General features: G+C 35.5%; 5 protein-coding genes across 7 annotated transcripts; 3 read left to right on the top strand and 2 right to left on the bottom strand.

Moving 5' to 3' along the window:
* The first annotated feature begins 40,180 nt into the window (after positions 1–40,180).
* On the top strand, positions 40,181–58,266 carry LOC117343295. Its single transcript, XM_033905639.1, has 4 exons — positions 40,181–40,292; positions 42,478–43,292; positions 57,809–57,973; positions 58,186–58,266. The coding sequence occupies exons 1-4, from the start codon at positions 40,181–40,183 to the stop codon at positions 58,264–58,266; spliced, it is 1,173 nt and encodes a 390-aa protein (XP_033761530.1).
* A 131-nt stretch (positions 58,267–58,397) lies between these two features.
* Positions 58,398–65,763, top strand: LOC117343076. The gene is made up of 3 exons (XM_033905361.1): positions 58,398–58,594; positions 61,354–61,481; positions 64,222–65,763. The coding sequence occupies exons 1-3, from the start codon at positions 58,469–58,471 to the stop codon at positions 64,739–64,741; spliced, it is 774 nt and encodes a 257-aa protein (XP_033761252.1). The 5' UTR covers positions 58,398–58,468; the 3' UTR covers positions 64,742–65,763.
* Positions 65,764–73,440: 7,677 nt separating this feature from the next.
* On the bottom strand, positions 73,441–193,448 carry LOC117343296 (uncharacterized protein DDB_G0284459-like). Its single transcript, XM_033905640.1, has 8 exons — positions 191,895–193,448; positions 82,213–82,312; positions 80,678–80,830; positions 79,726–79,889; positions 79,373–79,465; positions 77,520–77,592; positions 76,953–77,101; positions 73,441–75,758 (listed from the first exon to the last, which is right to left on the bottom strand). The coding sequence occupies exons 1-8, from the start codon at positions 193,446–193,448 to the stop codon at positions 75,648–75,650; spliced, it is 2,397 nt and encodes a 798-aa protein (XP_033761531.1). The 3' UTR covers positions 73,441–75,647.
* Positions 193,449–236,105: 42,657 nt separating this feature from the next.
* On the bottom strand, positions 236,106–250,869 carry LOC117344406 (angiopoietin-related protein 2-like). Its single transcript, XM_033907149.1, has 6 exons — positions 250,553–250,869; positions 241,824–241,897; positions 240,513–240,609; positions 239,286–239,450; positions 238,449–238,724; positions 236,106–237,859 (listed from the first exon to the last, which is right to left on the bottom strand). The coding sequence occupies exons 1-5, from the start codon at positions 250,866–250,868 to the stop codon at positions 238,468–238,470; spliced, it is 909 nt and encodes a 302-aa protein (XP_033763040.1). The 5' UTR covers position 250,869; the 3' UTR covers positions 236,106–237,859; positions 238,449–238,467.
* A 13,875-nt stretch (positions 250,870–264,744) lies between these two features.
* LOC117343954 (tripartite motif-containing protein 59-like) lies at positions 264,745–274,376 on the top strand. Of its 3 annotated transcripts, none has more exons than XM_033906523.1 (2): positions 264,745–264,866; positions 271,626–274,376. In XM_033906523.1, the coding sequence occupies exon 2, from the start codon at positions 271,656–271,658 to the stop codon at positions 272,637–272,639; it is 984 nt and encodes a 327-aa protein (XP_033762414.1). In that variant the 5' UTR covers positions 264,745–264,866; positions 271,626–271,655; the 3' UTR covers positions 272,640–274,376. The 3 variants fall into 3 exon arrangements, with proteins under 3 accessions (XP_033762414.1, XP_033762413.1, XP_033762415.1); XM_033906522.1 differs by lacking the exon at positions 264,745–264,866 and adding an exon at positions 267,073–267,119; XM_033906524.1 differs by lacking the exon at positions 264,745–264,866 and adding an exon at positions 267,574–267,672.
* Positions 274,377–288,358: the final 13,982 nt, after the last annotated feature.

Here is a 288,358-nt window from a genome sequence, read left to right on the forward strand (position 1 = left end):
TGGATTTAGTCAGAAACATCCTAAGTGACTCTGACCCCACACATACATACATACATACATACATGCCGTCCTTAAATGACTTTAGATGTTAATAGGACGTTAAACAAAATAAACCAAACCTATTTTTTTTCCAGAATTAAGAATCTTCATGAATCCAACAGTTCACGGAACCGGAGTTTCCTTGAGGTGTCTTCGGCAGTATGCTTCAGTGAGGTAGCACTCTAAATCGGCAAAAGTTCCGGCCTATCACAAGGAGACTTAACACAAACATACCACAGCCTCCCAAAACACACATACGCATTCATTACACTCATACATTTCGCACGCACGGGAGGCCGTCCTTAAATGACCTAAGCTGTTAATAGGACGTTAAACAAAATAAACCAAACCAAACCAAACCTTTCCAACACCCAGATTTCATAATGTCAGTGAAAATGTATTTTTATAAAGTTGTCATTTTTAACATCAAAGGCATAAGGTCGTAAATAAAAGGTTATCTCGAAATTGTAATTCGCAACATAGTATACATTTCTTTTGATAAATATTTCCAAAACATCGTGTTTATTCATAAAACATAAAACAAAAATTTTCTCGGATGAAAATGCACTTGCAGAGACACAATTATGAAAAAAATGACATAAAATTGCAATTTTCTCCCGTTATATAGTTTTGGATGCAAATTTCCATCACAAAATCGGATAGAGCTTTACTTGTTTCATATGTGTACCAAAAATAAGCTAATTCCATGTGGTGGAACGTTTTCATATCGCCGCCTGAATGTGGTTGTAAATTGAAAGAAGAGGGGAAATGAGTAACAACCTTGTCTGAAACCCTATTATATAGTTTATTTTATACAAAATTTTACATTGAATATCAGAGCGGATATTTTCATGACAGTTTTATGATATCTAACGACTAAATAAACAGTATCGATATAAAGATTTACACTGAGGACACCCTGATACATGAAAACTGTTCTATCTTAAGTTGTCCTCTTTTGAATTTTCTGATCGTGTGGCCTTGTACATTTATCCGTATCTTCTTGTCTTTGTCTATACGTTTACGGAATCATTGACTCGACGCTAGCTATTCTTGTCTCACTTTCCTTGTTTTATTGTCCCATCTCCAAAGCGTTGTGGCTCTGTCAGGGTTGGGACCCTGACTTTTCTCACTTTCTTTGTGCCTGCCGACCACGCCACATCGAATAGATAGAGTATCCATATGAAATACTTTATTTTGTTTTAAGTTGTTTTGTTCTAAGTAAGTAAGGGTTGGATTTAACATCGCCGAACATTTAAGTGATGACGGAGACTATGAGGTGTGGCTTTACCAGCACTCCCCAGACCTTCTCCGATGTCAAATACATTCTCGACACAAAAGCCAAACGAAATATAACGTTTGGATACGGTTCACCGTTTCACCCGATGATGAGGCCCCAATAAAGGACTACTACTGCCAGTGCCCAGTTGGAGAGAGAACGATGGGAATGTGTGCGCACATCTCCAGTATATTGTACTACCTTGGGTATTACAGGGCGCTGGAAAACCCTCGACCATTACAGCCACAGGTGAAGAATATGTCGAAAGTATGTTTCGGGCTCGATATGAAAGATCCCCGTTACCATGTTCTAACCAAACATATAAATATAGGTATTATACAATCGCCCGTAGTATGAACACTCCCGTAAATGCGAAAACCAACCAAAATCATAAGGAACACGTTTTGTTTGTTGTTCTGTCTATTTTTCAGCCAATGTCTTCAACCACGGGGACTTGTGAAGTAGCCATCTTGGATTTTTTTATGAAAAAGTGTTTCTCTCACTTTTTTTAATATCCGTGTACATATTCTCAACAAACCGAGCAAATACTCGTGTTTTTTGTTTATTATCTAAAGAAAGTCAAAAATCGGCAATTCAAACATAGGCAAATTTAACCCAAGATTTGAAAATGTTCCACCACTTACATGTTGATGATTTTTCCTCTCATCAATAGCATATTACGTACTGTAAATAAGATAAAAATTGGTTTGCATCCAACGCCCATAAAAGGGTGTATTCTCTAAAAAAAACAATTTTTGTGTCTAAAATGTTATCATCGAAAATGGCATTTTTGAGATTGTTTCTTCAATAAAACAGCCAAATGGCGCGATGGAAACATGATTTTTTGTCACAACCATGCCATGAATGTATTCTTTACGGTGACCATCATTTGATTAGATTTTCATTAATATTTTACATAACATGCACATTTTATCAACACTTAGACAGCTTCTGAAAGGTACAACTTTGAAGAGCCATAAAAAAAATCCAAGTGACCTAAATCTTTATACTTTATAGATTTGTGACCACAACGGCATGGGCAATTCACCACCAACAGGAAATTTGAATCAGAGAAGGGGCCATTTTGGAAACAGGCTCTTTCCTAAGGTACCATATATATATATATATATTATTAAGAATGAACTGCAGGTTTATGCCTTTTACATGCTCTACATTCTTTAAGGGGTCATGCTGGCCAAGTATATAATGTGTCCTTACCTTATTCCACTAGTCCTCCGCCTCTGTGTTGAAACCTATGTCGGGCAGTTGCCACATACTGACCAAAGGCCGATGGGTTTCCCCCCAGTACTCAGGCTTTCCCCTATACCAAAAACTTAAATGACCCTGGTTGTGTAGAAAGTTAAACAAAAATAAACCAAAAAAGCTCTACATTTTGAATTTTTGATTCTTATCAATCTTGTATCATCATTTACAAGTATTGCTGATAAATCAGACTAGACATGATTTCGACCATCTTGAGTTCAGCCACCATTTGATAGGGATTCGTTCCTAGCAGAGATGGAGGAAGTCTTGCCAAAAGCAGGGTACATGAAGCTGTTTCCAAAACAGAAAGTTCCCGAACATGTTTTACAAGAGTGTTGTTCATTAGAACCAATATTTAATTATCATGTTCTCAACTGCTTGTCAAATTGAATTTGATAACTATGTACAGGATTGGATAGACAATAGTGCTTGTTCAGACACTATTGAGAGACTAACTAAAGGACAGAGTACAAATGATGTTTGGCTGAAAGCGAGAATAGGGCGGATCACAGCAGTGCGTTTCGAAGTAGTGTGTCGCAGTCAATCCAGTCTGGTAAAATCTAAATGGGTTATTACTCTGATAAAACCAACGATGGAATGGAATGGGTTATTAACCATGAAATAACAGCCAATATGTAATATATTCAGAAGATGAGAAGCAATGACCATAGCTCAATAACTGTGCAAGAGAGTGGACTGTGCGTTACGGGAGATCATCCATATGTAGGTGCTAGTCCTGATGTTTCATGTGGTAACTGTGAAAACAGTGAAGGTTTGGTTCATATTATTTAACGTCCTATTAACAGCTAAGGTCATTTAAGGACGGCCTCCCGTGCATTCGAAATGCAAGCGTGTGGCGAGTTTGTATGTGTTTTGGCAGGCTGCGGTAAATTCGTGCAAGTCTCCTTGTGATAGTCCGGACCTTTTGCCGATTTATAGTGCTACCTCACTGAAGCATACTGCCGAAGACACCCAACAGCACACCCCACCCGGTCACATTATACTGATAACGGGCGAACCAGTCGTTCCACTCCTAATATGCTGAGCGCTAAGCAGGAGCAGCAACTACCATTTTTAAAGACTCTGGTATGTCTCTGCTAGGGGACAGAACCTAAAGCCTTCCTCACAGGGGCGAACGCTCAACTAAAGGCCAAAAGTGAGGCATTGTCAAGATTGGTTTGGTTTGGTTTATTTTGTTTAACGTCCTATTAACATCTAAGGTCATTTAAGGACGGCCTCCCGTGTGTGCGAAATGTATGCCTGTGATGAGTGCGTATGTGTGTTTTGGGAGGCTGTGGTATGTTTGTGTTAAGTCTCCTTCTGATAGGCCGGATCTTGATCGGAACCACTTGTTGCCTGTGGGTTCACTACCGATGGAGAGGGATATTGCAGTGATTCGACCACACCCAGCACCCCGGTTGAAGGCAAAGTACGATCAGAGGAGTAATTCAGTGAAGGAAGCTGTTGATACAGACCATGTGTTCTTTTATGACAGTGATAGTGACAGCAGTTCCAAAGACATGGGAGAGGATGTGCCTATGCATGTCCCAAGGCCACCCATACCGCCCAGAGACTCCGCTGTTGCTAGATAATCCACTTCAGAGATTGAAGATCAGGCTGATTCTGATGATGAAGCTATAGGAGAGGATTCGACTAGTGAGGAGTCTGATGCTGATGTACTACCTGATGTCGTAACTACCCCTCGACCGGACGCTACACCCGTGACACAGCCTCAGAACGAGTTGCCCGTTGCCGCACCTCGGAGATCAACCAGGAACAGAACACCTCAGTGGATGACTTCGGGGGATTTTGTTTGCTCTCCGCAGGCATTGGTTCATCCTTCGGAGTGGGAGAGGAAAGCTTGTTTCCTGATGTGGGTCGCGTCCAGTGCAGCTTTCCGGGGAATGTCCAGAAGCACTCGTGATGCGTTTTTTTTTTTTTTTTTTCAGATTTGACATTCTTGAATTTGATATATATATATATATATGATTCCTGTTATTGTATATATTGAGGTCACACATATAGACTGAAGTTGGAGTTAAATTTGTTTTTATTTACTTCTGTATTTTATTATTTGGATACCTTTTGTTGAAGATGTGGTCATCTTCTTAGAAAGAAGGGGGGAGAAGTATGGGAAGTGAGCGAGATGATTTTTTTTGTTTTTCTTTAATCCTGATGTTTTTTTTTTTTTTTTTTTTGCAATGTATTTATTTTATTTATTTATTTGTTTTTTGACAATTTATTTTGTGGCCTAATTGTATTTTTTGATATATCTCTATAAAAGTAATTTGAATTTTCTATTGTGATATATTGTGATAAAGATGAGGACATCTTCCATGTAAGGAGGGGAGGATGTAGTAGTGTCCAATTTTTATCTAATTGGTTTTTATATATATTTTTACTTATTGAGGTTTAGGCCACTGTGATCATGTTACTGCATGTAATTTTTATAAAAGCCGGTTGTTTGGATCAAAGGGCAGATCTATTATTTATTTCACTGCCCAGTGGTCATTGCGCGAGCCCGCGCATTCTTTGTCACGCACCTGTATAGTTTTTGATGATGGCGGACGTATTTTCTGCAGCGGATATATAATTTGAAATTCGGACTAATTGTAAGTACAGATCATGTTTCATCTTGACTGTAGTATTTATAATTTGATTTGCATTGCTTTTAAATTTGTTTTGTAATAGGATCGGTTATGTTACATGTATTATTGGATTCTCAGTTAGTTCACTGGTTCCACTGTTTGATTGCTGATTTGAATTTCTGTCTTATGGAAGCTTTTGTAAATCTTTTATATTATATACATTATTACTTCTTTTGTAATTGCCTTGATAATTCTTTTTCGGTTTGTGAAAAGTTTGTAGATTGTCTGCAACTTCCCCGAATAGCAAGCCTACCAGTTTCAATAAACTTTATAAGCACAAGGAGAATAGCTGCGATATGCTTGCATGTCCCACAGGGACCTTTGCCAGCTGGACATTCACAATCAGTATTTATTATTTCACCATTTGCTCCAAGTCTTATCTTGTTGTAAGAAATCTGTAAAAACCATACCACATTGAACGAAATTACAGTGTTGCAAATCTTAAGTCATGAAGCATGGTTTTAGGAGCTAAAATAATGTGATTTTTTTCTGGTGTATTGCAATTGTGTAAGCTTACCTTTTTTCTTTATTGCCGCTGCAACTGTTCCGGTCAGAAACACTTCATGTCCATCTGCTTTGAAGTTGCATGCCTCCACCCTCCCTGATTCCATTAGCAAGCTCCCTTTGGAAATAGCCTGAATGTCCGACTGACATTGGCTGTCTGCTGTCATTCTATACAAAAAAATAACCTACATTGTTTTTTTATATAATTCATAGATTAGGATTCTTTACAAACAAAATTATATTAAAATGTAAATGATGATTAAAACTCAAGAGATGATGATAAATAAAATGTTAGTTTCATCTAATTTAATTCAATTGTTTCAACAGTTTTACATATGTTTCCATATCATGTCCTGTATAGATAAAGTCATGTGTTAGTTACTGAATCACTGTTACTCACTACTGTATCAATGTAATGTAATAATCATACTTTTGGTTTGGTTTATTTTGTTTAACGTCCTATTAGCATCTAAGGTCATTTAAGGACGGCTTCCCGTGCGTGCGACATGTATGTGTGTGGTGAGTGCGTATGTGTGCTTTTGGAGGCTGCGGTATGTTCGTGTTAAGTCTCCTTGTGATAGGCCGGAACTTTTGCCGATTTAAAGTGCTACCTCACTGAAGCATAATAATCATACAGAATGTATCCAAAGGATAAATATTTTTATTTACACTGAATATGCAGGCTTCTGAATGTAAATTACACACCAATGCATGTAAAAATATGACAAACACTATTTAATATAATTAAATAAAATGTACAATAATATACCTTCTACCTGTGCCATTCCAAGAGTTGGCAATTGATTTTTGTGGTCAAGTGGCAACTGCCGAAACCTGAATATCCCTACTGGCCAATTAGGCAACGCACGAGGTCTTGGTAAAAACACAACATTGTCCCTGAAGTTGTTCCTGTCGTATGCCGCGCTCTAACCTGAAAATAATATGCAACAATACACTTGAGACTTACAATTATTACACCGTGTTATTTGACAGCATAGTTTTCCATATGACATATTCTAAGTATAATTTGCAATAGACCACTCGATGAATTGTAATATGTTAACAAGTAGCTATGTATAGGCCCAATTGGTGCCTACTCGCGATCGGTGCCCCGATAGGATCTCACAGGCCTACGCATTATCCTTATCGCCGCACAAAATTATTTGCCCATTATTAATTAATTAGGTATACATACAATCATTACGAGGTCAATTAACCTAAAAGTGCATAGACTGTATTTATTCATGTTATGAGAATCATCTAACGATTTTATAGTGATCAGGTCCGACATCACATGTCAAGTTATTTCACTGTCATGTTGACAGCTCGTTCACCGCATTTGACTTCCTATTTCACTTTTATGAGTAAACCTACCATAATGAAAGATATTCATATACACAAAATATTAAAGTTTACCTTTCAATCAAATCTGCTTTACTCCCCCGCAATACTGCACCACGCTTCGCTAATTCCAACTTCAGCCGCTCAACTTTCCAGCCGTCATACGCCATATTGTTTATGTTTACGTGAATACCAACTAAAACACGGGCGCCCTCTAGTGACGTCAAGAGGGATAAATCCCCGATGAACCCCATTCAATATCGATAACAAGATTTCAGGTGTAGGTGGTATTTTTGATGTTTTGAAAACTAGAACAAAAGATACCAATAAGAATGACCCTCAGGAATCGACCCTGATGACAGACAGTCAAACCAAAACAGCGACAGTTTCGAAATTGATCAAATTATTTTGTTTTCTGTTCTTTTAAGATTTCTACAAAAGTTTGAATATGTTAATTAATTAAAACTTGAAAATGAAATTGGTGTTCGTGTCCAGTTCAGATGACTGACGCTTTACAACGCAATGATTTGTATATTCTATCATATATGTGCTGATTATATTTGCATCTGAATGTATATCATATATCTAATAAAATGTATGTGTGTGAGAGGGTGTTTATATTTGCAAAATTTGTCTTGTCTAGCATGTACACTTAGTATATCAAGGAAATATTTTGAATAGGAAGAAATGTCAGTGGATAGAAGGCAATTTATTTGTAATTGGGAAATACATCAATTTTTTTTTATAAATTATATTTGGTAATTTCAACAGTCAAATAATCTTAATACTGAAGTTTGAAGAAAGTGAACTCTCGTTGTCAGTGTCATTCCTCTTTTTTATCAATTGCATATAAATATTTAAGCATTAAAATATAAAAAAGTGTTAGATTGAATTTGTAGTTTAAATATGCATAGGATGGAAATGAGGCGCTTGACGTGTCTGATGGTGAGAAAGTGATTATACTAAAATTTCTTTGAAACATGATGATGATGGATAACGATGATTATATGCAATGATGATATGTATTATGAAAATGTTATGATGATAATTATTATGCATAATGATAATAATATTATGATGATGAAGATAAGGATGTTAGGATGAAGATTATGATAACGATTGGTTATGTATAATGTTGATTTTATGATAGTGATTATAATGAGTATCATGCATAATGATATGATGATGATTTTGTATAATATGTTGATGATGATAATTGTTATGATGATGAATAATATGCATGATGATGATCCATAATGACGATGATATGATAGTGGTAGTGATGATGATTGAGAATGTGCATACACATGTATGTATGGATAAGGATGAGCGAGTATGATCATGCGTGATGCTTCATTTTGTATTTTTCTCGTATGAAAATGATTCCCAAAAATATACAAAACAAATCTTAGAAAAAAAAAGTGTTTATCAACAAAAATGGTTGTGTTATATGTCTCACAATCTGCATTAAACTAAACATCAATACAAATACATATTCAACCTGTGTAATGTTATATAAGCACCTACCATTCTGCGATCATGTGAACTGCATCTATCACAACACTACATATCTTGTCCTGGTATAAAGGCGAATTGCCCCTCCCGTCATAAACGTGTGTTGCTTGTTGCACTCGACATATAGCATGAAGAAAATCCCTTTTCTCGTAACCCCATCACTTGGTCCTGCATAATACTGTTCAATGGGCAGATTATCGGGACACTATCAGGTGCTGCTGAATTATGCTTTCGCTGGAACAGCCATGGAAGTAATTGAAACATGATTTTGCCATAGCCAGTCGGCAGAACACTCGCAAAATCGCGTCCTTCGTATAAATAGCGAAGCGTATCCAGCTGCTTTTCCTTCAGACGATGTTGCAAATGGATACGTGCTTTTGCGTACTCCACACACGTTTCGAAGTCCGTCATGTTTTAGAGAAGATACCGGCGACTTACTTGTTGATCCTTACAATGGAAAGCCTTTTTGGACAAACTTCGTCTGTATTACTGCGCCTATTACTCCCGAGGTATATTCTCGTTTACGGAAGGTGCCGACGGTTTCCGATTGCGCGATGACGGTGTCGTCTTCGAATATATTTGGGCGGAGTCATTTAAACAATTTACCTATTAATAAATCACACAGACACAAGGGATTGTGAAAGAAATATTTCGTTTTGTAAAATTATATCATTTACAAATATAGTACAAAAGATACGAGTCGTGCATCTAAAATAGATAAGATTTCATTTATATATTGTTTTATATTGTGTCGCGTAAGGATTTAGTTCACAGAATTTAGTTGCTACGTTGGGGGAACTTGAACTTGACAAGCATTTTTATCCAACTCGAGTTGGTTAATTTTCTAATTTTGAAAAGACTCGATGGGGAACCTCAATTTATCAGATAGGGTATGGCCAAGCCTCATTGAAACCACAAATTATCAAATATGGTGTTGCATATAGCCCATCGCACCGGGTTTTATTATTAATTAGATTATTTAAATAGTAAGGTCACAAATCACCTTATAACATGTCCAAGTAGGTCAAAATATTAGCTCTGTCAACCTGTTTTATTATGTTCTTCGAGCGTAAACCTTTGACTTTAGTTAGGGTGTTCCAACTGATGTCTGCCCTGCAAGTAGGGCGTAAGAATTGTACCTGCTGCCCCATTGCATGATCGTAAGAGGCGACTTAACTTGGGATCTTATCTTTTCTCTTCTTTTTTGATAACTTTCTTCTTCCTAATGTCGCCCTTGACAATGCCTCACTTTTGGCCTTAAGTTGAGCGTTCGTCGCTGGAAGGTTTTGGGTTCTGTCCCCTGGCCGAGACATACCAGAGTCTTTAAAAATGGTAGTTGCTACTCGTGTTTAGCGCTCAGCATATTTGGAGTGGGACGACTAGTTGGCCCGTTGTCAGTATAATGTGACCGGGTGGGGTGTGCTGCTGGGTGTCTTCGGCAGTATGCTTCACTTTAAATCGGCAAAAGTTCCGGCCTATCACAAGGAGACTTAACACGAACATACCGCAGACTTCCATACATGTCGCACGCACGGGAGGCCGTCCTTAAATGACCTAAGCTGTTAACAGGACGTTAAACGAAATAAACCAAACCAAACCAAACCATGATCACAATCTATACTTGGCTTCAACACTTAGTTTTAATCTCCATACACTATATAATATTCATTTTTAAACTTCCTAACCACTTCAAATTGCCCCCCCCCCCCCCCCCCCCCCCCCCCCATAAAAATGAAGTCTATCTATATTTAGTGGACCAGTCACTGTTCTAATCTCCTATCAATCAGTCTAAGGTCAAACAATGTCCTTCTGTATTATTAATCTCTAAATTATTATTCATTAAAACTGCTGCACCCTTTGCATCAGATCTAAAAGAACTAAAGTTGCGTGTTAATTCCTTATTCAGATCTTTTGATTTTTTCCATTTCAACAGTAAAGGGCGTATCTTAAATACAGTACATATTGTAATTCTTGTTTCTTATGTATGAGAAAAGATCTCGACGTTTATTGCACAGACCGTTGCTATTTCCTGATATTATAGTAATTTCCCCCTCCATATCTTAGGGACTTTAAATCATCAACTGATGAGATATTAAAATGAAATCTAGACAAACGTAGCAAATGATGAGATGGCAAATAAATCTTGACAAACGTATCAAATGATGTGATACCAAAAATAAATCTGGACAAACGTATTAAATGATGTGATACCAAACTAAAATCTGGACAAACGTATTAAAAGATGCGATACCAAACTAAAATCTGGACAAACGTATTAAATGATGTGATACCAAAAATAAATCTGGACAAACGTATTAAATGATGCGATACCAAACTAAAATCTGGACAAACGTATTAAATGATGTGATACCAAACTAAAATCTGGAAAAAGCGTATTAAATGATGTGATACCAAACTCAAATCTGGACAAACGTATTAAATGATGCGATACCAAACTAAAATCTGGACAAACGTATTAAATGATGTGATACCAAACTAAAATCTGGAAAAAGCGTATTAAATGATGTGATACCAAACTAAACTCTGGAAAAAGCGTATTAAATGATGCGATACCAAACTAAAATCTGGACAAACGTATTAAATGATATGATACAAAACTAAAATCTGGACAAACGTATTAAATGCTGTGATACCAAAAAGAAATCTGGACAAACGTATAAAATGATGTGATACCAAACTAAAATCTGGAAAAAGCGCATTAAATGATGTGATACCAAACTAAACTCTGGAAAAAGCGTATTAAATGATGCGATACCAAACTAAAATCTGGACAAACGTATTAAATGATATTATACAAAACTAAAATCTGGACAAACGTATTAAATGCTGTGATACCAAAAAGAATTCTGGACAAACGTATAAAATGATGTGATACCAAAATAAATCTGGACAAACGTATTAAGATGTGATACCAAAAAGAAATCTGGACAAACGTATTAAGATGTGATACCAAAAAGAAATCTGGACAAACGTATCAAATGATGAGATACGAAAATAAATCAGATGAACAGAAATATAAATCAAGTGCTGGAATAACTGACTTATAGTTGTTTTCCAGTACAGGAATTATGATTCCTTTTCACCGGACTCGATGGTAGTTATACTATTATTTCTGACACTTCTTATCCTAATGTTTGTAATTGTAGCCCTGTAGTTATGGTATTGATCTTGGTCTTTCCATAGTCTGTCTAGCCTATTCTTAAAGTGTACCCTGAATGACAAATTATATTTAAATATGTCATTGGTATTGGTTAATAAACAAGAATGCAGAAAACCGCATCAAAATCGGCCGACTCATTACCGAGTAATTGCGATTTTTCTCGAAAACACACCTGAAGCCCAAAGCCGAATACCTCGTTTTGGTGACCTCTGACCTGTGACGTCACAGGTTGAACACGATTGGAGCCGGCATATAGAAAATATATAGAAACAAACGTGAGCACGTGCCTGTATTCGATCAAAACTCGACTATGGGTCCATCGTTTATGGATCGGCACGGAATTCTTACCTGCAAATGTTGGATCCTATCCATAATCAAGGATTACGTCTAGCACTTGGTGCTTTCCGAACAACACCAGTGCAGAGCCTTTATGTAGAGGCAAATGAACCATCTTTAAATGACCGAAGGAAAAAACTTACGCTTCAATATGCCGCCCAATTGAAGTCCAACCCGAAAAACCCGGCTTTTGATCTTGTTGTCAATCCGCAATACCGAAACATATTCACTCAAAACTAAAAACTCTTACCAACATTTGGCATTAGAATTTCGAATTTTCTTCATGAACTTAACATAAGCTTAGACAACATAGGCGAATACACCGTATCAGATGTACCGCCATGGCTTGTCGAATCACCTGATATTAACCTTACACTACACGTGAGGACAAAATCGAGTGCATTACCCGCAGGACACAAATCCTCCTTTCGGGAATGCATTAAAGGTTTTCCCGATAACGTTCAGATCTACACTGATGGCTCAAAAGATGGAGTAAAGGTCTCCGCAGCATGCTATTCCGATCACCATTGCTCTTCAATCCGCTTACCAGATGGTGCCTCTATCTTCTCTGCGGAAGCATGTGCCATCGATTTGGCCCTCGACCATATCGAAGAACAACGCATTAGAAAGGCAATAATTTGTTCCGACTCTCTATCTGTCCTTCAGAATTTACAATCACGAGATCTAAAGAATATACTCATACAAAACCTTGTTTTACGAATATCCCGTATCTTAAAAAAATGCAAAATAACTACTTTGGATTCCGAGCCATGTCGGAATTAAAGGCAACGAACTTGTTGACCGCCAAGCAAAACTTGCTCTAAATCTGCAACAAACAAATATTAAAATACCATATACAGATTTCAAACCTGTAATTAGTTCTGCCATATAGAGTAAATGGCAGCAACGCTGGTCTCTCGAGACAAGCAACAAACTTTTTAAAGTACAACCATAACTTAAAACATCAAAACCAAGTCGGAAGGATCGTAGAGAGGAAATAGTCCTCTCTCGGCTCCGTACCGGGCACACATATCCTACTCATTCGTTCCTTTTGAAACGAGAGGATCCACCGGTATGTTATGCATGTGATGTGCAATTCACAGTGCAGCATTTTTTAATAGAATGTCCCGATTTCAAGCACATTCGTGATAAATACTTTCGAGTCCCGGATATGAAAGCCCTTTTCAGTTCCGTGGATTCGAAAACAATATTTAGCTACTTGAAAGAAATCGATCTATTTTATAGACTTTGATGTCTTTTACGTTACTGTCTTTGACGTTCTATTTATAACAACGTTCACATAATCTATTCGTACATATTATTTCGCATAATCTATTCGTACATGTATATATTTTACCATTTTTAATCAACTTTTTTATCATATTGATCTAAATATACAATACGGATCCTTTAAAAATGACAAATTTTATCTGATTTTAATTTTAAAAATAAAACTTGTTAGTATATTGTTTGGCTCTAAATGACCCTAGTTGTCGATGGGCCGTAAAACATAAACAAACAAACAAACAAACGTGCCTGTAATTAATGCGAATACGACAACAGAAAGGAAAGTGCTGAATAAACTCTCTTAGTTATATTTGTGAATTAGTTAATAACAAGTGCTACCGAAACCATGGACATATAATTTTCTTTTTTAACGGTGCCATATATAACATGTAGCATCTCACTAATTTTCTCTGATAACGAGCCATATACAACATGTAAGACTCAAAGTAATAAATGAACTTGAACTTGTAACATCTTACTAGATTTCTATTAAAATGGGCTAAATACAACGTGTATCATCTTATTTATTTTCTATTATAACAGGTCATATATAGCATGTATATTTTACTTTTTTTTTTTTTTTAAACGGGTCGTTGTAATATGTTTGACATTTGAATAAAGGGCCGTTTATAACGACTTACATCATATAGCCTTTATTATGAGGGCATGACCGGTTTGTTACATACAAATTACCATTATTGATTTCGGTTATAATACTTCTAGTAATACAAGTTTAAAATGCAATTCATACAAGATGTGAAATAAATGCTAATCAATTTTTTATTAGCCAAAACAGCAATGATACCGTTATTTGTGATTTTTGGGTAATTTTTCGCAATTGATAAAACGTGTCCATGAAAGATCAGTAACTCCCACACAAGATTCATAGAGTAAATTTTCAACATCATGGGTATATATATGAATGAGGTAACTTAGGTTGATTATTCTATAGACAAACCTTTGAGATACGATTTTTTTTTCGTTTGTAAGGAAAACGAAACTCACTGTCAACAACTTGAAAATGTATTCCCTAGGTAGTATAAACGCAATTCTAACTCAAATTCAAGCCCAATTGATGTAAAACCTGTAAAAGCATGTCTTCGGAACTTTTTTGAAGTGCACAGAAACCAAACGCGTAAACTCACAAGCAATTATCGGCGTGTGCCGATTAGAACACAAGAAATAAGACACCTGTGGTGCAGTGACAGGTGTGACGAGCTTCTGGACAGTAATTTCAAACCTGCTAATTGTTTAGCGGTATACTCACCCATTCAAACTTGAGAATTCGTAATTCTCCGAACATGCTTATACATCCCTTTTAAGTGAAGATATGTCTTTGCGACACGAAAGGAAAGCAAAACCACAAGGATCTCGATCACTTCATAATAATGATACAATTACACAAAAAAAAAAAAAAAAAAACATAAAATTTGAAGAAAAAAAATCATACACGATAATCATTTCGATGTTTATAAGTTTTAGTATTAATTATGATTAGTCACGATGAAATAATTGTATGAGTTTTATCATAAAAAACGGAGCTAAAATGATGGTTTTATTAAGTACCTATGCTTTAGCCTATACAGACAGTATCAATTATTTTATAATTGTTCCAAATCACTTTTATATAATTTCACTGACAACGATCGCATATAAATTATATCTTTCTGAAGCATTTAATCGTCCTTATTCCCTGAAACCATGGCATGTAAAATAAGGGATAAAATCTGTATATGTAGAAGTTTGTTGTAGGCTTCAATTCATACGGGAAAGAGAATTAGTCTATTGTAGATCATGATGATTATAATGTATTACTTTCTAAAATAAGTGTCCTTCATGACTAGAAGCGGGTTTTGTATAGAATATAACTCATGAATTTACTGTACGTGTGGTCGTCTTTTATCCAGAACTGTTGTATTGTTGGTATGTTTATTTGAATATTATTTTGCGAATGAAATTACACATTGTTTTAGTTAAAAATGTTGATGCTGTGATCATTACTTTGGTAATTAGTAAGAAATGGTAAACACATAACTAATAGACATTTATTGGTGATTGACCGATTATTACACCAGTCTGTTAACCAAGCGGTCATTTTCAGAGTGAATTTCATTATTTGTTTTTTTTTTTTTTTTCTTTCAAACTCAAACTTATATGGTTGGATTTCGACTTCGTGTCGGCATTATTCGCCAAATTCAACAAACTCAAATCTCATGTCCAGATCGTATTAAGACATGTCTGTGCTGATACTGTTCACAGTCCTCTATGCTACTGGCCAACATAACAGTCACTCCGTTCAACCTGTGACGTCATAGTCTGAAGATTTCCAAATCAGCGTGACTGACCGATACCCTGATTAGCAGTCGACCGACAGGTGCAAATCGCGTACTTCGATGTGCGATATCTCGGCACTCGGCCAACCGATTTTGATGCGTAAGGATATTGTTGGTGTCTTGATCATATATGCCATTCAGTATCTTGTAAGTTTCAATCATATCGTCTCTAATCCTGCGGAATGAGAGGGTTGGCAAGTGGAGTTCCTTTAATCGCTCCTCATATGTTAGGTTCTTCAACCCTGGTACTTGTTTAATTGCCCCTCCTCTGCACTCCCTCAATTCTCTTGATCGCCTTTGTTTTTACTGGGACCACACTGAACTGGCAAAGTCTAGATAAGCTCTAACTAATGATTTATATATAGGTATAAATGTGTAAAAGGATCGGCTTTTCACCTCAAACCGACACCTTTAAAATATTTATACCCAGGTTCGGTGATCTTGGGTCCGTCAGGGTCTTACATTCTGAGCCATAATTTGTACGTGAAGTCTGGCAAATAAACACAAACTCAAGATATATCAAGTTCAGGTAGTTTTATTAGACAACACTAGTAATGTGTAAAACACACCGACATATAGACAAATTATACCACTCTGTCATACACTCCAACACACATACTCCGACGTGACAGTAGTGTCTAGTGAACTCTCGGCCACATGGTCCTAGTTCTAGAAAATACTAACGGCTACACGGCCATACTCCTATATGATAGACGACGGTATAAAAACCTACAAACAATTCAGAGTCGAAATATACTGACGACTACATGACTGACATGAAACCTACCCCTAATGACTGTGACTGGTAAGCTATTCTATTCCCTATACCCTAACATAATTATATCTAGCAATACCCTACATGATACCTACAGCTATTCCTATCAGGGAAAGAGAGCCAAACCAGTCTTGTGAAGACTTTTCATTCTGCCTGACGAACAATAGCGATGTACCGGCTTAAATAGGCAACCGCGGCGATCCGCACGTGCAATATTCGCGCCAAATTGTTCGGAACACTTCCGCTGCTACAGTAAATACAGAGTTCCGAATGGTATAAACTTCCGGTATAGGAACACATGGATAAACCAGATTACGGTAAGCAGACGACAGCCAAAATCTACCTAACGATTTTCCTCAACTTCTACACTCCTCCCCCCTTAAGACTAAAGTTATAACTTTATGTCAATCATTTACAAAATTGGAGAATTTCGACACGGATGAGTAGATAACTCGACCATCCCGAACTGTACCGATTCAGTCAACAAACATCAGATACAAGGTTCAGCTAAACTTGGTAAGCAAAGTACTCTTCATTCTTAAAAAAATACATATCATATCACATCAAAGGAAATATAAAACAACCAGAAACTATTCGCATCCTTTCCGAATTCATACGCACACATTTACACAATAATATTTACACAAACCAGCATTTCTGTCACCCATACAAAGTTCATGCAGACAATTCACTTACAGGTAGGCTATATAGCCTTATAGGCCTACAATCTATCGCACCACTCTCAGAAAGTATAAATTTGAGATAACAATTACCCAGAGGAAGGAAATGTCCCTACTAGTTTTAACTATCTTCCTTCAACGTCAATAATCTACATGGGTATAACAATATTCATATGAACCCATTCATATTTATAATGTTAACATATATCAATCCGTATAAATTTAAAGTGGCTAAAAAAACATGACCACATAATTAAGGAAAGAATTCATTACTACATAATAAATCATGAATTCTGTCTGTAAATTACAAAATGACAGTAGATGTAGGATGAAATTCATTACTAAAAAAAAATACTTCATGAATTCATACAACTCTTTTAATTATAAGTTATCAATTTACATTTATAATTTCATCTTTTAAATTAAAATTAAATCAATCCACATATATCAACATAATGCATCACTAATAATTAGAACAGATTTGATGCAACAAAAATTTACGTATATTTGGTGAATGTGGAATCGCATCCCTTGACAGGGCACGACATACCAGGCCTCCAATACATGTCATCATCAAGATCAGCCTGCTCCTCCATAGTAACTCCCACATCCAAGATGTCCATGGTTTAGGTAACCTTTTAATGAAATAAATAAACATGTCTCAGTTCAATCTATTTTTGAGGTGGGCTCATAGAAACAATATTGTACCTCAATTACACAGTGAAGTGAGTACATTGACAGCAGGACTTTACAGCTTGTATTTTTGTTTGAATTTCACAAACCATAACCTTATATTATTAAATGATTTTTTTATTATTATTATTATTTCATAATCTTTGGTCGTCATAATCATAATCATAACAGACTTCCATGGAAATCATTGCAGACTACTATGGAGAATATCTACTGGGAGGCTTAACATTCCTGCCAACTCTAGTTTGACGTGGAGTTGTCTCCCCTTGACTACCAGGAGCTATACTAATCTCGGTGTCTACATCATCATCCCACTCTAATTCATCACACACACTTTCGGTTTCAGACCTTGTATCCCATGTCTGAGGTATTTCCTTACCCATGTATGGTTTTAAATGATCAATGTGTACAGTTAATATCCTAGAATTGGGTGCTTTCTGAATCTTATAGTTTATGTCAGTCAGTTTTTGCAAGACTTTTTAAGGACCTGTCCATCCCTGCCCTAACTTATTACCCACTGCAGGGGGATACCATCTCCATACAAAATCACCTTCACTGAATTGTCTCCCCTTTGATTTCTGATCATAGTACGATTTCTGCCGGGTGGCGGCTTCACCTAACTTTCCATGAACAAACTCAAATGCCAACCTCATTGCAATTTGAACCCATGACACATATTCTATGGGACATCTCTGCTCATACTCTGTAGGTAAGCCCACCATAACATCTAGGGGACAAAACAATTCCCGACCAAACATAACTAAATTCGGACTACATTCTGTACTGCTATGTCTTGTTGCTCTGTAAGCCATCATTACATAGGGTAAGTGATCATCCCAGTCATTACTGTTTTCATTCACAAAGGCCGATAACATCTGAACTAAGGTACGATTCAGCCTTTCTACTAATCCGTCAGACTGAGGTCTGTAAGGAGCTGTTCTTGTTTTATCTAGCCAATAGAACCGTTTCCGAATGAGGTCAATTGTTCTGTCCCGACCAAGATGACCTGAAGTTCTGGAATTATGTAAGTGACGTAGGATTTCCTCTCGAATACATGCAGGGGCCAAAACTTGCTTAATTTCTCTGCCTGACAAGCCTGTCAATCCTGTTCTACACAATATTCCCTGTTCATCCAGAGCAAGTGATTCCCACATATGATATAATTTCTTTAATTCTGAGGGGGAAACTGGAACGGCTGTTTTGGGGGTTTTTTCTTCATACTCATCCTTAAGCAGTAGAAACTTCCCTAATACGTCATACTCCCTTTGCCAAGCCTTGACTTGCTCAGTACCCCATGTTTGTAACCAGTTTGTTAACAATCTTTCCTTTTCCGTTTCAGGTACCCCCTGGGAGCTATCTACAGTTTGGAGACTAGCTGGAAGTACTCCCACAGACTGACTGGAGTCATTTGTGAAACTGCCTGTAGGGGAACACCCTGAATCAAGGGAGATAACTCTTGTGCTGAAAACAACTGGACAGAAGGGTCTACAGCTTGGACAGTTAACCCTAGTTTCTGGACACCGTGGATAACGAGACAGGCTGTCAGCATTACCATGTTTACTGCCTGGCCTATGCTTGACCTCCATATCATACATATCTAGGACTGCTAACCACCTGGCGAGGACACCTTCAGGGTTTTTAAAATTTCTCAGCCATGTTAGAGACGCATGGTCTGTTCTGAGCAGAAATGGTCTACCCAACAGGAAATGCTTGAAAAACTTGACAAATGTTACAACAGCGAGAAGTTCCCTATGAGTGGTACAGTAGTTGGTTTGGGATTTATTCAGTGTTTTACTGGCAAAAGCGATAACTCGCTCCTCCCCTTCCGGTATCTGGGAGAGCACAGCCCCTACACCTGTGGCGCTTGCATCTGTATCCAAGACAAACCTTCCTGTATCTGTAGGATACCCAAGGATAGGAGCACTAGTCAGGAGAATTTTAAGTGTTTCAAAAGAACTTTCATACTCTGGGTCCCATGAGAATTTCTTATTCTTTCTAGTCAAATTAGTAAGGGATGAAGCAACAGCAGAAAAGTTTGGTATAAATCTCCTATAGTATCCCGCTAATCCTAGAAAGCTTCTGACCTCACTAACATTTGTAGGTACAGGCCAATCACGTACAGCCTTGACCTTGTCAGGGTCGCAGCTTATTCCCGCAGCCGAAACCACATGCCCTAGATAAGATACTTTGGTTTGAAATAAATCACATTTCTTGGGTTTCGAGTTTAAGGTTGGCTTCCCTAATACACTGAAAAACTTCCCTAAGGTTGTTAAGGGCTGCCCCAAATGTATGACCAAACACTATGACATCATCTAAATAGCACAAGCACCTAGTCCATTTCAACCCTCCTAGTACTAGCTGCATTAGTCTAGAGAATGTAGCAGGGGCGTTACACAGCCCAAAGGGATCACATGGAACTCATACAGCCCCTTATGGGTGCTAAATGCTGTCTTCTCTTTGTCTGATGGTTTTCATTCTACATAGACAATAACCACTAGCGAGGTCAAGAGTACTAAACCACTTAGCCCCAGCTAATGTATCCAAAGCATCATCTATCCTTGGCAAAGGGAACGCATCCTTCTTTGTGACCGAATTTAACTTACGATAGTCTATACAGAAGCGGACAGAACCGTCCTTTTTTTGACACTAATACCACAGGAGCTGCCCATGGGCTATTACTTGGCTGGACAACACCATCACCGACCATTTTGTCTAACTCCTTTTCTACTACAAGTTTTTGAGCTGGTGAGATACGTCTAGCGGGTATTTTAATGGGAGGTACATCCCCAGTGTCTATACAATGTTCAACCAATCTAGTTTGACCTATTTCCCCTTTTGGAGTTTGGAAAATATCCTCGTACTCAACTACCAAATCTATAGCTCTGTTTTTCTCGGATGAAGACAATTCTGGTGAGAACCTATCTACTACTGGTTTTAAATGCTCAGGTAGGGACCTAGGGTCTTTCCTCTCCATGTCTATTGTGTGAACCATGCCCACAGGCAATAACTCTCCCACGATGGTGTTATGTTGCAACCTAATGCCTTGGGAGCTGAGGTTCAATACAGAGAGGTTAATCTCTTTCGGCGTGGTATCTACTGAGACCTTTGCCATCATTAACCCCTGATTAGCTATGTGTGCTACTACACCCTCTGTTCCATCAATAGACCCGTCTACATAACCCTTAATGTGACATTCTGAGTTAGCTGGCACAGAAACTGTATTACACACCCTAACACGACCACACCCATTGTACCCTTCAGTAGCTAGATTGACACATTGACCCTCTAACCTAAGAGTCTTATCCCTAAAATGAATTTCACCTCCGTGTTTGCTCAGGAAATCTACACCTAGTATTCCTGACAACTGGTCTAACCTAGCCACTATAGCCTCCTGCTCATCAACCAACTTGCCTACCTTAATCCTAAAGTTGGCTTTACCAGCCACAGTAAATACAGAGTTCCGAATGGTATAAACTTCCGGTATAGGAACACATGGGTAAACCAGATTACGGTAAGCAGACGACAGCCAAAATCTACCTAACGATTTTCCTCAACTTCTACAAATGATTTTCTGTCCATATACTTGAAAGTTCTTCTAATTATGGCGAACATAGAATTGGCTTTGATCACTCTCTCACTTATATGGTCCTCGAATGTGAGATCAGAGTCCACTGTTATACCAATATCCTTTTCGCTAGCTGTTTTTGATATTTGTGTTTAAAGGAAATTAAACATTTCTGTGGGTTCTGCCCTGAAAGCTCTGTCTGATAAATTAACTTGGCCACAAACGGTTTTGGACCCTTATTTGACGATTTACCCAACCCATGAACATTAGGGAGTTCAAGGTGCTCATCAATGTCTAGATGGTTGTCAAAAAATTATCTGACGGCTGCCTTAAATGTCACTATCGTGTTTGGGTATTTTTCAGCTTTGTACCTGGTGAACTCTTGCTGTAACTCGGCTGCATTGTGCAACATTTGCAATTATTAATTCCCACTCAGCCCTGCCCTGTAGGTGTTGCGTAAGAATTGTACCTGCTGCCCCCATTGCATGATCGGAAGAGGCGACTAAATTTGGGATCTTATCTTTTCTCTTAACAACATTCTTCTTCCTAACGTCTCCCTTGACACACCCTCACTTTTGGCATTTAGTTTAGCGTTCGCCCCTGTGAGGAAGGCTTTGGGTTCTGTTCCCTGGTCGAAACATACCAGAGTCTTTAAAAATGGTAGTTGCTGCTCCTGCTTAGCGCTCAGCATACAAGGAGTGGGGCTACTGGTTGGCCCGTTGTCAGTAATAATGTGACCGGGTGGGGTGTGTTGCTTAGTGTCTTCGGCAGTATGCTTCAGTGAGGTAGCACTATAAATCGGCAAAAGTTCCGGCCTATCAGAAGGAGACTTCACACGAACATACTTCCAAAAGCACATACGCACACACCACGCACGCACGGAAGGCCGTCCTTAAATGACCTTAGCTGTTAATAGGACGTTAAACAAAATAAACCAAATCATCCCACTTGTAGAATTAACATTACTCAAGTTCACCTGGACAGAATTAAAATATAGCCTATTTTGAAATATCTAAAGTATATATCAAACTAAAGCTTCTGTACATTTTTATGTACAAATGCTATACTAGATTTATATATTGTTGACTGTCTTAAACATAAGCATATGCACTAGTTATTCTGTATATGACATAATAAAACAAAATACAATCAATTTTGAGCATCGAATGTCCATACATGTACTGCAATTTAACTATTCCAGGTTTGGTCAGAATAGCACTAGTACAATTTGCGAAGCTGAGATATATTTTCTTTAACTTACCAAGTCATCAGTCTGTTTATTATCATAAACACTGTGCGGAATAATAGATGTGCGTATAGGGTTCGTGTTGGTTGTAGTGACCCATGTATATATATATTGTATGTTATGTACGTGTGCAGTCTTGTCGCAGTGTCCAGTCTCAGGTGTGACGTTTGTCCATATAAGTGTGATGATTGGGTATGGTTGTATATTTGTCCATATTGGGAATGAGTTTTGATTGGTTGTTCTTGTAAATGTGCGTGCATGCAGGTTACCTGTCTTTCCCTGTCACTTGGAAGCCCGAGACTGACCTGTAAGATTTACTACCGTCAACTCACCACATCAATATGCTCAAGCAGTATGAGGTAATCAAGCTGTGCTTGGGTAATTGATAGCTAATATTATGAATATATTTGTAAAGACCAAGCACATTGAGAATTATATCCAGATTCAATTGGTGTAAATATAAGGTTAATAAGTTTCGTTGTTGTGCTGTAAGTTGTTAATACTTTGTCCGCGTGAACTTGTACATGTACCGGAATATACCTGTTCTAGTGTTAGTCGTCGTTTGTAGTTCTGTATGTAGAGTTTGTCATTGTCTTTTATTATTTGTATTATTGTTAAATATTGTCGGGAGTATGGAACGAATAAATGTTTGTACTAATTTAAATTATAGACTTCGTCGTGAATGATGAATCGCTGGAGTCATGTTACACAAGTATGAGCTAGAACTTCAAGTAAATATAAGATACACTTGTTTCACAGCTAAATAATCACCTAATAATCGGCGATATTCCCAAGATAGAATATACCCTTACCTATAAATACCTATTGTTCTCACCCTATAACAATAAAATGACAAGACACCAACTATTTGAAGTTAAGTCACGCTGGTGGTTGATATAATGTAACTATTGTTGGCGAAGTTGGCAAATTTTGTATCTATAAACTTGATCAGTTTACGATAAATAAAGGAATTGTATTGAATAGGATTGAACAGAATGAAACGTTAGATTGTCGCCAATGACTAAAGGATATAAATCAGTAAATCTTTTGTGTCGTTCACGATATGTAAGTTTTGAAATAGCACGGTTAAGTCTGACATCATCGTGTTATATATCAAATTACTGTACATTTACACTCATAGCATACACAACCTATCGGGTGTTTAAATGGCAGATTAAGAAGAGGGATATATAGAGATCATGTAAGTTTTATAATTAAGTTGTTTTTTGATGTAGGAATTAATTATTGATTCAAACTAAGAAACAAACATTGCAGGAGTGTTTATGGAGCTCGGGGAGAGGGGTTGAAAGTGACTGGTGATCAGTCACTGCGTCAATGGTAAGATGTCGGGGCCATAATCAATTACACTATGATTGTACATTTGTAAATTCTGGTTAGTGTACAAAAGCTATCTACATACGAGAGCTTTCAATCTAGTTCAGATAGAATAATGAGCCAGATATATTTTGAAAGCCAGTTTTCTATATTAATACATTCAATGAAGTTTGAGGGTTCTAACTTGCATACATGCATACAGATAAAGATTTTTTTTTAAATCAACAACTTCTCATTATAAAGTATTTAATTTGAGCAAATTCAAATTTTAATGTACATTAGATATACAGTTGAGTGTAAGCCAACCTTTACACCCTAGTGCACTCCTAATGTTTTAACTAGTAGTGCACTACGTCCAGTCAGTTGTGATCACAAATCCCCCTATACAGGTAATGGACAATGTCACTGAACACCTGTGTTAGATACCTGTAGTTACATATACAGACCTGTATAAATTGACTGACTTATATCTGTCATCATGACTTTACCTGGTATATTTTTAGCCCACCATCATCATATGGTGGGCTATTCAAATCGCCCTGCGTCCGTGGTCCGTCCGTCCGTAAACAATTCTTGTTATCGCTAATCCTCAGAAAGTACTGAAGGGATCTTCTAATATGTGTATATGTGTGAGGAGGGTGTGTATGTATTTTTTGTATTTAAAAAAAAAAAAAATTTGAATTTTAAAATTCTATCAAACTAGCATCGGATGTGTTTCTTAATGACGTAAATCAACGTTGCCACGAAGAAGTTTTTGCTATTCCAACTTTGACGAGGTATTCGGCGAACTCCGCAATAGAGACTTTAATGATGATGTTAGTGTGATGATACAAAAAATATCTGTATAATATCAGTCCTGAAACTACGCGATTCAAAGGATTCATCCTCTCTTTTACATTTTTTGAAAACTTTCCTTTTTGCCGATGATGGCAAATTTTGTAAAGCAGCACGTTATATTCAAGACTGTTGTGAACTCCTATCCGATATTGACAGAGTCTACGACTGGTGTAAAACTTAAAAATGTACGTTTAATATAAAGAAATATTGTTATATAACGTTTAGCAACAAAAGATATACAAACTGAGTATCCCGACAGCTTGAGTCAGGAATTTCTAAAGAAAGAAACACATGCTAAATACTTGGGTATTTGGCTCACTCCGAATCTTAACTTTTTATTACATGTTAGATAAGTGGTTGGTAAGGTCATGCTAATCTACATATTTTGGATTTTCAAAATGTTCTTCGCTCTCTGCACGTTAGTGCAGTCAGTTAGATTTCTGCTCTTAAATATGGTCACCATTTCAAGCAATACTCGTACACCAGATTGAAGTTGTACACTTTTTTTTTAAATCTCTGTGTTTAAATAAAATTTAAACGATAATAGTCTATATTACATGTAAATTTGTACACAATTCAACTCACCTAGTCTGGTACATTTTGTATGTAGGTATAAATACATATATTTTTATTTAAATCTGTACATAGCCTGCTTGATCGAACTTTTACATGATAATTTAACTTTTTAGTTCCACATCTTTTTTTGACTAGGTCGAGTAGCTCAACCCTGCTTTATCCCTGTAAATGCTGGATTATTGTAAGAAGTTGCAATGTTCTTAAAAGAGTCCTAATTAATTTTAACTACCTGCGTCATGTTCCTGACAGTTTTTTAACATCTCACTTGAGAGATTTATGACGGACGAAGATTTGTTTTCAGAATTAGGTCTCTTTTTTCACTGTTCATACATGTAACAAGACTAATTGATTGTCTGGAAGATTTCTGTTTAGGACATCAGTTCTATTTCACATGTGTATGCATTTTATATACCGTATTTGCTCTTACTACATTTTTTTATCAGATACATATATATATATATATATATATCACATATGTGATATATACGTCTCTGATTTTATCAATTTGTTATCAATTCTCCTTAGATCACGATGATATTCTCATTAAAGTTGGAAGCCAAGTTTTATGAAGCAGTCTATAGCCTTACCTGTAGGCCATATAATTATCTCTTATTGTTCTACCTTTCACACCCAGTATCACTTAGTCCACAAAATACCTTACCTTTAGTTAACCCGTGCACAACATGCTGTGTTGTTTGTATCATCGCTGAAAATTAAGTCTAACTACCCTAGTTTACCTGTGTGATACTGTCTGGACCATTTGTACCCTATACATGTAGCCTGACCAGTGCATATTACATGGAACTGTTTTAAAGGTTTCACTATAGCACAGTAAAGGAAAGATTGTTTATTTGACACGATCTTCATCTTCGTTTCCACCGTAATGCGTCGACTACTATTCTAGGATCCGCCATTTTTTTATCACACTAAGATCGATGGACCATGTGACTTTACTTGATTTTTGTGAGAGTGTTATTTTTTCTAAACAAAGATACAGAAAGATGTATAACCATATATATTTAATTCGCACCTCCTTATCAAATTATTTGCTGTCGCTACATTTCTTTTTTGACGTTCGGTAATTATATTTAACTAAATTTCGTTTCGATAAAAAATACACTCTCACAAAATTTTCTACCGAACGTTTATGAGACGGTCTGCGAGTGAAAATAGATAACCCGAAAATGCTACGGTAATGCTACGGTGAGTGGACGCAAACGGTACGGAAATGCTACGGAAATGGTACGAAAATGCTACGGTAATGCTACGGAAATGGTACGGACGTGCTACGGAAACGCTGCGCTTAAATCGGAACTGCGAACGTACACGGGTCTGTATATATTATACAAACAGAAATATTTTTATCTAAATTAATTACATTTCTTGACAAATCAAACCATCAAACAAAAGTGCTTTTATTTTTACCTTTACACACTTTATTGTGGAGCTAGAGTCAAGACTAGTGTTCCCGTCGCGCTCTTTGCATGTGATTCCCTATGGGCCACAGTGTTGCCGATCTCCCTTCATTGTAAGATTTTTTGTTCACGTATAAAACGTCACGAACCATAACGTGGTAGCCTCTCTGATGGATTTACTTTAATTTCGGATAGAGACTTCGTCGTGCCTGTCCCTGTTCTGTTTCCTGTGGAAATTTCCTATTTTTATTCAAATCGCCCTGCGTCCGTGGTCCGTCGTCCCTCCGTCCGTAAACAATTCTTGTTATCGCTATTTCTGAGAACGCACTGAAGGGATCTTTCTCAAATTTCATATGTAGGTTCCTCTTGGTGCCTAGTTATGCATATTGCATTTTGAGACCAATCGGAAAACAACATGGCCGACAGGCATCCATCTTGGATTTTGACAATTGAAGTTTGCTTTCGCTATTTCTCAGAAATTATGAAGGGATCTTTCTCAAATTTCATATGTAGGTTTCCCTTGGTGCCTTGTTATGCATATTGTATTTTGAAACTAATCGGAAATCAACATGGCCGATAGGCATCCATCTTGGATTTTGACAATTGAAGTTTGCTTTCGCTATTTCTCAGAAATTATGAAGGGATCTTTCTCAAATTTCATATGTAGGTTTCCCTTGGTGCCTTGTTATGCATATTGTATTTTGAAACTAATCGGAAATCAACATGGCCGATAGGCATCCATCTTGGATTTTGACAATTGAAGATTGTTATCGCCATTTCTGAGAAAGCACTGAAGGGATCCTTCTCAAATTTCATATAAAGTTTGCCCTTGGTCCCTTGTTATGCACGTGGCCGTCCTTAAATGACCTTATCTGTTAATAGGACGTTAAACAAAATAAACCAAACCAAACCATCCCACTTGTAGAATTAACATTACTCTCGAGTTCAGCTGGACAGAATTTAAGTATAGGCTATTTTGAAATATCTAAAGTATATATCAAACTAAGGCTTCTGTACATTTTTATGTACAAATGCTTTATTGGATTTATATATTGTTGACTGTCTTAAACATAAGCATCTGCACTAGTTATTCCGTATATGACATAACCAAACAAAATACAATCAATTTGGAGCATCAAATGTCCATACATGTATTACAATTAAACTATTCCAGGTTTGGTCGAAATAGCACTCGTACAATTTGTGAAGTTAAGATATATTTTCCTTAACTTACCAAGTGTCACCAGTCTGTTTATTATCATAAACACTGTGCGGAATAATACATGTGCGTATAGGGTTCGTGTTGTGTGTAGTGACCCGTGTCTATATATATTGTATGTTATGTACGTGTACAGTGCCCTGTCACAGTCTTGTCGCAGTGTCCAGTCTTATGTGTGACGTTTGTCCATGTAAGTGTGATGATTGGGTATGGTTGTATATTTGTCGATATTGGGAATGAGTTTTGATTGGTTGTTGGTGTAAATGTGCGTGCATGCAGGTTACCTGTCCTTTCCCTGTCACTTGGAAGCCTGAGACTGACCCAGCCCTGCAGGTAGGGCGTAAGACTTATACCTGCCGCCCCCATTGCATGATCGTAAGAGGCGACTAAACTTGGGATCTTATCTTTTCTCTTCTTTCTTAACAACTTTCTTCTTCCTAATGTCTCCCTTGACAATGCCTCACTTTTGGCCTTTAGTTGAGCGTTCGCCCCTGTGAGGAAGGCTTTGGGTTCTGTCCCCTGGCCGAGACATACCAGAGTCTTTAAAAATGGTAGTTGCTGCTCCTGCTTGGCGCTAAGCAAATTAGGAGTGGGACGACTGGTTGGCCCGTTGTCAGTATAATGTGACCGGGTGGGGTGTGCTGCTGGGTGTCTTCGGCAGTATGCTTCAGTGAGGTAGCACTCTAAATCGGCAAAAGATCCGGCCTATCACAAGGAGACATAACACAAACATACCGCAGCCTCCCAAAACACACATACGCACTCATCACACGCATACATGTCGCACGCACGGGAGGCCGTCCTTAGGTGACCTTAGCTGTTAATAGGACGTTAAACAAAAAAAAAACCCAAACCAAACCAAACCTGAGACTGACCTGTAAGGTTGTAATTTACTACGGTCAACTCATCATATAATATGCTCACGCAGCATGAGGTAATCCAGCTGTGCTTGGGTAAGTGATAGCTAATATTATGAATATATTTGTAAAGACCAAGTAAAGGGCCTGACTACCTGTGATTAGTCAAGGTGTGATTGACTATTACAGATTCAATTGGTGTAAATATAAGGTTAATACGTTTCGTTGTCGTGCTGTAAGTTGTTAATACTTTGTCCGCGTGAACTTGTACATGTACCGCGATATACCTGTTCTAGTGTTAGTCGTCGTTTGTAGTTATGTATGTAGAGTTTGTCATTGTCTTTTATTATTTGTATTATTGTTAAAGGTTGTCGGGAGAATGGAACGAATAATTGTTTGTACTAATTTAAATTCAAGGCTTCGTCGTGAATGATGAATCGCTTGAGTCCCATGTCAAAAGTATGAGCTAGAACCTCAAGTAAATATAAGATACACTTTCACAGGTAAATAATCACCTAATAATCGGCGACATTCCCAAGATAGAATATACCCTTACCTGTAAATACCTATTGTTCTAACCCTGTAACAACAGGATATGTTGCCTGAATGGTTTGTTCTTTCTCCCACTTTTTGGGGACCAACAGAATTATATAAACACCCGAAAACAATGGCACGCCATTAATAGTCTGTTCTGGGAATGTGCATATGTACAGGTAGATAATGATATTTGTCAGATTCCACTAACTAAGTTCAATTATTGTATAATACACAATACAAAAATTCTGATCGAAGCATGAGAAAGAAAGTTAAGTATTTAGCAGTTAATAGTAATTGTTTACATGTATACGAGGAATACTTGGTATATACACTCAGCACTGGACAATGGATGATAGATTATTCATGAACTTTTAATAATAAGCATACACAACTAGTAATACTAGGCACTTGATGATGGGTAATTCATTAATAAAATAATTCAAACATGCATACACACCTAATAAAATAGACGTAGTTATTTCGTCCTGGGGTCCTGTATTTATCCATTGTTGGCGATGTTCTTGTACCGAAGAAATTTCATCCGAATCTGCATTTGCCTTGTTATTGGTTGACAGGGAATAGTGATAGACATAGCCATCCTGATGCTTTGGTTTGGTTTATTTTGTTTAACATCCTATTAACAGCTAAGGTCATTCAAGGGCGGCCTCCCGTGCGTGCGACATGCATGCGTGTGGTGAGTGCGTATGTGTGTTTTGGGAGGCTGCGATATGTTCGTATTTCGGATTTCACAAAATTTTATTCAATAAAGAAAAGGATTTAACAACAGGCATATGCCTATATAAGTTATCTCCTTGTAACAAAGTGTATATACATATATAATTATATAAAATTGCTAATTTAATAGAATTAAGTAATTCCAATGCAATAAAGATATTACTTAGTACATATATAATATAATATGGTATGAATATGTAATTTGAGTAGTAAGGACAATTCTATGATTATTATTAATAAAAGTTGGCTTGTCTTAAATGTATTTTCAATTTGTATAAATTTTGGAGGATTTAGAATACATTATCCAAGACATAATCCATCCACCCATGGGATACAGACCTAAAAAGTCCATACTGGCTTACTAGCCATTGGTCATCCACCCATGAGTTTTTGGATTAAGTCATGGATACTATATTCAGTCATGGACAAATATATTGTAGAATATGGAAGAAAAGAAATTTAGTAGAATGGTATTAGTGGACTGATATTGTCCTTACTTATTTCATAATCAATTGATTTGATTCAGAGCTATGTAATATTTCATATGTAATACTTGGAATATATTATTATAATATGTTAGGTATTACAAATTTCATGCCAATCAGAAAAAAGGGGGGAGGGGTAGGTGACCATATATAGGGCTTAATAAGGAAAGAAAGAAATTGCAGATCGCAGAACAATAATGGGGTTTAATCTATAGTAAAAATCTATTGGTGGCTCTAATGAACTCAATGACATTATCAAATATATTTAAGTTAGTTAGTTTATTACAAGTTTCACAGCCAGACAAAAATATATTTAAATTATAATGATTATGATTTAAATTGAATAATTTTTCTCTTAGTATTCTTCGGGGTTCCTCATATTTACTACAAGTTAAGAAAAAATGTTCTACTGTTTCATGGGCGTTTCCACATGTACATACTGGAGATTCAGAAAGATGATCTCTGTGTAAGTCAGAGTTAAGATTACTCACATTATTTCTTAATTGACAAAGAAGTATATTGTTTTTCCTGGTACCAGCATTAAAATAGGCATAATTAATATTTTCGAATCTGATGTCACTTAAATGCATATTTAAAAGTTTTTTAAACTGATAAATTGATGTAATACTGGTAAGGTCACACCTTGCTGCAAGTTCATTATAATCTTTCAATGTGGCTGGAATAAAACTTTTTGCGTAGATATTGGTTCTGCATAATGGAATAGTAAACATTCTATCATTACGTAATAAATATGGATTTGCATTAGTAAAGTACGGCTCAATTAATTCATTCAGATAAGTTGGTGTAGTTCCACAGAGAATTTTGTAAAGGAGTATTAATCTATGTTTTTTTCCGTCTTGCAGCAAGGGTGTCCCAACCAAGTTCACAGTAAAGTTTATAATGAGAGGTTCCCTTACGCAGTCCTGTAATAATACGGGCAGCTTCTATTTGTATTGATTCAAGAAGTTTTGCTTCTTCTTGCGTACAGTTATCAAAAATAATATCACCATACTCTAAAATGGGTCTAATATAAGAAGTATACAAAGTAACTAAGGTTTTTCGACTCATTTTATATTTTACTGACTTTAGTAAATTAAGACGTTTATATGCTTTATTATAGATATAGTCAATGTGATGATGCCATTTACCATCTGCAGAGAAAAATACACCAAGGTGTTTATGTGATGTAACATTAGATACGATTTCATTTTGAAATAAAATATCAGGACTAATTATATTCCTTTTACGACTAAAAGTTAATGATTCAGTTTTATTTGGATTAAACTTAATGTCCCATTTTTTGGACCATACATCAACATTTACTAAGTCAGTAGATAGACTGTTGGCAGCATCTAATGGAGTGGTATGTATTACTCTAAAGAGAGATGTGTCATCTGCAAATAATCTTTTTTCATTAGTTATACATTCAGTGATATCATTGATGTAAATAAGAAATAGAAAAGGGCCGAGGACTGATCCCTGGGGGACACCAGCACTTACCTGACAGTGGTGATGAACAGAAACCTTCTGTCATGACCCTATGTTTACGGTTTAAAAGATAATCCTTAAACCAATTAAGGAGCTTACCTTTGATGCCATACATTTCAAGTTTAAATAGTAAACCAGGATGCCAGACTCGATCAAATGCTTTGCTAACATCACAGAATATTGATCTAATTTCAAGTCCTTCATCTAATTTTTGAATAATTGTATTATACAATGATAGTAGTTGGTTGACAGTAGAATCACCTGGGATAAATCCAGACTGATATTTTGTAATAATTTCATATTGTATTAAGTGATTATATAAATGTTTAAAAACAATTTTTTTCTAATATCTTACTAAAGCAACATGTGATAGAAATAGGACGATAGTTGGATACATCGCATTTATTACCTTTACCTTTATATATAGCATTAATATTAGCTAATTTCCAAGACAGAGGAATAGAGCCTGTAGACATAGTTTTATTGAATAATAAAGTAAGGGGAGTTACTAGTGATGGTGAGAGGAGTTTAATAATTTTAGGTACAATTTCATCAGATCCTGCAGGCTTTCTATCATTCAATACAGTCAGCTGATCCACTATCTCCTGTTCTTGAAATGAAATATTATTGAGAGTATTTGGGGATTCTGGAACAGGAGGCAGTGGATCAATGTAATCAGAAGAAGTTGAAATAGATGTAAAATAATCAACAAGACATTCAGCTTTATCAAGTGGATGAAATAAAATGGAGTTATTACAATTTAATGGAGGAATGATAGGTGATTTGTCATCAATTTTCAAGATTGCTTTTGCTGTTTTCCACCATTTTGATGCAGAAGTAGACTGGTTGTTAAGAGAATTTTCTAGATTTTCTATGTATACAGATTTAACCCTACGTATTAAGGTAATAAGTTCATTTCTAACATTTCTAAAATGTGCCCAATGATCAGGATTATTACTCTGTACAGCTTTTTTATGAGCTCTATTTCTCTGTCTAATTTTTAGCCTGACCTCGTTTGACATCCATGGCTTATCATTTGGTCTAACTGTAATATTCCTCTTAGGTATACAAACATCTACAGCTTTATTTATAGTGTCAATAAGTATTTTGTTAAAATCATTTACGTCATGCTGCTCATTTATACTTACCCAGTTGATACTATCAATCATACGGTTCATTCTGGTAACATCAGCATTCTTATAGAGTAGAATATCTTTCGAGTATGCATGTTGTTTAAATACGGAGTAACATATACTGAAGTTTATTACTGAATGGTCACTACAAATTGGAGGAGATACAAGTACATCTTTAACAATAGTATTATTATTAGTGAAGACAACATCAATTGAAGTAGAAGAGTCTGGAGTAATTCTTGTAGGATCATTTACAAAATTAATCAAATCATATTTTGAGAGAAGTCTGCTAAGGTGAGAATTTGTCTGGATATTATTCATATTTACATTGATATCACCAGTTATAATTATATTAGTGTTAGCATGTCTTGAGTCATCAGAAACATGATCAAGTAAATCATCAAGCTTATTCCAATAGCTGACATTGCTGTCAGGAGGTCTATATATACAACCTAGAAGAATATTTTTGTTGCCGAAGACACCTCTGTCCACAATATTTCTAAATCATTACACTCCAGATCTGCTCTTCTTTTCATAATGATATTGTCCTTATGGTATATAATAATGCCTCCCCCAGGACGCAGACCTCGATCTCTTCTAAAAGTTGTTTTGAGAATTTGCTTAGTAATAAGTCATTATCATTTATAGTTCCATTAAGATGACTCTCGGTTAGACATATAATATCTTTATCGCTAAGTTCAGCTTCAAGGATATCCAGTTTATTACGTATTGAGCGAACGTTCAGACAGGTAATATCAAGACTGCAAAAGGGACCCGGATTACTTTCAATATCCATACATAAAATCATTAATAACAAAAGAATAAGTGAGAATTGGTCATTAGTGGAGAAATGAAGTAAATGTTTATGGTACATGTAAATGCGACTGCAAACGTTGGAATTATCAAAAAGAGGCCAAACATGAGTGGATAGATGCTGATATCTACTGAAGAACACTCCATGTAGTATGATAGTTACTTTAACAGACTTAACCATTATCTAATAGATCAAATTTTGTTACTTGATGCATGGAGTGGATTACAGTAGACGAGACATCTATGTTACAAAAATGGTCACAACAGGGGAAAAGATCTGATTGGCACGAATTTTGAAGAAAAGAACATGAGAAGCATGAGACTAACAGTATGTACAATAATGCTATATACATCAATGTTACCTTAAATGTTTCTAGCAACACTTCGGATGGGTCAGGGATTTTTCCATGTTCAAAGTAAATATGGAGTTTGAAATACTGCCTATACGGACTCGTGCAAGTAAAACACCTGAGCGATCTTGATTTTGTATAGTAAAGCAGAAATCGTACGGATACTAAAGATCCGGATACTTTTTCAAAATTATAGTTACTAGTATAACTTCAACGTTCATCATAGCAAAGAAAATATCAGGTAATTAAATCGTTTCGGACACTGAAAAGGAAAGTGTTATTTATTATATGTTGATCTAAATTAAATAAAGATGGTATTAAGATTTGACAGTAATGTACAAGCTACTGCATAGTATACTGCAGTATGCGGTATGATTTCGATGCCGCTATGACTAGAAGAGTGATCTCCCTTTGATAAATCAAAAATGTGATTTGCTTGAGTTGGATATGAAATTTACATTGTCGCTATTACAGAAAGAAAAATATATTACAAGGTAGAAGGGTTTTGGGAAAATAATAATACATCATAATGCAATTATTATTATGATTATATATGTGTATATCAATTTATAGATTCATTATAAAATATATAGGAGATACATGAAGCTACATGTACATGTACATGGATACTGTATAGTATTTATCAAGTTATTCATGCGTCATATTCAGCTCGGCTGAATCATTGATAGCATGTATGAATGAAACTGTGTTACTAACACATACATAGAATACACTATTGTCAGGATAGTATGATGTAAGCAAATAAAAAAAAATTAAAAAAAAAGAAATAACAAAAAAAAATTTGACATTACATAAGGAAACCACATGTATACATGTAGGATGTAATCTGAATATAAACACATTGTCTTCTATATCACAATACAAAACATACGGATAAATGACATACGAAGATTGTAGTTTACAAGGATATAGAGAATGGTTTAAGAAAGCATTAATTACAAATTATATATGTAATTCATCATAATAGGTCACAGGGTACATGTATATACACTGGCATCGTCAGAGGTACACTGGTTGCTAGTGGGAATGGGAACAGCCGCGAAAGCATCGTCATCCGATGTTGAAGGTATAAGAGTGTCACGTGCATGATTGTTGACCCTCTAGGAGGTACCATTACTATTATTCTGGCGGTCTTGAAGTGTACGAGGTCTGTTTTGGGTTTTGGGAGGGGGGTCAGGATATGCCCGTAGATCATCCATTGTAGTGACTGACGTCTTCTGGTTGTCATTGCCACGGATTATAATTCTGCCATCCTGCGTCCAGGTTCCAGAGATCATGTTTTGTTTTTTAAGATATCTCGCCTTTGTGAAGACGTCAAGTCTAACTTTAGTAAGCGCCTCATTTAAGAAAAATGGGATCTTTCCTTGTTGATCACGCAGGTCTCGATTATTGAAAAGATCAAATCGTTTCTCATAGACCAGGGCGCGGACTCTGTAAGAGATGAATCTAACGATGATATCTCGGGGGTAGTTTTGATTGGGCTTTCCCACCCTGTGGGAACGACTAATGTCTGTACTAGTAATCATAAGGCCCAGAGTCTCATTACATGCCTTTATTACTAATTGGTCAGTATCCTCATCTTTACTCTCCACGATACCCCTGAACTTCAAACAATTGCGTCTTGAATATTGTTCAAGGTCGTCCATACGATCTTCAAGTTTTTTAACTTGTAGCTTCAAGTCAGTGATACCAAGGGCAGTCTGTAGGGACGTCTTATATAGGTCATTGTTCAATAGACGTTTTACAATTTCATCAACTTGTTTAGGATCACGAATGGCACTCAAGGTATCAATACTCTTTACCACTTTATTCGATAATTCAATAGTGGCCATAATTAGTTCTTAATTCGATAGAAGTCTGTAGGACGTATACACGTATACTTGTATGGTGCAATGGCCACGTAATGCTCGTGCAAATCACGATACGGACAATCAAATTACAGGTGTCAATTATTCACATATAAGCCAATGTATCGACAAAATGAGTGAGTCCTTGTATTTACCGACAGTTGTGTCACTATTCCATCAGATCCGGTTCATATCTGCGATGTTATAATGAAGTTATTTGGAAAATCCCGTCACCGTTTGAAAACACAGCTAACAGTCATCCATTACCGGAAACGTACCTAACGTAATATGTTCGTATTAAGTCTCCTTGTGATAGGCCAGAACTTTTGCCGATTTATAGTGCTACCTCACTGAAGCATACTGCCGAAGACACCTAGCAGCAAACCCCACCCGGTCACATTATACTGACAACGGGCGAACCAGTCGTTCCACTCCAAATATGCTGAGCGCTAAGCAGGAGCAGCAACTAGCTGTCATATTTGTAAGTGTACATGCATCAAGCCCTGCAGGTAGAGCGTAAGAATTGTACCTGCTGCCCCCATTGCATGACCGTAAGAGGCGACTAAAATTTGGATCTTATCGTTTCTCTTTCTTAACAGCTTCCTCCTTCCTAGTGTCTCCCTTCACAATGCCTCACTTTTGGCCTTTAGTTAAGCGTTCGCCCCTATGAGGAAGGCTTTGGGTTCTGTTCCCTAGCCGAGACATACCCGAGTCTTTAAAAATGGTAGTTGCTACTCCTGCTTAGCGCTCAGCATATTTGGAGTGGGACGACTAGTTGGCCCGTTGTCAGTATAATGTGACCGGGTGGGGTGTGCTGCTAGGTGTCTTTGGCAGTATGCTTCAGTGAGGTAGCACAATAAATCGGCAAAAGTTCCGGCCTATCACCAGGAGACTAAACACGAACATACCGCAGCCTCCCAAAACACACATAAGCACTCACCACACGCATGCATGTCGCACGCACGGGAGGCCTTCCTTAAATGACCTTAGCTGTTAATAGGACGTTAAACAAAATAAACCAAACCAAGTATTCTATACAAAACCTGCTTTTAGCCATGAAGGACACGTAATTCCTTCAAAAAGTAATATATAGTTAGATATATATAGATTCATCATGATCTACAATAGACTAAATTTCTCCCATATGAAAAGCAGTATTGGAACCTACAACGTACTTTTTGGTAGGTACGGTTTTTTCCCTCGTATTTTAACATGTTGTAGTCTCAGGACTACCGACGATTAAATGCTTGAGAAAGATATATATACGATCATTGTCAGTGAAATTATGTAAAGGTCCTTCGCAAAAATTATAACATTATTGATCGTTTACGTACAGGTACATAAAGGTAATTATTAAATTATAATTTTAACTCCGTTTTTTATGATGAAAAAAATACAATTTAGTTCACCGCGACTAATTATAACTAATGATTAAGCTCGCAATGATTAACGTGCATGTTTTTTGTAATTATCGTGAAGTGATTGATATCCTTGTGATTTTTCTTTCCATTCGTGTGTCGCAGATCATGTCTTCTCTAAAACAGGACTTTAAATAATATACAAACAAGTTCGGATAATTACGTATACTCAATTTTGAGTGTGTAAGTATACCGCTTAACAATTACCAGGTGTGAAATTACGGTCCACAAGCTCGTCATACCTGTCACTGCACCACAGGTGTCTGTGATTTCTGGCGTTCTAATCGGCACGCGCCGATAATTGCTTGTGAGTAGACGCTTTTGGTTTCCATGCACATCGAAAATGTTCCGAAAATATGCTTTTACAGCTTGACTTTTGTTAAGAATTGCGTTTATATTAATGGGAATACATATTTTGTTAAAATCAAACAGATTTTTTTTTTAATTATGTGAGTTTCGTTTTCCCAACAAGTAATCTGAATTCGTATCGAAAAGGTTTGCCTATAGACTAATTAAGCTAAGTAAGCTCATTCATATACCCACGATGTTGAACATTTACTCTATTTAAATTTTGTTTGGGTTACTAATCTTTTATGGGCAAGTTTTATCAATTTCGGACAATTATCCGAAAATCATTTCTGCAAGTGAATTTGCAACGTATCCATTGCTTTTTTGGCTAGTAATAATTCAAATTCTACAACATTTATTAAACTTCTACTACTAGAAGTATTATAACCGAAATCAATTTTGGTATGCAATAAACCATGCCCTTATGATAAGTGATATGTTTTAAGTCGACCATTACATGTTACAAACGCCTTATTATTATAGAACATTATTCAAATGTTAAATGTGTTATATCCGACCAGTTAGAATAGAAAAATATTCAAATTATACATATTATATGCGACCCGTTAAATAGAAAATTAGCAAGATGATACTGATTATATTTGGCTCATTATAATAGAAAATTAGAAAGATAGTACATATTGTTTACGGCCCGTTATAACAGAAAATTATATACCCTGGGTTTCGATAGCACTTGTTATTAACTTATTCACAAATATAACTCGAAAAGTTCATTCAGCACTTACATGATTGTTGTCTAATTCGCATTTATTGCAGACACATGTTCACGTTTATTTCTTCTATATATTTCCTATATGGCGGCTCTGATCCCGTTAAACCTGTGACGTCAGATGTCACCGAAACGAGGTCAACGGCTTTGGGCTTCAGATGTGTTTTAGAGGAAAATTACAATTACTCTAAAACTAAAGTCGCTATGAAAGTCGCACTTTCAGCATTTTTAGTGTCATCCCAAGATTACATTTTTTAAGCATAACATAGCAAATCGTTCCGGGTACACTTTAAGTATATACCACAGCTTTATTCTGTTACACAATTTCTTTTTGATTAATGACACGCATGCATCCATAACCAATTATTAACCAATAGCTTGGGCACACTTTTCCACTTTATTCGATAGTGTAAGTGACATGGTTACAAATTATGTCCAATAGTTCTATTACAGTCACAAAGAAAGGGAAAAAATACTGTCCGGTAAACAAAGAAAAAATGGCAGGAAGAAAGATGGACAAACATTAAGATACGACAAAGTCATTCAGACAAACAAAAGTGCAACAATCTGGAATTTATACTCCCAAAGAATGCTTCACATGCTACTAATCTTGGTCTTCATATTCATATTAACATCACAGTCGGTGTCGAATCAATAGTATCTCTGAAAATAAACCAATGGTCAATTTACATGTTTAATAATGACCGAAACCGGATAACGTGAAAATTAAATTCCTTCTTTGTAAATGAAATTGTTTTTATGTACGAAAATAACCTGTTATGTATTTTACATTGAATTAGATGCAATGTTTTAAAACCTAAATGTATCAGCGAATAGAAGCTACAAAGTAATCATTAGTGGGGTTGATTCCTATTAAGCGGAAAAAAGGCTGGCGTCCCTCCTTCAAAGTTTGGATCAGAGTATAAGGAACAAAATACGTTTCCCTCGTAATACTCAAACACTTATATACGTATAAGATATAAAAAATAGATTGTATTGTTAAATCAATCTAGTTTGTTTAATTGCGTTATATCTGTACCAACGATAGGCTTTTCAAATTATTGATGTGGCTTGAATTGTTCAAACAATAGTGACGCTAGGGATGCGGCAATGCCAGCTATTTGATACACCAGTCTTTCATATATTGACCAACTCCACGTGATAGGTAGGGTAGAGCGTCATACAAATAATCCTGGTGTAGGGGAATATGTCCTTTGAAGCATGAACGTTTTAATCAGTAGGATGAATCGTTAAAAAAACGTTGTTTTAAAACAAAAATACTTCTTTATCTAATTGCAGTAAACTCAGGAATTCCAAGTCATTTTAAAGTAACATCTTGCATTCATTCAACATGAATTCTACGGATGTGTCATTCATTTCTTTATTGGGATCCAGTGTCGACGCTTTTGGAAATTCAACGACGACAACACCGATACCAGCATGTTTGAAGGAAAGGTCAATTGGTAAGTTGATGTTTTTACAGGAAATCATGTTTAAAATCAGATATACTTCCAACACATTTCTACGTGAATTTGTGGTAGTTTATTCCTTGTATAGTCACAACGGATCATGGACGTTATTATATCGGACTTGTTATATTTTGTCAAAATTAATTATAATGCATAGCTATTGGACTTTAGGATATCTGTTATAAGCGATTGGATGTATGTTTATAATCATATAAGGAACCGACTCTCCTGAGATATTACTTAAGAAACAATTAAGTGATGAATTAATAAAAAGTTATTAATAAAAAACAACGATAATACAATTTCGGGATAAAAAGTAAATAATTGAATAAAATAAAAATAAAACCCTCCTAAAAACGCTTATATCATTTCTGGATGGAATGGCACTGGCTGGTAGCTTTTGTTGAGCAATAGGTATATATGTCATGTTGTAGAGCGATACTTATAAATGTCATCGTGATAAAAGATACTCCGTAATGTTTTATTAATAAATGGTATTCATTTCGTATATCACATATAGGCGTTATTTTTTTACCATTTTTAACCTTGCAGAAGTTACATTTCCAATCAAACAGGCCCATTTTTACTAGATTATGGTTGGCAGATATTTTATTATAAAGACAATTCCACTGGAACTGTTTACTTTTTTTTGGCCTGCAATATATGGGTTTTTTATTTTCCATATTTTAACAATTAAAAACAAAATAAAAACCATGTTTTCTTGCAGTTATTCCCTTTTGTTGTGCTGTAAGTTGTTGGTACTTTTCTAATAAAATATCTGCCAATTTCTTTTTTTTTTTGTTCCTTCCTTTTTTCTGGGTCTGTTTGTTTGATTTTAGATTGTATCTATCAATTTTTTCGTTATGTCTTCTGTAATAGTATATCGGGATTATAAAATATTTATTGTTAAGTTCATCAGATATGTACTTTATCTACAATTGTATGTTAAGTCTGATTTAGTCCAGTTCTTTTGAAGAATAAAAACAACCTTAGCATCAAACCCTTGTTTTTATGCCATCCTTCTAAAATGTCCTGGTTAGGCATTTAGAGACAATATTGCCGCTCTGGTAAGGGTATTTTATTCACATTCAGAGATTTGAACTTCTACATTTGCACGGGGAAAAAAATCAGAATAAAATTTGTTATCATATTTCTGCCAAAGGAATTTGAGCTCAGAACTTATGTTTTATACTCTGTTGTCTACAGATCATTTCGATATCGGTCATACCTAGCTCTCTCTGTAACACGTTTGTCAATGTTACACCCATGAGTAATTCTTAGTCAATGTTACACCCATAACTTATTCTTGGTCAATGTTACACTCGTTAGTTATTCGTGGTCAATGTTACGCCCGTGCGTAATTCTTGGTCATTGTTACACCCGTGAGTAATTATTGGTCAATGTTACTCGTGAGTAATTATTGGTCAATGTTACACTGGTGAGGAATTATTGGTCAATGTTCCACCAGAGAGAAAATCCTGGTCAATGTTACACCCATGAGTTATTCTTGGTCAATGTTCCACCCGTGAGTTATTCGTGGTCAATGTTACACCCGTGAGTAATTCTTGCCATTGGTATGGATTGAATTTAAAACTTTCCTTCAAAAAATGAATCGCATAACATCATATTGCACTGAAGTGCACTGGAATAAACACCAGTTCACATTATAACACACTCCAGTGCACTACAATGTTTTGTCTAGTATACTACCTTGTTCACTACGTGTGCACAATGAAATACACTAGTTGTTAGTTTGCTACCAATTGTATATTCTATATGAAGTTGGTAAACTGATTTACATTAGTGAATATGTTTTGGTGGGAGGGAATTTGTCTGTGATTTTCTAACATGTTTAATTAAGTTACGGAAAAGCTTAGATTCCGTTATATAATCTTGCTTTATTAAATAAAGCATCTGTCTCATCGCATTGTTTTATCACTTTATACTGAGTTGAGGTTCCATTTACTTTCAGGTTTAGATACATGGATTACTATTGGGATCCTTATTTCGGTCATCGTAATCTGTACACTTTTACTTTGCTATATCACGATACGTACGTTACGTAAAGCAGGCCGCAGGGAAAGCAGAGAATGTTGGCGAAAGGGAAATTACGGCATAAGTAGTAATAAAATCAGTCTACATGAACGACTATCAACACCTGAAACCTTTCTAATTGAAGCTGAAGTGGAATCGTTTGAAACAGAAAAGGATGACATAAAACAGTATACACCCAGCAAGATGATATCCAATGAACGGTGGACGAGAGCAATAACAGAAGAATCAGGTACGAAATTGGTAGAAAGACAAATACATGCATTAAAGGAACTTGAGACAAGCTTCACTGAAAAAGTCAGTTGTGAAATTCCGAAAATTCACTCAACAAATTTTCTAAACGGAAAATGGCAAATTCGTGAAGAAATAAGCTTAAAAAACTTGAAAGTTCCTATTGTGAGATCAGCAGTGAAACTTTCTTTCTGTGAAGGGAATTTTAAAGAAAGCCCTGGAACTTCTTTCGCGTTACGTGGTTCCGTTCACACCGACTTAGGAAGTCTCTGTAAGTGTTTAGATATAGAAGATAACAGGATGTTGGTATCGCCTGTACCCGAGTTTCATGTGGGGAAAAACGTGATTCTTAACGATTATGCGATTACAGAAATTCCGCTATGTGTTCCAGCCATGTCGAGTTCTTTGAAAGTACATTGGATGGAAACTAATAAAAATCAACCAAAGACAATGGCAGATGTACCTTTCGTACAGTGTCACCGTAAGACGGGTATGGATACATTCTATATAATCCCAGAGGGTAGAAACACTTGTGTACATGTATATACCCGACATTTCTCTGTGTTCTACTGTACCGCTTGTAAGGAAGAAATACAATTTAAAATGGCTGCCGAGGTATATGCGAGAGAAGGTAGCATTGACGGCTTTCCAACCTTACACGTGACGATGCCGCTTCTTGGACCATACGAAATGTTAGAAGATTGTCGGGAGGTATGTAGTTTACATTTATATTGCAATTTATAATCACTTACAACCAACATTCGGTTCAATACTATCAATAATGTTTTGCGATGTTTTTCTTTTCCTTTTTTTAAGGTTATAGTTGCACGAAACTTACACGACTGAAAACTGCATTGTTCGATATTCGGACCTGTATACAACATGCTGTCAGGAAATACAGCAATTAACCGCTACTCCATAACGGCCCCTCTTAATTTCAGGCTTTGAAGATGTAGCGTTGACTTCCCTCTTAGGTCTCCTTGACCTAGTCATCGTGCTCCATCAGTCGTCGTCCGTCGTAGGCCGTTTGTCTTTTTCTTTGAAAACACTACTTCTTAACCCCAAAGCGGATTATTACCAAATTTGGTGTGAATTATCATTGGGGAAGGGCAATCATATTTTCAATAAATGAGGCTGGTGTGACCCTTCGAGACAGAGGGGCGGGGCCCAAAAAGGAGGACTTTGATGTATTTCGTTTTAAAACCCTACTCCCCTTTAACCCTTGGGTTGATTACATGTAAATTTGGCGTGAAAAGTCAATGGGGAGACCAAACATATTTCATATAAATGAGGTTGGTGTGTCCCCTAGGGACAGAGAGGCGGCGTTCAAAAACGGGAACTTAGGTATGATTCTGCTTTAAAACCCTACTTTTCCTCACCCTTGGGCGGATTTTATGCCAATTTCTTGTGAAACATCATTTTGAGAGGACAATCATATTTTATATAAATGAGGCTGATATGATCCAAGGGGCCCGTGTGGCCGGGCCCCAAAAGCAGAAATTTGGTGAAATATTGCTTTAACTCTTTCAGGACCGCTGTCGACTATAGTTGACATAAACATGTGCTCCCTCTTCCATGTTGTCGACTATAGCCGACATAGTTCCAAGCTCCCTCCTCCCAACTCTCTTCTATAGTCGACTTGATTGTTGATTTGTTGAAAACTTCACCCGACATATACAAATATCCAATGCAATGACATACAAAATGCGTTCAAATCTTTTGAATCAAACATTTTGGTTAATAAATTCGTTTTTATTTTGTTTGGGCCATGTGTTTTTCCGTTAGCATAATAGATGATATTTTCTCAATATGTTGTTAATGTAAACAATATGGCGGCTTTCTACATTTGCGTTTTAGATAGCAGAGTCTAAGACATTTCAGAGTGTTCAATCTTACATCTAGATATTATCTTGTTAAATATTTCTTATGTACAAATATAGCACTAACCTTTCTGTTTCTATATGGCAAAACAACACACCAAAAATGCACATGTAGTCTGCCATTTTGTTTAAACTTCTGGGGGCGAGCCTAATAACTACTTCCGGTATGGAATCCGGAAAGAACACAATGCTACTCCTGCTTAACCCTTAGGGGGATTGCAACTAAATTTGGTGAGAAATAAGAGGAAGGCAATCATACTTTATATAAAAAGGCTTGTGGGACCCCTCGGGACATAGAGGCGAGGCTCTAAATGGGGAACTAAGCCAAACTTTTGTTCTAGAATGCCAATTCTCCATTATGCCTTAATTGATTACAATCAGATTTGGCTTGAAACATCATAAGAGGATGGTTATCATAATATCTATAAATAAGACAGGTCTGACCCCTGGGGAAAGAAGGCTAGACCTCCAAAACGAGCACTTATTTTAAATATTGCTTTAAAACGCCACTCCTGCTTATAACTGCCACAATTGATTACAACCATACTTAGTATGAAACATCATAGGGGAAGGGCATTCCTAATTGATATAAGTGAGGCTGGTTCAACCCATGGGGACAGAGGAGCATGGCCCAAAAATTGGAACTTGGCTTAAATTTTGCTTTAAAATCCTGCTCCTCCTTCAAACCAAAACGAATAAAAACCAACTTTGAGCTCCCAACATAACTGGCTGTTTATAGACACTTTATGGTAATGATGCTGGATTGAGGGGTGTGTCCCTGCTGTAAATGTTTGTCAGATGACCGTTAAGGCCCATGGACCTCTTGTTTTGGGTTGCCGTTGTGGTGTTATGGCGAAAACAAAACTACCTTTTTCTGATCTTCGAGATCCGCTGTCAGAGTAGGATAGCCCAGCTATGGGTGATTCTGTTAAGCAGATAACTCTGCTAGGCAGAAAAATGAGAAAAAAAGGTATACTTAATTGGTATATTCAGTATGGTGTAGCATATTTAGGTTTTACATATAAAGCCGGAGACATTTTGACCCCTGGAGGAGGCTGGGCCTAACTGTTATCATTGCTATTTATAAGTCACTGCTGCTGTGATGTAAACAAACTTTGTAATAAGTAATTTGGTCTTAAACCCAGAGTTCGATTATGACAGTAGCTACAAATCTATCAATAACCGGAAAGCCAGAGAGAAAGTTTTGGAAATTATTGAAAACTACTCATTAGTTGATATTTATAGGGAGTTACATTCTGATAGTAGAAGGTATATACGTGGAGGAAGAAAACCCCAATTAAACAGGCTAGATTCGATTTTTTCTTTTATCAGACAATCTGTTATCTAGTGTCAATAGCTCAGGTATGGAATCTGGATATAGGTCAGACCATTCATTCCCATATATTTACAACTAGTTAAAAAAACTATTTTGGATATAAAAACTCAATACTGTCTTCCAGTTTACAACCTTAACAGTATTGCCAACATTCCTGATACAGATTTACAGTATGTAATTAATGATAAACTCTTTCTTGAAATTTTGTTAATGGAAATTAGGGGGAAAACAATATCTTATTCATCTTATAGAAAGAAACAACAAACTCAGACTGAAAATAACCTAAGACAAGCCATTCAAGATATTGAAGAGCAGGAACAGGTAGATATGGAAGAACTTGAAAGAAAGAAAAAGGAATTAGAAAATATCAGGCTTAATAGGATTAAGGGCAGTTTTGTAAGGTCTAGGGCAAAATGGCAAGAAGGAGAAAAACCGACAAGTTATTGTTTTAATCTAGAAAATAGGAATTTCACATCCAAAATTATACCAAAAATTGAGAAAGAGAATAATGTAGTTATTTCGAAGCAGGATGATATTCTTGAAGAGATTCGTTCATTTTATGAAAAATTATATGCAGACAATGAAACAATTGAAGATGTAAATTTGATGGATTTTTTAGATACTTTTAGTGTAAGAAAATTAGATCATGGTGATTCTGAAAGCTTAGAAGGCATTATTTCTATTGATGAGGCAGCAAAAACTTTGAAGAACATGAAAAATAATAAGAGGCCTGGTTCAGATGGCTTCACTGTGGAATTTTTTTAAGTGCTTTTGGAAATATCTAGGTTTTTTTTATTATAAGCTCTATAAATTTTGGATATAAGAAAGGTATGTTATCAGTTACACAAAGACCAGGTATAATTACTTGTATTCCTAAGGGGGATAAACCTAGACAGTTTTTGAAAAATTGGCGACCCATAACATTATTAAATATAGTCTATAAAATTGTCTCTGGATCTATAGCAAATAGAATTAGAAATGTTTTAGATAAACTCATAAGTGATGATCAAACAGGTTTTCTTTCTGGCCGATTTATTGGGGAAAACACTAGATTAGTTTATGATGTTATGCAATATGCTGAGGAAAACAATATTCCAGGAATGTTATTAATGATAGATTTTGAAAAAGCTTTTGATTCTGTTTCTTGGAGATTTATTGATGAGGTTTTCAAATTTTTCAATTTTGGTCCTGACATACAAAACTGGATAAAAGTACTGCATAATAATGTAAATGCTACTGTAAATCAAGGGGGCAATTTGTCATCTTTCCTTAATATTAAAAGAGGCTGTCGGCAAGGGGATCCAATCGCTCCATATATCTTTATCCTTTGTGTAGAAATTTTGAGTATTAGACTAAAAAATAACAGTAGAATTAAAGGAATAAATGTTAGTAACACTCCAATCCTAATCTCACAGTATGCTGATGATACCTCTCTGATATTAGATGGTTCAGAAAATTCTTTAAGGGAGTCCATTTTTGAATTGAATACCTTTGCAAAAATATCTGGTTTGAAATTAAATATAGACAAAACACAGGTGATTTGGATAGGGAGTAAAATATAAAGTGAAGATACTTTTCTGCCGGAGTTAAAATTAAAATGGGGAATGGCAAAATTTACCCTTCTTAGTTTAATTTAGTGTTAATCTTCATGAAATTCCCAAATTAAACTTTGACAAAAAATTGATTAAACTTAAAACTATTATTAAGATATGGAGTAGGAGATTACTTACTCCAATAGGTAGAATTCATCTCATCAAAACTCTGTTGTTATCTCAATTGAATCATTTATTTATGTCATTGCCAAATCCAGACAATCACTTTATGAATAATCTTAACCAGATACTTTTGATTTTTTTGTGGAATAGTAAAACAGACAAAATAAAAAGGGATGTATTAATACAGGATTACTGTGATGGAGGACTCAAAATGGTAGATATTATACTTTTTATTGATTCTTTGAAGCTAGGATGGGTAAGAAGGCTATTTCAGAAGTCAGGTAAATGGCAAGTCATTTTAAAAACTGTTATTGATCTACGTATGCTATCCACCTGTGGTAATGAATATATTTGGGAGTGTCTAAAGAAATGTAAAAATAGTTTTTGGAAGGATGTCTTTCGAGCTTGGATAAGATTTGATGAATGTGATAGGGTAAAACAAATTAAGAAGAAAAATATCTGGAAAACCCCGTTATGGTATAACAAAGACTTAACCATTGGAAAAAGAAGTATTTTTTTCAAGACCTGGTATAATAAAGGGGTAACAATAGTAGATGATCTTGTTAAAGATAATAATACCTATACTTTCTACACACTCCAAGAATTTATTCAGATTTATCGAATAAATACACACTTTCTCCAATATCATGGTGTATTATCTGCTATTAAAACATACTTAGCAAGGGTTGATTTTGAAAATTATAAATTGCTTTATCCGATAATTCCAAGTAATATTGATTGTTTCATAAAGAAGACAAAAGGAACAAAAGATATATATAATCTTATGGTGAAAAATAATATTGCTTCGACTGGTAGGAACAAATGGGAAGCCATAATGGAATTAAATGATTTAAACTGGGGAGTGATTTGTAAAAATATTTTCAGGGCGACAAAGAATACAAAACTGCAATGATTTCAGTACAGATTAGTCCACCATATTTTAACTACAAATTCCTTAATGTTTAAAGTAGGGCTAGTGAACAACCCATTTTGTACACTCTGCAATCAAGAACGAGAAACAATACTACATATCATGTGGGAATGTCGAGAGGTGCAGAGTTTTTTTTACAAAGTATCGAAACTCTGTTAGATGCATTTTTTATTCCGTTCTCATTTAATAAAAAAAGTTTCATTTTTGGCTTATTTATAAATAATGAGTCTGCCATAGGTAACGCACTTGATAATGAAGAATTAATTATCATTAAATTTTATATATATAGGACAAGATGTTTACATAAAACTTTAAGTCCAGAAGCTCTGATTAATTGTTTGAAAGAATATTACATATTACAGAAATACATATATAGCTAATAGTAAAGGAGAGCAGGCAAAAGCAATATTGGACAATGAATGGAGAAAATGGAAACCACTTTTAGAAATTGCAGCCAGTTAATCATTTCATATACACTAAATCTAATTATTCCATTTAATTACTAATAAAAGTTTCTCTTTCTTGTATCTCCATCATGTGTTATTATTTTCGTTTCTTTCTTTTTCTGTCTAGATACTTTGCTCACTCTATTCCTAACATTGTATTGACTAGCCCAGCTCTCTCTCTCTCTCTCTCTCTCTCTCTCTCTCTCTCTCTCTCTCTCTCTCTCTCTCTCTCTCTCTCTCTCTCTCGTGAATGAGATTGTTTTGAATGTGATGTACGGTATGTTGTTTTTATTTTTATTTACTTTTTTTTTTTTTTTGTGAGAGGATATGATAGATATAATTGGCTATGAAATGATGATAATTAGTAGGATGATGATATTATGAAGATAGGATGATGATGATGATGATGATGCTATGAAGATTAGTTTGATGATAAGATGATGGTTATGATTAGTTTGATAATGTAATGATGATATGATAATATTATGAAGAGATGATGATAATGATGATGAGAGTATGATGATGATGATTAATATTATGATGATGATGATGATGATGATAATGATGAAAGACATAGTTTGTGATGATGGTGAAAATGATAGTGTGAAAAACATACCGATTGGAATCGATGTATGTATGTGTGTGTGATTATTAATGTATTTATGTATTAAAAATGCCTTAAAAATTAAAAATTAAAAACAAATTAAAAACTAGGAGAACTTAATAAAAAAAAACAAAAAAAAAACACCTGTTCATTAGCTGCATCCTCCTTCTCACAATACACAAATTGTGAGTTTATCACGTGATGGTCGTATTTTATTGGTGTGAATAGAGGTAAAAATCAAAATCTCATCCAGAAGTTCTCTTTTATTTACATGAGATAGTTGCCCCTTCATTAAAAGCTTTATAAAATCCATCTTGTTGAACAACACATTTTTTGTCATCACTGTATAAGCACTGAACCGTATTGCCCCAGTCATAGCTTGTACTTATCTTTACTGATTTCTTTGTTTCATTGCGTCACCAGTCAGATGACCTTGGAGTTCTCATATTGTCTTTAATGTTGTCATCTCATTAATTCTTAATATACCTTGTGCCTCCATAATGATACAGTGTTTGTGTTTTGTTCTAGCTAAAGTTGTGAAAAAATTGAAAGTCACAAACATTTCTGAACCCAACTCTATATTATGGCTGGGTTATTTCAATATTTCTTAAAAGGCAAGGATTGTAGGTTGAATAATTTCCTATTTAACATATGAATACAAATTGTTTTGTTTTATCATGGATATCTTTTTCAAACCTCCATATTATAGAGTTGCATTTAACTTTATTATTTTGAAAATATTTACAACAGATATTATTATACCTCACTTTTGTTAGAATTCTTTTCATTAGACGAAAACATATCACCTGACATTTTATAAATCGAATATCCCCCGACAAATGCCGTCGCCGGGGTATAACCCGTCCGCCCGATGAATAACCCTTCGTCATCGAACGCGCCTGCATCGGAAGTCGGGCAGTGGAACTCTTTTGCGTTTGTTGTCGTCTGGTTCCAAAAACACAAACAACAACACAGGCTTTTGAAATGGCAGTGTCATCACGATTTGGCCGATCTACAGAAGTAGAAATAACAGCGATATTGGACAGCAAGGATGCTTTAAACACCAAAAAGGCCACACAATATGCTCTTCAAGTTTTACAAGCATATTGTATCGAAACAGATCGTGAGATCGATCTTTTCAACAGCAGCCCAGAATCTTTGGCAGTATTACTGTCGAACTTTTATGTCGATGCCAGAAAGAAAGACGCGTCACCGTATAAACTTTCGGCCTTAAAAAGCATCAGATTTGGTCTTTCACGCCACTTCAAGAGTGAGATCGATATCGATATAATTAAGGATGGCATTTTTAGGAAAGCGAATGAGGTATTTTCTGCAGTCTGTGTAGACTTGAAAAGGAAGGGACTTGGTAAAACCGACCATACACCCCAAATAGAAGCCGACGAGCCTAGAAATGTTTATACCAGTATGGCTTTGAATCCATCTACACCAACTGGTCTGCAACAGAAAGTGTGGTTCGACATAATGTTTTTTCTGTGTAGACGAGGAAGGGAAAACTTGCGTAATATGACGAAAGATACTTTCAAAGTAATGACAGACAGCAAGCAGCGAGAATATGTGTCAAGAAGTGGACGAACTTGATAAGAATCATCGGGAAAAAGACAGTACAATCACTGAAGGACGAATGTACGCCAATGCAGGTATGTGACATTTTATTTGGATGATTTGTAATACACTGTATTTCGACGATATTAGTTTTGTATTAGATCTAGAATCTACTTCATAAACTCCAGTGTCGCGTTGATTTTTTTTACAATGTTATAGGCCCAAATTAAGGACCATTAAATTTTGTCATTGCAGATCACCCTTTATGTCCTGTGGCTGCATACAAGAAATACATTTCGAAGCTTCATCCCATGAATAATGATTTATGGCAACGTCCTAAAGATGCATTTGATGATACTGATGACCTGTGGTATTGCAACATGTCTGTTGGCAAAAACACGCTGTCTCAAATGATGCCTAACATATCCAAGCAAGCGAAACTTTCGCAAGTGTATACCAACCATTCTATTAGAGCTACATCAATTTCTATTCCGGATTTTAATAAATTTGAATCACGCGACATCATGACTGTTTATGGCCACAAATCAGAAACATCCATCCGCTCGTATTCTAGTGTAACCTCTTCTGAACGTAAAATGGAGATGAGTGCGGCTTTGACAAATGCTGTTTGTGATCCGTGTTCTGTCGCGAATGAAACGGGAAACGATGACCATTTTGATGACGGCTTTGAGGAAATCACCTTAACAGATGAACAATTGAAAACGTTACTTTCTGGTGAACCTGTAGATATTATGGACAAAGTCAATGGTCGGTCAAAAGTTGTTGGTCAAGATGACATTGAAAATAAACAATCTCCATCTACTCTTGGACCGAATGGTGATAATACCCTAACTAACTGTACAAACATTGCTCATGTTACCAATGCCACTTCCAACTTCAACCTTCAAAACACAAACCAATGTGATACCTTCCCGCTAGATATCACAAGGCAAGGATTCATGCCTTACATTACTGGATGTGTTGTCAATTTCACCGTTAATGTACAAAAGTAACTCTGTAAACGTTATACTTTAGTTGGTGTTTTTATTATGTCTGTTGTTAATTATACACTGTTACTACATGTATATATTTTGCTGTTATAAATCAATAAAATACAATTTATCAAATTCAATTTATTGTTTTTTTCCGGTATAATAAAACTATTATGACCCTCTGTGTCGGGATATATCCAGAATTATGTCCCTGGGAAGAGTTATTTTCCCTCGGGCTACGCCCTCGGGGAAAAAAAACCCTTCCCAGGGACATAATTCTGGATATATCCCTCCACAGAGGGCCATAATTGTATATTATACATGTATATGCACGTAATGCAATATCATTCTTCTGCACCCTTCTTTGACCTTTTATATCATACACTTTATTGATTTTGTATAGTGGAATATGGCATGTTATGTAACTGAAAGGGTTAAAATAAAGATATAGCTCACTAAAGGCATATTTTTACGTTTAAAATGTTACACTATATGTGTTTAATTTGTTAACAATTCTTGTTACTCCAATCATTCCAAAATGTTCACATTTGAAGTGATGTCCAAGTTAACAGTATCCCCTGACACATACATTTTCGGTTTCATGGTACCTTCTGATCTGATCTGGGATACGTTTCCCCCGCTATGTGATGACCACATGCAGTGTCAGCAGCACAGGTCCTAGCCTCGTCTGTTAATAAATCCAATATATAATCAAGGTCAATAACTCGATCGGCATAGATAAACCACCTAATTTCAGGAAAATTGTAATTATAGACAAACCGTCGAAGATATGCCGCTGGTAATGGTCTCAATGGACCTTTAATTTGGTATATAATTCACTATATATAAAGCCATAGAACTATCACTAGACTTCACAAAACATCGGGAAATAGTCAGATTTCATCTAGTCGGACACTCATCTGTCCAGCGAATAACACGAAATGTCTCTAGAGAGTAGCTTCAAAAGTACCGCATGTCAACACTCCAGTCTCTGAACGATGAAACTTAGGCAGGAAACAAACTTACTTGCACATGTGTTCCTATCTAAAAATTACCCTGCTGCTCGCCCCTGGCCTTTGTTGATAACGCATCACTGATTTTATGTCTGAAGCCGCCGTGTTTTCCGCTGTGCGAGAAGCTGTTATCTCAACGCTGATTGGTTCGTTATTTTCAGATAAACCGACCTTCACATTCGCTATTTCTCTCGAAACTCTCGGGGGGTTTTCATATTACAATCGCTTAACGGAAATCGTATCCGAATAATAACAACAAACAAACAAAAGCAGAGTGAACATGTGCGATTCGTATTTCTCATCAGTCACAGGTTTATCAACTTCAAATGCAAAATAATTTTATCCCTTTCCAGTGTTAGGATGTTAACATTTTGACTTTGTATATGTAAGGTTCAAAATGTTAACATCCTTAAACTGGAAAGGGATAAAATGCATCGCATAAACACCTTTTATTAGCACTGTACACCTACTGTCCGTGATCTAAATATAGGTATATTGTACTGTAACACTTGTTTGTAATGAATTTAAAACAGAAGGAAACCTATGACATTGCAATTGCGGGGCACCATCTTTTTTTTCAGAATATTTTACTGCTAACGCATCAAGTATAATAACAAGGTATTTTTTTTACATAGAATGTCAAGATTTGGTGTTGGCTTTCCTATAGATTTCCAGTTTAATGAACATATATTACAAAATTAGTATGTAGTAGGAAAATATCAGAAGTTAATAAATATTTATAAGCAAAGAAAACACATTCTCACTAACTCTCATACTACTTTGTATACTTGATGTATTTTCAATTGATCGAAGTTTTATGTAAACAAATGAGTATATAGACATAATTATTACTAATAATTTTGAAAACATTTACTTTTTTTTTAGATAAGAACTAGTGTTGGAGAGTATGATTCTATTTAAATCAGTTGGCAAGTCAATGGCACCATATATATATATTAGAAAATAACAAAAAAAAACAGACTTTGCCGCAAGGCCTTTCTGCCCTCTCAAGCTTCTACAAAAGTTCAGTTCGCCTGAAGAAGCCTGAGACGGCAGAAAGGCCTTGCGGCAAAGTCGTTTTTTTTTGTTATTTTTTATATACATAGATATATATATATATTTCTCTCGGTACAACAACGACAGGAAATTCAAATCTATATCTTCGGTTCACCAACACATAGTGTATAGGATACATTATGCTAATAGATAGATATATAACTTAGCAACACAAATGACGAAGGAAGACAACTTTTTAACTCGTGCCCTGACCGGGCCTTGAACTCACGATCTTCGGCACCCAATCGCCTAGCCAGAAATACCCACAGCTCAGTAATTCATGGTGGAGGAGAGAAAAAAAAACTGCTGTTATAATAATTAGTTCTAGCTTTAGGTACATTGAGTATCTTTTATTTCTAAAATTATAATTATTATTTGTATTTATGAATGGTTGGATGAAATTATAGAGACATGCAAGTGTATACTTATTAATGATTTTATACAAGAGTGTAAGTTTGTGATTATGTCTTCTGGTTTGTAATGTATCTAATTGAATGGAATCAATCTTAAACATTTTGACAACTTTATGGATTTAATTTATTATTTGTTCTGTATTGCTGCTGGTATTTACAGTTTCATAGTGTACCTCCCGATGTCCATTGAGACCATTACCAGCGGCACATCTTCGACGGTTTGTCTACAATTACAATTTTCCTGAAATTAGGTGGTTTATCTATGCCGATCGAGTTATTGACTTTGATTATATATTGGATGTATTGACAGACGAGGCTAGGACCTGTGGTCAGCAGCAGTCTGTCCAGTTCGATTACCAGGGAATGGCCAAACAAACATTTTACTGATAACTGTTACAAAGGAACAAGTGCAAACAATAGAAACTATATAAGTACATAACAACTGTAAGTTTGATGATACAGTAGTGACGAAACAGTGAGTCATTGATGATAAATCAGAAAGTGTTCTGACCACCCTGTGTATAGGTCAGGTTACACCAGCTCTAGGCAGTAACCCTGACACTACTATTTCCAGAGGATTGACAGGAGGTGTTATGTAATCCTTTTGATAGAGCATGTATGCATTGTTTTTGTACACCCTGTATTATCATTTCCACGCACACATAGGTAGGTCCCAGAAAGAAAAGGGAAAAAATATGTCTTGTGACATGTTGGAGAACTACGTGTACCCAAATCTTGACAGTAAACCATAAATTGGTCATTAAAGGAATATCATATATAAAATCAAGTAGTGTGTTTGGCCTGTAGTACATTTTAAATTGGAATATACATTTTCGGATATACTCTTTGGTTAATTGCTGCCCACGTCAAAGGTAAGTGAGACCTCCTGTATGTGAACCACTGGCCACGTGATACAGCACGTGCCGATGTTGTTTTGTTTTTATATTCGAGGAGAAGTAGGTTAATCTTAGGTCAGATTTTCCGTATAGGAAATGGGGGCAATTTCAAATTCTACAAAAAAAATTCTCACTTCAGCTTTTTATTCCAAATATTCTTGTATTATATATCTGTTCATAATTATGAAGTAATCATAGTTGTTCATTGAAACTTTTAACTACATTTATGAAAAATATCAAAACTACAAATAAAGTGTTAGTTCATGATAAAGGGTTCAAAGGAAATAGAGGTAATTCCTTTAAATCGCTACTAGTCATAAAGTTATGATTGGCTTTTATTCAAATTTGGTCAGAAACATCCTTGGGGGAAAAAAGGGAACAGGTTTTGCATAAACGGTGGCTCTTACCATTGGGGCCTGAGGGGCAGAGCCAAATATGGGAAATAGAGGTATGCTCTTTAAATCGATTCTTGAAAAAAGTCCTGCATGGAATTGAACCAAATTTGATAAGAAGATCCTGAGGGAGGGGGAACAGATTTTGCATAAATAGTGGCTGTGACCACCTTTCCCTGGACTTGATTGGCGGGCCCCGGTAGAGGAAATATGAGTTATTCCTTTAAATGGTTACTAGTCATAAAGTTATGATTGCCTTTCGGCCAAATTTAGTCAGAAACATCCTTCGGGAAAAGGGAACAGATCTTGCATAAACAGTGACTCTGACCCCCCAGGGGTCAGAAAGTCGGGGCCCAGTGTTGGAAATAGAGGTAATGTCTTTCAATCACGACGTGTCATAAAGTTACAAATGGATTAGAACCCAATTTGGTCATAAACATCCTTGGGGTAAGGGGAATAATTTTTTGCATAAAAGGGCCAAAGGGAAGGGGTCCAATAGAGGAAATAGGCGTAATTTCTTAAAATCCCAAGTAAATCAGAATAGCAAAAGGCTCAGGGGTCCTGTATCTGCATAATTCAGTGATTATTGCAAGACACTCCCATTAAAGTTATATTACAAATACTTTTCTAATCTGTGATCTCCTTCTTAGTATCGTTAATTATATAAAGTCAATACTTTCCTTTAACTCAAATTCAACTTTCTGGTTGAAAACATGGGACAACTAGACTTCAAAAGCAAAAGCGGGGAAGCAAAACATACATTATACATGTCAATATAGGTAAATTCCAGCAAAAAATTCCCCACACTAACACAGAGTCATTGTCAAATATCCAAAATGACATTGACCTCTGATCCTGTAACCATGACCTTTGAGTATGTTGACTCACTGCTTGATTCCAACCGACTTTGCTTCATAAAGTCATGTGAAATATTCATGAAAAGAAACAAAATTTGACCTTTAACCTTTCGCTAAATTATCTTGACTTGTGTATTGACCTCAGTATATATTGCTGTAAACTGAACTTTTTGACAAATTCATATAAATAGGTCAGTAAATGCGAAGGTATAATAAGACAAAAGATGAGAACTAAAGTGATGGGTGGAGGACAAATGAATAGACGAACAGTTAGATAAAAAGTGATTAATATAGTGTAACCGTATCTCCAATATGTAGTCCTTATTAAAACAAAATCGTGTAACTTTGACAAAAGATAGGATCTAAGAACTAGCCAAATAACCATATTGATTCCCTAGGGGTCCCAGAGTCAGTTTGTATGAATTAAAATTTCCTTTACCCCAAGGATAATTCAGACTCAAAATGGGACATAATCCTGTACTTTAATCAGTAAAAGAATCTAAAATATACCTCCTATTGGGCCCATCCCTTAGCCCCCTAGTGGTTAGCCCTTACATTTGTACATTTGTACATTATTAAATTCCAACCACCTAGGGAGGCTTCCAAATATGAATGATGACCCCCTAATTCAGTGTCCTTTTGAGCACAGTTCTAGACGTTGTTTACAGGTATATAACCAAACTATCCTATTTAGGCCTGGTAATCCGCCCCTTGTGGAACAGTCTCATCATTTGTACAATTTTGAATCCCCATTACCTTGGGATTCTTCCGGCCAAATATGATTGATATCCATGGCATAGTCTGTGAGAAAAAGTCGTTTATAGCAATATAACCAAGATGCCTCTTTTGGCCCCATCTCTCAGTCCCCTGAGGGTCAGCCAGACCATTTGTACAATTTTGAATCCCCAACAACCAAGAGTACTTCTTGTCATATTACATTAAACTAAAATTAGTTGTTAAGAATAGTTTGAAGAACGTTTTGACGGGCGGACGACAGATGACAGACGCCACGGTATGGCATAATCTCCTGCTCGGACCAGGTGAGCTAAAATACGATAGCGAATGAAAAATAGTTTGTCGTTATGAACAATTTTGTCATAGAAAACGCTTACCCTTAAATCCTTTTGTTTCAGGAACGGAATAGAAGAATGGAGGAAGTCAATTTTAGAAGAATCGACAGAGGTAAAATCAGCACATTGAAATCTAAACACAGCACGGCACTGAGATTCCAGCTGAAACATCCACTAAACTGGGTTCACGATAAAGAACAAGGGGAGGTCATTTACGAAGAGGTACAGGTATGTATATTGAACTCAAACAGTCAAGCCTATGTCAAATATTCAATAAATGATCGCTGGAGCGAAATGCTCTTAACAGCGCTTTTGATTACACAAAGAATTGTTATCAAACAGCATTTGTTTTATTTATTGCTTTTGTTTTATCTTATTAAAAAAGGGAAATTTTGAATATCTCAAAGACTTTATGCATATTTTTCGATAAAATTATACAGTTGAATGATGTCATCTCCAAAACAACGGGACCACGAAAAATCTTACATACTATTCGAGGGAAGCGAGTGTATTTTAAATAAAACTTTCAACTCTGAATGCTTACTTTTTAAGGTAATGATGCTAATAACTTGCCCATTTATATAATGTTATTCATATGAACTCACTTATTATTTTTTGCCATATATAAAAAAAAAATTTCTTCAGGATATAGACGAGACTCCATCGATTGATTGTGTGAATAAACTTCACAGTCTTCAAGATGTCGGGGAAATTCAATGGAAAATGAAATGCACGAAACGTTTCTGTGGAAAAGTGGCCTTTATCATTGATGTTACCAACTTTCTTCAAAGTGATCACAGAAAAAGTAAAAAAAGCAGATTTAATCCTGAATTCGACGTAAAAGGTTCCGTAAGTAGAACTGGTGTGTCCATTATTAGTTCAGTTGTCCACGGGGTAAGCTGAATTAAACTCTTTAACGACTTCTAATAACCAAAAGGGCCAGTGTCATCAATACCAGTAGCATGTTTGCATAAGACACTACCAAGTTTGATTAAAGGAATTGTCTTGACCTATTTGCAATTCCACTAAGGCCTGATGAGATAAAATCCTGCAGTGACTTCTGAATGATCAAAAAGGTCTCTATGTTTGGTTGTTAACATATGCTCGAATGAAAGAGTATCAAATGTGTCAAAATGCATATGCAATTTCCATGAACTTAGTAATCAGGTTCATATAGTTACTTTAGATGCCGATGAGCGATACAGGTCCCATGGGCCTTTTGTTGAATACATTTCTCAGTTTATATGTAGGGAAAAAACTCCTTCGTTTACACCCTTCATTTAATTCCGTCACTACCTCCATACGCTTTAAAGTGAACCCGGAACGAAAAAAGATATTCAAATATGTTATTGCATGTTACCATTAAAGCAGAATGTCGCTAACCCGAACCAAAATCGGTTTGCCTAGAGCCGAGAAATCGCACATCGAAGTACACGATTTGTTGGTCGACTGCTAATCAGCATATGTCGGTCAGTTATGCTGATTTGGAACTCTTCAGTTTGTGACGTCATAGGTTTAACGGAGTAACTGAAATGGCTGCCAGCAGCATATAGACGACAGTGTGAAAAGTAGCAACACAGACATGTCTGAAATCGATCTGGACATGAGTATTAAGGTTGATGACTGTGCTAAATAATGCCGACAAGATGGAATCCGAAAATTTCAGTTTGAACCTTTAAGAAAATCAATCTTAGTGAAATCGACTCTGAAAATGCCCGCTTGGGTAACACAGAGTGATGTGTGTGATGTACCAGGACATAATGTTATAAACAATCCGAAAAATCGGTCAATCACCAATAAATGTATATAAGTGATATGTTAACAATTATTTACTCATTTATATGAAAAAGGAACACGGCATATTTTTTAAAAATAAAATAATGTGCGATTTTATTCGCAAATTATCATTCAAATAAACATACCAACAATACAACAGTTCTGGATACTCTGGTTTGTGAGACAATACGATACACTTTGGTTTGGTTTATTTTGTTTGACGTCCTATTAACAGCTAAGGTCCACGTACAATAAACTTATGTAGTGTATTCTATACGAAACTCGCTTTTAGTTATGAAAGACATTGCATTAACAATAATACATAGATTTATCGTGATCTACATTATACTAAAGCTCTCCCATATGAAAACCAATGTTGGAACCAACAACATAGTTTTAAAGATACAGATGTTTTGTTTTTTTATAAAATGTCATGGTCTCGATCAAATGCTTAAGAAAGATGAATATACGATCATTGTCCTTGGCGTTATATAAAAGTGCTTCGCAGTAACTGATAGTTTAGATAGAGGTACATATCATAGGTAATTATCAAAACCATAACCAGAGACCTATATATCACCGCTGTATACGTCTCTGCAATAGCTTTGGCTCCTTTTTTGACAGTATATAAACAAAATAGAAAAGACATACAGTTTAGTCCAATGTTAATGATTATAATAAATACTAAAAACTAACAAACTCGCAATGATTAAAGTGTATCTGTTTTGTCAAATATAGTGAAGTGATTGAGATCCTTGTGATTTTACTTTACATTCATGTGTCGCAAGTAAAATCTTAAAAGAGGACTTTAAAAATATACTATATTCAACTTTGAGTTGGTTAGTATACCGCTAAACAATTACAAGGTGTGAACGGTCCACAAGCTCGTCACACCTGTCACTGCACCACAGGTGATTTTTGGCGTTCTAATCATCACGCGCCGATAATTGTTTGTACGTTAACACCTTTGGGTTCCATGCACATCAAAAATAATTAAGAATTGGATGTCATAATAAAGATTTGGAAGTTATGGACTCGTAACCTTCAAGTCAGCTTGGTAAAGTTATATAGTTGGGCTGCAGTGTAAATGTAAATATCCTTATATAAATATTCGTGAGGGATTTGAATTTGCGTTTGACTCTCCTCGCGAATTAACGCGAAATATAAGTGATTTACAGTATATACTGCCCTGCGTTTCCATATGTAGGCTACTTACATATGAAAATACCTACATCTGTGTGGAAATCAATATCATGAACTAAGTCTCTTGCAGCAATTGTCGTACCATTAACTCCTAGAAAACTACATTTACCTAATTGTTTATTATGTTTCAAACATCAGACCTGTTACAATTCGCTATGAACATATTATGATTCACAGCTGAAATGCACCGTCAACATTGATGCCCCGTGATATATATGTAAACTTTATTTTACAATAATTCTGAAATAAGTTATAACGACTAACATTAATCACTACTGCCGGATGGAAGCGCGCGGGGGGGGGGGGGGGGGGGGGGGGGTGTTATTTGGAGGAAACTGGAGTACCTGGTAATCTCCCGTGGTAGATCAGATGATCAGATACCTTTTCACGTCATTTCCGCCTGGGTGAAAGGCAAATACATTATCTGATGCCATAGAAGCATATGCATTATGCTATTAAAGACAATGGGACTCGGACAAGGCATGGTTAATTATGTAATGTTATGCTCGTGTATATAGTATCGGCGATTATAATACCGCTTGTTCCTGAATGTCCTATCAACTTTAATGTTTTCTTTGCTTGCTTGCTATATTGACAATATCTAATTCCGTGTGATATCTATTAACCAGGCTGAATCTCGAAGATCACAGGATGAACCCTTTCTACCAGCTGACAAAGAATCATTGCGACGTCTTGTGAGTGGGCTTGGTAGACGAAAGAACAGAGAGAAACTGATGCAATTGTTAGGTCAATCAACGTGAGTTACATACAAATAAAAATTGCATGTTGATGCTTTACATTTGTGACTTACTTTTGAAGACTATATGGTTTTATGCTTTGGTTTGGTTTGGTTTATTTTGTTTAACGTCCTATTAACAGCTAAGATCATTTTATGCGTGCGACATGCATGCGTGTATCGAGTGCGTATGTTTTGGGGGTTTTTTTTTTGGGGGGGGGGGGGGGGGGGGGGCGCTGCCGTATATTCGTGTTAAGTCTCCTTGTGAAAGGCCGGAACTTGTGCTACTTTACTAAAGCATACTGCCGAAGACACCCAGCAGCACACCCCACCCGGTCACATTATACTGACAACGGGCGAACCAATCGTCCCACTCCCAATATGCTGAGCGCTAAGGAGGTACAGCAACTACCATTTTTAGGTCATCTGACCCGGTGACCCGAAGTCATCATGCTTCGTCCGTCGTCGTGTCAGTCCGAAATCCAAGATGGCCGCCATAGCCGCCATCTTGAAAAACACATTTTAAACTTCTTCTCAAGTTCCACCAGTGCTGTTGGGCTGAAACTTGCCTGAAATGATCATGAGATGATCCCGACCAAGTGTTGTTATTTTTCGGGTCGGTCCGAAATCCAAGATGGCCGCCATAGCCGCCATCTTGAAAAACACATTTTAAACTTCTTCTAAAGTTCCACCAGTGCTATTGAGCTGAAACTTGCCTGAAATGATCCTGATATGATCCCGACCAAGTGTTGTTATTTTTCGGGTCGGTCCGAAATCCAAGATGGCCGCCATAGCCGCCATCTTGAAAAACACATTTAAAACTTCTCAAGTTTCACCAGTGCTATTGAGCTGAAACTTGCCTGAAATGATCCTGATATGATCCCGACCAAGTGTTGTTACTTTTCGGGTCGGTCCGAAATCCAAGATGGCCGCCATCTTGAAAAACACATTTAAGACTTCTCAAGTTCCACCAGTGCTATTGAGCTGAAACTTGCCTGAAATGATCCTGATTTTATCCCAAACAAGTGTTGTTATTTTTGGGGTCGGTCCGAAATCCAAGATGGCCACCATAACCACCATCTTCAAAAACACATCTTAAACTTCTTCTCAAGTTCCACCAGTGCTGTTGGGCTGAAACTTGCCAGAGATGATCCCTACCAAGTGTTGTTATTTTTTAGATAGGTCTGAAATCCAAGATGGCCGCCATATCGCCATCTTAAAAAACACATTTTAAACTTCTTCTCCAGTTCCACTGGTGCCATTGAGCTGGAAATTGGTGAGGATGTTAAGAAAGGAGGGCCAACAAAGTGTTGTTATTTTTTCAGCCTCGTAAAAACTTTGACATAGCAGCAATGGCGGCCATTTTGTAACATGATTGCGCAATCATGGTTTTCCTGAACAACACCTATTTCAAACTTCTTCTCAAATTCCACCGGTGGGATTCAGCTCTAACTTACCAGAAATTATCCTTAGATGGTCCAGACCAAGTGTTGTTATTTATTGGGTCGGTCAGAAATCCAAGATGGCCACCGTGGCTAACAGTGCCACTATATACTTGCTACAGAGAATGCATACTACAATAATATAAGGGTTTTAATTTAGAGTCAGATGACCGTTTAGGCCCCTGGGCCTCTTGTTAAAGACTCTGGTATGTCTCGGCTAGGGGACATAACCCAAAGCCTTCCTCACAGCGGCGAACGCTCAATTGAAGACCAAAGGCGAGGCATTGTCAAGGGAGACATTAGGAAGAAAGTTGTTCAGAAAGATGAGAAAAGAAAACATCCCAAATTTAGTCGCCTCTTACGATCATGCAATGGGGGCAGCAGGTATAATTCTTACGCCCTACCTGTAAGACATTGGTTTTATGCATGTTTTAAGTAAAATTGTTAGGGTCAGTATAATATCAGTTAAATAAATATTAAAGAGTCAACAGTAAGTTTTCTTTGCAACCAAATAGTAACACCAAACCATATTTGTCATCCCCTAATACCTGAACATCAGAGAGGATGTAGGTATGTTACCGTACCTTCTTAACTGCATTTGTATGTATTTAACAACAATCACTCAAATGTGTTTCATTAATACTTTTCGAAAATCTTCATCGGCGCTCAAGTGCCTTCATTCGTCAGGGGGGCTTTTGGCAAACTTCAACCATCGAGCCATATTTCCTTTACATCAGTCAAAATTGAATCTCGTGAAGGTATTAACATTGCTTCAGACGCCTTATTTAGAGTATGGTAAATTCTTTATCTTCAAAAGACCCTGGGATTTTCCAATGTTCTTTTAATTTGTCCAGATTAAAAGGCTATCGTGATATTAATATTCACATGATAGTAGTCACACTAACTACTATGTTGATAATGATACCTAAAGCCACTCTATATATTTATATAAATGATATTATTATATTTAAAGCAGTGAACTAACAGGATATTAATATTGGACAGTATATGATATATTGCAATATTCACGAAATATGACAGGTGAATACCTTTACAATATCATTCTCTGCCGACACCTTATTTAGTGCACAAGGAGTCAGATGGCAATATTTTAATTCTGGTCAGCGTTTAAATAGGAATTCCACCATAAGATGTACTGTAAATAACTAGCTGGTTGAGATTTGTATTCAGTGCGTTATGCATTATTCTTGTTTTTTAATTTTTATTTTTCATTTTATTTCTAATTTTTATTTTATATTTTTATTGATTTATTCTATTTAGTTGCTTGTTTTTTTGTTTTTTTGTTACTTTTCTTATAGAATCACTTTTGATTCTGGAAACCAGGAGCTACTTGTTGACGCTTTATCGGACATCCAACAGAGGGATCGTACGTCATTTTTGACAAACATCAGCATGTCTTTAGCTGAAATGCAGATGCCATGTAACGAGGACATAAGTTATTTCTTCTTGAATATTGGCAACCCGGTGACACCCTCTTCGATAATTGAATCGGACAAAAGAAAATGCTTAGCATTCCCTTATGAAGACCAAGACGAGACCCAACCAAAAGAAATCCTTTATCATAGGTCAGATTCAGATGTACACGCGAAAAGACGTCATCCAGTTGAAAATGCTGATTTTGGATTTCAAGAGGAGCACAATTCAACAGCCGCCAAGACACGCAATGGGACATATCTACCACCGAACACATCTGGGGATATTTCGGATCAAACAATGACACTATCAGGGCTCGGTGTAGGGGCTACAGTAGAAGGGGTGCAATTGGGGCAGCCGTCAAGCGCTGCTGGTGATGCAATTGAAATCGATAAATATTTGTAAAAGTTGATATGACTAACCGTATGCACACCATTTCAACAAATCAGTATTTATCAAAGTCAAGTTGGAACACTTGAACATTCGTGCATGAGTATGTAAGCTCAAAGACAAAAACAATGGAGGTAGTAATTTTGATAACAACAATCGTAACGATGTTGAGTTAGAGTTCTTTGCTTGTGTCTGACATTGGAATTGACCACTGTGACTGTAACGTTTTAATGCGTGATACTGAAACGTAGGGCCATCTTCTACTTTATGAAATACTAGATGGCTGCGAGAGGTATCTTACCACTGAAATTAAAATTGCATTATCTATTTTGTAATAACAAACACAATTCCATCATGTTTATCTTTCTTAAAAAAAGTGTTTTCTAGCTGATTGTGTAATCAAAATATTAGATAAATTGTTAATACTAATCTACACTCTTTTTTATTGATTGATCTTGTTTAGATTTCAAATATATTCAAATATTGCGGATCTGTTTAACCTGATGTTTGCTTAATTACATATATTTACTTTTATTTCAACATGAGATCATGTAGGGATTTTTTTTAACTTAAAATGTTTTGAAGCAGTTTGAAATTGAAGTACAATTAAAGTACGGGTTTATTTTTTAATCAAACTTTGATTTCAAATTACTTAACCTCAAATTACGTAAAGTAATTTAAAGGATTCATGATCTATTTTTATGCGTTAATGAAATCTTGGATTACTTGGCCCTGTATTTGTTGAGACGAGGACGTATCTAATACTGAGAACGTAGTTGCTTCCCTTTTATAAGAACACCTCGAACATTTGCTATGTACATGAATTGGTCCATATTCCCGTCAAAATATACATCTGTCTTTTAGAGGTTTTGAATCGACATGGCAGCCATCTTGAAAAACACATTTTAAACCTCTTCTTCAGTTCAACTGTTGCCATTAAGCTGAAGATTAGTGAGGATGTTATTGTAAAAACTTTGACAGGGCAGCCACGGCGGCCATTTTGTAACATGATTGCAAAATCATAGTTTTCCTGAACAACACCTATTTAAAACTTCTCAAATTCCAGCAATGGGATTCAGCTCTTACTGACCAGAAATGATCCTGAGATGGTTCCTGACCAAGTGTTGTTTTTTTATCGGATCGGTCAGAAATCCAAGATGGCCGCCATGGCAGCCATTTTGAAAAACACATTTTTAACTTCTTCTCCAGTTCCACTGGTGCCATTAAGCTGAAGATTAGCGAGGATGTTAAGGAAAGAGAGTCAACAATGTGTTGTTATTTTTCAGCCTCGTATAAACTTTGACATGGCAGCCACGGCAACCATTTTGTAACATGATTGCGCATTCATTTTCAAACTTCTTTTCAAATTCCACCAGTGGGATTCAGCTCTTACTTACAAGAAATGATCTTTAGATGGTCCTGACCAAGTTATTTAATTGGTTGGTCTGATATTCAAGATGGCCGCCATCTTGAAAAACACATTTTAAACTTCTCCAGTTCCACTGGTGCCATTAAGCTGAAGATTAGTGAGGATGTTAAGGAAGGAGAGCAAACAAACTTGTTATTTATCGGCCTCTTAAAAACTTTGATATGGCAGCCATGGCGCCCATTTTGTAACATGATTGTACAATCATGGTTTTGCTGAACATCACCTATTTCAGAGTTCTCAAATTCCACCAGTGGGATTCAGCTCTAACTTACCAAGAAATGATCCTGTTATTTTCCGGGTTGATCCAAATTCCAAGATGGCCACTAAGGCCCTTTGGCCTCTTGTTTCTTTCGACTTTCAGGAGAGTTGTAAACATTTGAATGATCGAAAAAAACTATACAATACATGAAGAAGGCATCTTAGGATAAAATGAAAACATTTTTTTAATAAGACTGCTATATGTTCCCTTTTAAATATAGTGAATCCGATTTATTATTCGCGTCATTTATGTGTTTTATGGGACCTTTTGGATTAATATACGTTTTAATGCTTACGGCATTGTATTAAACACTAACTATATTTACCTTGTATATATTAACAAGACACATGAATAACTATGATACATTTTTGGGATACTGAGATTCAACCAAAACATTCTCAGTCCTATGACACGCAATTGTTTCAAGCATTGTAATTGATGAAAACGAACCAAGTTTACTACATTGTATTTGATTTTTGAGTTTTAGAAAACCACAGAAGCGAATCCATGGTGTTACTATTCGAAGGCAACGACAACTCACTTTGAACTTAAAGATTCGCGTTTATAGCCATTGCTCAAAACTTACCATGGTACAATTATTGTATATAATTAAAACTCAGATTGGGCATCTCCATACACTTTTTAGGTCATCTGACCCGTGCGCCGTCCATAAACTTTTCACATTTCAATCTTCTTCTCAAGTTCCACCAGTGGCATTAAGATGAAACTTGCCAGAAATGATCCTGAGATGGTCCTGACCAAGTGTTTTTATTTTTCGGGTCGGTCCGAAATCCAAGATGGCCGACATAGCCGCCATCTTGAAAAACACATTTAAAACTTCTTCTCAAGTTTCACCAGTGCTATTGAGCTGAAACTTGTCTGAAATGATCCTGATATAATCCCGACCAAGTGTTGTTATTTTTCGGGTCGGTCCGAAATCCAAGATGGCCGCCATAGCCGCCATCTTGAAAAACACATTTTAAACTTCTTCTCAAGTTCCACCAGTGCTATTGAGCTGAAACTTGTCTGAAATGATCCTGATATGATCCCGACAAAGGGTTGTCATTTTTCGGGTCGGTCCGAAATCCAAGATGGCCGCCATAGCCGCCATCTTGAAAAACACATTTTAAACTTCTTCTCAAGTTCCACCAGTGCTATTGAGCTGAAACTTGCCTGAAATGATCCTGATATGATCCCGACCAAGTGTTTTTATTTTTCGGGTCGGTCCGAAATCCAAGATGGCCGACATAGCCGCCATCTTGAAAAACACATTTAAAACTTCTTCTCAAGTTTCACCAGTGCTATTGAGCTGAAACTTGCCTGAAATGATCCTGATATAATCCCGACCAAGTGTTGTTATTTTTCGGGTCGGTCCGAAATCCAAGATGGCCGCCATAGCCGCCATCTTGAAAAACACATTTTAAACTTCTTCTCAAGTTCCACCAGTGCTATTGAGCTGAAACTTGTCTGAAATGATCCTGATATGATCCCGACAAAGGGTTGTCATTTTTCGGGTCGGTCCGAAATCCAAGATGGCCGCCATAGCCGCCATCTTGAAAAACACATTTTAAACTTCTTCTCAAGTTCCACCAGTGCTATTGAGCTGAAACTTGCCTGAAATGATCCTGATATGATCCCGACAAAGTGTTGTTATTTTTCGGGTCGGTCCGAAATCTAAGATGACCGCCATAGCCGCCATCTTGAAAAACACATTTTAAACTTCTTCTCAAGTTCCACCAGTGCTATTGAGCTGAAACTTGCCTGAAATGTTCCCGATATGATCCCGATCAAGTATTATTTTTTGTTATTTTTCGGGTCGGTCAAAAATCCAAGATGGCCGTCATAACCACCATATTGAAAAACAAATTTTAAACTTCTTCTCAAGTTCCACCAGTGCTGTTGGGCTGAAACTTGCCTGAAATGATCCTGAGATGATCCCGACCAAGTGTTGTTATTTATTAGATTGGTCTGAAATCCAAGATGGCCGCCATAACCACCATCTTGAAAAACACGTTTTAAACTTCTTCTCCAGTTCCATTGGTGCCATTGAGCTGGAAATGGGTGAGGTTGTCAAGGAAGGAGGGCCAACAAAGTGTTGTTCTTTTTTTCGGCCTCGTAAAAACTTTGACATGGCAGCAATGGCGGCCATTTTGTAACATGATTGCGCAATCATGGTTTTCCTGAACAACACCTATTTCAAACTTCTTCTCAAATTCCACCGGTGGGATTCAGCTCTAACTTACCAGAAATTATCCTTAGATGGTCCAGACCAAGTGTTGTTATTTATTGGGTCGGTCAGAAATCCAAGATGGCCACCATGGCCAACAGTGTCACTATATACTTGCTACAGAGAATGCATACTACAATAATATAAGGGTTTTAATTTAGAGTCAGATGACCGTTAAGGCCCCTGGGCCTCTTGTTATGGAATATCATCCAGAATTCATCGTCCAGTGACTCTGAATATAAGGGGTGCTGGGTATTTTGATTATAAAAATTTCAGTTTATATTTGAACGTTGTATTATGGACATTTCAGAATAAATGATATATAGGAATTTTAATCTTTTTATTGTTTTATGATGTTAAATGTTTGTTTGCTGAACATAAGTTTGCATTATGTTCATTGAATCATGTGCATTAATTTATACTGGAAACATTGTCATTGGTAGTCGTTGGAACATGGACGCGCATATGATTAATTGGTTTGACTCTCAGCAAGATCCCTACCTAAGAATTTGTAAACCAGTCATTTGTATTGTAGTCATATCATTTTTATGTTGGATTTTGATGGTGATTTTGACATCTTTCGATGACCTTCGCATGATTATGTTTTCATGATATTTTGATTATTGCCTTATTCTTATGATGAATATGTATTAATTTTCACCTGTTTATAATAAATTGTCATCTTTTATAAGATCGCATTTTAATTTTTATTTCACTTGTTTGAGACCTCTGTACATCTTTCTCTTGCTCATGATGTTGATCTTAACGCCATCAGGATTATATGACAATACAAACAAGCGGTTAAAGTGATGAGGGAGATGTAATGATATTTCATATGACGAAAATGGTCATCATCTCGCAATCGAAAATGTAACACTTATCATTTCCCGGTTGATAAAATCCAAGCCTTTCCTGTTTTTATAACAGTAACAGGACTTCCACAACAATCCAAATACACCGCTTCGTCAATATACAGATCGAGCTCTCGCCGGTATGGGCGTGGCCAAATTGACCGACGTTGAAAGCTTCTTTCGGATTGGTCAATCCGCTACAGTATGACGTGTCACTAGCAGAGGTCACAGAGTACTTAACGGCGTACGTGTAGCGATGTAAAACAATGTTTCTAAATATATGCGATAGCTAACGTGTTAAAATGATATCGGTCTCGAGTTCAAACCAAATGTCATGTTCTAATCGCCAGTATAGCCACTCAAAACAACGTACTATCCCCTAAATATATTGTATATTGGTACACCCTCGTATAGTTTAAAGTGAAAAAAGGATATATCTTGTGGTACAGCAAACAACTCTAGGATAGATAGCATGTTGGACATGTATATACAAAAAGTATATAGATGTATAAAGTTGTATAGATAGTCAAATATTGTATATACAGAACACTTGATAAAAATCTGCACCACACAGATGTGTCATTCTTCTAGAGTCAGTGATAGTAAGGACCAAAACAAGGTAAAACCAAGCAGGGAGGCAATCGAAATTGGTCATAGAGCAAGACTAGATAGGAAAGTACATTGGCTAAGTTATTAAAGTTAGAATCAGCAACAGAGAGATCAACTACATATCTACCTTATTTGGTCAAAAACGTTAAAAAATCTTCAGTAGCATCAAAGTAATACATCAATAAAACCATATGATATTTGGTGTTGGAATGTCACAGGTTGAAAACCCTACTGGACCCGAGGCTTTTAGTTTTTGTCATGTCTTTGAACCCTTGTTTGTTTATTCTTCTTCCCGTCAATGTATTATAATCAGCTTTATCCTGATTCTAAATTCTGATACAATTTCAAGTATTTTGGCTGTGAACTTGATGATTCTGAAAAAATTTCCCCCATTTTGGCTGTTAACGTGATGATTCTAATAAATTTCCTCTATTTTGGCTGTTAACTTGATGATTCTGATAAAAGTTCCCCTATTTTGGCTAAATCGGCAAAAGATCCGGCCTATCACAAGGAGACTTAACACGAACATACCGCAGCCTCCCAAAACACATATACGCACTCACCACACGCATACATGTCGCACGCACGGGAGGCCATCCTTAAATGACCCTAGATGTTAATAGGACGTTAAACAAAATAAACCAAACCAAACTATTAAACAAGCCACCATACAGACTACTTCAGAGGAATGCTCCCTAAATGGAATGTCAGACATTGGACGTCGCACCAGGCTCACTAATTATGATAAAAGTATGGTTAACAACATCAATCAGTCTATAAGGATGGAGGGTATCCAATCTTCCGCGTCATTACGTGTCAAAGATCAACCTTTATCATATTGAAGTGAAAGTTACCAGAAAAGAAATGAATAATTGTAACAAGAACATGTGTCATTTGCTAGTTTCTCCACTCAACTGATTCCACTTTCTGAACAAAATGACTCATGAGCAGGAAACAAAAATAAAAAAACATAAATAATTTTGTTTTGTTTTCGATATTTTCTTAATTTTGATTTTGATTTTTTTTTCTTGGTCTCAATTTGCGATTTCAATCTACTACACTGTGATCTTTCGCCGCATGGAACTGTAGATCGTGACAGAATTTATTGTGGCGATTAACTTATTGGCCCTGAAAGAATTCCCCCTATTTTCCTGTTGACTTGTTGGTTCTGATAAAAATTTCCACTATATCGGCTGTTAACGTGATGATTCTGATAAAATTTCCCCTGTTTTGGCCGTTAACGTGATGATTCTGATAAAATGTCCACTATATCGGCTGTTGACTTGATGATTCCGATAAAATTTCCACTATATCGGCTGTTAACGTGATGATTCTCATAAAAAAATGTCCCTATTTCGGCTGTTAACGTGATGATTCTGATATACAGATACATTTGGGTCGGAGTCATTAATATAAGTTGGGTCACTTTTCTTCAGACCCAATAGCTTATGGACGTATTAATTTGTAATGTGGTAATAACGACAATACAGACAACTAAATTGTCGAATTTTCGAGGCAATCTGCCCCTTTATCAAGACACAAGTAAATTACAAACGATCACATATAGAAATAGAACAGTTACACAAATATAGTAGGTATAAACAACAATAGATATCGTTATGTTGTGAAAACGACCCCCTCGGTAGATAATTAATTCAATAGGGCCTATTATAATTAATTAGAAAATATCTAAGGTGGTCAACGGATGGTAAAAGTAAATAGATAAATAATATAACTAAAACGTTTAACAAAATAATACCGCGAGCTGAATCGATGTGATGGCAGCGCGTGCTATGTAGTGAATGGGTTTTTTTTCTACGCGGTATAGCTTCATTTCGTCCCGCAAATCTCGGCCAAAGGGTAGCAGTGACAATTTCTGGTGGCAAATCTTATATTACTGACTAAAATTATTTTGTTTTAACGAAATTAAAATAAATAATTGAATACAAATGTGTTTATGTATAAATGTATAAGTTAAACATTAAAATCAAACAGAATGGTCGTCGAAAAATCCCATTTGGGTAACGATCACCGGGTGGCTGTATCAGGACGACTCGTCACAACTTATTCAGCCAATCAGCTGCTGTTTCCTGTGAACCAAATCCCAGGAAATATGAGGAAAATGTGTATAAGAGGTCTGTAAGGATTGGTCTGATCACGACAGGTAATTCAAATCTTCGGATCACCGACACATATGATGCATTGTGCTAATAATTGACGAAGGAAGACAACTTTATGACTTGTGCCCTGACCGGGCCTCGAACTCACGATCTACGGAACAAAATCGAAACACATATATATATTTATGGAACAAACAGTAGGGTGTCCTCGTGGAGGAAAATATATTGAAAAAAGTAAAAATCGACAAAGACAAAATCGTGGTTTCGCTCCATCTTGGGAGCTCTTGAGACTCCCATGAAAATTGTAATATGCTTCAGTGTCAATGAAGAGGTCCCATGATGGAGCAACAGCGCCAATTTGTATCTGTTGGGTTTTACAATTTAACGACAGTATGGTCCAATATAGACACTGGATCCTGCCAAACATATGTTCGCTGGATGCGTATTACTAGTAATAGTAACAGACAATTATATAGTAGGTCAAATGTATATTTACATTAATAAGTCTGATTGAACAGGCTCGCGTTTCCGGGATGACGTTAAAAGTCATATGACATAAATATGCACATGAACAATAAACAATATATGATCATTTTTCAATAAACGACTCCAAAGCGAATACATCAATGTAAACAAATATCTTGCATTGTTTTGTTTTGATATTGACAATTGTTTCTGGCTAACTCAAAACGTAAAAGAAATTTCAGATTACATATAATTACATTAAATATAACAGATGATATTCTAGTGTAGAAATATCGCAAATTCTTCACGTTTAAATAGGGACGGTGAACCTATATCGTCAAAATGGCTGCCCCGGATGTATAAGATTGGTAATGAATAACTTATTTAAGATGAAATCAAATAAGTATCTACATTAGACAGCAAAATGTGAAGGTGTGTATATAAACATTGGACTATCTTACTGTGTTATGTTTGTATGTGCTTTATACAGAAAATGTATGCCAATGGTAGGCAATTTTAACGAGATGCGCGCTTCTTTGTCCTTCTGTATTTCTCCGGAGGCTAAGAAACATGCTGGTCTTTTTAGTTATGGTTGTGTCCATGGGCAAGACACTTTACCCACTTGATCTGGATTGCATTTGACGGGCATCCCATAAGTTGTTCAGTTAGGTAGTCACAAACTACAACACGAAGACCCCGCCCTCAAAATAACTCTAGCTGTTCACAGGGCGATAAAATCAACAATCAAACAAACTAACTAACAGACAGACATTCTTTATTTCCTCTTCAACAGAGATTGTGTATGTCAAACAGTTTACATTTTGTATAATGCCATCTGACTTAATATTGAACATGGTAATATACATATCGATTCATACATATATATTTAGAAAAAAAGATAGATAACTTACGATATATTCCTGCATTTTAATTGTACAATACAATAGACTACTTGTAAAAACAAAAACAAACATGTTGTTATCTTATACAATAATGGACACCGTATGATAAGAACTGTTACATCAATATTTAATATTTTAAGCTAATTATAATAAAGCTCCATCTCGTACAACATTCCATTGATATATCTAGACATATTTAATAACAGTGCTTCCCATTCTATATTTGATAAATACAAATTTGAGCGATCACCAAGTAAACAAGAGGCCAAGGGCCACGTAGTTCTCTGGGCATGGTATTATTTTTCCTATTTATTGTTGTAAATTTTCTTACATTTGGCAATTATAATTTGTTTTTTCAGAACCAACATCTCAACTGTAAACGATCTTTTACAGTGCAGCTCTTACGACTTTCTCAGCTAAAATTACAAACTTTCCGCTCAGTCGGCAAACCGTAAATCAACAATCAACCTACCATCAATCAATCTATAACCGAATAACCGATTACATTTTATCATCAATCAAAAATCGATAACTGAATGAAATCAATAATTGATCACCAACGAATGATCTGTTTTGAACAATTGCTAAAAAGGTTATTATGATGTACAATCTATCATAGTATTATCTTATGAATTATGTGCACGCTATATTCTTAGGTTAAACTTTCCGATGACAATCAAACGTCCTATAACCTCGTACCATTTATGATTATTTTTATTTCTGTAGCTGTAGTCGTCGTCCAAATGATGTTAATGTTGTCAATATTTGTACGTTATAAACTATAGTTATATTGGACATTTTGAGTACCTGCATGTTCACATTTGAGGGAATTAGAATTATTCAAATTGCGTTCATATTTACTACTTTTAAAGAAAAAGAAATTTTAGTCACAGACCTAATCAGATAGCGAGGAACAACAGTCAAAACGACCCCTATTTGAGCTGGCGCATCTGTACACAGCGCATGCTCCTAATTGTGGATGATAAGGGAGAAATAGTAAGGCCACGTATACATACATGTACCTACACTTGTACATGTATCATATACATGTGCTTCACCGTTGTTACTAAAAATAGACATTTAAACTTAAAGTTTCTTCAATCAAAAGAAGTTCCAGTAGATATCGAATGTTCTTATTGTTATCAACGCAACAACTTCACAATACCTATTATCTGGCAGCAGAATATACAGCAATGAATGCACAGTTAAGATAAAAAAAAATCTGTTTACAAGGTGCAAAGAAGCAAATTGTTCGACCGCTGGCTATAGTTCTCGGGTCTATAAATAGCCACAGAGAACTAAAAATCTGTTTACAAGGTGCAAAGCAGCAAATTTTTCGACCGCTGGCTATAGTTCTCAGGGCTATAAATAGCCACAGAGAACTAAAAACTACATTGATCTTCATTGCTTAATTCTGAAATTTTTACATACGATAGTACTTCTATAGCATCTATAACAACACCATTCATCATTTTATCACGACTTAAATATAATCATGGACATTCTAGTAAGAAATGCAGAATAATATCTTAACTTAATGTCTTTACTTTACAAGTAGTTTGATAATATGTATGTTTCGAATTTCTTAGATTTTCTTCCTTTTTTTTCTTCATTTCATCAGTCGTCCGGAAATAGCTAGATAATACTATATAACAGTATTTCAATAAGGCTGAATTTCTTTTTTATTTATCTCATGTTTCCCTTCCTACATGGAAAGTCATCTCGATAAAAAATAACATGTATACACGTATAACAGGTGTTACAAACAAGGTACTGGGAAATCAAGGAAATCTGAAACATCAATGTATTTTCTTTGGCCTTATTCATATGAATGACATTAGAATAATGAATAATATACTAACTTTATACAAAGTGATTTTGGCATCGCATGTGTCTATATTATGTATAGACTAATCTTTATACATCGTCTTCAACTGGGACAACGTTGAGACGTAAAGATAAACCGGGTATTGGGAATGAATTCTACACAGGCCTGATTATTTCTAACACGATAGTTTGGCATCGAATATGTCTATTGTTCACTGTATACTTCAACTGATTATGTTGATTCCACAATACGACAGCCTAGTTTCTGTATCGGTCGGCAGTTTCCGTACCGAGCGATCCGTTCACCATGATTGTCACGTAAACTTCGGAGCAGGTTATACGCCTGCAAAATAAACAAAAACACAATTAAGTATAATTCTATTTCACCACTCCAGTTTGTTCTGAAATAGAATTTTCTATAAGGTTGACAAATACCTGCATAGCAGGGATTCCAGATCGAAAAAATGAAACTACATTTTAAATTCGGTATTATAAGTGCCAACTAAAAAACTTGATGATACGCGAATTCACGTGTCCGCCATAATAAGTACGCTTATAATATACAAAATAAGTACGTTTATAATATACAAAATAAGTATGTTTATAGTATACAAAATAAGTACGTTATAGTATATAAAATAAGTAAGCTTATAGTATACAAAATAAGTACGTTTATAGTATATACATAATAAAGTACGTTTATAGTATACAGAATAAGTATGCTTATGGTATACAAAATAAGTACGTTTATAGTATACAGAATGAGTACGTTTGTAGTATACAAAATAAGTACGTTTATAGTATATAAAATAAGCACACTTACAGTATTCAAAATAAGTATGCTTATGGTATACAAAATAAGTATGCTTATGGTATACAAACTAAGTACGTTTATAGGATTTAAAATAAATACGCTTATAATATACATAATAAGTAAGCTTAATGTATACAGAATAAGTACGCTCATAGTATATAAAATAAGTAATCTTATAGTATACAAAATAAGAACTCTTATATTATACATTATATACGCTTACAATATACAAAATAAGTACTCTAAGTAAACAAAATAAATACGCTTTTAGTATGCAAAATAAGTACGCTTATAGTTAACAAAATAAGTATGCTTATAGAAACAAAGTAGTTACTCTGAGAGTATCTCTGTTTGTATACAAAATTAGTACGCTTATAATAACAAGATAAGTACGCTTATTGTATACAAAATACGTACGACTATAGTTTACAAAATAAGTACGCTTATTGTATACAAAATAAGTTCGCTGATAGTATACAATTATACATTAAACAATTCCATTGGTACCTGTTCAGCACTTGGCGGCTGTGCTTGTTTCGAAGGATTACTTGTTATGTTATTCGCGACGTTTACAAAAATGTTCTTTGTTTAGCCCTATTTATGTTTACATAACCTTTGTTGATTAATCAATGAGAGTTGTAGATTTTGTTATCCCAAAATGAAATGCTTTTAAGATAATAACAGGATAATTAATCGCAAATATTGCTGTCCTTGAATGCTTACCCTGAGAGAGATTGATTTGTGCGTCCTCATGACGATCCAGCGGACACGCTCACTACATGGGGGCGTGGTCAATGATCCCACGTAGGTATAAAATGACCGGTTATATGGCATCATTATACTTGGGTTTAGAGATGCCCGAATTCCCTTCACTATAAATAGAACAAACATCTTTTTAGATATCATGATATTATCATACTGGACGATATTTCCACTCCATCCACTCTTTACTAAGAAATAATAACCGATAAATAGCATCATTACGTTTCTTTGAGGTAATGGAACGCCCTTAGATGTAAAAAGGGAAAGTATCTTTCAAATGGTGTTATTACTTTGGTTGACGGACGCCCGCACTTCTTTTAGTTTAAAAATAAAGATATGTATTAACACGCCCGGTTATGGACATAGTGATATTGGGTTTGAGGGACCTTCGTACTTCCTTCACTGTACAAGGAACGATATCAAATGACCCTCTTATAAAGCGCTAAGGGAAAATACAGTATCTTGAAATGTGATATATTGGATCACTTCCGAATTAAAGAGTGATTGTTTAGGTTTGTGTGAACTTACTGTCGGGAACCCGTACATCGGCCATGTGATCTTGAATGAATCTGTCCAGCTCACCTGCTGGTCCCATACCAACCTACAAACACATGTCCTCTAGATAAATTTACAAATTCAGAAATTGTCCGATTGCAATGAATTTTGGTATGTAGGTACATCATGGGTCACCGGTTACTCTTATAACCGCACTTTAACTTTTGTAACAAAATGGTTGTCATTTCCTGGTCTTTAATTGGTCCAAATTAAGATATATTGTCCGTCTGATTTTAATGACATTTGATATGTATATATATAGATACATCATGGGGCACCAGTCTTTCTCTTAAACTCATTTTCACATTTCAACAAAATGGTTGCCATTTCCTAGACTCTGATTGGTTTCAAATTTAGTTATTGTCTGACTTTGATGAAATTTGCTGTGTAAGTACATCTATGGACACCGGTCACACTTGTAACCTCATATTCACATTTAAAGAAATGGCCGCCATTTAACTGGCCTCTGATTGGTCCAAATTAAGATATTGTGGGATTTTGATGAAATTTGATGATACAGGTAGATAATGGGACACTGTTTACTCTCATCACCTCACTTAAACGTTTTAACAAAATGGCCGCCATTTATACTTACCACTGATTGGTCAACATTTAGATATTGTCTGATTTCAATGAGATTTAGTATGTAAGTACATAATTGGCCACCGGTCACTCTTGTAGCCTCACTTTCGCATTTAACAAAATGGCCGCCTTTTCTAGGCCTCTTATTGGTCCAATTTAAGATAATGTCCGATTTTGATGACATTTGATATGCAGGTACATCACGAGACAGCGGTTACTCTTGTAACCTCACTTTCACATTTACACAATATGGCCGCCAATTGCTGGCGTCTAATTAATCAAAATTAAGATATTGTTCGATTTTCGATTAAATTTGTTTCGTTGCCATGTGAACAACACGATCTTTTATTGGTCGAAATGTATATATTAAGCGGTTTTGATGAAAACCTTGCTGAAAAGGAGTTATCGCCCCTCACTACACTTCATTCTTTCTGTGACACTCCTTTAGGTGTCACCCCACTAGTAAATTTATTTTATTTGTGCGTCTTTTTATTAGAAACTGAAGCTCGTGACTATTTATTCCAACCGCAAGAGGGAGAATAATCCGTATTTAAACCTCAATATAATGCCTTTGATTTTTTCGATCTCGTTTATAGCCAGCAACTCTCAATCACACGCTTTGTTTCGTCCAAAAGCTATTTATAATGAAAAAACAAATGTTCGAATGTCAAATACAGTAGTTATAACGAGTTTAGTTTTAACAGTACAACAAGAATTACAATACTAAGGTTAATGTAACTGTACTATTAAACACACTGACTGGAGAAGCATACCTGTACACACAAATTAAATGTGACACTTTCTGTGTATTCTATCTACTGCTTGGTATGAAGAAATACTTGCTTCAACAGTTCTGAAGATTGTTTCTATGTGGTATATCACAACATGAAGCTACAACATGTACATTTAACAATCTCCAGGGTACAGCTAAAACCAATGAGATAACACTTCATAGTTTGCTATATTTGAGACAATATTTTCAACATCAATAGCTTATACCTGATTACCAAACCGTCTTATTAGTCTACAGTTCTTTAACTGTAAACATTGTCATATTTAGAGAATAGTCGCATTATTCAGGTACAGCAGAAAATGGAAGAATGATTGTTGCAGAAAGTGAATGACATTCAATATCGCTCTAAACAAATAAGTCAAAGAACCCTACTAAATGATGTGTGTATTATGTCTTCATCATATCGTATTCACTTTAGATGAAAATAGATAGTTTATAATCCGACTCATACCTGCATGAAAACACCGACGACTACCACTCCATCTGGCTTGCTGGTTGCATTGTTTAAACTGCCATACTTCCTGTTGTAGTGTGCGAAGTGAATCTGCAAATAGATGAAACCAAGATGTCACGAGTATACATAATAGATATCGATATTAATCTTGATCTTTACTGATTCATCCAGGAGCTTCCAACTAAGTAGATTATAATTTATAGATGTACCATGCCTTAAAAACAGCAAGCCAAACAATACGGACAGCACACAATCATGCTGTTTTTTGACATGCACACATCAAACAATCTGGCATAAATAAGACAATGATGCATGAAATACATGGTACCCAAATTATATATCAGGCTTACCTCTACAGGAAACTTGATACCATCGATAGCATGTTCAGATCCTGTATCAAATCTGTCACCATAGTGGAAATGTAGCTGGTCCAATACGAAAACCTCACCAGGAAGTCCAGGTGCTCCAAACAAGAGACGGCTTTTGTGATCAAAGTAGAAAGTTGGGGCGTGACCTATAGCCAAATGAAGAAACGCTGACTGTATATTATCTATGGTATTACCGTATAGAATGTTTCAATGTTCTCATTTATTTCCTGATAATACCAATGTTATTTCCGTATATAAAGTTTCACTGTACTCATATATTTTTTATAAATTGTGTAGATATTTGTGGATAGAATTATTATACTCTGCTGATATTGGTAACTTGTAAATTATGTGAATTGGTTAACTTTATTAATTTTATTTTTTGTTCGTCACATAAAGCGTGATGCCAAGAACTTTAAACTATGAAATACATATGTATCAAAGTTTTATTATATTTGGTTATCATCGTTAGTAAATAAATTTGAATACTTTAGCAAAAGAGGGATGGTGTCTAGGGCTATCACCATAAAACATGTTTGCTTCACAGGCGCATTCATAGCAAATTTGATTTGATTTTTTTTTATATGGCAGTGGTATAAGTACTATGAGATTTTCCCGCTAGGTATGTGCAAACAATTAACATTATCTCTTGTCTGATTACTAAAGAAAAACAACTTGATCAAATGTATCTTTAGATACTTTTAAATCAATTTAAAAAAGGTAAGCATTACATTACATTGTAATGTTGCTTTAAAAACATGAACGGATACAAACAAATACGAAAACAAACAACGAAGTTAAGAAATTGCACGGTTAATTTTCCTTGTAAAATAATTACATCTTAACACATGTAAATGATTACGTTGTTATAAATGTTTATTGGTGACGTTTTGTTATATGTCTGTATTACAATTGTATCAATACCAATACGTACCGTTGTTGACAAGGTCTCCCGTCATCTTTCTGAACTCATCACTAAACTGGATCTGGTATCGTTTGTCACCCTGTACCATGCTGTTGTTTATATTTATCGGGGACTGCGTCTCCCTGCCACAGGCGGGCCAGAAAGTTGGCCATTTACTTGGTCCTATGGACATAACGAAATAAACACTGAAAAAATAGTTCACCCTGTTAATATGGTACAGCTTGTATCATCAAGTACGCTTGTGTCACCAATGTTTATTGGTTTGATCCAAAAACAATCACATGACCAATATATCCTTTTATCCCCAAGATAATAACAAAATGCATTAGTAAAGTCAATGTAATATTATATAATCAAAGTAATTTAAGATCACCAAAGCACATACTTACAATCAAATTAGATCATAACCAAAGAACATTCGTGGGGTCTTTTTCTGGTTAAGGAGTATATGTGATTGGTATCATGCACTTATAGCTTTTAGTTGAGGTCGATGCCTTGATTTATCGACCCAAGAAAATATCATGTTAACCGAGGACGTAGTTAGAGGCATAGTTCGATCTCAATACTTTCTTTTCGTGGGTGGATACTTCCAGGTACAGACAAAAGCGAAAGACTACAATGTTTTATTATTTTAACACATTACAAAATAAAAGAAACGAATAAAATATTAACCAATTTATATCAATTACCATTTTAATGTACGATCTTGTGAAAAAAAACAATGTTTAGAATTTTACTAAATACTGTTTCTAATCACCCAGCTGTAGGCCTACTGATCATGATTGCAACATTTTGACAATTGCAAATATAGCGCATATCCTCTGTATAACTGCATTCTCTCTGGTGTTTCATCTCTACTGACATAATATTAAAGCATTGTGCCGATGATTCATTATCCTCGCCGTCACAAATATTAACCAAGCGATCCTCGTTTTCCAAAAGTCTTGGAAAGTCACGCCTGTATATATGTGATGATATATTTCCATCCGAAGCACCGTAAGATTACTTAGAATCTTGACAAGCCGTTCATTCGAAAAATTAAAGTATCGAAGTCAGCAGGATATGTATCTCAGATATCGCCGGATAACATGCCAAGCTATCTTCGTTGTGTTGTCAGCAACAGAATCGTTAATAAAAAAACTTGAAACCACCATCTGGTAATGTCTCGAAATAACAACTAAATCTGTTTTTCGGCATTTCGGAAACGAAATTCGCAATATTTCTTATTGTTCGATCGAATGGGACGTATACATGCTATATTCCATGAGACTTGCACGCATCCTAGGTCAATATGTATATATTTTCTTCATAATTATAGAAATCTATGTACGTGATGAATATTATATTTACTAATAAAGGATGACCAGATTTCACGAACATTTATCTTCATTATTGTACTCTAAATATCGTCGACGGCACCACAATGAAGAATATACCTACATGAAGCTATTGATGAATGGTGATGAACCTTAATTTTCAGAAACTACTGTAAAGTCAAATCAAGAAATTGTGGTGTTCTTTTTTATCTACATATGAACACATACCTGTTCTAGCGGAGCCATCATACGAGAACATTTCCTCCGCGTGGATTTCCATGGTCTCCGGGTCAACTCTTGTGACGGTACTGCTATTGGTGAATTGCAACTGCAGCAAGAAAATAAACACAAGATTGATGAGTGCCTTCATGATCACTATCCTATTCGTGGCTTGGCGCTGCTTGGTGGCTTTAGGGAATTTAAGAAAGTAAAATGATTAAAAAAACAAGAATTATTCCGTGTTCCTTGGTGATCAAAATATATTTCCGTTCAGCTTTATAGCAATTGGAAGCTGTAGGATAATTTTGACTTGTATGGTAAGTTCTGTATTTCTTCTGTATCGGGTATGCCGACAGCTGTACGATAATGGAAAACTTGGGTGCACACGTCCGTGTTTATGATGCCTTGGGGAAACACTACTTTTACAACAGCGAAATGTTATCGAAGAGCTAACAACAGATTGTATTCTTAGAAGTTCAATGTGTCAATTTCTCGGTAAGTCACGTCAGTTCAGCTAACGTTCCGCCTTTGCAATCCGCTAAATGGTGGTCATTCAAAAACTCGTATTTTCCTATATAAAGTATTATACAAAATTAAGAAACTATCGTGCTGCACCGCTGGTGAACACTAGGAGTATATTTTGGATAGACATTTCATTTCGTGTGTTAATCTTTATATACAGAGCGAACACTCTCTTGTCATCGGTTCGCTGTCATGTCAGTCTGTCTGAAGGTTGACACGGGACACGAGAACTGTGGACCGGGTCACTGATAAAATCATCACTTCACGTCATGTCCTACTAATTTTCGCCCGGATGGAAGGTACAGCTGATTACTCATACACCATTTTAATTAAGGCAAAACAGATATACATATTAGTTTCTTGTGTATTTCAATTCGGAAAAGTTAAAAACAAAGCATATACAATGTACTATATGTTCTTGAAAGAAAATAGAAACTTAATACGAAAGCAACATCAACAAATTGTTCAATGGCTTTTCACTAGCTAGTCAGTAATTTGAAGAATGAAAAAAAGCAAATAAAACTACTATCAAGTTTTAAAGAATTTTTTGACAGTGTGAATTTTCCTAGCAATGCAATGTGTTTCGATTTCTGCTATACGTCAGATTATGATCTAATAACTACATTTATAGATTTTTTGACGCTAGCTAATCTGCGTTATTTTGACGCCTCTCATCCAGTCTCACGTAACACGAGACTCTCGTAACATTATAACATTTGGATGACGTTGATATTTCTAAAAACTTTTTAATTACTTTATATGTGGCAATTGATATGATTTCTGATCTTCTATAGGAATAAAACATATAACTAAAAACTTATTTGTGCTTTAATGATACCAACTATATATTGTCCATAGAAACATAGAATATTACTCAAACATATATTTAACTGATACTATCGATATATTTTTTATAGAAGGAACTTTTAAAATGACTACTTCGCTACTTCAATTTTTGCGTCACAATGCTCTCAGCCATCTCTTATGTGTCGTCGAGTTCAAAGATGCAATTGTCTTACGTCCATATTTTATATTTAAATTGAGGAATTGTATTGAAATGACTATTTGGTTGTATAACACTTAGAACGATATTATTCTTACCGTGATGTTGATAAGTATGTCTTTCTCGTGTTTACAATATTATATAATTACCTCAACAAAAGTCCATAATCTATTAATGTCATATTCATAATAGGAAGCCATCTTATTTAATTATTTAACATAAACTCTGTTTGTATCAAAATGTATGTGTTTAGGTTACCATGGTACCTTTTATGTTTAACGTAAATGCTAAAATGGATCTTTAGATATTTACATACTGCAGGAGTCGCAAATTAATGGTCAGATTACACAGATCATTTTCGAAATCAAATGTCGGTGTTATGACGGATATGACAAGAACATCACGAGTTATATAACAAACAGGTTGCGTGGTACAAACTAGAAAATATAGGTATCCATAACTTTATATTTATAACTTTCCTAATCCTTCAACCGAGCTAATCTGACTAGACAGATGCGTTACGGCGTTCACTTTATACATCCCTGCTAAAAAATGCACAAAAGTCTCTAACTTCCTTACGCTGTTAAACGAAACATACCATTAATTTCTCGCGTCTATCGTCAGTGTTAACACTAGAGGAGGAAATGGTACTCAAGAAAAAATATTAAAACATCATAATAGATTTTGACAAGCGTCGAATCGATGTCAACGGAACATCACAGAGACTCTTGTAAATGTAAGATGTCATTTAACGTGACGCTGATGACCGGTACGTCGTAGAATATAACATTTACACCACTTCAGATTAAATTCAATTTGGCAGATTTATATACCAACGACTGAAAAAATAATGCAAACGAGAGTGGGCGTACATTTAAAAAAAATAAAACATAAGTAAAACTATGATGACTAAGACTGGATGTAAGATTCGGGCAACTAATTCTTAGATTCAAGCAACTTTAAAAAAAAAACTCTAAAGAAAAATCTAACGAAGATTATTCAAATTCATCAACTTTTTTGTAATTCCGATATTACAATATTTGATGAAGTACATGACACACATGTTGGCATTGTACTACGTAGTAATTTCCATCTGAAGTAATCTGAAATTATGATACGTTTATTATGTAATGAATTATCGAAATTCTAATGGTATCGAGTGGAACTTGTTCATGTTATTGAAATGATTGCAATGTTTTGTGGAAACAATCGAATAAAGATAATCCCATAAAAGTGTATAATTCAAATTCATCAACTTTTTTGTAATTTCGATTTAAAATTAATTGTATTTTCTTAGATTCAAGCAACTTTAAAAGAAAACAAATTTTGATATTATATATTGAATGCAAGAATGTATAACGGAAATATACATTGATAGAATAAAAACACGGTAGATTGGCTGGTACAACTTTTTTTTTAAACATAAGATATTAATTTTAACCTGTTCGATCGTATTCAGTGCGTCCTTTTCCCAATTTTGTCCTCCGTGTTGAATCAAACTCCTCAGCTGCATCAGCAACAGCATGGCTATTTTATTCTTCAGCATCTTGTTACTTGTTACTGTATGTTTTCTGATATACTGCCGAACAATATCCTTTCCCGAAATTCCAAAACTAACATAATGAAAACAAGCACGAGAAATCAGTTTATATAGTTTCTTAAAGTAAACTGATTAATTCAGATTTGATTGACAAGCTTCTCTGTTCATCTGCGATTATGCTGTTTTAATTGCTAATTTATCATCGTTCTGATTGATATTGATATTGAGTCATTAATTAAGTTTTAATGAGGAACTATCAATTAGAAACATTACTTGACAACTTGTCTTCGGCTTGTTAACACTGCCATCATTCTTGAATCTAACACCTCGATTATAACTGCATATTTCCTGATGTTTAAAAATCCACAAACAATCAGACAGATTCATGGCCATAAAGCTAACCCATAAACAGAATTTGTGCACTGGAAAATCCGTAGGAAGACCTGTTTTTTTCCCCTGTCGGTGGTCCGGGAAAACGATTCTTCAGTGAAATTATCTTTGTCGGTGGTACATAAAAATGATTCCTCAGTGAAAAAGTCTAGGTCGGGGGTCCAAGAAAAAGAAAGATTCTTCAGTGAGATAATCTAGGTCGGTGGTCCGTTGAAACGATTCTTCAGTGAAATTATCTTGGTCAGGTGTCCGTGAAAACGATTCTATACTGAAACAATCTATGTCGGTGGTCCATGAAAACTATTCTTTGATTCTATAGTGAAACAATTTAGGTAGTTTGTCCGTGAAAGCGATTCTACAAAAGCGGTATGAAGATATAGGTTATATTGTTGAGTCGTCTGGTGACAGTGGCCTTGACCTTTTACATTCACAAAGGGAATATAGGTTTAGCAAGTGAATGTACGAGGTCTGATTTATGTTGATTGACATATGGACTCGACTGCAATTATATAGACTCAACTGCAATTGAGCACAAGAAAATGTTAGTAGAATGATACAACTTGCCACTGACTAATAATCAGAATCGTGGCCTACTTAGGTTATCTTTTACACCACAAACATAGCCATACAGTTATGATAGATATCCGTAAGATCATACAATACCAAGCTCTATGACAATACTTGATACATGACCAGTTAACAATACGTGTATCCAATATATGATAGGATGAGGTTGACTGCGTGTAAGCCTCAAAATGCTTTGCTTCAAATTGTATTTACTTCGCTTTATTTTAGACATTTCATTTTTCTGATACATTTAATTTATTTTGTTTGTACTAAAAAAAACACTAAATAAGAACGAGAAATACGCCAATATTTCTTAAAACAGGAGAAGAAGCCATGTAGTGTATACACATACACACATTTGGGTTTAAATTAATGGAACAATAGCCGCTGATTACTTCAGTATGTATAACGAGTCCAACTTCAATGGCGTCATCGGTATGGACGATGCCTACACGCCAATCTCGGCTGATTCTCAAGGGTACCGGAAACAGAGGAGGTTTTGCCGAAAAGGTCATTCCGAACACTGATATTTGAAGCTGATGATTTGGCAAACATTATTTTTTGTTTTGTTTTTGTTTTTGTCTATTTCTATTACTTTGAATGGACGGTATGCATTGTTTTTATATAGTTTGAGATCATCCACAGAAAATTTCCCGGAATTTAATAGGTAAGAATGCAGCAATATCAATCGAGTACTGTTGTGAAGCCTTATTTATTCAGCATAACAGATTAATTTACAGTAAATTGTAATTTATTATGCACATTTTAGAAAGGGCTGCTCTGTCAACAGTAAATATCTATCTAATTGTTTAATACACTAATATATATGATGCTGACTGATCGTTCTGACCTTTAATGATATTCCAGTTTTAATTTATAACACACGTTTTAATAATTGAACAGATGTTAATTGTAATATCCAGAAACACTTATTTTGATTCAGAAACAATAAATTAAAGAAACCAATCAATACACAGAAAAAAAACATCAACGATCGATCACCGTGACACAACACACTACAGGGACATTTAATTACGGCGATATACGTGTATTTACAGATGTATGGTGTTTAACTGTGAGAATGAAAGAGCTCTAAAATACCTTACCCGTAAAAAAAACTTCTTTAATTTGAGAGGAACAAAAACTAATTCAAAAAGACATTCATAACAACGACGTTTAAATGGAGGAATGAGAGGAGGTATCCGAGTAAAACACTGGCAGTAGCAGATACATATGTTCATATAGTTATGTTTTGGAGCTAAAGCAAAAATTGAGTTTATAGGCACTAGGTCAAAATGGGCACTATGTTTCGCCCTCTGTCCTAGAATCAATTTATTTGGGATGTTAAGTAGAGACACTACTGCAGATATCCGCCTGTCGGTTGATCCGTCGAGGGGACCTATGGGAGTTCAATGAGGCATTGTTATGTACTGCCGTGTTAGAAAACAACCGTGTTTTCAGTATTTTGAATGTTCCTCTTTTAAAACGCGGGGAGCAGTTTTGATGTATGTGACGTCATGATCTTCCCAATGCTGTTAACAGTTAAGGATTCTGAGTTTGTCGCAAAGTATGAATTAGAACAAAAGTATATAGCAATTAATGCTGCAGAAACCAGATATGTAATACTAGATAGGGCACAGTGTCCGAAGGGGCACCGATTCTGTTGGTGATGGGTAGTAGCCACTTGGGAACCGTTACGATTCTCAGTTCTATGTCCATCATACATGTGTATCTTATTCAAAAATAGTATAAACCACCGTTAGGGTTGTTTAATATAAAGAAGTCTTGTTCAGCAGTTTCTGATTGAGTTATACTTCTTCCAAACATTTTAAGTGAAACTCAGTTCAGTCATATTAATGCATTTTGGGAATGGGAACAATTTAATGGAACGATTACAGAAAAATTGTGGGAAATATTTCATAAACAACTCCCCAAAATAAATCCCTTATTACCTCAACGATTAATGGACCTCGACAATATCCCCACGAATCTCTCATACTCACAGCCACTCCTACAATCTCTCATACTCACAGCCACTCCTACAAACTCTCATACTCACAACCACTCCTACAAACTCTCATACTCACAGCCACTCCTACAATCTCTCATACTCACAGCCACTCCCACAATCTCTCATACTCACAACCACTCCTACAATCTCTCATACTCACAACCACTCCTAAAAACTCTCATACTCACCACTCCTACAATCTCTCATACTCACAACCACTCCTACAATCTCTCATACTCACAACCATTCCTACAATCTCTCAGCCTCACAACCACTCCTACAATCTCTCATACTCACAACCACTCCTACAATCTCTCATACTCACAACCATTCCTACAATCTCTCATCCTCACAACCACTCCTACAATCTCTCATACTCACAACCACTCCTACAATCTCTCATACTCACAACCACTCCTACAATCTCTCATACTCACAACCACTCCTACAATCTCTCATACTCACCACTCCTACAATCTCTCATACTCACAGCCACTCCTACAATCTCTTATACTCACAGCCACTCCTACAAACTCTCATACTCACAACCACTCCTACAATCTCTCATACTCACAACCACTCCTACAATCTCTCATACTCACAGCCACTCCTACAATCTCTCATACTCACAGCCACTCCTACAATCTCTCATACTCACAACCACTCCTACAATCTCTCATACTCACAACCACTCCTACAATCTCTCATCCTCACAACCACTCCTACAATCTCTCATACTCACAACCACTCCTACAATCTCTCATACTCACAACCACTCCTACAATCTCTCATACTCACAACCACTCCTACAATCTCTCATACTCACAGCCACTCCTACAAACTCTCATACTCACCACTCCTACAATCTCTCATACTCACAACCACTTCTACAATCTCTCATACTCACAACCACTCCTACAATATCTCATACTCACAACCACTCCTAAAATCTCTCATACTCACAACCACTCCTACAAACTCTCATACTCACAACCACTCATACAATCTCTCATACTCACAACCACTCGTACAATCTCTCATCCTCACAGCCACTCCTACAATCTCTCATACTCACAACCACTCCTACAATCTCTCATACTCACAGCCACTCCTACAATCTCTCATACTCACAACCACTCCTACAATCTCTCATACTCACAACCACTCCTACAATCTCTCATACTCATCACTCCTACAATCTCTCATACTCACAGCCACTCCTACAATCTCTCATACTCACAACCACTCCTACAATCTCTCATACTCACAGCCACTCCTACAATCTCTCATACTCACAACCACTCCTACAATCTCTCATACTCACAACCACTCCTACAATCTCTCCATACTCACACCACTCCCTCCAATATCTCAGAATCACCAGCTACAATCTCTCATCCTCACAAACCCATCCTACAATCTCTCATACTACACAACCAATCCTACAATCTCTCATACCACCACTCCTACAATCTCTCATACGCAAACCACTCCTAAAAGATCTCAGACTCAGAACCACTCGTACACAATCTTCATCCTACAACCACTCCACAATCTCTCATCCCACAAACCACTCCACACCTCATAGTTCAACGCCACCCTAAAGCTCTCATACTCCAACGCACTCCCCTACATCTCTCATCCTCACAACCACTCCTACAATCGCTAGTCTCCAACCACTCCTACAATCTCTCAGACTCTCAAACCACTCCCACAATCTCTCATACTCACAACCACTCCTACAATCTCTCATACTCACAACCACTCCCACAATCTCTCATCCTCACAACCACTCCTACAATCTCTCATACTCACAACCACTCCTACAACGTTGAATTCTTAGACCGGTAGATTCGTATCATCCTCAAGGTAGCCTTTGTTTTTTTTCACGGCGTTTTCATATGTATTTGTTAATCTATAAAAAAAATCAGCCAACGATTACCAGCACTTGTTTTACCAAATCTTTACATCAGAAATAAATAAAAACCAAGTCATTATATAATTGTAAGTAGTAATTTGACATTATTGGTATTTTCAAATAAAATACTGAATCAACACCAGTTAGATTTAATTGTACACTTCTTCCAAGTGCCAAGTTTAACCTTGTTTTTAAATTAGCAGATCTGATAAAGAAGTGTTTTCTATGACAACGAGAGCATGATAGAGTTGTCATCTGTGCTAAACGCTAATGTTATTCATTGAAATAAAACTGTATTGAATGCTGTGAGGTAAAACATGTCCCGAGTGTTCATTTTTTTATATTTTGGCGATGAGAAAGGTTTGTGGAAAAGGAAAACTTACTATCTAGATTGTTTGAAAACAAAAGAAAATGTATAAGTACAGTACAGTACTTTCAATTTTCCATTTTACATAAAGGGGGGGGGGGGGGGGGGGGGGGGGGGGGGATAAATTATGACTTATTCATAACAATGGATGTGTCTTCTTGTAAGGAAGAGCTTCTACTGAGCTGGACATTTTGATTAATTTTAGATTGACAGGTTTACCGTACATTATATATGCAGTCGCTATTGAAAACTAATGCAGAAAGGATGCAGTTAATCTAATTTTTATTTATCTATTTATTATTTTTTTGACAGGACGAATTGAAATTTGAACGCACGTAATATATATTCATTTTGATTTTCATTTCATCATAGTCACGCACAACTAAGCTACACAGGCAAAATGTCTTCATGTCAATTCAGGTCAAATTCAGGACAATATTCTTTTTTGTTATGCGTGGATACAACCAAGCCGCCGCTGCTATAAAAAGAAGGTGCTTCGTCACACTCGCATTCACTCTTACCTCAGGTGTTCACGGTGACACACCTGTATCACCTACTCTACTACGTATACACTATATCCGTACACCACGTGACCTACAACTGCGTTCGCGAACGACACCAAAAAGAAGAATCACTTAACTGTAACCTGAGCAGAAAGATGGTCAGTGTCTCTCAATTATTTTTCAAATCTTGTTCAAAATAAAGACTCCAAATAAATGCTGATAAATGCATAACGAATTAATCCCAAATACTCTATCCATTTTCTCACGTAAACAGTCCAAGGAGTTCCGGTTTTTACTCGCGTCTACATTAGCACTCGGAACTCCTCGGATGTATTCATATTGTCTACACTACACTAGGGCTGTTGTAGTGCAGTAGTGCGGTGTTATCACGCTTTAATTGCGCTGTGACACGTGCACAAATGATACGAAGACACGGAAAATATGTCGATGGAAACGATAGATATAATACTGTAACAGTTGTAAAGTTAGTCTTGCTGCATATCCCACTGGAAAGACTCAGGTAGGAATTTACTCATATTTACTCTGTTTATAATTTTATTAGGTGCATGTTTTGTTGAGGCCCATATATTTTGTATTGTCAATATTTTCTTTTCTTTCGTTTGTATTGAGAACGTATACTATATATAATAGAGAGATGTGTCGCTTTGCGCTTGTATCGATAGACTGATACTTGTCTCAATGAACGCACGCGTTTTTATAGCGGTTCGTATCCACGCATAACAAAAAAGAAAAATGTCTGCCTGTCCTTAGATACGACAATACCATAACTGGGGGAAGTCTCGGAAACGATTTTTGGAAATCTGTACGTGTATTTTTTTTAAATCTCAATTGGATGCTTTTTAACTTGCACTGTCAGGTTTAACACTTCAAGCTTAATTGAAATGAAATTTGTCTGTATTCAGTTGGACCAATCACGTGCCAGGAAATTGTGGCCATTTTGTTGACCGAAGCTACTTTACTAAAGCTACATACATTATATGCCACATTTGCAGAAAATCGGACCGTATTTAGATTTCGACCAATCAGAGGCCAGGAAATTGCAGCCATTGAGTAAAAATGTGAAAATGAGATAATGAAAGTGACCAAGATCCCATTATGTACATAAATACCAAATTTCATAAAAATCGGACAATATTTAAATCTTGATCAATCGGTAGCCAGGGAATAGCGGCTATTTCAGTAAAATGTGAAACTACGATTACGAGTGACCGGGGTCCAGTGATGTACATATACATATCAAATTTCATCAAAATCGGACTCTAATTTAATTTCGACCAATCGAAGGAAAAGGCGGCCATTTTGTTATCTGCCATTTGTTTTTAATTTCGACTTGTTTTTTTACTATTTCAAAGTATATATTGTAGCTATCACTCGCATAATCGTTCTTTTTTAAAAGCACATTAAATGTTTGGAATGTTTACCCAATCAGAGGCCATGGCAGTCATCTTGGATATTTGACCAACAAGGAAAAGAAAAAGCACAATATAGTAAGCATGTAGGCGAAGTTTCATGAGTATCCCCTTGGTAGTTTTTAAGTAGGAATAATGATCAGAAGAATTGAAATAAGTCAGCATGGAAAAAAATCACAATAAGACCTCTGACTTCGTTCGGGGCGACTTTTCATAAACAGAGTAAATACATAATCCCGCCCGCCGGCTCCGTTTACAAGACTGAAAAACTTTTTTTCCATATGATTGTCAGTGGATAATCTGCCATGCATAGTTCAACATGATCACTTCGGGCGTTTTTGACAAGACACGCTGGAATTAAATTGCAAATATATATATATATATGAATAATTATAATAAAAAAATAAAACATCAATACATTTATTAAAACTGTCAGATCTTATTTAAAAAATATGAAATAATTAACAACCTACAGATACCTTTTAATTGAATAAGAAATTAATGTTTGAACACCTTCAATTGAATAGATGATTGATGTTTGAACAGCTTCATTGACAATGGTCAATCATAAACCCCATCTAATATCCTCTGATTCATTGTGATTATTAAATATCCGGTGATGACGTCATTGTTCTATGATTGATGCTAGAAATATTGTAAGGAATTGACAGACAATTTTATCACGATTTTATGAATCTTCTCGGCAAAAGTTCCGGCCTATCACAAGGAGACTTAACACGAACATACCGCAGCCTCCCAAAACACACATACGCACTCACCACACGCATGCATGTCGCACGCACGGGAGGCCGTCCTTAAGGGTCATCTATATAGCAGAATAATGTTGAATTTCAAACACGAATAAATACCTTAAGATTTGCACAAAAAATGTCATGTAATATACCAAAATGTTTGTTTGGACATATAGCTTCTTACAATCACCAGTAATATGCTATAGATGCTACCAGTTTCTTCTGTAGAGTAACTTTGTGGTAAGATTTGGCATGGAATAATTCTAAGTCACCCAAATGATCAAACCTGAAAAATAGCCATGCTGTTATGTTCACAAGTGTCTATAGCACAGGGTAGGAGCATTTGTTTGACCGGATTTTGCTGTATGTACGTTTTGACCTAGAAATGCAAATGGCAGCTGAGAACAATATTACACAAATATGGCTTAAAGGAGGCATTTCAGTTAATAACAAAACTCCTATATCGTACTTTTAAGACATCTCATCATAGTAACATGAACATTTGAATGTCAATTTGTAAAAAGGGTGAGTTTGCAGCCTTTTTCAGAAATAGGCATATTTTACCCCAAACTCAACGGTTGAACATTTTTTCATAAAAGCAGTCTTCTTGCCACTTCAAGAATTCTTTATATTGTCTAATAAGAGCATTTTTGATGTTTTAAATACCTCCTTATATGCCATATTTGTGTGATATCATTCACGACCGCCATTTGCAATTCAAGGTCAAAATGAAAACTGCGTTTATACATATAATAACGTCAAAGCTGGTCAAACCAAAATGCTCCTATTTTGTGCTTTAGACACTTGTGAGCAAAACGACATGGCAAGTTTGTGTAATATATGGGATACAAATGAGTTAATTATGTCCCCCTGAAACATGCATTTTTCTTACGTTTTGTTGAAATTTACAAACAGCTTAACAAATTACATGTCAACAGCAAGACCCAGGGTTTGCCATGATACATACTAAAAGTTCATCATGTTACTTCTGTGACATTGCACCATAATAGGGATTTATAGGCCTGTAAAATATCAATGTTTTGACTGGATTTGCTGTTTAGATGCCCCTTAAATGACCTTAGATGTTAATAGGACGTTAAACAAAATAAACCAAACCAAACCAATTATCAATCTTCAAATAATCTTCTTTGTATGATATCTATTTATGTTACATTTGTAAGAAGGAATATCTTCTTATTTGTGTTTAGTTTGTTATTTCACTCTTCTTTCCTTTCTTCTTAAATGTTACAGGACACTTTTAGGTACGGTATTGAGTAGGTATATGATTCGTTATGGTATCACTGAAAATCTTATGTTGGATAAAGTACATATATGTACCCGTGGAATGTTGACAGCTTGTCTATTTTGACATATCCAATATCAAGAATCTTGAAAAAATGGCCCTATCTATTGTTTTGCAGCAAACCTCACCAAACATCATGCAATGCACTTGGCATACATGTGTAGATGGAATAGTAGGTATACATGTATAGATGGAATTATATATATGAATACGTAGATGGAATTATAGAGGTACACGTTTGGTTGGAATTAAAGTTAAACATGTGTAGATAGAATTATAAATATGCATGTTTAGATGAAATTATAGAAATACACGTGAAGGCAACTTAATTAAGACGCTTCCCCTTCGAGTTGAGATCCCCCTGTCTACTCCCCAAAGGGGGAAAGATTCAGTATTCCGGGAAAAATTATATGAGTAATCACATTGTCGACAGTTAATTAATTTTAAAGGGTTTGTTCTGTGACATGACAGACATTCCTATGCGACAATATCAAGTCAACGTGACTGACAGCGACCCACATTTTACCTCTGATTAATTGTATATGATACCATTTCTCTGGTCATTCTATGGTCACATCTACTTTAAACACGTGCTTGTCAGAGGTCAGAGGTCATCGTCTTGGTTTGATGGTTAATGGCTGTTTAGGTATATGAGTTACCTCCCTTCAATTGTTTGAGCTTCAGGAGACAAAGTTACAAAATAGGGATGAGAATGAAATTATTCTCTTAATATCAAACATTAAATCTACAAACAAGATGTTTACATAGATCACTGAATGTAATGCCTTTTAGAGCAGTAACGTTAATTATACAGTTCAGAAATATATTGCATATGGAAAACGGGAACATTCTCTTAAATTTACAAACAATTGACAGAAGTGGATAAAATTAGCTGAACTTGCCCAACCCTGACAGTTAGGTATCTCAGCTAAATTTATCTTATATTATGTTATGCTTGTAGATATTGGCTTCTAAACCCATCGATCTTCACCAATTTGATTTAAATATGACATCTATCTAACTTATTCTCTAGTTGAAGTTTCGTGTGCATGGGAGGAACAATACAGTCTTCACTGTCAATTTTAGTCATTATGTATTTTCCCTCTCTTATCTTCTTCCAGCTTAACTCTGCATTTATTTTTCTCTCTTTTCCTTGTTTCTTTTTAAAAATCATAAAAAAAAACTTTGAGTGACAGTAAATTTGGTGACATATGAATGAATATACTGTTTTGCATTGTTTTGAGTCTTCTTTTGGAAAAAAAATATTGGACAACCAACCTTACATGAAAAGCCCAGCTAAGGGTGAAAGCTGCTAGCAAGTTGGTCGTCGAACTTGGTTAGTTTTTCATATATATGCTATTACTTATGCTTTATTTATTTTTAAACAATTGCGGAATAAGTTATTTCAACTTATATTAATAACGATTGTTGGAAGTTGGAACGCCCGAATGGAAGCGCGCGAGGGGCCTTAGTGTTGGAGGGAACCGGGTTGCCCGGGGAGAAGTCACGTGGTCGGGTATACGTAGGCGACCCCAATCCTCGGCCACCTAGCTAGGTGAAAGGCAAGTGTTACCATCATTACACCTAACCACTAAAAAAACTGCATTGCTTTTAGTAAACCATTTTGATTATCACGTTTATGTTTGTATCTCAAATAATTCATTTCTGTTTGCGAATAGTTCACCTGAGTCTCACATCGCTCGTGTGTACATTGGTTTTTAATCCATTATTATTAAATAACAAAGAACACGGCCTTTTAACATTGGCGTTTTATCGCGAACCTGTGTGAATGTGCAATGCAAAAATATCCCACAGTCTGGAGAATTACAGGCGGGACGAATTCTCTAAATTGCTTTGGCAGATTTTTCTGAAACGTATTATCGGAAATAAATCATTTTAGATGTATTCTATAACTCTTTTTAAAGAGTTGTACATTTCTTTCAGCCTGAAACATACATTTCCCATTAAATACTTCCTGTCGATTGGTTTGCCATAATGCTTGCATTTGTAAGCTCGCGCGCTCGTGAGACTATTTTGCATTTAAAGTGCTTCAGGTGCAGCGCCAGGAATGTATATATTTGCATAAGATCGATAAGTCTTTGAGATATCATTGTTAATACAGTTGGGTTTTTTTCTGTGATTGGCAAAACTTTTTTTCTGACAGTTATCCGAAGTGTCCATTTCAATAATCATTGTATTGGCACATCGAGAGATTTGGTGCAAAAATATTCCACGAGTGCTAAATAAATCGAAGTTATTTCTGCATGTTATATGCTATATAAACCTACATCGTTTTTAACGTGTACGTGTGCCGAAATTTCTTCTTCTTTTTTTTTTACGTTATCTTTTTTATTTCTGTTCAAAGCAATTATTTATGTAAAATGTCAGTATATTCATGTCTCTCTTAATTACGATTTAAGATATTTCAGCCCGTCTATGCATAAGTTTTCTTGAAAGGTCGACTTGTATGCATTACGGACATGGATTTTTAATGAGTATCAGAATAATGAGATATGTACGGTACTTATTCCATTATTTTGATAATCACTAAAAAATCATGTTGATATTTATTCCAAAATCTGCCAACTGATGATTGTAAATTCGGATGTGGTGTACTCAGGGAAAATATCAAAAATAGCACGGCAACAAGTAAGATAACACCAAGTGACAAGCGCGTGATTTTTCGCTGGATTAGCTGCGCGCTAGCACAGGGACTCGAGAAATTTAGAGTCTATGTGAATTTTGACATAATTATCCTGATGTGTGAACAGATTTACAGGGATTGGGCCAAGATTTACTTAAATGATATACTTTCTTGATATGTTAATGTCTGACGACGCATTTGCAAAAGGGGGTATGTGGCAGACACCACTACAATATAGAAACATTAGCCTAATTTAGTAGGCTAGATAATGTCTTGTCCCCGTGTGCGCTAGACCTGTCCCACTCGCAGTATATTTCTAATTTCACTTAGGGAACTTGTGTCTTTCTACAGAAAACATTTTATAACCAAGTTTTGATTTTGTTTTAACATATTCTATTGCAAAAGGTTTGACAAAACGAGAGAGAGTACAAGCGTCATCTTGTTTATCTTTTTTAATTTATTGCTAGTTTGAACATTTCAGTGGCGTAAGAAGTTGAAAAAAAGTGAAATTAAAATCTTACCCATGTGTATTTCATGTATGTGTGCTACAATGGCTTTATTTCTTTATCCATTGGATGTATGTTTGATGGACAAAACAAAACTTGCCTTCTTCATTTCAATCTTATTAAATTAAATTCTAGATGGTCATTCCCACTGCGTTACATGTTCGTGTCACTAAGTAAGAATAACCATCTAGACTTTAATTAGATTGTCTTTATTTCGGAAGTGAAATTAAAATATAATTTTGTAGAATAATTTTGATGCGTGTGAAGGAACGCGACGTTGTATGAATTTGTTTTTTATTGTTTTATTATTAAACCTGTTTTAACCCACATACTGAACGCCAGCTAATATGAAAATTACAATAAACACCTAATAATTGGATTCACGTAAAATCTTATGTTTATTTTTACCTGATTATTAACAATTAGGCTAATCTCAATAGCAACACCGGCTCCAACGACGTTGGAAGTAAAAGTGATAAACATTTTCACAGATATGTCCATAAGGGCAGCTAGGGTTTTCCGTAAGGTTTACCCGGAATAACTCATAGTTGAGAGAACTACATTGAATACTGGAATCTTAGCTTCGTTTATGTAACATTTAATTTGCGGTCCCCAGTGTTAAATAAGAAGTTGTATCATCAGGCTTCCGGGATCTTTTGTAAATAATCAACGAGAATGATGGTTTAAGAGAACTGTCGAGGTAATTCCAACAACGAAGTGTAGAAGGTATATAGGTATTAAGGAAGAATTGTTGTTGATAGTCTAGAAAAAAAGTATTCTAGAGTTAGATCTATGAACAGCAAACATGATCTTGTACAGTGGAAGGAAGTAAGGAAGAAAGATAGTCAGGTGTTTGATGAGTATGCATTCTATAAAAGAGTTGTTGCTTTTTTTTTCTTTTCCTTCTGGCAGATAATGTTGCAAATAAGATAAGATTTGATTTACATTTGATACATGATATTTCTTGAACGTTCTTAATGTAAGTTTTGTTGCGACACAAGTTTGTCTACAAGAAAACACTCGTGGAGGTGGAAAAAGCGCTTCTTTAATAATACCTTTATATATGGAGATTCATTTTTAGAGTAACCCTGGCCAACAAGTGTGATTAATATAAATTGATATGGCTTGCATCGCACATTGTTGTGAAAATTTCATATACTGTCTTATCAAAACAGGTACATGGGATTTGTATTAGAGTCAATCCGCCCTCGCCCTCGCCCTCGCCCTCGTCCTCGCCCCCGCCCCCACCCCACCCCACCCCCTTAATGAACTGTTAGTAAAAGTATTGTATGTTCAGAATTTCTCAGTATTTCACTGCACATCAGCCTTGTCTAAGTTTCAAACGTGCCATCGTACAGGAGGTGCACATCTCACGTGATCGTTTTATATATTAAACTTCTTAATACATAATGTAAAATAGAGAGCAGAAATTAACTCGGTCTGGTAGTCCGTAAATCCGGATTATAGCCCTAGTAAATGTATTAGTATATCCTAGGTGTCAAACTATTAGTGCACCGATTGACACGTGTCAGTATGGTTAAGGCTGTGGAATGTATACATTGTGCTATCAGCTTCATCGCCATATTTAAATAACATTATAAACTTGTTCTTTTCTTCAAAATTAAATGGCAACAACTTTTTATTATAGATTTTAATATTTGCCAATTTTGTATTTTAAATGAATCTTGATATATCTATGAAGCTATCAAATATTTATTTTATAAAAATGTCCCCTCAAAAGAAGATTTAAGAGTTATTTAAATCAAGTAAACGACGGATGTTTAAGATCTTAGCTGGCATGATGTCATTGTTTGATATAGATATACACAAGGAATTCTAAAATGTGTGGGTGGAGTTTTTTAGGAAATATCAAAGATAAAATTCATACTGTGTTGAACCTTTATTAAGTTAATCATGCTTTTTATCAAGTGAAGCCCAGGCTTGCCGTGGTCTTAAAAGAAATACAAATTAAGTCCAGATTAGAATAATATTTAATCTTTGTGTCCAATGATTTATATGGTCACGTGTGTATAGTAAATATGGCCTATTTAACCAGATTTGAAATGACCTCAATTACAGACCTCATCACGTTTTTTATTGGTATTTTTCTTGTTACATCCATTCTATGGCAGTGTCCTTTTCAATTGTCATAGTTCGTGTCGATTGAAATTGTAACGTGTATGATGGAACACGTTAAAACGGGTGTTTGTTATTTTGTTGTATATATATAGATGTATATATAGTAGAAATAATGAAATCAACACGGCATTTTCGCTAACGTTTTCAGGCCTTGCTGGGTGTTTTTTCAGGCCTTGCTGGGTGTTTTTTCAGGCCTTGCTGAAAACGTTAGCGAAAATGCCGTGTTGATTTCATTATTTCTACTATTTACACAATGCACAACGTCCTTTAAAGTTTTCATATATATATATATTTTGTTATCCGATTTGTAAAACTTACGGAAATTAAATTGAACTGAATTATTGAATTTGATTTCGACTTCCCTGCCTAAATTTACTGATATATCGATATATAGCGAGGTGTAGCTAGAATATGCCACGCATTAGTTTTTAATTAGTTTTACGTCAGTGTATGTAAAGATATATATTGTGTACATCGTTTATGAACCCTTATTTGCTGTAAATATCCTAATGTAGCAACATTAATTTTACTCTTAGATCTCTAGATCTGTCTTTCTTCATGTCTTCTTTGCTTTTCTTTCTTTATAGTCATTATAAGTATACAGTGTCGCTATCACAATCTTTGTAATATATATTTGTTGAGAGGCCTTTATAAGTTGTTAAAAACTTGCCAAATCCAATTGTGTCTAAACAATAAAATATGTTCAAATCAATATCGCAGTGTTCGCACTGTCAATTAAATTAATTTGAAAATATTTACACGTCCGGTGCATACACAAACTCATTATACATTATTAAATTTTTTTTTAATATTTTTTTTTTTTTTTTGTATATACACTAATACTTTCGGAAGGGACCAGATCTTCACAGTTCAACCATTTAATGCGTTTTTGTGATAAGGTAAAAGAAAATCAAAACATTCATGACCAGTGTTATTTTGATATAATTCTAATGACGTCAATAGATTACAAACAACTGGATGATATACCTGTATTAAGACTATGTTTACCATGTAAGTCATTGTTTCGATCACTGTGACATTTGTAAGTCTACAAAAACTATTAAACTTAACGAGAGGTAGGTGTAAGCCATAGGGGATTACATTAAATACACGTGCACGTAGAAATATCCTTATACAGTAACTATTATATTGAAATTCACGTCAACTTAATCACTCATTAAAATAATAGGTTCCGAGAAAATAAACAGATATTTTATTTTGTTTTATTGATGGATAGATTTCGAGATTGAAGTAAAAAAAAAAATGTGAAAGGTTGTCGTAAAATAGTGCCTGACGACTCATTTGCAAAAAGGAGTATGTGGCAGACACCACTACAATATAGAAACATTAGCCTAATTGAGTAGGCTAGATAATGTCTTGTTTATTCACTTTAAGCCTTATGGCTCATAAGGATACATATACATAATAACATAATATATAATCAATCATATGAAATACTGAATGATCTTGTACATTGCATGGACAATATAGATGTTCGAAAACAATTATAGGTACAAGATAAAGAAATTTATAAAGATGGGCGGCTTTAAAGTGACAAATGCAATTTTAAACATAAATACTAATTCATATTTGATGGTGAATAATTGAAGAATCGACAGCAATTCTGAAAAGGGGGCTAAGTAAAATATATTAGCACAACAATAGTAGGGTCTATATGTCAAGTGGTGCTGTCAGGGGATGGACTATACAGAAAATGCAGGAGACGGAAAATGTACTAATGTAATATAACATAAATAAGTAAATGAGATCAAATTAAACTAAGAATGAATTCTGGACCGTGATAACATGCTCGATTGTAAATACTTTCCGAGATTACATAAATCTTTTCTGTTACGTACAGATAAAAGCTGGACAAGTTTGAATGAAGAAGGGCTATTCCAATAATACTTTTTGATAAACTTTTTACGAATATCTACATAGAGTGGACAGACCAAAATAAAATGGAAGTCGTCCTCAACTTGGTTTTGATTACAATAACGACATAATCTATTTGCCCTTTGTATATTACGATACCGGCCTTCTTCTATACAAAGTTGATGCGAGGAGAGTCGAAATTTCGAAATTAATTTGAAATATGCATCTGGAATAGACTTTGTTAAGTAAAATTGTAACGTAAAGCTATCGATCAGGAATTTATACATCGTTTATGAACCCTTATTTGCTGTAAATATCCTAATGTAGCAACATTAATTTTACTCTTAGATCTCTAGATCTGTCTTTCTTCATGCCTTCTTTGCTTTTCTTTCTTTATAGTCATTATAAGTATACAGTGTCGCTATCACAATCTTTGTAATATATATTTATTGAGAGGCCTTTTATAAGTGGTTAAAAACTTGTGCCAAATCCAATTGTGTCTAAACAATAAAATATGTTCAAATCAATATCGCAGTGTTCGCACCACTGTCAATTAAATTAATTTGAAAATATTTACACGTCCGGTGCATACACAAACTCATTATACATTATTATATTTTTTTTAAATTTTTTTTTGTTTGTATATATACACTAATACTTTCGGAAGGGACCAGATCTTCACAGTTCAACCATTTAATGCGTTTTTGTGATAAGGTAAAAGAAAATCAAAACATTCATGACCAGTGTTATTTTGATATAATTCTAATGACGTCAATAGATTACAAACAACTGGATGATATATCTGTATTAAGACTATGTTTACCATGTAAGTCATTGTTTCGATCACTGTGACATTTGTAAGTCTACAAAAACTATTTAACTTAACGAGAGGTAGGTGTAAGCCGTAGAGGATTACATTAATCCACACGTGCACGTAGAAATATCCATATACAGTAACTATTATATTGAAATATTGAAATACTCGTCAGCTTAATCACTCATTCAGATAAACAGATGTTTTATTTTGTTTTCTTGATGGATAGATTAAGAGGGGGGGGGGGGGGGGGGGGGGGGGGGGCATTAGGGGGAATGACGAAAAATAGGGGTATGAGAAAGAATCAGGAGAGATGATGGAAAAACTAGGTGGCATGAAGAAAAAATTAGGGGGATGAATGAAGAACAAATAAGGGGGAATGAATGAAGAATAAGGGGAATGAAGAAAGAATTAGGGGGGTGAAGAAATAATTAGGCGGATTGCGAAAGAATAAGGGGAAATGAATGAAGAATGAGGGGAGATGAAGAAATAATTATGGGAGATAAAGAAAGAATTAGTGGAGATGAAGAAAGAATTAGGGTGGAATGAAGAAAGAATCATGGGGGCGGGGGGCCAGTGCATGTGAACGACATATCTCGGGAGGGGGACTAACCTCCACCCCAGGGACAACTTCGTGTACCTTATTGGAATTAGAAATCTATCAAATTTTCAAATTTTCGAAATAAGGAAGAAAATTGTTATTAAAATGCAGTATCCAAAATGTAGTCGCCACTGATCAATTGAGGGGCAAACCTTAGGAGAACAAGCGATTTGCATCGCCTTCGAACACAATACATGCAATGATATACACATACATATACAATGATAATGTTTATTGGCTATACATGTAACCAACCTGTCGACCCTATCAGGGCATTTGTTAACATTGAATTATAGATACAACTATATCTATCTTAGCGCCAATGTATGAGCTAAGGTGTCTTTCGTTTAGCTGTATGCATATACACATGTAGTGTATCAGGAAATTTACACTTTCTATTCTGTATTGCTAGTCCTAGTGTATTCTGTATTGCTAGTCCTAGTGTATTCTGTATTGCTAGTCCTAGTGTATTCTGTATTGCTAGTCCTAGTGTATTCTGTATTGCTAGTCCTAGTGTATTCTGTATTGCTAGTCCTAGTGTATTCTGTATTGCTAGTCCTAGTGTATTCTGTGTTCCTAGTCCTAGTGTATTCTGTATTGCTAGTCCTAGTGTATTCTGTATTGCTAGTCCTAGTGTATTATGTATTGCTAGTCCTAGTGTATTCTGTATTGCTAGTCCTAGTGTATTCTGTATTGCTAGTCCTAGTGTATTCTGTGTTCCTAGTCCTAGTGTATTCTGTACTGCTAGTCCTAGTGTATTATGTACTGCTAGTCCTAGTGTATTCTGTATTGCTAGTCCTAGTGTATTCTGTATACTAGTCCTAGTGTATTCTGTATTCCTAGTCCTAGTGTATTCTGTTCTGCTAGTCCTAGCGTATTCTGTTCTGCTAGTCCTAGTGTATTCTGTATTCCTAGTCCTAGTGTATTCTGTTCTGCTAGTCCTAGCGTATTCTGTTCTGCTAGTCCTAGCGTATTCTGTTCTGCTAGTCCTAGCGTATTCTGTATTCCTAGTCCTAGTGTATTCTGTTCTGCTAGTCCTAGCGTATTCTGTTCTGCTAGTCCTAGCGTATCCTGTTCTGCTAGTCCTAGCGTATTCTGTATTGCTAGTCCTAGTGTATTCTGTATACTAGTCCTAGTGTATTCTGTATTCCTAGTCCTAGTGTATTCTGTTCTGCTAGTCCTAGCGTATTCTGTTCTGCTAGTCCTAGTGTATTCTGTATTCCTAGTCCTAGTGTTTTCTGTTCTGCTAGTCCTAGCGTATTCTGTTCTGCTAGTCCTAGCGTATTCTGTTCTGCTAGTCCTAGCGTATTCTGTATTGCTAGTCCTAGTGTATTCTGTACTGCTAGTCCTAGTGTATTCTGTATTGCTAGTCCTAGTGTATTCTGTATTGCCAGTCCTAGTGTATTCTGTATTGCTAGTCCTAGTGTATTCTGTACTGCTAGTCCTAGTGTATTCTGTACTGCTAGTCCTAGTGTATTCTGTATTGCTAGTCCTAGTGTATTCTGTATACTAGTCCTAGTGTATTCTGTATTGCTAGTTCTAGTGTATTCTGTATTGCTAGTCCTAGTGTATTCTGTAACGTTCTGTATTGCTAGTCCTAGTGTATTCTGTATTGCTAGTCCTAGTGTATTATGTTCTGCTAGTCCTAGTGTATTCTGTATTGCTAGTTCTAGTGTATTCTGTATTGCTAGTCCTAGTGTATTCTGTAACGTTCTGTGTTCCTTGTCCTAATGTATTCTGTATTGCTAGTCCTAGCGTATTCTGTATTGCTAGTCCTAGTGTATTCTGTATTGCTAGTCCTAGTGTATTCTGTATTGCTAGCCTTAGTGTATTCTGTATACTAGTCCTAGTGTATTCTGTATTGCTAGTCCTAGTGTATTCTGTATTGCTAGTCCTAGTGTATTATGTATTCCTAGTCCTAGTGTATTATGTTCTGCTAGTCCTAGCGTATTCTGTATTGCTAGTCCTAGTGTATTCTGTATTGCTAGTCCTAGTGTATTCTGTATTGCTAGTCCTAGTATATTCTGTATTGCTAGTCCTAGTGTATTCTGTATTGCTAGTCCTAGCGTATTCTGTATTGCTAGTCCTAGTGTATTCTGTATTGCTAGTCCTAGTGTATTCTGTACTGCTAGTCCTAGTGTATTCTGTATTCATACTCTTAGTGTATTCTGTGATGTTCTGTATTCCTAGTCATTTTCCAAATTGAGCAAAGTTATATATAAACAGTCGGAAATACAAAATGAATTGTTTGTTTTATATTTTGTTAGAGGATAGATATAATTTTACTTTCGTTTTTCGTAAAAATAAATTCTTTATATATTGAATGATTGTTACACGGTATATTATATTAACAACGAATGCCTTTGTGATCACACCTTTCAAGTCAAATGTCAAACCCGCTGGGGCGAAACATTTGCTCAGATAAGTTTTAGGGATTTTTTTTAAAGTTGCAAGAGTAACTTAATGCAAGCGTTTTCTCTATTGTTCCATAGTCAAGTTTGAATTAACACCATTCGTTGGGATGGACTTCTCAAAGGATGGCTCTATAACTAAAATAGAAGTAATGGCGACTGTTAAATTGCATTATTAATGAAGTAAAACTAATTGAGTTCTCTGGGGAAATCAGGAGGAGTCTACTGACCACAACTGACGTGGCACCTTAGTGTGGTTAGTAAAATTAGCATACGTGGTTTAATTACAGTTCCTTAAAGGTTCACGCTACACGAAACTCGCTACGGCATTCTCTCCTTTATAGGAGAGTTCTAAAACCATTAAGGTTGAAAAGTTTCGTTTAAAATGTAGTTTTGATAGTTGTTGAACAATTTTAAATGGCTCAAGATAAGAAGTTAGTAATTATTTTTCTAAACACTGCACCTACAAAGTCCAAGGGTATCGTTTACGATATACACAAAGATATACAACTTATTATAACTGTAACTATATATATAGAATCATATCGAGTAAAGCAACTTTAGATTTCTTAAATGGTATGTCTTTAAATTGAAACGATATTTAATTTCAATATTTAAAGAAAAAGTTATAGAAAAAAGTATATGGTTACATGAGTCTAAACGGGAACTGGATAAAATTTAATGTATGTATTATTCATTTGACCCTTTACCCAAGTCTCCATACACAACGTGACCTAAAACTTAAAACTCCTGACAATTCAAATCATGATTGTATATGTAGGCATCCGGAATTCCTCCGGTTTTTTTTAACTCGAGGATGATCTGAATGTGTATATGCAATTATGGCCCTGGATGCAGGGTAGTACGAACGTTTGTTTTACCCCAAGGTATCAGCTGGGAGTAAACAAACCTTCATTATACCCTGCACCCAGGGCCATACATTGTTTATTATACCGAACAATAATCATTAATGATGAAACTCAAAAATAAACTGAAGATATGAAATATATACCATTTCTATCACAAACCCCTGTGATCCCGGTCGCTAATTTGATACGATTCCAAGTCAAGGTGTTATTGACAGTTTCTTTAAGAAAGTCTGTATTCTTAAGAAAGTTGGCAGGTACATTTGTTAATATTTTCGTGTTCTGAGAAATCTTGTTTTGAAGAATTTTATCTTTTTCTGCTTTTTTAGACTGCACGAAAACCTTTGCGTTTCTGTTCATCCGCCATTTGTTAACAACTGGAAGGGAGACAACTCCTCGCAACAGAATGTGGGGGTCGCCGTGGGGGCAAGCGGTCAAGGAGATATGATGTTCATGTCCCTGGCTCTCGCCCCTCAGGGGGATATGACATTTCCCCCACTTCAACGTGATGTGATTCAGCTAATCACAGGCACTGTTATAAACATGAGGTATAATAATATGAATTTTGATATACTGAAAGGAAGATTAGAGATAGCACGAGTACGTCCCCACGACAACCCTGTAACAATGTATATGTTATAAGTAACAGAAATTCACGAGCGGACGGTTCATAGTTAAGATATACGCTTAATTATATGAAAAGTGGAAATTATTATTATCATTTTTGAAAAAAAAAATGTTTTAATTCTAAAATGAGTGATACGTATAATGGTAAAGCTTAAGTCTATCGGATATTACAAACTAATTTCTTCACGAACGTTTGAGACGGTGAATTCAACGATATTTGTCCGAAAGACATTTAGAATTTATCTCAAGAGTGTATATAATTTCCGCCGGGAAAGAAGAAAATCCAAGCAATAATGAAAAAAAAAAAAAAGAGAAAAATAAGAGAAAGAAAGAAAGTGTCTTGGAAACGCTACGTCAACACTAGTTCATATTACATTGTACGTACGGATTAGAGCTGAATAGATAATGTACGCAGAGTTACAACTGTAAAGGGAGATAATGATGTGAGGTTATTTCCTCCACGAAGTACACAAGTCCGTCCACGAAATACACAAGTCCGGACTATCCGGTTTGTGTGATGACCATTCGACACATGACCAATATGATATTAGCGTTCTGACCAGTAAGAGACAGGGTGTCTTGTCCTGACCTGACTTGACCGAGATATGATATACATACATTAACATACATCAGTAAAGTCACCGTACGGATAGAAACTGTCGTCACGTTGGACATATTTCTAGCAGATTGTTTACATCAAGATAGAGTCCGACTATCGACAAAGTTTACTTAGATATGATGACGTATCCAGGAAGTCCTTGGACAAATCGATATGATCTCGGTACAGCAATAAACACGCCCTTCTATAATGTGTAGACTATAACATGAAAACACAAGGAAATAGAGAATTGCGTTTGTCTGACTCATGGAAACCTCATTACACGGAAGTAAAGTACTTACCGTTGTCTTCCAACCTCTACCTGAAGTTATCGTAGTTTAAGGAACGACTACACTGGTTAAACATCCGAAACTTTGAGCCCATTGGCCATACTTCTGATTTTTTCTTCTTAAGAAGAGAGGGGAATAAGATGGAACAAGAATATAGTGAAGTTATCACAGAGTCAATAGCCGGTTACCAGTAATTATAAGATTGGTCGACTTCGGGGGTCCGATGATTGTGTCACAATCTGGCTCTGTTGTTTTTTCACTAGCGAGATATATTTATGGAACTTGGAGACTGTTTTGTGTGCGATGTTTGGAAAAAGTTTTTAAAAAATCTTTTAAAAGCGCCTTCCTGGCATCCAATGGAGATACAACTTCAGTTGTATACCGGAATTAATGACTATCATCAATTGATTCTTTAAAAGGGTTTTAGATGCGATGCACCCTATACTTAAGTGCCGTAATTATTAGTCGATATCTAGTGGTAGAGTGTTAGACTAACCAAGTATGGCTGACATCTGTGACAGGATATTTTACATTTGAACGGAGACTTTTAAGGAATTCGGAGAGGATTCTACTAGTCGCAATAGAATCTTAGATTGGATAAACCTAGATGTTCTTCCTAATGTCAGCTTGCAGTTGTCAGAAACTTTAAAATTGGAATTCTTCACAGCTTTAACCACAGTGGTCCAATATTTTGATAGTTTTAAATACTTGGACCCATTTTATCGTATAAAAGGCATTTTAGACTTTTTAGGGGGTGCGAATGGCATTCGGTGAAATAAAATCTCTGTTTATTACAGTACTAAAGCAAAACAAATTCTATGAAAAATGTACCGGAAACGGAGGAAAATTCAAAATCAGTCCAGTTTCTGTATTCAATTTATTTTTCACAAGGACCATTAAGTATATTGAAACATACTTTTCAAGTCTGCTAATATAGTGTCGACAAAAATGCAGATTGCACAAGGCAGCCCACTCTCCACGTGATAAGTGTTCTAGTATAACATTAACTCTACATAGATATGGACAAGAAAGAAAGATACATGTAAGATTCACTTTCATTATAACTTTCTGGAGTTTTATCTCACCATTAACTAGCTATTTCGATGCCTCCCTTGATTATCCAGAAATACACTTGCCTGAGGAAAGCTGTCACAATTTTAAATCGTGACTGTGAAATGGTAGAGGCATCCAAATTATAAAATCACCTTTTAAAATTCCTAAATAAATTTAGGGAATAGTAATAGTACTAGTGATGGTATCAATATTGACCTTTGTACTCATTCACGACAGAAATGATTGATACAGTTTCTGCAGGTTTGGGACACATCCAATAAATTGCATGTATAACTTGTGCTTTTTGTTCGTATAAGATAAACCTCCTGTATTTATTATATATATATAATTTGTACCTTTTGTTCGTGTTGGTTTTGAAGATATTTGGCGCTATGCATAGAGAGGGATTGGTCATAAATATATTTGTCGTTTTCTAATGAACAGCATTGGTTATGAAGAGATGTGTCGCTCTGTAAAAAACATGGATTAGCCACGAAGATATTTATCGCTCTGTATAGAGAGGGATATGCCATGAAAATATTTGTCGTTATGTAACGAAAAGGATTGGTTATGAAAATGTTAACGTTCTGTATAGAGACGGTTTGGCCTTGAAGATACGCGTTGTTCTGTATAGAGAGGGATAAGTGATGATGGGATATTTGTCGTTACGTAATAAAAGATTGGTTATGAAGATATTGTCGTTCGATATAGAGCAATGAGGATATTTGTCGCTATGCATAGAGAGGGACTGGTTATAAAGATATTTGTCAATCTGTATAGAGATGGAATAGCCATGTAAATATTGTCGTTCTGGATAGGGAGGGATTGGTCATGAAGATATTTGTCGTTCTGTATAGAGAGGGATATGTCATGAAGGGATATTTATCTTTCTTTATAGAGAGGGATTGGTGATGAAGATATTTTTCGTTCTGTATAGAAAGGGATTGGTCATAAAGATATTTGTCGTTCTCTATAGAGAAGGATTGGCGATGAAGATGTTATGTTATGTTATTTGTACAGAGAAGGATTGGTCATAAAGATATTTGTCGCTATGCATAGAGAGGGATTGGCGATGAAGGTATTTGTCGTTCTGTATGGAAAGGGATTGGCGATGAAGGTATTTGTCGTTCTGTATGGAGAGGGATTGGCGATGAAGGTATTTGTCGTTCTGTAAATGCCCCTTACCTTTCACAAATCTAATTAAGCAAAGCAGTCGAGCAAACGCAGTTACAACTATTCCTTATAAGGTCCATTAAAGTCACTGATGAGACTGATAAATACGAGGATTAATGATTGCCAATCATGGTACTTCATCTATTAAAGATGTCTTATTAGCACTGTCCTGTGTAAAGACAGAAGACATGTTTGCTATAATACCGCGTCAACAGGTATCGTTCTTCATTCTCTAATGGTAGTCTACATATTCGGGCTGTGTCTATTACTTCTTATAATAATTCATTCAGAGATATTTTTGAGTAAATGTTTGAATTTTAGGACAATCAGATCTTACTGTAAAAGTGGATATTTTCGCGCGTTGAAATTTTCGCTTAGCCAGTCTCTAAACTGTTCGCGGTGTGGATATTTTCGCGCTGTCAATCATGATGAAAATATAGTTTCGCGATGCGATGTCATTGGCCATGTACACGTACACAGAGTAAGATTTTTTCGGCAAACTCCATAGAAAGCTTGCGACGATCGGTCATTATTCATTAAGTTGGTAGAGTGATGACGTCGAACATTTATCTATAGTAGCAAAGTAGCACCTAGCTGTAACCTCAATTTTAACTCCAGAAGATTCAAACACTAATTTGCCCAAATTGACGGTTGATATTAAGAGTTCCAGGACTATCAGAAAAATACCGCAGTTGGTATATGTAGAACAAGGACATCGAAAATCTATTTATAGTAACAGTTTCCATAATTTTAACTCCAAGTAGATGAAACCTGAACTCGTACAAGAAATGATGGCTGTAAGTGTATAGAGTTTCTGATCGGGATAACCAGGTCATTAAAAAGTATGTTGAGCATAGATGGTCAAAAATCTATTTTAGCAGCAGTGATCCCAATTTGACCCCAAGTGGCTAAATGCAATTCCGTACAACAGATGAAAGTTATAAATGCATGATGCTTCGGTTAAATTGGATCACTAATAAAGTCGATAGAGCGAGGACTTCAAAAATGTATTTATAGTAACAGTGACCTCAATTTTGATCCCCGGTGGTTGAAACACGTGCTCAAACAAGAGTTGATGGATGTGAGTAATTATATATATATAAGTACTTGAAGTTTCAGGCCGATTGGATCATTAATGACGTCGATCGATCGCGGACGACGTTAAGTACGTCCGTGAATAACTATCCCTATACCGCCTTACCGACGCATCCCAAGGGGAAACACGGCAGTATAACGAAGGTTAAATGTTTATAACTATTTCATTTCTGTATATAACTCTATTTCATTTCTGTAAGGGGAAATATGGCAGTATAAAGGGTGCTAAATTATATAACACTGTTTCATTTCTGTATAACTTTTTTCATTTCTGTAAGGGGAAACACGACAGTATGGCGGGGGTTTAATATATATAACTCTTTTTCATTTCTGTAAGGGGAATCACGGCAGTATAACGAGGGTTAAATGTAACTGGACGAGTAGGTATTACACTATGATGTCGTCGAACCCTAAAACTTAGTAATTGATACCATTGACAAGCTTAATTCGTTCTGATTTAAAACGTCAAGTCCTCAAGTAAATGTGTGTGTTATACGATTAGACATTCCAACGGTGTTAAGACTGTTTATCTAACACTCGATAACCAAACAAATATAGGTTACGCTATATCTTATTCAACCAATGGCCGAATTGAAATATTTGACTTGCGTTCGATTTATAATTTACAAGTCACTGCAGTATTCTGAATTTTTATGTTGTTTGTTTTACATTAAAGAATTTCGTGTCCACGTCTTAGGGTAATGGGTGGTATTTTGTGAAAGTTTCGATATGATACAAATATATAGCAATACAATTTTGCAAAGCATTCTCCTGAAGTTGATTGACTAACTTTTAGGGAGAGATATCTTAAATCATCTTGCTTATAGTCCAAATAAATCTGAAGATGTTCCTCTTCAAAGAAATGTAGAAACAGCATACGCTACCTACAATGTATTATTACGGAAAGGTAGTCAGATTCAAAGTAATTCGCCTATACATGTACGTAGACAAGGCCATCTCATATCATCCCTTTTTTCCATTCGCCGCTCCAGGCAAACAATTTAAACGCTGAAATGTTCTCCTGGACGTCTATGTATAATTCGCTGAGTTACTCTCCAAGGCTCTCGGCTTTGTTTGTTTTCTATCCATGTACCAAACACCTATACACGTGTTTTCATTTTCGAAACTGATTAAACCTGCTTAGTAACAGTATAATAATCTTGGTCAATAATTAAATAATTCACATGTATGGAAGAGACATTTCAAGTGTTACGTTTCGAAAGAATTTCACATGAGTTCATTATGTAAATTATATTTGCCTCCAGACATATTTTACTGGATTTATTGCGTTATGTTAACAGCCCGGAGTCATTAGTGATTTCTTTTCGGATCAACTTTAAATTCCAGTTTTGTCTTTGTCTGTTGACTTTGTGGTATATTTTGTTTTTATTTTCTTACATATTATATTCCTTTTAGTCTTGAGTACGTTTAAGGTGAGTGGATTCGATTACATTCCAGAATGACTAGTTTCTTTTTGATTGTTTCCAGTCGTTTATTGCCAATTCAAGGGTTTCTCCCGTGTAATGTTCTGTTACAACAAAGGCGGCGGTCAATGTATTGTTACCATAGATCGAGGGCAAAAGGGCCAACATTCCAGCGAAAATGTCTTATGACCTTTTATATATGAAGTTTAAATCATAAGGATATAAACATTATCAATGAACCATAGAGTTATTTATATCAACCTTAATTTGACAATACCTGACAAAGACCACTGTGAAATTAAAAATCGGTATTACACTGTATATATTTCTTCGACCTGAGAATTACGATGATGGACAATTTCATACGAAATACATGAGTTCAAGAAATATACCTTATTCTCGTCAAGGAGATTTTGTCCTATTTTAACCACCATCAGCTGGCTAGTAGCATAGCCTGTTCAATTCGCCAATCATTTTATACATCCATAAACAATCATTGCTAACACTTTTTCGAAATGCTTTTAGAAACTTTCTCAAAATTTAATATGTAGGATTCCCTTAATTTCTGGTCTTGCATGATTTTTATTGCTCGTGTTTGTTTCCTTTTCATAGTGCGGACACTGAAGTTGACTCATAAGTGCTACATTTAAGCGTTATCGAAGGCGTCCAGCAGGGCACATCATAAGGACAACGGGCGAACCAGTCGTCCCACCCCTGAAAAGCTAACGTTAAGTAGTAGAAGCAATTACCAAATCTATAGAATATAGTGTGTCTCGACCAAGGGAAGAGGTTGTTGGGGTGGGATGGGGTGGGGTGGGGTGGGGAACCCAAGCCTTTCTCACAACTAAGGGACGTACGTTCAAATAAAGACAAAAAGGGGAAGCATTGCCGAGAGAGACGTTAACAAGAAAACATATACAATCCTGACGCCCTTCATGCAGGGTAATCCAAAACAGGAGATCTCTCTCATGCAATCAGAACACACTATAGACAGAGCTATCTACGGTAAACCAATGACAAACAAACTAATTGATGAAACTCTTGCCCGAACCTCTATACATATATTGTATGTTTCAGTACGACGTTCACACTATTGATCCGGATTATGCAATAATAGGGGTATACGTCAAGGTGACGCAATTGGACGTCCACTATAATCGTCCAAAGTGCCTAATAACGGCCGAAAGGTTCCAATTGTACTCAGACCTGATGCTTAGGTTGATTTTAACGATATAGAATGGTATAGAATGTCTACATGCACTCTTTATACTCTTAGCAAGACATCTAGAAAAACACGATCGAAACACTATCCTGCTACTATTCGAATGTGCAATTTTAAAACAAAGAATGCACGACAACAAATTGAGAGAGAAAATTATCTTATGTGTTCTATGTAAACTGAAAACTCTGCATTTGTGGAAGTTTGTGTGGACATAAACACCTTTAAAAAATAACCAAAACATATATTATCGATTTATTAGCTCCATTTTAAAACCAATTGGGCAAGATAATGATAATACACCATTTAATCAAGAACTTCTGGGGCGGCCCCCAGATCCCTGCCCTGTTTCCTTTTAGTAAACACATTCACTAGTTAATCCTGAAAACAGCATTCAGAAAAAATAAGCATGGCCCCAGACCCCCGCCTTTTTTCTTGGCCTTACAACAGTTAATCATGGAAAACGATATCCTGAAAATAAAAATTAAAAAAAAAAAAAATAAAACTTGAAAAATATGGTCCAGCAACTCACAGGGATACTCACTATCAATGGACTTGGGTACACTTTCTTGATTGAGAGATAAACAGATCACTTAAGCAAATTACATTACTGGGCGAGTGAACGAGCTTGACGCAAATAGTTTTGTAATTATTTTGCAATAAAATATGTTTAAACTAAAACTGGCACGAATGAAAAGTCTACTATAGTGACATGTCCGTGTGTTTCGACCCCGTTAGCACCGTTTAGGCCTATTTCGATATATCTGATAAATCAAAACCACGTTCCTGGTAGATTGTCTACAGTCGACAGGTTGTAGTAACTATCAACTGTCGTCATATCTCTATGCGGTAGTTGGATAAGTTGATGTCATGTTTCTTTGCAATATTTTCAATTCATAAATCGACGCTGTTGTATGCGAATGGCGGCTCTAAGTTGTATAGTGAGCTCAACTTCAAGTTCTTTATTGACTTTGAGTCTTCCGACTCATCAGTATCATATACATACACAATATACAAATTTTACATAACATTGAAAACATCAGACAAAACACGAGAAAAAAAAAACCCAAAGCACCTAAATTGTATTCATTCACTTTGTTTCGGGTGATAATTCTAAAAAAGGGTATTATAATAGCGCACAATATGACGTTTGTTTGCAAGGCTCTTGTATTAATACTAGCATAAAACATTTATAGACATAGCAAAAACTATTAATGCAAAGACGTTTTGAATACGTTGTACTACCTAGCAAATCAATGCAAACTTAGATATCATTCGGTTAATAAAAATATCCCTCCCTGTGAAATACTAAGAATTTAAACAGTATTATGGGGATCACACAAACAGGTATTCATCTTATAGTTATTTCTGTCATGACACCCTAAGTAGAAAAAAACGTGTTTTGATGTTTGTTTATTTGTTAAACTACATTGATTTTATCCCGGGCGTGGCTCTGACAACCTATCTGATTCTGCTGTAGTATTTTCCTGTGACCTTGATTGTTGTGAGGACCCCTTTATATATAGACTTATTGATTACAGACATTTGTCATCTATAGCCATAATGATGTCAGCTTTGAAATCTGACAGACACGTGACAGGGACATTTTAAATGTTCACCAAAACGTTTAGTCATAAAGATTCACAAGAACAACGACGCTAAAATAAATAATCATTTATACTATAGAATTGAATTCATAAAGAATTTCAATACATTATTTATCGACAGGGTGATAAATTATACTACAATAGATAAGTCTATTGATTATTAATGTTCCCGCTAAACAATAGACTTGGCGTGTGTACAGTAATATCAATAAACCTCAACTGACATTGGAAGAGAAAAAACTCTGAAGTATTGCTGACAAATCATAATAGGTGCCCTGCGCTCACTGTCGGTAACACAGCAACATTTCACGCTTGCTAGGTTTGTTCTTTGTAATAAAATAATTAAGTGTAAAATGTTATTTAACAACATTCCTACCTGCATTGACTGAACTCTCAACACTAGAACATCGTTACCATCACGCAAGCCTATTGATAATGCTAAACCGACAAACTACATATACGGTTTGGTTCTAAAGAATTGTTTCTCATAAACTAAATTACAAGTGAGAGTAATTTTAGAACAACAAGTAGGGCATATAAAAAGATGTATATAGAACATTTCATTGAAGGGAGATATTAGAATGAGTTTATGGTAAGCACTGAAGGTAAGCAATGATGGGGAGAGTGTTGCATCCTAGATATAGGGTTTGGATTATAGTTTAATTGATAAAACAGATGCAAGATGTAACTATATATATTTTTGTATGATGAGATACCTGTAAAGTTGGAGGAGAAGATATATTTGTGAGGGTTTGTTGGAGAAGTTTTTTTGGGAAATAATTAACGGAAGATCAGATTAAGGGTTTATGGCTTTTAGTAGGAATGTTATATGAGATTTGTAATTGAATGGATTTAAAGGGACATGTTTCGCGATTACTCAACTGTATTGCAATCAGGGATGAGTTTAACATAGTTCATGGTCAAAGGTATACAAATTAAGTTACACAGACATTTTATTATTGAAAGGGTAGAAGCAGAGTTAGAACCAGTTGGTTTCATAGGGAGGGGTTTGTCGTGGAGAAGATAGATCGGAGGAAAGTTTTTAAAATGTAGACGTGTTCAAGATACAATCTGGAGGAAATGTAGAATGAAACCTGGAAATAGGGGAACGGTAGAAAGGGAAGCATCTCGCTGTTTAGGAATGGTAAGGGGGTTATTAGTAAAGATAAAGGGTTTGGTAAGATGGCTATATACTGCCATGTGATATACACCATCACAAATTATTACCGTACACATATTTTCGTTGATGTATTTTCGTGTGATATTAAGTGGCAGGAAATATATCAAAAATAACTCCTCCACGAATATAAACAAATATACAGCATGTTGAGGGAGTTCATACACATCGTATACGACTGCGGTTTACGCCATCCAGCCATTATGAGTTATCAAAGAAGGATTAGCATATGTTTTTTCTAAAAATACATTACAGTCATAATGCACCTGTTGGATCTGAATGATATATAATACCTTTGTGTTAATTTAATTTAATTGTTCAATTGACCACGATGTATTTTTTTTAATGTTATGGTAATTTGATACGTGTAAACTGCGGTAAAGAACATCAGACTCGTAACATATTTTAAATTGTCATAAACAAGGACCATTAGGATTGGGCACAAGTTTTGCCAACTTATTTACGACCTCTCATCAACTTAGTAACGCCCTCTGCTCAACTTAGTAACGCCCTCTCAACTTAGTAACGCCATCTCGTCAACTTAGTAACGCCCTCTCGTCAACTTAGTAACGCCCTCTCAACTTAGTAACGCCATCTCGTCAACTTAGTAACGCCCTCTCGTCAACTTAGTAACGCCCTCTGCTCAACTTAGTAACGCCCTCTCAACTTAGTAACGCCATCTCGTCAACTTAGTAACGCCCTCTCGTCAACTTATTAATGCCCTCTCGTCAGCTTATCAACGCCCTGTCCTCAACTTACTCTTAGGAGATGTATATTCAAAATCAACATTTAATATCTGTAATCTTCGTTCTGTTAATAAAACCTCGTTAAGCAGTTGCTGAGTTTAACAGATGGAATTAGTAATCCATTTATGCCTTTTTGAATCTTTATGAATAATGGAACTTTGATATCCACAAAAACCATTTAAAAAAAAAATCTCCGAAAAAGAAATTATACTTATCCAAGAATAGACGAAATGGACTGAGGAAGAGATAACAATTTATATTGAAATAGATAATTCATTTTTCACCGTTTGAAATGACTTATCGTTTATGGATCGATTCTAGGTCAATTATTTATATTAAATGTCATTAAGTATTGTCTAGATAAAACCGTGAGATATCTGCGTCTTTAATAGTTAACTATACCAATCTACCAAATATACCAACATGGCGGATTGAGAAGAGTTTCTCGAACTGGGTGTACCTCCTGCCTGCAACTGTCAATGTATTTCGTTAAAATGATGAGCACTATGGTTTATGACAATGGATTCATGTGGATGTCGTTACGTCACCCGTAGTTATAGTTGATCTGTCATTGGGTTATATTTGTAATGGTTTTAATTCTGCAGCGTACTTAGGGCATATCTAGGATTACTTGGATTGAATAATATATACACATGTACAGATGAGAAAACTGATAGAAAAATCTAAGTTATACAGATCTATATAAACAGTTTACTTCAGTGACTCATTCAGCCTATGATAGATGTACACTTCTCAATTAAACGGATCTTGTCATATATACATGCATGCTAATACTTTTCTGACGTACATCCCAATACAAAATATAGCAATTTGTAAATGTATATACATGTACATGTACTTTAATTGTTTTTCAATGTGAGTATATTGAATTTCAAGATAAGAAATTTAAATAAATGCACGTATGCTTCATAAAGGAATTAAATGTATTTATTATCTTGATTGGAGCCGTTTATACTGTATTTATTAGAAATGTATGATTTATGCGAATGTCGGAAATCCCGCTATTCCGATTGGTAATTTAGGTAAATGTATTTTAGAGACGACATTTTTGTGAACTAAAATAAAAATTACAATAACGAAGAGTTAATCCGTATTTTCCAGGCCACCAAAGACAAATTGATTATAAATATTCTTACATTTCAGAGAAAAGCATTAAACATTCAATTAGAAAAAAGTCAAGTTTTACGATGCATTGAGTATGACTGCGTTTGATTAGCTCTGAGAGCAAATACATGTAAGCATTTTCGTCATAAGTTGTCTCATCAATATTTGGTTTAAATGAAACAAATGCAGATATTTATGTGGAACTAGTTCTTAAGGCAATGTAATGCTACCTTACTTGTGATGAACTTAAGACGGACTTCTTGTGTATTACTAGTGTAAACAAGAAATGTCTTTAAAAAAGATAAACGGCATAGTTTTAATGCTAGTGGTTTTAATGTGAAACTGCTGGTGAAATAAATTAACGAAGTAATAATACGTTTAAGCACGGATAAAAAAATTATATCAGTTTGAATAATTTTTGGTGATGTATTTGAATCAGGAATATGATTTTATTAATGTGTCATTTGGAAAGATACATCCACTTATTCAGCTTGCATTCAATCTTAACTTTGTTTCGTTTTTAACTGCATATCTGCATATTGCATTTACCACTACATTGACAAATCACATACTTCATCTTGACCAGTAACGCCACCTGTCGCGTCATATCCAGGGCCAAAAGAATATTAACAATTACCACAGGAAATTCAAATATTTACCTTCGGATCACCAACACATAGTGCATAAGATACATTGTGCTAAATATTTGATGTCACATAGAAACACAATTGACGAAGGAAGAGAACTTACGACTGGTGCCCTGACCTGGACTCGAACTCACGATCTACGGTACCAATCGCCCAGCCAGTAATACCCGCACCTTTTTTTTTTTAATTCTGACCATGACAAGAACAGCTAGAAGGCCATTAGAGGAAACTGGTCGTATATTGAATTGTGTAAACGGATAAAATGTATGATATACAATCCCTAGCAGTGAAATAAATATCAACATAGCTTGAATGTCTATACATGTTCCAAGCGAAGAACTCTATGTATGTTAGATACTCATGTCAACAAACATAACACTAAGGATTGCAAAAACGCAACGAAGAAAGACCTATACATGTCTACATTCATTGATCAATTGGAGGTATATACTATATAATTAACGTTCATGTCAAGAACTTATTTAATATAATCTCCCTTTGATCGGGTTAAAAAGGGACACTTAAATACATTATATATCTGTAAAGATATTGTCATTCTTCGCGAACTTTAGCTCAGTTTTCTTTCAAATATTTAAAAGAGAACTATCTCTATTTAAGTCATGCATTTCAATCCAATTCTGGAATCCGTGCAATGGCATGAGATTAAAAACATATTCTGTTTAAAGATATCCTGAACTGATATATTTGAATGTTGGTGAATTAATGATCAATTTAGATCAATATAATTTTATTGTTTTCTTCCAATCTAATAAAATAAAAATCCTCTAAAAGCTAAAAGCTCCTCTATGATACAATGCAATGCAAGTATTTTGTGATTTTTAGCGTTTTTACATCCTCATCAAGACTTATGTTATAGACAATGTCCATGAATGATGAGTGAGCCCACTGATTGACGCTATAGTGAATGATGAGTGAGCTCACTAATGGACGCTATAGTAATTGATGAGGGAGTCCACTAATGGACGCTATAGTGAATGATGAGTGAGCCCATTGATGGACGCTATAATGGGTAATGACTGAGGCCATTGACCGACGCTATAGTGAATGATGAGTGAGCTCACTGATGGACACTATAGTAAATGATAAGTGAGCACACTGATGGACGCTATAGTGAATGATGAGTGAGCCCATTGACGGACGCTATAGTGAATAATTGAGCTCACTGGTGGACGCTATAGTAAATGATAAGTGATCACACTGATGGACGCTAAAGTGAATGATGAGTGAGCCCACTGATGGACGCTATAGTGAATGGCGAGTGAGCACACTGATGGACGCTATAGTGAATGATGAATGGGCCAACTGATCGACGCTATAGTGAATGATGAGTGAACCCACTGATGGACGCTATAGTAAATGAAGAGTGAGCCCACTGATGGACGCTATAGTGAATGGCGAGTGAGCACACTGATGGACGCTTTAGTGAATGATGAGTGGGCCAACTGATGGACGCTATAGTGAATGATGAGTGAGCCCACTGATGGGCGATATAGTGAATGATGAGTGAGCCCACTGATGAACGCTATAGTAAATGATGAGTGAGCCCACTGATGAACGCTATAGTAAATGATGAGTGAGCCCACTGATGGACGCTATAGTGAATGATGAGTGAGACCACTGATGGACGCTATAGTGAATGATGAGTGAGGCCACAGATGGGCGCTATAGTGAATGATGAGTGAGACCACTGATGGACGCTAAAGTGAATGATGAGTGAGCCCACTGATGAACGCTATAGTGAATGATAAGTGAGCTCACTGATGGACGCTATAGTAAATGAAGAGTGAGCCCACTGATGAACGCTATAGTGAATGATAAGTGAGCACACTGATAGACGATATAGTGAATGATAAGTGAGCTCACTAATGGACGCTATAGTAAATGATGAGTGAGCCCACTGATGGACGCTATAGTGAATGATGAGTGAGCCCACTGATGGACGCTAAAGTGAATGATGAGTGAGCCCACTGATGGACGCTATAGTGAATGGTGAGTGAGCCCACTGATGGACGCTATAGTGAATGGTGAGTGAGCCCACTGATGGACACTATAGTGAATAATGAGTGGGCCCACTGATGGACGCTATAGTGACTGATGAGTGAGCCCACTGATGGACGCTATAGTGAATGAGTGAGCCCACTGATGGACGCTATAGTGACTGATGAGTGAGCCCACTGATGGGCGCTATAGTGAATGATGAGTGAGCTCACTGATGGACGCTATAGTGAATGATGAGTGGGCCCACTGATGGACGCTATAGTGAATGATGAGTGAACACACTGATGGACGCTATAGTGAATGATGAGTGAGCCCACTGATGGACGCTATAGTGAATGATGAGTGGGCCCACTGATGGACGCTATAGTGAATAATGAGTGAGCCCACTGATGGGCGCTATAGTGAATGATGAGTGAGCCCACTGATGGGCGCTATAGTGAATGATGAGTGAGCCCACTGATGGGCGCTATAGTGAATGATGAGTGGGCCCACTGATGGACGCTATAGTGACTGATGAGTGAGCCCACTGATGGACGCTATAGTGAATAATGAGTGAGCCCACTGATGGACGCTATAGTGAATGATGAGTGAGCCCACTGATGGACACTATAGTAAATGATGAGTGAGCCCACTGATGGACGCTAAAATGAATGATGAGTGAGCACACTGATCGGCGCTATAGTGAATGATGAGTGAGACCACTGATGGACGCTATAGTCAATGATGAGTGAGCCCACTGATGGACGCTAAAGTGAATGATGATGAGCCCACTCATGAACGCTATAGTGAATGATGAGTGAACCCACTGATTGACGCTATAGTAAATGAAGAGTGAGCCCACTGATGGACGCTATAGTGAATGATGAGTGAGCCCACTGATGGACGCTATAGTGAATGATGAGTGAGCCCACTGATGGACGCTAAAGTGAATGATGAGTGAGCTCACTGATGAACGCTATAGTGAATGATGAGTGAGCCGACTGATGGGCGCTATAGTGAATGACGAGTGAGTCATTGATGGACGCTATAGTAAATGATGAGTGAACCCACTTATGGACGCTATAGTGAATGATGAGTGAGCCCATTGATGGACGTTATAGTGAATGATGAGTGAGCTCACTGATGGACGCTAAAGTGAATGATGAGTGAGCCTACTGATGAACGCTATAGTGAATGATGAGTGAGCCCACTGATGGACGCTATAGTGAATGATGAGTGAGCCCACTGATGGACGCTAAAGTGAATGATGAGTGAGCCCACTGATGGACGCTATAGTGAATGGTGAGTGAGCCCACTGATGGACGCTATAGTGAATGATGAGTGAGCCCACTGATGGACACTATAGTGAATAATGAGTGGGCCCACTGATGGACGCTATAGTGACTGATGAGTGAGCCCACTGATGGACGCTATAGTGAATGACGAGTGAGTCATTGATGGACGCTATAGTGAATGATGAGTGAGCCCACTGATGGACGCTAAAGTGAATGATGAGTGAGCTCACTGATGAACGCTATAGTGACTGATGAGTGAGCCGACTGATGGGCGCTATAGTGAATGACGAGTGAGTCATTGATGGACGCTATAGTAAATGATGAGTGAGCCCACTTATGGACGCTATAGTAAATGATGAGTGAGCCCACCGATGGACGCTATAGTGAATGATGAGTGAGTCCACTGATGGACGTTATAGTGAATGATGAGTGAGCTCACTGATGGACGCTAAAGTGAATGATGAGTGAGCCCACTGATGAACGCTATAGTGAATGATAAGTGAGCTCACTGATGGACGCTATAGTAAATGAAGAGTGAGCCCACTGATGAACGCTATAGTGAATGATAAGTGAGCACACTGATGGACGATATAGTGAATGATAAGTGAGCTCACTAATGGACGCTATAGTAAATGATGAGTGAGCCCACTGATGGACGCTATAGTGAATGATGAGTGAGCCCACTGGTGGACACTATAGTGAATAATGAGTGCCCCCACTGATGGACGCTATAGTGAATGATGAGTGAGCCCACCGATGGACGCTATAGTGAATGATGAGTGAGCCCTCTGATGGACGCTATAGTGAATGATGAGTGAGCCCACTGATGGACGCTATAGTGAAATAAGAGAGAGCCCAATTTTTCAGTAATGGAGGATTCATGTCCATATTGGACGGTTATGAATAAATTAGTTGATTTCAGTGGGCTTAACCTATGAAATGGGCTCACAAAAAGAGTCTTTCATTCTACAAGGAGTTATCCTATAAGTCTTTTTTCAATCATGTAGTTGGTTAAACCATGGAGTTTTATTCAGATTGTATAACTGAACAGAATAAACATACACAGATACTTAAGTGTTTTATTTGTTTTACCAAAACATGATATATTCTAACCTGTTGATATGTTTTAAAATGTCGTAGTTTAAATAATTATAAAAAGTTTTACCAGATTATTTTACACAATATTCATTAAACTAAGTCATATTTTCAATTACCACAGTAATTGAATTTATTTCGTATCTTCAAGAGTATTGAACTAGTTTAGGCTTTGATTTGAAATAAAGTTCACAGTATTTTTAGATATTTCATTACCTTCTCTATGAAGCGTGCATATGGAAACACATCAGAATTTAAAAAAAAAATAAAAAAAAACATATAAACTTTAAAATTCCCATTGTTCACCGATAAATCCATTTAAATGTTTTTCTCGGCAAGTAAGCCTTACAATAAACTCCTTTTAACATTGTTTGAATACTTTAAAATGTGTTTAATCTACTTCCGAATGTACACTTCATACCTTAAGTCTTCATGAAGATAACATTTAAGTATTTACTACTGGCGTTAAGGTTGAAAATAATATTTTTCAAATTGTAAAGATAAAATTTAAATGTTTTCACTTGTTAGCAATATCAAAATATTAATATTTTACCTGTGGTATTGAGTTACCTTTATTGTATGGGATGTATGTATGGTCACCTGTCGGCTAAACATATACAGTTACCTGTACACAGCGCCAGGTAAGGTGATCAATACACATTATGTGGCCTCTGAAAAATGCTTGTACATTGAAAAGGGATATGCGAAATGTTTGACTAGCTCGTTCGGTAAAAGGGCGGTATTTGCTTTGGCACCTTCCAGTAACGTTTACACACCATGTTTGAAGTAGTCAGGTGTATGGGTAAACTGACTAACAATCGAAATGTTTTCTTTCTTTGTCTGCACAGTCTAGAGATTGCCTACCTGAAATGTACATTTATGATTTTCAATCATCTTGGATATACATGTATAAGCAAGTATACCTGGTATCTATATTTGTACCTTCTGAGGATTCTCCCCATCTCAATATACAAAATGTATACCTATATGTGTATGTACATGCATAAGAACTGAATATCAATACAGTATACGTCGGTGTATAACGCGTTGCACCTTTTTAGGTACATATTCAGGTAATTGATTGAACCCGTGTGTGTGTATATATATATATATATATAAAGTATATATATGCATTTTCCTACCTGGGCTACAACTGATAGCGTGATTGACACACGTAAAATAATACAGACACCTGGGCATTCTTCACGGAATTATTTCTTATCGTATCCGTTTGAAGATCATTTATGATAGTTCTATTCATACAACAACAGCGACCATTACGGTTTAAACGAGTGGAAATATTATCAATTCTGTACTCATTTGCTCCCCTTCGGACCATGTGGAGATTTCAGGGAGAGAATTCCATTTTTTTTTTTTACTTTCAGTGGACGGTAGTAAAGTGTGTCTATCTATTTATATACAGAAAACAAATTGACTTTAAACTAAATTGACATTCATACCAAATCTGATAAACTTGTGGTTGGAATTTAAATGTTTATATGCAAGTTTATGTGGTCTATACAAATCGGGCAAGCACTTTAAATCCCAGGATTATCTCGAGAATTCACGGATTACAGCTAGACGTATCCATACGGGGACTTTTTAAATCCGCTCCCTTTGTCATATATTAAAACGGATCTAAAGACTACGGTACTCTGCGCACCCGACAGTCGTACACTGGCCGATGAAAGCGACGGACGAATTTAGCTCTACACTTCAGAGTTTGTTATGGAAAGGCACGAATGTCAGTGGGATTTACAATATGACAGGTCTCTTCATACGTACAATCATTGAAGTGAAATTATCTTTATCTGTCGACCATATGCGGACTATTCTGGATATTTAAACCCTACAACAGGCAAGAAAGCGGCCATAAAACTATACCAGAATTGGAAATTGATTTGCTTATGTCAATTTCACCGCTGGACAGAGATATAGTGTACATTTCGCCTCCTGGATTGTGTTCAGACGTTTCACTGGTTGTTTAAACAGCAAAGTCGACGAATGAATTGTGGTGGACTTCGATATGTCGATTTAATGATCGCCGAAACATATTGTTGACTAGGTGGGTGTTTAAATTACTAAACAGTGAAATCAACAGACTGTCTCCTAAACCGGAATGGTATGTAAAGACCGTGACCAATTCACTTCAAACATCGACATGAAAACACTTCCCGGATTATGTTGACTTTCACCCGATGTTTAAATTTCCGGATCTTTATAGATATACAATGTACCTGCTTGATTAAACAAGGTAAGGGACCATGTCATTCATACCTGCAAATTGGACAGGTGTGATATTTGTGTGTCCACAGTCGTTAAAGCACGAAGACGATTGTTCCCGTTGAGCTAATTTTTCTATTCATATTTAAAACTCCCAGGAACAAAGGCACATGTACTGGTACCGAATCGATCAACAATGGTATTTAATATGTTTGACTGATTGTTTGTAGCAGACTATACAGGGATATACAATTCAATGTAGTTGTGAATAATACTATTTTATTGGGCGAATGACAACTGCTACCATTATGAGATCCAAACAGACCTCCAGTACCTCCATAGGGAGACCTATTCACACAGCCAGAAGCCAGTATAACGGTGGAGTTATACATCCACAATGGATGCGCTCACTGGAAGAGAAATACCAACGAATTCACATGAAAATTGCCCGCAGTACGACTGCTATGTCAAATATCTACAATTCTTCTTTAGGACGTAGTAATAATATCCAAGAGAAAACATTGCTGAAGGCTTCACTTGCTAGACCGACAGACAACTCCCCGGGGAAAGTCTGTGCAATATCGAAGGGTTGCTTCGTCTCTCGAACGTGGTGTAGATAGAAGTAGGATTTTGGAGACTGATACAGTAACAGGGGAATCTCCAGATAATTCCAGACAAATAGAAAATGTTGTGCTTACTCCCACAAAAGGAGAGAACCTAGAACTCACTGAGGCTAATGTTGATAAACCTTGTGTTGAATTGGACGATACGGTGATTGAATTGTGCGATGAGATAGACAAAACGGAGGATTGTGATTCAGAAAATTCACTTGCAGACGATGAGGACAATATCGGGTATGTGATAGAAGGCGTAGATGATGTAGAAAGTGCGCCCCCTTCTGATGAAGACGACGATGAAAATGAAAAAGATACGCACGATGTAAAGAAATTAGAGGAAGAAGGTTTAGACTTTAAAGAAAGTGACTTATTGATTGGACAGAGTTCTTCAGCACTGGGAGATAAAAACGTAAATTACAACTCAAGGCCGGTCATACAGGACACTAATAAATTATCTCCGGTGAAAGGTGAACACAGAAACCATTTTATCACTCAGCTGGGCAAACGCTATCAGAACAAGCCAGAAAGGTTTATCAGACGGGAACAAATCCCTCGAACATCCACAAGTCGCAGAAGTATTCAGACCCACAAGACAAGTAAGTCATGCCCCGCCACCATAGAACATATACATCCTCAAACCGATAAAGAAACGCACGTCAGAAGTAAAAGTTCCAAGAGATCGGCTAAAGGACAAAGGAATTCCAATATGTTTTCCCGGATGTCAGTGGAAGCGCAGCATGCAAGGACAGAAATTCTCAAAGAAAACAAGCCGTTTTCCTCGAAAAAGCAAACACGCCACCAGCAAAAACAACGAAACCATACCAGCAAAAAACCATCAGAATCTGATGGAAGGTCTTCCAGTAGTAAGGAGGAGGATAATGAACAAAAGCCGGATGTTGTGCAAAAGAACGAAAGCAAATCTTCACATGACAAGTTGGTTGATAGATTGTACAACGATGAGGATTATAACAAAATGTTTACAGACGGTAATGAAAAAACAAAATGTGAGCATGAAAATGCGTACAGCGATTCCGAGATTTCAAATGCTAATAGAAAGCACGCGTTTACAGTGTTAGCCAATAGAACCAAACTACCAAATATTGACGATGGGAGATATGTGACGCTTCAGCATCTCAAAACTCTGCAGTATACTCTTCCTGGTATAGGGAGGTATAATGTTGCTCCAAAACGTGAGACTACATTCGAAATTACTCCGCCTGGATTTGATATCCGGTACAAAGATATGATGGTGCTAGAGGAACGTGAATCGGAAACGCCTCCGCCAGATATTCGAAATAGGGCGGTGCAAAAGTGTCAGGAATGGTTAGCAAGGTACACGCCAAGGTAGTTTGTGGTTATCTCGAAGTCGAAGTCATTGTCAGTCATTATCTCGAGACAATGCAAAACATTGGGATTCGTATTTCAAATGTATGTATGCTAATAAATACGTATTAACTAGGAAAAACAATTTAGCCAAACGACTAGTGTTTGAATCCAGTACGATTTGTGTTCACCAGAGGTGTCCGCTTTGATCTCGGAGACAATGCCAGTCAACTTATTGTTATAAAACTACATTTGTTACTTATTCATTAATAATGTGATAGATCATTTTATACTGAATTTCCCGCTACAAACATTATTATAGCAACAGGAAAATATGTCTAGCGATCACCCTATCGAATTACATGTCTTCTGTAGCTCACTGAAGTTTCGCGAATATTCGAATATGTTATGTAATTGTTAACTAATTAGGCTCCACGACGCCTTTAAGGCGAATGACGTTCCAGAGAAAAGACACAATACACAACCTCTTTTAGTATTTAATTTTGTTAGCTTTATGATATCTTGCATTTGTACATACGACAAATTATCGAGGAAATATTACTTTCGCGAAACTTTGGTGAGTTACTTCAAAAGATGAAATGTGATATGTTGTAACTGACTTAATAGCAAAATCTATTATATCCTAGAAATGAATATTAGTTTGTAATATTCGTTATTAGCAATATTATTTATATTAGATACTGCATAGTTGTTAATATTCGCGGGGAATAGAATTGCACTATATTCGCTGTTATTAAAGTTAGCGCGAAAATAAATACCAAACAATAAATATACAAATGTATACAAGGGTTTACACGAGAATATTTACAAAGTATGGTAGAGCAAAATAATTTATAATATGTTCCACTTGGATAAGTGCGAAGTATTAACCCTGTGAAATTTAACTACTATACATTATGCATACTTCATAGTATGGTTAGCTGAACACAGATACCGTGAAATATATTTCAATATTTTGTGAGAAAAAAAACATTTGAATTATAAACTGATATCCACCGATAGGTGTTTAAAATAAACATCAACATAAGTCAAATCCAACTACACAATAACGCATTTTAAAATGGTCAGAAAAACAAATAAGAACAATTTCCATGATATTTCGTTTACGTTTCACAAACCAGACTTAACCATAATAGCTAGACAATATATTCATTGAGAGTAAAGTAGTGAAGTTTTAATCAGATCAATTTTAAAAATCAGATAACAAGACTTAAAAAAGGAACCACTGAAAAAAACGTACAACACGTAAAATGTTGGACTACCTAATGTTATATACAATAGAAATAGTAGATAAAGTTATGTGCTTATCTGATGATAAATAACTTCATGATATCTCATTTAAATTATGCTTTGTGTAATCATATTATTGTTCTAATTATAGTATCGTTGTTTGTTAGGATTGATATGTACATGTATATCATTTCAGTTCGCACAAAGTTTGAATTCAGCATTGAAAGCATTCCGTCTGAAATACTGAATTGTATACTTTCTATATAGTATAACAAGTATAGCATTTCCTTAACGCAAACATATATATACGACCAGTTTATGATATACAGTACATGATCATTGTTAGAGCATATCGAACCTATCAGTATTAATTCCATTGTTAGACTTGTTGTTATATTTAGTTATTATGGCTCAAATATAATATGTAAAACAACAAACCTCTTTGTCATTATTTTATTTTCAGTAGGCAATGTTTGACGATGAACATTTGCTTTGCTTATTTCAAGTTATCTGCCAATATTTTTTTTTCGAGCTTAGTATTAATTAATTAAAAACATTTTAATTAACTAATGAATTTACTAATCGGGACAATGCACAAAAAAATATTGCAACTTTGTTTAAATGTGCATTCGCCGAAAGAATTATGCAGCTTAACTTTATACTTATAAAATTTCAAAATTCAACAAATATATGATATAAAATAACAAATAAAAATGAAATATGCTCGTAAATATCTTGTATTTGGCAGTATACTTTGAAAGCTATTTTTCCAAGTGATCCAGGAACTAACACTCCATTACGGCAACAGTTATTAGCAAAATGATAGTTGTATCATTGCAAGCGTGATTACGTTAGGGAAAATCCTCATATGTAGCATCTGTGTGTGTGTATTTAATTCAGAATATAATCCTAAGTAAACATGTGTTGATCAGAAGGAAAAAATGTAAATGTTTAAACCAATAATACCTTTTAAATCGTAACTATGGATGAGATCATTGTACGAAATATTAAGCTGACTAAACTTGATGTTATCATGTCTATCTAGATCTGTTAATGTATTGGTAACCATACGCCAGAACTAACATTTTCAAATGCATTGTTGGCTGAGGCAGTTCTCGTGTCTCTTAACATTACTATACTTCTTTGGATTTAAGAAGGATATTTCATAGATGATCAAATGCGAAGATCGTTTTGTTGCCAAATAACGCTGCCGAGAGTGAATGCATCGGACTGGAAGAATAAAAAGACGGTTAATGAGAGAAAAACGAATTCCACCCTCCTCCTTTCAACTCTTTTACATGGCGGATATTCGGGATAAGCCACAAAATTCATAGCTTTCCTTTCTGGACTATCTAGTCTTATATCTCTACTTGATTCAAAAGTGTTTAAACTGTAAAATTGGTATTTGTTTTATCTATCTTTTATCCTGTTCGTTCAAATTACATTCATGTTCACACTTCTTCCGCCGGATATTATTGAACATTAGTCTGGATACATCGTTAGGGTAATGAAGCTGAACACAGTTGGGAACCCATTTCCGTGGTCAATAGTAATTATTTATTAATGGTTCTGTGAACATTTCCCCTACATTTCAACTAACATCAAGAATAATTTGCCTCAAATCACAAATTCCATCAAGTACCGCCCAAGCGTTACTCCGGGATAATTATAATTCATTATTCAGCTATTTATATACACTTACATTGGCTGACAGATTTGCAGGTTCTAATTACATTCAGAATACTGTTAAACTTTGTGATCACATAAATTTGAGCGTTATTAAGGGATTAGACGACACCCGTCGATGGAGATTCATCAGGAAACACGATTGGTAAGAGGACTGGTAAATATTTTGGCAGTTAATCAAAAGTGACTAACAGAACACAAAATGCCATATATCGAGTTGTATTGAAATAAAAATTGTTATATATAACGTTTACAATCACAAATTTCATTAGAATATTTTGGCTGTTAAGAAACACACACCGTAGTTGAGGGTATCTGTTTTCTGCTCGCTTAATATGGTGAATAAAGGATGAACATAACTCGAGACCAATATTGTACAGTACTAAATATTATTCAATTATCGTCTTTTTTGTTCGGTGAACACGAGACTATACGGACCTGGTCAAGACTTTGTTCACCGAGGCCTGTAACTGTTTTGTAATATGGCCAACTAAACAAATGAACAAGCTCAAGTTTTCAAAGTCGTCATGTAGACTGACCATTCGCACTTAAATATTGCCGGAATAGTTTTGTTGCACTTGAAGTATTTTCCGGGGTGTTCAAGAAGTCTTTTTTTCAAAATATCTTGTAATTCCTCTTTGTTTATTGTAGCAAAACGTTTTTGGGGTATCTCGTCTGCCATATTGTAAGCAAAGTGGTGCCGAACAATCGTTTATTTCCTGCATTCTGATTGGCTGTTATCTAAAGTAACACGTTGCGTGATTCGAGGCAAAGATTACCGACCTGTTTGTTCTAAAAATAGCGCAAATAGGCCTGCAATGCCGGGGAATTTCCTAGCTGAGTTATTTTCAGCACGAACAGGTCTACTCGCTGATAGGTCCTTGTGAGGAAAACAGGAAATTGACCAATGAAAATTAAGTAAACGCTCAAGCCATATTACAAAATAAAGGGTGGATCTTACTCGAGACCAATATTGTACAGTATGAAATATAATACAGGGTGGACATAACTCGAGCCCAATATTGTACAGTATGACATACAATACAGGGTGGACATATCTCGAGCCCAATATTGTACAGTATGACATACAATACAGGGTGGACATATCTCGAGCCCAATATTGTACAGTATGACATACAATACAGGGTGGACATATCTCGAGCCCAATATTGTACAGTATGAAATATAATACAGGGTGGACATTACTCGAGCCCAATATTGTACAGTATGAAATATAATACAGGGTGGACATTACTCGAGCCCAATATTGTACAGTATGAAATATGGATTTTACGATGAATGTCTGAAGAAGTTTGTTATCTGCGACCTGTGAAACAGTAGAGGAAAATATATTTTACTACGAGTATTTCAATTCTAGCTTGATTACTTTTTTTAGTATCTAAAGTGCTATATATCCAACTTCCATTTCCTACATAATGCACAAGGATTTTCTGATAAGGGAACATATCCATTTGCATGGCTTTATCGTGAAATTTAACTATTGACTGAAGTTAAGAAATCAATTACTGTGATTAAGTTTAATCTATAGCATGTACCTTGGTCCGACTTTGATAAGATACCACTAAAAGTGATAAGCCCCATCCGGATATCAACGTATCCGCTTGGTTTTTGCTGTATTTGGCATTTTCTTGTTTGTCTATCAACCTGTATAATAAAGGCCGATCACGTGACATTGATATATGCAGATTAAATTTTCAGGATTATAATCAGATTGATAAATGATCGTGATCATGATCGCATAAAAGATTTACTTACCAGACTACGTTACATTAATGAGGACATTTAATGAATTATACGTATGCATTAGTTCGAGTACAATTGAGGTTTTGGCGTAATAGACTCTTTAATACGCCTTGGGAGAAGACAAGGCAACAGTTTACCACGTCATAGACAGGTTAGAAACATTTAATGACAATTAGATTCAGGAAACATCACTCAAATTAATATCTCTACATGGCATCAGCATAAAGTCGTCAGTGTAGAATGAAGTGTGGGATACAAGCAGCGTGAGATCGGTGTGAGTCATCATTATCACTATAAAAATGTTATCACTATAATAATTATATCACTATAATAATATTATCACTATAATAAACTACTGTAATGTTATCGATATAATAATATCACCACTATTATAATGTTACTATAAAAATATTACTATTATGATAATATTATCCATATAATAGTGTTATCACTATAAATCTATTTTCACTATAATAGCATTATCATTATGATTATTTTATCACAATGATAATGTTATCATTACAATAATATTATCACTATAATAACGTGATCACAATAATAAAATTACCACTATAATTCTATTATCACTATAATAACGTTATGACTATAATACTATTATCATAATAGTTCTATTATTACTGTAATAATGTTATCGCTATAATTCTATTATCAATATAATAATGTTATCGCTATAATTATACCATGACCATTATAATGTTATCAATATAATAATATTATCACTATAATACTGTCATCATTATATTTGTATTATGACTATGATTATGTTATCACTTAAATTGAATTATCACTCTCATGATGTTCTCGCTATAATAATATTATTGCTATTATAATATGGTAATAACGATAATAAACACAATAATAATATTATATCATCACTATAATAACATTATCACTGAAATAGTATTATCACTTTGATAACATAGTAATAACGACAAAAGCACACATAATAGTATCACTTTGAAAATATTATACTATCACTTTAATAAAATTATCACTATAATAATATGGTAATAATGACAACAAACATATCAGTTGGGTCTCGAACAATATATTAAGTATTTTTATTTCTTTCAATATCTAAAAAGCATTTGATTTTAAAGTTAATTACATAGCATATCAATGTATCAGTACAGCAACACATCTGGTTCGGTTAAGAAAATCTTGTGCAGTTTTTTGCTGTTAACAGTAGATTTTACTTAGATATTTTTGTGTGTGAAGTTCCGAAGTAAATAGAGTGACAATATACACTTTAAGTTGAAGTTGAGAATTCTGCCAAGGGGACTGCAATACAGGACGTACACACCTGTGTAGTGTGTAAAGATGTAGGTGGTACCTGTTGGCTCATTATTACAAGACACGACGACAGGATTCTACAGCCGATTAGCTGTATGTATATATATAGCCAATTTTGATTGATAAAAACTATATTGTGTTAGAACAAACAGCATGAGTTACTCATTGTTAGAATGTGTCACCATTGCCAGAAAATTGCAAAATATGTACATGTAATTAAAATATTTATAGATAATTATCATTGAATTTTAGTACAAAGTGAGTAATATGTTGTTAATTATCTTACCTAATATATATACCGGGAATGTAATCTATGACTTTCTGTACACAAACATGTTTCTGTGTGTAAGGTCGTGTTGTACTATTGTTGTGTATAGAGAACCTTGAAAATAACTTTGTTTATTAGGAAATATATTAGGACTACATAACAACAGTAAGTATAAATACACCAAAAAATTCAATTGTTTTCAAGTTCTATACAATTGTCACGTTAAAAAATCAGGACACTTCATAATGTATCAACAAAGGAGTGTATGTGTTATGATCTTTGTCTTCATTTCAATACTCTACTCAGGACAGACATTATAACACCCCGTACAGGTGTTCAGGCAGCATTCACTAGAATTAGAAGAACGATGAAAAGACATTTTTTGATGTTGATAAACATTCCAAAAAATACCCTAATACGATTTTAGGAATGTTAATTATATTTGTTAATTAGTCAGTGCAGAATTAATTACTGGAATACTCCAATTCCATCGCAGTTTTCATTCTCTAAAGATTTCCACATTGCAATTCAGCCCATGTACTTCTATCAGACAAATATAGAAACATAATTCTGGAATTAAATTATTAAAAATCTACTCAATTAGATAAATAATTGATTAAGTGATTTAAGATTATTAACATTTAATTACCGACTATTGTTTGATTAATCATCACAGACAATGCTGCTGCTAAGGATCCATCATATTGTTACCCCGCGCGCGCGTAATATAACGTACCACGACACGGATTGGCCTATTGTTTCGCAAGTGGTCGTGCCGCCGATAATTAACCATTTTGTTACCGTCACAAAAGGATTTCATGTGGCATACACCTATATAGAGGATAGTCTTCATAGAGAACCACAGAACATAAGCTAACGTAGACTTACCTAGTTAACTTAACGATTCTCTTTGATGTAAACATCTATTGATTTGTTGTCAAGGTGAGAAACAATTCTTAGTTGTATATTACAGTAAACAACTAGGTCCATGGTGTTAGTAGCCTCCTATACCCAAACAAAGGTAACACAATCAAGGTGTACAATTCTACTGTATCTAGACATCCACAAATTCCAATAGGTATCCATTGTAGTCAATACTCACGGCTTGGTATCTATCTCTTAACCTCCATCATGGATGTTTTTTCTTGTTCTTTTGTTTTTTAATTAAATTGTTGAATTACTAACGTAAACTTGGAAATAGGAAGCCATATGCATCCAATGACATTTTTTGTCGATATTTCAATATTTTAGATTTCAATTCATCATGTAAAATTATTTTCTGGAAAACTTTTTCCATGATATTTTTGTCTTCTCACGACGACCTGTTTGGATGTTGGACTGGTCCATATTACGGAACAGTTTTCACACAGGTTTGATCCTCACTCATTGAGCTACAGATCCAATCTATTCGACCTATTGTTTTAAGAATCGTGTTCGTGTGTGTTAATTAATACTGGTTTCGAGAGTCTGGTATACATAATGCATGAAGCACTGGTGATGGAGAAGGCCGTTGCGAGGGTACTGGTCGGTATCATGAAATATACAACGCCACACAAACAATTAATTACACAATACGTTGATTGTATTATATCGTCCATGTCACAGAGGAAGTGACCTAGTCGGCAGTTCCCGTAATCCTGATAACACAACTAAACAATGGACAGACATTGTATCAATACGACTTCAAAATATAGTATTGTGCCGACATCTTGTTAATTTTATCGGAAAAATTGTCAGGGGTGGTTGGTCATTAGCCCGAGTTTCCTCTTGCCCTGTCGCCATGTCTGGTGTAGGGCCAGGGCGCACTACTATATGAAAACGTGGAATTATCCGACACCGTTTGGTGTCGCTAAGATTTCAGTGCAAATACAATAAAATCGGGTGTGGCATAACACCTACCTTACATATATGGATAAAAGAGATATTTATCAGGTTTATTAGGTATTTATGAACAACCATTTAGTCCTATCTAGGTGTTTTATACCGTCAGTATAGACCCTAGTCAAAATTTCATACTGCTTCCTCGATGACACCGGCGATATAAATTAGCCAAAGCTAGATAAGACCACAGCTAAAAATGAGTTTTTATCTAACAAGACATCAGATAATGATGAGACAATATCTCCAGCATTCCTTTGTAGTTAGATTCCCACATAAGAGATCGACTTTTATGACGGAAATTTTGAAAATGAAATCAAGTTCATAGATGTCATATCACCTGTAGGCATCATCTACATTGGAAGCAGGGGTGTGACTATCTAGAAAGTGAAGTTGATCAACATATGGACAACTTGGCTTTATACGAGCACGTGCACTCACAATATACGCTATATGCGAAAGAAAAGTTTCTAACTTACAAATGTACCAATATATACGCTAGTTCTGTAAGTTGACACGACGAGATTAAAATCAATATATGTCTAGACCTGTTTTTTACAGACACAGCAGAATTGTTGACAATCAGAATATCAACAACAATGTTGAATTGTTTAAACAAGACAGTCGTTAAGAAGATGTTGACAGCAGATGCTTTGAATATCTCACAACAGATACAAAGTATGCATGTTATACACAAACAGACACAGATAATGTCTTAAAGCAGTTTCCTAAACTAATGAGAGACACAAGGTTTATTTTTCTATCAAGAAAGATGTATGATCTACACAAACAGTACATGACAGATATTAAAACATCTGACAGGTAAAATAACGGTTTCTATAAGTATCCACAGACATAGCTCGTATGAATACCTTTCATGAGTATATTCTAATGATCCTGTAAAATTTCGAGGACACTAATTAACTTCAATCGTTTCTTAACTCGAGATATTCTCTCTGAGGCGACGTTTGTAAAAGATAATTTTACCAACGCCCCAAGACCCCTCGCCAAAAAAATTTCGGCTCGCGCCTACGGCGCTCGCGTTTTCACGAAATTACTGGACCCCATCCCTTTCGAAAATCCTGGATCCGCGTCTGTCATGGCTCATTTAAATATCCTATGGTCCATACCAACTATATAGATAATGGAGGTATCAGCGATTTGATTTTAAATAAATACTATTGGTCAGAAACGAAGAAAAGTATACTTTTCCTATAGATGCCCCAAAACGTTTATTTGAACCGCATTATAGAGTGTAATGAGAGTCAGGTTCACCGTGTTATAACATAATTACAAAAGATGAAATCATGCTTCGGAGCATTTAGTGCAGAAGACTTATGCTTTAATTAAAAATGATTTGATATTCAATACGACGTCAAGTCTTTTGGTCCACAAAGGTATATTTAGGTACTCATAATGACCATACATATCGATTTCATATCATTGTTCATATATTATAAACTTTTTCATGAATAAAAACAGGCCTGGCTCTAAGAGGACTTAAGAATTTGTCAAATTAAAGAAATAATTCTAGGTTGAAATTTTTTTCGCTTTGAAATGTCTCTTAACTTGTTCATGGCAATATGTCGATAAGTCAATATCTTTCATTTCATAAAATTTCGGAGAAATCCATATCTGTATACGTACTACCTGTTGAAAGAGAAATGTTTATTTCAGAGTTTTAACAAAGACGATTTTCATTTAGATATATTGGTTGGTATTTAAACTCTATTGAACCAGTTGTGATACTATCGTGTCTTATTTAATAAGTAAAGCTTGTCTTTGTACTTGTGAATGACCATCGACCTGTCTACTTTATGTATATAGTACGTACATATCCTGCTTACCGACTACCAATAAAGCAATACAATGGTCACTCGGGATAACATGTAGTAAGTGCCCCACCTAAGGTACGGATATCCTTTGTGTGAATGTCTAGAACCAGTAACCTACATTTAGAATTAAGCAGTACCCTCGAGTGTACTTGAATTTATTTATTTGTTTTAGAGATTTAAACTTAAAACTTAATACGTTTACCGACAGGTGTAAACACACACTAAGTTTATAGAGTAGATCAATGTATTGATGTGGTTATATATTTTGTTAGTATTTCCTTTTTCATGAAGTCGAAAACTTAATATACAATATCTAAACTTCTTAACACAAAACTCTACTAAATAAGCTTACCGAGAGTTGAAAAGGAACAAACTTTGCTCTTTTGAGGGTGAATGTATTGTTGATTACATTGCTATCTTTGAGAAGCCACATTTTCAAGAAAATGAAAAGCGAAAATTGTTAAAAATTAAATATATTTTGAGGACAAATGTACTGAATTGTTATATCTAGTTGTTTTTAATTGACCAATGAGCCATAGACAGGCCTTACTTATAGACAGGAGGTATTTATAGACAGGTGATATTTATAGACATGATGTATGTATAGACAGAAGGTTTCTATAGACAGGTGATATCAAAAGACAGGTGACATTTATAGACAGGAGGTATTAGTAGACAGGTGATATTTATAGAGTGATATTAATAGACAAGTGATATTTATAGAGTGGTATCAGTAGACAGATGATATTTATAAAGTGGTATTAGTAGACAGGTGATATTTATAGAGTGATATTAATAGACAGGTGATATTTATAGAGTGGTATTAGTAGACAGGTGATATTTATAGAGTGGTATTAGTAGACAGGTGATATTTATAGAGAGTGGTATTAGTAGACAGGTGATATTTATAGAGTGGTATTAATAGACAGGTGATATTTATAGAGTGGTATTAGTAGACAGGTGATATTTATAGAGTGGTATTAGTAGACAGGTGATATTTATAGAGTGGTATCAGTAGACAGGTGATATTTATAGAGTGGTATTAATAGATAGGTGATATTGATAGTCGTTTTAGTATAAGTAGATATTTATTCGTTATAGAGAGGTGTCAATTTGTAGACAGGTGGTATTTACAAACAGATGGTAATGGTAGATGATATTTAAAGACGGGAACTAATTTTGGAATTGTGTGTTTAGATATTAAAGCATACGTTTTGTTTGTAGACAGATGGATTTGATAGACAAGTTGTAGATATAATATAAATCAATGTAAATGGACTTGTATTTGTCTTGTGATGTATTCATATTACCTGTGTCGCACATTTAAGATAACTATGATATGCGAGTATGATATTAAATCCAGGGTCTTAGATTGTACTTATGTATTGTTTATTTGAAAGTGAACTTATAAAATACTTTTTTTTTTCATCACAAACGCTGAGTCAAAACACGAGATATATCCATGTATTGTATTGTGGCTGTTATAAACAAGTTATGAGGAATAGAATAAGTAACTCTGATGACGTATGTAGTGACCTATACTACAGTGGATTTATCTGTACTTGTAATTAAAAAAAAATAACAATAAATATGATACTTGTTTGCCTATTAATCTTTAAATTTTTGTTATATATGTTAGAATTTGATGTGAAAGTTTTGTATTTGAACTGACATCCTCCTAGACAGGGACACCACGTGTAGAACACAGTACGCTATACAAAGACATGGAATGAATGGTCATATGAAAAATATGTTTAATTTTTCAACATGTTATTGAACGAAACGTCAAATACCTTTAAATTTCATGAGCTTAAATTTCTATCACAACGCTGTAATAATTCAGAAGGTTTACTATACAGTGTATATAGTCCTATTCAGTCTATATTTTGGTCTGAAATATTAACTATCGTCCATAAAATCACCATTTATAATCTTCTGTGTCGTCAAAACGGTTATCGCCTCGCTGCTTCCGATTTTTTTTCTAGATGCCAACTTTCTGCTAAATTAATTACTAATATCATGCGATCTGAAAGTCCAATTGAAAGCGAATCAAGCAAACCTTCAGGCAAGTTAAACAATTTGAGCAAAGAGAAAAATATACACATATCCTTACAACATCCTTACAACATAATACACACATCCTTACATCATAATACACACATCCTTACAACATGTAATACACACATCCTTACAACATATAATACACACATCCTTACAATATAATACACACATCCTTACATCATGTAATACACACATCCTTACAACATGTAATACACACATCCTTACATCATAATACACACGTCCTTACAACATGTAACACACACATCCTTACAACATGTAATACACACATCCTTACAACATGTAATACACACATCCTTACAACATGTAATACACACGTCCTTACAACATGTAATACACACGTCCTTACAACATGTAACACACACATCCTTACATCATAATACACACATCCCTACAACATGTAATACACACATCCTTACATCATAATACACACATCCTTACATCATAATACACACATCTTTACAACATGTTATACACACATCTTTACAACATGTTATACCCACATCCTTACAACATGTAATATACACACATCCTTACAACATGTAATACACACATCCTTACAACATGTAATACACACGTCCTTACAACATAATACACACATCCTTACATCATAATACACACATCCTTACAACATGTAATACACACATCCTTAGAACATGTAATACACACATCCTTACAACATGTAATACACACATCCTTACAACATAATACACACATCCCTACAACATGTAATACACACATTCTTACAACATGTAATACACACATCCTTACAACATGTGATACACACATCCTTACAGCATGTAATACACACGTCCTTACAACATGTGATACACACATCCTTACAACATGTAACACAGACATCCTTACAACATAATACACACATCCTTACAACATGTAATACACACATCCTTAAAACATGTAATACACACATCCTTACAACATATAATACACACATCCCTACAACATGTAATACACACATCCTTACAACATGTAATACACACATCCTTACATCATAATACACACGTCCTTACAACATGTAATACACACATCCTTACAGCATGTGATACACACGTCCTTACAACATGTAATACACACGTCCTTACAACATATAATACACACATCCTTACATCATAATACACACGTCCTTACAACATGTAATACACACGTCCCTACAACATAATACATACCTCCTTACAACATAATACACACATCCTTACAACATGTAATACACACATCCTTACAACATGTAATACACACATCCTTACATCATGTAATACACACATCCTTACAACATGTAATACACACATCCTTACAACATAATACACACATCCTTACAACATGTAATACACACATCCTTACATCATAATACACACGTCCTTACAACATGTAATACACACATCCTTACATCATAATACATACATCCTTACAACATGTAATACACACACCCTTACAACATGTAATACACACATCCTTACATCATAATACACACGTCCTTACAACATGTAATACACACGTCCTTACAACATGTAATACACACATCCTTACAACATAATACACACATCCTTACAACATGTAATACACACATCCTTACAACATAATACACACATCCTTACATCATAATACACACATCCTTACAACATGTAATACACACATCCTTACAACATGTAATACACACATCCTTACAACATGTAATACACACATCCTTACATCATAATACACACATCCCTACAACATGTAATACACACATCCTTACATCATAATACACACATCCTTACATCATAATACACACATCTTTACAACATGTTATACCCACATCCTTACAACATGTAATATACACACATCCTTACAACATGTAATACACACATCCTTACAACATGTAATACACACGTCCTTACAACATAATACACACATCCTTACATCATAATACACACATCCTTACAACATGTAATACACACATCCTTAGAACATGTAATACACACATCCTTACAACATGTAATACACACATCCTTACAACATAATACACACATCCCTACAACATGTAATACACACATTCTTACAACATGTAATACACACATCCTTACAACATGTGATACACACATCCTTACAGCATGTAATACACACGTCCTTACAACATGTGATACACACATCCTTACAACGTAATACACAGACATCCTTACAACATAATACACACATCCTTACAACATGTAATACACACATCCTTAAAACATGTAATACACACATCCTTACAACATATAATACACACATCCCTACAACATGTACTACACACATCCTTACAACATGTAATACACACATCCTTACATCATAATACACACGTCCTTACAACATGTAATACACACATCCTTACAGCATGTGATACACACGTCCTTACAACATGTAATACACACGTCCTTACAACATGTAATACACACATCCTTACATCATAATACACACGTCCTTACAACATGTAATACACACGTCCCTACAACATAATACATACATCCTTACAACATAATACACACATCCTTACAACATGTAATACACACATCCTTACAACATGTAATACACACATCCTTACAACATGTAATACACACATCCTTACATCATGTAATACACACATCCTTACAACATGTAATACACACATCCTTACAACATAATACACACGTCCTTACATCATGTAATACACACATCCTTACAACATGTAATACACACATCCTTACATCATAATACATACATCCTTACAACATGTAATACACACACCCTTACAACATGTAATACACACATCCTTACATCATAATACACACGTCCTTACAACATGTAATACACACGTCCTTACAACATGTAATACACACATCCCTACAACATAATACACACGTGCTTACAACATAATACATACATCCTTACAACATGTAATACACACACCCTTACAACATGTAATACACACATCCCTACAACATAATACACACGTGCTTACAACATAATACATACATCCTTACAACATGTTATACACACATCCTTACAACATGTAATACACACGTCCTTACAACATGTAATACACACGTCCTTACAACATAATACACACATCCTTACAACATGTAATACACACATCCTTACAACATGTAATACACACATCCTTACAACATGTAATATACACATCCTTACAACATGTAATACACACATCCCTACAACATGTAATACACACATCCTTACAACATGTAATACACACATCCTTACAACATGTAATACACACATCCTTACATCATGTAATACACACATCCTTACAACATAATACACACATCCTTACAACATGTAATACACACATCCTTACAACATGTAATACACACGTCCTTACAACATGTAATACACACATCCTTACAACATGTAATACACACATCCTTACAACATGTAATACACACATCCTTACATCATGTAATACACACATCCTTACAACATGTAATACACACATCCTTACAACATGTAATACACACATCCTTACAACATGTAATACACACATCCTTACAACATGTAATACACACGTCCTTACAACATGTAATACACACGTCCTTACAACATGTAATACACACATCCTTACAACATGTAATACACACATCCTTACAACATGTAATACACACGTCCTTACAACATGTAATACACACATCCTTACAACATGTTATACACACATCCTTACAACATGTAATACACACGTCCTTACAACATGTAATACACACATCCTTACAACATGTAATACACACATCCTTACAACATGTAATACACACATCCTTACAACATGTAATACACACGTCCTTACAACATGTAATACACACATCCTTACAACAGGTGATACACACGTCCTTACAACATGTAATACACACGTCCTTTCAACATGTAATACACTCGTCCTTACAACATGTAATACACACATCCTTACAACATGTGATACACACATCCTTACAACATGTAATACACACATCCTTACAACATGTAATACACAAGTCCTTACAACATGTAATACACACATCCTTACATCATGTAATACACACATCCTTACATCATAATACACACATCCTTACAACATGTAATACACACGTCCTTACAACATGTAATACACACATCCTTACAACATGTAATACACACATCCTTACAACATGTAATACACACATCCTTACATCATAATACACACATCCTTACAACATGTAATACACACATCCTTACAACATGTAATACACACATCCTTACAACATGTAATACACACGTCCTTACAACATGTAATACACACGTCCTTACAACATGTAATACACACGTCCTTACTACATGTAATACACACGTCCTTACAACATGTAATACACACGTCCTTACTACATGTAATACACACGTCCTTACAACATGTAATACACACGTCCTTACAACATGAAATACACACGTCCTTACAACATGTAATACACACATCCTTACAACATGTAATACACACGTCCTTACAACATAATACACACATCCTTATAACATGTAATACACACATCCTTACATCATAATACACACATCCTTACAACATGTAATACACACGTCCTTACAACATGTAATACACACATCATTACAACATGTAATACACACGTCCTTACAACATGTAATACACACATCCTTACAACATGTAATACACACATCCTTACATCATGTTATACACACGTCCTTACAACATGTAATACACACGTCCTTACAACATGTAATACACACGTCCTTACAACATGTAATACACACATCCTTACAACATGTAATACACACATCCTTACAACATGTAATACACACATCCTTTGAATGAGATTAATTGCATGAGGAGCAAACACAAGGAAATGTATTAGGAAAATTTTAATTTAGCTAGCTAAAGCTAACTAAACTTTGTATATGTTGCCCCAAGTACAAAATTTAGAACTGCTGTTCTACTACAAATTGCCGGTAGTGTTTGCTCAATAAGGCAACACAGGAAATGTGTGTCCTAGCGCAGTGTAAAAATATAGAGGATAAAACATAACTCCGTTATGAAGAGATCGTTTAAATGGTTGCTGATATCGTAAAAGATTAGTCTGGACTTAAAGACTTCACACGTGCCCTTGTTCTGGTCGATACTGGTTATGTAAGACGTGAAGCAAAGCATTTACGATTCAACAGCTTCAGCTTCCGGTACATAGCATGATAAATCGACCCGATATTCACGGCATTGAAGTGACCAAACCTTCAGGTACAAGGTCAAGGTCTTACTAGTCAGGAATGAAGTAATGTGTCTGATTAATCTGTAGTTGAGAGCGCTTCATACATCAACGCATATGCTAATGTTTCAATATTTGTTTACAGTGTCTAGAATTCCTTTTTCTATTATGCATTTCCAGGCGTTAAATATCATCACAGCTTCGAATCGTTAATTCTTTGATGAAAACATAATGGCTAATAATGAATTCTGCGTTCCAAGTAATTCTCCTATCTTGGTTATTGTAGAAATAGGGCAACACAGACAGGACGGGTTTTTGTTCACTATTGTGTTTCCTTCAACAATGCACACCCTACCTTATCATATGAATAAAAGGCTTGTCTTGAGCAGAGAACCTGAGTCTGAGAATGATTCATGTACGCTAACCTGCATATTTCGACCACATAAACATTTAACACTTTCACCAACAAAATTTGCACTTTGAATTCAAGCTTGTTTACATACAGAACATTCCAAGTCATGATCTGGTAAATCATTTCGCGGCAATCTGATTTCGATAATAAGATGGGTCCGCGATTTCTATACGCTAGTGGACAATCTAATTAAACTGACTCTACTTGACCATGCTACAAACACAATTTTCAATATACTTTCACCTTAATCTAGCTAGGTGGCCGATTGGTTAAGGTGTCTCGACACTTTATCACTAACCCTCCACCTCTGGGTTGCGAGTTGCCAGGTACTGACCGTAGGCCGGTGGTTTTTCTCCGGGTACTCCGGCTTTCCTTCACCTCCAAACCCTGGTACGTCCTTAAATGACCCTGGCTGTTAATATGACGTTAAACAAACCAAACCAAACGTCTAGTCGTGGCGACCTTACAGTTCTTGTTTAGTTTCTCCACACTATGACAACACACATGTATGTCTTAAGGATGATCTAGCTGATGAAGCACATCTTCAGTTTTGTCATGTTCATATCTGGAAATTTACTCAATTACTCGAACTACAGAAATTTGAATTTGTGATCAACTGCCTTAATGAATTGAAATAAGAATAGAATGCTCGCCAAATGTATCATAAGTATTATTTACAATGTGAAGTTCAAGCATGATAAGTTATGAATAACTGACGAATATAAATGTAAAATCCTGTGAATTACTAGTATATCGTGGATGTCACATTTAAGTGTTATTATAGACTAATTAAAATTATAGATATAATACTAAATTCGCTTGCGGAAGAATAAGAGTGCTCATGAAATTAAAACATTTTCATTAAAATCGTTTCGTTTATGATATACCTTCAACCTTTTTCAGATAGTTATCAAATTTGGCTTGGTCATATAAATTACACTTAAACTCTCCTAGACAGTCTAGAGAAGAAGTTATAATGGTCTCCATCTTATAAATGTTTTCTATTTAACTCATCGTGTAGAAAGTTACACCGTGAAGACCTGTCGATTCTAAATCACCTACCCCGGGACTTTGTGAGTCGGTTATTAATCCCCTACCCCCAGGGACTGTGTGAGTCGCGTGCAAGTCACCTTCCCCCGGGACTGTGTGAGTCGGGTGTAAGTAACCTTCCCACGGGACTGTGTGAGTCGGGAGTAAATCACCTACCCCAGGGGCTGTGTGAGTCGGGTGTAAATCACCTACCCCCGTGGCTGTGTGAGTCGGGTGTAAGTCACCTACCCCTGGGGCTGTGTGAGTCGGGTGTAATCACCTACCCTAGGGGTTGTGTGAGTCGAGTATAAATCGCCTACCCCTGGGACTGTGTGAGTCGGGTGTAAATCACCTACCCATGGGGCTGTGTGAGTCGGGTGTAAATCACCTATCCCCGGGACTGTGTGAATCGGGTGTAAATCACCTACCCCCGGGACTGTGTGTGTCAGGTGTAAATCACGTACCCCTGGGGCTGTGTTAGTCGGGTGTAAATCACCTACCCCGGGACTGTGTGAGTCGGGTGTAAATCACCTACCCCTGGGGCTGTATGAGTCGGGTGTAAATCACCTACCCCAGGGGCTGTGTGAGTCGGGTGTAAATCACCTACCCATGGGGCTGTGTGAGTCGGGTGTAAATCACCTACCTCCGGGACTGTGTGAGTCGGGTGTAAATCACGTACCCCAGGGGCTGTGTGAGTCGGGTGTAAAACACGTACCCCGGGACTGTGTGAGTCGGGTGTAAATCACGTACCCCTGGGGCTGTGTGAGTTGGGTGTAAATCACGTACCCCAGGGGCTGTGTGAGTTGGGTGTAAATCACGTACCCCAGGGGCTGTGTGAGTTGGGTGTAAATCACGTACCCAAGGGGCTGTGTGAGTCGGGTGTAAATCACGTACCCCTTGGGCTGTGTTAGTCGGGTGTAAATCACGTACCCCAGGGGCTGTGTTAGTCGGGTGTAAATCACATACCCCAGGGGCTGTGTGTGTCAGGTGTAAATCACGTACCCCTGGGGCTGTGTGAGTCGGGTGTAAATCACCTACCCCCGGGGCTGTGTGAGGATTCTTATAAAACAGTTGAATGCGTCGTATTTAGATTCTGATTGATAACATTGTATTTTATCAACACTGAAAACTGTTTTCGAGTATTAATTAGAAAATGATCTAATGAAAAAAAGAAAACATTGAATCGCTCAAGATCTAATCAAACGCGAGCAATACGACCTGCGTGGTGAATTATGGATAGACACTCGTCATTCAAACCAACGCGACGTTTTTGCATAATTTAATAGGTCCAAGGGTATCGTATTAGTCTGCAGGGACAGGTTTTATACCAAATCTCCTGCATTTTAATCTGTTATATAATCCTAAAAACAGCTGTAGCTAACCTATACACCATACTGTCTCTATCGGTATGATATTCATCATCGGTGTCAATTTCTGTTCTGTCCTAATTACGTACACACGGTACAATAATTTACCTATACACCCCATACAGTTTTGAGACATGAGGAATGAGTTGGTGCTACGGAAGCCGAATAGGACCAATGAAAAAAATAAACTTAGTTGGTATCATTAGAAACTCGTATATACGAGAAATAATCTCGTTATTACGAGAAATAAATTCGTATATACGAGATTTTTTATTTATTTTTTTAATGATACCAACTAAGTTTATTTTTTTTCATTGGTCCTATTCGGCTTCCGTATGGTGCTCTCTTTCTCTGTAATATTATTTACGTAAGACGTGGTCTTTCTATTCAAATGGAAATGTTCATTGGTAAAGCATTACTTTAAGTTTGCTGATATAATTAAATATAACTATTGTAAGGAATATTTAAGTTAAAGTTTAATTTATTAATACGAAGTAGTTAGATATAACCTTGACTTACAGTTGTCTCCATACTGAACTATAGTCTACATTGTAACTTACATAAATATATTAAACCAAAACGTTGTTAATATATGTGCAGCTATGTTTTACATTTTCACGGAAAATAATTTTCGCTAAAAAAGTCCATCAATGTGAAAACTTTTGACGGACATGAACGAGAATACATCTCCGATTGGTCCAAATATCTTTATTGATTTTATTTTTTTAGAAAAAGAAAATTTTATATAAAGTTTAAAAAATAAATGTCATTGGTCATAGGCAGGCATATACACAAACAACGTGCAGGATACAACTTGATTATGATCAATAGGATTCAATTAAGTTTGACAATAAGTAACTGTAGATCCTCGTTTGTGTAATATTTATAATGATAATACCGGTATCAATAACACGATACCCCACTCAGCAAAGTATCTGAGACAATAGGTTATAACAATAGTCATACTCGAATTTTACTTATCTCATTCCTTATTATCTATACAGTTTATTCGGGGCATCAGAGAATTGTATTAGAAATACTTAGAGTACCAAGGATTAAACCGCTATTGAAATTAAAACTTCCTGGTTCAAATCAGGAAAAAAATACAAAATCGAACATATCTGATAACTAAAATAAAACTAACATCATATGTATACTTATGACATTAACGTGTAACGTATGTCTGTGTTAGCAGTAATGGCCAGTTCGAAACACTTAATATTTCGTCTAATGCCCAAAAGCAATGTTGAACCTTGACCTGCTTGTTTTTAACACTAAGATGGCCTCCATAAGATGGCGTATGGTTCGAATGCTGTCACGTTTTTGCATTTGTGAGGACAATGTCTTAGTGGGTTGCTCTTTAGATATGTTTGAGCTTTACGTCGGCACAGCCGGCACGTGCATATGCACGTGTAAGCTTGGGTTGGCGTGCCTCATATTCCACTCTATAGCGTCATCATACTGAAATATCACCACCCTGACACGATGATATGACACTCCACTCATAATATTGTCAACGAGATATCGCTAAACATGGCGAAGAGGTTAAAAGTCCAGAGTGAATTGGCTAGAGGTCAGGACATCCACGTGAAACACGAAAGTCATCAGAAATGTCTCACCAAAGAAGGGTTTAGAAAAAAAAAAAAAAAGAGAAGAAATATAGATCCTAAATGCTGTAAACAGTCTGCTAAGCATACATCGCAAGAAGCCCCCCCCCAATACAACAATAATCCCAAATAATTACCATATTAAAACAAATATATATTAAAGGCACCAACAGAAGATGAAACTCACGAGGTTGACCTGATAAAGGTCAAAGGTCAACCGATGAAAAGTAAAATTACTACGCACACAAAAGTTCCGGATTTTCCCGTGATTATACGTTTTTGTAATACACAAAAGAAAATTCCCCATTCTGCAGGAGTTCTCACATTAGTCGCCTCTAACGATCATGTAGCAAGCACAGTAGGTGTCCTAAAGTATTCAAAAGGCAGAGTCGGGGTTATAAGCAAATGAAATAAAGTGCCTTCATCAGCTTTACACTCGACCTGTTCAGCCGTTGTTAGTGTCCTCCGCACGTTAATGCCGACAACAATAAGACTATAATCTGTTATTGCTGAACGACTTGAACCCTTTGACCCAGAATCATATTGACATACATTTCAAAACGTAATCGAACTAATAAGTTGTGTAGTTAATTACGACCTCATAATGAAGTTAATACACATGCAATGGCGATTTTCGTTAATCTTCTCCACAATCCGGATTTAGAAAAGCAATTTCGTTTGAAATTAGATTTAGGTTATGAGAAGAAATTGTAGCTGTTACATGTATTGATGTACGTATCTCTCTATTTTCCGATCAGACGTGAAAAGTTATGTGGCTATACCATATACTAAAGTTCCCTTATACATTCAGACAACTGCGCTGCGAGCTTGTATTTTGACAAAGAGGGATTTATAACAAAGGATAAGGTCTGTTGCAAAATAAATAAATATGTAATTTTAGTTAACTATTTGTAACTGAATATCCTATTGTTTAGATAAGCTGACTCTAATACACCTCTACAACCTACACTAGTTTTACACTGCTTAATTATCGCCAACAATTAATTAGGTCTAACTATGTCGTAATTAATTACTATTCGCACGGATGATTTAACCAAATACAGTTTAATTAGTGTAGAGGATATTAACACCAGTACAGTAGGTATGTTCATCATAGCTAAGGAACGTTGATTGTTAACCTGCCGTGGTTTTATAAGTATTAGTATCTTGATATCACAAGGAAAGATATGATCAAATATATATACATGATCGGTGTCTTAAAATATAAGCTGTATTTTGGCGAGGGTAAAGAAAGACAAGAGTGGCGAGCCTTGGCGAGTCACTTTTGTCTTTCTGTCCCTGAGTCAAATTACAGCTTATTTTTTAAGACACTGACCATGTATTCTATTTATCCTGCAACAATCATAAAAAATAATCATTTTGAAGTGAAACGGTGTCAAAAATGACAGAAATATGTTCGCCTTTTAAACGTTGTTTCACTTTGAAGTAGGTCAGTCGAATTGACGCACGTGCTAAGATTCCAAAATATAGCTGTTTGCCGTCACTGCCGTATACAGCAAAAAATATATATGGTGGTTGCAGGATAAAAGAATAAATGTTCTTAACCTAACAAGACAGGAAACAACGGATCAGCAGATATAGGATTTTTCAATAATTCAAAAGCTTTGTCAGCTTAAATACTGGCTGTTAGAAGGTAGCTGAAAGTTTGTTATTCGCTGGCCATATGGCCATGCCAGCGAATCTATTTGTATTCGGTTGGAAACTTTGGTCATGTACAAGCTCAAAATTCTCAAATATTGGTTAAACTGAGGCCGACAAATAATAGTATTTTAAAACATGTTTTGAAGAAAGGGTAGCATCTAATGATAGCTGGGTATTGGATATTCTCAAGCTGAGTTGAACAAATTAGGATTAAATTATTTACGGAATTCTGATTGTAGCGAGAAAATAGCTTTTAATGTGATTAAACAAAGAGTTTTTGATGTTTATTAACAGGAGCTTGTATCTAATATTAGTGATATTTCTAAACTATATAAACATGGTATTGATAAATTCTCTTTACAGTTCTACTTGTGTAAGCCTATAGACGACCAGTATAAAAAAATAGCTAGATTTAGATTAAGCTCTCACAGTCTCAGTGTAGAACAAGGAAGATACAGAAATCAGCAGAGAGAGCAAAGAATATGTACATTATGTCACGATATTGAGGATGAATATCATTTTATTCTAAAATGAAATTTTTATAACAATATTCGAAGTACATACTACCATAGAAGACCAAGTGTTTTTAAGTTGATACAATTATCAAGTGTTCCAAATGTTTCTTAATTGATTGAATTGGGAACATTCATTTGTTATAAAACAACGTAATAACGTCATTTAATTGTTTAATTTACTATATGTCAGTCTATTTATAACGTACATGAACTATTGTGTACTGTCATAATGACGTTACATTTATGTATGTTAGACTATTAAGCGTAATGGACATGTACGTTGTACATGCACTTTAGTAATTGTGTATTGGGTCTATATTACATTGTATTGTGTCTATATTACATTGTATTGTGTCTATATTACATTGTATTGTGTCATACTATATTACATTGTGTTGTCTTAATAGGACGAAACAGATGTATGGTGTCCCTAACATCATTGACGAGTCTTAATAGGCCGAAACAGCTGTATGATGTCCCTATCATCACTGACGAGTTTTAATAGGCCGAAACAGCTGTATGATGTCCCTAACATCACTGACGAGTTTTAATAGGCTGAAACAGCTGTATGATGTCCCTAACATCACTGACGAGTCTAAATAGGACGAAACAGCTGTATGGTGTCCCTAACATCCTTGACGAGCCTTAATAGGACGATACAGCTGTATGGTGTCCCTATCATCATTGACGAGTCTTAATAGGACGAAACAGCTGTATGGTGTCCCTTACATCCTTGACGAGCCTTAATAGGACGAAACAGCTGTATGATGCCCCTAACATCACTGACGAGTTTTAATAGGCCGAAACAGCTGTATGATGTCCCTAACATCACTGACGAGTCTAAATAGGACGAAACAGCTGTATGGTGTCCCTAACATTACTGACGAGTCTTAATAGGACGAAACAGCTGTATGGTGTCCCTAACATCATTGATGAGCCTTAATAGGACGAAACAGCTGTATGGTGTCCCTTACATTAATGACGAGCCTTAATAGGACGAAACAGCTGTATGGTGTCCCTAACATCATTGACGAGCCTTAATAGGACGAAACAGCTGTATAATGTTCCTAACATCACTGACGAGTCTAAATAGGACGAAACAGCTGTATGATGTCCCTAACATCACTGACGAGTCTAAATAGGACGAAACAGCTGTATGGTGTCCCTTACATTACTGACGAGTCTTAATAGGACGAAACAGCTGTATGGTGTCCCTAACATTACTGGCGAGTCCTAGAGGGACGAAACAGCTGTATGGTGTCCCTAACATTACTGGCGAGTCCTAGAGGGACGAAACAGCTGTATGGTGTCCCTAACATTACTGGCGAGTCCTAGAGGGACGAAACAGCTGTATGGTGTCCCTAACATTACTGGCGAGTCCTAGAGGGACGAAACAGCTGTACGGTCCTATCATTTCCTAATTGGTTCTACCGTATCAATTTCTCAATTTGTGATTAAAGCATACCAGTATATTGTGTCTTTAGTACAAAAATTGGCCTGTGTTGTGTTTATCGAAATTGTTGGAAATTTCAGTCTTGTTCCAATTTATTTATTCTTCTATTTATTTATTTCCTTTTTGTTTTTGTTTGTTCGTTTGTTTGTTTGTTTGTTGCTGTATGTTGTATTACAGTGACATCATTTTAGTTTCCTCTCATTACCCATTTTTTACTTTAAACATTTTTCAAGCGTTTCAATAATTGGAACCCAATTAACAAAAACATGGCTTCATTAGTGAACTTATACCGTGAATGGGAATTTAAAAAGACAACTGAAAAGAAATCTGTTATCATACGTCGTACATAAATGGTTTGTTATAGCTGTGTTACCTATATCTGTAGGTATATGGCTATGTGTTACCTATATAGGTAGGTATATGGCTGTGTGTTACCTATATATGTAGGTATATCGGTAGGTATATGGCTATGTGTTACCTATATCGGTAGGTATATGGCTGTGTTACCTATATCGGTAGGTATATGGATATGTTACCTATATCGGTAGGTATATGGCTATGTGTTACCTATATCGGTAGGTATATGGCTGTGTGTTACCTATATCGGTAGGTATATGGCTGTGTTACCTATATCGGTAGGTATATGGCTATGTGTTACCTATATCGGTAGGTATATGGCTGTGTTACCTATATCGGTAGGTATATGGCTATGTGTTACCTATATCGGTAGGTATATGGCTGTGTTACCTATATTGGTAGGTATATGGCTATGTGTTACCTATATCGGTAGGTATATGGCTGTGTTACCTATATCGGTAGGTATATGGCTGTGTTACCTATATCGGTAGGTATATGGCCATGTGTTACCTATATCGGTAGGTATATGGCTATGTGTTACCTATATCGGTAGGTATATGGCTATGTGTTACCTATATCGGTAGGTATATGGCTATGTGTTACCTATATCGGTAGGTATATGGCTATGTTACCTATATCGGTAGGTATATGGCTGTGTTACCTATATCGGTAGGTATATAGCTGTGTTACCTATATCTGTAGGTATATGGCTGTGTGTTACCTATATCTGTAGGTATATGGTTGTGTGTTACCTATATATGTAGGCATATGGCTGTGTTACCTATATCGGTAGGTATATGGCTGTGTTACCTATATCGGTAGGTATATGGCTATGTGTTACCTATATCGGTAGGTATATGGCTATGTGTTACCTATATCGGTAGGTATATGGATGTGTGTTACCTATATCGGTAGGTATATGGCTATGTGTTACCTATATCGGTAGGTATATGGCTGTGTTACCTATATCGGTAGGTATATGGCTATGTGTTACCTATATCGGTAGGTATATGGCTATGTGTTACCTATATCGGTAGGTATATGGCTGTGTTACCTATATCGGTAGGTATATGGCCATGTGTTACCTATATCGGTAGGTATATGGCCATGTGTTACCTATATCGGTAGGTATATGGCTATGTGTTACCTATATCGGTAGATATATGGCTGTGTTACCTATATCTGTAGGTATATGGCTGTGTGTTACCTATATCTGTAGGTATATGGCTGTGTGTTACCTATATCGGTAGGTATATGGCTATGTGTTACCTATATCGGTAGGTATATGGCTATGTGTTACCTATATCGGTAGGTATATGGCTATGTGTTACCTATATCGGTAGGTATATGGCTATGTGTTACCTATATCGGTAGGTATATGGCTATGTGTTACCTATATCGGTAGGTATATGGCTGTGTGTTACCTATATCTGTAGGTATATGGCTATGTGTTACCTATATCGGTAGGTATATGGCTATGTGTTACCTATATCGGTAGGTATATGGCTATGTGTTACCTATATCGGTAGGTATATGGCTGTGTTACCTATATCGGTAGGTATATGGCTGTGTTACCTATATCGGTAGGTATATGGCTGTGTTACCTATATCGGTAGGTATATGGCTGTGTGTTACCTATATCGGTAGGTATATGGCTCTGTGTTACCTATATCGGTAGGTATATGGCTATGTGTTACCTATATCGGTAGGTATATGGCTGTGTTACCTATATCGGTAGGTATATGGCTATGTGTTACCTATATCGGTAGGTATATGGCTATGTGTTACCTATATCGGTAGGTATATGGCTATGTGTTACCTATATCGGTAGGTATATGGCTATGTGTTACCTATATCGGTAGGTATATGGCTGTGTGTTACCTATATCGGTAGGTATATGGCTGTGTTACCTATATCGGTAGGTATATAGCTGTGTTACCTATATCGGTAGGTATATGGCTGTGTGCTACCTATATCGGTAGGTATATGGCTATGTGTTACCTATATCGGTAGGTATATGGCTATGTGTTACCTATATCGGTAGGTATATGGCTATGTGTTACCTATATAGGTTGGTATATGGCTGTGTTACCTATATCGGTAGGTATATGGCTGTGTTACCTATATCGGTAGGTATATGGCTGTGTTACCTATATCGGTAGGTATATAGCTGTGTTACCTATATCGGTAAGTATATGGCTATGTGTTACCTATATCGGTAGGTATATGGCCGTGTTACCTATATCGGTAGGTATATAGCTGTGTTACCTATATCGGTAGGTATATGGCTATGTGTTACCTATATCGGTAGGTATATGGCTATGTGTTACCTATATCGGTAGGTATATGGCTGTGTTACCTATATCGGTAGGTATATGGCTGTGTTACCTATATCGGTAGGTATATAGCTGTGTTACCTATATCGGTAGGTAAATGGCTGTGTTACCTATATCGGTGGGTATATGGCTATGTGTTACCTATATCGGTAGGTATATGGCTGTGTTACCTATATCGGTAGGTATATGGCTATGTCTTACCTATATCGGTAGGTATATGGCTGTGTTACCTATATCGGTAGGTATATGGCTGTGTTACCTATATCGGTAGGTATATGGATGTGTTACCTATATCGGTAGGTATATAGCTGTGTTACCTATATCGGTAGGCATATGGCTATGTGTTACCTATATCGGTAGGTATATGGCCGTGTTACCTATATCGGTAGGTATATAGCTGTGTTACCTATATCGGTAGGTATATGGCTATGTGTTACCTATATCGGTAGGTATATGGCTATGTGTTACCTATATCGGTAGGTATATGGCTGTGTGTTACCTATATCGGTAGGTATATGGCTCTGTGTTACCTATATCGGTAGGTATATGGCTATGTGTTACCTATATCGGTAGGTATTTGGCTGTGTTACCTATATCGGTAGGTATATGGCTATGTGTTACCTATATCGGTAGGTATATGGCTATGTGTTACCTATATCGGTAGGTATATGGCTATGTGTTACCTATATCGGTAGGTATATGGCTATGTGTTACCTATATCGGTAGGTATATGGCTGTGTTACCTATATCGGTAGGTATATGGCTGTGTTACCTATATCGGTAGGTATATGGCTATGTGTTACCTATATCGGTAGGTATATGGCTATGTGTTACCTATATCGGTAGGTATATGGCTGTGTTACCTATATCGGTAGGTATATGGCTGTGTGTTACCTATATCGGTAGGTATATGGCTGTGTTACCTATATCTGTAGGTATATGGCTATGTGTTACCTATATCTGTAGGTATATGGCTGTGTTACCTATATCTGTAGGTATATGGCTATGTGTTACCTATATCTGTAGGTATATGGCTGTGTTACCTATATCGGTAGGTATATGGCCATGTGTCAGTTGTTAGGCCTTTCTAATAACCCGTGCTGTATATTATATGAAATATTGTATACAACAACACCTTCTTGTCGTTGACATGGCCAGTCATATATAACTAGCATGATCTTAATGATTTCTTTTGACTTGCCAATCGTTTATTTCAAAAACGGTTTTCACAATACTACATTGCCATAGGAATGACCTCGTTATGGATGTACTTCAATGAATCACATTAGGTTTTGGTAGAGCTGGTTTGTGTTAAATAAAGAGTTGGGTCATACAAAGAGAATCTTTTTCAAAGGCAAGGACCAATTAACCTAGAATGTATTGTTATTTGAAATGTATAACAACGATGTCAGACTGAACTTGTAGATTTGTCATTTGAAACTTGTAAAAAAATACTCAATATGAATTGTGGCAGTTTGAAAATTAGTTATTTTGGAGTTAAAAGCTTGAGGTTATGATCATCGTGTAGCTTTGAAGATTTTATATTTAATTGTTTCGTATGACTTCATTTTAACGACAAATCGTGTAAATTAATCTTAAGCACACATATTTCGGAAAAAAATGGCGAACTCGTTGGCATGTTTTGGTTAAGCAAACAATACATACACAAATGTATAACGACAAGTCATAGACATTTAAAGTTCTCCTTTTAGGTATTTGAAAAGCATTAATTGACATAAATATATAATACGATTTTGTGAAGGGATCTAATTATAAATATTACTTGTTTAAGGTCATAAGGTCATCTTAACATTCGCACTCAGAAATAAATTCATTTTACAAACAACTGTTTACAAATGAAAATGGCCAGAACAAAACACAATGCCTGTTGTTTGAATGTAAAGGGTGATTTTGTCCTATAGGAGAAATCCAACTTCGTGACATCAGTTATTTCAATTCAGAATCATGACCTATTATCAATTTCTATTTACTGAAGAAATACATTGTACGTTATCGGCCTCATATACCAGTACACTGTCCTGAATCCCTGAAAATGTTCTAGGAGATCCCACATAGCTGTGTTAATATACGTATGTCCTATTGTAGCGTTATTCTATTTCGGGAGCTTTATAGTAATGGAATACTTAATTCACCTCAGTTAAACCGAATGATCCACGCATCTCCACGGATGATAATAAAGCATCCCGTTGGTCATCAGGAACAATATAATATCCGGTTGATAAAACTCCAGCCATTCCCCTCGACAAAATAGTCATTAACGCGTTAAAACTTCATTAAAAATTCCGGATATTAGCCATTTATTGGAACAAATCAATTATATCAATAAAAATGTACATGTAGTTAAGGTGTTAGCATCCTGATAAAGGAATTAATTTCATCGACCTAAAATTTATCAGTTGTACACAAATCATTTAAGTTATTAATTTTGTGGGAGAATGACCTATCCGGAAATGGAGGCGAGATCGATATGTCGGTTATTTTTATGGATCTGCGCACAGGCGCGTATACGTAGCTGCCTATACGCAAATACGCAGTTGCGTACACATCAGTTTTCAAAAAAAAAAAAAGAAGAAAAAAAAACAAAAACAAAAACAAAAAAACAAACAAAGAAACAAAAAGCTTATCTATAGACAAAATATGACTAGTTGTTACGTGGCAGGGAACGCAACCAAATGGTCGGTTAAAATGGGACAAAGTAAAATCCGAAGACCTGTTTCTTTTGCTGTATACATATCAATCCGACTCTTAATGAATAAGCCAAAGTAGTGTAACGTTATCAGTTAAACATCATACATGTAACGCTTGGTAAGCAACTGATGGTCCATAGATGGATGTCGTCAGACGCTTCAGGACACCGCGGGGAAGAACGATCTACACCAACAACTAGACAAGATACACCCAGATATCTCCACCATCAGTTACAAACAATAAATAAAACCAGATATATTAAAAATCAGCTACAAACAATAAATAAAACCAGATATCTCCACCATCAGTTACAAACAATAAATAAAACCAGATATCTCCACCATCAGTTACAAACAATAAATAAAACCAGATATCTCCACCATCAGTTACAAACAATAAACACAACCAGATATCTCCACCATCAGTTACAAACAATAAATAAAACCAGATATCTCCACAATTATCAAAAATCACGAAACATAACATACATCCAGGCCATCAGCAGTAAATACAAAAAGAAAATGAATGTTTTGATCGTGTACCATGACAAGAAATGCAATCAGTCTAAACCTGACAAGTATGGTGTTCAGGTAATACTCCTTAACCACAAAGATGTGCCAATTTTATAGACAATATGTGTTGTGGACAGGCTTGTACTACACACCTACATATTATATATATATATATATACATTGTATATATAATCATGAACCCTTCGGCTTGCGTGGGCCGAAGTCGATGGCTAGCGTGACATGTACAAAGCCATGCTCTGTGATGGAACGCTATGTGACCAATCGGTCAAGACGTTTGAAAATATTCTGCAGAGGTATCCACGGAAACAAGCACGTTTGTGGACACCAGTTCTACCTTAGTTGATGAAGAAATCAGTACGGATCTGAACTCCAAACCAAGTGACACACACCAGTACCGCCGCCCGTCCAGCTGGCCTTCCTCACACACAAAGAAGAGCATCCCTTATTCCCAAACTTTGCCTATCCGACGGGTAGTGTTTGATGATACAGTCTTCAAACGGCGATGTTCTGAGTTCAAATCCCACCTTGTTTTTAGAGGATATAAATCTACTTTAATAGACAGGAAAGAGACAAAGTCAGGATTCAGGACAGAGCCAGCCTTCTCGAATATATAGTCAGAACTCCGACACAAAGGGTTCCTTGTGTGGTCACGTTCCATCCAAACTTACCGCAGCTTTCATCCATTCTACAAAACGATTGGCGCATCATTGAGTCATCAACTAAACTCAAACAAAACTTTCCAGTCACCGTTATTGGCCTACCGTCGACCGAAAAACGTTAGAGATCTAGTGGTGAGCTTTTCCTGCCTCTGTCATAGCAACTGGCGCTTTCAATACATTCAGCAAAAAAAAAAAAACACTAAAAAAAAAAAAAACACTAAAAAACGAGATAACTCTGTCCATACAGAGTCTACTGATACTTTTAATGCAAAAAGCTCACATGTACATCATCAAATGTTTTGTGTACTGATGTCAATGTTCGGTGCTTTTTGTACTGATGTATGGCGTTTTGTGTACTGATGTGAAATGTTTTGTGTACTGATGTGTGATGTTTTGTGTACTGATGTGAAATGTTTTGTGTACTGATGTGTGACGTTTTGTGTACTGATGTGTGACGTTTTGTGTACTGATGTGTGACGTTTTGTGTACTGATGTGTGATGTTTTGTGTACTGATGTGTGATGTTTTGTGTACTGATGTGTAATGTTTTGTGTACTGATGTGTGACGTTTTGTGTACTGATGTGTGATGTTTTGTGTACTGATGTGTGATGTTTTGTGTACTGATGTGTGATGTTTTGTGTACTGATGTCGATGTTTGGTGTACTGATGTTTGATGTTTTGTGTACTGTGGCGATGTTTGATGTTTCACAATAACAGTGAAAAATAACTGTTTTGTTTGTCTTTGTCTTAAGGAGTGTAAGGTCCTCGCAACTGTCAGGGTCATATTAATACGAGTGTCAAGGTCACACCTAAGTCAGGGTCATATAAGGACGAGTGTCAAGGTCACACCAACAGTCAGGGTCATATGGGTACGGCCGTCAAGGTCACACCAACAGTCAGGGTCATATGGGTACGGGTGTCAAGGTCACACCAACAGTCAGGGTCATATAAGTACGAGTGTCAAGGTCACACCAACAGTCAGGGTCATATAAGTACGAGTGTCAAGGTCACACCTATAGTCAGGGTCATATGAGTACGGGTGTCAAGGTCACACCAACAGTCAGGGTCATATGAGTACGAGTGTAAAGGTCACATCAACAACCAGGGTCAAATGAGTACGGTTGTCAAGGTCACACCAACAATCAGGGTCATATAAGTACGAGTGGCAAGGTCACACCTACAGTCAGGGTCATAAATGCATGGGTGTCAAGGTCACACCAACAGTCAGGGTCATATGAGTACGGATGTCAAGGTCACACAAACAGTCAGGGTCATATGAGTACGGGTGTTAAGGTCACACCAACAGTCAGGGTCATATGAGTACGGGTGTCAAGATCAAAACTTATTAAAACAGAGTATTGAGGAAAGAAAGAAAAAAGATTCGATATCCTAAATGTGCCGACATGGGAAATATAGCTGTTATTTAACAACATTCCGACATGTTCTTTTTGATGTAGATTCGTCATTTTATTTATGAAAGCAGTAATTGAAAAATATATGTGAAATGACCTACATATTATGGTTTCATAATGCATTTTAAAAGTTCATGAAGTGATAACGTTATCGTACCTAAAATATAAACAAATAAGCCTGAATACGAGGTTAAAATCAATACGTCGAAAGGTCAATCAGTTCAAATAAAGGCTAGGTATTTAGAAAATACGACGTTCAAAAACCTTCGTAAGAGCAATACACGTCAAATCCTTGACAGGGATTATTTAAAGTCAATCAGAGAGAAACGTGGCTAACTGGTATGACTAGGAATAACTTTATCACTATAGAAGCATGGATTAGACCATCGGCTGAGTTTTGGAGAAATTATCACGTATATTCAGATAGATTTTGATTAAATACTCACATTTTTTTTCAAATATTGTTCTTCGAGGATTGTTTAATTGGAAGACGCATACTACATTATTGTGGTTTGTGACATTTTCACAAATTATCGTTTTGTGTTTACTGGATTAAATGTCCTTGCAGCCGTGGAACCGCCATGGTTACAAAAGGACGAGTGTCAATGGGACGTAAATAGCTAGGGTCAGTTAAGGACGGCTTTCAAGAGGACGCCAAAAACCATGTCGTACAAGGATGAATGTCAAGGGGACACCTTCAACCATTTAATATAAGGACGGGTGTCAAGGAGACGTTAAGCAAAGTCACATAACGACGGGTTTTAATAGGACATACAAAGGCAACATAAAGACAGGAAAGGACGAGGAACAGACAGGAGAGCGAGAAAGCAAGCAAAAGACACAAAGACTGGGAAAGGACAAACAGGAGCAAAGAGAAAAACAGAAAAGTTAGGAAAAGACAAGAAAGGAAGAAAAAGACAGGAAAGCGAAGACAACACGGGAAAAAGCCAGGAAAAGACGGGAAAATGGAGGAAAAGACAGGAAAGGGAGGAATAAAGGAAAGGAAGAAAATGTCAGGAAAGGGAGGAAAAGACAGGAAATAGAGGAAAGGACAAAAAAGGGAGGAATAGACAGGAAAGCGAGGAAGACAGACGTGAGGGGAAAAAACAGGAAAAAGAGAGGAAATAGGAAAAAATGGCGAGGAAAGAAGTAAAGGGAGGAAAGACAGCAAAGTAAAGGGGGGAACAGGAAAGAGAGGAAAAGCCAGGAATTAAGGAAAAACCAGAAAAGTGATATGAAGACAGAAGAACGAATGAAAGACAGATAAGGGAGGAAAAACCAGGAAGGGAGTAAAAGATAGGAAAGGGAGAGAAATGACAAAAACGAAAGAAAAAAAGACAGGAAAGGGAGGAAAAGATACGAGAGAGAGAGAGAGAGAGAGAGAGAGAGAGAGAGAGAGAGAGAGAGAGAGAGAGAGAGAGAGAGAGGAAAAGACACGAGAAAGAAGAAAAGACCCAAGAGAGAGGAAAGGACACGGGAGAGAGCAAAGGACACGAGAGAGGAAAGCTATAAAAAGACAGGAAAGAAAGGACAATGAAGGATCAGACAGGCATGAGAGGAAAAAACCGGAAAAAAGGAAAAGACAGAAAAGGGTAGAAAAGACAGGAACAAGAAAAAAGGACAGGAAAGGGAAGAAAAGACAAAATAGAGAGGAAAAGAAAAGAGAGAGAGAAAAGGACAGCAAAGGGAAGGAAAAGACAGGAAAGGATGGAAAAGACATAAAAATGTATAAATGCCAGTAAACTGGCGCTTGGTGCCGATAAGATTTTGCACTGAATGGGACTCACAAGGACATGTCCTGTTCTGGTATCAGTATAATCGAACAGGAGGAATGTCATGTTGGGAGGGATGTCATGCCGAGAGGGATGTTAGGTCGGGAGGGAGGTCAGGTCGGTAGGGAGGTCAGGTCGGGAGTGATGTCATGTCGGGAGCTATGTCGAGAGGGATGTTAGGTCGGGAGGGAGGTCAGGTCGGTTGGGATGTCATGTCGGGAGTGATGTCATGTCGGGAGCTATGTCGGGAGGGATGTTAGGTCGGGAGGGAGGTCAGGTCGGTTGGGATGTCATGTCGGGAGTGATGTCATGTCGGGAGCTATGTCATGTCGGGAGGGATGTCATGTTGGGAGGGGTGTTATGTCGGGAGTGATGTCATGTCGGGAGCTATGTTATGTCGGGAGTGATGTCATGTCGGGAGCTATGTCATGTCGGGAGCTATGTCATGTCGGGAGTGATGTCATGTCGGGAGTGATGTCATGTCGGGAGCTATGTTATGTCGGGAGGGATGTCATACCGGAAAAAATGTCAGGTCGGGAGGGATGTGAAGCCGGGAGGGATGTCAGGCCGGGAGGAATGTCAGGCCGGGCGGAATGTCAGGCCGGAAGGGATGTTAGGTAGGGAGGGCTGTTAGGCCAGTTAGGATGTTATTCCGGGAGGGGTGTCAGGCTGGGAAGAATTCTGCCGGGATGGATGTCATTCCTACGATATAACACGTCAATTAACTCACACTTTAAAATGGGCCCCTAAGTTGGCGCCATTCAAGCAGTTTGGGCTAACATGACCTAAATGTCATGATAGGAGGTTAAAGGTGAAACAACTGACCGATTGCCCGAAAATCTTTCCGTCATTTTTGTTATCAGATGAGCTGTTTTAAATGCGTTCCTGATCTCTTGTGTATTTTGCAGACGAGCGGATTGACGCACTGGAATGGTGTTACAAATTGTTACCTACAGACTAATATGAACTTTATTTACATATACAATCTACGTTAACAATCCCAAACTTTAACATACATCTTTATAGGAAATTTCACCTGAGGCAATTTATATAAATGGACCGGTTTATGGCCGTGTAACTCTTGTGCAAACCATTCTCACCTTGTCCTTTCCTAAAATTGAAATCATTTTACGTCTGGGAGAGATGTATATTGGAAAAGATCAAAGAAAAGCATCAGATAATACCAAAAGGTCTGCAATATATTAAAAAATGTGAAAAAATATTGTAAACCTGATTTCAATATAATGATAACACACCGCTTTGTTATCAAATTCTCTGTATATTTTCTCTTTGATATTTAAATTGCCCTGTCTGTAATAAAACCTTGATATAGGACATGTGTCATCAATTTAGAATCCCCCCTCTCCCCCCCCCCCCCCCCCCCCCCCCCCCCCCCTTGAAAAAATCAATAAGTGACTTCAAGGTCACAATGTTACATTTTCAAAAGGACAAATAATGGCATTGAGATAGGATGGTAACATCAAACGTCGTAATGGGATCACAAGTGAACTTTTTAACCATTTTACGTCTAAATGCAGTCGTAAACAATCTGTTTACAATCAACAAGAATTCAGCAACGGTTTTTAGCAAAATGGCTGACCAAAATTTACATTCAAAGCACGGAATCAAAATTAGAGTTTAAAACCCCATCAAAGTAGAATAAGTAAAAATCCAGTTTTTAATTGAAAGAGATTTTGGATTATGAGACATGTGATATTTTATTGTGTTTATTTGATATAAAATAGATAATGGGTCTAAATATAGAACTGGAACTGGAAAAAGTATACAAAATACATGTTTATCATTATCATTGGTTTTAATAGTTTAAAGATATATTTTGTGTATTTTCATCACTAATTTCAATCCAATTATTGATAGTAAATTGTCAAATTCGATTTGTGACTTCTAATATACTCATACATTTCTTTTAACAAGAAAAAAACACATTTGAATGGGTTGTTCAGTTGGTCAAATGTTACACACTATATTAACATCTGTCGAAACAAATTTAAAAACGAATTAACAAAAGAAACAAAATAAAGTAAACTGCTTCTTTCTTTTAGATACCGTCAGTGGTGATAAAGATAGGCCCAGTTGTTTAACCGACAGTTTTAAAATCCTGATTAGTAATTTCTCGTAATACTAGCTTGACAAAATTTTATAAAATACAATAACATTCGTCGGTCTCTTCATACCTGCCATTTTAAGGCGTACACATACCCATGTTTTCATGTAAAGGGGGAATGAGATTTTCAATAATCAAGTGATTGAACTGAAAAAAATCGGGAAAAAAAAAACACAAAAAAGGACTCAGAATTCAAAAAAAAAATCATAATTCAGTAATGAATTGAAAAGCATGTTAAGTACACGTGTTTTTCTGAAACAAAGGGTTATTTTTATGTAAATAAACGACTTGTACAAGTCTGAAGTCTGCCTTTTAAATCTGACTAAGACATTAGCTATGATTTAATTAGTATTAACAAAAAGAAAAACACCGTATTTAAATCTTGATTATCAATAGATTGTCTGCCAAACTTTAAACATAAAAAGACTGTGAACAATAGATATACAGAGAAACAATTTTATCTCTATCTGATGACAAAACATGACCGCAGACCGGAAACCGTCTCGAGTCTATAACGCCCATGTAAGGAGTAAAAAACGGAACCATACTATTTCGCCATTATTTTGCTATAGAAAAGACGATTACAAGCACACGTGGTGCTTAATATAAGAATCTGAGTAATAGAACAGAATATTCTTTAAAATAGAAACGTTTGATGACTGAAAAAGTACAAAACGGTGCATATTTGGGTTACATAATCCTATCTCTGTTCTGAAGTTCTCAAACTTCAGTTTGTATGTTACTCTAGCAATTGCAACAAACAAATCTTAATTATAGATGTTGTTCAAGATGTTTGTCACACCAGATATAATATCGACAGTTATAACAGTACTACAAGATGTTTATCATTACAGATACAACATCGACAGTTATAACAGTACTACAAGATGTTTATCATTAGATACAACATGGACAGTTATAACATTACTACATGATGTTTATCATTAGATACAACATCGACAGTTATAACAGTACTACATGATGTTTATCATTAGATACAACATCGACAGTTATAACATTACTACAAGATGTTTATCATTAGAGACACAACATCGACAGTTATAACAGTACTACAAGATGTTTATCATTAGATACAACATCGACAGTTATAACAACACAACAAGATGTTTATCATTAGATACAACATCGACAGTTATAACAGTACTACAAGATGTTTATCATTACAGATACAACATCGACAGTTATAACAGTACTACAAGATGTTTATCATTAGATACAACATGGACAGTTATAACAGTACTACAAGATGTTTATCATTAGAGATACAACATCGACAGTTATAACAGTACAACAAGATGTTAATCATTAGATACAACATCGACAGTTATAACAGTACTACAAAATGTTTATCATTACAGATACAACATCGACAGTTATAACAGTACTACAAGATGTTTATGATTAGATATACAACATCGACAGTTATAACAGTACTACAAGATGTTTATCATTACAGATACAACATCGACAGTTATAACAGTACTACAAGATGTTTATCATTAGAGATACAACATCGACAGTTATAACAGTACTACAAGATGTTTATCATTAGAGATACAACATCGACAGTTATACCAGTACTACAAAATGTTTATCATTAGATACAACATCGACAGTTATAACATTACTACAAGATGTTTATCATTAGAGACACAACATCGACAGTTATAACAGTACTACAAGATGTTTATCATTACAGATACAACATCGACAGTTATAACAGTACTACAAGATGTTTATCATTACAGACACAACATCGACAGTTATAACAGTACTACAAGATGTTTATCATTACAGATACAACATCGACAGTTATAACAGTACTACAAGATGTTTATCATTACAGTTACAACATCGACAGTTATAACAGTACTACAAGATGTTTATCATTAGATACAACATCGACAGTTATAACATTACTACAAGATGTTTATCATTAGAGACACAACATCGACAGTTATAACAGTACTACTAGATGTTTATCATTACAGATACAACATCGACAGTTATAACAGTACTACAAGATGTTTATCATTAGATATACAACATCGACAGTTATAACAGTACTACAAGATGTTTATCATTACAGTTACAACATGGACAGTTATAACAGTTCTACAAGATGTTTATCATTAGATACAACATCGACAGTTATAACAGTACTACAAGATGTTTATCATTACAGATACAACATCCACAGTTATAACAGTACTACAAGATGTTTATCATTATAGTTACAACATCGACAGTTATGACAATACTACAAGATGTTTATCATTACAGATACAACATGGACAGTTATAACAGTACTACAAGATGCTTATCATTACAGATACAAGACCGACAGTTATAACAGTACTACAAGATGTTTATCATTAGAGGTACAACATCGACATTTATCGAGTATTACAACACTGCAAAATAAGGGATGAAAGGCTGTTGAAAGGGACACAAAATAAAAATATTTTCACATTATCATGTATTTAGATACTTGTTTTTAACCTTATTTTGAATATTACTGTTTTTAGAAATAAAATTCGAAATTTCGATTCAGACAATAACGTCCTTCCAGACTCTTCGATAGTCTCCTCCACATCCCCGCCTGCTTTTTAGACTCTTCTAAGAATCGGGACCTTGAGAAATGTTACGTATCAATTAATTGTTTCCCAGCCATCTTAATTCAAACGTTATATTGAAGAGACCCTTCAGTAAATTACTGATCCGCTAGGTATTATTTCAAGTTAGAGCTATGACACTGATAGCAGGGCAGTTATGTACCGAAATATATCATTAATCTAGAATGATTATGAAAGACAATAGGTGGGGCTTTTGTATCAGTTTGAATCATGATCTTCGGCAGTGTTACGTAACCAACCCATTGTTTCCTGGGTAGTCATCCAACAGTTATTTGAGAAAAAAAAGATGAATAACAAAAACAACAAAAAATAGTCAGATGAATGTGCAGAGGTATATGCACTACCCTGGCTTAACAAGCAGTCGATATCTGAATTATTTGTATTGTGATTATTTACAATAGTAGATTAAGTCAATGTAGCGTGTTATTCATATCTGTAAGGCATATATTGAATGGAAGACATGTGCCTAGTTCAAGGTCGAACACGCACGCCAGTCATAAACACCATTGTGTACATTGTGTATTCGTTAAGTACGTACTCGATGAATAAATCGAAATTCATTTTTCTTGCAACAGACATCGCAATGGACATAAACTCCATTCTGTGTTACAGACTTTAATAGTGATACTGGAGACGGATAGAATAAAAATAAAAACAAAAAATAAACAAACAGAAAACAAATCTGGTTAATTTGCAGTGAAAGGCTGGGGAATCATATTAATCTTCATATCTCGTTCATACCGATTACGTATGTAATACTCTATCAAATGATTTATTTATCATTTATATATTTATTTTGATATGTCTTTTTTGGAGAAATATGTCACGAACGTTTTTATGCTAAATTAATCATAGCATTTACGATAGAAACAAGGCACATAGCTACGTAACATTTACAGTGATAGAGCTGACAACAGGTACAGCCAATAAACAATAGAGTAGACAATAGGTATTGTGACAATAGACAATAGATATTGAGGATACACAGGCGTTCAATAGTAAATAGTATGGCCAAGATATATAACTGAAAACAGAATAAAGCCAAACGATACCGTGACTAAGTCTATATTTTTATACATGTATGTGCAATTCTTTTGTTATCATTTCATTGATCCCAAAAGTCATCCAAATACTCATTATCTTGTACATTGTACACTAAAAAAAAAAAAAAAAAAAATCGTCTTCATTCGGCGCAAGATGTTTTGATATATAATAATGGCGATGACTCTGATGTAAACTTAATACATCTCTTTACTAGTGGGGTGACACCTGAAGGATGTCACAGAAAGAATGAAGTGTAGTGAGGGGCGATAACTCTGTTCCAGCAGTTTTCATCAAAATCGCTCTCTATCTACATTTCGACCAATAAGATAAGACCTTGTGTTGTGGGCCGCCATAGCCGAGTGGTTAAGGTGTCCCGACACTTTATCACTAGCCCTTCACCTCTGGGTTGTGAGTTCGAAACAAACAAGGGGCAGATACCTTGTTCTGACTCTAGGTCGGTGGTTTTTCTCCGGGTACTCCAGCTTTCCTCCACCACGAAAACCAAGCACGTCCTTAAATGATCCTGGCATTTTATAGGACGTTAAAAAAATAAGTAAAACTGTGTTGTTGCCAAGAAAATGAAACCCATTAAGTTTAATTTTCTGTCCCATAATACCCCTATTTCAATGAAATCAAACAATATCTAAAGGATTTGGACCAATCAGAGGCTAGAAAATGGCGACCTTTTCGGTAAAATATGATTATTGTTAAGTGAGGTTATACAAGAGTAGCCAGTGTCCCATGATGTACCTACATACCAAATTTAAATTTCATTGCAATTGGACAATAACTAAAATCTTCGAAAATGAATACGTTCCGTTACCACACTTCATTCTTTATAATATTCTATCGTCAATTTATCCATCGGAATCCTGAGATCTCATTACCAAGATAGTTAAGAAATAATTAACGATGATTCGTGTATTGTTGCAGGATATACAACGAGGACGAGGGTATTTTGCAATTAAATTAATAACGAAGGCCGCAGGTCAAAGTTGATTATTTCTATTCTACCATGTACTGTTTAGTTCTGAGATCTATATAGAAAAACGGCAAAGAAACCCCGGAAAAACCTTGTAATTTATTTCTTGAGTATTGCATTATTTTGTTGATAAAATATATACATTTGTATTTCTTTACAGGCACTACAGTACTACAATCAAAAACATCTATGATATGGCATTGATTTTGAAAATTAAAAAAAAAAGGATAAAAAAAATAGGCCTTCGTAGGATTCGAACTCGCGTCTTGATCAAAAATAGAAGAAGTCTAACCATTATAGTCCACTCGGCTACAGTAACCGTCTAACCTAATGGGTGAATATTAGATACATAACATTGTAACAGCCGTGACTCATAAACGTCTATTTTTGACACGTGCGTGTATTACTGGAAAATAATCATGGTTTTTAACCAATCAAAACTGTACTGTCGTTGCATAGCAAACATGGTAGAATTTTAAATGATTAATGAATTTCGTTGCTTATACTGCCATTCATTATATTTTAAAATTAATAAAGTATTTCTATTTCTAAGTCTAAAATACCTCTTGAGTATTAATACTAAAAAAACAATTCCACATGTGTACACAAAATCCTAAACATCACTTCTGGTTATAACATCATATATTGGGACCGAGTTCACAATTAGCTTCGCTATATGTTTCATTGTAATATTAAAATTCATAATAAATTCCCAAAATTGCATTTACAACTTTCTATTTCACCTGGTCAAGACCAACATCTGAGAAACAAAATATAAAAGTTCAACACAGAATGTTGAACATTATCAGGAGATATCTGTCAACATATGTCAACAAATACCGATTGTATACATCCGGGTCAGGGGTAGAGGTCAAATCTACACCCAAAAGTGTGTTAACGACTTGCGCAACACGACCGGCCAATCAGCTTGTGTTTCACCTGATCCAAGTCCCTTTGGAGAATGCGTTTCTCTGGTTTATAGCTGTTTACCCCGAGTAAATACATGTAACACATGAAACGGGTACTTTATATATGATACGAGGATAAATAGTAGTGTGTTGAGATTTAGAAAATCACAAATACACACTGTTACTGAAAATAGAATGACGTAGGATTCTGGTGTAAAAAGGCGGGAATTCCCCAGGCGGGGGTTCCCCAGTGCAGTACCCGTGTGACCTAAGCGGAAACTGTTGCATCACGGACGCGATAGAGAACAATAACTTAAACCAGCAGTCAAAGTGTCGATTTTGGCGTGTTAGTACCCAAAATATCTCCATAACTAGATTATTCCCAGATATACGGGATATGCCTGGACATACATGTAGATCACACCGAGTTTTATAAGTGTGGAAAGTTTTATCAAAATGTATAGAGTCGCTTTTCAGTTAGCTCCGGCAAAGTGGTCTGAATTAGCCGCATGTACATTACGTTCCGTCCTTCAATACACTACATTCCACACATACTTGGTTACGTCACTGGTGACGTAACATCCGCCAACTCTCGATAAAATACGACCCTTTTTCAAAACCCTATTGTGGCCGTTCTATTAAAGATATAGAAAAACTAAACATTCCATTTTCTTTAGAATCCTCTCTTCTTGTTATGTTTTGAGTTTCAGAATTTTTCATTAAAGCGCTGATTTTTAAGGACCGGTTAAACAGAAGCTACCGGTCAAAATGACGATTTTGGCATGTTTGACCCAAAATATATCATAAATACGATTTCCCACAGGGATACCAGATACATCCAGACCTAGATCGAGCCGAGTTTTACAATCGTTCAAAGTATCAACCGAATTGTATGAGCCAATTTTTCTGTCCTCAAATCGCTATTATATCCGGCAAAATAGGCGAATTAGCTCGTAATACATTACGTTCCGTAAGGAACGATAACTCCGTTATCGCCCCTTACTACACTTCATTCTTTACTGAATTAAAAATCTACTTTTAGAAATGTTTGATTGTTTGTAATTTTATGTCAATATTAACCTCTTACAATACCATTAATGAAACACTTTCGTATATCAATAAAGTTACAATAAATAGGCGATTAGGGGCCTCTGATTGGTTCATCCTCGCTCTCGTGCAGGTTAATTACGTATGTAAATATACTTAGGGTCCTCAACAGGTAGCAGGTGCATTTTAAAAGCGTTGGTACTGGTGGTTTTCTTTACAAATATATTTTCAATATAAATCATAATATTACCCACATTGTTATGGTATCAGAGCAAATTTACAGACGTTTTATTTGTTGATGATAGATTTTTGAAAGGATATGTCTAATTACCAAATTAATTCAGTAGGGTTCCTCCCATAATGTAAATATTGAACCACTAATGGGCGAAGCTACAGGCAACCCTTGTTGTTTGTAAATGTTTGGGGACTGATTGTACGGAAAACACTTCTGATAAAATGAGGGATTCCTATTATTATAAATAGTATGGGCTTGCGCAATTAAAATCTTGAACATATCATAAAATCTTCAAAGAAAATATGATTTTGTTTAATTGTTCAAAGAAATAAGTTTTCCCACAGCATCTTGCCAAGCATCTTCGCTAGCCAAGGCTTCTGATTACGTTACACTACACGAACCCTTGGCGGATATAGTCGTGTTCAAACCGTCGCGCCCTGGAATCCCAGGGCATCCAATCAAATCGCGTTGTACGTTCAGGCTTGGTTTCGCAGTAAACAAAAATTGCGGCACCCAGTACAGAGCTACAATGTCGACTATGTCATGGCATTTTACCTATATACAGAGACGAACTATCTTTTGGGAAACATTCGCAGTGTTTGATCAATCTATTTAAGTCATTGATCACATATCTCATCAAAATGACCCAAGCCTCCATGTGTGTTTGTAAACATCTCAGATGAAGTAAATCGGTAACGCTCGTTTTGATTGGTCGAAAATTTCATGCGTAAAGAGTGGTAATTTTGAATCTCCGCTAGAGGGCCAGAACTGACGCCTATATCCGCCAAGGGTTCGTGTAGTGTAACGTAATCAGAAGCCTTGGCTAGCGAAGATGCTTGCCAAGCGGATGGTCGCCGATTGGCTCAGTAGATAGCGAACTCGCTTTTCAGTAAAATGGCTGGGTTCTGATACCCAGATTGGGCGTGAAAGTACTTTGTGCAGTCACCACGAAGTTTTATTTTCAACACGTGTCCCAAAATTGTACATAGTTATAACAATTTATTTATTATTGAATAACCTGTTAGCGCAGGCGCCCGCATCCGGTTAGTATTATAGAAAACAAGAAATATCTTCAAAAAAGATAAACGGCTTACGTAAACTGCTGGTGAAATAAATTAATGAATTAATGCGTTTCAGCACAGATAACAGAATTATATCAGTTGGAATCATTTTTGGTGATAATAAGACTGCATTTGAATAAGGAATATAATATTATTAATGTGTCATTTGTAAAGATACATCCACTTATTAAGCTTGCATTCAATCTTAACATTGTTTCGTTTTTAACTGCATATCTGTATTTTGCATTTGCCGCTACATTAACCAATCACATACTTCATCTTGACCAGTAACGCCACCTGTCGTGTCATATCCGGGGCCAAAAGAATATTATACGGCTATGCCGAAAAAAATATATGAGCCCTATTCATACTATATCAACAGGGTGTAACACTCGAAAAGCCGGAAGTGTTGGTGAGCTTCGATTCACTTTAAATTTATGCTCAATCCTCAAAACATCGACAGTTATAACAGTACTACAAGATGTTTATGATTAGATACAACATCGACAGTTATAACAGTACTACAAGATGTTTATCATTAGATACAACATCGACAGTTATAACAGTACTACAAGATGTTTATCATTAGATACAACATCGACAGTTATAACAGTACTACAAGATGTTTATCATTACAGATACAACATCGACAGTTATAACAGTACTACAAGATGTTTATCATTACAGATACAACATCGACAGTTATAACAGTACTACAAGATGTTTATCATTACAGATACAAGACCGACAGTTATAACAGTACTACAAGATGTTTATCATTAGATACAACATCGACAGTTATAACAGTACTACAAGATGTTTATCATTAGATACAACATCGACAGTTATAACAGTACTACAAGATGTTTATCATTACAGATACAACATCGACAGTTATAACAGTACTACAAGATGTTTATCATTACAGTTACAACATCGACAGTTATAACATTACTACATGATGTTTATCATTACAGATACAACATCGACAGTTATAACAGTACTACATGATGTTTATCATTAGATACAACATCGACAGTTATAACAGTACTACATGATGTTTATCATTACAGTTACAACATCGACAGTTATAACATTACTACATGATGTTTATCATTACAGATACAACATCGACAGTTATAACATTACTACATGATGTTTATCATTACAGATACAACATCGACAGTTATAACAGTACTACAAGATGTTTATCATTACAGTTACAACATCGACAGTTATAACAGTACTACAAGATGTTTATCATTAGAGATACAACATCGACAGTTATTACAGTACTACAAGATGTTTATCATTACAGTTACAACATCGACAGTTATAACATTACTACATGATGTTTATCATTACAGATACAACATCGACAGTTATAACAGTACTACATGATGTTTATCATTAGATACAACATCGACAGTTATAACAGTACTACAAGATGTTTATCATTACAGTTACAACATCGACAGTTATAACAGTACTACAAGATGTTTATCATTACAGTTACAACATCGACAGTTATAACATTACTACATGATGTTTATCATTACAGATACAACATCGACAGTTATAACAGTACTACAAGATGTTTATCATTACAGATACAACATCGACAGTTATAACAGTACTACAAGATGTTTATCATTACAGTTACAACATGGACAGTTATAACAGTACTACAAGATGTTTATCATTAGATACAACATCGACAGTTATAACATTACTACAAGATGTTTATCATTACAGATACAACATCGACAGTTATAACATTACTACAAGATGTTTATCATTACAGTTACAACATGGACAGTTATAACAGTACTACAAGATGTTTATCATTAGATACAACATCGACAGTTATAACAGTACTACAAGATGTTTATCATTAGAGATACAACATCGACAGTTATAACAGTACTACAAGATGTTTATCATTAGATATACAACATCGACAGTTATAACAGTACTACAAGATGTTTATCATTAGATATACAACATCGACAGTTATAACAGTACTACAAGATGTTTATCATTACAGTTACAACATCGACAGTTATAACAGTACTACAAGATGTTTATCATTAGAGATACAACATGGATAGTTATAACAGTACTACAAGATGTTTATCATTACAGTTACAACATGGACAGTTATAACAGTACTACAAGACGTTTATCATTAGATATACAACATCGACAGTTATAACAGTACTACAAGATGTTTATCATTAGGTACAACATCGACAGTTATAACAGTGGTACAAGATGTTTATCATTACAGTTACAACATCGACAGTTATAACAGTACTACAAGATGTTTATCATTAGATACAACATCGACAGTTATAACAGTACTACAAGATGTTTATCATTACAGTTACAACATCGACAGTTATAACAATACTACAAGATGTTTATCATTAGATATACAACATCGACAGTTATAACAGTACTACAAGATGTTTATCATTACAGTTACAACATGGACAGTTATAACAGTACTACAAGATGTTTATCATTAGATATACAACATCGACAGTTATAACAGTACTACAAGATGTTTATCATTAGATATACAACATCGACAGTTATAACAGTGGTACAAGATGTTTATCATTACAGTTACAACATCGACAGTTATAACAGTACTAAAAGATGTTTATCATTACAGATACAAGACCGACAGTTATAACAGTACTACAAGATGTTTATCATTAGATACAACATCGACAGTTATAACAGTACTACAAGATGTTTATCATTAGATACAACATCGACAGTTATAACAGTACTACAAGATGTTTATCATTACAGATACAACATCGACAGTTATAACAGTACTACAAGATGTTTATCATTAAGATACAACATCGACAGTTATAACAGGTACTACAAGATGTTTATCATTACAGGTACAAACATCGACAGTTATAACAGTACTACAATGATGTTATTCATTAGCAGATACAACATCGACAGTTATAACAGTACTACATGATGTTTATCATTACAGATACAACAATCGACAGTTATAACAGTACTACAATGATGTTTATCATTACAGTACAACTCCGACAGTTATAACAGTACTACCAGATGTTTATCATTACAGTTTACAACATCGACAGTTATAACATTACTACAATGATGTTTATCATTACAGATACAACATCGACAGTTATAACAGTACTACATGATGTTTATCATTACGATTCAACATCGACAGTTATAACAGTACTACAAGATGTTTATCATTACAGTTACAACATCGACAGTTATAACAGTACTACAAGATGTTTATCATTACAGATACAACATCGACAGTTATAACAGTACTACAAGATGTTTATCATTACAGTTACAACATCGACAGTTATAACAGTACTACAAGATGTTTATCATTACAGATTACAACATCGACAGTTATAACATTACTACATGATGTTTATCATTACAGATACAACATCGACAGTTATAACAGTACTACAATGATGTTTATCATTAGATACAACATCGACAGTTATAACATTACTACAAGATGTTTATCATTACAGTTACAACATCGACAGTTATAACAGTACTACAAGATGTTTATCATTACAGATACAACATCGACAGTTATAACAGTACTACAAGATGTTTATCATTACAGTTACAACATGGACAGTTATAACAGTACTACAAGATGTTTATCATTAGATACAACATCGACAGTTATAACATTACTACAAGATGTTTATCATTACAGTTACAACATGGACAGTTATAACAGTACTACAAGATGTTTATCATTAGATACAACATCGACAGTTATAACATTACTACAAGATGTTTATCATTACAGTTACAACATCGACAGTTATAACAGTAGTACAAGATGTTTATCATTACAGATACAACATCGACAGTTATAACAGTACTACAAGATGTTTATCATTACAGTTACAACATGGACAGTTATAACAGTACTACAAGATGTTTATCATTAGATACAACATCGACAGTTATAACATTACTACAAGATGTTTATCATTACAGATACAACATCGACAGTTATAACAGTAGTACAAGATGTTTATCATTACAGATACAACATCGACAGTTATAACATTACTACAAGATGTTTATCATTACAGTTACAACATGGACAGTTATAACAGTACTACAAGATGTTTATCATTAAGTACAACATCGACAGTTATAACAGTACTACAAGATGTTTATCATTAGATACAACATCGACAGTTATAACAGTACTACAAGATGTTTATCATTACAGTTACAACATCGACAGTTATACCAGTACTACATGATGTTTATCATTAGAGACACAACATCGACAGTTATAACAGTACTACAAGATGTTTATCATTACAGTTACAAAATCATTTTAACAATTTATCTTAACAACACCCGACAGTTATAAACAGTACTACAAGATGTTTATCATTAGAGATACAAAATGGACAGTTATAACAGTACTACAAGATGTTTATCATTAAAATTACAAAACGCCAGCTATTTAAATATAACGACGATTAACAGTACACAGATGTTATCATTCAGTTACAACACGACAGAAAACAGTATAAAGGACATTAAGAAAAAACATGCGAAGTATCAACCGACGACAAGGGAATACAGTCACTGTATTTTTACTTTTATTACAACACGCTTTTAACAGTTATACAAAGTAATTTTAGAACAACATCGACAGTTATAACAGTACTACAAGATGTTTTATCATTAGATACAACATCGACAGTTATAACAGTGGGTACAAGATGTTTATCATTGACAGTTACAACATCGACAGTTATAACAGTACTACAAGATGTTTATCATTAGATACAACATAGACAGTTATAACAGTACTACAAGATGTTTATCATTACAGTTACAACATCGACAGTTATAACAATACTACAAGATGTTTATCATTAGATATACAACATCGACAGTTATAACAGTACTACAAGATGTTTATCATTACAGTTACAACATGGACAGTTATAACAGTACTACAAGATGTTTATCATTAGATATACAACATCGACAGTTATAACAGTACTACAAGATGTTTATCATTAGATATACAACATCGACATTTATAACAGTGGTACAAGATGTTTATCATTACAGTTACAACATCGACAGTTATAACAGTACTACAAGATGTTTATCATTAGATATACAACATCGACAGTTATAACAGTACTACAAGATGTTTATCATTACAGATACAACATCGACAGTTATAACAGTACTACATGATGTTTATCATTACAGATACAACATCGACAGTTATAACAGTACTACAAGATGTTTATCATTACAGTTACAACATCGACAGTTATAACAGTACTACAAGATGTTTATCATTAGATATACAACATCGACAGTTATAACAGTACTGCAAGATATTTATCATTAGATACAACATCGACAGTTATAACAGTACTACAAGATGTTTGTCACACCAGATACAACATCGACAGTTATAACAGTACTACAAGATGTTTATCATTACAGATACAACATCGACAGTTATAACAGTACTACAAGATGTTTATCATTACAGTTACAACATGGACAGTTATAACAGTACTACAAGATGTTTATCATTACAGATACAACATCGACAGTTATAACAGTACTACAGATGTTTATCATTACAGATACAACATCGACAGTTATAACAGTACTACAAGATGTTTATCATTAGATATACAACATCGACAGTTATAACAGTACTACAAGATGTTTATCATTACAGTTACAACATCGACAGTTATAACAGTACTACAAGATGTTTATCATTACAGTTACAACATCGACAGTTATAACAATACTACAAGATGTTTATCATTAGATATACAACATCGACAGTTATAACAGTACTACAAGATGTTTATCATTACAGTTACAACATGGACAGTTATAACAGTACTACAAGATGTTTATCATTAGATATACAACATCGACAGTTATAACAGTACTACAAGATGTTTATCATTAGATATACAACATCGACAGTTATAACAGTGGTACAAGATGTTTATCATTACAGTTACAACATCGACAGTTATAACAGTACTACAAGATGTTTATCATTACAGATACAAGACCGACAGTTATAACAGTACTACAAGATGTTTATCATTAGATACAACATCGACAGTTATAACAGTACTACAAGATGTTTATCATTAGATACAACATCGACAGTTATAACAGTACTACAAGATGTTTATCATTACAGATACAACATCGACAGTTATAACAGTACTACAAGATGTTTATCATTACAGTTACAACATCGACAGTTATAACATTACTACATGATGTTTATCATTACAGATACAACATCGACAGTTATAACAGTACTACATGATGTTTATCATTAGATACAACATCGACAGTTATAACAGTACTACAAGATGTTTATCATTACAGTTACAACATCGACAGTTATAACATTACTACATGATGTTTATCATTACAGATACAACATCGACAGTTATAACATTACTACATGATGTTTATCATTACAGATACAACATCGACAGTTATAACAGTACTACAAGATGTTTATCATTACAGTTACAACATCGACAGTTATAACAGTACTACAAGATGTTTATCATTAGAGATACAACATCGACAGTTATAACAGTACTACAAGATGTTTATCATTACAGTTACAACATCGACAGTTATAACATTACTACATGATGTTTATCATTACAGATACAACATCGACAGTTATAACAGTACTACATGATGTTTATCATTAGATACAACATCGACAGTTATAACAGTACTACAAGATGTTTATCATTACAGTTACAACATCGACAGTTATAACAGTACTACAAGATGTTTATCATTACAGTTACAACATCGACAGTTATAACATTACTACATGATGTTTATCATTACAGATACAACATCGACAGTTATAACAGTACTACATGATGTTTATCATTAGATACAACATCGACAGTTATAACAGTACTACAAGATGTTTATCATTACAGTTACAACATCGACAGTTATAACAGTACTACAAGATGTTTATCATTACAGATACAACATCGACAGTTATAACAGTACTACAAGATGTTTATCATTACAGTTACAACATGGACAGTTATAACAGTACTACAAGATGTTTATCATTAGATACAACATCGACAGTTATAACATTACTACAAGATGTTTATCATTACAGATACAACATCGACAGTTATAACATTACTACAAGATGTTTATCATTACAGTTACAACATGGACAGTTATAACAGTACTACAAGATGTTTATCATTAGATACAACATCGACAGTTATAACAGTACTACAAGATGTTTATCATTACAGATACAACATCGACAGTTATAACAGTACTACAAGATGTTTATCATTACAGTTACAACATCGACAGTTATACCAGTACTACATGATGTTTATCATTAGAGACACAACATCGACAGTTATAACAGTACTACAAGATGTTTATCATTACAGTTACAACATGGACAGTTATAACATTACTACAAGATGTTTATCATTAGATACAACATCGACAGTTATAACAGTACTACAAGATGTTTATCATTAGAGATACAACATGGACAGTTATAACAGTACTACAAGATGTTTATCATTAGATATACAACATCGACAGTTATAACAGTACTACAAGATGTTTATCATTAGATATACAACATCGACAGTTATAACAGTACTACAAGATGTTTATCATTACAGTTACAACATCGACAGTTATAACAGTACTACAAGATGTTTATCATTAGAGATACAACATGGATAGTTATAACAGTACTACAAGATGTTTATCATTACAGTTACAACATGGACAGTTATAACAGTACTACAAGATGTTTATCATTAGATATACAACATCGACAGTTATAACAGTACTACAAGATGTTTATCATTAGATACAACATCGACAGTTATAACAGTGGTACAAGATGTTTATCATTACAGTTACAACATCGACAGTTATAACAGTACTACAAGATGTTTATCATTAGATACAACATCGACAGTTATAACAGTACTACAAGATGTTTATCATTACAGTTACAACATCGACAGTTATAACAATACTACAAGATGTTTATCATTAGATATACAACATCGACAGTTATAACAGTACTACAAGATGTTTATCATTACAGTTACAACATGGACAGTTATAACAGTACTACAAGATGTTTATCATTAGATATACAACATCGACAGTTATAACAGTACTACAAGATGTTTATCATTAGATATACAACATCGACATTTATAACAGTGGTACAAGATGTTTATCATTACAGTTACAACATCGACAGTTATAACAGTACTACAAGATGTTTATCATTAGATATACAACATCGACAGTTATAACAGTACTACAAGATGTTTATCATTACAGATACAACATCGACAGTTATAACAGTACTACATGATGTTTATCATTACAGATACAACATCGACAGTTATAACAGTACTACAAGATGTTTATCATTACAGTTACAACATCGACAGTTATAACAGTACTACAAGATGTTTATCATTAGATATACAACATCGACAGTTATAACAGTACTGCAAGATATTTATCATTAGATACAACATCGACAGTTATAACAGTACTACAAGATGTTTGTCACACCAGATACAACATCGACAGTTATAACAGTACTACAAGATGTTTATCATTACAGATACAACATCGACAGTTATAACAGTACTACAAGATGTTTATCATTACAGTTACAACATGGACAGTTATAACAGTACTACAAGATGTTTATCATTACAGATACAACATCGACAGTTATAACAGTACTACAGATGTTTATCATTACAGATACAACATCGACAGTTATAACAGTACTACAAGATGTTTATCATTAGATATACAACATCGACAGTTATAACAGTACTACAAGATGTTTATCATTACAGTTACAACATCGACAGTTATAACAGTACTACAAGATGTTTATCATTACAGTTACAACATGGACAGTTATAACAGTACTACAAGATGTTTATCATTACAGATACAACATGGACAGTTATAACAGTACTACAAGATGTGTATCATTACAGTTACAACATCGACAGTTATAACAGTACTACAAGATGTGTATCATTACAGTTACAACATCGACAGTTATAACAGTACTACAAGATGTTTATCATTAGAGATACAACATCGACAGTTATAGCAATACTACAAGATGTTTGTCACACCAAATACAACATCGACAGTTATAGCAATACTACAAGATGTTTGTCACACCAGATACAACATCGACAGTTATAACAATACTACAAGATGTTTATCATTAGATATACAACATCGACAGTTATAACAGTACTACAAGATGTTTATCATTACAGTTACAACATCGACAGTTATAACAGTACTACAAGATGTTTATCATTAGATATACAACATCGACAGTTATAACAGTACTACAAGATGTTTATCATTACAGATACAACATCGACAGTTATAACAGTACTACATGATGTTTATCATTACAGATACAACATCGACAGTTATAACAGTACTACAAGATGTTTATCATTACAGTTACAACATCGACAGTTATAACAGTACTACAAGATGTTTATCATTAGATATACAACATCGACAGTTATAACAGTACTGCAAGATATTTATCATTAGATACAACATCGACAGTTATAACAGTACTACAAGATGTTTATCATTACAGTAACAACATCGACAGTTATAACAGTACTACAAGATGTTTATCATTACAGATACAACATCGACAGTTATAACAGTACTACAAGATGTTTATCATTAGATACAACATTGACAGTTATAACAGTACTACAAGATGTTTATCATTAGATACAACATCGACAGTTATAACATTACTACATGATGTTTATCATTACAGATACAACATCGACAGTTATAACAGTACTACATGATGTTTATCATTAGATACAACATCGACAGTTATAACAGTAGTACAAGATGTTTATCATTACAGTTACAACATCGACAGTTATAACATTACTACATGATGTTTATCATTACAGATACAACATCGACAGTTATAACATTACTACATGATGTTTATCATTACAGATACAACATCGACAGTTATAACAGTACTACAAGATGTTTATCATTACAGTTACAACATCGACAGTTATAACAGTACTACAAGATGTTTATCATTAGAGATACAACATCGACAGTTATAACAGTACTACAAGATGTTTATCATTACAGTTACAACATCGACAGTTATAACATTACTACATGATGTTTATCATTACAGATACAACATCGACAGTTATAACAGTACTACATGATGTTTATCATTAGATACAACATCGACAGTTATAACAGTACTACAAGATGTTTATCATTACAGTTACAACATCGACAGTTATAACAGTACTACAAGATGTTTATCATTAGATATACAACATCGACAGTTATAACAGTACTACAAGATGTTTATCATTAGATATACAACATCGACAGTTATAACAGTACTAGAAGATGTTTATCATTACAGATACAACATCGACAGTTATAACAGTACTACATGATGTTTATCATTAGATACAACATCGACAGTTATAACAGTACTACAAGATGTTTATCATTACAGTTACAACATCGACAGTTATAACAGTACTACATGATGTTTATCATTAGAGACACAACATCGACAGTTATAACAGTACTACAAGATGTTTATCATTACAGTTACAACATGGACAGTTATAACAGTACTACAAGATGTTTATCATTAGATACAACATCGACAGTTATAACAGTACTACAAGATGTTTATCATTAGAGATACAACATGGACAGTTATAACAGTACTACAAGATGTTTATCATTAGATATACAACATCGACAGTTATAACAGTACTACAAGATGTTTATCATTAGATATACAACATCGACAGTTATAACAGTACTACAAGATGTTTATCATTACAGTTACAACATCGACAGTTATAACAGTACTACAAGATGTTTATCATTAGAGATACAACATGGATAGTTATAACAGTACTACAAGATGTTTATCATTACAGTTACAACATGGACAGTTATAACAGTACTACAAGATGTTTATCATTAGATATACAACATCGACAGTTATAACAGTACTACAAGATGTTCATCATTAGATACAACATCGACAGTTATAACAGTGGTACAAGATGTTTATCATTACAGTTACAACATCGACAGTTATAACAGTACTACAAGATGTTTATCATTAGATACAACATCGACAGTTATAACAGTACTACAAGATGTTTATCATTACAGTTACAACATCGACAGTTATAACAATACTACAAGATGTTTATCATTAGATATACAACATCGACAGTTATAACAGTACTACAAGATGTTTATCATTACAGTTACAACATGGACAGTTATAACAGTACTACAAGATGTTTATCATTAGATATACAACATCGACAGTTATAACAGTGGTACAAGATGTTTATCATTACAGTTACAACATCGACAGTTATAACAGTACTACAAGATGTTTATCATTAGATATACGACATCGACAGTTATAACAGTACTACAAGATGTTTATCATTACAGATACAACATCGACAGTTATAACAGTACTACATGATGTTTATCATTACAGATACAACATCGACAGTTATAACAGTACTACAAGATGTTTATCATTACAGTTACAACATCGACAGTTATAACAGTACTACAAGATGTTTATCATTAGATATACAACATCGACAGTTATAACAGTACTGCAAGATATTTATCATTAGATACAACATCGACAGTTATAACAGTACTACAAGATGTTTGTCACACCAGATACAACATCGACAGTTATAACAGTACTACAAGATGTTTATCATTACAGATACAACATCGACAGTTATAACAGTACTACAAGATGTTTATCATTACAGTTACAACATGGACAGTTATAACAGTACTACAAGATGTTTATCATTACAGATACAACATCGACAGTTATAACAGTACTACAGATGTTTATCATTACAGATACAACATCGACAGTTATAACAGTACTACAAGATGTTTATCATTAGATATACAACATCGACAGTTATAACAGTACTACAAGATGTTTATCATTACAGTTACAACATCGACAGTTATAACAGTACTACAAGATGTTTATCATTACAGTTACAACATGGACAGTTATAACAGTACTACAAGATGTTTATCATTACAGATACAACATGGACAGTTATAACAGTACTACAAGATGTGTATCATTACAGTTACAACATCGACAGTTATAACAGTACTACAAGATGTGTATCATTACAGTTACAACATCGACAGTTATAACAGTACTACAAGATGTTTATCATTAGAGATACAACATCGACAGTTATAGCAATACTACAAGATGTTTGTCACACCAGATACAACATCGACAGTTATAGCAATACTACAAGATGTTTATCATTAGATATACAACATCGACAGTTATAACAGTACTACAAGATGTTTATCATTACAGTTACAACATCGACAGTTATAACAGTACTACAAGATGTTTATCATTAGATATACAACATGGACAGTTATAACAGTACTACAAGATGTTTATCATTAGATATACAACATCGACAGTTATAACAGTACTACAAGATGTTTATCATTAGATATACAACATCGACAGTTATAACAGTACTACAAGATGTTTATCATTACAGATACAACATCGACAGTTATAACAGTACTACATGATGTTTATCATTACAGATACAACATCGACAGTTATAACAGTACTACAAGATGTTTATCATTACAGTTACAACATCGACAGTTATAACAGTACTACAAGATGTTTATCATTAGATATACAACATCGACAGTTATAACAGTACTGCAAGATATTTATCATTAGATACAACATCGACAGTTATAACAGTACTACAAGATGTTTGTCACACCAGATACAACATCGACAGTTATAACAGTACTACAAGATGTTTATCATTACAGATACAACATCGACAGTTATAACAGTACTACAAGATGTTTATCATTACAGTTACAACATGGACAATTATAACAGTACTACAAGATGTTTATCATTACAGATACAACATCGACAGTTATAACAGTACTACAGATGTTTATCATTACAGATACAACATCGACAGTTATAACAGTACTACAAGATGTTTATCATTAGATATACAACATCGACAGTTATAACAGTACTACAAGATGTTTATCATTACAGTTACAACATCGACAGTTATAACAGTACTACAAGATGTTTATCATTACAGATACAACATGGACAGTTATAACAGTACTACAAGATGTTTATCATTAGATACAACATCGACAGTTATAACAGTACTACAAGATGTTTATCATTACAGTTACAACATCGACAGTTATAACAGTACTACAAGATGTTTATCATTACAGATACAAGACCGACAGTTATAAAAGCACTACAAGATGTTTATCATTAGAGATACAACATGGACAGTTATAACAGTACTACAAGATGTTTATCATTAGATATACAACATCGACAGTTATAACAGTACTACAAGATGTTTATCATTACAGATACAACATCGACAGTTATAACAGTACTACAAGATGTTTATCATTAGATACAACATCGACAGTTATAACAGTACTACAAGATGTTTATCATTAGAGACACAACATGGACAGTTATAACAGTACTACAAGATGTTTATCATTACAGTTACAACATGGACAGTTATAACAGTACTACAAGATGTTTATCATTACAGACACAACATCGACAGTTATAACAGTACTACAAGATGTTTATCATTAGATACAACATGGACAGTTATAACAGTACTACAAGATGTTTATCATTACAGATACAACATCGACAGTTATAACAGTACTACAAGATGTTTATCATTACAGGTACAACATCGACAGTTATAACAGTACTACAAGATGTTTATCATTACAGATACAACATGGACAGTTATAACAGTACTACAAGATGTTTATCATTAGATATACAACATCGACAGTTATAACAGTACTACAAGATGTTTATCATTAGAGATACAACATGGACAGTTATAACAGTACTACAAGATGTTTATCATTAGATACAACATCGACAGTTATAACAGTACTACAAGATGTTTATCATTAGAGATACAACATGGACAGTTATAACAGTACTACAAGATGTTTATCATTAGATATACAACATCGACAGTTATAACAGTACTACAAGATGTGTATCATTAGATATACAACATCGACAGTTATAACAGTGGTACAAGATGTTTATCATTAGAGGTACAATATCGACATTTATCGAGTATTACAACACTGCAAAATAAGGGATGAAAGGCCGTTCAAAGGGTCACAAAATAAAAATATTTTCACATTACCATGTATTTAGATACTTGTTTTTAACCTTATTTTGAATATTACTGTTTTTAGAAATAAAATTCGAAATTTCGATTCAGACAATAACGTCCTTCCAGACTCTTCGATAGTCTCCTCCACATCCCCGCCTGCTTTTTAGACTCTTCTAAGAATCGGGACCTTGAGAAATGTTACGTATCAATTAATTGTTTCCCAGCCATCTTAATTCAAACGTTATATTGAAGAGACCCTTCAGTAAATTACTGATCCGCTAGGTATTATTTCAAGTTAGAGCTATGACACTGATAGCAGGGCAGTTATGTACCGAAATATATCATTAATCTAGAATGATTATGAAAGACAATAGGTGGGGCTTTTGTATCAGTTTGAATCATGATCTTCGGCAGTGTTACGTAACCAATCCATTGTTTCCTGGGTAGTCATCCAACAGTTATTTGAGAAAAAAAAGATGAATAACAAAAACAACAAAAAATAGTCTGATGAATGTGCAGAGGTATATGCACTACCCTGGCTTAACAAGCAGTCGATATCTGAATTATTTGTATTGTGATTATTTACAATAGTAGAGTAAGTCAATGTAGCGTGTTATTCATGTATGTAAGGCATATATTGAATCTAAGACATGTGCCTAGTTCAAGGTCGAACACGCACGCCAGTCATAAACACCATTGTGTACATTGTGTATTCGTTAAGTACGTACTCGATGAATAAATCGAAATTCATTTTTCTTGCAATAGACATCGCAATGGACATAAACTCCATTCTGTGTTACAGACTTTGATAGCGACACTGGGGACGGATAGAATAAAAATAAAAACTAAAAATAAACAAACAGAAAACAAATCTGGTTAATTTGCAGTGAAAGGCTGGGGAATCATATTGATCTTCATATCTCATTCATACCGATTACGTATGCGAGACTCTATCAAATGATTTCTTTATCATTTATTTTTTGCTCTATTTCACCAGTTAGACTTTTAATATGTCTTTTTTGGAGAAATGTGTCACGCAAGTTTTTATGCTAAATTAATCATACCCTTTACGATAGAAACAAGACACATAGCTACGTAACATTTACAGTGATAGAGCTGACAACAGGTACAGTCAATAAACAATAGAATAGACAATAGAATAGACAGTAGACAATATAATAGACAATAGAATAGACAGTAGACAATAGAATAGACAATAGACAATAGAATAGACAGTACACAATAAAATAGACAATAGAATAGACAGTAGACAATAGAATAGACAATAGAATAGACAATAGAATAGACAGTAGAATAGACACTAGAATAGACAATAGAATAGACAATATAATAGACAATAGAATAGACAATAGACAATAGAATAGACAGTAGACAATAGAAAAGACAATAGAATAGACAATAGAATAGACAGTAGACAATAGAATAGACAATAGACAATAAAATAGACAATAGACAATATAATAGACAGTAGACAATAGAATAGACAATAGAATAGACAGTAGACAATATAATAGACAATATAATAGACAATAGAATAGACAGTAGACAATAGACAGTAGACAATAGAATAGACAATAGAAAAGACAGTAGAATAAACAATAGAATAGACAGTAGAATAAACAATAGAATAGACAATAGACAATAGAATAGACAGTAGACAATAGAATAGACAGTAGACAATATAATAGACAGTAGACAATAGAATAGACAGACAATAGAATAGACAATAGAATAGACAATAGAATAGACAATAGGTATTGTGAAATAAGGACAATAGATATTGAGGATACATAGGCGTTCAATAGTAAATAGTAATGCCAAGATAACTAACTGAAAACAGAATAAAGCCAAGCGATAGCGTGACTTAGTCTATATTTTATATGTGTAATTCTTTTGATATCGTGTCATTGATCCCAAAAGTCATCCAAATACTCAATATCTTGTACACTAAAAAAAAAATCGTCTTCATTCGGCGCAAGATGTTTTGATATATAATAATGGCGATGACTCTGATGTAAACTTAATACATCTCTTTACTGATTTAAAAATCTACTTTTAGAAATGTTTGATTGTTCGTAATTTTATGTCAATATTAACCTCTTACAATACCATTAATGAAACACTTTCGTATATCAATAAAGTTACAATAAATAGGCGATTAGGGGCCTCTGATTGGTTAATCCTCGCTCTCGTGCAGGTTAATTACGTATGTAAATATACTTAGGGTCCTCAACAGGTAGCAGGTGCACTTTAAAAGCGTTGGTACTGTTGGTTTTCTTTACAAATATATTTTCAATATAAATCATAATATTACCCACATTGTTATGGTATCAGAGCAAATTTACAGACGTTTTATTTGTTGATGATAGATTTTTGAAAGGATATGTCTAATTACCAAATTAATTCAGTAGGGTTCCTCCCATAATGTAAATATTGAACCACTGATGGGCGAAGCTACAGGCAACCCTTGTTGTTTGTAAATGTTGGGGGACTGATTGTACGGAAAACACTTCTGATAAAATGAGGGATTCCTATTATTATAAATAGTATGGGCTTGCGCAATAAAAATCTTGAACACATCATAAAATCTTCAAAGAAAATATGACTTTGTTTATTCAAAGAAACAAGTTTTCCAACAGTATCTTGCCAAGCGGATGGTCGCCGATTGGCTCAGTAGATAGCGAACTCGCTTTTCAGTAAAATGGCTGGGTTCTGATACCCAGATTGGGCGTGAAAGTACTTTGTGCAGTCGCCACGAAGTGTTTTTTTCAACACGTGTTCCAAAATTGTACATAGTTATAACAATTTATTCATTATTGAATAACCTATTAGCACAGGCGCCTGCTTCTGGTTAGTATTATAGAAAAAACAATAGGGGCCCTTTTCATACTTTATCAACAAGGTGGAACACTCGAAAAGTCGGAAGTCGGGGTGACCTTCGATTCACTTTGAATTTAAGTTCAATCCTATTGAAATATCAAATGCACGTAAACTTCAGTAACGTAACGTAACGTTTGATATAAATGCATGGTATTCTTTTGTCGTATGACAGTGATTTAAAGATGAGAATATGGATCAAAAGCGATCGTGATTGCGGACGATACATCGACTGTGGAACGGAAGAAGTCTGTATATTTTAGAGTGGTGTGCAAAGGGCAATCTGATTGGTTGACAACTCTATAAACAATACTAACTATAATTGTCGACCAATCAAGTCTACTTCCGTTCCACAGTCGATGCATCGTAGATCTTCGAGTGTTACACCTTATTGATAGAGTATGAGTAGGGTCTAATATTTTTTCTATTAGTACTAACCAGAAGCAGACGCCTGTGGTATCAGTGTGTTTAATGCTTCGAAACACAAGTACACATCATACGATATTTAGAAGAGCCTCCTTAATGGTAAGGGAAAGCGCATACACCCACCCAACCACCGCCCTCCAACACACTCACACACACACGCACTCACACACACCTAATGAAAGGTCCTTCCGTACACCGCATACCCGACTGTGCTCCCCATATCCATTAAAAAGACCCATCCATACACCGTACTGTGTGTCTGCGGTCGAAATGAATAACTGTTTGTAATTTTTATCGAAATCGACATTTGCTTTCTTTGTGTTCCATTTGCCACATTTCATTAATCTCTAATATTTAATATTATTCACAGTCGCAATCTGACTAATAGAAGTTCACCACTATATACTGCGTGATAGAGATCTGAGGTCATGTTTAGATGACCTTTAAAACAACCAATCAAATCGCATAGAATTTCTTCAACAGCCATCATGGTCGGTCGTGATGGAATCGATAGTTTCCGATTTGTCCAACAACCATTGTCAACCAAACTAATGTGTCCCTCCTAACCAATTTGGTGTATTTATTTAAAAAAATGTAAAGTTATTTTATTGATTTTGCTGTGACGTAACGAAAACTAACCCGGGATGAGATGACGTAATAAAAATACATTTATTTAACAATTAAACGCTTGGTAGATTGTATTTATTGGCAAGATCAATGCAATCTGGGTGACAGATAAATAGAATGACGTTAGGGCATCATGAATATTTATCTGCCACCCAGATTGCATTGATATTGACAATAAATACAATCTAACAAGCGTTTAATTGTTATATTTACATTAAGCTTCGTTAAACTTCACTTTCTCTTTGCTAAATCTGGGGTTTAAGTTCAGCTATACCCCTGTTTGTTCAATTGAAAGAACGGCACATGTGAAATCGATTTCATTGTAGTGCTTGGTTTGCATTTAAATTGATGTGAAATACAAAGCCTTGGCGTGACTATGATCAACAAAGCACCAAAATGACGTCATAATTACGCGATTGTTCTAAGTCGAAATCTTTGCTAGGTTTGATTCACCCGCAACGCATTGCCAAACATTTTTTTGACGCTGACGGAAGTGACGTCATGTGATCTGGGCTGCATTTATACGGTGATCAATACCATCTGGTTTAACACAGGAGTAATGGGAGACTGTCACACCGAAAGTAAATATAATCTAATCATATAATAATCTATGAATTTGTACTTACCATAGAATCACATTGAACCTGTAACGGCTCTTCTGGGATGAGTGGAGGCGTCGTCAAGCGTTGTCTTCTTAAACGTCCACCATTACGCATACTCGTACGGGTAAATAAAGAACTGTCTGTTTCCTCAAATAGATCACTAATTCCGAAGATATCTGGAGATCTCTGTATCTCAGTATTACTAGATCTCATCAGATCACGAGTTATGTCCCTATCACTTGCTATCCCGACACTTCGAGCTCTGTTCCGGTCCCGTATACTTCCTAGTTCTCGAATTCTGTCCTGGTCTGGTGTTATCCCGATATTTCCTGTTATGTCCCTGTTTCGTGAACTCGCCAAATCTCGAGCTCTGTCCCGATCTCGTGTACTTTCCATATCTCGAGTTCCGCCTCGGTCTCGTGCTATCCCAATACTTTGAGTTCTGTTCCGCTCTTGAGCTATACCGATAACTCTAGCAGCTTCGGAAGCTCGAGATCGTAATGGTCTAGTTCTGCCACGATCTCGTGTTATCCCAACACTTCGAGTTCTGCTGAGGTCTCGTGTACTCGCCCGATCTCGAGATCTGCCCTGGTCTCGTGTACTCGCCTGATCTCGAGGTCTGCCCTGGTCTCTTGCTATCCCAACACCTCGAGGTCTGCCCTGGTCCCGTGCTATCCCAACACCTCGAGATCTGCCCTGGTCTCGTGTACTCGCCTGATCTCGAGGTCTGCCCTGGTCTCTTGCTATCCCTACACTTCGAGATCTGCCCTGGTCTCGTGCTATCCCAACACTTCGAGATCTGCCCTGGTCTCGTGCTATCCCTACACTTCGAGGTCTGCCTTGGTCTCGTGCTATCCCAACACTTCGAGTTCTGCTGAGGTCTCGTGTACTCGCCTGATCTCGAGGTCTGCCCTGGTCTCGTGCTATCCCTACACTTTGAGATCTGCCCTGGTCTCGTGCTATCCCAACACTTCGAGATCTGCCCTGGTCTCGTGTACTCGCCCGATCTCGAGATCTGGCCTGGTCTCGTGTTATCCCAATACTTCTAGTTCTGTTCCGCTCTTGAGCTATACCGATAACTCTGGCAACTTCGGAAGCTCGAGATCGTAATGGTCTGCTTGAATTTTCACGAAGTCGAGATCTTTCCAGAGCTCTTTCCTGGGATATGCCTACACCTCGCGATCCTAGATTTTGTTCCCCTGTGCTATTTCGAGATGATGGGCGGTTCTGGAGACGATCAGATTGCTGGACTGATGTTCGATTCCGTGAGTTTCCGATATTGCCCCGCCTTCGGTCTGTGGATAGTTGGTGGTTAGAATTTCGAGATATCGATGTAGCTCTTGATCTCCCCTGTTCATCTAATTGTAACTCAGTGAACATCTCTTGAACAACTGGTCTTGGAAGCGCTCTCAAAACCGTCATCAGGCGCTGGATTCCTCTGGCTTGACGTTGAGGCGTTGTGACGCCGACTCCATTCGATCTCGTTACACTATTCTGATTCCTTCCTGTAGGTCTTTGTGATGTCGACGTCGATATGAGATATGTACATAATAGTAAGATCCAGAGTCCGGTCTCCATGATCCAAATATATCCAATATCTTATCAAACGTCGAAAAGATTTAAATGCTCTTGTTACTGAAAATGAACACTAATTTCTACATTGTCTCACCTTGAATTAACACTTCGTAAACCACAATTTTGAAAGAATATAGCCACATACTCCTGGTAATCACACACACGGAACGGAAAGGTCGCATCCAATGTCGTTAATGTATGTACTTGCATTACATATATGCAAATATTAAATAATCTAAGAAAGTAATTCTTCGAAGTACTTCGAACCTTAAGGATAATTCCCAAACGACGAAAACAAGAACAAGTTGAATATCAAAACAAACAAATGGTTGCGCTTCCAATCCAATCTAGTTTTTCAGAAAATTACCAGCTCCAATTTGCGATAAAAATATATCCTGAATTTTGTAATCATAAATATACAATGTAGTTAGAAAATGTCAAGCTTCCATTATAAAATGCTCCTTTAGACTAAAGAAAAGCTTCCTTACAGGAAACATGCCTATTGAGTAAATAGACTAGTGTTTGTAAGAAAACACCTAAAATATCATATCGATACATAGGTAAAGGTCACCGTGATGTATATTCTTTGCGCCATCAACCTGTCAACAAAGTGATTGTAATTGTCCGGCTGTGACCGATAGAGTGTGACCAGTCGACCATCACGATCGCCGAAGCTTGACCCAGATATTTACATCAGTACTACGAACCAATAAAATGGCTACATTCATGATTATACAAATTCAGTTATCAAGTCTACATTAGTGGTTACTTGATGAATCGCTTTTATTTCAAAAATTTCAAAAGAATTAATGTACACTTAACAATAAGTCAAAACCCCACAGAAGTTATACAATGCCGATGGATATAACGTCTTTATTCAAAATCATTGCTACTCAGTCGTGATTATAAGTTCACTTAATCAATAGACACAACAACAGTCAGAGATATTTGAGGACGGTAGTCGAGGACACACCAACAGTCAAGGACATATGAGGACGGTAGTCGAGGACACACCAACAGTCAGAGACATATGAAGACAGTAGTCTAGGACACACCAACAGTCAGGGACATATGGGGACGGTAGTCGAGGACACACCAACAGTCAGAGACATATGAGGACGGTAGTCGAGGACACACCAACAGTCAGAGACATATTAGGACGGTAGTCGAGGACAAACCAACGGTCAGAGACATATGAGGACGGTAGTCTAGGACACACCAACAGTCAGAGACATATGAAGACGGTAGTCGAGGACAAACCAACGGTCAGAGACATATGAAGACAGTAGTCTAGGACACACCAACAGTCAGAGACATATGAGGACGGTAGTCGAGGACACACCAACAGTCAGAGACATATGAGGACGGTAGTCAAGGACACACCAACAGTCAGAGACATATAAGGACGGTAGTCGAGGACACACCAACAGTCAGAGACATATTAGGACGGTAGTCGAGGACACACCAACAGTCAGGGACATATGAGGACACACCAACAGTCAGAGACATATGAAGACAGTAGTCGAGGACACACCAACAGTCAGAGACATATGAGGACGGTAGTCGAGGACACACCAACAGTCAGAGACATATGAGGACGGTAGTCGAGGACACACCAACAGTCAGAGACATATGAGGACGGTAGTCCAAGACACACCAACAGTCAGAGACATATTAGGACGGTAGTCGAGGACACACCAACAGTCAGAGACATATTAGGACGGTAGTCGATGACACACCAACAGTCAGAGACATATTAGGACGGTAGTCGAGGACACACCAACAGTCAGAGACATATGAGGACGATAGTCGAGGACACACCAACAGTCAGAGACATATGAGGACGGTAGTCCAGGACACACCAACAGTCAGTTACATATGAGGACGGTAGTCTAGGACACACCAACAGTCAGTGACATTTGAGGACGGTAGTCGAGGACACACTAACTGTCAGAGACATATAGGGACGGTAGTCGAGGACACACCAACAGTCAGAGACATATAAGGACGGTAGTCCAGGACACACCAACAGTTAGAGACATATTAGGACAGTATTCGAGGACACACCAACAGTCAGAGACATATGAAGACAGTAGTCGAGGACACACCAACAGTCAGAGACATATGAGGACGGTAGTCGAGGACACATTCAACAGTCAGAGACATATTAGGACAGTAGTCGAGAACACACCAACAGTCAGAGACATATGAGGACGGTAGTCGAGGACACACCAACAGTCAGAGACATATTAGGACGGTAGTCGAGGACACACCAACAGTCAGGGACATATGAGGACACACCAACAGTCAGAGACATATGAAGACAGTAGTCGAGGACACACCAACAGTCAGAGACATATGAGGACGGTAGTCGAGGACACACCCAACAGTCAGAGACATATGAGGACGGTAGTCGAGGACACACCAACAGTCAGAGACATATGAGGACGGTAGTCGAGGACACACCAACAGTCAGAGACATATTAGGACGGTAGTCGATGACACACCAACAGTCAGAGACATATGAGGACGGTAGTCGAGGACACACTAACAGTCAGAGACATATGAGGACGGTAGTCGAGGACACACCAACAGTCAGTGACATATGAGGACGGTAGTCGAGGACACACCAACAGTCAGAGACATATGAGGACGGTAGTCGAGGACACACCAACAGTCAGAGACATATGAGGACGGTAGTCCAGGACACACCAACAGTCAGTGACATATGAGGACGGTAGTCGAGGACACACCAACAGTCAGTGACATTTCAGGACGGTAGTCGAGGACACACTAACTGTCAGAGACATATAAGGACGGTAGTCGAGGACACACCAACTGTCAGAGACATATAAGGACGGTAGTCGAGGACACACCAACAGTCAGAGACATATGAGGACGGTAGTCGAGGACACACTAACAGTCAGAGACATATGAGGACGGTAGTCTAGGACATACCAACAGTCAGAGACATATAAGGACAGTAGTCGAGGACACACCAACAGTCAGAGACATATTAGGACGGTAGTCGAGGACACACCAACAGTCAGAGACATATGAGGACGGTAGTCGAGGACACAACAACAGTCAGAGACATTTGAGGACGGTAGTCGAGGACACACCAACAGTCAGTGACATATGAGGACGGTAGTCTAGGACACACCAACAGTCGGTGACATTTGAGGACGGTAGTCGAGGACACACTAACTGTCAGAGACATATGAGGACGGTAGTCGAGGACACACCAACAGTCAGAGACATATGAGGACGGTAGTCGAGGACAAACGAACAGTCAGAGACATAAGAGGACGGTAGTCCAGGACACACCAACAGTCAGGGACATATGAGGACGGTAGTCGAGGACACACCAACAGTCAGAAACATTTGAGGACGGTAGTCTAAGACACACCAACAGTCAGAGACATATGAGGACGGTAGTCGAGGACACACTAACAGTTAGAGACATATGAAGACAGTATTCTAGGACACACCAACAGTCAGAGACATATGAGGACGGTAGTCGAGGACACACCAACAGTCAGAGACATATGAGGACGGTAGTCAAGGACACACCAACAGTCAGAGACATATGAGGACGGTAGTCGAAGATACACCAACAGTCAGAGACATATGAGGACGGTAGTCGAGGACACATTCAACAGTCAGAGACATATTAGGACAGTAGTCGAGAACACACCAACAGTCAGAGACATATGAGGACGGTAGTCGAGGACACACCAACAGTCAGAGACATATAAGGACGGTAGTCGAGGACACACCAACAGTCAGAGACATATGAGGACGGTAGTCGAGGACACACCAACAGTCAGGGACATATGAGGACACACCAACAGTCAGAGACATATGAAGACAGTAGTCGAGGACACACCAACAGTCAGAGACATATGAGGACGGTAGTCGAGGACACACCAACAGTCAGAGACATATGAGGACGGTAGTCGAGGACACACCAACAGTCAGAGACATTTGAGGACGGTAGTCTAAGACACACCAACAGTCAGAGACATATGAGGACGGTAGTCTAGGACACAACAACAGTCAGGGTCTTAGAAACATTCATCCCAACCCCTTCCTTCATTTTTAACATTGCAAAATATCTATAAAACAAAGCTTGATAGCTGTTTTGTTTTTATATGTTTAATTGGCACAAATTTAGTTTATATTAATTTAAGTCGCAGTTATATAATTGGATCACAGTGACCTACTTTCCGATTTTTCGATTTTTTTTAATTTTTTTTTTTTTGACACTCAGAATAATTTTGACGACTTTGAAACCGCACAATTCATCAAAAGACAGATTCCAATTTGCGAAATTTCCGAATTTGACACGACACTTATTTTTTCATGGGCGATATCAGATATGATCTTTGTTACACTGATATATTGTGTGATGTATGAAAAAAACCATTATCTGACTATGGAAATATAATGAAACAACACATTATTGCTGTTTTTCATTTTATCTAATAAAAGAGAGTATCTCTCCGGTATATTTCCTGAGCCCGAGACCTCTCCTGGTTATCAGCGCTCACAGGGGAAATAACTCTTACAAGCTGTAATCCAATCTATGTCTGACTTCCGATTGGAAATTGTTTTCTCGGGAGATAACATTTTATGAGTGTTGCATGCCTCATTAATGTATTTTAACACCGGACTTAACATGCAGAGTAGATATTTGATCATTTTCATGCAAGCAAGTTTACTGGTACCTTAACTTGCTTCAGTTCGTAATCGCAACTGATATTATCTGAAGTCCATATGGTCATACGGAGTTGATTCATCCTTTGCCACCTGATATTGTCACTGCTACCCGCTGTTTGGGCCGCTATTTGCGAGACGAAATGAACATACCGCGTGGAAAAACAAAAACAAAAACATTAACTGCCATCACATCGATTCAACTCGCGATGTTATTTTGTTAAACTTTTTAGTTATATTATTTATTTATTTATTTATTTATTCTTTTACTTTACCATCTGTGCACCACCTACTATGTTTTCTAATTGATCATAATAGGCCCTCAGCGAATTAATTATCGGCCGAGGGGGATCGTTTTCACAACATAACGATATTTATTGTTGTTTATACCCACTATATTTGTGTAGCTGTTCCATGTTCTATGTCTATATGTGATCGTATGTAATTTACCTGTGTCTTGATAAAGGGGCAGATTGCCTCGAAAATTAAACAATTTACTTGTCTGTATTGTCGTTATTATTACTTGACAATTATCTATTTCTAGTAATACGCATCCAACGAACATTTGTTTGTTAGGATCTAGTACCTATATTGGATTGTACCGTCGTTATTACTTACTAGACCCTATATATATACCATGATGGTTATGGCTGTTTAATACAACATAACAAATGTATTTGCGAACGCAGGGTATGCCATGTTCATTTGTGACTGTTGTCAAATTACGTACATCCATTTTCTGTCGGTCCGTCCCTCCGTAACTTTGTTCGATCCAACCCAAATACAGACTCGTACCAGATTGATAGAACGGCCATCAAAGTTGGTACGCGGATACTATAAAATATTGATCATCGTGTCACTGTGACCTATATTCCTCTACACTGACTTTGATTATATTTTTTGTAAGTCATAGCAGGGTCGGTTGTACATTTTATAAACATTTTCTAGTTTTGACAGCGCATTTCTTATCCTTCATAGACGTTTTTTTTTTATATGACTGCTTGATAATAGTCCTTAGTATTGGGCGTTAGTCGATAAGCAATGCTTTGTTTACCTGTTCAATGTGTTTCATAATATACATATATCTATCTAAAATAAGTGTATGGGTGTATGCACATACAAATTGTGCTATCAGTGTTCAATCGTCTGTCTACCGTGATCTCTGAAAAAAAAACAACTTTAAAACCAATTGACCTTTCCACAAAACGACACAGTATTACTACGAATTCGTGATGACAGACATAGATACTGAAATCGTGTAAGATATCCGGACCTGATAACAGATTGATTTCATGGTCTGTACTTTGGGGAGTTAACTACAGGCACCACTCCTAAAAGTCTGGCCATCTTTCATGCATATTATTTTTTTCAAATCTAGGATAGGAAGGTGAAATATTATTATTTATTTACCAATTATAGAAACATCACTTAAGTGTATTGATATATATCACTTAATTCATTTTTTATGTCATTTTCTAATTATCTATCATATCAGTCTTAGTTGATTTGGATATATGTATATATATATGATGTAACAATTACATATATGATCAATAAAAATATATACGAGGAAAAATAATATTAAAGTTCATATAACAAAAAAATCGTAGTTCCCATACAGTGTCTGGATACCCAGGAGTGTAAGTTATTGTTATGCTGAGGATGAATTGGTGTACATTTGTATCACGCCTTTGTACTTTTAAGTTGAAAAGATATTATACAGCCGAAACAGGACGAAATACTTTCGGATTATAAATATGCTCACATCTGATAGTGTTGGAGTGTTTTCAAATCAGAACACTTCATTAACACACCGCCCTTGACATCGTACGTCATATTCCTCATCAACAAGTTCTAATATACTATAGGGTGTGTCATTAATAAAGGAAACAAATATGGGTGACGGTTTGAGAAAAATTGAATTGCTCTTACTCCAAACAAGTGTTGTAGTTTGCGACGAACAGGAATATCATTACAAACTTGTTAAAATGAGTCACCCTTGTTTAATATTTGTGACCTCGCTATGGTGTCGTCTCCTTAATTTTTGCTTCAACTCCTGGTGAATGATGCTTTTATCCCGGGTCTCTTGTGTTGGTTTTTATTCCGGATCTTTTATTCCGGGTCTCTTGTGTTGGTGTTTATTCCGGATCTTTTATTCCGGGTCTCTTGTGTTGGTGTTTATTCCGGATCTTTAATTCCGGGTCTCTTGTGTTGGTTTTTATTCCGGATCTTTTATTCCGGGTCTCTTGTGTTGGTTTTTATTCCGGATCTTTAATTCCGGGTCTCTTGTGTTGGTTTTTATTCCGGATCTTTTATTCCGGGTCTCTTGTGTTGGTGTTTATTCCGGATCTTTTATTCCGGGTCTCTTGTGTTGGTGTTTATTCCGGATCTTTTATTCCGGGTCTCTTGTGTTGGTGTTTATTCCGGATCTTTAATTCCGGGTCTCTTGTGTTGGTTTTTATTCCGGATCTTTTATTCCGGGTCTCTTGTGTTGGTTTTTATTCCGGATCTTTAATTCCGGGTCTCTTGTGTTGGTTTTTATTCCGGATCTTTAATTCCGGGTCTCTTGTGTTGGTTTTTATTCCGGATCTTTTATTCCGGGTCTCTTGTGTTGGTTTTTATTCCGGATCTTTTATTCCGGGTCTCTTGTGTGGGATATTTTATTTTGGTCTCTTGTGTTGGTTTTTATTCCGGATCTTTTATTCCGGGTCTCTTGTGTGGGATATTTTATTTTGGTCTCTTGTGTTCGGTTTATTATTTCTGGTCTTTGATTTCGGTTCTCTTATGTTAAGTCTTTTATTGCGGGTGCCTTGTATTGGATCTTTTATTTCGGGTCTCTTGTGTGAGGTCTTCAATTTCGGTCTCTCGTGTTTGGTTTATCGTTTCTGATCTCTTGTATTGGATCTTTTATTTCGGTTCTTTTATCTTGGGTCTCCTGTGTTTGGTCTTTTTTTGGGTCCCTTGTTTTTGGGTTTTTTTATTTCGGGTGTTCAGTCTGGTCTTCAGTTTGGTCCTAATTCATGATCATATGGTCTTTGTATCTTCATATACCAAACATTTAATTTCTTGGAACCTTATTTACAAATCTAATTTTTTGTATTTTCTTGTACAAACATTTTATTATAATATAACTACAAATTGATTGCATTATGTATCGTTTCAATTTAAATTGCTTAAATTGTAAACTGCTTAAACTATGAATTCATTTAAAACCCATTTTACACATTCCCGATGAATTAAATTTCACCGACAAAGAAACGACTCCAACATACTGATATTTGCTGTATTTAGAGAATCCGAGAATGAATTGGCAGGTAAACGATTTTATCTCATCTATTTGACAATGAAGGGATTGTTAGACAATATCCATTGTGCATAGGAATGTTTAGGACTTTTAAATTGTTGCTGTCTACAAATAACATAGACGGTTTTTAAATCTTAAAATCTAAATAAGATCTAAGCGTTTTAGTGACGTTGATTTTTTATGGTCGTGCAGTAACATAGCCTCAAGATTTGTTAGTTTAAAATGAAGTAAATAGTTTTTATCATTTTGTTAATATGTATGCACACTCATCATTATATATATAATTAATTATTGGTAGTGAATTATTCAACCTCCGAATATTCAGGTTTCTTTTCAGATAAAACAATTACGGATTGTAAATTTATTGATAATTTTAATATAGCTCATGAAGCGTCATTTTATTTAATAACAGCTTCGGCAAAGATGTCATATGTCTGACTTATTATGGCAGATAGATTGATGATGGAAAAAGTAAAACATTATGAACTCATATGTTAAGTGAAAAGAGGGAGGTATTGACTTGGTATGTGTGTGGGCCGGGAGGGATGATTCATGGTAGAGTGGGATCATCGAGCATATTAACAGATCTCGTGATTTTATCAGTCAGGAATGGTCACGTGAGCGTATTTTGACTGCTTTCAGCGGTATGTACAATAGAAACAGAGGTGAAGAGCACCTTTAAATATCAATACATTAATAGAAGCACTTTAGTGATGTACGAGCTGAAAAAATAATATTAAACTGCATCATACAGATGTCCTTGTTTTAATCTGTGTTCTTAGAAGATGCCACACATCATGTTTTTGGATTCAGTATTTGACATATATTACAGTATTTGTCATACCAGGTATATTATCAATAACTTATATCCTATTAAAGGATGTAATTCTTTCAGGAAAGAAGTTAGGAAAATAAAGTAAAGTTTTATTTGGAATTAAACTGCATCATACAGCTTTTGGGTTCAGAAGGAGATTCATTCGTTCACGAAATTTACACTTTTATGAACTTAAATGAATTAGATATCGTATGACTGAAAAATGTAATAATTGTGTAAAAAGAGAAGGCCGGTCTACCTGATGGCCGAGGTTATAACAATTATTCATAAAGCCACATTCAGGGCGTAATTCAGCTTCCTCTCATTATTGGATTCATTCGACCGTAAAATTATTTTTTCCAATTCCATGAGTCAGTCGATTTCAATATTATGCATAAGGCGTACAGAAAACTGACTCATAAATGTTTTAATGAGGTTGTGATGCGATCAAACACTTGATGACATTGGCCTAATATCTTATTATTACAAGTCGTAAAGTTAGTTATTTTCCACAAAAATGAATGTTCAAGTATGTTTCATGTAGCTTCGATACAGACTTAAGCCTACTGTACACTTTATTTTTAGTAGTGGCATCAAGTATATTGTTAAGAAGATGAGTACATTGTGTATTAGTATAGTACACATAAGGGGCGATAACTTTCCCCAGATTTCCACCAGTCTATAGGACAAATAAGCTATTTCTAGTGAGATAAAGAATTATAATGAATCTCTGTATAATTTATGAAGCTTGGTGTTATTTACCTGTGCATATTGTAAACATAACTTTTTATAAGTATGAATTTATATGCTATAGTGTAGAAGTTGCCAGTTATTATCAATTAATATTTTACTACATTCATATTTCCCAGATTTTCACAATTCATTATACGGAAAATTAAGAAACAAGAATAATTATGTCCATACATATGATCTGCTCACATTATCATGTTATAATTGTAGCATTGCTGTATACTTGTTTGGTTCATTCCAGTCTAGCCAACATTCTGATTAAACACGTGCACCATTCCACTCTGGCCAACATTTCTATTTTCACACTTTGGCCAGGCGTGGTCATACCTTTCATTCATTCTTTAATTTCTCATAAAGAGATACATAGAAATTCAAATTAATAAATACATTTCAATCATTTTCTTTTACAGTCTATGGTTTTCAAGATTGGAGAGAAAAAATAATTTGTCGCGTTCGCATCGCGGAACGCGTGTCTGTTGATTTAGCTTTGGTCGTTGGCTGCGAGAAATGCATGTGATGCAGCTCTCAGAAAGCGAGTGGCCATTATCTGGAAGGTTTTGGAGTCCTCATTGCTTTCCTGTTCTTGTCCAAAAATGATTTGGACAAATCCTTCATCTGATGTATTGTCTAGAATTAAAAACATTTCAATCCCACACAAGTCCAACACGTCTGCCAGAAACCTGTCCCTCACAGAATAAGTGGCCCCACATTGTGTGACATAATGTCGGATAAGATCTGTTCGTCTTTTCCCACATTTAAGGCATATTTGATCGTTATTCTGAGGCGGGTAAGTAAGTAGTTTCGACACAAATCTCGAGTGACCACAGGTATATGTTACAGGTAAAAAAGACGTCACTTAACTATATTTAGATAATTTCAAATCTATCACTTCACACTTTACTATGGACAATGTATAGATTCAGGTGGATTTTCTGGGAAATGGAAGGGGGGGTGGGGGGGTGGGACTAATCTACCAAATGCTGGGTACAAGTATTCAATTATGACAAGATCACAAGAAGGGCCATAGAGTGTTAGAAGAGATCATATTTAAATTGCATCATTAACCATTGTTGATAATATTCCTGTTGGAAAATATTAACAGAATCACAACCTGCTGATGTATTTTGTAGTGAAGAAAAGATGTAGAGATGACATTTCGGCACTGTATGATGAGGGATATAGGGAGTCCGATGTAGATGTCAAGACTTTGTTAGAGAAAATTCCTACCAAAACCAGACTCTGATATACAAGTCTCTGGCAAACCAAGGAGGGAGAAGGCCGTGTACCAGCGCAGTGGTACTAGATTGTGCAGCCCGAGGGACAGATTCGGGAATGGCGAACTTTACGTTTATGCTGACAAAGCTTCTCATTTTATTCATCTAAATGAGTAAAACCTAACTACATATTTGCTTGAAAATTTTGAACTGTAATATAACCTGTGATATGAACATTTTGCATTTATATTTATAAATACTATATTATACTGAATTATCTTACCAAAAGGGCATTGATTTATACGTTTTGGTATATAAGCACATACGTAAATTACACTTGTCAATAAAGTGTTTTAGCTAAACCTGTAGTTACCAATGCAAGTTAAATACTAGTGCTCATTCTTAAATTCTATATGTATTTTTATACTGATTCTGTGATAATTCAACTGTTTCGTTTTTTCAAGATTTTACAATAATGTTTTTCTTATTAAATATATTAAACATAAAATTATTTAGATCAAATTGTGATGTAGGAAGTCCTTTTTCTATAATGGTAAATGTTTTAGATACTATGGTGAGGTCTTATGACTGGTTATTTAAATCATGTTTGACTGAAAATAACTTGTGATATGAACTACATAATTTTACATGCATTTAGTTTATAAATATTGATGAATAAATATTATAGATACAATATAGATGTGGTAGTTAAGATTGATATTATAATATATTTTAAATGATATGTATGCAAGTCTTCATAACTGTGATAACTAAATTGTTAATGAATTATTTGTAACTGGTAAATGAAATAAAACATATTAGAAAATGTTCAAAATGTGATGACTTAATTCTCTTCTGAGTTTACCTGTGTCTACCTGCATGAGCTGTCAGTGTTTTGATAGTAAACACCCGTGTTGTTTTAATTAAATACACCTATTCCACTCGGGCCAACATTTCCCTCTCCCTATTTCTCACCTAAAATCGCAAATGTTGGCTAGACTGGAAGACACCACTTGTTTGACCTCTTGTTACACACTATCAAGTTGTCAATTTTTAAAGATTTGTGTGCGACACTGTCTTACTGATTCTTATATATTAAATAATCTGTTAGCTGCTAACAATGGTAGGCCCATTCTTGTGTTATATTTGTACTTATAATAATGTGTATGATGGATGACAGACTGATTTATGTATATCTACATAGCGTTTGGGATATTTAAGATGTATATCAAAATGCTGAGCGTGAACAGGGAGCAACAACTACCATTTTATAGACTCTGGTATGTCTCGGCCAGGGGATAGAATCCATAGCCTTCCTCACAGGGGCGAACGCTCAACTGAAGGCCAAAATCGAGGCACTATTAAGGGAGACATTAGGAAGAATGTGTTTAGAAAGAAGAGTGAAAAATGGGTGAACTTGTTATTGTAACAAGAAAGCCACTGCGACCCTCGGCTTACTGGTCCGCCGCTCTACTGACTGAGCCTAAGGGACATTCACCCTAGACTAAATTAAGTAGGTGTATCCTTGGCAAGCTTGTTAGACTTGTACAACTAAAAGTAAACAACAAACTTCAAATTTGAATTGAATATGGCCGTTTTATTCAACGAAGTAAGTTCATAAATGTACAAACTTCTCAAATATGGTACTATGTTAAACATTTTAGGTAATCAATCCATTCAAAACTGTTCATCTACAAGATTTTTAAGATGAAGAGTCAAGTCTAAGATGTATGACACTATTAACGGTTAAAACATCCACACCACTAACGCCCCCTTCCCTCTTTTTTTCTTTCAAATGTGCTATGTATTCTAATGTAAACTCTACAACATCAAATATCCTAATAAAAACTCAACTATATATAATATCCTAATAAAAACTCAACTATATATAATATCCTAATAAAAACTCAACTATATATAATATCCTAATAAAAACTCAACTATATATAATATCCTAGTTTAAACTCTACAATATCAAATATCCCAATAGAAAACTGCATTATCTATGAAAGACAGTTCAGATGTTTTTATAATGATTTTTTAAAATAAGAGATCGATACATGAAGATATAAATATAGTTGAAGTACCCAATGAATGATTTTCTACTTACAGTTAAGGGGAAACAAACCTTATACATTAAAAAAAAAAGATATTCATTTTTTTATGGTGTTTTGGTAACTTAAATAAATAATCACTGTTGATGTATATTTTATATGGTTTCTGTGTCGCTATAAAATTTTCTCGTATGTATTTTTATTGATCATATATGCATATTTGCATATACAACATATAATACATATATCCAAAACTGCTAAGAATAATATGATAGATAATTAGAAAATGACATACAGGCATGAATTAAGTGATATTCTAAACTGGAAATCCTGAAGTTTAGTATCATCAGTAAGAGGGGTCGGAAAAGAGTACTAAATTGGCCATTTTTCATCAGTGATGTTGCATTGCAATATCTCATTCCACTCTCCTTGACTTGTTGGTTTTGCCTTATAGTTATTAAGCAACACTTTATTGAGAAAAAAATTGTAACTAACATTTTTTTTATTAATTTTCTATATTCATATTCATTTTAAATGTAATCATCTGTATCGGCACATCATAGTGTCCTCTTAGGATCCGTTTCCAATCTCTTGGTACAGCATTTAGAAGGTCGTAGTATTCTACAACGGTAATCTACGAAGGTAACTACAAGATCATTAATAAAAAGATACCTTTTGAACACCAATGTCTGTAGAAAACAGGCCTTCTATCTATTTTCATATCATCATTATACCAACTTGGCTGTGAAACAATTTGTTGTGGGGTTGTGGGTTCCATTCTACGATGGATGACCGTGCACATATTGATTCATTCCAAAAAGTGTTAAATATTTTGAAATTCTAACTTATCATTCTTTAGTCATTTTGAACATTTTATCCCCTCAAAATAATTCTATATTATTCAATACTAATGTTTTTCAAGGGGGAGGGGCATTGAATGGTATTTAAAAGCTTTTATTTATCCAGGATAATTTGAAAGCATGACAAAAGGATAAAACATGAGGGATGCCCAATCCAACTTCATTGTCATCGTGATACATAACATTTCTTTCAATTTTATCCAAATAAAATTAAAGAATGTCGACTGAATATCTTTGATAATATTTTCAGGTGGATCTGGAAGTACAGTTAATGTTTTTATTAAAATTGGCAAAGCTATAGATTGTATAACTAGCTTTTCCAATATATGAAAGTTCCTTAATGACCAGTTACCAAGTATATTTGTTATCGACTTTAATTTTTCTATCTTTATATATATATATATATATATATATTTATATTTGACAAATGATACATGATGCTTAGTATCGCTATAAAATGCGTCACTTTGAAATCTATTGTTACAGCCAGTGTTGTCAATTTCAATATCATAGAGTAGGAGTTTCCTGTATTGTAGACTATGGGCTGTATAGCGGTTCTTTTAATGTCCACGATTTTTTTCATTAATCCATAATTTACTGCATAAGGAGAAACATGTATATTTAACGAAGTCTTTGGTCCGAGTTAAATCAAGTGAGAAAATTTAACTGATGGAAACATTTTAAAGCCAAAGAGACGGGTCTTTATAGGAAGATATATTGCACAAACAAAATTTCAAATGTACTATTTAAAATATTGTAAATATCATGATATAAATATCATGCTTCGTTTATACATGTTGCTATAGCAATTACTGAAATCTGCATATATCTGTTGATTCAAACAATTCTAAATAATAATCAGCTGCTTATGAAGAGAGTAAATAAAAGCATTTGCAAGTAGCCAAAGGCAAAATTAATTTAGTTTACAAGTACAGTGATTTTGCTGTTAATCTTCAGGTAATGTAGAGTTGTTTCCCTTATGACGTATAGATACATATAATCTAGTAAGGAGGAGGTAACAAGTCCCGCCAGCCTCTCCCGTTACAGATAATCTAGTAAGGAGAAGGTAACATGTCCCGCCAGCCTCTCCCGTTACAGATAATCTAGTAAGGAGTGGGTAACATGTCCCGCCAGCCTCTCCCGTTACAGATAATCTAGTAAGGAAGAGGTAACATGTCCCGCCAGCCTCTCCCGTTACAGATAATCTAGTAAGGAGGAGGTAACATGTCCCGGCAGCCTCTCTCGTTATAGATAATCTAGTAAGGAGGAGGTAACAAGTCCCGCCAGCCTCTCCCGTTACAGATAATCTAGTAAGGAGGAGGTAACATGTCCCGCCAGCCTCTCCCGTTATAGATAATCTAGTAAGGAGGAAGTAACATGTCCCGCCAGCCTCTCCCGTTACAGATAAGCTAGTAAGGAGGAGGTAACATGTCCCGTCAGCCTCTCCCGTTACAGATAAGCTAGTAAGGAGGAGGTAACATGTCCCGCCAGCCTCTCCCGTTACAGATAATCTAGTAAGGAGGAGGTAACATGTCCCGCCAGCCTCTCCCGTTACAGATAATCTAGTAAGGAGGAGGTAACATGTCCCGCCAGCCTCTCTCGTTATAGATAATCTAGCAAGGAGGAGGTAGCAAGTCCCGCCAGCCTCTCCCGTTACAGATAAGCTAGTAAGGAGGAGGTAACATGTCCCGCCAGCCTCTCCCGTTACAGATAATCTAGCAAGGAGGAGGTAGCAAGTCCCGCCAGCCTCTCCCGTTACAGATAATCTAGTAAGGAGGAGGTAACATGTCCCGCCAGCCTCTCTCGTTATAGATAATCTAGTAAGGAGGAGGTAACAAGTCCCGCCAGCCTCTCCTATTACAGATAATCTAGCAAGGAGGAGGTAGCAAGTCCCGCCAGCCTCTCCCGTTACAGATAATCTAGCAAGGAGGAGGTAGCAAGTCCCGCCAGCCTTTCCCGTTACAGATAATCTAGTAAGGAGGAGGTAACATGTCCCGCCAGCCTCTCTCGTTACAGATAATCTAGTAAGGAGTGGGTAACATGTCCCGCCAGCCTCTCCCGTTACAGATAATCTAGTAAGGAAGAGGTAACATGTCCCGCCAGCCTCTCCCGTTACAGATAATCTAGTAAGGAGGAGGTAACAAGTCCCGCCAGCCTCTCTCGTTACAGATAATCTAGTAAGGAGTGGGTAACATGTCCCGCCAGCCTCTCCCGTTACAGATAATCTAGCAAGGAGGAGGTAGCAAGTCCCGTCAGCCTCTCCTGTTACAGATAATCTAGTAAGGAGGAGGTAACAAGTCCCGCCAGCCTCTCCCGTTACAGATAATCTAGTAAGGAGGAGGTAACATGTCCCGTCAGCCTCTCCTGTTACAGATAATCTAGTAAGGAGGAGGTAACATGTCCCACCAAGCCTCTCCCGTTACAGATAATCTAGTAAGGAGGAGGTAACATGTCCCGCCAGCCTCTCCCGTTACAGATAATCTAGTAAGGAGGAGGTAACATGTCCCGCCAGCCTCTCCCGTCATAGATAATCTAGTAAGGAGGAGGTAACATGTCCCGCCAGCCTCTCCCGTCATAGATAATCTAGTAAGGAGGAGGTAACATGTCCCGCCAGCCTCTCCCGTTATAGATAATCTAGTAAGGAGGAGGTAACATGTCCCGCCAGCCTCTCCCGTTACAGATAATCTAGTAAGGAGGAGGTAGCATGTCCCGCCAGCCTCTCCCGTTACAGATAATCTAGTAAGGAGGAGGTAACATGTCCCGCCAGCCTCTCCCGTTACAGATAATCTAGTAAGGAGGAGGTAACATGTCCCGCCAGCCTCTCCCGTCATAGATAATCTAGTAAGGAGGAGGTAACATGTCCCGCCAGCCTCTCCCGTTACAGATAATCTAGTAAGGAGGAGGTAACATGCCCCGTCAGCCTCTCCCGTTACAGATAATCTAGTAAGGAGTGGGTAACATGTCCCAACAGCCTCTCTCGTTACAGATAATCTAGTAAGGAGGAGGTAACATGTCCCGTCAGCCTCTCCTGTTACCGTTAATCTATTATGGAGGAGGTAACATGTCCCGCCAGCCTCTACCGTTATGTACAGCTTGCATCATTTGAGTTTATTTCGCGCTTGATTAAGATATTTACAGATCTATCGTCTAGTATTGTTATTATTGTTATCATATGCCCAGTTGTACCTTATGTACACTGTAGTAAGGACAATGAAGCTAAGTAACGGGTATGGTCTACACAATTTCGAGTTTAACAAATCAAGATGATAATAAGAAAACTTACAAAGCGAAATCGGTGTGGAATTATTTCAGAATAAAAGGTAAGAACCTTTCTTACAGTCGAGTGTCCTTTGACCTCTTGTTTATTTTAGATTGTATTTAGACGTCACTCCCACAGTCATTAGCTGCCTGATACCGCTCACGAACAAGCTGTACGTTTCCCGTCATATACTGCAATTAATATTTTATCTTTGATATATGTATGTTTAGAACAGTCATTTGATGGTTCAACCTGTTCTGATATCACCAATGTTGGTAGTACAAATACATCTGTAAATGCATGGCTGGGTGAACATGTCGATATGCTGCCTGTTACATTTACTTAATCCCCCATGACATTTTTACCGTATCTATTGTTACATTTGCTTAATCCCACGTGACAATTTTTACCGTATCTATTGTTACATTTGCTTAATCCCACGTGACATTTTTACCGTATCTATTGTTACATTTGCTTAATCCCACGTGACATTTTTACCGTATCTATTGTTACATTTGCTTAATCCCACGTGACAATTTTTACCGTATCTATTGTTACATTTGCTTAATCCCACGTGACATTTTTACCGTATCTATTGTTACATTTGCTTAATCCCACGTGACATTTTTACCGTATCTATTGTTACATTTGCTTAATCCCACGTGACATTTTTACCGTATCTATTGTTACATTTACTTAATCCCACGTGACATTTTTACCGTATCTATTGTTACATTTACTTAATCCCACGTGACATTTTTACCGTATCTATTGTTACATTTGCTTAATCCCCCGTGACATTTTTACCATATCTATTGAACTAGAAAACTTTATAATTCAAAAAGTATTGTGCTGTATTTTTGTTGTTGTTTTGTTTTGTTTTTTGTTTTGGTTCATGTAAGATTAACAAAGCGATATTGTATACATTGCATGTTTTTTGTAAAATCAGATAAATGCTCTTGGCAAATTTATTTTGAATATTTACAGGATGATAAAAATACCTTAAAAACACACACTGATATTAGAATTTCCAAAAGCTTAACCAAATCATAGGGTTTGACAAAAATATAAGAAAGCGGACTCGAAATCATTGGCATGCAACATTTTGAAATGAAATTGTTAGATACAAATGTTTTAGGAAAATAAATATATTGGACTTATAATTAAGAAACATTGCATCAGTTTCCATAATTTGTTTTACGTGTTTATTACAAAAACAGCAGTGACAATAAAGACAGCCCAGCCAGGATAGTGCATTATGTGTCGTCCTGGTTGATATGCCAATTCCTGTCTAAAATCAATCGATCTCGAATACTATTTCATTATATATAAACCATCATCAACTCCTCTGTTTTAAAAGGGCTATGTGGTTAAAACCACTATCAGAAAAAGATATATAACCTTATATTTTCTATGTGTATGTTACAAAACTAACACTTTCTGTCAATTATAAAAAAAAAAAACGAAAAGTCACTACAACCATTTCTGATAGATATCTGAAAAATAAAGAATGTATATAATACATTTTGCTTATAACCCTGATACTGCGCAATACGTGGGAAGGCGACGAGGACCTGAGAGATACCTAATGGAAAGTGCTAGAAAGCGTAAGAGGAAGGAGCCAGACCAGACAAGGGGACAAGCATTAAGATGGAGGATCTTGGACTGAATACGGATTCAGAATTAGCGAACCTGTTACTTGACACACAGGGGCATGTCTAGTTTTGAAAATAGCAGAAATACCTATATCTTCAGACAAGGGAAGAATCCGATCGCCATTGAAATTCTGACCTATTTTGTTCAAGCTTATTTTTCCGTACAAAATTTCCTACTACCTTCATAATCCTACAACCGATCTGTTTAGATGACTTCAATCTATCGGTTCATATGTTCATGTTTTTATATGTAACTTTCATCGAAGTTGTTCAAATCCAACTTTGATCATGATATGCGACAAGATTTCCAGCTTCCAAAAATTGCCTTTCTGGCTATTTTTTGACATAAGACTAGACATGCCCCTGTGCTTGACAGGTTAGGTTCGCTTAACGTAAGCATATAATTCTAGCGTATCCAATATTGTCGTTGATTGTAATCCAGTATCCAGTGTTGAACCACTGAATATTTTATGAATAACACTACTAAAAGTTTCCCTCTGATAATGATTGAAAGAAAATAGTTGGATTTTCTATGACAACGTGTGCTCGTTGTTGAACGCAAGATGGGGCCCAATTGGGGATATTCGTTCTAGTGTTACATGAAATTGAATATGACGGTACTGATGGTATTGTGAAAAGATCGACCGTGATTATAAACATTACCTTGATAATAAACAGTACAATGTACGTTTATAAACATGTGCATATTATATACGAAATTCGGTAGACTTAAGATGGAATGATAAACGTAACTAGTGTACCTTTATATATACCTGTAGTACACAGTGTGTATGATATATAGAAATGTGGTTGTAGAAGTTCCTGCTGTTATCTTTATAAAGTAAAAATGTCACTGTGTAGAAAAAGCAATATTGCATAATAATGATAATATTATCAATGAATACAGCACTTAAATTATCAATTTTAGGTATGAACTATACAAGAAAACATCCGATGAGAACTCAATCGAGAATATTTAATAAAAAAATATGCAAGTTATCTACATTTGTATTTCTTCTTCAGAACTTTTCAGCATGAATGAGATGAATGTTCATAGGGTCAAGACTACAAGTTGTGTTTTTAAACAACACATATTGCACAATTCGACCCACACCACAATACGCAATGTATGTCATTATATCACATTTATTTTGAAGGAAACCTCGGAAGCAAAAGGCTGATAGTACTAGTGCTTCCAAAGAGGAGAACAGCTTCATCAATACTTTTGAGTAAGTTTTATACATATATAATACTTGGATAACTCTTCTTGGAGGTCATTATAGTTGGTTCATTTGTTTGCCTGGTCATTTTGAAATCAATACATCCTGGTGTATCTGGAAAAGATATCACTTCTAGATCAGCCCATATGAGTGAAAGAAATATAAAGTATTGAGGGATAAAAACATCATCGGACTGGGGGTGGGCTGGTATTATTGTTTGCTGTTTTTGTCTATACCGCTGCCTTGTCCGGCATATTCGATATTATCTGTCTCTGGAATTTTCATATTTGTGGTATGTGTTCAACTTGGTGAGGCAGTGTGTTATTGATCAGAAGGTCACATTGACATCATTTTGACCATCAAAGAAAAGAACTGCTACATGTCTTCTACAATATGTGTTTCTGAACCTCATACTTTGGCATGGGATCACCTTGGTGAGGCATTGTGTTATGTATAAAAAGGTAGGTCATTCAGACCTATATCTCTTTCTATGACTAACAAATTTATCATCAGTGCATTCTTGGCATATCATTTCACATTTGATGCAGGACTACGGTTCACTGAATTATCTAGTTTGAATACCTGTACAGTTGTTAAAAGGAATGGTCTTTGTACTATCAAGCAAGAAGGCTTAACCATAGATGTCAGTTGAAATGCGGACGAGGATAATGAGGACTATGGTCCAATCTTTGACATCACTGACAGGTATAGAACAATTCAAAATTTAATGCAATTGTGCTGACTAATCTTTCACTATAACATTTCCTGTGATTTTCTGTTTCTGAATGCCAATTGTCAATAATCTGTTAATTATTGAATGGTTAAAGCATTAACATGAAATGCAATCAACATACAAAACCATATTTTTCATATTTAACTGGCACAAAAGGGGGTACATTTCTGTTAGTAAATGTTATGAATAGCCAAGGTATGGTGTTCTCAAGCAGCTCCTTTTTGGAGTAACAGTTTCATTTGAGAAGCTACATTGTGTATATTTTGTTATAGCTTTTCTTATCATGATCATGGTCTTGTCAACATATCATTTTTTAGTTTAAACTCATTCTTTGAAACATGCTTACCTTTTATACAACCATGTACAGTTCTGCTATATGTTTTCATCTGTATTTATTTTAAATTTTTAGGCCTGATAAGTGTGAAGACTTTGAACTCTAGCTGGACTGGCAGAAGAGGAAGAAAAATAGGTATCTAAAGACTGATGGAACCAGGAGAGTCACATATAATGACCGATGATGAATGCTTCCTGACCTACTTGCAGTCTCTCCTGACCTTTGGAAATGTCAAGATTGAAAAAAGACATTAAAAGTGAATGGATGCCAACCTAATACCTATTATTTGTGTCTCATAAACAGTATGTGTGTATGAAAAGTAAAGTGTATGTCACAAGTATGGTGGTTGTGTGACAGTTATGGTGTCACAAGTATGTTTGGTTAGTTTTTGTTTAACGTCCTATTAACAGCCAGGGTCATTTAAGGACGTGCCAGGTTTGGAGGTGGAGGAAAGCCGGAGTACCCGGAGAAAAACCACCAGCCTACGGTCAGTACCTGGCAATTGCCCCACGTAGGTTTCGAACTCGCAACCCAGAGATGGAGGGCTAGTGATTAAGTGTCGGGACACCTTAACCACTCGGCCACCGCGGCCCCTTCACAAGTATGTGCCACATATTAGGTGAGTATGTGGTAAGTATAGTGTATGTGTCATAAGTTTGGAAAGTATGATGTTTGTGGTGAGTATGATGTATGTGTCACAAGTATGGTGCATGCATGTGAATATTAGTGTAGATGGATCTGGGTATTGTCGTCTGTGCTAAAACACTTGTTTACGGAGATAGATTTATCGACAGACTTTATTAAATTATCTAGGCCAACAATGAAATAACTAGTCCAAGAAACTATTATAGTGACTTCCCTTCTTCGTTGTTATAACGTTGATGTATGATTTGCAAGTACAACATAAGCTTGGCTCTATCATGTAGTCACACAGCCAGCTAGCAACAATGAGAGTATGGAATTAAGTAATTCAAAATACATTAGGTGCTAACTATGAAAATATGACCCGTTCTGGGATTTTCCTTACTCTATTTGACATGTACAGAAATGTTTCATTAAATGTTCCTCCCTCTCGGTCTATATGTCAGTCTGTCCACTCAGATTTCCGTAGTTTTCTCAGCCATGCTTCAAAGTGTGTTAGTGAAAGTTGGTATGTAACTTCAGTATGAATAGGTTCAGATCGAATTCGAGTGTCAGGGGTTTGGGATTAAGGTCAAGGTCACTGTTACTATTTTTAAGCGGGGCCGGCAGGGGACATGTATTGCTTCATCAATACTCTCAGAATGCTTGTTGCTTCAAATCTTGGTTTGGTTTTATTTGTTTTACGTCCTATCAACAGCCAAGGTCATCTAAGGACGGCCTCCCGTGCGTACGATATCGTGCGTGAGTGCGTATGTGTGTTTTGGGAGGCTTCGGTCTTCTGATCTTCCCGTGCATTATAATGTAATAGAAATAACATCACCTATCCGTAACCGTGCATGAATATGTGAGAGTATTTTGAACTCATCACCATATCAAATACATTAGTGAACATATTCTAAAAATCATCATCATCATCATCATCATCATCATTCAAACTAAATAAATACATCATTTATATGCATACTTATCGCTAGAGACTGAGACAAACATTTTTGTCAAATATTTGTACTTTTTACAAGAATAATATCAGTTAATAAATCCTGGATGCCTTGGAACTGATGATGTTTTGTCCAAAGTCGTTGAAATTTTCTTATAACACTAAAAAAGAAAACTTGATACATGACAGAAAAATAGAAAGATACTGGACCAACTCATTACTTTTGGCGCCTTTTGCACATGGTATACAATGGAAGTATAGAACTCTTGTGTGCCATAAACATAACTCACACTGTTTATTACTTTAATGTATTGATACTGATATTGACGCCCGAATTGATGGAAAACAATACCTATTAAAACAAAGAAGATTGCAATCCTGTTCTGAAAGAGTACAGAGAGCCAATTAGTTTATGTTTCGATTGTAATTACCCTCTTTGGGACATCACTAGTTATGCGCCAGTGATAGACATAGTAAATTACTGCACGGCAAAGCCCAAAGAAAACGAATGACTAAGTTTGATTGTTAAAACAAATATGTTTTAACACTATGGAATCATTTACTGCAAACAAATATTAGCAGAAAGACACAAAACTGCGTTTCATGCCTAAGACGTGTATTTGTTTACACTTGCCTCGTGATCCATTTTTCTTTGCCACGGAAGTTAATGATTTCGTCACGTGACGAGCCATGTGACTTTTTCGGCTTTCCTCGTAATAAACCGAGCGTGATCGTGTTTACAAACAACACTCAAGATAAACAATGTTCCGACCCCGAAAATATGTACAAAAACAACAAAGTTGACGGTATATGTGTGTGTACCGCTTAACTATTGATACATTGTATATATTATTATTCATAAAAGGCCGAATTCTACATTTTCTGAGGTTGAAATCTAAGGTAAAAGTCCAAAATCCCCTACCAGTTTTCTCCCTGTCCGGCCGACCGTCCGTCCATCATCCGTTTGTCGCTGTCCACTCAGCTTTCTGGGGTTTGTCCTCAGTCGTGCTACAAGTTATGTTGGTGAACGTCGGTGTGTGACTTCAGTACGAGTTGCAACAAATCAAGTTCGAGTTTCTGGGTATTTGAGTCAAGGTCAAGGTCACTGCTACTATTTTTAACAAAGGTCGGTAGGGGACATGTATTGCTTTAGCAACAACCAAGATGTTGTTATTTTTCCTCTGTCCATTTTGAATTTCCCTACCATATTCCATACTTTATGTTCCCCTAGCATCATTAAATAGTTATAGAAAGGCTTCCCTGGGATATAAGGCGGTTTCCACAGCATCACCAATGTATCAATAACATTAACTGCCATTAGTTGTCTTTCGTTATAGAACGACACGGTTTTGTGAATTTTATTTGCAGTTTGCATTATTAATACTCCATGCAGCAGTCTCTGATTACGAAAACCATTAAATGAATAATTCATTATCGCACAAGATCCCTGGCAGTCGACATATAAGACATTATACAATGGTAATGTGACTTGTTAGTCCTTTGATAATGAACACCTGGAAACTATACAGAGATGTTTAAGGGGTGGCGCCGTCGGCCCGGGTCGTCCCCTAGACACTTCCATACTGAACGCCATTATAACGCGGGATGAGGTCAAAACGGCGATATATAAGGCCAAACTACGAACACCCCCTCCCACCGGCTTCGACAATATCCCGGCGGGGTATATTTAGAAACGATGTTTGTGTTGATATTTTACTTAAAATTTGTACCCATTGCTTTGCTACTGGAGAGATACCACGTGACTGGTCAGCCGGAATAATACAACCAAATGCCGAAATCCGATACCAAAGATCAGACAGACCCTATCAGTTATCGTCAAATTTCATTATTATCTATTCCTTGTAAAATCTACACGGATATACTCAGTCAAAGACTGAACAAGTGACTAGAAATTCACGATATTCGAGCAAACGAACAAAATGAATTTGACGGGAAAAGAAGCTGTCTAGATCATATATATTCACTTTATAATATTGTAAACAATAGGAAATGGGAAAAAAACATTTCTAACATTGTATGCTTCGTAGATTTCAACCTTGTGTCGTACTATATGGAAATAGAGTTATATCCGTGGAAGATAATGCAACAACAGGTCAATTCTTTCAAACAGACTCGGACTCTCTCCCTCTCTCTAACAAAAAAATTACATGTTGACAATGTGTAAAGTTCATGGAAAAAAGAGAAGCGGATAAGATTTGAAGGATAAGGAGAGAGCAAATCAAGGTACGGGATGTGATGAACAAACTAAACAGAAGCAAATTAAACTTCATTTTCATATTCTCGTGTGTCTGTGCGTGCGTGTGTCCATACTCGCTCCACATTCTTGTGGGGATGAGTTAATAGTTCATTCGACAAAACCTCGCTTCGAATGCTTTTTTATATTCATTTATCAAAAGTTTTTTTTATCTATAGCACCCCTTTCAACTTGTACACACAAATTAATCAAATCTGGTCGTATGATCCGTCTGTCCAAGATGACAAAGTTTTCGTCCGGTAAAATGTCTCGGTCAACATTTAAAAATTGGATATAAAGCTTGGGAGACGTGATTTAAGCTAAACGAGGTCAATGCAACCTGTCATGTACTAAAATGATGTCACTGTGGCCTTTGTTTCTGTTTTTTCTTTGACTTCAGGTTTTCGAAGCCTGTCTCCGTCACCGTTGTAGGCAACTTCACTAGCCAAGTGTGTTCAATATGACACCTTTGGCTTTCGAAGTTGCGTTGCGGATGACATAAAATGGTAGTATGTCATGTATTCATGTAACAGTAAACCGCCGGGTATTTCTCATTATGAAAAACGAAATCCTGAAATGGTTCAAACATTGGGCTCCGGCCTGATAATCAACTGTAACCTCCATAAGTTTTCACGTCCGAAATGTGAGTACGTTAAATATGTATGATCGTATTTGAACCACATGCAGGGACCTGAGAATTTGTTACAGTCTTCATGAAATAGGACATTCCCCAGTTAGTTAGTTAAAGTGCTTAACGGCCCATCAATACTGTAAAGGTCACAAGGGCCATGAAAAGTGATTAAAATACGAGCAAAAAGGGAAAGAGACGAAATCAATTTAAAAACGAAACATTTAAAATTTAGATATATATTGGTACACTCACGACCAGTTTAAAATCAAAAAGTGGCTATGGTTACTCAAATCTTGTGATACAGACCAATAACTTTCAGATACATGTACAAATGTACTCGTTAAAACTCCCTCTTGAAAGTTTAGATATTACTTTCGGTAAAAATGACCCCCCCCCCCCCCCCCAAAAAAAAACCCCAAAAAACAAACACACACACAAAACAAAAACGTCTGAAAACTAGGTAAGGTCAAATACATGCACACTGTAACAAATTCTCAAGCCCCTGTGTTTGAATCCACAGTATTTACATGTACCATGGTATTTTTTTACATGGTCCAGCTGTCAAACAAGAAACACAATCTGGAGTTTAGTTATCATAATTCTGTCGAGATTCTTGTTGCTCTGTTTAAAATTCTATAACTTTTCCGACGTAAAATGTAACATTCTGTTTTTTGATTAAAACGTTGCTAAAGTAATGTCACATGCATTTTGGTTACATATAGTCATGCATAAAAGCTATATAGTTTCTCCATCCCCGGTCAATATTACAGCAACAGTAATGATTACATTGTCATCTACCATACTTGTCACTGCTTCGTAGGTCATAGGACGTGAAGATTGTATCTGCTGTCCCCGTTCCATGATGGTAAGAGGCGACTTAATTTCGGATCATATATTTTCTTTTCTTTCTATCAGCTTTCTTCTTCCTAGTATCTCTTGACAATGACTAACGTTTGGCCTTTCCGTGGTGGAGACAAACCAGAGTCTGTATTGATGGTACATGTACATTTTTGGGATAGGGCGACTGGTATACCCGTCGTCAGTATAATTTGATCGGATGGACTGTCTTGCCGGATGTCTTTGGCAGAATATTTCAGTGAAGTAGTTTTGTCAAGAGCGGGTCTACAAATGTTCATGTGCAGTGTCCTCCTTGGAACTTTGATTTATTTTAGTTTATTTTCCAATAAAGGATCTGCATTTATATGTATCGGGTATAACATTACATAATTATGTGTAATTAAATGTGACATCATATTATATCATCCATTAAATCTGAACGTTGGCTCGTACAAACTCTCCTAGTTGATTCAGTACTTATCCAATCTATAATAAACGGAAGGATGTGTAACGAATCTCGATATCGTAACATAATTAGATTGAAATGATTTCATTGATTTTATTTCACTCATGATCAGCCACACTTTGTGTGGAACAAGAGGACATATCCTTAAACATTAACTTTGTACATCCTTAAACTTTATCTTTGTATATATGGTAAATACATGTACAGTTTCACATATTCCTAAACATTATCTTTGCACATGCAGTAAATGCAGCGATTCACATATTCTTATACCTTATCTTAGACAATTAACTTATCACACTTTTTTTTTAAATTCAGCTTTGAGGCAATGTGTGCGATAGTTTACACTAACCATTTTCATACTATCAAATTTGTGGCCTATTCTATAATATTGATATTTTTGTTGGTTATTAGAATTTTTTTTTTTTTATCAAATCTTATGTTTTCTACATTGTAAATATGGCTTTCCTAAATATAAATTCCGAAACGACAAAATATGGATAACATTTACACTGGTTTAGTTTATAATAAACTGATTTCAATGAAATCATCGATCTACATGTAGGCATATAACGTGAATTATGCAATAATGAACACAATGTTATGAGACAGAAATAATCGTCGTCCGTTGAACTAGCCTAATTACCAAATACAACTCATAGGAAAAATAAAATATAATCTGATTCAGAAAAAGAAACACAAGATGCTAATCGGCTGTTTTATGTAAAATAAAAATGATCGTGTGGTCCAGAATATGAAACCCGAAAACGCTGATGTACCATGTAGTAAAATGACGTTCCCTGGAACAACGTCGTGACCTTGTTCAAGGCTTTGCACTAATGACGTCATTATTTACCTGTAGTGACGCCATTTATCATGATATGACGTCAAAATTTATTTCAATGTGAAGGTAAGATATTCCCCTATCAATCTGTAATAAATAAATTAAGAAAATAATATGTTCATTTTTTACTGTCCTGCATCGGCCTAAAATCGGCCCGCTGGCACTCAACGTAGTACTATAATTGGCCCAAAATCGGCCCCGTGGCACATAACTCGTTAAAGAAGTTTCCTTGCCTTGCCTTTTTTTAACTAGTTGTGATTGACGTAAAAATTAGAAGTAAAAGAAAAAAGAATACACAAAACCATATCGGGTGTTGACGGTATTTTGTCATTGTTTACCTGGGCTGTAGGAGTGTCCGGCGGAGATAATTACCGGGATTAGAGGGGGATTAGTAACTGTACTGGGGAGGGGTGAACTGTACTCTACCTGAGGGGACAAAACAAGAGTTACCTCCTTCATACTTATCTGGGAACGAATTAATATTTATTTTATCAGGGTACTTCACTTAAAATTTTTGGAACAAAATCAATATGTAAATGTTTAGAATACTCTGAAATATTTTGGTTAAAATTGTTTGAGCATGAAGCGGTTTTAGCTATTTATAAATATGTGTATGAAATATGCATGTATATGATAAATGGATTTGTTTGGTATAAAGTGGTAGGTTTTTGCAAGTAAGAACGTCTTTCCGGTTCAAACACTGGTGCGAATTTGTACCACCGAGTAATCAAAGGTCCACTAAGCCCCAATTATCGCAGGTTCCTACTAGTAACATTACAAGCCTGTGGTTGGATACTCCTTGTACAGGTTCCTACTAGTAGGATTACAAGCCTGTGGTTGGATACTCCTTGTACAGGTTCCTACTAGTAACATTACAAGCCTGTGGTTGGATACTCCTTGTACAGGTTCCTACTAGTAGGATTACAAGCCTGTGGTTGGATACTCCTTGTACAGGTTCCTACTAGTAACATTACAAGCCTGTGGTTGGATACTCCTTGTACAGGTTCCTACTAGTAGGATTACAAGCCTGTGGTTGGATACTCCTTGTACAGGTTCCTACTAGTAGTATTACAAGCCTGTGGTTGGATACTCCTTGTACATGTTCCTACTAGCAACATTACAAGCCTGTGGTTGGATACTCCTTGTACATGTTCCTACTAGTAACATTACAAGCCTGTGGTTGGATACTCCTTGTACATGTTCCTACTAGTAGTATTACAAGCCTGTGGTTGGATACTCCTTGTACAGGTCCCTACTAGTAGTATTACAAGCCTGTGGTTGGATACTCCTTGTACAGGTTCCTACTAGTAGTATTACAAGCCTGTGATTGGATACTCCTTGTACAGGTTCATACTAGTAGTATTACAAGCCTGTGGTTGGATACTCCTTGTACAGGTTCCTACTAGTAGGATTACAAGCCTGTGGTTGGATACTCCTTGTACAGGTTCCTACTAGTAGGATTACAAGCCTGTGGTTGGATACTCCTTGTACAGGTTCCTACTAGCCGGATTACAAGCCTGTGGTTGGATACTCCTTGTACAGGTTCCTACTAGCCGGATTACAAGCCTGTGGTTTGATACTCCTTGCTGATAGCTTTCATTTAATGGAAGATGTATTTAGAGATATAAAGGGTTGGACAGTAGAGGGGAGGAGGGAAATGTGACTCTCACAAAACAGTAACAGTTGATTTTTCGGCATTTTACACTAAACTTCCATTTTCAACGTGTAACCGTAACCCTCGGTAAAAACCAAACAGTGTACACTCATTTAAAAAAAGGAGATAGAATTGTGCATGGATTATTATCATTACAGTAATGTATACTACGAACATTATAATCACTACATATTATATCATATAAACCAATACTATATACTACCGACTACGATCATTACAAATAGTGTCATCACTGCGCCATCACTGAGCCGCCCTGGCCACCCATTGCTACCACATAAATGCACATACTACATTGTATCTATACCACATTGGTATGATGGTATACCACATAAACACACATACTATCTATACCACATTGGTATGATGGTATACCACATAAACACACATACTATCTATACCACATTGGTATGATGGTATACCACATAAACACACATACTATCTATACCACATTGGTATGATGGTATACCACATAAATACACATACTATATATACCACATTGGTATGATGGTATACCACATAAATACACATACTATCTATACCACATTGGTATGATGGTATACCACATAAATACACATACTATATATACCACATTGGTATGATGGTATACCACATCAACACACATACTATCTATACCACATTGGTATGATGGTATACCACATAAACACACATACTATCTATACCACATTGGTATGATGGTATACCACATAAATACACATACTATATATACCACATTGGTATGATGGTATACCACATCAACACACATACTATCTATACCACATTGGTATGATGGTATACCACATCAACACACATACTATCTATACCACATTGGTATGATGGTATACCACATAAATACATATACTATCTATACCACATTGGTATACCACATAAATACACATACTATATATACCACATTGGTATGATGGTATACCACATAAACACATATACTATCTATACCACATTGGTATGATGGTATACCACATAAATACATATACTATCTATACCACATTGGTATACCACATAAATACACATACTATATATACCACATTGGTATGATGGTATACCACATAAACACACATACTATCTATACCACATTGGTATGATGGTATACCACATAAAAACACATACTATCTATACCACATTGGTATGATGGTATACCACATAAACACACATACTATCTATACCACATTGGTATGATGGTATACCACATAAACACACATACTATCTATACCACATTGGTATGATGGTATACCACATAAAAACACATACTATCTATACCACATTGGTATGATGGTATACCACACATACACACATACTATCTATACCACATTGGTATGCTGGTATACCACATCAACACATATACTATCTATACCACATTGGTATGCTGGTATACCACATAAACACATATACTATCTATACCACATTGGTATGCTGGTATACCACATAAATACACATACTATCTATACCACATTGGTATGATGGTATACCACATAAACACACATACTATCTATACCACATTGGTATGATGTATACCACATAAATACACATACTATCTATACCACATTGTTATGACGGTATACCAGATAAATACACATACTATCTATACCACATTGGTATGATGGTATACCACATAAATACACATACTATCTATACCACATTGGTATGCTGGTATATCACATAAACACACATACTATCTATACCACATTGGTATGATGTATACCACATAAATACACATACTATATATACCAAATTGGTATGACGGTATACCACATCAACACACATACTATCTATACCACATTGGTATGACGGTATATCACATAAACACACATACTATCTATACCACATTTGTATGCTGATATACCACATAAATACACATACTATCTATACCACATTGGTATGCTGGTATACCACATCAATACACATACTATCTATACCACATTGGTATGACGGTATACCACATCAACACACATACTATCTATACCACATTGGTATGATGTATACCACATCAATACACATACTATCTATACCACATTGGTATGATGTATACCACATAAATACACATACTATCTATACCACATTGGTATGCTGGTATATCACATCAACACACATACTATCTATACCACATTGGTATGCTGGTATATCACATCAACTCACATACTATCTATACCACATTGGTATGATGGTATATCACATAGACACACATACTATCTATACCGCATTGGTATGCTGGTATATCACATCAACTCACATACTATCTATACCACATTGGTATGATGGTATATCACATAGACACACATACTATCTATACCACGTTGGTATGACGTATACCACATAAATACACATACTATCTATACCACATTGGTATGATGTATAACACATAAACACACATACTATCTATACCACATTGATATGATGTATACCACATAAACACGCATACTATCTATACCACATTGGTATGATGTATACCACATCAACACACATACTATCTATACCACATTGGTATGCTGATATACCACATAAACACACATACTATCTATACCACATTGGTATACCACATAAACACACATACTATCTATACCACATTGGTATGCTGGTATACCACATCAACACACATACTATCTATACCACATTGGTACGCTGGTATATCACATAGATACACGTACTATCTATACCACATTGGTGCGATGGTATACTACATCAATACACATACTATCTATACCACATTGGTATGCTGGTATATCACATAGATACACGTACTATCTATACCACATTGGTGTGATGGTATACTACATCAATACACATACTATCTATACCACATTGGTATGCTGGTATACCACATAAACACACATACTATCTATACCACATTGGTATACCACATAAACACACATACTATCTATACCACATTGGTATGATGTATACCACATAAACACACATACTATCTATACCACATTGGTATGACGGTATACCACATCAATACACATATTATCTATACCACATTGGTATGCTGGTATACCACATAAACACACATACTATCTATACCGCATTGGTATGATGTATACCACACAAATACACATACTATCTATACCACATTGGTATGACGGTATACCACATAAATACACATACTATCTATACCACATTGGTATGCTGGTATACCACATCAATACACATACTATCTATACCACATTGGTATGCTGGTATACCACATAAATACACATACTATCTATACCACATTGGTATGCTGGTATACCACATAAACACACATACTATCTATACCACATTGGTATGCTGGTATACCACATAAACACACATACTATCTATACCACATTGGTATGATGTATACCACACAAATACACATACTATCTATACCGCATTGGTATGATGATATACCACATAAATACAGATACTATCTATACCGCATTGGTATGATGATATACCACACAAATACACATACTATCTATACCACATTGGTATGCTGGTATACCACATCAATACACATACTATCTATACCACATTGGTATGATGATATACCACATAAATACACATACTATCTATACCACATTGGTATGATGATATACCACACAAATACACATACTATCTATACCACATTGGTATGCTGGTATACCACATCAATACACATACTATCTATACCACACAAATACACATACTATCTATACCACATTGGTATGCTGGTTTACCACATCAATACACATACTATCTATACCACATTGGTATGACGGTATACCACATCAACACACATACTATCTATACCACATTGGTATGATGTATACCACATCAATACACATACTATCTATACCACATTGGTATGATGTATACCACATAAATACACATACTATCTATACCACATTGGTATGATGGTATACCACATCAACACACATACTATCTATACCGCATTGGTATGCTGGTATATCACATCAACACACATACTATCTATACCACATTGGTATGCTGGTATATCACATCAACTCACATACTATCTATACCACATTGGTATGATGGTATATCACATAGACACACATACTATCTATACCGCATTGGTATGCTGGTATATCACATCAACTCACATACTATCTATACCACATTGGTATGATGGTATATCACATAGACACACATACTATCTATACCACGTTGGTATGACGTATACCACATAAATACACATACTATCTATACCACATTGGTATGATGTATAACACATAAACACACATACTATCTATACCACATTGATATGATGTATACCACATAAGTACACATACTATCTATACCACATTGGTATGATGTATACCACATCAACACACATACTATCTATACCACATTGGTATGCTGATATACCACATAAACACACATACTATCTATACCACATTGGTATACCACATAAACACACATACTATCTATACCACATTGGTATGCTGGTATACCACATCAACACACATACTATCTATACCACATTGGTACGCTGGTATATCACATAGATACACGTACTATCTATACCACATTGGTGCGATGGTATACTACATCAATACACATACTATCTATACCACATTGGTATGCTGGTATATCACATAGATACACGTACTATCTATACCACATTGGTGTGATGGTATACTACATCAATACACATACTATCTATACCACATTGGTATGCTGGTATACCACATAAACACACATACTATCTATACCACATTGGTATGGTGTATACCACATAAACACACATACTATCTATACCACATTGGTATGGTGTATACCACATAAACACACATACTATCTATACCACATTGGTATGACGGTATACCACATCAATACACATATTATCTATACCACATTGGTATGCTGGTATACCACATAAACACACATACTATCTATACCGCATTGGTATGATGTATACCACACAAATACACATACTATCTATACCACGTTGGTATGACGGTATACCACATAAATACACATACTATCTATACCACATTGGTATGCTGGTATACCACATCAATACACATACTATCTATACCACATTGGTATGCTGGTATACCACATAAATACACATACTATCTATACCACATTGGTATGCTGGTATACCACCTAAACACGCATACTATCTATACCACATTGGTATGCTGGTATACCACATAAACACACATACTATCTATACCACATTGGTATGATGTATACCACACAAATACACATACTATCTATACCGCATTGGTATGATGATATACCACATAAATACAGATACTATCTATACCGCATTGGTATGATGATATACCACACAAATACACATACTATCTATACCACATTGGTATGCTGGTATACCACATCAATACACATACTATCTATACCACATTGGTATGATGATATACCACATAAATACACATACTATCTATACCACATTGGTATGATGATATACCACACAAATACACATACTATCTATACCACATTGGTATGCTGGTATACCACATCAATACACATACTATCTATACCACACAAATACACATACTATCTATACCACATTGGTATGCTGGTTTACCACATAAATACACTTACTATCTATACCACATTGGTATGCTGGTATACCATATAAATACACACTATCTATACCACTTTGGTATGATGGCTTACCACATAAATACACAAACTATTTGTTGGTTTGTTTATGTTTTACGGACCATCGACAACTAGAGTCATTTAGGGCCAAACAATATACTAACATGTTTATTTTTAAAGTTAAAATCAGATAAAATTTGTCATTTTTAAAAGCATCCGTATTGTATATTTAGATCATTATGATAAAAAAGTTGGTTAAAAATGGTAAAATATGTATATGTACGAATATATTATGTGAACTTTGTTATATAAATAGAACGTCAAAGACAGTAACGTAAAAGACATCAAAGTCTATAAAATAGATCGATTTCTTTCAAGTAGCTAAATGTTGTTTTCGAATCCACGGAACTGAAAAGGGTTTTCATATCCGGGACTCGAAAGTATTTATCACGAATATGCTTGAAATCGGAACATTCTATTAAGAAATGCATAACACACCGGTGGATCCTCTCGTTTCAAAAGGAACGAATGAGTAGGATATGTGTGCCCGGTACGGAGCCGAGAGAGGACTATTTCCTCTCTACGATCCTTCGGACTTGGTGTTGATGTTTTAAGTTTTGGTTGTACTTTAAAAAGTTTGTTGCTCGTCTCGAGAGACCAGCGTTGCTGCCATTTACTCTGAATGTCAGAACTTATTACAGGTTTGAAATCTGTATATGGTATTTTAATATGTGTTTGTTGCAGATTTAGAGCATGTTTTGCTTGGCGGTCAACAAGTTCGTTGCCTTTAATTCCGACATGGCTCGGAATCCAAAGTAGTGTTATTTTGCATTTTTTTAAGATACGAGATATTCGTAAAACAAGGTTTTGTATGAGTATATTCTTTGGATGTCGTGATTGTAAATTCTGAAGGACAGATAGAGAGTCGGAACAAATTATTGCCTTTCTAATGCGTTGTTCTTCGGTATGGTCGAGGGCCAAATCGATGGCACATGCTTCCACAGAGAAGATAGAGGCACCATCTGGTAAGCGGATTGAAGAGCAATGGTGATCGGAATAGCATGCTGCGGAGACCTTTACTTCATCTTTTGAGCCATCAGTGTAGATCTGAACGTGATCGGGAAAATCTTTAATGCATTCCCGAAAGGAGGATTTGTGTTCTTCGGGTAATGCACTCGATTTTGCCCTCACGTGTAGAGTAAGGTTAATATCCGGTGTTTCGACAAGCCATGGCGGTACATCCGATACGGTGTATTCGCCTATGGTGTCTAAGCTTATGTTAAGTTCATGAAGAAAATTCGAAATTCTAATGCCAAATGTTGGTAAGAGTTTTTAGTTTTGAGTAAAAATGTTTTGGTATTGCGGATTGACAATAAGGTCAAAAGCCGGATTTTTCGGGTTCGATTTCAATTGGGCGGCATATTGAAGAGAAAGTTTTTTCCTTCTGTCATTTAAAGATGGTTCATTTGCCTCTACATAAAGGCTCTGCACTGGTGTTGTTCGGAAAGCACCAAGTGCTAGACGTAATCCTTGATTATGGATAGGATCCAACATTTGCAGGTAAGAATTCCGTGCCGATCAATAAACGATGGACCCATAGTCGAGTTTTGATCGAATAAGTGCCCTATAAAGGCGCAGAAGCATTTCACGGTCTGCGCCCCAGTCAGTATGGGATAGTACACGTAAAATATTCATTGCCTTTGAGCACTTATCCTTCAGGTGTTTAATATGTGAAACAAAGGAGAGTTTCGAATATAAAATTAGTCCGAGGAATTTGGTCTGCTCGACAACTGGACTTTTTATGCCATTTAATGTTAGATCGGGATCATTATGTGGTTTTCGTTTTTGGCAGAAGTGCATGCAGACAGTTTTTGATCTCGAGAATTTGAAGCCGTTTTCATCTGCCCATGTTTGTAGTTTGCCTAAACATTGTTGAAGTTGTCGTTCTATCGTGTGCATGTTCTTTGACCTATAGCAGATCAAGAAGTCATCAACGAAGAGAGACCCTTCAGTTGACTTACCGAGACATTTAGTTATACTGTTGATTTTCAGACCGAAAAGTGTTACGGAAAGGATCCCACCCTGAGGGACTCCCATTTCCTGTTTGGCTGTTTCAGAATAAGTTGAACCTACGCGAACTTTAAAATGTCTGTCAGATATGTAGTTTGCGATGAATTTTTCGGAGATTCCCACGTACACCAATTTCATGCAGGTCTTTCATAATACCATATTGCCATATAGTATCGTATGCCTTTTCCAGATCAGAGAACACAGCGACAAGATGCTCCTTCTTCCCGAAAGCTTCTCGAATGAAGGTTTCTAATCTGACCAGATGGTCGACCGTTCCTCTGCGGTTTCTGAATCCACTTTGGAGTGGACTCAAAATATTATTAGATTCAAGGAACCAAACTAGTCTAGTGTTATACACAAACTATCTATGGTGCATAAAGTGGCGACTCTTCATCAACCAGGACAAAACAAAAATGATACACATTAGGAACCCTTCATCTCGTCGGTCTCCTTTTAAATTTATCGTGTGATCATGAAATAGGATTCACTGATCGCTGCCGATACTTGGAATTCTGGTTTACGGAACACCTGGATTTGACGGCATCAGTTCGCGAGCTAGTGGAGCCCTACTTAAGGGGCATCTAAACAGCAAATCCAGTCAAAACATTGATATTTTACAGGCCTATAAATCCCTATTATGGTACAATGTCACAGAAGTAACATGATGAACTTTTAGTATGTATCATGGCAAACCGTGGGACTTGCTGTTGACATGTAATTTGTTAAGCTGTTTGTAAATTTCAACAAAACGTAAGAAAAATGCATGTTTCAGGGGACATAATTAACTCATTTGTATCCCATATATTACACAAACTTGCCATGTCGTTTTGCTCACAAGTGTCTAAAGCACAAAATAGGAGCATTGGTTTGACCAGCTTTGACGTTATTATATGTATAAACGCTGTTTTTATTTTGACCTTGAATTGCAAATGGCGGTCGTGAATGATATCACACAAATACGGCATGTAAGGAGGTTTTTAAAACATCAAAAATGTTCTTATTAGACAATATAAAGTATTCTTGAAGTGGCAAGAAGACTACTTTTATGAATAAAGGTTCAACCGTTGAGTTTGGGGTAAAATATGCCTATTTCTGAAAAAGGCTGCAAACTCACCAGTTTAACAAAATGACTTTAAAATGTTCTTCTTACTATGATGAGATGTCTTAAATGTTTGATATAGGAGTATTGTTATTAACTGAAATGCCCCCCTTTAAGCCATATTTGTGTAAAATTATTCACAGCCGCCATTTGCATTCCAAGGTCCAAACAAAATAAGTGTTTATACGTACATACAGTCAAATCCGGTCAAACAAATGCTCCTACCCTGTGCTATAGACACTTGTGATCATAACAGCTTGGCTATTTTTCAGGTTTGGTCATTTGCGTGACTTAGAATTATTCCATGCTACATCTTACCACAAAGTTACTCTATAGAAGAAACTGGTAGCACCTACAGCAAATTATTGGTGATGTAAGAAGCTACATGTCCAAACAAACATTTTGGTATATTACATGACATTTTTTGTGCAAATTTTTAGGTATTTATTCGTGTTTGAAATTCAACATTATTCTGCTATATAGATGACCCTTAATAAGTGCGGTGATAACTAAATCGAAATGTGCGGGAGGAATGTCCTTGGTGGTTTTCATACAACTATACACTTCACTTGTGGAGCCTGTACTATTCTATTGTGTTGTAATATGGGGTCATAATAAATATCGTCTCGACCGAACAGTACAAAACCTGGTCCTGTAGATACTCCCTGGGAACAGGTAAAAACGGTTCAAATATCGCCGCACGAGGTGACCTTGGATGGAATTCTTGTGAAGTGAACCATAAAGTTGAAATATGTAGATCATGGGTAAATCATTTTTTTAAATGAGAACAGATTACTAAAATGTATTCATAGCCGTAGTCCCTGTCGATCAACCGTAGTTTGGAGAATAGTGTTGTTAACTGTTGAGAGACAATAACTTAGAACAGCTACTTACCAATATTTCTGTAATGTCAACTAAAGAATGTGTTTAGTTCGTAAAAGATCATTTTATTAATGTCGATAACAGTAATTGCCAAAAATAGCTGTATAATGACAGAAATGGTAACAACGAAAATAAACTTAGAACATATAGGCTGTATAAACCCAGTTAACATATACCAAAACTTATACTTCTAATAGTATGGACTTTTAGATAGGCGCTAGCTAAAGGTAGGGGTAATTTAAAGCTTAATGTTGAGACGGGTCGGTATTCTCGTCAAAAATAATTTTAGAAAATAGGGTTTGTACATTATGTCATTTAACTGTTTAGAAGATGAATGTCACGTTTTAATTGTATGTGACTTTTATTCAGATATACGAAGATATCTGTTTGGGGGGGGGGGCAGGGGGGGGGGGGGGCAATTGCCCCCCCACTTTTTTCAGGGGGGGGGGCAAACATATCTTTTTGCCCCCCCACTTTTTGACATCCAAAATCTAAAAAAGGGGAAAAAACACGAATTTATATATTCATTTCGATAAATATCTGTATATTTTCGAACCGATAATGTTTTCTTGAAGGCAACGATAAAAACTGTATCTTGTACATCCGGAACATTCCGACTTTTATACTAGTATATCAATCCTCAGACCAATCGGAACCCCTCGTCATTTTCTCCGAAACTAGTTCGCAGACGGAGGCGAGGTGTTCCGATTGATCCTCAGACCTTTGTGTCGGTCGTCTGCAATAGCCTGGTAAGTCAATATTTATATCTTAATACGAAATTTTGCTTAACTCCATCACATAGATTCAATAAGTTGATGATAATTTGTGAAGTTAATTGAGTTCATAATGAGAACAAGACAGAAACACAACATGAATAGGAATGCGCGGTTTTAACGTGAATAGAGTGATACTAATTACCGAAAGGTACGAGGAAATACAAAAAAAAATTCAGCTCGCGCCTACGGCGCTCGCTTTATCACTAAATTACTGCCCCCCTTTCGATTGCAGATCCACAGGGGGGCTTCGCCACCCTGGGACCCGCTGGGCGGCCCCCAGACCTCTCGCAAAAAGGAAAAAAAAATCGGCTCGCGCCTACGGCGCTCGCACGATCACTTAATTACTGGACCCCCCTTTCGAAAACTCCTGGATCCGCGCCTGATCCCGAATTATTGGAAATGTGCTATATTCATTTTCCGCGTAGGGCTTAGACCCCCTTGAACCCCCTATCAGGGCGCTGCCCTGGACCCTCTGGGCGGCCCCTCAGACCCCTCGTAAAAAAAAAAAAAAAAAATCGGCTCGCGCCTACGGCGCTCGCATTATTACTAAATTACTGGACCACCCGCCCTTTCGAAAATCCTGGCCGGGCCTGGTGATTCATGTTTTGCCATAAATAATATATCCTGATTTGCGTTAATAACTTAATTTGTATTTCATAAATTATCAAAATTATCATGGGATGTTGAAATGATAATTATTGCCTAATTTTGCGGAGATGGCATACGATTTGTTTAGTGCGTAAAATTTAAGGTTAAAAAAAATTTTGCCCCCCCACTTTTTGACGACTTCCTACGCCACTGTCCAGGTTTTAGCCTTTTAAACAATGAACAAAAACTAATTGTTTTGATGAATGAATGTCAACTACAATGTCGTTTAGCTATCACAGTTCATAAAATGTATCAAAGAAGAATGAACTTTTAATACAGCATGTATATCAACTTAGTTGAAAAAATATTGAATATTTTTATTTCTATGAGTGTCTCATAAGCCTTTACTTCATAAGCTACAAGTGTAGGTGTCAATTTTAAATTTTATGATTTTCTGTATAGTTTTAATACTTATGATATTTTATGTAAAAATGACAAGTGACACTTTAATAAAATATATTGTGCTCTATTGTATTGTATCTTATACTCGGTGTAATATAAACTTGTATGTTTTTACAACAGTATGGATGGTCGATTGTTGCAATTGGGAGTTGAAGAACACTCACCAATTATGGTTAACAATTAAAAATATATACATATATATACATATACAATTTGAAAATAGAAATAACAATGCCAGACAATGTACTAGTACCCGTTCACTATAATACAGAAAGGTGGGGTCAACATATATGGAGATTTAACATTAGCATCGGCCCCCGCTTGGATTTTCAAAATATGTAAAATAAAAAAAGGTATGGGTATGAGAAGCTTAAATCTGGAAAAGTTAGTTTCAGAATTAATTCTGTGTAAAATGGGACCTCCCCTCCTTGACTAACACCTGTGTCACTGTTAGAGGTGCTGCGATATAACCAACCCCCACCCCCGCAGAGTATTATATGACACAATTACCATAAATTATTTCATGATTGTGTTCAGAATATTCCAATTAACATTTTGATACCAAATATTACGATATTTCGAGGGAAAATGTTCCTTTTTATTGCTGATTTAATCAAAAACACTTGCAAAACTCCATCACAAATGAGTTATTCTCATTTTGGACAACTGAATTTGCATAGTTCCAGAACTAGTCTACCTTTTATACTTGCCTACTAATAATATCTTTCAACATGACGAGTTTTGAAAAAAAAAAATGAAATGAAAACCGGTATTTGTCGTTTTTACCCTTTTGCTTAAAAAACAAAAATGCAGATTCGTGACCATTTGTCCTGAAACTTTTGTTTCTCAATAACCAAAAGTCGGTGAGTCTTGATGTTTGGTAAGATGGTTGATCATGTCAACTGGTATTATTTTAGTTAACATTTACGACCCTGACCTTTGTTCAAGGTCACATGAATGCGATCTGCTGAAATTGTTACAATGTGTGTGAAATAGAGGTGAAATTACAAGATTAATGTAGGTTATTGGGTTCAATGACGTGACGTTTTATACACTAAGACTATATATTACAGATAGAGTGACTGGTTTTGATTTCGTCAGTTCCAAACCATTACATTGTGTCATATTCGAGATGTCAACTGGAGATACAACTATTGAAGTTTCAATACATTTAAAAAAAAATCCGATACAGCTCGATTCTTGTGTAAACAACTCAAGTGATTTCTTGTTTTAACTTGAGTGTCGCATGGGCTGGTAGACTGTGATCTTGGTGACGAACATGGCCAAAGAAATACAAAATGCATGCAACATGTGCACGCATACCAACTGTTCGTTTGCCTGCTGGACAGACACAATAAAGTCTTTTACAGAGTCGTCTTGGTCATTTCTATCAAACGCAATCCAAACATTATATTTGGTCTATGATCTGTGCCTTGAATGGATTTGGCCTCGGATGACATTTTCAGCGTTCTGGTAGACCACACTTCAAAGTCTCTAGCTGGTGTCAGATGCTATGCAATGTACCTTGGCGCTACTTTTAACTGATATGATCCACAGGTTTTTGACTCCAGATATTCCATATCAAGTTTTGGAAACTCGATCGCACAGGCATCAAGGTTTTTCCAATTGACCCTGTTGCGCCTAGAAAGATCGGGTTCATCAGCGACCCTTGAGGCTTTTAAAGTATTGGGCAGAGCCAAACGACATGCCCTCAGCAAGACGTCGGTCCCTCACATCCCTCTCTAGTTTTGACACATAAATTGCTCCGAGTACAACATTCAAGCTAGCTGTTGCTACTTTAACCAGTTCTTTTATTACAATAAGGAAATAGTTTGAACTGAGCTTTTCTCTGAACAGTTTCCTCTGTTTCAGTCTGCCATGCTAACTCTCTACTACCCATCTTGACCTTGTACACTAATCATATCATTTCTTACTGTATCTGTAAGGTGGTAATTAGAAATATGAAATTGATCAGTATCCATGCATGTTTTATTCAATAAAGTGAAATGGAATGATAATTAACACGTTTATAAATATTTATCAATTTATTTTCCTAAGGTTTACAATCTCAGTCTTAAGGTAGCTGTTCAGAGGATAGATAACTTTTGCAAAAAGCATATTTCTAATGTCATAACTGCTGAAGATCATTTCAAATCATAAATGATATAATTAATGTGACTGTGTATGTCATCAAAACAGAAAAATAAGTTTTTGCATAATATGTATGATAAGCACATCTTGATTACTGGTATTTATACATAGGGTATGTTTGGTGTGCTCAAAAAAAGCATTTTTTCCGGTTTTGAAATTACATTTGTTTTTGTCTGTATACAGCATATACATGTGGAAAGTGTTTTTAGAAGTATAAAAGGTAGGTTGTGATTAGAACTGTACAAAATCATGCTGACAATGTTGCATATATTTTTTGTTTTATGAAAAATTTGCATTATTTTTTAATTAAAGGTGTCGCTAGGCTTACTTCGTGTATGCCTATATAACATATTTGGTATCACAATAACTACATTTATACACTATACAATGATCAAGCGTTTTGTTAGAGTACCCCCGTCACTCAATCTAGTTTTATGCAAGGAGGTCCAGTATGGCTATCCGAGGTGATAATGACTAATCCTTTATGGGGTTATGGTTTATTTTTATATATCTACATATGAGTAAAATATGAAAGAAATTGATGTGGGGGCCAAATGTTAAATCCCACCTTTACTTATTTTCAGCTGTCACTTTCTCTATTAAATAATCATTCAAGAAAACAATGAAATGTCATTAGTGTAAATCATCCATTATATTTCGCGTATGATTTATTTTCGCGTTCACATGCGAGGAGAGTCAACCGCGAGTTCAAATCCTTCGAGATTATTTGTACGTGAATAACACGTTTGGTTGGTTGTTGAACTAGTGTTTACCGATATGGGTGTCTTGAAGAGTTCATGACCAAAAGCTCATCATTTGCGAATTTAAAATGGTTTGAAGGTCAGAGTTCGCAAAATCGGATTTTTCAACAAACAAAATAGAGACACAATCTGGTAAACGGAGACGGCCAATATGTCTGAAGAGGTAAACAAGCGAAATCTACCAACACCTTATATCGTACATGTAGATATACATGGTTGGTCAGGTTACCATATCGACACCTAATATCGTATCACACCTTATATCGTACATGGTTTGTCAGGTAACCATACCACACCTAATATCGTACATGTAGATATACATGGTTTGTCAGGTAACACTACCACACGTACTACCGAGGATATCGAACTATAAGGTACATGAAAAGTTTCTTTTTTTTAGTTGTTTTACGATGATAGAATGACGACGTTGCTTTAAGTCTTGGCATGGTGTTTTGCTGGCGTAGAAATGTTGGAATTTTTTTTTTTTTTTGCCAAAGTTTCTATAAGCAGAGCGTCTATAGCGATTGGCGATCTGATTTCATATGAAACATAACAAGCACATCAACTTCATTAGTGTTCATTTCGTCAAACCATTCACCTGTCACCACCGATTAAAGCATCATTACTGTACTGGCTTAATTTTCTCCTCCTTGTGCCATACGTTAATTAGCCCACGATCACATTTCCACCTTTTGAAATCAAGACAAGTTGACATGCTATTTTTAAACGTACTTGATTGTCATAAATCTTCTCTGATGTGTCATACGATATGAGCTAATGATTCGAGCTTCTGGGGTTAGAAGCGTTAATAATATGAGCAAATGTAGTCATTGTATGCAGTCTCCTTCTTGTACGTTCTCCGGTCTCCAGCCTCTGGGAACAAAGACACAGTAACAGTCAATCAATCTCACTGCCATTGGTTTCATTTCAATCTGATCATGATAAGATTCTAATTACTTGTTCATGATATCCAGAGTTTATATTTCGCAACTTTTCCAGTGTCAATATTGAATACATAAACTGTATTATTTCACTGATCCAAAATTTCAATTCTGAAAAGTGTTGATCAATTTCTTTCCTCTTCGCAGTATTAAAAGTAAATTCCGTACTCGTAAACATCATTTTGGTTAGTACAATGTTTATGAATAATATAAACTACATACAACATAATATACGAGTGTTCATTTCGGTATATCTCCTTAGATACGTCAAAAACGCTTAATGTTATGGGATGAACGGTTTAGTAATGAGAAACATAATGAAATTAATAATTTAAAATGTGATTCAATATCAATAATTCAATAAGGACTGTTTGACGAAATTCAACATATATAATGCTTAAAGAATAATTAAATACCTAATCTAAATAAGAGATAACATTCTTGTATAAAATTAACATTAAAAAGTAACTAATGGGACCAAATATTTTTTTTTCATTCATGACCATGGGTTTCATACTTACAATTCACTCAAAATATAACTTATGGAGTTGGTGCAAGCATCAATCTTGACTTTTTCATTGGTTGAAATTTCTCAGAAAATGTGTGCCATATCAGCGCGTGTGTATTTTCCGTTCCAGTATCGCTGAAATACTTCGCGTTGATATTACATCGAACGCATATTCTATACCAGAAACCCATTCCGTCGTATTCCACGGAGCACGAACCGCCCCCGTGAGCATCATTATCTCTATCTTTGGTCGTAAATTGCATTCCAGAATGGTATGACATACAGTCACCTGTTAAATCGAAAGATAAGCATTACTGTTAGAAAGTATAGTGGTATTAATTATCACAGTGGTTCAACAGAACGTATCGCTGTCTTGAAACACTTCTCCGCAATTGCCGTCGTCGCTGCTAATACAAATGTCTGAAACATCTAAACATCCCAAACAACATTTTCTGAGTAATGGATTTCGCCAGAGAACGAAAGGCTATCTTTGGAAAGACAATAAAACTACCTGCTAAGTTGTTTGATGCTAGTGACGTACGATAGATGTTAGCACGTGATCCTTTCCTTGCGATTTTCTTGATTTATTTATGTTGCATTTTTGTTCTTAGCCAATCAACGAAGAATTATTATATTTTACCAATCAGACTATTGTTTTGTTAGCCAATCATATTCATTTGGGAGGGGGGGGGGGGGGGGGGGGGGGGGTATGGATGTAGTACAGTAAAGTTTACGTTTTGTTTTGTTTTTCTTTTGACACGTATGATGCATGTTCTAAGTCAGCATTTTTCGTCTGTGCAAAGATATTGTAACTTTAAAATATATACTACAGAATGATCACGTGACCTACCTGCTGTGCCGCTGTACCCAGAAACAATCATTCGGAACTTGTCCGCTTCTGACGAAACTTTGAAGCTGTCATACTGTGCAAATTTCTCAACTCCGTTCCAGTCCTCAATGACAAACAGGGCTGACTGATTACGTTCATGTGTAAGGCGGTGTAAAGCTTCGTTTCCTTGGATAAAAATATGATCGTCGTGTGAAATATCACGTGATTCGGTATAATTCCATTTCGCATGAACTAGGATGGCATATCAACACGTGAACATGACACCAAGCAAAATATGATTAAGTCATCAAATCAGGATTATTGAATTTCGCAAAATGGATTAGAAAAAAACAACAACATATATTTGTACTTTTACAACAACAACCACTAAAACATACCTTTTAAAGGAAGAGGTCTAAGATCAATTTTCTTAAGAGTTGTGCGATACATGCTGATTTTAGGAAGAATATTTGAAGATGAATATTTTGGTGATTACTTTGTTGTATATACACACATATGTATATATAACATTCATAATAATCCTACTAAATCGATATGTATTCTGACTTTGTTTTGTTTTGAGTTATGCATTTGATCAGAATGAACACTTTGTCATATTTTGTTAGATGTAATTGTAATTAATTGAAATAACTCGAAAACAGGCATACCATTTTACCTTTTTACTGCACATCAACACCAAAACTGTCTTCGTATGTTTTACGCATATTTCCCTAACTAATATTCTATTTACAACCTGGAAATATCACTATATGGCGAAACAGGAGAACCACAGAATATAGTTTAACTAAATATCACTTCTCTCTCACCAAGCCATGTACCAAGTCTGAGAATAAGTCGACATTTTTCTGCTGTGTTAGGGGACGAAATGTTTTCGCTCAAACCGTATAATAGTTACTAAAATGAAGGAAAACATTTTTTTCTTGATTACGGATTGGACTTCACGAATTTGTAGCAATTTTACTGCTATTGTTTCTGAAAAAGTTATACATTAAGGTTACTGTAATATTGCCTTTGAAATGAAGATCGTACTGGCCGGTGTACAACATGTCGTCTTTGTGTGATGTGTTTATGAAAGATATATTTTACGCTTACAGAGTTATAATTTTATATCATTTAACATCCTAGGTCCTAGGAACTTATACAATATCTTCTCTTCACCCGGAGAGAACCATGAGGAATTCGGTGGTCGTGGACCAAAGTTACCTTACGTGAAGGAGGACAACATACCTATCCAATATTCTCCATCAAGGTCTCCAAATCCTGCTTTAAACTCGTCCCATGTTTTGTCGAATGTCTCCTCTCCTTTGTATCTCCTTTGAACAATCTGTTGAAGCGATAGTACAGCCATGATAGGTATCAACACCTTATATCTGTAGTATATATTTGTAAATCGGCAAATGGTAAATCAAATTTAGAAAAGGCCCACGTGGTCTGCGTCAGCTAAATATTATCACTAAAACAATATTCTCACAACTTTTCATCTCCTGGAGGATATTTCATCGGTTCAGGAACTAGAAAGCATTCACTTAACTACACTCCCATTAAAATAGGTACAAACCGACATGCTATTCCAGGATTCTCTGATCTTTTATAATAGAGTGTAGTTTATGGATAAAACTGTAATGAACGCTAGGTGGCGTACTAGTTCATTGCTATAGATTATGTAGGTATAATAATAATAAAACCCTTGAATAATGGAGATGTATATATTCCATGACAATATTTTCAAATATAGAATGTTATTTTTCGTTATTGTGTCGAGTTAGGATCTGACAAAAGAAAACATTTTTCGGTTTATTGACGTGAAATTTTGCAAAAACTTAAAACTTGAAATCCATATTATATACAATCGCATTGTGCCAGTTCTGACATTGTCGGGTAAAACAGCAGAGGTTAACATACAAACTCATCGACTTGGTAGTCTGGTGAATATCCTTGTCATGCACAATTCTAGAATCGTGAATCAATCAGAAATCCAATGTATTACATATGAAACATTCTTTCTGTTTGATGTAGCAGGAATACATACCTCATTATTTGACTTTTTATGTAACACATACGGATACCTTGATTACAAAAGTGATGTAATCCTATAGTTTTTATGTAACACATACGGATACCTTCATTACAAAAGTGATGTAATCCTATAGTTTTTATGTAACACATACGGATACCTTGATTACAAAAGTGATGTAATCCTATAGTTTTTATGTAACACATACGGATACCTTGATTACAAAAGTGATGTAATCCTATAGTTTTTATGTAACACATACGGATACCTTCATTACAAAAGTGATGTAATCCTATAGTTTTTATGTAACACATACGGATACCTTCATTACAAAAGTGATGTAATCCTATAGTTTCTTTTCCATGACAGATATTGCAATGATGAGTTAACTTGTTTATTTATTTATTTATTTATTCATTTATTTATTTAAAATTCTCGAATCATCTATGGATCCATGTAAATAAGAGAATTATCAAAGTTGTTAAAGATACTTTAAAATACATGTCTTTTCTTCAAAAACTTACCGCCCAGCGTCTGGAGTTGAAAACGTTACATTTAGCCCATTTTCCATACACGTTGATTGGAGCACAGTTTACACCTATAAAAGACAATCATCAAATTTCTAATACTGCTTTACTTTTTAATTTTAGAAACAAAACCGGCCTATTCTGTCGGGACAGTCACACGACTACTGTACCACCTGTTCAACGTGATACAGTGATTATTACACCTTTACTGTTTTGACGACACAATAAGATGATGACATCACATCACTACTTTTCATGGCCGACCAAACATGGCTACATTGAGGTAAGTTGAATTCAACACCTCTACCCTAATTATTATTTCTGTATTTCCTCCAAATTGAAGAGTTACACAATAAGATGATGACATCACATCACTACTTTTCATGGCCGACCAAACATGGCTACATTGAGGTAAGTTGAATTCAACACCTCTACCCTAATTATTATTTCTGTATTTCCTCCAAATTGAAGAGTTACAAAAAGAAATATACATTGTTGTCAATATACAAATCAAGTAGCATCAATGATTGAATGAACATAAACACATCAATTAATTACAGAGATGACGGGGTAAAGTATTACATTATGAAATAGTTAAATAACTACAGAAAGAAAGGTCACGTAAGTAGCAAATAATACAACATTATTACAATGCGTGTGAAGCCTGAGGTTTCCAGGGGTTGGGTTCCCATATTAATGCTGATACAACAGCAACATTTTGTCAACAAAAATAGCACTATGCAGTACAAAGATCACATGATCAGATGGACTTAATCTGTAGGGAAGGCTACCCCAAGTAGTACATGAATTAAGTTATATACAGATGCGGAGTGTAAGAACACGCTAAATTCTATATCAAAAGCATTACTAATAAGACACCGCAGATCGTCTCGAAGACTTTCAGTTTTGTACAATTTTTGGTTTGGTTTGTTTTTGTTTAACGTCCTATTAACAGCCAGGGTCATTTAAGGACGTGCCAGGTTTGGAGGTGGAGGAAAGCCGGAGTACCCGGAGAAAAACCACCGGCCTACGGTCAGTACCTGGCAACTGCCCCACGTAGGTTTCGAACTCGCAACCCAGAGGTGGAAGGCTAGCGTTAAAGTGTCGGGACACCTTCACCACTCGGCCACCGCGGCCCCTGTTTTGTACAATGGAGTACTATATGTGATATACGGTCATATGTAATATACCACAGAAATGACACAATTCTATAATATTTGTTGATCTTAAATCAGTAAATAATCGAACTATATTACTTAAATTGCTTAGATGTTCAGGGAATTTTAGTGCTGCTGTCCATAAAATATGTGGAGAAATGAAAACCTAATCTGAAATCCGAGTCGTTATTTTATATTCATATACGTTTGACATCCATTGTGAACTACTTGGAATATCCGTATCTGAAGTATACTGCAACAGCTGATTAAACAAATCATACTTGCTATGTATTCTCACAATATCAGGAATGAAACCATTTTGACCGGATTCCTTCAAAAGATACATGAATAGTTTGAAAAATATAGTATGAGTTGAGAATTTACTCTCCAGTCTACAAAGTCTACAGAGTTTTCTGATGTCAATATAACCTTCTGTAGTGGTCCACCCCATTAGGGAATTGGCCATATCAGTTCTAGTTCTAATGTTTAAGCGATAAAATTTGTGCGCTCTCTGATTTGATTAATTCGGTTCTCGATAATTGCCATAGTTCACACCCATACAGGGCAGACGGAAAAACTTAAGCCTTAATCACCTTTGAAACTGTTAAAGGATTAAGGGTCCTAGGATGAGCACCAGATCGAACCACAGGCGCTTGCATAGAAAATATGATTTTCATTTTTTTTTTTTTTTTGATATGACAGTGGTATGTGTAATCTGTTAAGCTCAAGGTTGGCAACTCCGCCACGAGCGAAACAGGCACCCAATCTCCCTTCAATCGACTAAAAAACACATTTATTCAAACTGACACGGTGCACACTATATACTACCGTCATCAGGAAGCATTCATCTTTAACCTACCGTGCCACTCAATACGAATTGTTACATCCAAAACACAATAATCCGTGAAAACATCACCGAATTCCTCGCTCAGAACGCCATTTTTCAAACGGCTCCCTCAGCCTGTCCAGGTTCTTCATTTACATACTGGGTTGAAAGGTCATGCGATTATATAATCGACTGTCACCAGGTGCACTTTTTGGGGTCATCTCGGCATACTTTATTTTACAGGTGCATGCACAGGACGTCGTTTGCGATATCACGGACTAATAAGATAAAATGTTTGAATGCCATGCAGTGATGAAATCGTCCTTTCCTTTTCTTCAACTGCATCATTTCGGTAGTTGTTGAACTTCGTTTTCAATCAAAAAGATTGCATATAACGGTGCTCAATAACTTGTTCAAGACAGGGCCGGGACATTGTACGTATACCATGAACAAGCAGTATCAGTTGAAATTTTTCGAAGTTAAAATTTGGATGGGGTAATAGCTGATAGCTAGTTGTTTGATATTTTGATTTTTTATTGTACTTGCCATCTATTTAGGGCTATGCCTATCTTCAATTAAAAAAAATGGACCCCTACATGACTAGTTAAAAATATATAGACCACACACAATACCGGTAAGAATAAGAGGTTGTTCTGGGTATTCTGGCGTTAGCCCTAAAATACTATAAAAGTCTGGCGTTGACACAAAATAACCACTACTGCCCCTCAAGTATTCTCTTTTCTTTCTCATTTCGATTCAGTTTCATAATTCTGTAAGCACTTCAGCCAGCTTGATTATTATTAGAGTAGCGTTTGATGCTTACACACTCAATTAATCAGGTAATTCATCAATAACTTAAATTTTATATATGCGAGCGATGTAAAGTGGAATTAATGGATAATCAGTTTTACAAAGAATACTTTACAATGCGTTAAACTCTTTGACATTGTCACTGGCGGATTTTTCAGGGGGGGGGGGGGGGGGGGGAATCCTGTGTCCGCCCCTGATTGTAGACACTAAGGGGCAAACTGATATCGAGTGTATTAAAATCGAAATCAAGTAAGAAAGTAATACTGTTTCGAAAATTTGAATAAAAAGGGGTTTAAAACAAAATGACTGAAGGAACTCTCCTCAATATTTCGATAATCATACAGTGATAGATCTATAGGCAAGTTCCGAGTCTTGTATGTACTCATTAATTTTGTATTGAACTTGAAGAACTTCTGGCAAACATTAAATCCAACATTGTGGGAAATGAAAATAAATTGATGATGGATCATCGATCTCAACGTACAAATCGTTTGACAGGTCTGAAGTATGATTTTCGTATATGACGATGACATGATATTTGTAAAATATGCAGAAATAAATGAACAGGTCTGAAGTAAGTAATGTTGGTACACATGTATACGTTCCAGTAACCTGATGACAGCCTTATTCGTGATTCACTTTTCTTTTTGTTCGTCCAGATTTCAGTAAACTGACAAAAGTTAATCAATGAATAAGCATTTTGTTCTACCTTTGTGACAAAAGTATGCGAATCCATTTCCCTTTTACCATTTTTTTTAAATTTCAAGTATAAAATGTCTAGGCCTACTACGTGAATGTGATTGCAGAATAGGTATTCTTGACTTCTTTTGCTTTTCCTGCGTACTAGCGGATTCAGAGGGGGAGGGAGGGGTCCAGGGGGTCAGGACTCCCCCCCCCCCCCCCCTTTTTGGATGAGGAAAAATTGTTTATAGCCTTAAAAACCGTTCATTATTTAGAAAACGATACGATAGTGACGTTCTGTATGAATCAATTTATGCCCCCCCCCCTCCCCCCCCCTTCCACTTATCAAAAATCTTATTCTCGAAAGATTGCAAAATTTGCTATAATCATTTGATCATTCCATTTTTCCGAAATTTTGGTCCCCAGACCCCTCGCCAAAAAAAATTGGCTCCCGCCTATGGCGCTCGCATTACCACTAAATTACTGGAACCCCCCCCCCCCCCCCTCCTTCCAATTCCTGGATCCGCGCCTGCTGTGTACTGTCATATACGGTGCATGGTACTCTAACGTTCAAAATAATGAATAATTTATGATTATAAATCATCGTTCATCGACGAAACTCTTCAAATAATCGTAAATTAGACGAAACTCTTCAGCCAGCCGAAGCATTTTCCGGACAAAATGCATGCGGAGATGACCCCCCAAAAGTACACCTGACGACTGACGATCATATAATCGCATGACCTTTCAACCCCGTATGTAAATGAAGAATCTGGACAGGCTGAGGGAGCCGTTTGAAAAATGGCGTTCTGAGCGAGGAATTCGGCGATGTTTTCACGGATTATTGTGTTTTGGATGTAACAATTCGTATTGAGTGGCACGGTAGGTTAAAGATGAATGTTTTCTGATTACGGTCGCATATTGTGTGCGCCGTGTCAGTTTGAATAAAAGTGTTTTTTAGTCGATTGAAGTGTGGTGGTCTGTCGTTTCGCTCGTGGCGGAGTTGCCAACCTTGAGCTTAACAGATTACACATACCACTGTCATATCAAAAAATATTCAAAATCATATTTTCTATGCAAGCGCCTGTGGATCGAACAAGAGCCATGGTTCCACTTTTCATTTTTTTACATGCAGACTCCGTTCTGTCTAATGAACACAGTTTAAAATTCAAAACAACACCAACCTGCGTAATATTTTCAGCAACTGGTAATGCTTTACCATAAAAATACTCATCTTTTACCAAAACTTGTTTTTTGCCTTTTGTAAAAACAACTATTTTACTTTTATCTACAGAGAATGAAAATCTCCATTTACAACTGTAACTTTCACAAATTGTAACCATATCTTGTAAACCAACACTTGTGTTACTGATCAAAGATATGTCATCCGCTTGTGTGGGGATATTAACTATGGTATCAATAACAAATGCTCCTTTTCCCGACGATTCGACATCATTAAATAAATCGTTGATAAAAACCAGGTACATTTTAGCAGATAAGGACCCCCTTGCAAGATCCCTCTCTCCATAAGAACAGGTGATGATTGATAACCCTTAAAGGCAACGTGACTTACAAAACCAGTATACGTATTTCTCAATATAGTCCAAAGTTTACTTTTGAATCCCATTTTGTACAGTTTGAGCAGTATTCCTTCGTGCCAAACAGTATCAAAAGCTTCTTTTTTTTGCTATCAAAAACGAAAGAATCTTCTAGATTATATCTCACACATTCCTGTCAGTTAAAGGAAGTGCATACACTACAAAAAACTTCATATAAGCTGAATGTTGTCTGTTTGGAAATGTTTCAGAATCTAGAAAAACATCTATTCTGACAGATAAAATTGACTAGAATATTTTTTAAAAAGATAGGTTGAAGAGTTATTCCCCTCTTACTATTTGGGTCGTCATTGGATTTTCCATTGCCCTTGTACAAAATGAAAATTGTTTTCCAGTCTTCAGGTATATGCTCATATTTCACATTTAAATTGAACAGTATGGTATTGAAGCTTAATAGTCTATCGTTATTGTCCATTGTATAGTGATATAGGGATATTTTTATTTGATAGAGCAATATTTTTAAATAATAACTTCTAAGCATTGAGCTCCATTGATAGATTTGTAAATCTTATGAATTAACCTAATCTGCAGTTTATTTAATTCTGTTAAATCAGCATATCATATGTTTAAAAGAAGACGATTACTTTTAGAATGATGATATTTTAGATTGCATGATTGTATAAGTTTATATTTTTTATGCAAATAACTATTAGGTTAGCGTCTAATCAGTAGATTTTGACTGGGCGATATATATAGTCTTTATGTTATCATATGTATTCCATAGGACACGTATGACTTAATTTGTAAATACATTTGATGTGACACTTTAATAAATGCATTGATAATAAATTGATTGATTGGCTAAACCTAACTATGACGATAAACACAATTCCGATATTTACCCAGCTATTACTTTAGTGCTATGCCTAGATAAGTTATTTACACCTATAATAAAAGAAAGATTAACAAATTAGCAGATAAAACTAATCTGATATCGCATGCACAAGCCGGGTTTAGAAAGGGATATTCCAACACTGACAATATGTTTGTGTTGTAGATTCTTATCTCTATATAAATAAAAGGTTATATTGTACATCGATTTCAATAAAGCCTTTAATACGGTGTGGCAAGTGCGATAATGGATCAGAATTCAATTGTTTGGAACACGCGGGCAGAATAATCAGTAACTGTGTTGTTCAAATGCAGTGCATTATGAATACTTCTATGTTCCAAAATATGTATCTTTTTACCAGAATAATCAGCAGAAATATGATGACTGTACGAACAAATCCACAATACCAACACAATATCGATACTGTTTCTTAGGTACGTCAAGGACAATTTTAACTCATCATCAATAAACATGTCAAAGAATGGACAAGCGTTGAATAGGAAGTGATTTTGAGTAGATAGTGTAACAAGTAAATTTAGGACACCGAAATGTAATCATGCTTTTTTTATAATACAGAAATAAATCGATAAAACGAAAACAAAATATGAACAAATCCTAGATTTACATGTACACGGTTTACTGTCATAGAGTATCTGTCATACTGGCGTGGACGCGAAATGATGCTTGCTAAGTGCAGTACAAACAAACATCAAATCATACACCTTTGCATGGTGTTATGTTATGTCCGTGTATCTATAGCAACATTGATCGAATACCAGCGTACAGGAGGGTTATAGACACACAGAAATTGTTCCTCTTCAACTTGATATAGTACATTTGGCAATAGAAATAAAATTAAAAGAAAATACATGTATAACATTTATTAAAAGTAAAACCGTGTTGTACTATTGCGACAACGGCGTAATGTGTATTGCATTCTGCATGATAACCATCGACGGCATCAGAATTAATGATAGACGTTTTCTGTCGTTAGAGATTTCACAAGAGCACGTTCTGGATTATGATTGCAAACAACTTACATATGAGGGCAAAATATGTACATAAGAATATATTTTGACTGAGACCTTTGCAACTCGAAAAGAGTAAGTCACACTCGCCATACAAATCTAGGTCAAATCTGGGCTAAGTGAAAGTCTCAAAATGAGAACTAGGATGTTGACAACAAAACAATCAGACGTGTCAGGAAGCACCAACCACGCCTAACTTTATGTCGCAGAAGGAAATATATTTCAAAATTTATCATCATGTCGACCTTTAAAAACTCCCCCGTGTTATTCATCAATATACATCTCTCGAAACCTTGTGTTGTCTTATCCGTCACGGAAATCGTGATAATGGCATAGGGCTACATGTCCCAGTTGAATATCGAATCGTCTGGATCATGTAAACACTGAAGTCATGAATGCAGTGTTTACATATCCCATGGGATGCGGGGATGTCGCTGTCTAAAAATGGGAAATTAATAAATTGGAGAATTCATTCCATCAAAGTTAACTGACGATACAAACTATTTCAAGACATCATCAAGTCTATCATGCAATTTAAATTGGAAATAAAGATCAAGTTAAGCGGCTGGTTTGAATAATGGCCTTGATTTCAAGTTTATGAGGTATATTCGATGGCCATGCTTGACAAGTTTTTGTTTTTTGAATTTAACACCTTGTCTGTAGGCTTATAGGAGAATACACAAACATTCTCAAATTTTTCGACTCGAAAGTTAGGTTTCGCAATCACCAGAGAAAAAGTGATAACATCACAACGTCATATGACGTTACAATAATGTCACAAATGTGTCTTACGATATGGATGGTATAGCCCATGGCATGGCAGAGCATGCTAATTATGCCATCAATGAAGCTAGCTACATCTGAGAACGGATTTTTTCGTAAACCATCGTTATATAGGTGAGCCACTGAGCGGTGACCCTAGTGAGCCCCACAGTACCAAAATAGATCGTCATTGTCCATTGGCGCGCTGTGTGTTGTGAACGGATGATGTAGACAATCAATACCATATGCAATAAACTCAAATTGGCATGTTAAATCAAAATTTTACACTACTCTTCCATGTATGCCTGTTGTCGGCGCTGCAGTTCATTTACATTTTACTTTGAATGATACGGAGTTAATCGGTTATGATTTCACTCTTTTATTTATCCAAGTGAAGTATTCTCAACATTTCTATCTTTATACTAAATACTTTATATTAAATTTAATGTTGAAAATATCTTTCAAATACGAGCCAGAAAAAATAAATGGTATTATTCTTAGAAACAATAAAATATGAATAAGATACATATTGGTGATTCGAACTCCGAACCTTCGGTTTGCTAAGCGATAAGTCTACCATATGAACTATGCGGACTTAAAATATTTTATCAACTTTTTTTTTCCTTCAATTTTTCGATACCAGCGCATCGAAGGACCACTTTTTAAGAACAGGATTTTAGTGGTCTCTTGGTACATAGAATAAAATTAGACATTGTAAAAGTTGGTCTTCCGGTGCGCTCTATGTCAAATAATGATATGAATGCGGGAAAAACTCCCTCGAATGTTGCAAATAGCCCGATGATGCAACCTTACGGTCATTTAATGAAATATCCATTGCAATGAGCAAACATTCTTTTTCTTAAAGAAGATTTTTATATGTTATATATTTAAGGTTTATATTCAAAAACTAAGTTTTAAAAAAAAAATTGAAAACGGTCACCGCTAGGTCGAAACAGGCCAATATGCGCCATACCTCTTTGTTAAATGTTTTTTTCATATTCCCTTTCTACTTACCTTCATGTTCTTTTTGGAAAAATCTGTTCATATTACCAGATACTCCGGGTGAAGCAGTCAGTCCACTGGAAAAGGTGCTACACACTCTGGTGTGGAAATTGTACATAAAAGACTTACATTCCTGTCCCTCACACCGTCTGGCACAGGTGGGAAGGTCATCAATGTCTGTAGAATTAGTCAGGATTTCATAGTCACTAATGTTTCCATTTAACACTGCATAATAGTTACTCGCCATTACATTGCAACAAATACAGCACAAATAAAGATATGGTTTATAGTAAATCCTCATCCTGAAGTCTCCTCCTGTGTAGAACATAGTACCGATATACACTGGTAGGAATGATCTACTGGGAGGAAGGCAACGTGTTCCCTACATTAGTGTTATTGATTAACCAATGAAGCACGACGATATGCAATTACCGTTGTTATATTGATAGTGTATAATTAATGTATCCAATATGATTCTGACAATGTTTTTTTGTTTTTTTTAATACTCAACTACTGTGAAACACGGTAGTATAGCAAGATATATGATATGTGGTTAACCATCTCTTCTAGCAGGTCACGGAAATCAATACCGGTTATTGATAATGATATCTACCACATCCCGTATATATTCAGTTTATGATGCTCGTGCTTCAAGAAGATTGAAACCATGATAAAATGAAACAATACTCAATTGCTGTAATGTGTCTCGATATATATGTATAAAGAGTGGCGTCATTATCCGCATTAACCTCGCTAAGCATGTTTGCTAATTAGACCCTTTTTAATAATTGGTACAGTATATCGTTGTGCGTCATAGATAATAATGCCTGGGTACATGGAAATGTCGTCCTATCAATGCGAAATAACAGCATAACACATCGTATCAAACACAATAACATCAAAGGGAGAGGCTGTTATGTTAACAAAGCCATCAATTCATCAATAAATAGATGCATTTTAACCATAACAAAGAGTTGTATTACATGTGAGACGCCTGCTATACATAAACCGAGACATTTCGTCTGATACACCCGATATAAATGTACCGCGACATTTCGTCTGATACACCCGATATATAAATATACCGCAACATTTCGTCTGTGACAACTGTTATATTTATATCGAGACATTTCATCTGTGACAACTGGTATATATATACCGAGACATTTCGTTTGTGACACCTGTTATATACACTACAGCTTACGTGGACTTTGCGGTTTCCACGCGTCCGTCACGGACGTGGGCAGCGCGGACCCCACTCGCCCACCGGATATGGCATTCCGCGACGGTCCGTCATATATCGTGGACATCAGCTGACTGATACGGTATCCACTCGGCATCACGGTATGTGACGATCCGCGATTAGTGGTGGGCATAGTTCAACTCGAGACACCGTGTTCCACGACGATCCACGATACGTGGTGGACATGCATTTCATTTTAAAGCCCGTGGTCCATGTCGATCCGCGATATACAGTGGGTACAAGTTGTTTGCTGTTCATTTCTGATCTACACGAGTTATATCCCTTCGTCTTTCGGTAGCGGTAGTGGTATCGGTATCGTTTATCAGAATTATGCATGGTTTCATGTTGGCGGTGTAGATAAGCCTTTATGATTCGGATGAAATTGAAGAACATTTCAAGTTTTATTTAAAGCTTTAGACCCTTGGTCCATCAATAGCGTTATTATGGCCATATTATAAACATTAAAAAACAATCGCAATATATTAAGCGCCGTTAATATTTAATGTAACTTAACATAAGCTGTTTCATCCATCCAGCATTGACGTATTCACGTTTTTAAAAAATATTCATTTATTTTAGAAATATTGCATTCATTACACGACATTAAATTGGGAAAATAGAAAACACCACTGCGACATAAGAACAGCTTTTCCAAATCTCATCAAAATATCTAAACTTCGGCATTTGAATTCTTATTCCGTTATCTTTTAAACATCGGTGTTATCATGTTATCAGACTCCGACCATATTAAAATATGCGGAATATCGACTGTTGTGACAACTATTTGTATATCTATTCTAAAGTGTACACACAAAAGAGCTGTTAATAACTGCCTATCTGGGTATCTTGTATACATGTAATATCGTTAATGTGGTATCTAAACGGAAAGCACAAAAAGGAATTTAACATTACATTATTGCATCAAAAGCAGAATGGATTCAGAATGTAATTAAAACATTACTACGGCCCTTTCTGCAATATAATTTACATGTACAATGTTTATATACATTCCCTAAATGTACCGATTTATGATAACCATTTAATGTCTTTATATTTATCATGTATATTGAGTGCTTTGCATTCAGGTTCAATTATGGTTTCTGTTTCTATCACCACTGTGATTTCAATGATTTGTATTCAATCATATTTTAAGTCATAAATTACTCATTGAATGCAACACTTTTTATGCGGTGTTTTGCATAAACATGGCAGCCATAACCGCTGATTTTTTCGGCAGCTCGTCACACGCAGATGATTCTATTTTAGCTGTCTGTCAATCAAACGGGGTATCTGACGGCATCCGTGAGTTTCATTGGTTAGTGAGAATGATTGACAAGACACTAAAGCTTGTTACACTCCAGTGATCTCTGACTCTGTCAATCAAACACTGTATAAAGGCGTCCGTTAATTCCATTGGTTGGTGAGAATGATCGACAAGTCAGCGTACGTGCACATGTTTTGTCGTCAGTTGTAATAGTAGACGTAAAACCCGTTAAATAAATAATGAGAAACATTATCAAAAACTGTATCGATACATACCGTCAAAACTGATTATCTACCGGTTCTAATAGCCTATATAGGGATATATTCCGCACAGTGACCTCACGTGTGAGGTTCGCCCAGAGACCGTATTTGAGTCATTGCATTAATAGTCTATTAAAAGTTTATTCTAGAGATGCTAATATTTTAGGCAACGATGTTGCACGATTTGTGATATTCTGTTCCGACTCATCCACTCATCGGTTTTGGGTTACATTTCATTTGTTGGAGAGCTCGAGCTAAATTATTGGAGATAGGAAAGTCTCAATGCACCTTCGATATCAGAGACGGGAATCGGTTGATCTGTGGAATAAACAATAAAAAAGTCCTCTCCTAGGACTGGTCATGATAATGTTATATGAATATCTACACGTAGAAACACGAACTGAGATACAACCGAGTTCCGTTTTATAACCGACGAGTGGCCAACACCACAAAGACCAGAGACCGGCAAGCCGCGGTCACAGAGGCGTGTTAAGATAATAGCCCGGTAAATACCACATCTTAATTAACAGGTTTATCTCTAACATGTTGAATTTACCTGTAGGGCAGTTTGTTTTGATAATGATGATATAAAAGGACTCCCAATGCCAAGAAGTGGATCCTTAACTGTAGGTAAATTTAATTCATTTATTCCTTTGGCGTTTCAGCCAATCTGATTTTACAACATATACAAAGACATATACATTAGCAATACAAGATCGTGATATCACAGGTTTAACGGGATAAGACCGCTTTTTAGGAAATATATATAAACAAATGTAAACACGTGCCTGCAATTAATGCGAATAAGACAACGATAATGCAAATGTAACATTTGTATAATGTTCTATTATAACGGGCCGTATACAACATGTTATAATTATATAATGTTCTGTGTTAACGGGCTGTATATAACATGTAACTTCTTACTAATTTTCTTTTATAATGGACCGCATATGGCATATGGCATTTGAATAATGATCTATTTTAACGGGCGATATATAACATGTAACTTCTTACTAATATTCTATTATACGGGCCGTATACAACATGTCACAATTATATTATGTTCTGTTTTAACGGGCCGTATATAACATACATATTCTTACTAATTTTCTTTCATAATGGGCCGTATATGACATATGACACTTGAATAATGTTCTATTTTAACGGGCCATATATAGCAAGTAAGTTCTTACTAATTTTCTATTATAACGGGCCATATACAACATGTCACAATTATATTATGTTCTGTTTTAACATCCTGTATATAACATGTAAAATTTGAGCAATATTTTATTATAACGGGCCGTAAACAATATGTAACATCTCACTAAATTTCTAATATAACGGGCCGTAAACAACTTGTAATATTTCACTAATTTTCTATTATAACGGGCCGTATATAACATGTCACCATATATAATGTTCTGTTTTAACGGGCCGTATATAAAATGTGATGCTGATGTAACCTCTTACAAATTTCTATTATATCGGGCAGTATACAGCATGTAACATTTGAATAATGTTCTATCATAACGGGCCGTATACAACATGTAACATCTCACTAATTTTCTATTAAAACGGGCCCTATATAACATGTCACAATTATATAATGTTCTATTTTAACGGGCCGTTTATAACATGTAACTTCTTACTACGAACCTCACCTTACGACCACCTCAAAATTACGACCACCCCGCTATTACGGGCACTTTTTTTCAGTCCCGATTTGTTTCTCTATATATCTTGGTATTGGTCGCTTCACTATTACGACCACTTTGCTATTCCGTATTACGACCACCTTGGGCAGTCCCAACGAATACTAATTAACGCTTATTACCCCCAAAATTACGACCAGTTGGTCGTGTCTAAAAAATTACCTGGTGTGTAGCGAACCGTGAACAGCTTACGGTAATGCGTGTCAAACTGGCCATTGACGTGTGAATACGTAATTATCGATCTTTTGTTTACTGACCAGTGTATCGACAGGTGAGTAGAATGGCTATTAATCTCTTTGAAATCTTCGCACTGACCGGAAGGTAAAATAAACATCCAGTCTTTCATTGTTCGGAACAAGCCAACATGTGCCGGGTTTTAGTTTGTAGTCCTTTGTTTACCGTTACGGGTGATCGCCCTTCCTTGGTGACGCTGTGACGGATTAAATACACAGTGATCAGATTATCTATCTTGCCTTGAACATTGTAATAACCGTACATTTGCTTATTAATTATTGTATTCAAATAATTGATTTGTGGCTGTTGGTCGTTTTAAGACCCGATTACATACAAGCGAGTAAAATAAACATAGAAACGTTTGATTTTTTTCTGGTCAAGCGCAAGTTTTTTCAGCGATCTCGATGTTTTTGTATCAATGCCGAATAGGGTCTGTAGATAGGTGTTATTATAATTTGAAAAAAAAACATGTTTGGTTTCAAATATTTCGCTAGAATTATGCTATTCTTTCTAACTTCATTTCTTTTTTCGCTCATGATGGCCACATCACGTAAACGTAACGAGTTATCACTAAAAAAGAAAATTGAACTGATTCAATGTAGCAATGGTCGTAGCCAACGACAACTTGCTGAACAGTTTGGGGTCGGCAAAACACAGGCCAGAGCATCTTGAAAAGAAAGACAGAAATTTTAGAAGGTTATGAAGAAAATAAAGGAAATGATAGACAAAAACAATTGTCTTTCTTTTTTTTAAAGTAAAGACTATGGCATGTATTTAGCCAAATCTATACAACTTGCACCTGAGTTCAGTCAATTAAGAGTTACGATTCCTGATGGTCTAGCTCAAATTGGTCCACCTCGGCACTTTGACCCGGACCCCCAGGTGTTCTTAATAGTGAGGTTTCACTGTAATTTTCTTTTATAACGGGCCGTATACAACATGTAACATCTCACTGAATGTCTATTATAACGGGCCATATATAACATGTAACATTTATATAATAGTCTATTTTTCTGCTTGAACGGACCGTTTATAACATGCTAATTTGCTATTGTAACGAGTCGCATATAACATTTATTTAACTTCTTACTAATTTTCTACTATATTGGTGTAAAGGGCCGTATACAACATGTAACATTTGAATAATGTTCTATTGCAACGGGCCTATATAACATGTAACTTACTACTTTTCTTTTATTACGGGCCGTATACAACATATATAATGTGTAACGACTTACATCACCCTCCATAGCCTTTATTACGAGGACACGGGTTTCGTTGCATACTAATAACGATTTCGATTACAACACTTCTAATAATATAAGTTTAAAATGGAATTCGTACATGAAATAAATGCTTAAAGTAAAGTTTCAACATCGTGGGTATGTGAATGTTCAAACTTAGGCTAATTATTTTATTTGTGATACGAATGTTTATTGTTTTAACTCAACGGAATTTAAATGTAAGTAATGTGTTTAATTTAAAAATGAATCCCTACAGTAAAAAGAAATTTTTAACAAAACTCAAGCTAAATATACGTACAACCTGTAAAAGCATATATTCGGAACATTTTTGACGTGCACGGAAACCATACGTGTCAACTCACCAGCAGTTATAGGCGGGTTCCGATTAGAACACCCGACAGAACAGATACCTGTGGTGCTGTGATAGGCGTGACGACCGTGTCGACCGTAATTTCACACCTGATTATTGTTAAATGGTATACTAACCCACTCACAGTCGAGTACACTTTTATGTCTATATGATTTGTAATCAGTTAAGTTAAATAATATCAAAAAAAATATCAGTGATAGTTCGCCATGTTGATAAGGGTTATCGGATAGTAGTAAATGGCCTGATGTGATTTTGTTTCGCATTTTCAATCATTTAAAACAGTAAAATATCTACGTTGTTGTACTATAGCTGTCTTCTGCAAATTTGGTTTATGAAAATGGTATGCAAAATTATTAATAAGGAATGAAATGAGATAAATTCAAAGTTCGTGTAAAATAGAGGTAAAGATCATGTAATGTCGGAGAATACAGATAAGATATCGGTAATTTTGGAGAACTTTGGAGAACACAGGTAAAATCCAGGTAAGGTATAGGTGAAGACTATAATGACTGTCACAACATACCTGCCCGTAAGTTATTTGTAAGAAGTGGGAGAAAGGAGACCCCCCCCCCCCCCCCCCCCCCCCCCCCGCGGTAATCCAGACGACGATTTTTCTTACCTTGTGGGTCAGTCACCCGTGGCGACAGATTCACACAGCTCTAGCTCGTTTGACACACCAAGTCGTCATAGCAACCGCTGCGAGGTCCTAGCCCCAGGCATTTACCTGTTCAACTCAGTTTTTGTAACGGTATTGCTTTCCTATACAGCGAATTAATTAATGATTATAGACTGGTCTTGCTTTTGTTTCAAACTTAAAGCAGATGATAACTATGATATCAACAAATTTTATTCCGTAGTTAGTACGTGAGAACCCATAAACCAACATACATAATGTACGTAACCAAAATATGATTATTATTGATCAGATCATAAGTAATATACGGAAAGAATATCTGTAATATAGTTCACACTTAATGAAATTTAGATATATATATTTTTTAAATAGAAGGTGCTTCACACAGACATGGGCTCGTAAAGATGACGCATTAAAAGAATTTATCATATTACACAGTATCAACTGATATAAGCACATCGTTTACTTTGCGTTTTAACTTCTGTAACATAAAATACATTAATACAATGGTGTACACGCAAATTACATAAAAGATATTTACTAGTGTTAATCTGAGATTATTAGATTATTTGCAATTAAAATTATTATGTTATATACGGCCCGTTACTAAAGGAAATTAGTGAGATGTTACATGTTGTATACGGCCCGTTATAATAGAGCATTATTCAAATATTACATGTTATATACGGCCCGTTACTAAAGGAAATTAGTGATATGTTACATGTTGTATACGGCCCGTTATAATAGAGCATTATTCAAATATTACATGTTATATACGGCCCGTTACTAAAGAAAATTAATGAGATGTTACATGTTGTATACGGCCCGTTATAATAGAGCATTATTCAAATATTACATGTTATATACGGCCCGTTACTAAAGAAAATTAATGAGATGTTACATGTTGTATACGGCCCGTTATAATAGAGCATTATTCAAATATTACATGTTATATACGGCCCGTTACTAAAGAAAATTAATGAGATGTTACATGTTGTATACGGCCCGTTATAATAGAGCATTATTCAAATATTACATGTTATATACGGCCCGTTACTAAAGAAAATTAATGAGATGTTACATGTTGTATACGGCCCGTTATAATAGAGCATTATTCAAATATTACATGTTATATACGGCCCGTTACTAAAGAAAATTAATGAGATGTTACATGTTGTATACGGCCCGTTATAATAGAGCATTATTCAAATATTACATGTTATATACGGCCCGTTACTAAAGAAATTAATGAGATGTTACATGTTGTATACGGCCCGTTATAATAGAGCATTATTCAAATATTACATGTTATATACGGCCCGTTACTAAAAAAAATTAATGAGATGTTACATGTTGTATACGGCCCGTTATAATAGAGCATTATTCAAATATTACATGTTATATACGGCCCGTTACTAAAGAAAATTAAAGAGATGTTACATGTTGTATACGGCCCGTTATAATAGAGCATTATTCAAATATTACATGTTATATACGGCCCGTTACTAAAGAAATTAATGAGATGTTACATGTTGTATACGGCCCGTTATAATAGAGCATTATTCAAATATTACATGTTATATACGGCCCGTTACTAAAGAAAATTAATGAGATGTTACATGTTGTATACGGCCCGTTATAATAGAGCATTATTCAAATATTACATTACCAGGGAAACGGAAGGGAAGTAACTCTTATATATCGGGAGGACATCCTGCCTTCGGCCGTGATTAGAAGTCGCGGTAAAGTAAGCATAACTTCAAAACATAAGCTAGCCACGCTATCTAGCGTTCCACGACGGATCGCGCTGTTCCGTGGACATACACGGCATCCGGCGGGCCACGATATCCAGTGTTCCTCGACGGGCCGCGCTGTTGCGTGGACACCCACGGTATCTGCCGATCCATCACGAATCGCGGAATCACGTGGACACTTTGCCCACGCATGTCCACTAGTGGACATTGCGTGGGCAGTCCAGCGTGGGCGCGTGGAAACCGCAAAGTCCACGTAAGCTGTAGTGTATATACCGAGACATTTCGTCTGTGACACCTGTTATATATATACCGAGACATTTCGTCTGTGACACCTGTGATATATATACCGAGACATTTCGTCTGTGACACCTGTTATATATATATACCGAGACATTTCGTCTGTGACAACTGTTATATATATACCGAGACATTTCGTCTGTGACACCTGTTATATATATACCGAGACATTTCGTCTGTGACACCTGTTATATATATACCGAGACATTTCGTCTGTGACAACTGTTATATATATATACCGAGACATTTCGTCTATGACAACTGTTATATATATACCGAGACATTTCGTCTGTGACAACTGTTATTTATATACTGAGACATTTCGTCTGTATTAACTGTTATATATATATATAGCGAAGACATTTCGTCTGTAATATTTATGTATACCGAGACATTTCGTCAGTAATATTCATGTCTACCGAGACATTTCGTCTGCAAATGGGAGAGGTGAATACACAAAGAAATAATTACCTGTGTTGATTGACTACTGGGCATCACTTGCCAGTGGACTTTATGTGGTCATGTTTCATAAGGTATATATGTATACATGTAGTATGAAATAGCTAATTTAAAAGTTATGACATAATATATTTAAGTATTGTATTTATTGTGTAACACCAAAATAACACTAGTACTCTTAGTATCTGTTGTTTTTGAACCACAGTGTAAGTATATGGTATATGTTAATGCCCACCAGCTCATAGTATCTTCTAAATATCTAAAATTAGTTTTAATAACAATTATATAATTACATGCATGCAATGTCTGTGAATGTATAATGTGTGTTTGTGTGTATGAGAAAGTATGTGTTCTAATTGTCTAGTTTTTTTTCTTCATTTTTCCCCATTCATTTACAATATCTATTAATTTTCATTTATTATATACTGGAAGCTAGGGAGAGAGCTTATATAGGCTATGCCTGTTGCTTAATCCCCATTGATTTATCAATAAAATATGTTTGAAACGAAACAAAGAACGTAGGATGAGATAGCAGATAAAAACCCATTATTATCTTATATCTAATCAAGCTTTTGGTTTGTTTGGTTTGTTTTTGTTTAACGTCATATTAACAGCCAGGGTCATTTAAGGACGTGCCAGGTTTTGGAGGTAGAGGAAAGCCGGAGTACCCGGAGAAAAACCACCGGCCTACGGTCAGTACCTGGCAACTGCCCCACGTAGGCAAACAAGAGGTGGAGGGCTAGTGATAAAAAAAGTGTCGTTACACCTTAACCATTCGACCACCGCGGCACCTAATCTAATCAAGCATCTACCACCCTGCTAAATATAATATTCAATACATGGCACACGTAGCTAATTATTCGTGCATAACACTAATTGGATATACCTACAATATATTAAATAGCTTTATTGGATCGATCGACATTCTACCCGGATATACATCGTCAGATCCAAGCCCCAGAATATACAATCAATGTAAAAACACTGTTAAACTATCCATACAAGTATATGATATATATTACATAGCTAGGAATAATGCTGACGAAGCCGAGAAACAAAACCACACAAAGCTGAGAGAGGCTGAGGACCATATCCCCAACCAATCATCCCGACAATGTACCACAATTCTGAACACAATATCACAAGTGACAGTTTTGTTGAGTTTCTCCTCTTTAATTCCACTTAATTCATCAACCCCGACTCCCTTTGATTTATGAAGTATTATTTTAGTTCTTCAGTGTCCCGACTATTATATACAGAGGAGAAATTATTATAAAGTAAACACAAATCATTGTAAAAATAAATTATTGTAAAGTAAACACAAATCATTGTAAAAATAAATTATTGTAAAGTAAACACAAATCATTGTAAAAATAAATTATTGTAAAGTAAACACAAATCATTGTAAAAATAAATTATTGTAAAGTAAACACAAATCATTGTAAAAATAAATTATTGTAAAGTAAACACAAATCATTGTAAAAATAAATTATTGTAAAGTAAACACAAATCATTGTAAAAATAAATTATTGTAAAGTAAACACAAATCATTGTAAAAATAAATTATTGTAAAGTAAACACAAATCATTGTAAAAATAAATTATTGTAAAGTAAACACAAATCATTGTAAAAATAAATTATTGTAAAGTAAACACAAATCATTGTAAAAATAAATTATTGTAAAGTAAACACAAATCATTGTAAAAATAAATTATTGTAAAGTAAACACAAATCATTGTAAAAATAAATTATTGTAAAGTAAATTATTCTAAATACAGAGATCATTCACTGATTTTCCACTGTTACAAACAGAGGAGAAATTATTGTGAATATAAGTTATTTTGAATATAAATTATTATAGATATAAATTATTGTAAATATATGTTATCTTAAATATAAATAATTGTAAATATAAATTATTGTAAAAAATTCATATTGCAAACATAAATTATTGTAAATATAGAGAGTATTTAATGATTTCCCACTGTTACATAGAGAGGAGAAATCATTGTAAATATAAATCATTGTAAAAATAAATAATTGTAAATATGAATTATTTTAAATACAAATATAGGAAATATTCAATGATTTCCCGGTATTACATACAGAGGAGAAGCATACATTGTTAACAGAACTAGTTCCTAGTTGCGTTTACCTTAAACAAGTTTCTTGCCCAAGGACCAAGGTTTAATCCTGTTTCTCCCAAAACTGAAATTCCAGGTAAAAAAAATTGGAAGAAACAGAATTTGTTGACACAGGGGTATAATTATTAAGTAAACACAGAAGGTCATTATCTCTCTCATAAAAATTCATTTATTGCAAAATCCAGGTGAATACAGGTAGATAGGTGATAGAACCATAAAAATGTCAATTTAATGTTATACTTTGAGATGTGAAATTATATATTAAATTTCATTGACATAATCATTTAAGCATTGATGTCATTTTATTTTTAGTTTCATCGGGGTATGAAACAAATTTTGTTTGCAACTGTATGAATCCGCGTAGCGGATTCTTACAGAAGTTTGAAAACAAAATTTGTTTCATACCCCGATGAAACTAAAAAAAAATTGACATCAACGCTTATAATCAATTTTTAAAAATGATTTTCTAATCTAAAACATGTTTTATGTACAATTTTACTGGTTTTAAATGGGATTCTTTTCTCAAATCAATACGCAACGTCAATTGTCGTATTGTGACGTCGCATTGTTCGCGCCATTCTCGGAATTTCTTTCATAGAAGAATGAAAAGAATTTTTCGACCAATCACATTTGAGTATTTACCATGAAAACAAAGAAAAATTAATTATATATATGTGAATATATATTTCAATCATATTCTTCACTTTAAAAAGTTAAAAACAATGCCTATATATGTATTTTTACTGATGATATGATTATTGTACAATGGGACAACCAATATGCACTATTATCTTCAAAAAACAATATAATAAGCACCACATATACATTCATGCATACATTACAAATGAGCACTATTTATATCATAAATAAACCAATAGTTTACTTTCTCTGTATGCTATTTGTACTGTATTACAAAAGATGAATTTATATTAAGGATGATACATTGTTAACAGATCAATATGCAACTACATATATGTAGTATGTTTTGTAATAAATATGTCGCTCGGTCGCCATAGTTGACGTAGTCGATGTCACCGTTGCGTAGAAGGGTTTTCAGTTGGGTCAAACGGTTGTTTAGTTGTCGGTATCTGCGTCACTAGGGCATTGGCAGTCCTCCGACAGCAAGCTGAAGTCGGGTGATGTCGTTTGTAGCCTGGATTTCTTTGAGTACACGGATGAAGATGTAGATGTTTGGGTGTACGTGTGTGGGATCCTCTTGGCTACTAGTAGTGGCAAAGCCTAGCATGCGTTCGTTGTCTGTTGTCATCAAAGAGGAGGAATTGGTCACCGTTATTGGTTCGAGTTCATTCATCTTCCAAAATGATGTCTGCCAAGGATGTCGGTAGCTTTGGCAGTAAATTGCTTCTGGAGTGGTAAAGGGATGTCTTACAGGTTGCGTAGGTGGGAATCTGCTCAAGTAGTGGTCTGTCAGCTGCCCAGTCCTGTATCTGTAGTTTGGATACTTCTTCGTCGTAGATGTCAGGTATGGGTTTGAGTTCCTTCCTACCTCTTCTTGATGCTGTTCATTATCGTCTGAACTTCTTTCTGGAAATGGTCTGGTGGGTGGTTGTGTTGATGACCGAATTTTACAGGAATATCGTTGGTAGTATTGATGGTTGTAGGGCAGTCTTTATCACAGCATCTCCAGTAGGTAGTGTCTCTGTAGTTGTTCTTCACCATGTACCGGTATCCAGCCTGGAGTAGAGTCCTACCACCATGTTTGTCTGTATAAACTGGACGTGTACTTGATAGTTAGCCATACTGAGAATGATGAATTTTCGGGTGATAGACTGTTATATATACTTATTTTTAAACTTGGGTATTCAGTGCATGGCATGTAGTTAGGGTGTTCAATTTTGTTCATTAACTTCAATTAGTTACAACATCTCTTCTGAGGTTGAACAAATAGCTTAATTGGTACAGACAACATCTCTCCTGAAGATGAACATAGCCTAATTAGTGACACCTCTCCTGAAGCTGATAATTTGTCATATGGGGGATTTATATAAAAATAAGTCAATTATATCAAAATTGTTGAAATATAAATAACTTTAAATGATTTATCATCTTATTAAAGTGCACATTTTATTTTTAAATTCAAACCATTTGTGAATATATGGATGAATCTTAAAGAAGCCAACTATAATCACTTCTATAAATTTATCATAAGTTCTATACAAATCTTTTTATTTTTATTTATTTATTTCTTATTAAATTGTACATTTTTATTTTTGAATTCAAATCATCTGTGAATATATTGGATGAATATATTATTTTTATGTATCTGTCAACTGATACTTTCAGTAATAGACACCTTAATATACCTGTACAGGTAACCGGAACGTTGATTTACTTGTACAGGTAGCAGTTAAATTAAAACCATTAAAACTATTAAAACCACACTACTCCTATAGTGTTTACATAAGTTTTTGGGAGAACCAGGATATACATTTTATAGTTTTGGGAGAAACAGGATGACACCCCTCGACATTGGGATGGTGTGTACCATACTATCGCAGGTATCACATGTTTGTTTATGTGCCTGACCTACATATTACCTATATAACAACAGATTGTCCAATCAACACAAAACACATGTAAACATACTCTAATGGAAATCTAAAAATAGGAACAGCTCACCGGTAAGTGAACTACTGGGAATTCCAGTGTTTAAAATAAACCAGTAAAGAAGTAGGTGACTGAAGGTGAGTTTTAACTTTTATGTTCCCTACATTAGATTAAGTTAACTCTATATTTGTATATTTTGACAGTTTAATACCAGTTATTTTCATCAATATGTTTGAATATATTAACAAATCTCTTCGTTTTAATGTACAGTTTTTGAACTCTCTAGGTCAGTAAATCATATATACCTGGGTAAACCTAGTTCCCGATAGCTCCCTCTCAAATAGAGACTAAGACATCTAGGCTTTCGTAAACTAATATCGAGAAATAGACAACATGTTATGGCTTATTTTAAAGATTGGTCATTTCTCTTCAATTTAAGGCCTACTTCGAAAAAGTCCACCCAATACAACCGAAGCTACGGTACTTAGAAATAAATACATCAGATTTCAAGTCTGGGGGAGTTCAGAACCTTTCTCATTTATGTGTACTCTTATATGTTATTATTTTATAAAACGAGTCAGATACCTGTGGGCTATCCAATCAACTTATTTAGGTACATCATTAACTGATTATGTTTAATTAAGCTTTTTGTATGATCTTCATCAAGCTACTATATAGCCGCTGATGCTCACAATATCCCCTTGTGATTACCATTGATTTGAAAATTTTAGTACTTTTCTCTAGACCATGTACCATATACCATGTAAGCTTCCGTGCTACTTTATATTTAGTAACAAATTCAAGTCGCCTTCTATAGTAACTACGTTACTTATGAATATCACTCAGAATATAGTGTCTATTGATTGATAAACATATATTCCATTCGATATGTTCTGCTATATTTTCCATTTAAAATTGGGTCTATTTTTAACCTGTCCACGTGAACACGTCGTGTCATCTTATAAATGTTGTGAGGTAATCATATGCTCATATGACTATCCGTTTGTTTATTTTTAGATTTGGAATTTCCCAAAACGCTTTATTTTTTATTAGGAAATATGCGTGTAAGCGGACATATTCCTCACGTTGGTCAGCAGATCGTGGTCACACATGTGTATACCTCCCACGCATAGTGTAGTATTGTATCGGTATTGTCGAAATGTTTATATATTAAATAGATACATGTATTATTTCGACTTTCACTCCAACACCCAAAGAAATAGCATATTAACTTGCAGAATTACATTTAAATCGTGAGCTGACAGCCGAATTTTAGTAATTTCTTTTAAGTACCCTTTCCCTAATTGTTTTCTCAAATAGTCATACTTAATTCTTTGTTAAGACACGTATAAAAAAAATCTTTGACAATGTTCTAATTTGCTCTTTTCAATATTATCTGTAAATATTTAAAAGTCTGTCTTTAATTACAATGTAAGAGATATTGTCAATATTTTCTGTTTGCCATATATAGCCTGGGCCTATTCTATAGAAGTCATTTTTTTATATTTAGCACCCATTTATCGTTATTCTCCAACATGTCTTTATAACATGATCTTAAAATATAATTTTCAGTATCTACTATCGTTATCAAATACTTTAAAAAAGAAAAATCTTAATTTTCTTATCAATGGATATCTAACCAAGTTCTAAATAAACTATAGCATTACAATTATTTTTTACGTACACCGAGTAATTGTTCAACTTCAGGCGCTATATGAAAGCCCCATATTTCGGAATCATTACTTAAAGTACTGTACATATGTATCAAAAACTGATAGCTGGGTTTCAATATTAAAATATTGTTCACGACAAACATTCAAAACTGAAAATAAAGCTGCTCTCCCTAGATCTGCTACTTTTTGCTGTGTTTGTCTAAAAGTTCCATTGTTATTTAGCTAAATACCTAGATAATTGAATTAATTTACGATTTCTAAATGACATCTGTTATATGTCCAATTTTCGTTGTTCCTCAAAATACCACCATTCCTATATACATTTGTACCAGCACTTTTGTTTTATATGTGTTGACTGTTAAATGCCTCCTTTTTGTATATGCCTCTAAAGAATTTAACATGTCATGTCAGCCCTCAGGTTTACTACTGGCGAATCATGTGCTATCTTTAAATACTATTTAATAATATTTTGATATGGATTCAGAGTTTTATATAACGCTATTCCACAGCAACATAGCCGTTTAAAACGTGGTTCACAAAATTAAATAAGATTCATAGATTACGTGTCAATGTCGTTCAAGTATGTGATATTGTAGCCATTTTAAGCAACAGCACTAGGTTATTGTGTTGACACTATGTGGAAATTCCCAATCTATAAATAGATGTATGATTTCACCACAACTGTAGGCTTCACAGTAGAGAGACAAGCATATTTCGGTGAGTCTGTCTTGCTTTCAATAAGTATCGTATGGCATTTGATACAATGTACAACATAACTAACGGTACAAATAAGAATACACTATCTATTTTGATTTCTGTAGGAATCTATGATACTCACTCGTATCTATATTTTCATACGTGTAATCAATGTTATTGTTAACCCATTAATTGGTTGATAGGAATGTGTCTATAACAAAGCATTTATTTGTCTTTCTTTCTGACTAGGACGCTAATAACCCATGTATTCATTTTCAATAAACATAAAATCACATTGTTGTATTTTCCCCCATTTAACCTTCTATTTAATAATGTTTATATCTAAATGCAGATTGGAAAGAAGCTAAGCTAAAAATAGACCCGAGGAAATACATATTTTTATCTTGGTGAACACATCACCTCACATATGTATGGCATAAACGCATGCGCTAACACGCACGCGCTATACACGTTATTTAAATATAAAACATACGCAACCGGATAGGATTATCTGTTTATCTACCATATTGCTTCTGACGCTGATTCTTCCCTCTGGTTTCTGGACTCTAGGAAGGTAATATGTAAAATTGTAACATATTCGACAAGCTGAGGAGCGCTGTACCGAAAATGTCCAATATATCATTTACCAGGCAGTTTGATGCTTAAGTCTTACTTAAAACACACCCCTCTTTGTTATCATATTGGACAGTTTCAATACCTATTGAGTAAGTGCAATCATGTGCATCCATGACGGCCATTGAAGTGATATATAGGGCAGTTGTTTGCTGTAGCATAGCTTACTAATATATGGACAAAACTAGTAATGACACAGTTGTTTTTTCATAATACTTATTAATATATAGACAAGCGATGACATCACAACTGTGTTTTCATGATATTTATATACTAATTAATATATATTAGGCGATGACATCACAGCTGTGTTTTTGATATTTATATACAAATTAATACATTGACAAGCGATGACGTCACAGCTTTGTTTTCATGATATTCATATACCAATTAATATAAAGACAAGCGATGACGTCACAGCTGTGTTTTAATGATATTTATTTATTAATTAATATATTGACAAGCGATGACGTCACAGCTGTGTTTTCATGATATTCATATACCAATTAATATAAAGACAAGCGATGACGTCACAGCCGTGTTTTCATGATATTCATTTACTAGGTATGCTTTTCGGTCATCCTTTTAGTGTATGTTTAATCACAAAACCAATGAAGACATCACCAGCAGGTTCCATTTACACTGACGGACATTTATTAAACTGGGGCATGATACTTGTATCTGTAGTCTGCAAATTTGTATAATGCCACTTTAGAATTTCAATTTGTTTAATTTGAAATGAAGTACATTATGAAATAGAATCAAAAATCGGTTTAGACATGCATCAGAATACACTTTATCTTGTTTACCATATTTACACCAGTAATGACTTTAGTCAGTTCGGAAAACATCAGTATACACAATCTTATTTAATAATATTTACTCACTAACGAAAAATATCAGTATACACAAGCTTATTAACTAATAATAAATCACTAACGAAAAATATCAGTATACACAAGCTTATTACAGTTTTATAGAAATATCTGTATGATGCAGTTTTATAGAAATATCTGTATGATGCAGTTTTATAGAAATATCTGTATGGTACAGTTTTATAGAAATATCTGTATGGTACAGTTTTATAGAAATATCTGTATGGTACAGTTTTATAGAAATATCTGTATGGTACAGTTTTAGATTAATATCTGTATGGTACAGTTTTAGATTAATATCTGTATGGTACAGTTTTAGATTAATATCTGTATGGTACAGTTTTATAGAAATATCTGTATGGTACAGTTTTATAGAAATATCGGTATGATACAGTTTTATAGAAATATCGGTATGGTACAGTTTTAGATTAATATCTGTATGGTACAGTTTTAGATTAATATCTGTATGGTACAGTTTTAGATTAATATCTGTATGGTACAGTTTTATAGAAATATCGGTATGATACAGTTTTATAGAAATATCTGTATGGTACAGTTTTATAGAAATATCGGTATGATGCAGTTTTATAGAAATATCTGTATGGTACAGTTTTATAGAAATATCTGTATGATACAGTTTTATAGAAATATCGGTATGATACAGTTTTATAGAAATATCTGTATGGTACAGTTTTAGATTAATATCTGTATGGTACAGTTTTATAGAAATATCGGTATGGTACAGTTTTAGATTAATATCTGTATGGTACAGTTTTATAGAAATATCTGTATGATGCAGTTTTATAGAAATATCTGTATGGTACAGTTTTATAGAAATATCGGTATGATGCAGTTTTATAGAAATATCTGTATGATGCAGTTTTATAGAAATATCTGTATGGTACAGTTTTATAGAAATATCTGTATGATGCAGTTTTATAGAAATATCTGTATGATGCAGTTTTATAGAAATATCTGTATGATGCTGTTTTAGAGAAATATCAGTATGATGCAGTTTTAGAGAAATATCGGTATGGTACAGTTTTAGAGAAATATCTGTATGGTACAGTTTTATAGAAATATCGGTATGATGCAGTTTTAGAGAAATATCGGTATGGTACAGTTTTATAGAAATATCGGTATGATGCAGTTTTAGAGAAATATCGGTATGGTACAGTTCTATATAATTACATGTATGGTAGAGTTGTATAGAAATATCTGTATGTTGCATTTTATTAAAAAACATTTACACCAGTTTACCCAGAAAGATCTATGTATAGTGTGTTATCACATTTCCGGGAGTCTGTACGCTCTTGTAAGAGGTCATGTTATAACTTTAAAACGTATGCAATCTGTTGTTTAAGAGTTGGAAATACCCACAAAGTGTATTTTTAGTTATAGATTTACACAGTCCTGTATATACATATATCTGAGATATGCTATGACACAATGTTTGCGAGGTCCTACACAGTAGATATGTTTTACTTTTTATTTGAACCCAGTAGTCTTTGGAAAGTGATCAAACACTTCCTTAGACTCATGAAATGTGCAATATTTTCTCACAGAAACATTGTATGTTTTAATCTAAATGATTAGATACTGTGTATTGAAAAATTTCTGCCTTTTACCTTGACCATCACGCGAGAGTTGGCAGTGAATAACAGTTAATATCGTCTTACAATGTAATATAACGATAATGACAATGAAAACCAAGCGGTACTTTTTAAATCAATTTCTTCATGCAACTCGAGAGTCGTTTTCCTTAAAAAGCTGGCATATCTTCTTCATGTGAATATCATAGATCTTATGACTTCAAAAACATTTTGAGGTTTAAAATGTTGATATATATATACATAATAGGTTATGTTTTCCTGCTATAGGTTATGTTTGCCTATTATAGGTTATGTTTGCCTATTATAGGTTATGTTTGCCTGTGTTATAGGTTATGTTTGCCTGTGTTATAGGTTATGTTTGCCTGTTATAGGTTATGTTTGTCTGTTATAGGTTATGTTTGTCTGTTATAGGTTATGCTTGCCTTCTATAGGTTATGTTTGTCTGTTATAGGTTATGTTTGCCTGTTATAGGTTATATTTGCCTGTGTTATAGGTTATGTTTGCCTGTTATAGGTTATGTTTGCCTGTTATAGGTTATGTTTGCCTGTTATAGGTTATGTTTGTCTGTTATAGGTTATGTTTGTCTTTAATAGGTTATATTTGCCTAAAGCTTATGTAATTGCATTTTCCTGTTAGAGCTCTGTAATTTAAACAACAATAAATAGCATAGAAAGGAAGTTCAATGGTTGCTCTTACATTGCGTATAACGTTTGTTAATCTAATAAGACTTAAACTGATGTACAAATGTAAGATATCCATTACCGACGGTGTGACTCTTTAGAAGGAATGGCCATTGTGGCAGTAGTATTGCCGTCTTCTACAAATTGCGAAAGGAAATATAAGAAAATAAACGTTTAGGAAGGATAATGTAAGTCTATGTAAATTGTGGTCCCAGTAAAACGTGTCACGTGATTGAGAACATGTCGTGTTCTGCTAAACAAACGTTTTGATATGAATAGTGTTATACAATACCTTAATAAATGTAATTAATTTTGACATATATTTGTTTTGCATGGTTTTAACGTTCTCATTATAACCGTTGACTTGTGAGAACATGATAATCGAAATAAATAAAGCAAAAAATGTTTTATAGCATAATTTATTGTACATTGTACGACCTAATTGCGGAAGTATTTTAGTAATAAGGTAAATGGTAACAATTTTTGTTGGCATATACCATATTCCACCAATATTAAAATTTAAACATGATCTGATTAGTCCCGATTTCCCCAGCAGTATATTCTGTATATTGGGATGATCCAAACGGCTTCCGAAAACTGGCAGATGGAAATAAGATTCTACAAAAGCCATACAAGATATTACCACATAGAAGCCAAACAAAACTTTAATACTCAAAGATAAAGTTTCCAGGTAAAGTAATATTAACGTCTTGTTTCGTGTTACAGAACACAGACAGTGATTCATCCGGTGACTCCATGGAAATGCCTTCCTCGGACCTCCGAGATATTGTCTCCTGTCCAATTTGCTACGAGGACTTTGATGAACCGAAGTCTCTGCCGTGCCTCCATACATTTTGCAAAGAATGTCTACAACAGCTTATTACCAAGACTATGGAGCCAGATGTGAAGAAGTATTTCTTTTGTCCATCGTGTAGAATGAAGGTCTATGGTCCGAAGGGTGTACCACTTGAACAATGGGCAGATACTTACCCATCGAACCACATGATCAGAACATTACAAGACAACATCAAAATGGAGGATTCTGACAGCATATGTTCTGTGCACAAGGGGAAGGAACTTGAATTTTTCTGCACTGACCACGAACGCACGATCTGTTCCATGTGTGCTGTAATCGAACACAGACAGTGTAAGGATGTCAACACTGTTGACTCTGCAGCTGCCAAAACCAAAGAGAAGAATTTTGAACTGGACGGAAAACTTCATATGCTTAACAAATGGATGGACAAAAGGAAAAGCCAACGACAGCAAATTCAAACGCAACTGCGTGATGTTGAAACAAGTGTGCGGGCTTGGCGGAAGAAAATTAATGATGAATTGGACCAATGGGAATATAACCTAACGGAGCACGTGCAGACTATTGCAGCTACTGAGATCAGTCAATTGGAGCAGGATATTCGACAGGGCGAGCAGATCATGCACAACCTCAAAAATGTTCAAACCGACATCTTTGGAGTCGATCTTAGCAGTCGGGGGATTCTAGAATCAAGATCCAGTATTGCAACAGTTCTTCACGCGGCTACAGATGTGGTCAAATCTGCAGGATCTGGCAATACGCATTTGCTGTTTCGTTTTCACCCTGATGAATCGATAAAACAATCTCTTTCACGCATTGGCGACATTGAAGTCGTCCGACAGGGCAAAGACACCTCACTCAATTCGTCAAAGCAACTTCACCGAGAAGGCTGTAGTATCCGGAAGTCAGAGTCTGCGTCCAGGTAGACGTGAAAGGGTCAACACTGTGGACACAGCAGACGTCTCCCGGAGTTTAAAACACTCAACGTTAAATCCATATGCAAAGCAATTCCTATCAAGCGGGAAATTCGATGTCCGCACATCCCGTGATAAGGACGACTGCTTGATCACTGGTAGCACATTTTTACCGGATGGGAATCTTGCTATAACTGACCAAAGCAATGGCAAGATTAAGATTTTTGACAAACGCTTTAATCTTCTGTCAGAAATGGGCTTCAGTTCCGATCCTTGGGATGTCTGTTCGGCTGGTGATGACATTATAGCTGTGAGTTTCCCGGACGAAAATCTTGTACAATTCTTCAGAGTCCAGAACGGAAAAATCAATAGCTCCGAAGGAAATGTCAAAACTCCAGGCCGTTGCTATGGGATTGACATTCGGGGACAACGATTGGCTTTCACTTGCAGAAGTAGGCATGGCAGCTCTGTCCATGTTGTTGATCGAGCAGACGGCCAGACTTTAGGGAACATGGATTAAAAAGAAGAATCCTGCTTCAACAGGCGGAATGTGGTATCTCACATTCGACGATGGTGGGGACATTTTGTATGTGACAGACGACGATGAAAACAGGCTCGTCACTCTCGCTGTTGATGGTAGTCACGGTTCTTCACTGAAGTTGCTCAGTACCCAAGAATGTGACTGTGATTGCCCTCGTGGTGTTGCCACATCCGGTCCAAACCTTGTGCTGACCAGTCCACAGTATACGTTTGACCTGCGTATTTATCCCCAGCCTGGGACAAGGTCGAATATCATCAAGGCAAGTGGGGAGGTTGTCAGCATAGATAGTAACACAAATCGAATGTTCATCTCCCTACCATCAAAGGGGCCAAACGCGAACATCAATATGGGTCATGTTCGTCCTTTCTCCTGTTAGAACTCGATTCGTCTATTGTATATTGGATGAATCAGTATGGATATGCATGGAACATTTGTAGCTTGTTGTGTATCGGATTTAGGATACATCGTAACATTCAATGAATACTAAGTTTCAATATTTTCACATTTTAATCGGTATCGCTTAGAAGGGATGCGACACCTCGACAGCACTTTAAAAAAAATCAAAAAAAAAATCCTCATTATAAAGAACACTCCTAGCTTGTTCGGCTATATTGATATATGTTTTGTTACGAGGTGTGTAGATTGATTATTATCATGATTTGTCGTTTTGATAAATGTTATATGTCATGAAATATAATTCCATTCATGTCCATGCTTTTCAGCTGTTGTAAATGATTGTGTTACATTGTGAAAAGCATAAGATATATAAGAAACGTTTTGATGATTTATGTTCTGTATATTGTATGTAACATTTCCAGCAATATTAGTTATATAGATAGCGACCAGGCATAAAATTATCTTAATAAACAAAGAACACATTTCTTTGGTAGATCAATGTCTGTGCTATTCTGTTGCCGACGCTAGACAATCGTTTTTACTTGTTGAACATTATGTAATGTTACAGTGTTATGTTGATATTATCTATCCGTACAGAATCCATGACAACCATATCTGTCCTCGAACATAATGATTGGTTTTATTTTTAGCGACAACCTTCTCTTAAGAGCAGAGAGAATAATTGTACAAGCATGTTTTTAGGAGTAATTACTGTTAGCAGTCTGTGTTATCGTACATTATGTTTTCTATTAACCTTTTATTATGTTTATCTCTCAAACTTTGAAATAAAAACATCCACCCTTCTGTCAAAACGTGTTTGGATCAGTCAGTACCCAAGCTGACACAATTCTCTGTGTCGACTACAGCATAAACACAAACTACATTGTTTGTATTTACCAAAAATGTCTCTCATTTTGTGTAAACTACAAATGGCCAATCTTTCTCAGAATTTATCCTGGTCCCCGCTCCATAAAACTTTGCTTACAAGATCGAAATATTGTATATGATGAATTAAACAATTTTAATTTACATTTCTATAATTCTAACTACTATATCAATATACAAACAGAAAACCACTAACTACTATATCAATATACAAACAGAAAACCAATATCCGACTATATCAATATTCAAACAGAGAACCACTAACTACTATATCAATATACAAACAGAAAACCACTAACCGACTACGTGTATATCAATATACAAACAGAAAATCACTAACTACTATATCAATATACAAACAGAAACCCACTAACTTCTATATCAATATACAAACAGAAACCCACTAACTACTATATCAACATACAAATAGAAAACGACTAACTACTATATCAATATACAAACAGAAAACCACTAACCGACTACATCAATATTCAAACAGAGAACCACTAACTACTATATCAATATACAAACAGAAAACCACTAACTTCTATATCAATATACAAACAGAAAACCAATAAACGACTATATCAATATTCAAACAGAGAACCACTAACTACTATATCAATATACAAACAGAAAACCACTAACCGACTACGTGTATATCAATATACAAACAGAAAATCACTAACTACTATATCAATATACAAACAGAAAACCACTAACTACTATATCAATATACAAACAGAAAACCACTAACTACTATATCAATATACAAACAGAAAACCACTAACTACTATATCAATATACAAACAGAAAACCGCTAACTACTATATCAATATATAAACAGAAAACCGCTAACTACTATATCAATATATAAACAGAAAACCACTAACCGACTACATGTATATCAATATACAAACAGAAAACCACTAACTACTATATTAATATACAAACAGAAAACCACTAACCGACTACATGTATATCAATATACAAACAGAAAAACACTAACTACTATATCAATATACAAACAGAAAACCAATAACCGACTATATCAATATTCAAACAGAGAACCACTAACTACTATATCAATATACAAACAGAAAACCACTAACCGACTACGTGTATATCAATATACAAACAGAAAACCAGTAACTACTATATTAATATACAAACAGAAAACCACTAACCGACTACATGTATATCAATTTACAAACAGAAAACCACTAACTACTATATCAATTTACAAACAGAAAACCACTAACCGACTACGTGTATATCAATATACAAACAGAAAACCACTAACCGACTACATGTATATCAATATACAAACAGAAAACCACTAACCGACTACGTGTATATCAATATACAAACAGAAAACCACTAACCGACTACGTGTATATCAATATACAAACAGAAAACCACTACCCGACTACGTGTATATCAATATACAAACAGAAAACCACTAACTACTATATCAATATACAAACAGAAAACCACTAACTACTATATCAATATACAAACAGAAAACCACTAACCGACTACGTGTATATCAATATACAAACAGAAAACCACTAACTACTATATCAATATATAAACAGAAAACCACTAACCGACTACGTGTATATCAATATACAAACAGAAAACCACTAACCGACTACGTGTATATCAATATACAAACAGAAAACCACTAACTACTATATCAATATACAAACAGAAAACCACTAACCGACTACATGTATATCAATATACAAACAGAAAACCACTAACCGACTACGTGTATATCAATATACAAACAGAAAACCACTAACTACTATATCAATATATAAACAGAAAACCACTAACTACTATATCAATATACAAACAGAAAACCACTAACTACTATATCAATATACAAACAGAAAACCGCTAACTACTATATCAATATACAAACAGAAAACCACTAACTACTATATCAATATACAAACAGAAAACCACTAACTACTATATCAATATACAAACAGAAAACCACTAACTACTATATCAATATACAAACAGAAAACCACTAACCGACTACATGTATATCAATATACAAACAGAAAACCACTAACTACTATATCAATATACAAACAGAAAACCACTAACTACTATATCAATATACAAACAGAAAACCACTAACTACTATATCAATATACAAACAGAAAACCACTAACCGAGTATATCATTATACAAACAGAAAACCACTAACTACTATATCAATATACAAACAAAAAAACCACTAACTACTATATCAATATACAAACAGAAAACCACTAACTACTATATCAATATACAAACAGAAAACCACTAACTACTATATCAATATACAAACAGAAAACCACTAACTACTATATCAATATACAAACAAAAAACCCACTAACTACTATATCAATTTACAAACAGAAAACCACTAACTACTATATCAATATACAAACAGAAAACCACTAACTACTATATCAATATACAAACAGAAAACCACTAACTACTATATCAATATACAAACAGAAAACCGCTAACTACTATATCAATATACAAACAGAAAACCGCTAACTACTATATCAATATATAAACAGAAAACCACTAACCGACTACATGTATATCAATATACAAACAGAAAACCACTAACTACTATATTAATATACAAACAGAAAACCACTAACCGACTACATGTATATCAATTTACAAACAGAAAACCACTAACTACTATATCAATATACAAACAGAAAACCACTAACCGACTACGTGTATATCAATATACAAACAGAAAACCACTAACTACTATATCAATATATAAACAGAAAACCACTAACCGACTACGTGTATATCAATATACAAACAGAAAACCACTAACTACTATATCAATATATAAACAGAAAACCACTAACTACTATATCAATATATAAACAGAAAACCACTAACTACTTTATCAATATACAAACAGAAAACCACTAACTACTATATCAATATATAAACAGAAAACCACTAACTACTATATCAATATACAAACAGAAAACCACTAACCGACTACATGTATATCAATATACAAACAGAAAACCACTAACTACTATATTAATATACAAACAGAAAACCACTAACCGACTACATGTATATCAATTTACAAACAGAAAACCACTAACTACTATATCAATATACAAACAGAAAACCACTAACCGACTACGTGTATATCAATATACAAACAGAAAACCACTAACTACTATATCAATATATAAACAGAAAACCACTTACTACTATATCAATATACAAACAGAAAACCACTTACTACTATATCAATATACAAACAGAAAACCACTAACTACTATATCAATATATAAACAGAAAACCACTAACCGACTACGTGTATATCAATATACAAACAGAAAACCACTAACTACTATATCAATATACAAACAGAAAACCACTAACTACTATATCAATATACAAACAGAAAACCACTAACTACTATATCAATATACAAACAGAGAACCACTAACCGAGTATATCAATATACAAACAGAAAACCACTAACTACTATATCAATATATAAACAGAAAACCACTAACTACTATATCAATATATAAACAGAAAACCACTAACTACTATATCAATATATAAACAGAAAACCACTAACTACTATATCAATATATAAACAGAAAACCACTAACTACTATATCAATATATAAACAGAAAACCACTAACTACTATATCAATATATAAACAGAAAACCACTAACTACTATATCAATATATAAACAGAAAACCACTAACTACTATATCAATTTACAAACAGAAAACCACTAACTACTATATCAATATACAAACAGAAAACCACTAACTACTATATCAATATATAAACAGAAAACCACTAACTACTATATCAATATATAAACAGAAAACCACTAACTACTATATCAATATATAAACAGAAAACCACTAACTACTATATCAATATATAAACAGAAAACCACTTACTACTATATCAATATACAAACAGAAAACCACTAACTACTATATCAATATATAAACAGAAAACCACTAACTACTATATCAATATATAAACAGAAAACCACTAACTACTATATCAATATATAAACAGAAAACCACTAACTACTATATCAATATACAAACAGAAAACCACTAACTACTATATCAATATACAAACAGAGAACCACTAACTACTATATCAATATATAAACAGAAAACCACTAACTACTATATCAACATACAAACAGAAAACCACTAACTACTATATCAATATATAAACAGAAAACCACTAACTACTATATCAATATATAAACAGAAAACCACTAACTACTATATCAATATACAAACAGAAAACCACTAACCGACTACGTGTATATCAATATACAAACAGAAAACCACTAACTACTATATCAATATATAAACAGAAAACCACTAACCGACTACGTGTATATCAATATACAAACAGAAAACCACTAACTACTATATCAATATATAAACAGAAAACCACTAACCGACTATATGTATATCAATTTACAAACAGAAAACCACTAACTACTATATCAATATATAAACAGAAAACCACTAACCGACTACATGTATATCAATATACAAACAGAAAACCACTAACTACTATATTAATATACAAACAGAAAACCACTAACTACTATATCAATATACAAACAGAAAACCACTAACTACTATATCAATATACAAACAGAGAACCACTAACCGAGTATATCAATATACAAACAGAAAACCACTAACTACTATATCAATATATAAACAGAAAACCACTAACTACTATATCAATATATAAACAGAAAACCACTAACTACTATATCAATATATAAACAGAAGACCACTAACTACTATATCAATATATAAACAGAAAACCACTAACTACTATATCAATATATAAACAGAAAACCACTAACTACTATATCAATTTACAAACAGAAAACCACTAACTACTATATCAATATACAAACAGAAAACCACTAACTACTATATCAATATATAAACAGAAAACCACTAACTACTATATCAATATATAAACAGAAAACCACTAACTACTATATCAATATATAAACAGAAAACCACTAACTACTATATCAATATATAAACAGAAAACCACTAACTACTATATCAATATATAAACAGAAAACCACTAACTACTATATCAATATATAAACAGAAAACCACTTACTACTATATCAATATACAAACAGAAAACCACTAACTACTATATCAATATATAAACAGAAAACCACTAACTACTATATCAATATATAAACAGAAAACCACTAACTACTATATCAATATATAAACAGAAAACCACTAACTACTATATCAATATACAAACAGAAAACCACTAACTACTATATCAATATACAAACAGAGAACCACTAACTACTATATCAATATATAAACAGAAAACCACTAACTACTATATCAATATACAAACAGAAAACCACTAACTACTATATCAATATATAAACAGAAAACCACTAACTACTATATCAATATATAAACAGAAAACCACTAACTACTATATCAATATACAAACAGAAAACCACTAACCGACTACGTGTATATCAATATACAAACAGAAAACCACTAACTACTATATCAATATATAAACAGAAAACCACTAACCGACTACGTGTATATCAATATACAAACAGAAAACCACTAACTACTATATCAATATATAAACAGAAAACCACTAACCGACTATATGTATATCAATTTACAAACAGAAAACCACTAACTACTATATCAATATATAAACAGAAAACCACTAACCGACTACATGTATATCAATATACAAACAGAAAACCACTAACTACTATATTAATATACAAACAGAAAACCACTAACTACTATATCAATATATAAACAGAAAACCACTAACTACTATATTAATATACAAACAGAAAACCACTAACTACTATATCAATATATAAACAGAAAACCACTAACCGACTACATGTATATCAATATACAAACAGAAAACCACTAACTACTATATTAATATACAAACAGAAAACCACTAACTACTATATCAATATATAAACAGAAAACCACTAACTACTATATTAATATACAAACAGAAAACCACTAACCGACGTTCAGAAAGCTTTGTCTCATTACATTCAATAGCATTCCTTAGCATACGCATAGTGACGTTCACTTTACCAACAATTGACAGCAGTGATATATAGGTCGATAATTACTTAAAGCAGATGGGTCATCTTTTTATATACTGGTGTAACATAAGCAATTTTCCAAGATGATGGGAATATACATGCAGTGAGCGAAAGGTTAAATACTGCTTGTAGTGAATAGCTTAACATATCGGTAGCTTCCTTAATCAAACGTGGACTTACAAGATCGGGACCAGAGGCTTTCTTCGTGTCGAAGGAATGTATAGTATATTGATAATTTTCCACCATTCCTTAGCACCAGTATTATTACTATGGTTAAGTTTATCACATAGTTTGTTAAAATAATTTCGTTTGGAATTGTGAATGGCGTTGATACATGTATTTCTAAATTTTCTAAATTTTGCCCAATCGTCTATTTTACCAGATTTCTTTGCTTTCCGATGAAAATATTTTCTTTTACGAATCAATTTCCTTATAGTGTTGTTTAGCCATACAGGAGCGTTGCTTCTTACAGTTATAATCTTATTTGGTATACATTCTCTAGCCGTCTTAAGTATAATGTCAGTTAGTAAATCAGTACTTTTTTCTACGTCATGAATGTCGAGAATGCTGTCCCAGTCAATTTTAGAAAGTTTGTCTCTGTAGTCATCGTAGTCACCAAGGTCATAAAGCCAGACATTACGTTTGAAATATGATTGGACTGGTTTGGAAATATTGAGACTGCCATAAACAGGAAAATGATATCTAATGGGCTGGTGTAGGAAGCTTTCGCCGACATGACAGAAGTTTATAAGGGACGGATCATTAGCACATACAATACCTAGAAGGGAAGAAGAAGATTCGGTAAAGAAGGTAGGACTGTCAACACTCTGGTTAAGGTTGTATGTAGTAAGTAGATTATGAACAGAGTAGTTGTTATTGTTTATTAGGTATTCCAGTGTTGAAAGCAAGTTCAATAGAATGAGCAATATGGTCCCAAGAAGAAGCGGGTTCATCAGGGGGTCTATAAAATGTCCCATATAGAATTATTTTTCCTGATATGTGTTAAGTTGCACCCACACGCACTCGACTGAAGATAATTCTAGGTCTGATCGACGCTTGGATGTTGTACTGTTACTGATATATACAGAAACTCCTCCTCCTTGTCTATGCGGTCTACAATAGCAGTAAGGGGGAGTAAAACCAGGAAAGTCATAAATGGAAGTTACCTCATCAGGACTAAGCCATGTTTCGGTAAAGGATAGGATACTAACCTTGTAGAGTTCGCTGAAGAGTATACCATTTTTTTGCTTTATACTTTGAACGTTAAGGTGAACAAAAGAATACTTGGCGTCGTCAAACAACGTTGTAAAATTAGAGGAGCATGAGGAAAGGGATGATAATTCGGAATCACTAGGCCCAGGATTACATTCGATGTCTCCATGCAGAGAGAAGGAGTAATAATTGAAGGAATATTAAAGTCATACACATGGTAGTGGAAAGAGAAATGACGCTCTTCACTTTGTAAGGTACATGCCTAAATCGGGTATCAAGTCATGTCTAACCTGAATTGACGCATGTAACATAACATTTAATAAATGTAAAACGTATTATACAATTAATACAAGTAAAATATCCACAAGTACAGACCCGGTCATGTATGTATAGTTACATGTACATGATATATGATAGTAACGGTTATAAAAAGTACCTATCCGGACACAGTAAAGATTAGGACATATAGGCATTCAAGTTACAGAGGTTAATCATAGTAGGAAACTTAATATTCGTGTCCGGATATGGTATAATTGGTAGCCATCGATAAGATCAAAAACATGGTAACACAATAAAAAATAGGTTACAGTGTGCTTGTTCACGTGGGTAGTGGGGAAGGGGAGGTAACAGTGTAAGGAAAGTAAAGAGGTAGGACAGCGGAAGAGAAGGATGATACGGAGAACTAATTCGATGGGTAATATTTCCATCGTATATCTTTGGAAGGGTTGAGTGGGTACAATGATAATATTTTCAATTTATATACATATATTTCAAAGTTTTATACGCTTATTTGTATCCTGGGTACATGCATGCTACACAGACAGAGGATGGCTGAGGTTTAAGGTTTCAAATTTTAGAATGTGTAAAGATACCAAACCTCTGGTCGATCAGAAAAAAAAGGTTGTTTTATGCTTATCGTATTAACAGCACGAGAAGCTCAGCCATTCCAAATATATATCATGGGTTAAATGTATATATTATGCTCACAAGTAATAACATGGAAACTAAATACATTATTTAAATGTGGATGTACATGAGATTATACGCATGTTTTAGATCTATAATTCCACGTTCATGTCTTTATATATATATATATATATATGCTTATGTAAAAACGTTCGCATACACAATGCTTGCAGATACAGTATACTACGTTGTCATGTGAATACTGTTAATTCATAGTAACGTTATCATCCAATGCTTACAAACACACATACATACAGCATGTATATAGGACACGACCAAATGTAAGTTTCCTTTTGAATGTGACATATGAAAATAGCCTAAAAATTAACCGATCTAGCTAGCCATTTGCGAGATAAACCGAAGGATTCGTGGCGAGCTCCACAGATCCACACGAAATGCAAATGAGTTTAAGATCTAGTGATCAAGTCTATGACGTCATGTAATTGACATAGGCGTGACGTCACAATCGGAGCAAATTGTCCGGACAACAGACCAATAATGTGATAAATATATGACATGAGTATGTTGTTTTCCAGACCGTTTAGGACTTCACGGACTCTTAACAGTTATCAATTTCGTCTTGATATTTACGTGATATTTAAACATTTTGCAGTAGCACGCATGCAAACATATATCATGTTTGCTTAAGTATACGAGGTGCGCAAGACAGATGTATTATATTTGCTATGTATTAACATAAGACATATAAAAATACGTACATACATTATGTTAGCTAACTCTGAAGTATGATATATTTCTACGTCTTGAACATAATATTTATTAAGAATTTATGTGAAATATACCAAATAACAAAAGGATATTTGGAGTTTACGAGATCGAGGTGCATAAAAGGATTGGGAGGTTTGTTTGTTTGTTTATGTTTTACGGCCCATCGACAACTAGGGTCATTTAGGGCCAAACAATAAACTATCATGTTTTATTTTTAAAGTTAAAATCAGATAAAATATATCATTTTTAAAAGTATTCGTATTGTATATTTAGATCATTATGATAAAAAATCACATGCATAACACACCGGTGGATCCTCTCGTTTCAAAAGGAACGAATGAGTAGGATATGTGTGCCCGGTACGGAGCCGAGAGAGGACTATTTCCTCTCTACGATCCTTCCGACATTGTGTTGATGTTTTAAGTTTTGGTTGTACTTTAAAAAGTTTGTTGCTCGTCTCGAGAGACCACCGCTGCTGCCATTTATTCTGGATGGCAGAACTAATTACAGGTCTGAAATCTGTATATGGTATTTTTATATTTGTTTGTTGCAGATTTAGAGCATGTTTTGCTTGGCGGTCAACAAGTTCGTTGCCTTTAATTCCGACATGGCTCGGAATCCAAAGTAATGTTATTTTGCATTTTTTTTAAGATACGAGATATTCGTAAACAAGGTTTTGTATGAGTATATTCTTTGGATCTCGTAATTGTAAATTCTGAAGGACAGATAGAGAGTCGGAACAAATGATTGCCTTTCTAATGCGTTGTTCATCGATATGGTCGAGGGCCAAATCGATGGCACATGCTTCCGCAGAGAAAATAGAGGCACCATTTGGTAAGCGGATCGAAGAGCAATGGTGATCCGTGTAGCATGCTGCGGATACCTTTTCTCCATCTTTTGAGCCATCAGTGTAGATCTGAACGTGATTGGGAAAATCTTTAATGCATTCCCGAAAGGAGGATTTATGTTCTTCGGGTAATGCACTCGATTTTGCCCTCTCGTGTAGAGTAAGGTTAATATCCGGTGTTTCGACAAGCCATGGCGGTACTTCCGACACGGTGTATTCGCCTATGTTGTCTAAGCTTATGTTAAGTTCATGAAGAAAATTCGAAATTCTAATGCCAAATGTTGGTAAGAGTTTTTGGTTTTGAGTGAATATGTTTCGGTATTGCGGATTGACAACAAGATCAAAAGCTGGGTTTTTCGGGTTGGATTTCAATTGGGCGGCATATTGAAGAGCAAGTTTTTTCCTTCGGTCATTTAAAGATGGTTCATTTGCCTCTACATAAAGGCTCTGCACTGGTGTTGTTCGGAAAGCACCGAGTGCTAGACGTAATCCTTGATTATGGATAGGATCCAACATTTGCAGGTAAGAATTCCGTGCCGATCCATAAACGATGGACCCATAGTCGAGTTTTGATCGAATAAGTGCCCTATAAAGGCGCAAGAGCATTTCACGGTCCGCACCCCAGTCAGTATGGGATAGAACGCGTAAAATATTCATTGCCTTTGAGCACTTTTCCTTTAGGTGTTTAATATGTGGAACAAAGGAGAGTTTTGAATCGAAAATTAGTCCGAGGAATTCGGTCTGCTCGACAACTGGAATTTTGCTTCCATTCAATGTTAGGTCAGGATCATTATGTGGTTTTCGTTTTTGGCAGAAGTGCATGCAGACAGTTTTTGATCTGGAAAATTTGGGAGGATAAGAATTTATCTTTAGTATTATGTGTACATAAATGAACATCAGTAATATATGATTACGTACATTTTTCTTACATCTGTATGATAAGACCTTTAAACAAATCCTGATGATAATGATAAATCGGTTTATACGTAACATAATGGTAAGTACGCACATACATAGGTTTACAATTGCAAGCTTAGGATACGTTTGCAAAAAGTATATATTTACTTGTAGTTGGATACATCAATTGAATATCGGAGTATCAAATTGTATGAATATGAACAGCTTTTTGCTACTTCATGTATTTACAAAAGCCATGAGCACATCCTGGGGAATATTTTTGTAAAATAAACAAGAAATTAAGAGGCATGTAAGTTTACGAGGTACGCAATCAAGATAGAAAAAGAAAAGAAAAAAGTTTCCTGTAAGCTTGAATTTGAATTGGATATTTATGAAATTCAGCCTACGTATATTGTACTTTATATATTCTGTAAAATGGAGACATGTACAGAAAATAATACGTGTTTTATGACAATACAATTTGTAAATGGCTGTCAGTTGGGAAGACAATAAATATACATGTATATATAATTGGCTACATAGATTGAGTAGAATACATTTTAAGGGATAGCAGAGATTTAACAATGCTATATAGTTTAAATTCAGCATGGATCTGAATATAGTACAATGTAGTTAGATTGTCTGACATGTGTAAAGAGCTTTTCAGGTATCCTTTTTCCTCGTGGAATCAATTGAAATCTACTTTTATCTGAGATGATTTTACATGTACGTCTAACTGCAACAAGGCAAATACGTGTACAGTGTACTTGAGACATATTTAAAAATATAATCTGTTTAGTATAAAAAAATCTGTATTGTATTAAAAAAAATCTGTATTGTAAAAGGAAACGGTAGGAGTGATAAACAGAAGAAAATTAGGAGAATTTAGAAAATGATGTGCTCTATTTTGAAGGTAGACCAATACCCAATAGACTGATTGATCAAGACAAGAGATCACAGAGGGATTTTGGCGTCCACAATTTAGAAGAATTTTTAAGAAATAATGATAAGAAATTTCAGCTGTCAAAATCCAAGATGACCTCCTGTTGGCCATTTTGTTTTCCACTTATTCAGGCTCAAAACTGAACAAATTCAACAAAGGACCCTTCAACAAGGGATTTTTCTTTGTCTCACTTTAACCAACCGATTGATTGCGTTCCCTGCCACGTGATGACTAGTTATATCAATTATAGTGTTTGATTAGAACCATCACCTAGGTACAGCATTTTTTTTTTTTTTTTTTTTTGAGAGAGATATTGTACTTTATTGTCTTTCTTGCTATAAAAGACAACTTCAAAAGTGGAATATTTGAACCATTGGAATAATAAGCATTAATGATACTGATGGTAAGTTGGTAAACACGCATCATCATATAAAGAAATATTTTTTTTTTTTTTTTTTTTTTTTATTTATTTTATTTTTAAGACATTTTCAATACATAAATACATAAAAGTCACACACACAAACGCACATCGATTCCAGTATGAATGGTTTGTTATCAACATATAGTCTTAATATCATCTTCAATGTCATCATTACCTATATTTTTTCATCATCATATTCTCATCATCCTACTTAAACATTAAAATCATCATCGTAATACTAATCATCATCATACTAATCGTCATCATCAACATACTCATCCCCATCATCATCATCATAATCATCCTCTAAGTCATCTTCATCATAATCTCATCATCATCATCATAATCATACTAATCATCCTACGAATCATTATCATCATAATCATCATACTCATAACCATCCTAAAATCATCATCATCATCGTCATCCTAATCATATCATCATCATTATATCATATTCTCATCTTCACAATCATATCAACCTACGAATCATTACCATCATAACATCATCATCATCATTAGTCATCATCACAATCTCATCATGATATCATCATCATCATAGTCATCATCATCATCATAATCTTATCTTCTTCATCATCATTATGATAATAATAAACCTTAAATCATCAGCATCATCATCATAATGTCATCATGATATCATGTATATATAGTCATCATCATAATCATCATCATCATCATTTTACTCATCACCATACTAATCATCATATAACCATAATCATCATCATCATACTCATCATCAACATCAATTTAACTACAAGGATAAATACATACAAACCATACATACTCCTATACCTGTATACATATTCTGATAAACATACATCCATCCCACACATACATACATATTCAGTTTCCTGGTAGCCTGATCAATCCTGTCGAGGGCTCAGCTTCTGTGTTGGTCATATAAACTCTTGCCACATCAACTGAGTCATCGGCACCATTGACCAGGCTCCACACCGATTGCACCATTTAGATCTAGCATATACACACAAAACATACATACACATTCAAAACAATATCATATGTATACACATTCAAAATTACTTAAATGTGCACTAACTAACTACATTACCTACACACACACACAAACATACACTCTCACACACATACTCATGCATATTCACACATACTTGCATTTAATAGTCTACTTGCTATTTTGACTTATATATAAATCATTTAGCAAAAAAAAAAAAAAAAAAAAGGAGACAACAAAAAAGGAAAGGGTAAAGCAGAGAGAGATAGAGTGAGGCCATGGGATGATGAATTCATTCTTATCCGAATTACAGTGTACAGGTGTTATTGTCAGCACAATGTCAGGATTAGATTTCAAGTTTAATAAGATTTTCCCATTTTCTCCATTCATTCATAAATTTTAATCTTAAAGTGTTATTTTTGCTATTTGAAATATATTTTTGCACAGAATAATGACTTTGTATAGTTTTTACTAAAGTATTGGTATTCAGAGAACTATGCAGGCATCGTGTTGTGTAGATGTAGTGTTTAATTATCAAAATTATTTCATTATCAACTCGAACACTTGGGCTATTGTAACTAGTAATTCCAAACAGAAAGGATTGTTTATTGACAGAAAAGGGAATAAACAATGCATCAAGAAGTGATTCTAGTGTCTGTATGAGTTTTTGAACTTCTTGGCATTCCCATAGAACATGAC

This window comes from Pecten maximus, chromosome 15 (genome assembly GCF_902652985.1).
Source record: "Pecten maximus chromosome 15, xPecMax1.1, whole genome shotgun sequence".
NCBI classification, from domain to species: Eukaryota; Metazoa; Mollusca; class Bivalvia; order Pectinida; family Pectinidae; genus Pecten; species Pecten maximus.

Coding starts and splice junctions, on each gene's coding strand:
- LOC117343295 (XM_033905639.1), top strand. CDS start 40,181: ATGAATTCTACGGATGTGTCATTCATTTCTTTATTGGGATCCAGTGTC. Junction 40,293..42,477: donor TTTGAAGGAAAGGTCAATTG/GTAAGTTGATGT, acceptor TTCTAATTGAAG/CTGAAGTGGAATCGTTTGAA. Junction 57,974..58,185: donor TCATTTACGAAGAGGTACAG/GTATGTATATTG, acceptor AAAATTATACAG/TTGAATGATGTCATCTCCAA.
- LOC117343076 (XM_033905361.1), top strand. CDS start 58,469: ATGAAATGCACGAAACGTTTCTGTGGAAAAGTGGCCTTTATCATTGAT. Junction 58,595..61,353: donor AATTCGACGTAAAAGGTTCC/GTAAGTAGAACT, acceptor TCTATTAACCAG/GCTGAATCTCGAAGATCACA. Junction 61,482..64,221: donor CAATTGTTAGGTCAATCAAC/GTGAGTTACATA, acceptor CTTTTCTTATAG/AATCACTTTTGATTCTGGAA.
- LOC117343296 (XM_033905640.1), bottom strand. CDS start 193,448: ATGGAGACCGGACTCTGGATCTTACTATTATGTACATATCTCATATCG. Junction 79,466..79,725: donor GTATCAAGTTTCCTGTAGAG/GTAAGCCTGATA, acceptor ATCTATTTGCAG/ATTCACTTCGCACACTACAA. Junction 77,593..79,372: donor TCGTCGGTGTTTTCATGCAG/GTATGAGTCGGA, acceptor ATGTGTTTGTAG/GTTGGTATGGGACCAGCAGG.
- LOC117344406 (XM_033907149.1), bottom strand. CDS start 250,868: ATGTTCTACACAGGAGGAGACTTCAGGATGAGGATTTACTATAAACCA. Junction 241,898..250,552: donor TTTCCAAAAAGAACATGAAG/GTAAGTAGAAAG, acceptor TGTCTTTTATAG/GTGTAAACTGTGCTCCAATC. Junction 240,610..241,823: donor TCAACTCCAGACGCTGGGCG/GTAAGTTTTTGA, acceptor TCGCTTCAACAG/ATTGTTCAAAGGAGATACAA.
- LOC117343954 (XM_033906523.1), top strand. CDS start 271,656: ATGGAAATGCCTTCCTCGGACCTCCGAGATATTGTCTCCTGTCCAATT.